Raw genomic sequence first — 266,896 nt, 5'->3', positions numbered from 1 at the left:
TTGTCATGCAAGTTCTTCATGACATTGGCTTACTGTCTTCAACTGCTTCATCAGTGACCTTCCCTCCAACGTGAGGTTAGAAGTGGGGATGTTCACCAAAAATTGCGCAATGTTCAGCACCATTCACGATGACTCAGACACTGAAGTGGTCCAAGTCGACTAATAAGCAATTATGTGAAGGTGTCAGGCAATTAAAACCTCCAAGAAGAGATCATTTAACCATTGCCCTTTGACATTCAATGGTGTTACCATCACTGCCCCAGTATCAACAATCTGGAGATTCGGCAACATCCGAGGAGAAGGAAAATTGACGTTTCTGGCAAAAGCCCTTCATCAGGAATCCTGACCTGTGCTTTTCCAGCACCACTCTAATCTTAACTTTGATCTCCAGCATTTACAGTGCCCACCTCTGCCATTCTGGAGATTGCCGTTGACCAGAAATTGAACTGAAGTAGTCGTATATAAATTATGTGTAAAGTCGCCATAGTCCATAGGGCAGCACTTTCATTGAGTTTAACTTGAGGATCACCACACTCCAGTGTGGGACAATGTTAAGACAGTGGGACCTTTATGATAATCTCAGCCGGTGCAGGAATTGAGCCCATGCTGTTGGTGTCACTCTGCATTACAAACCATTTATCCAGCCAACTGAGCTACCCAGCCCCCAATTCACATATGTACACAATGACTACAAGACAGGTCAGAGCAGTGAGTAACTCCCTTTCTGACACCCCATAGCCTAAGTCGAGAGTGTGGTGGACTAATCCACACTTCCCTGGATGAGTGCAGCTCAACAGCACCCAAAAAGCTTGACACCATCCAAGCTAAAACTAACCCACTTTAGTTGCTATCACAAGTACAAACATTCACCGCCTCCACCACTGATGTTCAGAATCAGCAATGTGTACTATTTACAAACTGCACTATAAAAATTCATCAAGGCTGCATAAACAGCACTTTCCAAACCCAAGATCAGTTTTGAGTTGGGCATTAAATGCTAATTCAGCCAGCGTTGGCCACATTCCCATGAATGAGGGAAAAGCTTCAAAAGTAAGTAAATCAAGGCCAAACCATTTGAGCAAAAGCAATGAGCTGACTTGGCTGGAGGCGTGAGATGAAGCCGGAGCCATGGATCTGGCAAAGAACAATCTCTTATCCATGTAAACGTTATCTTTTACAGGCAGTAAAACTGGTCCAGCAGATTTCCATAAAATTCAGGTCATGTCAGTCAGTTTCATCGTCTCAGAATCAGACCTTTTAGCTGTTACTATTCTAATATTAGCCAACAAACCTCTACATGCACCAGTTTCCAGTGAAATCATTACGCTTCTGAGAAAGCTGATCACAGCTAGGTAACATGCGGAAGTAGAAATAAAGGCGGGTTCTAGGTCCCAGTATGCATTTCAGATGTGCATATGATTGACCTGGGAACAGAGGATGATGTGATTAAGATATGAGTAAAAGGGCTGAAGGTATAATTAGATTAATTAGATTGGAAATGGACATCAGAAATTCAGCTGCAGCAAATCTGTTATCTTGCTTGGAGAGTACAGTAAATACTGTGTCACACCCCCTTGCCAGTTTTACAGTATTTCAGACAAGTTACTGGAGTAACTGTATTCCAGTATTCTAGGTCAAGTTAGTATAAGAGTGAAATGTAATGTATCCCCTGTTACTTTGGGTAATAGCAAAAAGGTGCAGTCTGGCTGAAGGGAAGGAGCTGGATTCAGAAAATGAGGTTAAATTGAGCAGAACCATGATCAATATTCATATATCTGATGCCAAGGACTTGTTAAGAGGGCCCAAGTGAACTTTAAGCAAGGAAAGCCAATTGATAAAATAAACATGGTAAAGACAATTTGCAGGCAATATTTTGGTTTGACCAGTTCCAGAGGCACAGTTAGAAGCATTAAATAAAGAACTTGTGAAAAATAGTGAAGTATCTCATAGAATAAGAAATGATAGAATTATTGTTCATTTCCCTTCATGATCAGTCAGAGGAACAAGTACATGTTGAAAGAGTTTTGGTCAATGGCTACAACAAGAGGATAATTGAGTCTGCATCTATTACAATTGATAATTTGAAAAGAGAGGCCATATTTTAAGAGTTGCCAGAGGTATTGGTGTCTGATAACGCTCCATGCACTATATCAGAAGAATTTGAAAGATTTGAAATGGAGTCAATTACTCAGTTGCGAAAGGAAGTGTGCAGTTGGGAAGGAGATCTTTGGAGATGGTAAGGATAGTGATGGATATTGGAGAATCAGTCAATAACATGTGGTGCTGAATAAAGGGACAGCAGGTCAAGCAGCATCTGAGGAGCAAGAGAGTCAACATTTCAGGCATGACCCTTCAGAACTGGGAAGGGAGCGGAGAGATGGCACAAGTATTTGCTGGTGACCGGTTGGGCAATAACTCCATTGTTTCTCTTCATTATAGGTGAGACAATTTTCTGTTCCCTTGCAGAATACCCCCATGTTCTACAAAAGTTGATTTCCTTATGAGTTGGCATTAAATTTTCCCTTTGGATAATATTTAGCTATTTAATTGTAAAGAAAGAGAAAAAAGCACAGATTAAAAATGAGTCATGGAAACCCAGGCATGATGCATAAAACTGCCGTAATGATACTAGGTGCGTTCACACATCTAATGAAGACTGGCGAGAGACTGCTTCAGTGTCACACAGGTTATTGATTGAAAGAGGAAGTCTGGAAATAGTGTGTGAGAAACCTCCAATAGTCCAAATCATCCTACAGGAAGACGGTGCAAATTGCAAAGATTGAATGTTGAGAGTCTCAAAGAATTCACCATTATAGCAAGTGTTTGCTTAAGACAAATCAATCATTGTCGCAGTTGCAGCCATTAAATGGATTTGGTAATTAAAGTCAAATGTCAGATTTGACACAGTTGATTTTGAGGGATCAACTTCAAGCTAATAGAAATAAAATGCGATGCCATGATAGAAAAGGAAAGAAGCCAATTCGCATAATTAAAAATGTGTAGGAAGGAAGAAGAAAATGCTGATTTAATTTATTTCTTGTCAATTATATTTTTGCTAAATACGCAGGTGTTAACAAACAGCACTTTTTATTTATGTGTGAATTAGTATGATAATTAAAGTTATATTTTATCTGATTGTAGTAAAATAAATATGTAAGCTAACTGATTAAATTTTGGAATTTGCTATATGTTTAGTCATATGTGCACAATTTCGCAGAGTGCATGTAGAATTTTACATCTTTAATGTACAATTTTTAAATAAGGAAGGAAAGTGTGGAGCTGACTGTGGTGTAACCAAAGTAAATTCAATAATTGCTACTTGCTGTGAGTCCACATGTTAATCTTTTCAGTTTAATACACAACAGCTGATGGCTAAATCATGGTCAGATGGGCAGATCAGGCAATGTTCTCATAACCAAAAGTAGAGGTATTTGAGGAAGTTAAAAATCTCTCACACCAGGTTATAGTCACAGATTTATTTGGAAGCACTAGCTTTTGAGGTACTGCCTTTTCATCAGGCAATTGTCAATCACCTGATGAAGGTTAAAAATCACAAGTTATAGTCCAACAGGTTTAATTGGAGCACGAGCTTTCAGAGTACTGCTCCTTTATCAGGTGGTGCTGTTGTGTGATTTTTAACTTTGTACATCCCAGTCCAACACCGGCATCTCCAAACCTGATGAAGGAGCAGTGCTCTGAAAGCTAGTGCTTCCAAATAAACCTGTTGGACTATAATCTGATGTTGTGATTTTTAACATTATCCACACTAGTCCAACACCAACACCTCCAAAAGCATTTGAGAAAGGAATTCCTGATTTTTCAGGCACAGCCACCATTAATGAAACAATTGACATCAGGAATGCTTCAGATGTCCGAATGCAAATATACCAGAGAGGTGTAGGGCTGAAATGGTTAGAGATGGGAATGAGTGAGGACATAAGCAATTTTAACATTGAAGTAGTGTCTCCTGGGTGAGAAATGTGGGCAAGCGAGTACAGGGCTGTTGGATAAACAGGACTTGTCATGTGATTGTCTCAAGTTTGTAGGGATTGAGACAAACCAAGTGTTGAACAATCAAATCTAGAGGTAACGTCGGCAGGCCAACTCACTACACTGAGCGGCTGCTCACGATGCATATTGTTACCACTATTCTCTTTAGATGTATGAAACTATTTGGTCTGTTTGGTTTTAAAGTGGTAGTGGAGGAAAATCACTACGTAGATAAGTTTCTTATATTAGCAAAATTTAGTTTATTATATATTTGTAATTATTTATGGATGACATTGTCAACAGAGACTTTGATCAGGTGTTTGGATACCAAAGGAGTGAGATCTAAGCTGTTATGCCAACCAGTCCACGTGACCTTCACCCTAATGGGTGGTCTTTATTGTCATCTCTTAGTATTAACACTTTCAGACTCTTCTACAGCAGATGAGGGTTTTCACAGCAGATGTGCTGAGGCAGGACAGAGTCTGGCAGTATTGTGGAGATGTGAAGGTCTTGTGATGGGATGGCTATGTGTTTGAAAGCTCAACTTGGAATCAATTACAATACCAATATTTCAAACAGCCTGATACAAACAAATAGCTTAATTTAGATGACAGTCATAACATGTTAAATAATCAAAATGTAGAATAAGCTTCCAGATAAGGATCTATGAAGGCAAAAAAACCCAGGATAAACTACAGCAAGGTTTTTTTTGGGATCTCTTTGGATGGGTACATTTAAATGACCTGAATGACCGCATTGCGTCATTATCTTGTGAAGTGCCCATGTCAAGTTTGCCTGACTTTTTAAAAGTTTGTGTTCATTTCTTAGTGCCATTACCTGACTCAGCATTTCCCATTTAAAACTATCAAAAAGTTTCCAGCAGTCAGGGCAAAATACCAATCTTGTGTGCTTTGAGCTTCCTTGGTTTAGGATTTGTGAATAAAAATGGTGACCCAAACAACTTTCCCAGGATATGGTTTCTGAACAAATGATGTTTGTTTTATTTCCCCAAGATTGCTCAAAATTGGTAACTGCTTAATGCCCAAGCTGCATTCCTTGGTTATAATTTGATTCCTACCCATGACGTGTTCAGACTGGCAGGAACTGATTTTCTGGTATTCTGTGTTGTTCCAGAGTTTGCCTTTGTATTTTCAAAAGCCAGGCACAGTGGGAGGAAAAAAAAACAAGACCAATTGCTTCCTGCTTTGAATTCAAAAATATGACATGGGCCAAAATTTGGTCATGTGAAAACATCACCTTAGTTGTGATCCATGCAAAATGCCTTCAAGTTCTCAGTAGATTTAGTTTTGTAACCGAAAAGGTTGATCAGTCTGTAATTGAGCAGTTGGCTCAATTCAATTGGGTCATGTTGGTGCAGCAAACACAAACATCACCCAAGTAATATGTTTCCCATAAAGCAAAAGTGAGGTATTCTAATGGGAGACCTTACTGCATTGCTGTGGATTCAGCCAAAGAATGCTTTAATAACTGGGTTTTTTTCAAATCTCACATTTTAATTACCAGATTACATGCTTGAAGAGACTCTTTGACTCTGACTCTATGTAGACAGTTAAATCATACTGTACAGCAGGGGCCATTCAGCCCATCCAGTCTGTACCAGACAAAAGTACACTACTACCTACATTCGTCTCATTATCCATACTGAATAGGATGATACTTAGTGTTTATCCGCGTACATTTTAAAGATTATAAGGTTACCCACCTTAACGACCCTTAGTGCATTGCAATTCCCACCACACGCTCTGGATGAAAAATGTTTTTCCCAATCCCCTTTTAAACTTCCTGCCTTTGACTTTCAAAAAGTTGCTCTTGTTCTTGATCCTTTGACCAAAGGGAACAGCTGTTTTATATCCACCCTGTCCATGCCCCAGTATCCAAACATACACCCCCTCTTGGGACCCCCTTCAACCTTCTCTGTTTCAACAAAGCCAACTCAAGCTTATCTAGCTGCCATTCGTAACTGAAATGTTCCATTTTGTGCAACATCCTGGGAAACCACCTCTGCACCCCTTACAGAACAATCACGTTCTTCCTATAGTGTGGTGACCAAATCTGCACACAGTACTCCAGCTGTGGCTGAACCAATGTTCTATACAGCTCCAACGTAATCTGCCTGATCTTATAATCGATGTCTCACTGATAAAGGCGAGCGTCCCATTTGTCCCCTTAACTAGCCTATTAACTTATCCTGTCACCTTCAGGGATCTGTGAACAAGCACCCCAAAATCTCTCTGTTCCTCTGAGCTTTGTAGTTTTCTGCTGTATGTGTGCTCCCTTGTCTAGTTACTACTTCCAAAGTGGATTTTTTCACATGGTTAAATGCAATATCAGTTCTGAGGCTTGTTTAACATTGAAGTTCCAGTTGGACAAGAACATTACACTTGTTTTTTTCAGTAAAAAATGTTAAGCACATCAATTTACATTTGGATTCAAATTATCTCTGTGTAGCTAGCATTTTTTTCATTGGTTTTAAGGCCAATGTTTATTGTCCAACCCTGGAGACAGTGCTGGTGGGCCACTGCCTTGAATGGCTGTCGTTTGTGTGGCATAGGTAAACCCTCCGTTCTTAGAGATGGAATTCCAACATAAGTATTTTGCTGCTCCTTCATGTCAGGATGGTATAAGACTTGAAAGTTGACTTGCAGCATGTGTGACACTACATAGCCCTGGTAAAGCTGAAGTTGAGAGTGAGGGCTCTAGAGATGAGCGTTGTCCACAAGGCAGAGTAAGAATGGCTTTGAGCTAAACATTGGGTTACGACAGCCCCAGCTCAGCACTTCTGTAATATTGGGATCTGCACTTTCACAGGCAGTGCAGTCTGATCTGAAGCTCCAGCTTCAGATCAGACAATGCAGGCTCCAGGAGAGGGTAGCAGCAAGGGTAGGTCAGACACTGGAACAGGGTTAGACAGCAGAAAGTAGACAGGCAGGAGGCTGGAAGAACACAGCAAGCCAGGCAGCACCAGGAGGTGGAAAAGTCGACATTTTGGGTGCAACTCTTTTTTTCAGGACTTGGGGTAGATGTAGGGGGAGCTGCACATAAAGGGGGTGACGGGGCAGGGTGGTGAAGTGGGGATAGGTAAAGATAGGTAGAGGGTACGACCTGGTTGGTCGATGGGAAGAATGGATCCGAATGGTGGAAGGGAAGGAGGAGAGGCTGGGAAGGGAGTTAAGGGACAGGGAGGGAGGTTATTTGAAATTGGAGAACTCAATGTTGAGTCCTCCAGTTGTAGACTGCCCAGAGCAGGAAGGGCAGCTCGGAAATGGAGCTAATTTGGTCACAAAATAAATAGTGTTAAAATGAACCTCATGACACTCTGAGATTGAAGACCATGTTAACTTAAAAGCAAAGTTAACTGGGACAAAGTTGAACAAGAACACTGCTGATTGAGCTGGGGGGTATTGGGGTGGTAGCATAAGGTTTCTTTGCCCATGTTTGACCTGATGCCAATACATTTCATTGTGTTAAGAATCCATGTTAAGGGGTTCCCAGGGAACTCTCTTCCAATAGTGTGCCACCACACTGCCATCTCTGGTAGGACTGTCCTACTGGGACAGGACAAACTCTGGGATGCTGGTGGTGGTGTCTGTAAGGTAGGAGAGCACAGCTGTCTTAAGCTGTGACTTGATCAGATTGTGGAATTGTTACCCCAATTTTAGTGCAAGTCCTAAATATTAGAGGGGAAAACTTTGTAAAGGTGGTTAGCAGTGCATACTTTTGTTATATGCAGTGGCTTGTTGGTGCCAGCTGGTTTTAGTTTTGATCAATCTGATACAACTGAGTGGCCTGCTGAGCCATTTCAGAGGCCAGTTAAGGGTCAGCAACGTGGTTCATATTTTGGAGTCAGATCTAGGCCAGATTGGGTAAAGACAGCAGATTACCTTCCCTAAAGGACATTTATGAAACACGTGTTTATAGCAACCTACAGTTCTGTGGTCACCATTAGAGCTACTTGCTCTTTATTGTAGAAATTCAGATAGATCTAAAGTAAAGTGTGTGACTGTGGTCGACAGAGATCGGAATCAAAACAGAACATGGAGATGCTCAGTGGGTCTGGCAGCTTTTGTGGAGAGAAAAAAATTTAATATTTTAAATCCAGGTGACGCAACAAAGCATTAACTCTGTCTTCATAAATGCTGCTAGACCTGGTGAGTGTCTCTGGCTGTTTCTGGTTTTGATTCAGATTTATCTGTTTGAATATCAGTTCCTCTTTTCAAGTTGCGCAATTTGGGGCTGGTTTGCCAGTTCAACATTTAATATATATGGTCAAAAAATTATCCTTTTCACCCTTAAAACAAACAATTCATTCTAATATTTTCATATTTGAGACTCACAGCAGTCTCAAGTCAAAACCAATTGACAAAATACAGATGATTTTGTGCTTTAAATAAGGACGCAAGAAGTGTAAGTGAAAAGTGAGATGGCTGGAAGATGGTTATTGAGGAACTATTAGTTTAACCACAAGTTGTTAATTTAAAAAGACCGTCCAATTCCTGGAGTTTTTGGGAGTGAGTGAAAACTACAGAAGATATCTGGATGTATGCCTCCTGGATTCTTATTGATAATACACTGACATATTTTCAACATGCTTTGAGGAAATTGCCCAGTGTGTTCAGGGGATAAAGAGATGCACCATGACGTGTGAGTCACCAGAATTTTCTGATTAATTTTCTCCATTCTGATTTGCATTAAAAAGACAAGGTTAAGGACAAGATACTGTTCAAGAACTTGATGGATCTGCACGTTAATTGTCCACTAATACATATTCACCAAGTTAAATTTGTGATAAAGATTTTTTTTAATACTCCAATCAATTAATTCATTAACAACTCTTAAATTATTTCCATTCTGTCCCAACCCTGTTCTGTAGCTCTGTCATCAGTTTTCCCCCACCCTGAGCCACTTCTCCCCTCTTTTCATTTATCAGTCTGGACCTAAATTGCCATGAACTATTTTGATTTCTTTCTACAACGTGGGTTTTCCCAGTGCTTCAACCTCATTGTTTCTAGAATCAGACTTTTGTTCCCATCATTCAATGAGGCCCCCACCCCACCTTTCTCATTTCCTTCACTGTTCCCTGTGTGTTAAGACCTGAAGTGTAACAGATTGCAGTGACATCCGCCACCCTAACAAGATCTTGAGTTAGTGTGTTTGGAACCCTTGTCATTAAAACATCAAGTTTGTTAGCTTCTGTCTCAAGAATTTACAGCATGCGAACAGTCCATTTGGCCAAATTGGTCCATGTCATTGCCACTCCACTTGAACCACTTCCCACCTTAACTTGATAGAGTGAGATCAAGTTATCATTTTGTTCCATCCTCCCTCAGTTATCTAGCGTCCTCTTAATGCGTCAATTCTTTTTATTCAAGCACTGTATAATTAGTTCTGTGCAATATCAATCTGTTTTCAATTCTTGAATGATCAGATTTGATTCACCTCGGGAAAGGGGAGGAAGTCAAGATGGATTTAAAAATTCAAAATGAAGTTTAATGGTGTGATCTAGTAGCTAAAGGGACTTGTTTTGTGTAGATTGTGTTTGGATCAGGCACTTTTGACCCAGACTTCATCTGAAGTGAAGATCCTCTATAGACATGCAGTAACAAATCTAGAATTAGAATCCCTACAGTATGGAAACAAACCCTTCAGCCCAACAAGTCCACACCAACCCTCCAAAAAGTAACCCAACCAAACCCATTCTCCTATCCTATCACCGATATTTATAACTGACTAATGCACCTAATCTACACATCCCTGAACACAACGGGCAATTTAGCATGGCCAATTCGCCTAACCTGCACACCTTTGGATTGTGGGAAGAAACTGGAGCACCCAGAGGAAATCCATGCATACACTGGGAGAATTTGCAAACTCCATATAGTCAGTTGCCTGAGGCTGGAATCGAACCTGGGTCCCTGGCGCTGTGAGGCAGCAGTGCTAACTAGTGAGCCATATGGTACAGGGAGTTAAATGATGTCATTATTTGTAACCTCTTATGTTTCTAATTTAATTTGTGAATTATAATATGACGCTTCCATCCCTCTAATACACTTTATTTGCTTTATTCATTTTTGGTATGTGGGCATTCCTTTTTAGGAGAAAGTGAGGTCTGCAGATGCTGGAGATCAGAATGGAAAATGTGTTGCTGGAAAAGCGCAGCAGGTCAGGCAGCATCCAGGGTACAGGAAATTAGATCATGCCTGATGAAGGGCTTATGCCCGAAACGTCGAATTTCCTGTTCCTTGGATGCTGCCTGACCTGCTGCACTTTTCCAGCAACACATTTTCATTCCTGTTAAGGTCATAATTTATTGCCCAATCCTAATTATTTTCATAAAGTGGTCCAAGTAAGCGGTCTGATGGGCTAATTCAGTGCACATTTGAAGAGTCAGTCAGATTAGGGTGGAAGGAGTGCAGTTTCATCTTTTGGAGTGTATAACCACCATTATTTTTACTATTGTGGAAGGTGATTTGCAATATCCTTACAGTGGAAAGTGTGCTAACTACACAAGTTGGAGCAGTTGCAGGAAGAAATTGATGATGATGAAGCAGTCTATTGAATCGCTCAATGTATGAGAAAGACACTTTTTCTTTTGGTCCTTTAATCAAAATGTAATATTTACTGAAAGCTGGGTGGTGTATTAATGCCCTGACTGACCTAGTTTTAAACTCATTGTTGGTATGGTATGTTCTTGTCCTGTTGGCTGCAATTACTTTGGGCACTTGTCTCTTTTTTAAAAAAACTCTAAAAGTGAATGTTATATTATGAGGCACGAATAAGCAGTGTGATATTTTCCTGGATAGCCATTGCTGACATCTTCTGGTATTTTGTGCTATTGGCTGAGGGCTGTTTCACTTCCACCAGTCCTCTTTTGTCTTTGCTTTGTCTTGCCTCCATCCAGTGATGTGTGAGAGAGAGAGTATCCACAGAAGAAGCACTATTCTTGAACAACAAGATTTATTACGTGATAACAATAAGGGTCAGGTATAATTATAAAGACCTTGGGGAGCTGGTCTGCTCTGACAGCAGGAATAGAACCCTTTGTCTTCATGCTCTGAATGACAGCCCACCTGCTCTACTGATGCCACAATGAACCTCTTTGGTATCTTCTAGCTTATACAAAATTCGGCAGCCCTCCCCCAAAACCAATGATCTCTTGGACGTTAAACTAAGGCCCTGTTCAGATTAATTTGAAAGATTCTTACCTATATTTGGATGTAGATTAAGTATATATTACAAGCCCAATATAATACTTTTGTCAATACTCCTTAAAAACTTCTTAACTTGACATTTTTCTGGGATACAGCAAGACACTGGGCAAAAAAGAAGATTGCGGCATTGAAGATGTGTTTTTGTTTCAATTTCATGGAAATTTTTAACTTAGTTTTGAGTCGATTGGAGATGGGGGAGTGGATTGGAGATGGAGAAGTAGATAGAACTGACTGGTTGGGCACTAAGAAACCAGTTGGGTAGTGAATGTTTATGTTTTCATTAGCTATGCAGCATATAATGCATCAATCATATCCTGTCTCTGGCAGTCAATGGGGAAAATGAGGATGGAGACATTAGCAACAGAAAGTCACATGAAGAAACTCCGGGAATATGGTCATATCAGAATTGGGAAGCATAGCTGCTATTCAAAATATTTTGTTATGTAAGGCATTTCGCTTTATTTTGGAAAAATAACAAGTCATTGCTGAATGTGGTTTAATTTTGCTTTTTCTTTCCTTTTTTTTGACTTGAATAATATTATCCTGAAAATTATTTGCATTCAAAGAATGTCAAGCAAATTACAACCAGTATTTTTCTTCATCCTGGTCACTGGATGAAAGTGGAAAGAATAGTTTTAAATAGAAATTGGATGTAGAATTTGAATCATGGAATTAGTTTAATAAATGACTCATTTATTTTCTCTAGTTGAAATTGGAACAATAAAAATTGTACAACTGGAAATATTGTTACATAGTAGAATAATCGAAGGTAAGAAGTCCAAATAACCCTCACTGAGATGATAGAATCATCTCTTGCCATCTTCGATTCCTACAGCACAGCATATTGAAGACTTTTGTTTTCAATTGCATGTGGCAATAAAATACTACAGGATCTTTCTATTTCAAGCAGTGCCTTTAAAAAAAAATCCCTGCAAAGTCTACCAAAATACGTTTTAAATACTTTATTCGCTTTGGAGAGAGACTTTTTTTTTCTGTTTACCTATTTTCTGAAGTGTGTCGACTTGCTATTGCACGAATTGTTATCCCTCTATCACTACTTCTACAGTCACCACAAAGTGAACGATTCCATTCAGTCCATTGTTCCTGTGCTGATGTTTTGAAGGAGCTATCCAATTAGCCCTTTCCCTTCCTCAGAGTCTGACAAATTTTAGTTTTACAGTGTAAGTCTGATTATAGCATGGATGTTGGAGTCCAAACAATTTTAGCTGACATTATAACTGGTATGGTTGCATGGTCAACTACTGTAATCAGTTTTCTTTCAGTGGGGGAATGCGAATTCTGATTGCTGGTCTCCTCCATCTGTGTATATATTCATAGTGTGTGCTTTTTAAAATCAAATAGCTGCGTGAGATTGAGGCAAAAATTAGAAAAGGCAAAAGTACTACATTTTGGGTGGAGAATGTAATTGCCAGTTGTCATATTTAACCAAGCTGATGGGCTGCGGGAAATGGCAACTTGTGCAGGTAGAGATAATATTACTTTCAGCTCCCCTTGTCCGTTATCTGTCAGAACTGCAGCAGAAGATTCCTAGAATTTCTGCAGGAACTACATACATCATTTGCACAAACTCCTCTCCTTTCTGTATCTATGTAAATTGCCTATGAGTAAAGCAATTATCCTTGCACGTTCTTGTCGTGGTGATAATCACCCCTTGGGAATTGGCACGTTGCATTGGATTCTCTATTTTTGGAAGCCATGAGATCTAGTACTGAATGCAAATTTGCAGTATGTTGACCCACCTTGTATTGGACTTCAGAATTTATCCTGTTTTCATTTAAAAAGGTATATTGAATCTGTTTGAATGAACTTTTTGAGGCAATATATTCCAGATCACGTCACTTTTTTAAAACTTTTAACAAACACTTGTTATAAAAACTATTAAATTCAGTAAATCTCGAAGTATTCCTGTTGTAAGTATAAAAGTACTCTTCAATTCGATGTAAAAGCCAGGTGAGAGTACAGTCTACAATGTATGAGAAATCTCAAAGGCTTCATCTACTTTGAGGCTGTCCGACAGTCTCTTTCTTGGCACACCCCTGAAAATTGTTGTTTGTCGGTCTCTGTAAGCATTGAACTTTGTACCTTGATTTATTATCCCTGAACCAAAATACTAAACTATGAACTACTGTGTATGCTTGTCAATGCTGTTTAAACATTTGAACATTTAAACACTCAATATCAAAAATATAATTTTTATACTAAAGACTTTAGTTTTCTGCTAATGTCAACTGTTACAGTTTTGCCTATTTTCAGATGTTTATTCTGAATAGTTAGCTATCCTTACATAAGAAGCCATTTTACATGTTTACGATCACGTGACCACTTGTGTAACCTAACCCGATGGAGATTTGACACATTGACAGCACAAGTCTCTTTACCTACTGTAGATACTGTAACACCATAACTGCAAGGAACAGTCTGTCAGTTTTAGTTTTGTAATTAAGTCAACATTTCTGACCTGTACAGTGAGGCGCTTGAGTAGATGGAATGTGATTTCAATCTAATGTTTTATTTCTCTGTCTTAACTTTGGTGAAATGGGAAATACTCTCCATGCATCAGTAGGTTGTGGGCATGTAATTGCAGTTGACACTCCAGTACAGTACTTTGGGAATGTAGCACTGTTGCAGGTATCATGTTTCAGATGAGACATTAAACTGGGATGCCTTCGGCTCTTCCAGGTAATTGTAAAAGTTCTACTGTTGCTATTTCAGCAGGCAGGAGAGGAGGTCTGGATGAGTGGTGCTGCAAGAGCACAGCAGTTCAAGCAACATCTGAGGACCAGTAAAATCGACATTTCGGGCAAAAGCCCTTCATCAGGAATAATGGCAGAGAGCCTGAAGCGTGGAGAGATAAGCTAAAGGAGGTTGTCGGGGTGGGGAGAAAGCACCATTGAGTACAGTAGGTGAGTGGGGAAGGGGATGAAGGTGATAGGTCAGGGAGGAGGGTGGAGTGGATAGGTGGAAAACAAGTTAGGCAGGTAGGACAAATCATGGGGACAGTGCTGAGCTGAATGCTTGGAAGTAGGGTGAGGTGGTGGAAGGGGAAATGAGGAAACTGTTGAAGTCCACATTGATGCCCTGGGGTTGAAGTGTTCCAAGGCGAAAGATGGGGCGTTCTTCCTCCAAGCATCTGGTGGTGAGGGAGCAGCGGTGAAGGAGGCCCAGGTCCTCCATGTCCTCGATTGAGTGGGAGGGGGAGTTGAAATGTTGCGCCACAGGGCGGTGTGGTTGATTGGTGTGGGTGTCCCGGAGATGTTCCCTAAAGCGTTCTGGTGGGAGGCGTCTAGTCTCCCCAATGTAGAGGAGACTGCATCGGGCGCAACGGATACAATAAATCATATTAGTGGATGTGCAGGTAAAACTTTTGGATGTTTAAGGCTCCTTTAGGGCCTTGGATGGAGGTAAGGGAGGAGGTGTGGGCACAAGTTTTGCAGTTCCTGTGGTGGTAGGGGAAGGTGCCAGGATGGGAGGGTGGGTTGTAGGGGGGCATGGACCTGACCAGGTAGTCACGGAGGAAACAGTCTTTGCAGAAGGCGGAAGTGGGTGAGAGGGAAATATATCCCTGGTGGTGGGGTCTTTTTGGAGGTGGCGGAAATGTCGATGAATGATTTGGTTTATGCAAAGGTTGGTTGGGTGGAAGGTGAGTATCAGGGGCGTTCTGTCCATGTTGCGGTTGGAGGGGTAGGGTCTGAGGGCGGATGTGGACGAGATGCATTAGAGGGATCTTTAACCACGTGGGAAGGGAAATTGCGGTCTCTAAAGAAGGAGGCCATCTGGTGTGTTCTGTGGTGGAACTGGTGGTCCTGGGAGCAGATACGGCGGAGGCGGAGGAATTGGGAATAGGGTTGGCATTTTTGCAAGGGGTAGGGTGGGAAGAGGTGTAATCCAGGTAGCTGAGGAAGTCAGTGGGTTTGTAAAAAAAAATGTCAGTGTCAAGTCGATCGTCATTAATGGAGATGGAGAGGTCCAGAAAGGGGAAGGAGTTGTCAGAGATGGTCCAGGTAAATTTAAGGTCACGATGGAATGTGTTGGTGAAGTTGATGAATTGCTCAACCTCCTCACGGGAGCACGAGTTGGCGCCAATGCAGTCATCAATGTAGCAGAGGAAGAGGTGGGGAGTGGTGCCGGTGTAATTACGGAAGATGGACTGTTCTACGTGGCCAACGAAGAGAAAGGCATAGCTGGGGCCCATACATGTTCCCATGGCTACCCCTTTGGTCTGGAGGAAGTTGGAGGATTCGAAGGAGAAATTATTAAGGGTGAGGACCAGTTCGGCCAAAGGAATGTGTGTGTCGGTGGAAGGGTACTGTTGGGGACATCTGGAGAGGAAAAAACGGAGGGCTTGGAGGCCCTGGTCATGGCGGATGAAGGTGTAGAGGGATTGGATATCCATGGTGAAGATGAGGTGTTGGGGGCTGGGGAAAAGGAAATCTTGGAGGAGGTGGAGGGCGTGGGTGGTGTCTCGAACGTATGTGGGGAGTTCCTGGACTAGGGAGGGATAGGACAGTGTCGAGGTAGGTAGAGATGTGTTCAGTGGGGCAGGAGCATGCTGAGACAATGGGTCGGCCAGGGTGGTCAGGCTTGTGGATCTTGGGAAGGAGGGAGAACCAGGCAGTGTGGGGTTCCCGGACTATGAGATTGGAAGCTATGGGTGGGAGATCTCCTGAGGTGATGAAGTTCTGTATGGTCTGGGAGATGTTGGTTTGGTGATGCGTGGGGGGCCATGGTCGAGGGGGCGGTAGGAAGAGGTGTCCTCGAGTTGGCGTTTGGCTTCAGCGGTGTAGAAGTCAGTGTGCCAGACTACCACTGCGCCCCCTTTATCTGCTGGCTTGATGGTGAGGTTGGGATTAGAGGGCTGTGCGGTGAGGCTGAGAGGTTAGAGTTGGGGGGAAACAGTGACCTCTGACTGGACGCCTCCTAGCAGAGCGCTTTAGGGAACATCTCTAGGACACCCACACCAATCAACCACACCGCCCTGTGGCGCAACATTTCAACGCCCCCCCCCCCCGCCGAGGACATGGAGATCCTGGGCCTCCTTCACCGCTGCTCCCTCACCACCAGACGCCTGGAGGAAGAACACCTCATCTTTCACCTCAGAACACTTCAACCCCAGGGCATCAATGTGGACTTCAACAGTTTCTTCATTTCCCCTTCCACCACCTCACCCTACTTCCAAACTTTCAGCTCAGCACTGTCCCCATGACTTGTCCGACCTGCCTATCTTGTTTTCCACCTATCCACTCCACCCTCCTCCCTGACCTATCATCTTCATCTCCTCCCCCACTCACCTATTGTATTCTATGCTACTTTCTCCCCACCCCCACCCTCCTCTAGCTTATCTCTCCACGCTTCAGGCTGTCTGCCTTTATTCCTGATGAAGGGCTTTTGCCTGAAACATCAATTTTACTGCTCCTCGGATGCTGCCTGAACTGCTGTGCTCTTCCAGCACCACTAATCCAGAATCTGGTTTCCAGCATCTGCGGTCGTTGGTTTTACCAAGCAGAGGATGTCTGGTTTGGTCTCAATTTCTGGATCCACATCATTGAGAAAGAAACCTATTTATTCAGTCATTATCTCATTATTGTTTGTGGGATCTTGCTAAGTTCTATTGGCCGCTGCATTTCCCACATTTCAACAGCAACTCTACTTGAAATTCTTCATTGGATGTAAAGCACTCCCAGGACAATCCAAGATTATGAAAGTCGCTTTTCGTTTGTTAGTTTGCTCCTCCAGCCCTTTCTAAGGAGGAAATTGGTAAATGCTTGAAACAGTAGAATTCTGTTTGTTTGAGAGTCCATCATGAAATGGGGCACACCCACTGTTGGTTTCTACAGTAAACCCAAACTATTTGCAACAGTATGTGTCTGCATGATGTTGCAACTACTTTTGGGTTTACTGTTGAAGTCAGTTGTGGGTGTGGCCCATTGCATGATGGAATTTCAAACAAAGTTCAACTGGGTAGAGTTCAATGTTTGAGTATTTGCTTATCAAATTCTCATTGTGTATCAGGAAGCTTTTACATTGTGTAAGATTCCAAATTGGAATAATGTGAGGTAAGAAAATGCATTCGCTTATTTTTGAGACCTCTAGAAATATTGAATAGTCGGAGTCAGATGAATTGTTATATAATGTAAATTGGTATATAATGTGAATTGTTATATAATGTAAATTGGAGGTAGGCAAAATGCTGCAGGTGGAGGTCCTGAAATAATTCTGTCATTTGAAACAAGTTTCTACTTTAGATAAAAGCTACTATATTAATCTGAGCTCCTGGTTTGGACCCCATCTGGGAGAGGCACCAGTGGGTGTCTTCAGGACATTGAGCCTGCTTATCAATCTTTCCTACTTCAAGTTTAATTTGTCGTCTTTTGAAACCAGGATACAGTGTGCGCGCGCGTCTATGTATGTACAATGTCAGGAAGCAGTGAAAACATCATTCTTTTAATATTATTTCATCATCTCTTCAGAGGGCTGTTGGGATATTAAGTAGTCTTGACTCCTTATAGCAAGATGCTGTCTTTCTACTCCCACTAACAAATATCTTGAACAGGAGAAAAGAGAACGGAATTAATCTGAAAGCTCTTTCTATCAGAGCCAGAGAATGTCTGATGGACCAATGGCGGCCTCCTGAATTGTGTCATTCTATAAACAGCAGGAGATTTCCCGGGACTGATTAGTCCCACGCTGTTTGCTCTTGGCACTGGATAGAACACACATGCCAAAGTATTTTAATTTTAAAAGGACCAAGTGATAGATTAGATCAAAAGTGAAAAATGTTTCGGGCAAATTATTAAGTGACTTGGTAACCACTACTCTGGAAGGCTGTCAAAAGCTTCCAAAAGAATTACTGAGCAGGCTTTTAGTGTGTTATAACCATTTGAAATTCATTAAAAACGGGCTTTTCAATAGGTGGATTGAATGGACTGGTCCTGGGACAAACAGCATAAAGTATACCAGCTTGTTTAAGTGTTTTTGATGTGAACTGAACAGGAGTTTCAAGATTAGCTTTCAGCTCAGTTTATAGAGCACACGTATTAACGGTTTGAAAGGAAAGCTTAAAATGTAGAATTGCTTGAGAAGTTGTAAGAAATTGCAATAGTCTTTGCTTTTCTTCCCATCACTTCTGGTTAATCTGCTAGTGTGTTGTAAGTTACAATTTTCATGACTAAAGTGTTGTTTGAAAATATCACAGCGGACGGATCCAGGTCTTGGCTTGTGTTTATTTGTGGACATTCCAAAAACGTCAAGATGCTGAGAGCTGGAGGGCTAGCAAGATGATATGGACCCCTTCCTGATGAAGGGCTTATGCTCAAAATGTCAATTCTCCTGCTCCTGGGATGCTGTCTGACCTGCTGTGCTTTTCTAGCACCTCACTATTGACTTTGTGGCTCTGCATAATTGTTTCCAGATCAATTTGTGAATATTATACCATGTTCCCCCTGTTTTGTAGACATTAGATCCTGAAGCATGATGACCCTCTAAGATCTAAATCTCATTTGGCTTGCTTGTGAAAAAGTAACTGGACAAGCATTCCTTAATAAATGTTAACACACTGAATTGCCCAAAATACTTGAGAGAAGGAAGGGATAGCCATCAGTGGCAGCTAATGGCAGGAGATGTGATTGGAGGGAGGATTTGCGACATGTTATGTCAACAACTGTGGTCTCTACTTTTTATGAGATCCACTTCTTACTGTATGGACCTGGAAGATATCTAATTCTCTAAATGTAGAAGACTGCCATAAACTGCGATACGAGGTTATACAGTTCATAGAACTGCTGCAACGTCGGAGGCCATTTGACCCATCACTGCCAGACTTTTGGAAGAAAAACTCCATGAGTACCACACTGTGTCTTCCATTTAGCCCTGCAGCATTTTCTCTTCAGATAATTATCTAATTTTTTTTAAAATGTTGTTGTTTTTTCCATCACAAATCCAGATCATCTTCACTTGCTGCCACAAGTTGAAGTTTTCCCTCATGTTGCCATTTGTGTCTTTGATCATTCATCTTCAATTGGTGTCCTCTAGTTCTTGGTTCATTCCACCGTTGGGAAGTGTTTGCTGCCATCTGTTTTGTCCAGACCCCTCATGGTTTACAACATCTCTATCAAATCTCCTCTCAACCTTCTTTCAGGAGAGCAGTCTCAGCTTTTCCTGTCTCTCCATGTTGTTTCAATGCTCTGTGATTTTTGGAAGTGGTGTAGCTGGTGTGAAGTAGATCAGCTAGATGCAAGAACAATCCTACAGAGGAAAGAGTTGTCCAAAGACACCATTCACTGCCCAATCACACGAAATATTCAAGAGCTGTTTTAAGTTATTTCCATTGAAGCTTTCATCAAGGACTAATACCTAAACAAATAATACCTGGTTTGACATGGGCTGTGCTAGTTATTGTTGGAAGAATATCAATATTTGTCTGTGATGCTGACGCAACTAAACCCAGAATTTCTTAAAACTCGAGAGCAATTCTGAAGAATTGATAACCGTTCAGTGGAGTCAGAGAGATTTGGAATAACTAACTGGGCCTGTGACAAAATAAAGACAGAGTGAAGATAACATCAGCTTTGAAATTTCCAGCACCACACTCTCAACTTGAAAATTCATGGACAGAGTGATAGTATAGCTACATAAAAAACAAATTTTTGTTTTTTGAGTCTGCTTGTTTTCTGCCAATCAATAAAGGAATTTTTAAAATACTTGAATACCTTATTTCTACGTCATTATTTTGCTGTCTAAAATGCTCCCTTTTTTTTTTGTTTTTTAATCTTTAGTAAAAACATTCCTGAAAATGTGTTGCTGGTTAAAGTACAGCAGGTTAGGCAGCATCTCAGGAATAGGGAATTCAACATTTCGAGCATAAGCCCTTCATCAACATTCCTATCAAGTTGAAAATCAAGAATGGTGGGGCCTCTTTAATTGATATAACTAGTTTACATGTTGAGCAACAGAATGCACAATTAATGGTCATGAAGCATTTGAGTTTTCAGCTCTCCTCAGGTTGCCCTGGAGTCTGTAGGAATTGAAGTTGAAACTTCAGGGTACTGTTGGGAATAGGGGGGTATGGGGAACTGAGGAATGATTTGAGGGGAGGCATGAAGCAAAGTTAGATTTTTATTTACTTTTTCTTTCAGTACTTTCATACATTACGGTAGTTATGATGCAGGAGGCAGGGAAGGATTGCCAACGAGATGAATCTGATTAGGTACAATAAAAAAAACAAGAAAGATCCCTTTCTGGTTAACTGTGGGGGGAGAATAGTACACCTGGGAATAGACCACTGGGAGCCATAGGCGTGGAAGAGTTAACACTGGGAGATCACATGTTAATCTCCAGGTATGCACCTAGAAAGAGTTAATGACCTCAAGCTTCTTGTCAGTCATTGGAGAAACCTCTTTGAAGCAATTATCTCATTATTTCTACCTCGTAATAAAGTAAAATGCCGCAAATTCTTCACGGAAGATTGTCATGGTACACAATTCAAGTTGAGTGAAATAATGACATAGGGCAAGTACGGTAAGGTAGGCTTTCAAGGCAAAAATTGTAAAGGAGAAAAGAGCCAGTGAGGCTTAGGGAGAGAATTCAAAACTTGCAGCTTTGGCAGCTAAAGGCAGGGCTGCCAGTAAGCAATTGTTGCCTGCATTTCTGAGCAGTCTGCTCCACATCTAGTTTACACATTTAATTACATGCTTTCTCCTATATCCCTGTCAACTGAGAAACATCATTTCGAGTTTAAAGGCCATAGGGGCAAGGTTTGTAAAGGTAGGAGGGAAATATAGTCAAGTCACAATTAATCTTGTTGAAAATTTAGTCATGAGATGTGGTTGTCACTGCCATGACTAGCATTTACTGCATGTCCCTAATGGCCCTTAAGAGTTGATAGTGAGCTGTGTTTTCGAATTGCTGCAATCCATTTGCTGTAAGTAGACCCACAATGCTATTGGGGAGTGAATTTCAGGACTGAAGAAAAGCAATATATTTCCAAGTCAGGATGGACAGTGGCGTGGAGGGAAACTTTCAGAATTGGTATACCTTATATCTCCTGCTCTTGTACATTTTGGTGGAAATGGTTATGTTTTAGGAAGGTGCTGTCTAAGGACTTTTTTTCTGAAGAATTTCTGTAGTACCTTTTGTAGCTGATGCGCATTCCTACTGGGTCAGAGGTGAAGGGAATGAATGTTTGTGGATATGGTGCCTGTCACAAGCAGCTTGACACCATCCAGGACAAAGTAGCCTATGAGTGTTTCTGGAGCTGCATTCATGCAGGCTAGTGGAAAGTATTCCACCACACCTGTCACTTGTACCATTGCTCATCCAATTCAGTTTCTGGCCAATGGTAACCTCCCCAGGATGTTGATTAGTGGAGGATTCAGTGATGGATTGTCTCTTAGATGGTGCTGAAAATGTGTTGCTGGAAAAGCGCAGCAGGTCAGGCAGCATCCAAGGAGCAAGAGAGTCGACGTTTCGGGCATGAGCCCTTCTTCTTAGATGGTCGTTGCCTGACACTTGTGTGAGCTGAATGTTACTTGTCACTTCTCAGCCCAATCAGCATCTGTCTTTGGGTTTCAAATACCTGATGTGAAAATTTTAAAAATACTTTCTCAATTCCTTGACAAAGTCTTACAGGTGAGATGAGATCAGTATACAATCTCCCAGTATTTTATTGAAGTTACATTAATTCTCCCTTGTAGATTTGATCGTCTTGTTTGAGATGACAGCAGCACAAGAACTCTGTTTATCTGTTTGCACACGCCCAAGATTTTGTAGGGTGACATTTCTTGAAAGGCAGTAGCGGGGTTGCTATTTTTACGTCATTGTGACAATGTTCTATTTTAATTACACTTTCCTTCACCAATCAATAGCTTGCTTTCATCTCTAAGGGATGCACTGGTTTTCCACAAGGGGCTCTTCAATTCCTCCTCTTCCCTTCCCCTGGAAATAATCCTGGAAGCTTCCTAGCATTTTCTGAAAACTTTGTGATTTGTTAAAAATCACACAACACCTGGTTACAGTCCAATAGGTTTATTTGGAAGCACACAAACTTTCGGAGCGCTGCTCCTTCATCAGGTGGTTGTGGGTTTTGTTGGCTTCTTTCCACTAATTCAACTTGGAAAGGTCTAAATTTCCATAATTTTTCCAGGAACTGGCATGGGCCAGAGGTTAAGACAAAATCAATGAAATGTATGGGATTCTTAGCTTTATAAATAAAGGCATTCAGTACAAAAACAACAAAGAATTTATAGACCAGTAAAATGTTTCATAAATCACTAAATTAGACCTCAGTAGTCACCATTTCCAGGTGATGCGAATGTCAATCCTTTTTCTTTCTGGTTTTGCTGTCTGTCACTTTCTATCTCTCCCTGTTTGTCATTCTGTCTGTCTCCTTCCCTCCCAATCATATCTCCGTTCACTTGCTGCCTCTTTCACTTGTCCCTATTGTATGGCATTATTATAGATTCTAGATGTTTACAACACAGGAGCAGGCCATTCAGCCTATTGTGTCCATGCTGGTCAATTACATTCTGACTACACTCCTCCTGTTTCCAGCACTTGGACCGTAACCCTGGAGGCTACACAATACAAGTGAATATCTAAATACTGCTAATAAGTTATAAAAGTTTTTGACTCCATTACCCTTTTTAGGCTGTGAATCTCAGACTACCTCTGGGTGGAAAAAAATATTTCTCTTCAACTCTCCTCTTTGTCTTCTACCTCTTACTTTAAGTCTGTCCCCTGGTTTATAACCCTTTTACTGATGGGGGACAAAAGTGCTTTCCTAATCGTCCTAGGTTATGGAGTGGCATAAATAAGTTCTTTCCAATCTTCATTGATCCATGGAAAACAATCCGAGCAAATCCACTTAACTTTAGTAGACGAACCTCCAGCCCAGGCAGCATTCTGGTAAGTCTCCTCTGCACCTTAACTAGTGTAAAAACATCTTTCCTATAAAATGACCAGAATTTCCTATGGGAAGGATGTTGCAAAACTTGAAAGGGTTCAGAAAAGATTTACAAGGATGTTGCCAGGGTTGGAGGATTTGAGCTTTGGGAGCGGCTGAATAGTCTGGGGCTGTTTTCCCTGGAGTGTCAGAAGATATGGGGTGACCTTGTAGACATTTATAAAATCATGAGAGGCATGGACAGGATAAATAGATGAGGTCTTTTTGCCTGGGGTGGGAAAGTCCAGAACTACAGGGCATAGGTTTAGAGTGAGAGCAGAAAGATATATAAGGGACTTAAGGGGCAACTTTTTCACACACTGGATGGTGCGTTTATGGAATGAGCTGCCAGAGGAAGTGGTGAAGGCTGGTACAATTGCAGTACCTAAAAGGCATCTGGATGGGTATATGAATAGGAAGGGTTTAGAAGGATATGGGCCAAGTGCTGGCAAGTGGGACTAGATTAAGTTAGGATATCTGGTCACCATGGATGAGTTGGACCAAAGGGTCTGTTTCCGTACTGTACTGCTCTGTGATTCTGTAACTGAACTCAGTGTGCCGATTGTGGGATCACCATCATTTTCTACAGTTCCAGAGTAACTTCTCTGCCTTTGCGTTCTATGTCTCAGCTGATATTCCTTCTCCACTACCTTGTCTACCTGTCCTTCAGGTATCTGTGGATATGCACATCAATTCCTTCTAATGCTCTATACTTTCCAAGGTGCTTCCATTTATAAAGTGATATGAACTCTTTTATTTTCTATAGCAGCTTATGTGATTTACAAAAAAAAGTCTACAGGAACAAACTGGTGTCTACCTGCCTTATCCCAAGATGTTTTGCTCACAAGAACGTATCTCACTTGATAGGGTTTTCACAGGGTGAGGAAGGTTTTTCACTTGGTAAGTGAGGAGAATCGCAACAAGGGGCCAAGGATTTTGAGGTATTTGGCATAAGAGCAAGTGAGGAGATTAGAATTTATTGTATGTGGCAAGTTTTACCATCTTGAATATGCATTGGATTGAAATGGATTCAAAAGTAACTTTGAATTGGGAATTGGATAAATCATTTTGAGGGATAAGATTTGTGGGCCATGGGGAAAGAGCAGGGGAGTGAGACGAATTGGTTAATTCTGTCAAAGAGGCAGCAGGAATGCAATGACTGACTGAATGGCCTCTTACTGTGCATTATTATTCCAACAACAGCCTTCACCAATCTGCAATGTCGCTATGAAGAACAATAGAATCTTGCTAAATTCTTTCAGCATGTGTCAGACTGTTCACCTTTGTTACTACTGCAAGTGTGTGGTTGATGACCAAAGTCGATGACCATAGTAAACCATTAAATTGTTCTGCTTAATAATCAAAAAATTATATGATTTGTTTTCAAATAAATTCTCGTGTGTATTGTTGATTCTCAGCCATGACACAGTTGTTGGCACTCTTGCCGCTGAGTCAGAAAGTTGTGGGTTCAAGTTCAAGTCCAATTCCAATACTTCACAGTAAAACACAAGGCTGGTCCTCTCTAATATTGAGGGAGTGCTGCATTGCCAGAGGTGTGTCTTTAGATAAGTTTTAAAACTGAGGCTCTGTCTTCCCTTCCAGTTGATGTAAAGGATCCCATGGCTGTATCTTTAAACTAGTCTTCACCTTAGTGTCCTTTTTAAAAACTTAACCCTTAATCAGCATCACTAAAACAGATGAACTAGTTATTTATCACAACACTCTTTTTAGGAGCTTGCTATGTTCAACTTGCTTCATTGTAGCAGTGACCACATTTTAAAAGTATGTCATTGGTTGCACAGTACTTTGGGATGTTATTGAGTCATGAAATGCACCATATACCAGGAGATAACTAAGTGGGCTGTCAAGTTTTGCCTGAGACCTTGTTAGAGTCACAATGAATCTCTTGCCCCATTATTTTCTTTTAGACAAATTTGGCTATCTTAAGAATTCTATCCTTTTCCACACCAGTTTAAATGTAGACTGTGGCATTTGAAACAGTTCCTAGATTCAATTTACAAATAAAACAGTTCATTTTATTATAAAGTAAGCCGTCTCACAGTACGTTTTGTTTTTTTGAGAAATGCTCATATTACATTTTTTTTTAATAAAAAAATCTAGATTGGTTACAAAGTTACAAGTCAGTGACATATAGTTGTAGTTATCATTGTGCTCAAAGTTGTTACTGTAGTATCTGAATCCAAAAAAATGGCTTTCAATAAAATCTCTTTCACTAAGAGAAGAAAATGAGAATTTTAACAAATTGTAATGATCTGAAATGTGCTGCCTGAAAGGGCAATGGAATATTTTAATAAAGGAATTAGATAATGGGATGAAGTTTATAAGATTTAAAAGACATTTGGATCAGCACATGAATAAGAAAGGTTTGGAGGAATATGGGCCAAGTGCAGGTAGGTTGGACTTGTTCAGTTTGGGATTATTGTTGGCATGGACTGATTGGATGGAAGGGTCTGTATGACTCTGGTGGAGCAAGGAGCAGACGAGTGGGCTACTTAGAAGACTGTTTCAGAGCCACCATACGATGGACTAAAGGCCATATCCTATACCCTGGGATTGTGCAATAAGCTCAAAGGGTTTTATTCCTTTACAGAAGCCGAAGTCTCCCATCCAGTGAAATTTGAATCCCGTTAGGATGGCTCTGACAGGCAGAGTATCAGATGTGTTGATATTCCACATGCCTCATTCAACATGAGTCCCATGCAACCAGAGGAGTTGACCAAAGGCAATTAAGATTACAATGGCAGTCACTTAGTAGAAAAAGATGACTCCTATAATGCAACACAGGAGATTCAATAAAGTGTCACAGTACATTTTGAAGCACTGTCACAGTTGTAATGTATGACTTTATGAAGAACAATTAAACACTCAAACAGCAATGAGTGATAAAGATCAAATATTGCAGTTTATTATCTGTTTGTGTGACATTGATGGATACATTGAAGAACATCACTGGTTGTGTATGTTAATGGCCACTGGATCTTACGTGTCTACTTAAGCTAGATGACCCTGATTTAATTTGCCATTTAAAGAATGGCACCCTCTGATACTGGAGCTCTTCCTCAAGACTGATAGTGGAGTGTCAGCCCAGATCTGTATCCAAGTTCCTGGAGTGGGGCATGGATCCAAGATGGTCAACTATCTGATTCAAAGACAGATTGCTTACCTACTTGAACCACTGTTGACATCTCTCAGGCTTTTCTACAATCCATGGTTTATACAAGTATTTTTTACATGACTTTATGACAACAGGCACCACTGGACAATGGAAGGCACATGGCAGCACCTTTCTCTTTGACTGGATTCTTCCATTTTAGTCACTAAAACCATCCTTTGGGGTGCTTCACTGGATTTAAGGCAATGTACAAATGCAACTGTTGTAAACATGAGAGGTGAGGCAGTCGGCAAAATCTGTAACATGTTGCTTTAATGTCAACCATCTTGCTTAAAAGAAGGAAAAGAATGTAAATATTGGACATGCGGTTACATGAGCAAGCTTTTGTTAGTGTTTCAAGGATTATGATTTGTATATTTCACAAGAAATGAGAAATAATGTTTGCATGGTATTTGGTCAAATGTCATTACTTTTTGCTTGAAAATGTCTGGCTTTTTTTTAACGTAAAGATATTTTCCTGCAGGAACTAGCTTCAGAGGTCAGTATCCCATCACCAACTCACTGTTTATTTACATGTGTATCATACTTGACACTGGTCTGGCTCCCTCAGAGTCAGCTCTCAGTGAACAGAATCTCTGACACTCCTGTTTATATCTGCCAGCCTGGGCTCCTCGATTGGACCAGGACCTGGTCCAATCAGGGTACCCATATTCTGAGGTCCACCCTGGCTGACCTCATTACAATTACTATGCTACATTTCCCAGCTATTGCTTAAAAACCCTTAATGTTTCTAAAAGAACTTTGGATTTGTTTGTCGTGACTGCAATACTGAACAATCTAGGGCTCTTCTCTCTAAAAGAAGTGAAAAGTGATCAAGATCTTTTTTTATAAAAAGAGAAACAACAGGTTAGTGAATTTCAAGAGAAATATCGACTTGGCAGTGCTGAGAATGTGGAACTCGCTATCACAGAATGGTAAGGGTGAAAACTGTAATGTATGGTATTTGGCATACATTTATGGGCAATCTGGATAAGCACACAAAGGAGGAAATAATTGAAGGTAAGGCCAGTGGCGCGAGGTAAAGTTGGTCGAGAGAAGACTTCTATGAATATGAATATAAACACTAGCATAGACCACTTGGCTGAATGGCCTATTTTACACACTGTCAGCTTTCATTTCGCACCCGTGCACAGAATACATGAGTTTTCACCTGAAGGCAATTTGCACAGATATTTAATGAATTTTTTTTATTGTTGTACGATCAATAAATTTTCTTTTCCACTTCAAAGGTTGTTTTCTGTTTAATCTGGTTCTGTGAAGTTTGCAAACCAGTCCTAAATTGCTACACATCAGAGAGGAGAATTTCTGAGGGGCAGTTCTTCCTCCCTACCTTTTATCTCAGCCTGCTTGGCTCTCTCTCTTATTCCTGATGAAGGGCTTATGCTCGAAACGTCGAATTCTCTATTCCTGAGATGCTGCCTAACCTGCTGTGCTTTGACCAGCAACACATTTGCAGCTGTGATCTCCAGCATCTGCAGACCTCATTTTTTACTCGCAGTTCTTTGATAACTTGGAAAGATAACCACCAGGTCAAATATTGAGTTAAGCACTTTGAACTTAGCCTATAAGCTCTGGGAAAATCCTCTTGTTCATTCTCACAAAACTCTGCCCAAGTACCGTTTTATACCAATTTCTATTTGCCCATCTTGTGCTCTCAATGGTTCCCAGTTTGACAATACCTCTCCATTAAAAGTAACATCCTTTTGTATGAATTCCTCCATGACTTGCAATTTATTATCTCTGTAACCTTGTACAAACCTCTCGAATTATCTGCAGTTCTTCTAGTCAACTCATCAATGGAGCCTTGCCTTCATCTGCTTGGGCACTAAGATCAGGAACTCCCTCCCTAAACCGCTGCTTATCTCTTTCTGTGTTTGTGCTATTCCAAATAACAATTGTTCATGCAGATTAATACAAGACTAAGTTATAGTTTATTCAAGCAAATGGGTAATACAAGCACTTACAACTGGTACAGAATACTATCTGTTAAGATGTGAGTTGATCAGTCTTTGCTTCATGTTTCCTATTTTGTCTTTGGATCTCTGACTCATCTCCTTTTCATTAGTGCTAGGTTCTCATCACCAACTTTTCTTTTTGGCTGGGGGTGAAATTGTATTTCCAAGAACCACTCCTGATGCTTACTCATCTTGAACTGGTATGTTTCCACACAATTCTTTCTGTAATTTCCTCATGCTGCAGTTTCAGTGCATTCTTAGAGGACAGTTTGTGCATCTTCCAGGCACAGCATGGGTTGACCAGTTTATTTGTAGTTCTTCTATTTGGTCAATAAATCCACATTCTAACTCTGTCTCACCACGTTGAGTAGGCCACTGACAAAACCTATCTTTTGACCAAGCTTTCAAACATCTGCTGTAATGCTGACTTATGTGATATAGTGCAACATTATGACTGATGCTCCTATCAAATGCTTTGGGGAATGATTATTCTACGTAAATGCAAACTGTTATTTTTAGCCATTTGTAATAAGAACAGAAAATGTTGGAAGTCCTCTCATCTGCCTGTGTCTATGGAGAAGGAGAAACAGTATTTCAGTGATCTTGTATCGGACCTCAACTCAAACCATTAACTTTGCTTCTCTCTCCACATAAGCTGCTGGACCTACTAAGTATTTCCAACATTCGCTGTTCCTGCATACAAATTCCAGAATCCCTGGTGCTTTTCTTTTTGTTTTATGCTATTAGTACTTGCACTAAACCTTTTGTAATATACTCCTAATTGCCAATTTCAAACGTACAAGCAATTTCTCACTGCCACAAACACAGTGCAGCAAATGATGAACAGTAATCCAATGGTACTTATATAGCATATCCCAATAAAGCAATATGTAATATTAAGCATTCTAATTCACTCTGGTGGTATTTATTCGCATTTTTAACATTAGTAATCGAGTCAAACCACCTACAGAAACAGCTGTTGAGTTGAGAACATCAGTGGTTTTCTTTTACCTCCCCCCATATTGTCATGTGGCTCCAGTTCTTTGAGTGGGTTGCACTTTAAGAGCGTAACAAGGCATTAGTCATATTGGTACTGTCGCTGTGTAATTGGGGGCTGGATCGAATGAGGTGGGACTATTTGCTTCATACATAAATGCCTGTCTGAGGGGTGGAGAAAAGAGTGATTGTCAGTCTCGTCAGTAGGAAATGTTTTTGGTATTCGTTGAAACGCTTCCTGCATTAATGATCATGAAATGTCAGTGATGCTGAATATTATGATTTATACTGAAATAAGAGTTTGTTTGTGAGCCAGTCTCATTGGGATTTGAATGGTAAGGGCTTGCTTTTTAACAAATTTTATTTTAGGAACTGAGACAATTTATTATATGTTGGCTAGTGTGCCAAAACAGCGATAAACCAGTGGCACATATCATTACCTGGTATAAGAGTCATGGATGCAGCTGGAGGTGAATTTGATGGGATTGATCATCATTGGATGTGATGTAGCGAAATGGCTTCACCTTTTGGTCTATATCTTAGAAAGACTTGAGAAATCTGCATGAAGGTGCAAGATATTTCTGTTGTTATTACTGGGATTGTGGTGTGTGTCAGTAGATTCCATCCACCCATGTATACATCAGTTATTCAGATCTGAGTAACCAGAACCACTAACTTCAGCCCAGTCAAATTCTGGATGACATTTTAACAGCGATGACACTCCTAAAAGTATTAAATTTGCTGTGAATTTTGCAATACTATGAGGTCAAACAATTTAAAATGTATTAGTTTTTTTGTAACTATTCCAACAATTTCCCCATTTGTTTATTTCAGTGTAGCTCATATCAGACTATTGCACTGAGCAATATAAAGGAGTGTTTATAAAATACTACTTTTGAAAATTGAGATTTGTTAAGTTGACTTTGATAGGCCATTTCCATTCAAAAAATGCTATTCATAACTACCTGATGAATTATTGTGACTGTGTTTTGAATGCAGATTAGCCATCCTTGTCTTGAGGTCGTTTTGGTAAAATCCTCTGTCATGCTTAACATTTTCATGGAGCATCTGGAACACAGTCACAGTCTAGAAACAAATGATTGGCCTTTTAGGACTGAGGTGAAAGAAATTTCTTCCCTTGAAAGGTTGTGAATATTTCGAATTGCCTGCCTTAGAAGTCTGTGGATGCTCAATCGAAGATATTCAAGACAGATTGGTAGATTTGGAGGGAATTGAGGGCTATGATAAAATTCAGGTAGGAGATCATGGTTTTCATGGATGGTAGAACAGGATCCAAAGGGCTGAATCGTCAACTTGAGGTCAATTTTTTTCTTTGTATTCTAACAACAGCACCACCCATTCCTTGTTCAAAGCTTTTCTTATGAAAGTGCACGATGCAAACATTTAATAGCTGCATTTATAGCAGGACCTGGAAATACCAAGATTGACTTGACAATTTGTAGAGAACATTTGTTCTCATCAACTTTTCCAAAGCATGACTGTCAACCTTCTGGAGCTCACCGTTGATCAGAAACTTAATTGGACCAGCCATACTAATAAGTGGCTGTAAGAGCAGGTCAGAAGTTGGCTACTCAATTGAATGCTTAATACCCCTGACCCATTAAATGCCTCTTCACTGTACATGAGACTCCAGCCAAGAATTTGATGGAATACACAACTGGCCATAAGAGTGAAGAAGCTTGTCAGCATCCAAGGCAAAGCAGTTTATTTAATGAGCACTCTGCACTGAGCCCTTTGTCCACCCCATCTATCACTAACAAACCACAGTGTGGTCTTCTGGATGCAGTTCAGTAACTTTAACATCTCCCAACCTCATGAACACTACTGCAGGGGAGGACATGAGTATCATTGTCCTAGGGGTAGTGTAATCTCCTAAAGGTATCCTCCTTGTCACATTGTCATCCTGACTTGGATGCAAGCTTTACCTTTGGGTCAAACTTCCTGAAAGCAGTTGCCTCTTGCCACTGAGGGAGAACGGGCGGGGCAGGACATTTATAGGAAAATACAGCTCTCTCGCAAGCTCATTCAATTCGACTGGACAGTAAGGAGAACGTTCTGTCCCTTATACAGTGTCATGTATGGAAGGAGAAATATATTGTGTAATTAAGATGTTGCGGAAGGCATCACTTTAAGGTTATCTTGGGCAGAGAATTTATTGAAGTTGTTGTTCCTGTTACACGTCAAGCATGGAAAGAGCCTTGGCATTATTTTGTCCTTACTTGAAATCAACAGACAAAATATTTGCGGTTGAGTGTGATAGATAAAAGACACCGTTTTAAGAACTAAGCAGGACTGAACAACTTGTTCAAGCGATTTTGTATTTCTTCAGTGTACACTAAATTTATCTATTCCTTGTGAAGTCACCCTTTGGTTTATATTGCTCGTTTGGAAACTTGTTAATGATTTCTGAGTGTGTATCAAGTCACCTTTGTACTTTTTTTTATGCCATATATTGTTTGAAGAACTTTGGCATCTTAATCAAAAGGTACCTCTTGTATTGCCTGAGAGCTATAAATCATTCAATTTGTTCTCCATAGTTAAATGTGATTGATTATTTGACAACAGGTGCTTAGTGTTTTAGAGAAATAGTTTTAATGCGAAATGAAATTTTGCAGAACACGACAACCTACAGTACAACTGAATACTCAAAAAAAAAACTTTTGTATTGAACACTTGAAACTGGATTCCAGATTTGATTTGGTGAACAGTGCAGGTAATTTGACAGTTCAACATGGCATCACAATCTGATTTTGAAGTCAGGTTTGCTTCAAATACTCTCCTAAATAGGACGATACATTCTCAAATCTCAGATTCTTTCTTCCTTTCAGATACTTTGTTTTCAAGCATATAATGTTTTGTTTGCCATAATTAAAATGTTTCCGATGAATGGGGAGTCCAGAACCAAAGATCACAGTCTAAGGTTACAGAACTGGATATTTCGATTAGAGGTGAGGAATTAATACACCCAGAGCGTGGAGAGCCTGTGACTTTCTTTGTCACAGAAAGTGTTTAAGCCCAAAACATCTCTCATTTTCAAGAAGGATTTAGGTATATTTCATAAGGTTGAAGGGTTGAAAGAGTACAGGGAGAAAGCAGGGACAGGGCACTGAGTTGAATGATCAGCCGTGGTCAGGTTGAATGGCAAATCAGGTTCAAAAGGCCAAATGCCTGCCTCCTATTTCCTTGTAATTCAAAGAATGGTAGTTTCATCTAAAAGATGCACATTTGTAGTGGGTTTTATATGAATTCTGCAGCATAACATTTTAGCACAAATCTATATTTCTGCACTTGTTCACATTTGCCTTTTGGAGAGCAGTCATGTCACATTTTATTCCCTGAGGGTCATGTGATATTAATCTCTGTTAGTGCGTGGTGACTTGACTTCATTTGCTAAAGAATCTGAGATTTATTGAGTTGTACTTTTGCAGTCAGATGGCCTTTCATTTCACTTCAATGGTAAGGCTTGCATTTCCTCTCTATGAAAGCAAACTTACTCTTACTCCCCTTGTTCAGCCTGATGTCTTGTTACAATTTAATTGCTTCAGCAAATGGGATTTGTATTCTCCTGAAAATTAATTGTTACTCCCAGAGAACTAATAATGTGAGATATAAAATGTGTAGTGCCGTATGTGGGCATTATATTAGCCACAGAAATCCTTGTTGCTATAATTAAATAATTGAGTTCAAATGAACCTTGTGTTCCAGATTCTAGTCTTTAGGCAGCAAAGGAGTTGAGGACAAATAAACTCTTTGTTGAAAATAAACAGGAACAAAATCAGCAATACATGTTTTATTTTAGCAGAGTTTGTAACAAATAGTTTAGTTACAAAAACGTGTGCTTTCATAATCTGTAAAGTTACTTGGAATGATTTTCAATATTGATCATTATGTTTTAAGGTATCTGTTTGCATCTTGCCTAAAGCATGCTCCCTGATGTTTGCTGTAGTACTTTCAGGGTGGAATACAGATATCAATGTCTGGTCAGAATGCAATGATGGCTACTCGCATCCTAACCAAGTACATTGATTTCAGGAGAAAGCAGCCCCCTGGAAAGGATGAATTTATAGATCTGTCAGAACACGTGAAGAGTCTATTGGCCTACTGTGCCTAAACTGGCTCTCTGAAAGAGCAATCCAATTAGTCAGACATCCCACCACCCCTGTCACTGCCACTGATTCTGTCTTGATATGGAACTTCACAGTTTTCCTCTCCCTTCAATATTTATTCAATCCTTTGTTTTGGAAGTCAGAATTAAATGTGATTCTGCCTCCCTTTCAGGCAGCACCTTAAAGGCAGGTCGTAACCGCCATTGCATAATAAAAACATTCTCCTCGAAGGTCATTGACGCAACTTGTGACAACACATTTTCCAGATAGCCAAGCTTTTATAGGCAAAATCTCATAAAGTAGAGGTCTCAGGGATGAAGATCTTTCTCATAATTCCTCAGCATTCAACTTAGGGCAGTTGAATGTTTCTTGCTGTCACATTGTAAATGTAATGTTTCCAATGAAAGATTACTAAAAATTCTACATTATTTACCATACAAGTTCTAAGCAATTTCTGCTCTGGTGCATACTGGTAGCTGCTCATTGTATTTTTTTAAATTTATTTTAAATGTTAAAAGAACAATAATTGCTTTAGCAACACTGCAAAATTTGGAACCAGAGAAGAATTAGTCATTTATTCTGCTTCTCATTCAGTCAAATGGTCCTGCTTGGACTGGAATAAATGTTGTGCAATTCCGTATCCTTGAATTTTATTGTTGAAATATTGGGAACCCTTCAGATGCGCAGCGTACTGTTACCCTACTTTGATATTGACTGCTGACATTTCATTGCCTTTCAACTATTTGCTTTTCAACCATTTCCCTTTCAAATCTATTTCAAAGCTTGCTACTTTTCCTGACATTTTCAGATGTGACCCAAGTTCTTTTGAAATTCTTTTACCTTTTAACTCAGAAATGCTGAGGAGGAGGGAATCGTAAATGTTAAATGCTGGTGAAAATAAATTTCCTGCAGGAGCTTTTTGTAGAATGATAACTACTTGCTGTGTAGAACCAATGCTTTTGTTACCTCCAGATTGACCTTTTCTAGTGTCCCAACACTCTCCAAGTTCTGTTTAGCCATCATTGGTTCTGTTCCGTGGTTGATATTTGCTCCAAGACTAGTAACTTGCATTTTTAAAAATTATCTTGTGTTTTCAGATCCCTGCATGGCTTCACCCCTCTCAATTCCTATAACATCCTTCAATTTCGTAATCCCCTAAGATCTCTGCAGTCCTCCAATTCTCGTCTCCTGTGCTGTCCCCCCACTATAATTGGTGGCTTTGCCTTCAGCTGCCTGGACAGTGAAATTCCTATCCTAATTCTCTCTACCTTCCTCCTCCATTAAAACTTACATCTTTGACCAACCTTTCAGTCACCAGCCCTAATATTTCCTTGCATAAGTCGATATCATATCTATGATTTGTTCCTGTGAAGTGCATTGAAAATACTATAGAAATGTACATAACTATTGTATAGATCTTGTGACAGTTCTCATATGCTTCATTTTCATCAGCAAGAACTACATACTCTTGTCAATGAAGGAGCCCATCATGAACAGCTTCAGATGACTTGAACCCTATTGTCAATAAAGGTAACAAATGAATGACATTTCTATTCTGGGGTCTTGAGCCAAGCAAATATGTATTGGGAATGCAGTTAAAAAGTTTAATGTCTGCATGCATTTTTCAAACTTTTCCCATGAGAAATATCAATTTAAGCATTTGTATTCGATGAGTCTCTTGGAAAGCTGCCACACTGATAGTGGAGAAAATTGGATTGCTTTAGAGGGGACTGTTTGGTACATACTTGCCAAATCGAAAAACACAACTTCAAGATTTCAAACTTTTTACAATTAGAATTATATTTTATTGTCCCCTTGTACTCAAGAACAGAGAAACAGGAATACAGTTAAAGTGTATAAAGTCGCAATGCCCAGTGTCAGGGGCACAAGGTACCTAGGTAGAACATCTTAGGTAAAAGGTAGAAAAATAAAGTTAGAAGTTCAGCCACGACCCTGCAGGCGCTACACTGGGTTTCCCCTCCAGGGCTTGTTCTCTTGCCCCCACGTTTCAGAAAAGAGATTGGTTTCTCAAAAGGAAATTTCTAAAATGTTTAGAATAAAAAGTTATCACTTCCATTTACTAAATGAATGTAAAGGGACAAACCATCTTGTTGAACAAAAGTTATACCAAGTCCCCACTTTTGTGCAGTTAGTCTGTTTATAACATTGTTACTATCTATAGTCCTTTTCCAGTGACATTTGGTAACACTAACTCATTGGCTTTGAAGGACCATTTATTGTTTCTCTTTTATCAGCTGATCTAATGATAAGTTCATTTCAAAAGAAAGATTGATCCAATTTGAAAGAATATGTAGAAGTTTCAGGGTGTGTTTGAACATTCTGAATGTAACTTGTCTAGTAACTTAACCGATTGAAGGTTTTAAGAAAAAGATAGGTGGAATCCATTTCAAATTAGCTCTTTACCACTTAAAACTGAAAACATTTATTACATGCCTTGGACTGGTTCCTATTTGTGCCCATTTATAATGTGCATTTTTTAACGCTTCTACTTTGAGCCAGGAATGGTGTTGAATATCAGGGATCATGAAAAGATTATAACACTCTTAATTGTTCTGTAGCATAGGGTATGTATCTCAAAGTACAAATCTCCAAAGTGAAGCATGCAGATCACAGAATGATGGCAATTACAGCTCAGGAGAATGCAGTTCTGTCCACCGCCTCTTTGCTGTGCTAGCTGTTTAGTCGACTTCTATCTGTCCTTTTCAAATGCTTATCAATTTTACTTTTAATTTTAAAATGATGTCCTACTCTGCCTCAAATGCTATTTGTGATTTGTGATTATGTGTGATTAAAACCTTCTTTGGAAATGCACATTTAAATTATTCTCAGTATGTTGTTCAGGCTGGCGCTCCAGTGTGATACTAAGGGAATGCTGTACTGTTGGTGCTATTGGTAGGAAGTTAAACATCAAGACTCCATTTTCCCCTTTACCAGCTCAGATAGCTATACAAGGTCCCAAAGCACAGCCTTTGAAGAAAGGCATCTCTTGAAGTGTGTTCTCCCTGATAGCCTGGCCTATATTTATCCTTCAATCCATAGATAATTTGGATGCTATCTCACCAGAGATTGAAAGTACCTGGTTGAGAACTGTGCTCCTCCTATAGGAGTCTGAATCAATGTTCAAGTCTGAACTCTACATTTGTTAATGTTTTGATCACCTTGAGTTGTTTGGTCCCAGCTACCAGTGGATACCCGGAGTTTCACATAACTTGTGAATAGAGAATGTGCTCAGTGATGACCAAGTTCTTCTCCTCCTTTTTTCAAGTGGAATAACGTTTTTAATATATAATTTCCTTTTGGCCTGTCTGATTGTTTAGAAGCTCCGAGTTACTTCATTTCAAGCCTGACGTTTCCCAACGTTTTTGTGGTTAGACTGAGCAGCTTGCTTCACAAATACTCCTATCTTCCTCAATGTAAAGAGAGGTTCAAGCAGACCACTGTCAGGGCAGAACTAACTGCTGCCTGTGATAAATATGTGACCCTATCTGACGCTGGCAGGAAGGCAGGGGACAGCTTACTAAGAGCTATCTTCACTGCCAACCCTCAACCCTAACCCCCACCCCACCCCAGGCTATTTCAGAGCGCTAAAGAGTTGTTGCTGTCCTCTGACAAGGACCTTCATCCCTAGGGCCCTTTGATCTCAGTAATAGCCTTTTGCTGCAGAGTTTTAATGCAGTGAGCCAAGAAAGTTGGGCTCTTGCCAACTCTTCAGGCATCAGTTGAATTATCACCTTAATTAAATACTACAAGTTTCTACAATTCAGCAATCTAGCTTCGGGAATAATAATTTGGAATCTTTGCCCTCAAAGCCTATGGCTGTCCAAGGGAAGAAGTACTGTGTGCACTTCTTTTATGTGCCAATGAATAAAACTTTACATGATTACTGATATGTGTATTTATTTCTCATAAAGGTGTAATTTGAAATAAATTAAACATTAAATGTTTGTTTAGATGACTTCCACAACTGAAACCAGAAACACTGCAGTTAGACAAAATGGGTACAGTGGTGAAGGCAACTCTCGGGAGAAGATTTACAAAAAGGTAAAACTGTCAATGCCAACCCTTTTGTATCTAACCACTTTCTGCTCGCGTTTGGTGTCAAGCATGGAAATTAACTTCTGCCAGTTGGGTTTATTGACTTGCCTGCTCTAAGGGACTAAACTAATTCCTTACTATCACAATGAAATGTTGAGTAGTAAACAGGTTTTTCACCCTACTACATAGATTATTTTTAAAGAAGTTGCTAAGTCTCTTTTGGTAAGGTTTGTGGATGTAGGGTATTTAATTTTATAATTAGTTGTGTCGAGCTCTATGAAATGGGGATTCACTTTTGTCCCTTTATAAATCAACAAAGACCCCTAAGCACTTAGAGTCATAGAGATGTACAGCATGGAAACAGACCCTTCAGTCCAACCCGTCCATGCCTACCAGATATCCAGACCCAATCCAGTCCCACCTGCCAGCACCTGGCCCATATCCCTCCAAACCCTTCCTATTCACATCACCATCCAAATGCCTCTTAAATGTTGCAATTGTACCAGCATCTACCACATCCTCTGGCAGCTCATTCCATACACGTACCATCCTCTGCGTGAAAAAGTTGCTCCTTAGGTCACTTTTATATCTTTCCCCTCTCACCCTAAACCTATGCCCTCTAGTTCTGGACTCCCCCCAATCCCAGAGAAAAGACTTTGTCTATTTATCCTATCCATGCCCCTCATAATTTTGTAAACCTTTCTAAGGTCGCCCCTCAGCCTCCGCTCCAGGGAAAACAGCCCCAGACTGTTCAGCCTCTCCCTGTAGCTCAGATCCTCCAACCCTGGCCACATCCTTGTAAATCTTTTCTGAACCCTTTCAAGTTTCACAACATCTTTCCGATAGGAAGGAGATCAGAATTGCACGCAATATTCCAACAGAGGCCTGACCAATGTCCTGTACAGCCGCAACATGACCTCCCAATTCCTGTACTCAGTACTCTGACCAATAAACGAAAGCATACCAAACGCCGCCTTCACTACCCTATCTACCTGCGACTCCACTTTCAAGGAGCTATGAACCTGCACTCCAACACTTGTGCAAGAACATTTTGCTTCTAATTTATAACCTTTATCAAAAAGAAGATCATAGTGTGAAAATATTGACTTCAGTTCTATCCTTCACCAATTGATTTACAGCAGGGGTGAATATTTTGAGAGATATTTTTTATTGAAGATTGGAATTTGAAGGGGTCTGGTCAGCGAGTTTAAACTACTTAGTTCATGAGTAGAGTGTTCAAGATTGCATCAATGCTATGACGAGGGTTCGCTCTCTATCACAGTTATATGACTGGAATGTTCTGTGTTTTCTGTTGCAGAAATTTCCAGTGACTTGTTATGATGATAAATTACTTTGGTTTTAAACAGCCTCATTTAATGTGCAGAGAAGGTTTCATAGAAACCATGAGTTTTTCTATTGTTATTTTTGATGCAGACACCATCATCTGCACTTCAAGGCTCTATCCAACTTGGAATAGGATACGCTGTTGGGAACCTCACATCAAAACCAGGCAGGGATGTGCTTATGCAGGATTTCTACGTTGTGGAGAGTGTCTTTCTACCAAGGTTGGGTTTTAGTTTCTTAAAGTCTTTCTCTCTTGAAACATTTCCACATTTATCTCTGGAATTTGATAATATTGTACAATGGTGATACCTTGAAAACGATGGTTGTACAGCAGGAAATTTTCAGAATATTAATGACACTTTTTTTTGATTTTGCTAATTTTATGTTGTAGTGAATATGTTCTGCCTCTATCCTAGAGGTCATTTGTGTGTTTGGGGAAAAAAAATCATCCACAAATCGTTGTTAAATTTGCTTATGGAAAAGTATTCTCATTCCAAATTTAAAAACATTTTGTTCATTTTGCATGACATGAAAATTTCATCTGGAAGTAAGCCATTTAGTTAATTCAGTCCATGTTGGTGAGTATCTTCCATGTGGTCCATGTTCCAATCCCAGTATTTTTTTTGCCCCTCACACCCTAATACGGTAAACACAATAATAAAGTAAAAACTTTATTAGGAACAGGAACAGAAGTTGTTGGAAAAGTTCAACAGGTCTGGCAGCATTTCTGAAGAGAAATCTGAGTTAATGTTTCTCAGGAAAGGTCACCGGATCCAAAACGTTAACTCTGATTTGAACGAGTACCATCTGTCCTCCCCCGTTGCAAAAAGGCAAAGAAATGTGCAGGTTACTTCAATCAACCTGTCATTGGGGCATACAGTCTACTTACCTGGAATTGCACCAGCACCTGGCTCCTTCTTTTCTCCACTTTTGAATGAACAACCTTTTTGGTGTCTCACACAGCTTGCAAGAGGGTGAAAACAAGGACTGCAGATGCTGGAAACCAGAGTCTAGATTAGAGTGGTGCTGGAAAAACACAGCAGGTCAGCCAGCATCTGTTCCTCAGATGACCTGCTGTGCTTTTCCAGCACCACCCTAATCTAGCCCCTTGCATATACAAGAACTTGTCCTTATTCGTTCTCCTCCTGCTTCAGCATCAAGTACCAATGGATTTGTTGCTTTCTCTACTGTAACTTTCCCCATTTACTTTGGCATGGTGACTTTAGTTACCCTTTCTGATTATTACATACTCTCACACGTCTTGCCCAATCTTTAATTGCTGTCTTTTTGAAAGTGGATTTTGCATTGATTTTAGCAAGAATACACAGCTCATTTTAAAAAAAAACATGAGAGGAAACTCTGGTCAATAGTTGCTTATTGATTCACCTTCCCACCTCTCTTTCCTGGGCACCGCTCCTAATATCTCTTCACTTGGCACTTTTCCCATTTATCTGATCTTGCCATTGCAATATTTTTCTACATTAAAGGTGTCATTTAAATGCACATGATTTTTTTTGAGTTTGTTAGATTTTCCAACTCTTCTTGATACTGAGGGCGGAATGTTGACAGAAAACCCACGTTTATGCTTGTCACATTCGTATTTTAAAATATCAAAACAAAACCATTGTAAAAACTTTATCAATGTCTAGTGCAATACTTTGCTTATTTGTAATTAGAGATGGCTATGTGTATGTAAATGTTGGCTTAAAGAAATTTGATGTGCTTTGTGTTTTTTTTTGGTTATTGATTGCAGCACTTATTTTAAATGCAGCAAGTAAATACTATTAAATGTCCGGGACCCATCCTTGAAAGTTGTCATAGATGAAAGAGCTCCAGCAAAGAAAGGCAGTGACAATCAAAAGCTTTGCAGCATATGAATAAAACTAGGATTGCATTTACCTAGTACCTTCAGTGACGTCAGATGTGTTTACAGGGTGTATCAGAGCTAGTGTATATTATTTTTGAAGTAGAGTCATTGGCTGCAACAATTAATGCAGAGCAAGATCCCACAAACAATACAATAATGATCTGATAAAATGTGACATCGGTTGATGGATAAATGTTGACCAAGACACTGAAGAAAACCCTTTTACTACTTTGAATTAGTGACCAAAGAAGCGCTTGTGCTGACTAGAAAGGACAGAAGGATCCTGAGGGCAGATTTGATCTCTTTACTTAAGAAAGGACATGCTGCCACTGGAGGGGGTGCAGAAGAGGCTCACTAGGTTGATTCCAGAGTTGAGGGGGTTGGCTTATGAGGACAGACAGAGTAGGTTGGGATTATATTCATAGGAATTCAGAAGAATGAGGGGAGATCTTCTAGAGATATACAAAATTGTGAAGGGAATCAATAAATAGAAATAGATAGGATGTTTCCACCGGTAGGTGAGACTAGGACAAGAGGGCATGACCTCAAGGTTAGAGGAAGCAGGTTTAGAACTGGACTGAAAAGGAACTTCTTCACTCAGAGGGTTGTTAATCTATGGAGTTCCTTGCCCAGTGAAATAGTTGACATTACTTCAGTAATCACTTTTTGAAAAATAAAGAAATTAAGGGATATGGTGAGTCTCTTTTTTTCTTTACAAAGGAGAGAGGAATTATATATATTTTCTAGTTGGAGGAGGAGGAAACATTAAATTAAAAGTAAGTGTAATGAGATGGGAAGTTCCTGGGGGAACTGACTGACTTGAAACTGGATAAATCCTTAGATCCCGATGAATTGTTTCCAGCTTTTAAAGTAATCCAGGAAGGAATCTCACTGAGGATCATTTTCCAGTCCTCACCAGATTATCAACAAGGTATTAGAAATCTGTGAACATTATTCAAAAATGATGCAAGAGAGATACTAAGTATAGGCCAGTCAGCCCATTCTCCATGGTACAACAAATTCCTAAAATCAATATTGTGAGGCAGATTAACTGTTGCTTAGAAAAGCACAGATTAATCAAGTCTGGTCCCTCAGGGGAAGGTCATATTTTACTAAACTGAATTTATCAACAAAATAACAAGTTGAGTGATTGAGGGTAATGCAATTGATGGTGTCTGTATGAGATTTTGTAAGACATTTGAAAAGTTAACACATGGCAGACTGATCAGAGAAACTAGAGCCCATAAGATGCTGACAGAGAAAAGTGATGATTAGATTCAAAACTAGCGCAGAGACTGGAGGCCAAAAAAGGGGACTGTTTTTAACAATAGAAAACATTTTATGTGAACGGGATGGCTGGTTATATTGGTTTGGTTGAGTAGATGGAATGGAGGCAATTGGTATTTGATGAAGAGAATTGAGGTTATGTATTGGGGACTGTAAACCCATCAAGGGAATATACAATAAACAGGAAGGCATTGGGGGGTAGTGGAAGAATGGCTTTGGAATGTAGGGGACTTTAATTATGTAGGGCTGATGAAGGGCTCTGGCCCGAAACGTCGAATTTCCTGTTCCCTGGATGCTGCCTGACCTGCTGTGCTTTAACCAGCAACACATTTTCAACTTTAATTAAGCATTTTAGAATGGGATAGTGGTATGTGTGAGGGTAGCATTGGACCTGTCTTAAAGACACCGCTAGACCTAGTTTTGAAGAAAGATCACTGGATTTGAAACAGTAACTCTGTTTTCTTTCCACAGATGGTGCCAGAACTGCTGCATTTCTCCAGCAATTTAAGTTTCTGCTTTTCCTGGTTCTTGGGAATGTATTGGTTCAAGAAGAGCAAATGTCATTGGGGGAGCCTTTCAAGGACAGTGACTATTATACATAAAGGTTTAGGATGATGGAAAAAAAAGACTCTTGTCAGTTCAGGAAAGAATAATCAACTAGTGGACAGCTGACTTCAATAGGGCAAGAACAGAGTTGGGCTGGACAGGCTGGATCCAAATGTTGGCAGGAGAAACAATAATTGTTCAATGGGCTACCTTACAAAGTGGAGATATACCTTCACAGTTCATGAACTAATAACTGATCAAGGGATGAAAAACAAATCCAGAGCTACCCGACTGACACAGGAGATAGAAAGTAAGTTAAAGAAGAAAATATGTGCTTCTGACAGTGTTTGTTTTTTTTAAAAGAGAACTAAGCTGAATACAGAAAGTTCAGAACGGAGGAGATAGAAAATACAGACAGCAAAAGTGGGGTTATGAAAAGATTGGCAACTAAAGGAAAATTGCAAAGCCTTCTGTAAGCACATCAATAGTAAAAAAGAAAAGAAAAGTAGGAGGAAGAGTAGGATCGATGAGAATTGGAAAGGAAATTTACACAGAGGCAAGAGGCATGATTGAGGTGTTAAAGTATTTGCATCCATCTTTACTTACGAAGCAGATGTGCCCAGGCCATAATAACAGAAGGAAACTCAATCATGAGAGGGGTTTATAATTGATATAGAGGCATTGGATAAGCTGCTGGCATTTGAAGTTGATAAGGTACCAGGACCAGATGAGATGCAACCAAGTCCACTAAAGGAAGTGACAGTGGAAAGTGCAGAGGCACTGGCAACATACATTCAATCTTCTCTGAATTCAGGGTGGCACCTGAGGACTGGAGAATTGTAAACTTTACAGCTTGTTCAAAACATACAAAGAGAAGCCCAACAATTTCAGCCCACTCTATTTAGCTTTGATGATGGAGAAACTTCTGGAAGCAATTAATAGTCCCATGGTAAAATGGTGAGACAGCATAGATTTTTTTTTCAGGGGAAATCATACTTTAAATAACTTGCTGGAGTTTGTTGAAGGTGGAAAGAAAAGGTTGATGAGGGCAAGGCTATTGATCTGGTGGACGTGGACTTGCAAAGGAATTTAATATATTTGAATGCTTATTTTTAAAAATAAATGTTGATAGCAAGATATTAAATTACTATCGATCATTAAGTTACTTTATGATGACTTTCAGCGAAGGAAGTAATCTTACACCTGCACATCGCTACCCAGACTTCAGATTCAAGACGTATGCTCCATTAGCATTCCGCTATTTCCGAGAACTCTTTGATATAAAGCCAGATGATTATTTGGTGAGTTTCTTTTTGTAATGCTGCAGTTTTACCTTTTTAAAAAAGTCTTGTGAAAAATATTATTGAATTAGTTGCAATACGAGGCATTGTTCTGTTGCATTTGGTGTTACCTTGCGCTGGAATACTGTGACCTGGCCAATTAATCATTACTGTCAAGGAAGGCTACAGAATTCAACAAACAAACCTACACCAACTTGCATAGCATCTTTTTTGTAATAAAAGGTGTCTCAAAGACCAATTTATAAAACTGGATTTGACCATGAGCCACATGATCGGATAGGAGAAAGTGAAAACTGTAGATGCTGGAGATTAGAGTCGAGAGTGTGGTGCTGGAAAAGCACAGCAGGTCAGGCAGCATCTGATGGCAGGAAGATTAATGTTTCAGGCATAAGCCCTTCATCAGGATATGGGCTTATGCTCCTCAGATGCTGTCTAAGCCACTTGATTGAATAGGTTTATTTAAAGATTTAAAAGAGGAAAGACAGTTAAATAGGTGGAGATGTTTATAGAGGAGCATCTAGAGCTTGCATCCAAGGCACAAACATAAAGGATAAAGTCATTAAAATTGACAGCGTAAAGAGGTCAAAATTAAAGGAGCCCAGATATCTTGGAGAGTTGAAGGGCAGGAGTAACAGAGAAAGGGAGCAAGGTCATTGAGAGATTTTGAAAATAAGCAATTTGAAAACAAGGTTGAGAATTTCAAAGATGACGTATTGTTGGATTAAAACAAGCTAATTTAAGAAAAAAGACTTCTTTTAAAAAAAAATGAGTTGAATTGATAAATGTGATCTGTTAAACTGTTCAGAGATGAATCCAAATTTCACTCAAAACCACAACAGAGCATGAATATATTTCCAGGGTAAACTGATGAAAGCACTTATAGATTCAAAAGATTGTTGGATTCCTTTCTGGAAAAAGGGAAGAAATAAGTTATGATGAGAGGCTGAGTAGATGGGTTACTGTTTCCTTTTTTTTAAAAAAAGGATCTTTTTGGACTGGTTAATGTTATTCTGGTCCCAAGAATGAAAACTTTGGATATCGCAGATTGAAATGAATGCACATAGCTTTTTTTTCATAGTTTGCCTGTCAAGCATGAACTTGTTACAGTACAAGGGGTACATGGCACACAATGTCCAGACTTGTTAAACAAACTACTTCCTCTCATGCAGTTCTTCCATTCTCGAAGGCTGAACAAAAAGACGAAAAACAGAAATTGATTGGAAAATGCCGCAGGTCAGGCAGCATCAGTGCAGAGAAAGCAGAATTAAGGTTTCATATTCAGTTACTGTTCTTCAGAACATGAAGGGTCACCAAACTGGAAACATTAACTCTACTTTCTGTGCCCAGATCTTGCCAGACCTGCTGAGTTTTCCCAGCAGTTTCTATTTTTGTCTCACCAACGGTTGCTAACTTTTCACAAGTGGGAATGAAAGGAATATAGTTGCTTCATGCAGAATGGGCCAGACAAAATAACGACGTTTAATGCAATGCACAAATCACCAAATACTTAAGTGAGAAAAAGCGATCCTTTGAATTGTTCCTTACCAAAAGTTCTGATTATTACCCCCATTATTAACCTCCAAATAATTCCATCTCCCTTTGAACCTTGCAGTTATGTTTAAGAACTCTGTGGATTTCTGCATTTTTTGTAGTTCTCGATGCAGAAAGTTAGGGGTCCTGCTAAATTTGACTCGGTTTCTCTTGATTTCCTCCTTGTCCTTCCAGTCCTTCAATTTCCTTTAATTATTGAGATTTAGTGGTGGATCCTAAGGTTTACTTGAATCCTAGATAGTCTTTTATTCTCATCACACAGTTATTGGTTGTCACTCGCAGCAAGTCATAGTAAAACATGCTCTATCTGAAGGTTGAGAGAAAAAGTCTAATGGACCGATCACTCCAGGATCAGGACTCCAGGATGAATACCTTGTAATTACTATGACAGGGCACGGAACAGTCACAGTCCAAGTATGAATACTATTTTATCCTTCTATTGCACCAGCTTCTGTTGGGTCAAAAGATCAACTTCCTGTGCTGAACAGATCTTGAATGGGGAAGCATTAATTAGCATTTGTTTAGCTATTTTTAAAACTGTGTTGTGTGTATTTGTTTATTAACTTGCTTTGAGCTTGTGTGTGTATTCCAGATTAATACATGTAGACAATCCTTTATCCAAAACCCTCGGGACCGGATTTCCTGCGGACTTTGGAATTTTTTGAATAAAGGATTAAATGGCATTTTCATAGTGAAAGAACAGAAACACCTGCGATTACTACAAGGGCTGAGATAGCATTGACACCTGCCAGTGCTGGGCCACACCACTAGGTCACGCCTGAGTGGGTCGAATGGGTGTGGAGTTGAGTTAACTGTTTACATGCCAAACAACATGGTTATTGAGAAAACAAATGTTCAGGAAAAAGCTTTGGATTTTGGATAAAGGATTGTCAACCTGTACCTGTTCTGAAATAAGCTAGGACCCATATCATTTAAATTCATCCTGCCTATTTGTTTTAAATTAACATGTACCACAAATATCTGTGTAAACAGCATTTATTACATTTATTTGTTCAATTATGAAGGAAACCGCTGAGTATTGGATAGAAATGTACTGTCCTTAAAAAGAGCTAGCACTGACTTTATAGGCCAAATGGCTGCTGTGTGATGCATTCTTTTGTATGTAGACAGCAACTTTGAATATTGGATCATCTTTAAAAAAAATCCTCCATACTCCCTGGGAAAAGAAAAGTCTGCAAATTTTAACAACCTTTATGACATTATTGTGGATTAATTCTAGTCAGGTTGTCTCAGATCAGTTTGGATTAAAAATAATTATACTAGCTTTCTTTTTAAACTGCGGTGAGTTATGGCTGTATCAGTCAACAGTATTTCAGCTATGTGATGAAAAATGTAATTTTAATTAACAAAATTACATTGTACATGGTTTTGGAAGCTAAGCATGTTAATTTTTTTAAAAATCTGCCTTTCTCACCAGTATTCCTTATGCAACGAGCCGCTGATTGAACTTTCTAATCCTGGCGCTAGCGGGTCTTTATTTTACGTCACAAGTGACGATGAATTCATCATAAAGACTGTGCAACATAAAGAAGCAGAATTTTTACAGAAGCTGTTACCTGGCTATTACATGGTAAGAGTCGTAAGTATTTCGGGATTCCTAAATTTTGTGCAAAAAATCTGTTGAAGAGGCCACATCAACAGGTCATTTAAAATTGTGAAATTGAATTAAAAATAGTCAGTTGAAAGCCAAACAAATTAAGTCAAACAAAGTATCTTCTAAAATAAGATCACTCTATCAATGTTATGCTGAAAATGTGTTGCTGGAAAAGCGCAGCAACACATTTTCAGCTCTGATCTCCAGCATCTGCAGACCTCACTTTCTCCTATCAATGTTATGAACTTGACATTTGTAATGTTGGAACATGCAGTGGAAGAAGATTCGATAATAGCTTTCAAAATGGAATTAAGCAAGTACTTGAAGGAGAAATTATTGCAAGGATTGCAGAACAACAGTTGGCAAGTGGGATAAAATAGGCAAGGTTTTGACAGAGCTGGCCTTGATTTGAGAGGTTGAGGAGCTTCCCTCTGTGCTGCACAATCCAATGATTTAATGTGAAATACTCACAAGGTGGTTCACTCGAGAACTAATGGGACAACATTTGGACCTACATAAGTTTATGTAGCAAATAGGTTAGGCCATGGGGAGGTTTTAAAGCTGGCCATGAAGAAGAGAGAGTAAGTTGACATAGGGTGGAATCTTCAGCCTGTGTTTAGAAATGGGGCAGAATCGCGAGGGAAGTTCAGCAAGGCTGATCTTGATGTCAGGAACAACTCGACTCCTCTGACACTGGCATATTTTAAGTAATGGATTAGATTAGATTAGATCTTTAGATTACTCAGTGTGACAACAGGCCCTATGGTGGCATAGTGGTTAGCATTGCTGCCTCATAGCACTAGAGACCCGGGTTCAATTCCTGCCTCAGGCGATTGACTGTGTGGAGTTTGCACATTCTCCCCGTGTCTGCGTGGGTTTCCTCCAGGTGAATTGGCCAAGCTAAGTTGCCCGTAGTGTTAGGTGAAGGGGTAAATGTAGGAGGATGGGTCTGGGTGAGTTGTGCTTAAGTGGGTTGGTGTGGACTTGTTGGGCTGAAAGGCCTGTTTTCACACTGTAAATAAGTAAAGTTAAGTAAGTAATCTAACCTAAGCTGCAGGTCTGGCTCCTTAATATACAGCTTTCATTTGAACCATTCGCTGGTAGCTAATTAGGTGGCAAGAATGGTTGTCCTAGAGATCAGAGTGGGTACCTGGCAGCCTCAGCTCACTGTACCAAATGATGTCCATGTTGGACACGAGGCACCAATATCTTGGTGTGCTGCAAGGGCACCAGCCAAATGCACCCCATATGCATGGACATTGGTGTCTGACATGTGCCAGCCATGAAGAACCTCGTGACACATCTCTGATTCACTTAGTTTATTTCTACACTTCAATGCTGCACAGAGGCGAGCAATGGCACCTATCGTTGTAATACTGCAGCAAGAACATTTTGTGTTCAGGGACGTACATGTGGCTTAGGATGGACCAGGCTGCATTTCAAGGATGTTTGCTTACTCTCTGTGTTGACACACTTGGAGCTGACCCGGGCGCTAATGACATATTTGTCCTGCCTGGCTTTTTTGCACCTTCCTCCTTAGGCTCGGAGATCCCTGGTTCAGAGTACTATGGTGTTGCTCTGCTGTTTCATGTAGACACAAAGCCAGGAAGCTTATCTTATTTATCAGCACTCTTCTGTCAACTTGAGGGCAGCCTCTGATACCAGTCCGGGGGCATGGACTCTGGGCGGTCAGCTGCTTGTTGAGAGCAGAGTTATAATGCTGTCTTTGTGAGAGGTGAAGAGCTGAATGTCTGGCAGCCCACCACCAGTCTGAACTCTTTCTGTTCTATTGTGGGTTATTTCCTCCTGGAGGGAAAGAGAGGCTGATGTTAATAGAGAAGAGTGTGGTTGGCACAGTTGTGCATGTGCTGGTGTAGATGGAAAGGTGTCTCAAGCAAGGTTGGGGTGGATGGAAGTGAGGGGGGGAAGATGTTGCAAGTACGAGTGAGAATGGCCTTGTGGGTACAGCAGCAGAGATAGTTAGTGTGCCAGAGAGATGATAGTGCCAGTTATACTGACCGAGTAGAGAATGCCATTGACCCTCTTCCTGCATTACTGTGCATTCCTTCATATAGCTGACTGGGTGATAACTTTCAGCCAACTGGCATAGTCTGGTGTCATGGCCCCCTCTGACAGCTCTGGGAGAAGATGAAGTCTCATCTCTGCACCACCCCATCCACCAGAACCTCCAGGTGCCTGCCCACAAAGCAAAATACCAAATTTGCCATCTCTACCATGTTCAGGACAAACATCAGGAGCCATGCAGGGCAGCTAGAATCAACAGTGCTTGTATAGAAAGTGCTAGTTGTTATGACATCCATAGTAATTTTTGCATTTCAATTTATTTATGTGCATTATCAACACAAGGATTGGCCATTCATCTCACCATACCAGTCCAGCCTATTTGAAAGAGTTGTCCAATTGGTTCTGTCCCATCTCCAATCCTTTCCTCATTGGCCTCCAAATTTTCTATTTCAAGCATCTAATTCTCCTCAAAGTCAGTTGAATCTGATTCCAATAGTTCTTTTAGAAGTGCAATGCAGATTATTATCATTCATTTAGAATAAACATTGTTACCTCATTTCTATGGTTTCTCTGCCAGCTATCTTCATTGTGTCCTCTAGTTACTGAGCCTCCTGAAAATGGAAACCATTTCTCAATTTATTCTGGCATAATCCCTATAATTGAGCATCTTGATCAAATCTCCTCATAACCTTCTCTGTTCTAAGGAGACAATCCTAGTTTTTGTAGTCTCTCCACATAACGACAGCATTGCCAAACTTCACCTGACATCTGAAGGCAGTGACTATCCATAGTTCTGGAACATTAACGATTATTTCTCTTTTCCTCACCTTTGAGAAATGATATAAGGAGGGATAGTGAATGGATTAACTTTCATGTCTAATATTAAACTCAAATGAAAATTTGATTAAACCTAATTCTTTTTCTCATTAAGCATCAATGTCCTGTTGAGGTGATTCCAAAGCTGCAGAAGTATCCACAAAGTGTCATAACAAACACAATCCAGTTCTTGTGCCAAAAATCCAAAGCTGTGTTTTCAGTGGGTCATTGATACCACAAGCTCTTGGTCATTTTTCCACTCCTAATGTAAGTGCCCTCCATCAGCCCAGATGTGGCATCTCCTTCAGAATGAGGACTGAACCTGAAATATTCAGATCTTTGTGTCTGAGTTTGTTCCCTATTTTAAATCCATTGACATTTCCCTTTCACGTAAATTGTTTTTTTTTGTCCCTGATTAACTAGTCATTTATGCTTTACCATGAACATACTGGCTGACCAGTTCATGCTGTAGAAATGTTATAGCATTTTGACCAGGCACAGAATTGCATCTGACTCATTGAGGATTTTTGCAAGCCACATGTTGCATTACAAAGCTGTCTTTCTGGCTGAGAGCAGGGAATAAATTTCAATCCTTATTACTTGATTGGTAATTTATAGATAAAGAAACAAAAGATCTTTTGAGTCTGGCAAAGTTGAATCAAGTGTTAGAGGAAATGCATTCAATGGTATTATGCAATTACTGAGCTAAATCCAATTCCAGACAAAATCCAAAGTAAAGCTTGAAAGGGATTTACAGAAGACAGATGTGATACTTAACAATATGGTTAATGTATAATCCATACAAATGTACTGGATGTAGGTTTGTTCGCTGAGCTGGGAGGTTTGTTTTCAGATGTTTCGTCCCTACACTAGGTAACATCAGTGAGCTTCTGGATGAGGCACTGGTGTTGTGGCCTGCTTTCTATTAGTGTTTGGGTTTCCTAAACACACAAATAGAAAGTAGGCCATACCACCAGTGCTTCATCTGGAGGCTCACTGATGATGTTACCCAGGATGGTAAGGAAATGTCTGAAAACGAACCATCCAGCTCATTGAGCAAACCTACATCCAGAACCTCAACCTGAGCTACAAATCCTCTCAAAACTCACTAATATAAATGTACGTTTGATAAGCGGCTCAATCTGAACTCTTTTTTTTTAACAGGTCTGAATCCAGTTTTAATTAGTCAACATGACACTTCAAAGCCTACATACCTTCTGTGTTTTGGGATTATATTTATGCCTAATCTATAAAAAAAAATTTGTTAAATTCCATATCTGTATTCAATTAAAATCAACTCTATCCATTTCATTGCCTGCTATGTGAATGCTTGAATTGCCTTTGATCATTGTGCACAATTAGGATTGCTGCTGCGATTATTAAAGTGTATCCACACAGTTGTTTAAAAAGAAGATCTGGATCAATGTTTCTTTTCTTTGCAGAATTTAAACCAAAATCCTCGGACACTTCTGCCAAAATTTTATGGCTTGTACTGTATGCAGTCAGGAGGTACTAACATAAGAATTGTAGTTATGAACAATGTGTTGCCACGTTCTGTCCGGATGCATCACAAGTACGATTTGAAGGGTTCAACTTATAAACGGAGGGCCTCCAGGAAAGAGAGAGAAAAAGATATACCCACATTCAAAGACTTGGACTTTATACAGGATACACCAGATGGCCTATTTTTTGATGCTGAGACTTATAATGCATTGATTAAAACACTTCAGAGGGATTGTCGGGTAAGTATGACTTAAATTACTGTTGCCCTTCATTGTTGAAGCTTTGTGCACCTTGAGACAGAATATATTGGATAGAAATATAAAGAAATTTTATCATTCACATTCTGAACAATGCTTGACTTCAATTAGATATGTTAGCCCAGTATTTAATAAGTTTGCAGATGAAATTTTGGAGGTGTTGTGGTTTTTCAGTGTCTCCTACATATTAAAAGGGTTGGTTTTAACTCTGTCCCATTGGCGAAGAAAGGAAACTAAGCATGGTATAATGTCAGGTGAATTGGCCATGCTAAATTGCCCGTAGTGTTAGGTAAGGGACAAATGTAGGGGTATGGGTGGGTTTTGCTTTGTCGGGTCGGTAAGATCACAGAGTCTTACATGAATTCATGCAGTTTTTGAGCTATGTTGAAGGCATCTTGAAACCTATTGTACAGAGGATCCCCAGCTTCTGTCGTGACACTACAGATTTCTTACAGAAACTCAGCACCCACAGACCAGTCGAACCGGGAACATTCCTCGTCACAATGGACATTTCCGCACTCTACACCAGCATCCCCCACAATGATGGATCGCGGCAACAGCCTCAGTACTCAACACCAACAACTGCCAGTCTCCAAACACCATCCTACAACTCATCGGCTTTATCCTCGATCACAACGTCTTCACCTTTTGACAGCCAGTTCTTTATCCAGACACATGGAACAGCCATGGGGACCAAATTTGCACCCCAATATGCCAACATATTCATGCACAGGTTCGAACAAGATGACTTCTCTATGCAGGATCTCCAACCAACATTATACACCAGGTACATTGACATTTTCTTCCTCTAGACTGATGGTAAGGAGTCACTGCTAAAACTACACAGTGATATCAACAAATTTCATCCCACCATCAAACTTACCATGGACTACTCTCGACTATCTGTTTCATTCTTGGATACGTGCATCTCCAAGGAGGGACCCCTCAGCACCACACTCTACTGCAAACCCACAGACAACCTCACAATGCTACACTTCTCCAGCTTTCACCCAAAACATATTAAAACCGCCATCCCCTATTTACAAGCCTACGCATACACCAGATCTGTTCAGATGAGGAGGAACATGACGGGCACCTGGAAGTACTCAGGGATGCCCTCATAAGAAAGGGGTACGATGCCCAACTCATCAACTTCCAGTTCCAGTGTGCTACAGCAAGGAACCGCAATGACCTCCTCAGGAGACAGACACGTGCTGCAACCGATAGGGTACCCTTCATTGTTCAGTATTTCCCAGGAGCTGAAAAACTATGCCAGGTTCTTCATGACCTGCAATACATTATCAATGAGGATGAGCACCTCCACTGCTTGCCTTTAAACAACCGCCAAACCTCAAACACATCATTGTTCGTAGCAAACTGCTCGGCTTTCAGGACAACTCCATACAACCCTGTCACGGTAGGCACTGCAAGACGTGTCAGTGTGGACATGGATGCCACCATTACACGTGGGGACACCTCCCCCCACGTACGTGGCAGGTACTCATAGACAACATTGGCTGAGTCACATCTTACATGTTGCAGGCAAGGATGCCCTGAGGCATGGTACATTGGGGAAACCAAGCAAAGTCTATGGCAATGGATGAATGGGCACCGCACAACAATCAAGAGACAGGAGGGTTCCCTCCCAGTTGGGAAACACTTCAGCAGTCCAGGACATTCAACCTTGGACCTTCGGGTGACCATCCTCCAAGGCAGACTTCGGGACAGGCAGCAGTGAAAAGTGGCTGAGCAGAAGCTGATAGCTAAGTTCGGTACCCATAGGGAGGGCCTCAACCAGGACCTTGGGTTCATGTCACACGACAGGTGACCACCGTTGCACTATACACAGACACACACACACACAGACACACACACACACAGACACACACACACACAGACACACACACACAGACACTCCTATACACGCACACCGCGCACATGCACACAGGCATTTGTACACACAGGCACTCACTCACTCACACTCTTACAGACACACACACCCACACACTCACATGCATCTTCACACAGACTTACATCACTCTACACTCACGCACCCAGATATACACTCTCTCACAGACACTCACAACCCCCCACCCCAGACACAGATGCAGACACACACACTCCCACACTCGCACATGCACCCCCTCACAGACTTAAGACACTCTACACCCACATATACATACACACTCTCTCACAGACTCAACCCCCCATCCCAGTCAGACACCCACACGCACACACATACATAATATGTGGGGTGAATTTGTACTTGCAGAGTTACATTGTGCTTTGCTCAAAAACTGCATGAATTCACGCAAGACTCTGTGATCTCACATTTTAGATTAGAATCCGTCTAAACACTATGGCACAGACAGAGAACACAGAGGGCTAACGCCTTCAACATTTTGTCTGGCTAACAGCAATTGTTATGGTTAACCTGAGAATGCAGTTTCTAAAAAAAAGTTTTATGATTTACACATGAAAGAAGTGAAACGATCATGGTATTCGAACAGATGAAAGACTCAACAAACAATCAAGGTATTTTTCAATATATAATTTCAGTTACATCACACTGTAATCATTTGCTACAAATTCTGTGTCTTACAATTGTGTCCTCCACAACCACCTGATGAAGGAGCGGCGCTCCGAAAGCTAGTGCTTCCAATTAAACCTGTTGGACTATTACCCGGTGTTATTTGATTTTTAGCTTTGTACACCCCAGTCCAACACCAGCATCTCCAAATCATGTTTGAACAAAGTTTTCAAGGACAGAAATGCCATTTTCAAACATTTATTTTACAAGAACTCTCAAATTTAAAAAAATGTTGGCAGCTAAATTTCAGTTGTCCTTCCATCATGGCTGGTTTTCATTCTTCATCTGCCTGCTCCTTTGTCCCTGGCCCTGCACTCTTTTTAAACTACCGCCCCCCCCCCCCCCATTTCTGTTATAAAATTTTTCAAAAATCATTTATATAGCATCTTTGACGTCCTCAATGTCACACTTTTACAACCAATGAAGCACTTTTGAGAATCTGTAATCACAGCTGTTGTGCATCATTGCTGTTGCTGTCAGTAATTTCTGGTTGCTTCTCTCTAGCTGCTTGTTCATTTCTGATTTATTATCTACCACATACCTGTGTCTGGGAGACAGCAACAAAGCCCAGACTTTGGGGGAAATCATCAAACCACTTCAAGCTGTAGGAAGTGCACAGAAACAAGAGGTAGTTAACCCATTAAGCCGGTTCAGTCCTTCGGCCCATGAATCCATTTTGATATTTTTATGTTCGCCTTCCACAAAACTTTCAACATAATTAGATACTTGTGGTCAGATCACCCCTCAATCTGTGATAATAATGCATCTATGGCCTACAGTCCATTCTGGACACTGCACTTCAGAGACAACACAGATTGTGACCCCGATTCCGCTGATCAATGGCAGGGCTTAACGCATTCACTTAAGATGGAGAAAGAAAGCTAACATGATATTGCTAGCATCCATGAGAGGCAGTGCCATTCCAACAGATGAACAACAGTAAGACCATTGGGATAGAAAGCTCAAGTTTAACAATCTGGGAGTGGAGAACATGCTCCTCTGAAGAGGAGAATCTGCCCCAAACACAGTTGTTGGGAGAAACTGGAAAGTGAAAGCTGTTATAAACTAGGGGATTTTTGTGACATTTTTTGAAAAAGAAATTGAAGGTTAAAGGTGATGTGATTTCATTCATAGTTATGAAACAAGACTGGCAACATTTTCAAGGCATTGGATCCTTTGCCTGTAGAGATTTTTTTTAAAAACAACAATTTTGCTTTATTTGCAAAATGACAACACTTAGCAAAAGAGCATTAAGGACACTTTGTCTGTGGCATTCATTGAGTACGCTTGTATCCTCTGGACAGTTTAATTGTTGGCTTCCCCTTCGTAGTTGAGGTCAGGAACTCGTCACTGAAGAAGAAAATAAATGGCATATTCCTTTCATCTGTGAAGGATTGTTGATTGCTAGCTGTCCAGATTAAATTGAATTTTTTGAAATATTTCAAAAGCTAGCAATATTTCAAAGTTCATGTTGAAAATAGGTGACAATAAAAATCTGGCAAAATTTAACACATTTGGGAGAGGTAACCAGAAAGTTGCTCCAGGAGAGAGGGTTCGGGAAACATCTTAAAGGAGAGAAAATGACAATGAGGCTTGACAATAAACGGTAGGAGGAGAAGAAAAGTTTTACTTCCTTTTGAAGGAGCTGCGTTGATATTCATTCAGGAGACATTTGACTCTGTCAGTATATATAGAAAGTGGTGTTGGCATTCTCCTAAGCAATTCAAGGAGATGTTCAAAGCACAATTAACATTTACCAGATTACTCCAAGGCTGAAAAAGGCTTATTTATTGCATTCTTCACTGCCTCAGTTCAACTGCTGCTGAAACTCTCAGGCAACCAATTCGTTCCTGTGCTCTTTGCCTAGTCACCCATTGTCACCATCCATAAGCTTAAGCTGATCCAAGACTCTGCTGTTCATATTTTGAGTCTCTCCAAAATGTTCTCCGGTTACCTCTGGGATTCTCGCTGTAAACCTTTTGAACAAGCTTTTTACTCCTGGTGCTCTTGTCTCATTAAACTGTAGCACAGTGTCAAATTTTAACGTGTTCCTGTGAAGGATGTTGGGGTGTTTTACACTGAAAAGTGCTATGTAACTTAACAGTGTAAATATTCCTGGGTATTTTAATTCTTCTTTTGTGTTCCTATGTTTTCGCTTTCTCTCTTGGGCATTGAAATTGCCACTAACCCAGTGATTTCAAACTTGTGTGACTCAGTAAATTATACCAAATATTGATTTCGTCTGCAGCTGAATAATAATTGGGCATTTTTATGCTTTCAGGTATTGGAAAGTTTCAAAATCATGGACTACAGTTTACTGTTGGGAATTCATAACTTGGACCTAGCCGTTAAAGAGAAGGAAAAAGAAGCAGAAAATCTCCAGATGACCTCAGATGGGAAACGCCTGGGAGTGCAGAAAGTCTTGTATTCCACAGCTTTGGAATCTATACAAGGTGCAACCAAATCAGGAGAATCTGTTGGAACAGACGACATGTAAGTTGTGTTAGTGCCCTCCTCCTTGGCTATTATTCCCCTTGGTGAATCTGATTACTTTGTTAGCAGTGGAGTCCCAGGGTTGTAGTTGGGAGGCAGCTGAGAGGTTTTACCTCCTAGTTTACGGATCAAAGGCCACCTTAACAATTTCAGAATTTGATGTTTTATAAACTGGGAATGAAAGGCTGATTTTAGTTTTTAATTTATAATAGTAACAATAAAGCTGTTGAATTACTGATCCCATTCCTTTTTGTCTATCTTTCTATTTCTATCTCCCTCATGTCTTCTTCTGTTTCCCCTTCAATCAGTTAACTGAAGCACTGCGTGAGTTCCATTCACCACTCTTGGTAAAAATTTCTCCTGAAGTCTTGGATTTATTTGTGACTATCCTCTATTTCTGGCCCCCACTTTTGGACTTTCTGCACAAATGGGAACATCTTTAGTTTTCCCATCAAATGTGCCGCTTTTTAAGAGGGAAAATAAATTCCCAGTTTGTTTGGACCTTCCTGATTATTTATCACTCTCTGTTCTGGTATCGCTCTAGTAAATTTTGTTTTAGTTGCTTTTTCAGTACCTCCATATCCACTTTATGACTTGGAGATTGGAGTCTGACACAGTGTCTAATCTGTAAGAACTTGTGCATTTGCATCAATACCTTTATCTTTAAAATGTCATTCTACAGGCAGAGTTAACATGTTCCTTGCTCAGCTGATAGCACTATGCAGTATTTGTTACTCTGATAGAACAGTCATAGAACAACATTTTTTTTAGAAAGATATCTCCAAATTCATATCAGGAAAAGTATGGTACTGAAATATTACCAGCTCCATGAGCTTTCCTTATCACTTTATTTGTGGAACAGTGTCTTTCTAACAGATAAAGCCAAGGACAGCTCCCAATCAAAGCAGTTACTTGTTCCATTACTGCGTTGCCTGCTGATTGCCTGATGAATTGTATCATCTACCTCATTCTGCTTCAGTTGACCAAGGATCTAACTGTTCCTGATTGTGCCAATCAATTTGGAAACAATAAGTATCTGATTGTGTTCAACTTTTTGTGGAAGGCGAACACAAATAATTCCTATCTGAAGATGAAGAACTGGGAGAACAATTAGAGAGCTAAGGATATAAAGTCTGCAAAGAAGCAAGTTCAAATGGAAGTTCTATCGGGTGTATCAAGGATCAATTGGATCCAAAGTATTGTTTAAATGATGGGTCAAACAAAAGTTATAAGCAAATAAAACATAAACTTGTAATATTTAGATATTTTTGAAAATTCAGACACCAGTAATAAATAGTTGATTTTATTTAGCATTTTATTTCTATGCACATTGGAAGTGTTAAGAAAGGAGTTAAATGATAGGCTGGTTAAGCTTCGAGTTAGAAGAATAGATAGGATGCATTAATTTTTATTCATTGCATGAATGCTTGTGTGCTTATGCTAATAGCTATTATTCAAAGAATCCTTCCTAATCTTTATCAAGTCAATTCCATAGAATTGACTTGGGTTTTTATAAATCTCTTGTTTAAATGTAGCTTTAAAAGTTTTAAGTTAATTTATATAAATCTGAATTCTGTATTACATAGAAATTAAGTTAAAGGATTAAAATGTTGTTATTTTATTTGGTTTAATTTCGCTGCCATATTGAATCTATTTCATTGAAGCAATGAAGCTGCTTTACTTTTTCAGATTTGCCATCAGTGCCCAAAAACTGATGCAATGGGACAGTGCATGTTTTTTCTCCTATTTTGGGAGGCCACTTGTACATTTGTAACTCTTAGTTTAAGTGTATTTGAAGAATGAAGAACAACACATTGATGGCTGGCTTAGATTTGTGAGAAGCTCCAGGATATAGCATCATGCAGTAGGTGCTTCCTGATATTGTGAATGGAGAATCCTACACTCAATCCACTATCATCAGACTGGTGCTTCCTGTGACATGTCTCCAATTGATAGAAAAAAACTACCCAGATTGAATCATGGTCAAAAGAGGCATTAGATAACCTGATTAAGAATATAATATTTCTGTTTTTAAGATAACATTTTAAAATGATTTTGCATGCAACAGAATATACCACCTCAAAGTTGTTTTACAAGGGGAAAAGGCCCACTTTGTTCCAAAACATACGGATGTGATAAAATCTCTTTGTTTAAATGGATTTTTACAGTTTCATTGGATCAACCTTGCCTGACATGGATCTAGTAATGAGACAAAGTCCTCCTTATCAGTCTCTCCAGTTCTATCCATACACAGATTATTAACTTTAGAATTATCAGGATATCAACCTGTTAATGTCATCAGTCACCTTCTCTGGTTTCTATCTCATGTTATTTAATTCAAAGTTATTATCTTTGTACCTCTGTTATTTTTCACCCCTACTGTCTTTTAAGACTTTTATACATGTGTATTTCCTTGGACTCTATCTCTTGTATATCTCCTTCACTGTAGCACCAGTGACCAAAATTTCAGCCCTTTGGTCATTCTCTGAAACATCATTCTTAAACCTTGCTACTATTCTGTTTATTAAAGCTTTCTTCAAAATCTGGACATTCTACAGTCTTCTATCACAGTTTTTAGATTAGACTCCCTACAGTATGGAAGCGTACCCTTCGGCCCAACAAGTCCTCACCGACCCTCCGAAGAGTAACCCACCCAGACCATTCCCCTACCCTATATTTATCCCTGACTGATGCATATAACACTACGGGCAATTTAGCATGGCCAATTCACCTGACCAGCACTCCTTTTTGGAATGTGGGGGGAAACCAGAGCACCCAGAGGAAACCCACACAGACACTGGGAGAATGTATACAAACTCCACACAGACAGTCGCTTGAGGCTGGAATCGAACCTGGGTCCCTGGCACTGAGAGGCAGCAGTGATAACCACTGAGCCACCATGTTGCCCTTTGACACAGTTAGATATTTATTTTATCACGTGTGTCTCCTTAGGACATTTGTTACTTTTAAAGGCACTGTATAACACAATCCGTTTGGGAATGTTGCCTGCTGACACTGGGTTCACAAAACAAATGAGGTCATTCGCCTTCACATGCCTGTTCTGACCAATCAGATCGTGGTTGATTTTAAAAAGTGTCCTATCCAAGATTAGCCTTTCATACCAGTGAAGGTGATGCTTGTGTATAAAGCATAGCCATGAGTTGGCTATTTCCACCTTGCAGTTGTCTTTTGGCAAATTGATGGATAATGGATTCAAACATTCTTTAGACCTCAAACCTTGCTGCCACATGGGAATTTGTTTTGGTATGTTGGCACTGCTACTTGGGCCAGCATTCATTGCTGGTGTCTAGTTGTCCTTGAGAAGGTGGTGGAGAGCTACCTCTTTGAATCGCTGTAGTCTATGTGCTGTGGGTTCACCCATGATGCTGTCTGGGAGGGAATTCCAGGATTTTGACTCAGCGATATTAAAGGAACTGTTAGTTCTGTACTGTTTAAGTGTATAAGCTTCAAAAACATGGCACATCGCACCACGGGTGGTGATGAATGGTAGAATCTGGCAATTTACTATGACCCAGTGCATAACTGTCCAAGAAATGTTGAAGCAGCATTGCATTTAGATCGTTGGCAGTGATAGACGAAACTACAATAGGTGTGAGCTGTAATCCAACAGGCTCCAAGGAACTTACTGTGTGAATAGAGGAGACACTACCTGATTGGTCTTTATAACCCGTACACTGAAATATCAATGATATCTAGAACTTTGTTCCAAAATGAAACCTTTGGTGAGTGTATTTAATCCAGAGTTCAGGGCTTTCTGCTATATTAAATATAGTTCTGATAATTCCTGGAAAATATTTCTAACCATTAAATGGTAATGAGTGAGATTGAGTTAGACACTCATTCCCTCTTTGTTTTTTTTAAACCATTCTTTGTTTTATATTTCTTATTGTTCTCTTTTTCCAGAATGGGTGGTATACCAGCCAAAAATAATAAAGGCGAGAGACTTCTACTTTACATGGCCATTATTGACATTCTACAGTCTTACAGGTATCGACTGCATGTTTCACATTAGTTTCCTTCTGTGAGAATTAGTGGTGTTTTCACTGTCCCAGACAGGACTTTCATACCAGTGTAAGTGAGGATTATGAATATAGCCACAAGTTAGTTAGTTGTGCCTTGAAGGTTTCATTTGGAAAATGGGTGGATACTAGTTTTGAGTATTCATTTGAAGTCAAATGTTTGATTCAGATTCAGAATATAAAGCACTTCCTCCTCCCTTTCTTTAAAAAAAAACAAGCCCTTACATCTCCACACCCCATATCTAGGACCAATGTTTTGGATTGCTCCCCACTCTAAGTTCAGTTCCAACCTGCGAAGTGGGGTTAAGTGGTTATTTTTACCTCCAGAGTCCATGTGTGCCCAACAGCAAGAGACTCCATAGGGCAACATTAGGACAGGGAAATGATCCTCGGAGATGGAAGTACTGAACAGCCTCGGTTATCCAAACATCAATTATCTGAATTTCGGATTATCCTAACAAGATCTCAAGGTTCCAGTATATGCATTTCAATTGAAATAGAAACATTCTATTCCTCATCCATATAATGCGTCACTTTATAAATTTGAACAGGAATATAGACGCAAGTATGATTTAATAAATAATTAACTTCAAGTGTATACTCGAGGCGTGACTCGTTCCGTTTTGTAAACCCAACAATTTTTTTTTTCCTCAGGCCATTCTCCGAAGAGTTAAGTCAAAAAAAAATGCACTCACACTTTTCATTTCCGTTGCTTTTTCCTCCTATTATCCTATGACGACACTTTTTGTTTGGGGAAAAAAAAACTATCTTTAGCTGACAAGAAAATTTTTTTGGTGGGGGAGAGCAAATCGCAGTGAGTGAGCACATGTGAAATAAACGGGAGGAAACATGAGGAAAACATTATCCCCTAAAAAAAAATTGATGAGGACGGAAACTGAAGTCAGCGAAAATATCTACCCCTCTCTTGTTCTCCCCCTGTATTTTGTGCCTCTCTCTAAGGGCTCGGCAGTTGCTGGGGAGAAAGGGATGACACGTGGTTAGTCTAGATGGCAGGACAACACCAAACAGAAAGATGTTGGCTGCTGTCTAGGACCGGGATAAAACTGAGGAAAATGTCAGTGAAAAATTTCAGACTTCAGTCAAGCTCTAGCCAAAAAGTGATTTTATTTTAAAATATCGTGAATTTTTAAGCAATATCCAGTGTTTGTACACATTTTATCAATCGAATGAAATAAAAGCTCTCTAAACATGCTTTTTTATGTAATTATGTTCAGTATGGTTTCCTTTGTTTATGAGGCCGCATGGTGGCTCAGTAGTTAGCACTGCTACCTCACAGCACCAGGGAACCAGGTTCAATTCCCGCCTTGGGCAACTGCCTGTTTGGAATTTGCGCATTCTCACCGTGTCTGTATGGGTTTTGTCCAGGTGCTCTGGTTTCCTCCTACAGTCCAAAGATGTACAGGTTAGGTGAATTGGCCATGCTAAATTGCCTGTAATGTTAGGTGCATTAGTTAGGGGAATGGGTCTGGGTGGGTTGCTCTTCGGAGGGTCGTGTGGGCTTGTTGGGTCGAAGGGCCTGTTTCCACATTGTCGGTAATCTAAAAAAATCTTGTCTAAAAAAAGATACTTACCACTCACCTCGTTCGGATAATCAAGGTTATTCAATATATTGCTGGAGCCAGAGAAATTGAATTTTCGATGTGTAGCTAGTATGTTATCCCAACAGTGTTTAATAATAAACTGAGCTCAAAACAGACTGTGGTTGGAAATTGGCTGTTCCACCCCTTAGATTTCTTTATTTCTCATCTGGTGCATAAGAAATCACTTTTGTAAATGTCATTTAGCAGAGATGGAATACACTTCCAATTTACAGGTTCAAAACAAACTGTAATCGCAATTAATTTCTGCTTTCAAATACTTAACTAATTTACTTCTCCCCATAAGGTTCATTAAGAAGCTGGAACACTCTTGGAAAGCACTCGTCTATGATGGAGTATGTTTGTGTTTAATTTATTTTTATGACTAAAGTAACATTAAATGAAAAGATGTAATTACTTAACAGCAGTAGCTAAGGGAAAGTGGCCCTCAAGGGAATAAAAACGTTGAAGAAAACACTCTGTATTTTCATTCTGTAATTTAGTATTGAATAGTAAGCAGATGAAAGCAATAATTTGATAAACATCTATAAATGTGCCACATTTCTTCTTGCATTATCTAGAATGTAAAGCACGTTCCAGCTCATTTGGTCTATACTGCATGTGACCCTCCTCTCACCCCTATTTCATCTCTCCTATCAACATATTTCCTTTCTCACTTGTATTTATCTTAATGCTTGCTTCTGTCTCCTCAACCACTCCCTGTTGTCATAAGTTCCACACACACATTATTTTTTGGGTTTTTAAAAAAAAAGTTTTTGAATTTGTGATTGGATTCATTATTAACTCTTTACACTTATAATCTTTAAGCAATACTCTGCCTTGCTTGAGAGGGACATGCTGTGAGGTGAAATGTAATAATGCACTTTCTTGCTCTTTTTAATTCATATAGGCTTAATGTGCTCAAAATACATTCTGTGATTTGTTTACATTATTGTTTTCCAATTTAAAATAAACAGGTCATATCTATGGTAAAAATAGCCCTTTTCAAACGTTATACAAATTTGGAACATTGCATTCCGATGTTCCAAGTACATAGCTATGACTTCAGTGAAGGTTGTGCATCTTTTTAGTAAAGGTAAATTGAATATGGATTGTTTTGGTATGAGTTGGTATCACAAAGGTTGTAACCTAATAAATTGTTTCTAGAATTTTGAGCTGTCTCCACAATTCAACTGATGCAGATTGAGATTCAGAAACAGGAGAGGGATTAGTTCCGAACAATGATCATGATTCTGCTGTGTAAGGAGAAATATTTTCTTGAGCTATGACTGGCTGAGATTGGAAGATTGTTGGCATTGTAATAGCTGACAGCCAGTGCATAAGAGTGACTAATAGATATAATCTGTTTCAGAATATCATTAAAGCAATTCATCATGCCGTGTTGCTCAGCTATGTATTGCTTGGCACTGTGTTAGGCACTAAAGTCTAACAATCTAGTTGTGAAGGTTCATTGCCAAGATATATTGACACACACAATGCCAGAGAGGATGAGGGCAAGCTTTCAGATTATCTTCCCCTATTCCAGGTTTTTATCATGATAGCATCTTGTGAAGTATGAGGGAAAGTGGACAGGCAGGTTCTGCCTTGGTGGTACAACTTGTTTTATAGCTGTCAACCGACAAATTCAGTTGGCTTTAACGAAAGGCTGGTGCTGGCACTGAGCAGGCTGTGTAATAAATTAAAAACAGAAAAGACTGCGGATGCTGCAAATCAGAAATCATGTAATAAATTACTTATTCTGAGGAGAAAGGAGGGAAAATTGCACGATGAGGCAGAGTGTCCTTGTGGTGCTGTATACATTTGCAAACAGTAGAGGATGTCAAGAAAAATGGTGCTGAGCAAAATCTACTGGAGCACCGATGCAATCACTTTCTTTGACTGCCAAGCCTTTTCAGGGGCAATTCTACAATACTTTGGAGAGACATGGCTCATACATAATTCTCTTTTTTCTTGCCGTAGGACTCAGTTTCAGTCCATAGACCGGGATTCTATGCTGACCGCTTTTTAAAGTTTATGAGTAGTCGAGTATTTAAGAAGACCCTGTGTGAGTACCGATGAATATTTGATGGTTCGTTGCAATCTGTCTTGTTTAAATATGTTGATAGCTACTGACTTTATTTCTCTGCTTTCTGAGAGTTTATTTCAACAGAGGCCATTTGTCCCATCGTGCTTGCACTGGCTATTCAAATAAGCATCATTTCTTTGTGCCAATCTCCTGCTTTTACATCAAAACCTTGCATTTCATTTTTATATAAATAATTGACCAATGCCCTCTTGAATGCCTCAGTTGAAACTGCCTCCACCAGACGTCCCGGCGGTGCATTCCATATCTTAACTACATGCTGAATTTTATTTTCCGTATTAACCTTGCTGCTTTTGCAAATCACTTGCTCTGTGCCAGCTCATTTTTGTTCCTTTTACAAGCGGGAGCAGTTTCTCCTTTTCTACTCATGATTTGGTAACCTCTAACAGATTTGCACTAAGCCTTTATCTGTGCAAGGAGAACAGTTCCAACATCTGTAATCTATCCTACCTATCAACCCAACAAGAAAGGTGAGCAATCACTTGTGGATGTGGTGTATAGGCCCACGAACCAATGTTGCAGGACAGTGTATACCAGAATAAATAAATGGGATGTGAGCGAAGAGTAATCATGGAGGACTTTGTATTGTACATGTAATTTGGGGAATTCTGATTGACAAAGTTAGCCTGAAAATCAATTCAGTTATTCAAGATAACTTCTTAGAGCAGTATTTTCTAGAGCCAACTAGGGAGTAGACTGTTTTAGACAAGGTGTTTAGTTAGGCAGGATTAATCAATAACCTCAAAATAAGGGGCCTGTAGACAACCTTGACAGTAATGTGCTCAAATTACACATTCAGTTTGCAAGTGATTTGTTTGAGACTAGTTTTTTAAACAAAAACAAAGATAATTATAAGGGTTTGACTGTCGAGTTGACTAAAATGAGCAATTCGGTTAAAATGTGATACAGTAGGCATGCAGTGGCAGACTTGTAAGGAGATATTAAATAACTCTCAGCAAAGATTTGTCCCAGTGAAAGGAGAGGCCCGAAGAATGTTGAGTGATCCATGGCTAGGTAAGAAATTTAAGGATAGCATCAATTTGAAAGAAACACTATGCAAATCTCTGAATGAAGTGGTAGGTCAGAAAATTGAACAGGTTGTGAAAAGAAGAAAAACTGTCTCAAAAATGTTGCAGAAGGAATTAGAATATGAGAGAGCTGCCTAGAAATATGAAAATAAATGGTGAGAATTTCTACAAGTCTTTAAATAAGAAAAGGCAAGCTAATGTTAACTCAGTTGGCTGGATGGCTGGTTTGCAATGAAGAATGATGCCAACACTGAGGTTCCTATGAAGGACTGTCCCTCTCAGCCTTTCCCCTCACCTCACAGGGTATGGTGACTCTCCAGTTAAACCATCACCACTCTCTGTCTAGTTGAGAGAGCAGCCCTGTGGTCAGATAGAAACAAAGCAAACTTTACCTTTGCCTTTCTCAACAAATGACAGTAGTGAGAATTGCTGTCTGTCCTTCAAGAATGCAACACGTTCAATGCTGCCTAATTAAGTGTGTGCTTCAAGTTGTCTTTCAAGTGAGATCCAATAGTTTTTTTTTACTAACACAGCATTGCGGCCGTCTCCCTCGAAGAAGGCTCGTAATTCCATTCCAGCTATAAAATACATAGGACAAGAAGTTTCATCCTCTGGAACAATGCAGGATACAACTGAGGGAAAGAATGAGCTGCTATCTGGAACCAGGAGCTATTTTAGTCTTGATGGAGAAGGTAATGCATGGAACTTCATTTGTCTTTAGTGAGAGCTTAATTGATCTGGAGTTAATACAGCCTCTCTTATTCCCCAACCCCCAATATTAAATGGCAAAAGTTAATTGTTTAATCATCCACACAATAAGAATGTAGATCCTGAAACTGTTTTTGAGGGACCATTGAAAGCTTAGTTTTAAAAATATTCTTTAAGTTATTTAATCAAAGTTTTCTTTGTTAATTTAATCATTGTGTATCAATGGATTTGTCCCACTTTCAGCAGTCCTGTCTGAAATCAGTCATTTTAATGCCTCTTTTGGATTTTCAGTCAACTGTTTTCTTTCTTTGAAAGGAAGGCATTCTAGGATGTGTCAAGTTTGCAAATAGTGTGCCTGTAAACATTTTCCGTTTGAACACTAGCTTGTAATGGAGCTGCTTGTCAAAGATCTCCATGACGTGAGGGTGAGAGCAGACACCGTACATGCGTATGGGTGTGTATCCATTGACTTTGGACTTGAATAGGTTGGGATGTTGTTTTGTAATAATGAATCTAACTTTCCAAGAAGTGCAATTGAACAGTGAATTTAAAAACAAGCCTGTCCCATGTTGTTTCATATTGAACCTTTTACAATTGGAAAGAAAATGTAGCCCTGTAATTCTGATTAGTCCCACTCTTTCCTAGAAACCCTCCAAATTTTTCCTTAATTTTTACCTAATTCACTTTGGAAAGTTATTTTTAAATACTTCCACCACCCTTTCAGTCATCACATTCCAGATTGCAAACTCCTGCAGAATTCCTTCCATTCCCCCTATCCGACACCACCTGATTATGCCCCTCACTGATTAGCTTTTGATCCATAACCCCTGGTTACTCACCCTCCTACAACAGGAAACAACTTCTCTGCATCTGTTCAGTTAAAATGGAGGTGGCATAATGGCTCAGTGGTGAGCACTGTTGCCTTATGATACCAACAACCCGGATTCCAGCTCTGAGTGTCTGTGAAGTCTGCATGTTCTCCCTGTGCTCCCTGCATCTGCATTGTAGGGATTCGATGATTCTATATAAATGTCATAATGATTTTGAACAAGTTCCCTTCTCCAAGGAACTGTTCACACAAATCTTTTCTCTATCACCCTTCCTGAAGAGTGATTCACAGAATCAGATACAATACTGCAGCTGCGGCTCAACGAGTGTTTAGTTTGACCTTTTTCACAAAATCAGCTCAGAAACCCTACATTGTGGATGCAGGCCGTTCAGCTGATCAAGACCACACTGTACCCTCTGAAAAGCATCCCACTCCTACTCTACTCCTGTAACCCTGCATTTCCCATGGCCAATTCATCTCGCTGGACACTATTGGCAATTTATCATGGCCATTCCATCTAATCTGCACATCTTTGGACTGGGAGGAAACCCACGCAGCCATATGGAGAATGTGTAAACTCCACACAGACAGTCACCCAAGGGTAGAATCGAACCCAGGTCTCTGGTACTGTGAGGCAGAGTGCTAACCACTGAGCCACCGTGCCTTTCACTTTTCTGTGAATGAAGTGACACACCTTTAAAGGGGTGCAGGAACCTTTTGTGTCAGTTTGAGAAAACTGTTAAAAAGCACATGGGATCTTGGGCTTTATAATTAGAGGCAATGAGTCCAAAAGTGAAGAGGCTACAGTAAACTTGATTAAGTATTTATTAGGTTCCATGTGGAGCATTATGCTTAGTTTTGGACCCCACACTCTTTAAGGAAGATGTTAAGCCATTGGAGAAATGACAGAAAATATTTATTGTCATGGTACCCAGGACTACATGGTGACATCTGTTTTTAATGGAGTGACTAAAGAGTTTGGGATTTTTTGTATTACAACAGAGAACGGGGAAGAGGAAATTTGATTGAAATTTTCAAAATCAAGAGAAGTTTGGAGAGAGTGAATATAGCAAGGCTATTTCTGGATTAGTGGCGCTGGAAGAGCACAGCAGTTCAGGCAGCATCTGAGAAGCAGTAAAACAACGTTTCGGGCAAAAGCCCTTCATCAGGAATATAGGCAGAGTGCCTGAAGGATGGAGAGATAAATGAGAGGAGGGTGGGGTTGTGGAGAAAGCATATAGTACAATAGGAAAGGATGAAGGTGATAGGTCAGGGAGGAGAATGGAGTGGAGGATAAATGAGAGGAGGGTTTTTACCTATAGCAAAGCTATGCCCATTAATGCAAGGATTGAGAACCAGAGGACAGTGATTGAAGGTAATGTTGCAAAAGATCCAGTGGTGATATGAGGAAAAATTATTTAATCAATTGGTTAGTATATGAATACACTGCCTGAGATGGTGGTGGAAGCAGATCCAATCATTGTTTTAAAAAGGAATTGGATAGGCACTTGCAGGGCAACAGGGGATGACTGGGGAAGTGAGATTAGCTGAGTTGCACAGAGCCATTGTGCATTCCTTAGAAGACCTTAAGTGAATTTGATAAATGTGTTTAAAATCAGGAGAGGTCTGGACAGAGGATATAGAGAGCAACAATTCCCCTTGTCAGAAAGTGGAAGAACTAAACAAATAACCAGAGGTGACATGAGGGAAAAACATTTTTATGCAGTCCATAATCAGGATAGGGAATGTAATTTTGACCCACACTATCCTATTGTTCTCCTTCATTCGTATAAGCTTCAAATTTGCTCACATAGTATTATAATGGTTGTAGAACAGGCCAGATCTTCAAAGTGGTGGCAATGATGAGCAGTTGGTTGCTGGAAAGATTTTCTGCCAATTTGATGATGTTTCATATTTCTTCCAGGATCTTCCAATCCCTATTGGCAAAGAAGTGTACAGGGCAGCAACCCTAAGTTTCTGGGAAAGTGAAGTAGAAGTGGGGAAAGGAAAGGAACATAGATCCCTTTTAGATAATTTGATACATTAGATACTTTGAGATTCTGAAGGTAGGTTTTAAATGTTGTGACTAGTTTTGGGGGAGGTAGGGATTAGGTAGGCAGATAGGTGGGTAGTTGGGTCAGGGAATGTAGTCAGGTGGGCAGGTGGTGTTAGGTTTGTCAGGTAATAGCCATTTTGGGTGGGCAGCTTAGATCATCGGGTTGTGTTGGGACAGGAGGCAGTAGGGAGGTGGTCAAGGGAAGCTATTTGAATGATAGATTGGCGATGATCTGATCAGATTGACATATAGGGTTGAATGGGATTGTAGGTCTGGAGGGGAATGCTATGATGGGTCAGGATGTGGTATTTTGGTAGGCAGTCAGTGGTCAGGTTGGGATAATGAGTAGAGAGGTGGTCAGGCAGGGCTATCTTAAAGGAGGAGAGGGTGAAGCGCAGAGCTGAAGATTTTAGTGGCTAAAGATGGAGTTAGGGAAGTTGGGTGTACGCCAGGCACCAGAGTCAGGATCACGGAGATATTAAACAACTGTACGGGCTGAAAGAGGCTGCAGAGGTAGGGACCATTCAGAGGAAACTCGGGACATGTGGGTGTGTCAAATGGAGCACCAGAAGTGAGGAGGAACTCACTTAAGTAAGCAGGGCCTTATTTAAATCATTTTAATTAATTCAAGAGCAGGTTAATTGGATACTTAATAGTCGTAACATTTTGAAATTCTTAACGTAGACCTTTTGTTTTCATCATGGCAGCAATAGGATATCGTAGGCGACCGGACCTGCTCCCCAGCACTACATCGTTATATGAAGCAGCCTCCTTAGCAACAACCCTTTCCTCAACGTCCTTATTTCTGAATGAACAGACACCATCTGAAGGAACTGCAAACTCTTCACACAAGTACGAATCCCGTAACTTTGTATAGTATCCTTGCTGTTGAATATTGTATTCTAATTTGGCACATTACAATCTGTTGAATTTCCAAATGTTGCATTGATATCAAACCCTCCAATGTCAGGTTTAAAAACTTTTCCAATAGTGTGTCTGTGCAAATTTTAATAGACAGTTTAATATGAGCTCTGGTATTGTGGCAGATGTTGAATATTTTATATGCTTTGAAGCACTAAATTGATCTGAAATGTTTTAAGGTTTGTGATTGACATTTTGACATATTCTTCCCTCTTGCTAATTAAGGAATAGAAACCGATCATTACCTTTTATTGTGTAATCAGTTTCCATCACCATTCCTCACTCTTGAGATTGAGTCTGATGATAGTAGTGAAATTTAAATTGTATTTCATTATTCTGGAAACTTCACTTATTGGTATCATGTGCTGCCTTGTTCCATTTGAGAGCGAATTTGAAAATAATTGCCCATGTTAACTCTATCAACAAGAACTTTGCAGGATTTACTTTTTGGATTGTTAACAATACTTCTTTTCCCTTCCTCTCCAATATTTCAGGTTCATTTTGGTAACAGCCTGTATTGTGTGCCTTGTGGCTTTTTTTCTTTATAGTTTAATTTGGCATACTGGCAAATGTTACCAGAGTAACACATGAAATGCCACGTGATGTTGTGAACAATACTGAAACTGCTGGGGAGCTTAATTTTGTTAGGCTGTTCATAGGTGGAGTGCACAATTATAATCTCTCAATCACACATCATGTGAACACACATTTCTGTAAACTTGTCAAAGTTTTTGTTTTTTTCTCAAAAGATATATAGCTCGCACCCCTACCATCTACTAACCAGGTTCTGCATGGTGATATTACAGGGAACATGTTGCAAAAGTTAAAATAGATCTCTTCAACTTTGATATCAAGTACTAAAGTCTCTTTGGGTGATTTAACTTTGTTCTTTCACTTCTGAAATGTAATTTTGAATATAGCATATGCTGATGGATTTGCAGCACTATCTATTATGGTTATCTGAAGTCTAACCACTGCACAACAGTGCCCTTAATTCACAATTTAATTACACTCACTTTGAAGATCTTAAGGTTTGGTGTGGGATATATAAAGTCACAGAGGTATAATCAGTATTATTCATCTCAGGTTGTGAGATAACACAAAGGAGGCCCTCGATGCTGTGTGTAAAGTGTTACAAGTGTTTAAATTGGCATGGAGTTGACTTCAGTCTGGGCCCTAATCACAGTAATAAACAATATGCCTACAACCCAAAGAATTGAGCACACATTGTAATAAGAAACCGAGTGATGGACAAAAAGACCAGGACCAAGAACAAACTAGCCCACTCTGAAATGCTGATGACCTTCAATCTGAAATCAGTCCCAATCCTGGGATAAATCCTTCATATTCTGGTTTAAGACTTTGAGAAGACATGAGTAAGCTGGGAACTCATTTGTATAAAAAAAATCATCATGATCATGGCAGCAAGGCAGATGAAGGAGGTGGTCACTTAAACTCCAGAGAGCAGGTGGAAGTGGATATCGTCCAAATGTTTCCTTCCCTGTGCATCATTGTCCTGGATCTGCAAGCTAGTGGTTTCTGTGTGAAAACCTACAGCATTAAACATGCAATTAAAGACAATTTTTAACAAATGTAAGCAATATGCATAGGCAGTGTTACTTGGTGACTGGAAATGTTATCTATTTTCAATTCATTTTACACTCACCAAGAAAGACCAAGGCACTTGCAATTCTAATATGATATGAAGAACGAAATGTGCAGATCACAAAGGATTGATTTTGATAGAAGGTTGAAGAGGAAGCTATAAAGACCTAAATATAATGGAAGATTAAGAATTTTGCTGACTAGCAATGAACACATTTTACCCACAGTTAAGCTTTCTCTTCTGACTCCATTAGGGCTTTGTGTCCAGTCAGTTGCTGGATTTGATTCATATAGGTACCATATGAGCAGACAGAGGAAGATGCTAGTACATCTCAAATATATCATCTATGTGAATGACTGTTTTTCACAGATGTTCATATCTGTTTGAAAACTGAAGTTCCATTCTGTTTTGAAGTATTTGTAACTTTTTGTCTGATGATAAAGTATTGTTTTAAAATTGGTCATGTTCTCAGGACAACGATGTTTTAATTAAAAGCCACATAAATTGGATCCAAGGCTTTTGTCCTACTTCTATATATATCAGTACAAGCAAGTTAATACAAAATTGTTTTGCTTTATCTTTGGTGGTGAGAGTGGGTGTGTGGGTGTGTGTGTGTGTGTGTGTGGTGGGGGGGGGGGGGGCAGGGAAGCTCCGTGTCTAGATTAAGTCCATGCAACAGACTCCCAAACATAACTTTCAGTTTAAGTTGACCAGAACAATTTGGCAAATGCAGCTGATGATGGATTTTGGTTTAAGGTTAGAGTGAAGCTGTTGATGCTCACCATTAGTTAGGGGTAAATGGAAAGCAAATTCTAGTATCCAATATGTGCACTTTAATGCATAATAAAGGATGTTGTAGTCCGAGTCCTGTTGACTCTCCAATAGACTCCAATAGGTGTCACAGAGTGAAGTTAATGTACTTACCCACTGATTTATCAGGTAAACACATTGGAGAAAGTTAGTGAGAGCAGGAAGAGACTATTTCGCCCCTCCAGCCTGTTGCACTATTCACTGAGAATATGGTTGATTTGTGACCTAACTCCGGATGTCCACCTCTGTCTCTATCCTTGATAAAATTATTTAATAAAAATCTACCAATTTTGATATTAAAGTTAACAATTGATCTAGTATCAGCATAAATTACAAAAAGTGATTTCCAAAATTATAACTTCCTTTGTGTGTCGTGGTCTATCATAAGTTGCCTCTTGATAGGTTCAGCTCTCTATTTCAGATACTCATCTTAAACTCCCCCAAAAAAGCAGAAGCAATTTCTCTTTATCTACATTGTATTACTGCTCATATCTTGAAACAAAGCACGGGTAGCATGGTGACTCAGTGGTTAGCACTGTTGCCTCACAGCCACATGGATCTTGGTTCAACTCCAGCCTTGGGTGACTGTATGGGGTTTGCACATTCTCCTGTGTCCGCATCCAGAAATGTGCATGGTAGGTGGATTGGTCATGCTAAATTGCCCTGTAGAGTCCAGCGATGTGCATACTAGGTGGTTCAGCGATGGGTTACAGCGCTGTTTGGAGAGTCAAAGCAGATTCTGGGCCAAGTGGCCTCTTTCTGCACTGTAGGGATTCTATGATTCCAACAAACAGTACAATTTTTAATAACTAGTGTTTACTTACTAATTTTGTTACAGTCTATACAAACTCAAATGGGCCAGTTCTCAATGTAGAGCTCAAAGAAGTGATATTCTTTGCTTGGAATAGTACAAAACACATTTACAACTCAAACAAAGGAGAATTTGTTTCTTGTAATCTTATAGTGGATTTTAGAGGATTTTGTTCATATTGCAACATTGGTACTTTCAAGAACAACCAATCTTTGAGCATAAAGTGGTGCATTGCTGACCAGGCAATTAGAAAGACAGTCATGAGGACAGTTCTCTCCCCAGTGTGAATATGTTCTATTTTTCTAATTGTGACTTTAATTGGTGGACACAGAAATGACCAGTTGGGGTAAGTGGTGAGAAGGGATACTGAATTGATTCAAGATGTCAATAACGTGCACGCAATAATATTATTTTCACTCACACTGTTTGCTTTACACAGATGGATACAGGAAACATTCAAAATTGCTGGGTAGTGATAATGCAGCACTTAATACCATTGCTGAATCTTTTTTTTTCCTGCTGATAATAAGGCCTTTTTAGCCAAAGGTTTGGTTTCTTGTTTGCTTTATCCCCTCATGTTGTGGTTGTGTCAAGGTGGATTTTTAACTCTAAATTTCCCCTGCAGCACCTCTGATTTTTATGAAGGCAGAAAAGACTTTCATTTATATAGCGCCTATTACTGATCAGGATTTTCTTTTTCATTACTGAAAATGTGTTGCTGGAAAAGTGCAGCAGCTTAGGCAGCATCCAAGGAGCAAGAGAGTCGATGTTTCAGGCATGAGCCCTTCTTCAGGAGGGCTTCTTTTTCATTAACCAAGGTCAATACCTCATTCACTGCTAAACAACTCTTCTCCAGTCTTGCCAAGATCTAAGTAGCAGGAAAATGTCTCCTGTATTTCTAATTAAAATATACAGGGTATGTGTTCACACTTCTGCTGTGGAATAATAGCAGTCAGAATTCCCAAAGTCAGTTTATTGAAGTAAAGATATGTGTCCCAGTGCTAAAATTGTCACAATTGGAGCATCAGCCAGTTGGAAAGTTCAGGGGTGATGAGCAACTAAAGTATTAATGTAAACATTGCTGGCAAGGCCAGTATCTATTACCATTCCCAATACAAATCGAATGGCTTGCAAGCCATTACAAGAGTGCAGTTAGGAGTTGATCACACTGCTTTGGCTCTGGAGTCACTAGGACAAACAGGGCCTTGACCAATCAGAGTTAACTTGCCTACTTTAAACTTCAGACAAATCTTGGCAATTGACTGTTAGTCGTCATCTAACTGGTACACTGTTTGTGGCAGTCCCTCTACAAATCGTTATCTACTTCCCAGCAATCTGCACATTTATACAATATAAATATTTTCCTTACTTTGGTATCTCTTGTGACTTGTCTTGATGAGTAAGATGAAAAGCTCCATGACCCTCACAGCGCCAGGGTCCTGGGTTCAATTCTAGCCTTATGCGACTGTCTGTGTAGAGTTTGTGCATTCTCTCCGTGTCTGCATGGGTTTCTTCCAGCTGCTCTGGTTTCCTCCCACAGTCCAAAGATATGCAGATCAGGTGAATTGGCCATGCTAAATTACCCACAGTGTTAGGTGCATTAGTCAGAGGGAAATGGGTCTGGGTGGTTACTCTTCAGAGGGTCAGTGTGGACTTGTCGGGCCGAAGGGCCTGTGTCCACACTGTATGGAATCTAATCTGAAAATTGTTTTAAAATAATTTTTATCCTTTGAGAAAGTACTGTCATGTTTTATTCTTCTAAATAGATGGTTCTTCTTCAAGGTATAAGTATTGTATTAAGTGCTTTAATCAGTTCTTACTTTAGGAGTTTACTGATTGTGGCTTATCTGAGGGAAAATTGAACATTGTTTTCTGGAGGTTTCTGCCTTTGTTGTGAATTCATCTATGTTCTGAAAATCTGAACTCTTTTCATTTAAAAGATCAGCTGAGAAATGTGGTAACTTAGTACACTGACAACCTCCTTACAAATTCATATACTGGGGTATTTCTGTAGAATCTGTGTATCTTTCAAAAAGGCGCAGTTTATCTTTTACATATGAATACAGTAACTTCTTTACAAGATTTAGTCCTCAAATGGATTCAATCATTCGACCCCCCCCATCTCCATCTGCACTTTTCCACTCTTGTTACATTTACTAGCCGAGAGTAACTCCTTTCCAATTTGCGGTTCTTTATTGTTTCTATTTGCTCATGACTTCCAATTACACACACAAATTGGCATTAATTTGGTACTGACACCAAAGAGAAATTCCCAATGTTTGTTTCGAAGGCAGCTGCTGCAGTGATATAAAGGAACAACTGTTGGGTCTCAGCATTCTCTCTCTTTCTTGGAGTGAGTCATTTAAATGTAGCGTTTAGGACTCCTCCATTCAGTTATGAGAGAAAGAAGACTAGTTTAGAACAAAATCTTGTGTTCCCAAGCTATTCACAGCTTTTCAAAAACGATCGGAGGCTTCCCAAAATGAGTAAATGATGCAATTTTGGTTTTGTGATCCTTTTGAATTAATTTGAAGTTTGAAAGGGCTACTGTGCAATTCCTGTGTTAGTCGTACAGAAGTGGAAGGGAGCATCCGTTGATATGAAAAGTCCCTAGCCAGGTGAAATTTGTAGGGAGAATGTGGTGAAGAAAGCCACCCTCATTGAATTCAATTCTACAGTCACTCGTGATACAATTTGTAGAACACCAGTTTCCATAGCAACGCACCCAATAATTTTTTAAAAAGCACGCAGCCAGTCGTTTTACATCAAATGCCTCCATCTAGTGTTAGCAAATCTGTGTGGAATTAGCAGGATTTACAATAGTTAGGCAAAAAAGTAGATATACTTTTCAGTGCAATTGTTAGATCAGTTATGATATAGATGCTGTAAAACGTTCATGTGAACACAGAAACACGGAAGACTATATCATTGAGAAGGTTTATAAGATCACCTGATTACTTGGAATAGTTTTTTAAAAATGCAGACACCATTGTCTTACTGCAGCACAAAACTGCTCTCTCATTAAAGCAGGACAATGAGTTGGTGGTTTAATATAAGGGTCACCACGCCTTATGCAAGGGGAGAGGTTGAGGAAGAGGGACCTGAATTGAACTTGTGCTTTTGGAGTCGGCGTATCACAGCCACTCAACAACTTGAGATAATACAGACAAAGACCTGACCAAGATAAAATTGGTATTTACCATATTCCATCAAGAGTTAATGTCATAGACATGAAAAGAGTACAATATTGAGAAACCATTCTTCTAGACCCAACTGCAACAGATTAGAGGAGGAAGTCCTGTTTATTCATTGAAAATCTATTAGATCTGAGCCTGAGTGCAAGGATGGCAGGGGAGGGATTATATGAGACAGCTACATGGAGGTAATGTCATTGGACAAGTAATCCAGAAGGCCAGGTTACTGCAGGCCGGGTTAAAATCCCACTGTGGCAGCTGATGCAATTTGAACTCAATTAAGTGGGGAACTGAAAGCTAGCCTCAGTGATGGTAACTATGAAATTATCATTGACTGTCATATCAACCCACTGGTTACATTGGGGGATGCAATGCCTAGTGTTATTACCGCTGGACTATTAATCCAGAAACTTGATTAATTTTCTTGTGCTGGGTTTAAATCCCACCATGGCAGATGATGGAATTGGAATTCAATAAAGAATCTGGAATTAAGTATCTAAGGATGACCATGAAACCATTGTCGAAGAAAATCCATCTGGATCACTAATTCCCTTTAAGGGAAGGAAATCTGCCATCCTTACACAGTCTGGCCTACAAGTGACTCCTGATACCTAAAAATGTGGTTGATTCTTAAGTGCCTTCTGGGCAATAAATGCTGACCTCAGTGAAGCCTTTCTCCTGTGAATATGTTGCTCCAGCCCCACAGTAATGAGGACAAACAATCCTGGAAATCTCATCAGTTCAGGCAGCATCCGTGCAGAGAGAGCAAGCTCATATTTTGGGTCTAGGATAACTCTTCATCCAAGCTCTCATTAGCTTATTGTCCCTCCACAGATGCTGCCTGACCCACTGTCATTTCCAGCATCTGCAGTAATTTGGTCCCACAATATCAGTTGATTCTTAACTACCCTCTAAAATGGCCTATCAAGCCACTGGGTTTGAATGACAATTGGGATGGGTAACAAATGTAGCCTTGTTGGTGACGTGCTAACCCCACCAACAATAAGAAAAATATGAAATGCAGTGCCTCCCTGTTGCAAGCTAATATTGATCATTCAACATCAAAATTAGCTGCTTTATATATTATGAAGAATGTAATACTGGGTGCCAAACTATATGTCAACATTTTACCAGCTAATAGCAAACTATCTTTATTAATTCTTTGTTAAAATTGTAATTTCAGGGAGGGTAACCCGACTAGTTCCACTGTTACTTTGGAAGACAGCGCAATCTGTTTAACATTGGAGCAAAGTACATTAGACATAGAAAATGATGATGATTCTGAATTTGACATTCACTTGGTAAGTACCTATTCACAGGTATGTCCTGGACATGAGGAACATGGGACTTCTTTACTGTTGCTCTACCTTAATTGCACAAATCTCAAATGCAATACCTCCAAGCCAGCAATTGTTAAAGAATTACTTTATCTTTTGTAATTCAGTTTGGTAATTGGCATGTTCACAAATCCATTCTTCATGGGATTCATCACTTACTCAGATGATATTTATGGACAAAATATTAATTGAGGTAAACGACATGTGCAGCTTTTATTTTCCTCCTGTACTGAACCTGAATAACTTAACTATAAAAAGTGAACTAAAATATATCCGGATTAGTTTGAGAAGTTTTCTTTTTGTTCCTAAATTTGTTTTATTTCACTGCCAAATTGACCATTTTGGATTTGTGCCAATGTTGGCACTAAACACTGTCTACTTCTGCCCCAGTACAGCCTGACCCACTTTTCCAGGCAGGTGGCAAATTAGAATAAACCACTTAGAAATTATTGGAACACTGATGAATTATTTTAGCTTAATTTGACTCCTGTGAGCAAATAGATAAAAGGCAAAGGATGTTCATTGATGGAGAAGTGATTTTTCACAGTAATGGGGGTGGGGGGAGGGAGATAAAGTCACTTGTAATTAGATGCAATGTCAAAAGTTTTTTTTGAAAAGTGCACAATTATGAAAAATTCGCAATGAGTTTATGTGCAAGGGAGAATTTTATGGCAGATGTGGATTTGTTTGATTTCATGTAATTTTGTGTTGGAAATTTTGTACCATTTAATGGGGGTGTCCGTTTGGAAGGCTCGGCAGTTTTAAATTAACTTTGATTTACAGTTTTACTTTACTTTGCAAAATTACTTTTTATTCAGAACATAGCAGAATGCAGCATCAAGTACCAAGTGAAGACTAGAAAGAAAACAACTGCTTGTCATTGTCCTATGAAGAGTTCAAGCCAGTCATATTTATCTCCAATCAGATTAAAAGAAAATTACATGAGTACAAACAAAGAAGGAACTTGAGTTTACATAGCCTCTTTCACAATCTTAGAATGTTCCAAAGTGCTCTTGACGTATAACTGTTCTCGAAAGGACTGAGAAGCAATGAGATAATGACCATATAGTCTGTTTCAGTGATATTGTTGGAGAACTGGGAATTGGTCAGAATTCCAGGGAGAATTTCCTTTTCAGTTTTAAATAATGCTCTAAAATATTTTAATACCCACCTGAAAGGAAAATACAGTTTAAAATCCCATCCAAAAATAGCATCTCCATTACATTAGTCATTATTAGTTTATATGGAAATCAGTATTATCTAATTTAACTAACTGGTCTTTTCAGCATATTTCTAAGAGTACACAAAAAGTGCACGTAATTGTTGATGCAAAGATATTTCATTTTTTTTAGGGTATGGTTTTATAAAAAAAAGTGCATTGTGAATAAAAGTGTTTTTTGATCATTTAGTTGTTTGGTGAATGAGATAGCAAATTGATATACACAATTCTGTACTCACTATACATGTCTGTAAATGGCAATCTTCAATCAGAATGGAAGGCTATGCTGTAGTCACCCCCAACACCAATAACATACAAAATTTCCACACCTCAGATACCGTTGAATCCAGGATTTCAAGATGTTAACATAAATGGGTAGAGTTAATAGACTTCCCCTGTTCAGGATTGAAAAATATATCAGTCCTGAAAGTCTGACTTACAAAGTACAGGATGTAAGTTTGCTCGCTGAGCTGGAAGGTTCATTTTTAGACATTTTGTCACCATACTGGGTAACATCAGTTAGCCTCCAGTGAAGTGCTGGTGTTATCCCCCACTTTCTATTTATGTGTTTAGGTTAGTGATGTCATTTCCTGGATAATCTTTTGCTAAAAATTCTGTGTCTTATGATCAATGAAGCCCCGCAACCACCTGATGAAGGAACAGCGCTCTGAAAGCTAGCGTTTCCAAATAAACCTGTTGGACTATAACCTGGTGTTGTGTGATTTTTAACTATATCTCCTTAGGGAGTTGTGACCATGACAAAGATCAGATGTGTTAAATGTGAATTGACATTTTGTAGAATTGTTATGTCCCTTGTTACATTGGAATCTCACACGGTGTCCACATTCAAAGGGGTGAGTGGCCACTATTAGAAGTGCATCACATTCAAGATATGCTTTTCTTGAAAGATAATAGATGAAGAATACCTCAGAAAATATTCAGAAACTTTTTCTCCTTTTCTGCATGAAAAATCTATGCAATTGAAAGGAATCTAATCCAAAATTGCATGAAACTATTCCCTCTGCAACTTCTTGATTTTCTTTAAATCTAGGAGAAAACACACACGTTAAATTAGCTTTTTGTGTTGAATCTAAATTAATTGCAAGCATGTAAATTCTAATGATTATATCTGTGCATGCTTTTTTGCAGCCTAATATCTTGCATATAAGTACGTCATGCATTTTTTTATGTCCTGTAAATATAGGAGGACAATTCAAACATGCATAAGACTTCCTTGGATTTTTTTACTGAAACTTCAAGCCAGAAAGTAAGGGACTGACTTGTAAACTGGTGAGAGTTAGAATTTGGATTGTATGATTTCCCCCATCGTGTTTTCCTTTTTTATTTGTTATTTCAGCTTATTCAGAATTTAATTATTGATTTTATTCTCCTTTTGTTATGGCAGATACAAAAAGCCTTCATTTTGCCACTTAGAAAGAAAGGGTTGCATTGTAGGAAATGCGCAAGTCAATTTTCACCAATGAAGCACCCACAAACAGCAGTGTGATAATGACAAGTTCGTGTCTTTTGAGAGTGTAAATATTCGCATCCTTGTTCTTAATAAAGGCATTGAGTCTAATTCTACCCATGGAAGTTTTACATCCAGCAAAGAGAACAGACTGGGTTTCTGATTAATGCCCCCAACCAAAAGTACTGCACTGGGTATTCCCACCTAATGTGGGGGACTTAAACCAACTACCAATGAAGTTTGTGGTTTTTAACCTTTATTGATGCAAGGGACTCTCTCAAAAATTGGCACAGTCCTGGCAACTGTTTATCCTAATTTATAAAAGACCACTTCAACAATTCAAAGGAAAACCAACGGTTAAAGGAGGTTTTTATTATTGTTTTATTATTATTATGAGAACACAAACTAGCATAATGTTTAAAAAAAGATCAGAAATATAATGAAAAACTGTTGGTGGGAACTCACTGGAAAGTCTTGGAAGATCCATAAACTTGGGTTTAAACACCTAATGAAAGAAAAAGTGACAAAAATGTAAAATTCAGAATGTTCAGATGCCTCAGATTGTTTTAGCAGGTGTGGCAGTTTAAACATACCACCTCTTTATTACAATACCAGGATATATCACAACTGCTGTCAGATCGAAACCTGGTACTGTAAACAGTCATCCTGAAGGTTATTGCAGAAATTAATGTTCAAAAGCTTAGCATATTCATGCAAAATCTTACTCTTCCTTTATTTTAAATGGAGTAGAGAATCTCCAATCTCTGTAGAGAAGAGATTGATACAGATACCCTCAAGTAATTTAGTCCCATTTTCCTGCACTTGGCAGAGATCACTCTTAAACCCTTCCTATTCATATACCCATCCGAATCATTTTAAATGCTCTAATTGTACCAGCCTCCACTACTTCCTCTGGCAGCTCATTCCATACACGCACCACCCTCTGTGTGAAAATTTTGTCTGTTAGGTCCCTTGTATATCTTTTCCCTCTCACCCTAAACCAATGACCTCTAGTTACTCTAGCCTGGGGAAAAGATCTTGACTATTCACCCTACCCATGCCCCTCATGATTTTATGAACCTCTATCAGGTTGCCCCTCAGCCTCTGATGATCCAGGGAAAATAGCCCCAGCCTATTCAGCCACTCCCTATTACTCAAACCCGCCAATCCTGACAGCATCCTTGTAAATCTTCTGTGAACCCTTTCAAGTTTCACCACAACCTTCCAACTGCAGGGATACCAGAACTGAAAACAGAACTTCATTAGTGGCCTAACCAATGTCCTGTACATCTGCAACATGACCTCCCAACTCCTATATGCAATGCACTGACCAATAAAGGCAAGTGTAACAAACACCTTCACTATTCTATCTATCTGTGATTCTACCTTCCAAGAACAAGAACCTGCACCCCAAGGTCTCCTTGTTGAGCAACACCCCCCAGGACCTTACCATTAATTGTATAAGCCCTGCCATGATTTGCCATTCCAAAATGCAGTGCCTCACATTTATCTAAATTAAACTGCATCTGCCATTCCTCAGCCCATTGGTCCACCTTATCAAGGTCCTGTTGTACTCTGAGGTAACCTCCATCGCTGTCCACTACATCTCCAATTTTGGTGTCCTCTGCAAACTTACTAACCATTCCTCCTATATTCTCATCCAAAACATTTAAATGACAAAGCATAATGGACTCAACACCAATCCTTATGGTACACAGCTGGTCTCAGGCCTCCAGTCAAAAAAGAACAATCCTCCCACCACACTTTGTATCTTACATTCAAGTTAATTTTGTATCAAGATGGCTATCTCCCCCTGTTTTCCATGTTATCTAACCTTGAAAAATATAAAATGCAGAACCTTGTTAAATGCCTTACTGAAACCCAAATAGACAATGCCCATTACTTAACTTTCAGCAATCTTCTTTGTCACTTCAAAAAATACAATCAAGTTAGTGAGACACTAGTTCTCTATGAACAAACCATATTGACTACCCTTGATCAGTCCTAATCTTTCCAAATACATGGAAATCCTATCCCTCAAAATCTCCTCCAACAACTTACCCATCACTGATGTCAGGCTCAATGGTCCATAGTTCGCTGGCATTTCCTTATTACCTTTCTTAAATAATGGCACCCTCAGGTATTCTGGTACCTCACCCATGGCTATTGATGATACAATTCCCAAGGGTAGGGGAATCCAAAACTGGAGGGCACAGGTTTTAGGTGAGAGGGAAGAGATTTAAAAGGGACCTAAGGGACAACCTTTTCTCAGTGGTGTGTGAATGGATTGAACTGCTATTTAAAAGGCATCTGGATGTGTATATGAATGGGAAGTGTTTTAGGATATGAGCTAAATGCTGGCAAATGAGACAAGATTAATTTAGGATATCTGGTCAGCATAGATGAGTTGGACTGAAGGATCTGTTTCTGTGCTGTATATCTCTCAGACTCTATGACTCTAAATATCTCAGCAAGGGGGTCAGCAATCACTTCCCAACTTCTCTCAAAGTTTTGGGAGACACCTGATCAGGTATGGGGGATTTATCCACCTTTTTGCATTTCAAGACAACCACCATCACCACCTCTGTAATATGGACACATTGAGATATCACTTTGTTTCTCCAAGTTCTTTATCTTCCATATTCTTCAAAGTTAATCCTGACTCAAAATACTTGTTTAGTATCTCACCGTCTGTGCTTCCACAAATAGACAGCCTTGTTAATTTTTAAGAGGACCTATTCTCTCCCTAGTTACTCTTTTGCCCTTAAAGTGCATTTGTAGAATCTCTTTAGATACTCCTTAATCTTATTTGTGAAAGCTACCTCCTGTCCCTTTTTTTGCCATCTTCATTTCCCAACAGTATAATCCAACTGCCCTTTTACTCTGAGGGAATCACTCAATCCCAGCTGTCTATAATTGCCATGTGTTTCCTTTTTCTTGAGCAGACCCTCAATTTCTGTAGTCATCCAGCATTCTCTACAACTACCAGCCTTTCCCTTCATGCTAATAAGAACATACTGCCTCTGGACTCCCTCTTGCCAGCCATCCCTTTACCTACAAATAGTCTCCCCCAATCAACTTTTGAAAGTTCTTGCCTAAATAGAAATGTTGACCAATTTTGAGAGGCGAATGGGGGTAAACTGTTTCAACTGGTAGATGGCTCTGTAACTGGAAGACAACCCAAGCGGAAAATCAGAAATCTTTCTGCATGTTAAAATGGTATAGGCTCAAATAAGAGTTTTTAAAAATTCACTCATGGGATGTGGGCATCACCGGGTGGCCAGCATTTAGTATGTCGTCTTAGTTGTCCTTGACGTGGTGGTGAACTACCATTTTGTACCACTCAAATGGATGTGCTGTAGGTAGACCCAGAATTCTGAGTTTGGCCCAGCAGCAGTGAAGGAACAGCATTATACTTACAAGTCAGGATGGCAAATAGCTTGGAGGGGAACTTGCAGGTAGTGATGTTCCCACGTATCTGCTATCCTTAGCATAGTCAAACAGGATGGAATCAGATATTTCGGTCCAACCAGTCCATGCTGACTATGTTCCCAATTAACTAGTCCCACCTGCCTGTACCTCCAAGTCTTTTTTATTTATGTACATATCCAAATGTCTTTTAAATGTTGTAACTGTACTTACATTCACCACTTTTTCTGGAAATTCATTCCATACACACTACTCTCTGTTTAAAAGGGTTGTCTTTCATATCCTTTTTACATCTGTCCTTTTGGTTGGAAGAGATGCTGGGTTTGGGAGGTGCTGTCTAAGGAGGTTTGGTAAATTTCTACAGCACATCTTGTAGATAGCGCCACAGCTGCTATTGAGCATCAGTGTGGAGGGAGTGGATTTGGTGCCATTCAAGTGGGTTGCTTTGTCCTGGATAGTGTCAAGCATCTTGAATGTGGTTGGAGCTTGTGGTAGGCAAGTGGAGACTACTCTATCCCAGTCCTGACTTGTGCCTTGTTGATGATGGACAGGCTTTGGGGAATCAGGAGGTCAGTATTCCTAGCCTGTGATGTGTTCATATAGCCACTGTGTTTATGTAGTGAGTCCAGTTGAGTTTTTGGGGTCAATGATAACCCATTGATAGTGGTGGATCATGGGGGATTCAGTGATGGTCACACCATTGAAATGTGAAGTGGTGGCAGCTAGGTTCTCTTATTGGGGATGGTCCTTTCCTTACATTTTTGTGGCGTGAATGTTACTTGCAACTTCTCAGCCCAAGCCTGATACTATCCAGATCTTGTTGCATTTGAACATGGTCTGCATCAGTATCTGAGGAGTTGCAGATGGTTCTGAACATTGTGCAAAAAGCCATGAATATGTCTTAGCTAGCATTACCAAGAGGCTATCAATAAAAGAACACAAGTTTATTTTCAGAAAAGAAGCATGTAATTTATTGAACTATAGGAAAATTATTTGGAATGATCTCATTGCAAAAAAACAGTAAAATTCATTCCCCACCCCCAGGCCGTTTTCTATTATGTTACTGTTTTACAGAGATGCAATGACCTAGCAGTATTATCGCTAGACTATTAATCTAGAATCTGAGGTAATTTTCTGGGGACCTTGGTTTAAATCCTGCCATGGCAGATGGTGGAATTTGAATTCAAATAAAAATCTAGAAAAAAATGATGATCATGAAACCATTGCCGATAGTTGGGAAAAACCTTTCTAGTTCATTAATGTACTTTAGGGAAGGAAATTTATTACCTTTACCTGGTCTGGCCTAGATTCACAGCAATGTGGTTGCCTCTTACCTGTCCTCTGAGCAATAAGGCACAGGCAATAAACGCAGGCCCAGCCAGTGATGCCCACGTCCCCAGAATGAATTTTGTTTTGTTCTCTGATCATTTTTTGTGCTAGTTACTGAGTTTGGTATGACCTCTACTGTATTTATTGTTTATTCAAATCTCTCATTTATGTGATTGTTACCAGATCCCTCCCCACCTTGCTTGTTTAAACTAGTTAGTAAGAGAATGGCAATTCCATTTAGTATAAGAATTGATATGCAGTAAGTTAATTACTTGGGTAATTTTTTTAATGAGTGTACACTATGTGGAATCATACCTCTGGTTAGATGCAATACAAACTGGCTTTGAGTCCATTTCGTTAGGTACTTTTGCTGATGGCTATTTATCTGGTGTGAGCTGCCAGAGACTTTGCTGTCTAAATTCGTTGTATGGCATTTGGATTTGTGCTGCAGCAAGGTGAGATCTTTTTACACGCTCAGGCGCCCAGTGGAGCTTCCAACATGAAACAAGGATCAGTGCTCACAGTGGCTGTTCTCTGGAGATTATAATTTTTTTGGAGAAACTTAACTTCTTTTAAATGTGCTGTGGTACAGTGATTGGGCAATTGGATTTATGGGCGAAAGTTATAGGCTTGCGTGTAGCTGTAAAGTCACTCCTTTATTGAGTGTTGGCATAGCATTCCAGTGTTGTGCTGCAGAGATTGTATGGTGAAAATTAGCATGGTTTAAAATATTGAAATCTACCTGGTATTTCGGATACTACTGTCATAAATTTGGCAGGGAAGTGTTGATCCTCCTTTATTATAGAAGATAAAGTAATTTGAATGTCTGTTGATCTTCCATGATTTGAGTATCCCATATACCTCTCCACCATCATGCTGTATAGTGATGTTAGAAACATGGCAATAACTTTGTACAAAGCAAGATTTTGCAAACAGCAATTAGATCATTCTTGCCTCAATTATCTTAAGTGATTTTAGGAATAAATATTAGCCAAGTCGCTGGGAACGTGGACCCTGCTGTTCTTTGAAATGGAGGTCAGTTCCACCTGAAAGGACGGACGAGCTTAGTTTAATGTCTAATCTGAAAGATGGCACCTCCAACAGCTGTGCATTCCTTCACTCCTGCACTCTTTTGGAATACTAAGTGCAGTTCTGGTCTCCCTGCTATAGGAAGGGTGTTGTGAAACTTGAAAGGGTTCAGAAAAAAATTACAAAGATGTTGGCCATGTTGAAGGGTTTGAGTTATAGGGAGAGGCTAAATAGACTAGGCCTATTTTCCCTGAAGTGTCGGAGGCTAAGGGGTGACCTTAAATGTTTATAAAATCATGAAGGGTATAGATAGATTGAATGACTAAGGTATTTTCTCCAGGGTAGCAGAGGGCATAGGTTTAGAGTAAGAGAGGAAAGATTTAAAAAGGAGCTAATGGGCAAATTTTTCACACAGAAGGTCTTGTGTGTATGGAGTGAGCTGCCAGAGGAAGTGGTGGAAACTGGTACAATTACAACATTTTAAAAGGCATCTGGATGGATACATGAATAGGAAGCATTTAGAGGGATATGGGTCAAGTGCTGGTAAATGGGACTAGATTAATTTTGGATATCTGATTGGTGTGGACAAGTTGGACCGAAGTCTGTTTCCATGCTGTACATCTCTATGACTCTAAATGTTGCCCTGGATTCTGTTTTTAAGTCTCTTTCAAGTGTGACTGAAGTGGCCTGCTATAAATATTCTAAAAGCACTACTCCTGCATTACTAATCTTTTGTGTTCATACTTGCAGAGAAATGATACAAGAAAAATATAGAATGAAATTTATCATTGTGCAGCTGCTGTTTGAAGGCAGCAAAGTAAATTAAAATTCCAACCAATGACAGTCATAAGAATAAAGACTGAAAATGGCCCTTGTCACATGTATATGTTGCAACATGAGATGCTTTAAAGTTTTGCGTTTAGATATCATGAGTCTCTGAGTATGTTCATAAATTGAATGCTTTTGTGTGAAAAGCTAAAACCAAGGACTCTATTAGGAACCTGAGTAGGAGAGCTTAGAGTGTGATGGGAAAAATTTATTGACATTTGTTGAATCTGGAGGATTCATGAATTATTGAGTCTTCCTTTCAAAGATATAATGAGTCACCGTCAACTAACTTTTGTTCTCTTTACTCACAAGCTGAAAAGGCAGCTATCTTTGGAGATGATTTAATAATTCAATAATACTACGGAGTTCATATATCTTGTGTGCGCTTAATATTTCCCAGACAATAAAGATGAAAAGCTTTTGAAGAGTCATGCTGGCCTCAAAACACTAACTCTTCCCCTCTATGTTGCCAGACATGCTGAGTCTCTCCAGCATTGTTTGTTTAAGATGAGTTAATTGGAAGGGCCGACACATAATTGTCTTAATGCAATAGCTGAAACTGAAGACCACTGCCGTAAACCGTCTTAAGTTACCTTTGATACTGGTGCATTTTACTAAAGTCCCTATGTAAGAGCAAATTACATTTAGAGCCATATTTCTTTTGATAGTCGTCACAATATTGCTTTTGTTATGCAGTGGAAAATACTAGCATGGTATACCATCATAAAGATTTTTCCTTCCCTATAAAAATTTGTTGGTCATAAAACTTTTTTTAGTAAGCATAACGATATATTTTTTAAAAACTATATTTGTATTTCAATTAATAACTTAATATCAGTGCTTAGGAGATGTGTGGCTTGGCACTAGCTAATGAGTTTGGAAATTTGATAAAGCAGAGTTTCTACAGAAAAAGCAAATCCCAACCTATGCAAGTTATGTAATGCAACATGTGATGAAGCATGAAGTGGTTTGCCACAGTTATTCTAAGAATAATTTGGTTAGATTGCAAGTGAAAATTTCTGTAAGAGGGTCAGCTGAGGATGCAGAGATGATTCAGTGCAATTTGGACAAGTTGAGTGGGCAGATGCATGCCAGATACAATATATATAATTTGGATAAATGAAGTTATCTACTTTTGTAGCAAGAAAAGGAACACCAATTATTATCCAAATGGCTATAATGTGAGAGGGGAGAATGTGCAACAAGACCTGGGTGTTCTTATACGCCAGTCGCTAAACCTAAACACTCAAGTGCAGCAAATGATACATCAGCCTTTATTTGAGTTATGATTTCGATTTATTTATTGTTTCATGTGTCTAAGTACAGTGAAAAGCTTTTGTTTACAAGTAGTACAGGCAGATCATAATAAGCAACAAGGATACAGATCATAGGGTGAAAGAAAACTTAGAGGAATACATGATTTGGAGATGCTGATATTGGTCTGGGATGTACAAAGTTAAAAATCACACAACACCAGGTAATAGTCTAACAGGTTTATTTAGAAGCACTAGCTTTTGGAACGCTGCTCCTTCATCAGGTGGTTGTGGAGTATCTGGTGTCTTATAATCTTATACTCCACAGCTCACCTGATGGAGGAGCAGCGCTCTGAAAGCCAGTCCTTCCAAATAAACCTATTGGACTATAATCTGATGTGATTTTTTTTTTAACTAGAAGCATACAGGTTACGTCACACAGGGTGTGTGCTAGGCAACATTATCAAGATCGGCATTATTTGAAGTTAGAGAATCAATTTATCAGTCTAATAATGGCTGGCAAGAACCTGTTCCTTATCCTGCTGGTGTGTGTGTGTGTGTGTGTGTGTGTGAACTTAGAGGATTGGAGTACAGGAGCAGGGACATCTTGCTACAATTGTACAGGGCTTTGGTTAGACTACCGCTGGAATACTGTGGGCAGCCTTGGTCTCTTTACTTGAGGAAGAATGCTGTTGTTATAGAGAGTGTAACAAAGGTTTACCAGGCTGATTCCTGGTTTGGCGAGTCTCTCATTTGAGAGGTTGAATCAGTTCACATTATATTCACTGGAGTTCAAAAGAATGAGAGGGTTCTCCTAAAAACAGATTAAAGTCTAACAGGACGAGACCAGGTAGATACAGGAAGGATGTTCCCGATGGTGGCAGAGTTCAGAACAAGGGGTCACAGTCTCAGATTATGGGATAAACCATTTAGGACTAAGATGAGAAAAATTTTCAGCCTGTGAAATTCACTACTTCGCTACCACACAAGCAGTCGAGGCCAAAACACACTATGATTCCAAGGAGGAGTTGAATATAACACTTAGGGCTAAATTCATCAAATGAGTGGGGGGGGGGGGTTGGGGAAGTAGGAACAGGCTAGTTGGTCATAGTGGCAAAGCAGGCTTGAAGGGCTGAATGGTCTACTCTTACTTCTATTTCCTAAGTTTCTAGGACAGACAGTTGCAACATATTATAGCACCAACATAAAACATACTAACAGCAGGATAGCCCCCAGTCCAGATTTCCTTATCTCAAATGCATTCCTTTTAGGAAGGACCTGAGCAAATGCTAAGCACCTTGGAAGGAAGGAAGCCACAGTCTTCTGTTACATTGACCTATCAACCTAGCAATTAAATCTCAATGAAAATGGGAAGAGTCGAGCTCAGATTGGTTCAAGGAATGAGAGATTTTGGAAATGTTAGATTGGAAAAATGGGTTTGTTCTCCTTGAAACAAAGAATCTGAGGAGATTTTATAGAGGTCATGAGAAATTTAGATTTAGCTGGTAGTTCAGAAATTAGAAGAAACAGCTCAAAGGCTCTTTGCAAAAGTTTCAGGGAGTTTAGTAGGGAGAATACTTTTGCTCAGCAAGTGCCAATATTCTGGAACTCTGTACTTCACAAAAATGGTGAAAGTGAAGGTAATGATTTTTTTAGAACAAAACTGGATAATGAAATAAATGTGCAGGGCTACAGGTACAAAGCAGGAGAATATGATTGACTGGTTTGCTTGAAAGTGATGCAACAGTGACTCAATGGCCAGAATGGCAGCCTTCTGTGCAGAAATTACTTTATGACCCAACAGGTGAAGCCCCTCTCTCAAATATCATAGTTCAAACATGGTGGAGTGTTTTTTTTCAAGATGGCAACAATTATTCCCCACCCTCCAACCCGAAAGGACTGCAAAAGTTCTTGGTATTCATCACAGTGTTATACAGTGGTACGTTTTGGAAAAAAACATGAATTGAGCGTTAGCACAGTTTGACATTGGCAAAGGAGATTGTTAGATTAGATTTGGGTCCTTCAGAATTGCTGCATTTCAACAATATTCTATACAGAGCTCATTTATTGAATTGAAGAACATGATGTTTCATCTGTTCAGCTTGTGATCTTTACTTTGAAACCATTACAACTTCAGAAAAAGAATCCGTATGTAGATTGAGATTCAAACAATAAAGCCTAAACAAAATCTAAATACTCTTATTGTCATTATGCAGTAACTGCGTTCTGTTATGATTAGATTACTTAGTGTGGAAACGGGCCCTTCGGCCCAACAAGTCCACACCAACCCTCCGAAGGGACAACCCATCCAGACTCATTCCCCTACATTTACCCCTTCACCTAACACTACGGGCAATTTAGCATGGCCAATTCACCTTACCTGCGCATCTTTAGACTGTGGGAGGAAACCCACGCAGACACTGGAAGAATGTGCAAACTCCACACAGACAGTTGCCAGAGGTGGGATTTGAACCCGGGTCTCTGGCACTATAAGGCAGCTGTGCTAACCACCTTAAGTCATTTTCCACTGATATTGAATGCCTCTTCTAATGAAAGAATCATAAGCTGTTTCTGGTCTCTACAAACCATGTATTAGCTAGGGAATCATTAAACTTACTTTGCTGGCAGAAAACTGTGGCTCAGTGGTTAGCACTGCTGCCTCACAGCACCAGTGTCCCAGGTTCGATTCCAGCCTCAGGCAACTGTCTGTGTGGTGTTTGCACATTCTCCCTGTGTCTGTGTGGGTTTCCTCCGGGTGCTCCAGTTTCTTCCCACAGTCCAAAGATGTGCAGGCCAGATAAATTGGCCATGCTAAATTGCCCATACTGTTGGGTGCATTAGTCAGAGGGAAATGGGTCTGAGTAGGTTACTCATCAAGGGTTGGTGTAGACTTGTTGGGCCGAAGGGCCTGTTTCCACACTGTAGGGAACCTAATCTAATCTAGATAAAAGAAGTGTGATTTACGTTGATGATAGGAAGGGTGGCACATTTGCAGTGGACTTTCCAGCTAGCTGTAACCTCACCTCAGACACTGCCCACTGGATTTGAGATGTGTTCCAAAAATAAGATCTAAAAATGTGTGAACTTTTAATTTCCAGACAAATCTAACTTGTCAAATCTGACCTGTAATAAATGTACATATTCACATGGATATTTCACAAATATCACTGTTATTTTGTCATTGCTTGCTCAAGGGATCTGCAAACTATATTCATGAAATTATTTGTTTTAGGGTGCTAAAATGTCATTTTAGAACAAAGTAGCATTGCAGGATTACTATCTTTTTAATGCAGCCACTTTGCCTTGTTTTTTAATCTAGTAAACCGCATGAAGAATTAATTCAACGTTTGGCAGAAGAGGAATATAAATCCAAGATGCCCATTCTTTCACTTGGAAAAGAAGGATACTTTGTACTTTCCGACTAATGAAGAATTCAGATGGAAATCCTGTTTAGTAAACAGGATTGCATGACCTCTGGCATATGCCATAGACTTTTGTGAACTGACATTAAATGGCACAGGATTCACAAGGAACATTTCATACCTAAGCGTTAAGTCTGTATTGCTGCTATATGAATGCAGTTTTATTCCCCATTTTTGTGATTCCACCTGACCAACTGAAGAGAGTTCGTCATTTCTACTGGTTCTGAAATTCTACCAGATTTATATTTTGTTACTTCAATAGTTTTGATTGCATACATTTCAGTGTCTGGCAGTTCAAAAAAAAAGTTTTTTCTCAGATGCCAAAAACACTTATGCCTGAAGCATAATTGTTAACTCTTCTATTTTGCTAAATTTCCTAAGAAGCAGTCTTTTAATCAGCCTCTGGATAAAATTGTCTACTTTGTACTTGCATTGAATTGCAATGTTTGCACATGACTACATTAAGTTACTCTAGAATCCCTAGTTTTGCTTACCTGTCAGTTTGAAACAGAAAAAAATGTTTACAGAAATGTGTGTACTTCATCTCAATATCTATTTTAAAAAAATGACAAAAGGTCTATTTTAATGAAGTCTTTTGGGGTCATCTTAAAAGTCTCTGTAAATAAATATCTTTAAAATTGTGAAGGAGTTTGCTTGAGAGATGCTTCCTATAACTTAATGTCCACTTAAAGAAGTATTGTATAGAATTATTTGACAAAATTATCTTCCAAGGTGTATAGTATAAACACTTGAATGGCCTGCTAAAATTTTTGCTGCATATTATATCTGTAGGTGGTATAGGACTTAAGTTTTGCTGCCGTTCTGAAGTAGAATCATATGTTTAAAAAACTTGTACTCAGATTATTTAAATGTTACACATTATTGAGCCTTTACGTTTATTTATGTCTTGCTGTAACTTCTCTACAAGGAAACAATTTATGAGAAGGGGATGTGTTTGACATCCCCTGGTGGACATTGTTTAGCACTACAGCATCCTGAGCAAACAGAATTTCGGTTTTGTCGATCAGGTCTGAACCAAATAAAAAGCACTTGGAAAGAACTGACCAGCAAAGAATTAATAAAAGCAAGTTGAACTTAATTCTAGAAAATTATTGGCTGATTTTCAACTTGTGGTGTACATTTTATTGATGTGGTATCTATTTGGCATCTCCTTTTAACCCACTTTTTTTCAAAATTCATTTCAGGGGATACAGGCTTCACTGGCAGGGCCAGTGTTTATTGCTCCTCTCTAATTATTCTTGAAAAGGTGGTGAAGAGCCACTATCCTGAACTGCTGCACAACATTTGATGTAGTAGATACACAGCATTTTCAGGGAGGCAATTCCTGGATTGTGACCCAGTGACATCGATGGAGCAGCTATTTATTTCTGGCTCAGGATAGCATGCAAATTGAAAGAGAACTTGCAGGTGGTGGTGTTTCCATGTATCTGGTGATCTTTCTAGATTGTGGTTGCTGTGGATTTAGATGCTGTTGTTTAAGGAGTCTTGCTGCCACTGAGCTTAGGTGATGAGGGATTGAATGTCTGTTTTATCCTGGATGATATTGAGCTGCTTGAGTGTTGTTATTGGAGCTGCGCTCATCCAGGCAAGTGAAGAATATTCCATCACACTCCTGCCTTGTGTCAGGCAGATGATGAACAGACTTTGGGAAGTTAAAAAGTGAGGAATTTGCTGCAGGATTTCTAGCCTCTGAGTGTTCTTGTAGCTATGTTATTTATTTGGCTACTCCAGTTCACTGTTGAATCATAATGTCTGAGAGCCTATACTCTACTCACTACATCAAGAAGAATCTAGTACACTGGAGTTTACAGAGGCTTGGTTGGTGAATGCCCTCTGACCTTGTGCTTATGTAAAATAAGGCATGACAAAGTAGGGTCAAAAAAGATCAAATCCTATTTGGTCATTATTGTCCCCATTTAAGATCTTCATTTGTAATTGCTTTTTTACAATTGTTCCTCAATTAGTTTGATTCTCACTTTATAATTGGTTTTGGGTCAGTTGAATAGGTTACTGTAGCAGCTCTAAACTGCCCCAGATCCTGAAATTAACCTGTTTGTGTTAACATATTGAATGTGAAAATGTTTCCTCTTGACAGAATTTACGACAAGAAGTCACTAATCAAAATTAAGCAGTCACCCATTTAGGACAATGTTGAAACATTTTTTCTGAGCACTGTAAGTCTTTGAAAATCTGTGCCTTTAGAAATATTCATAATCTCTGTTTCCATATATTCTTGGGTTAGCAAAGTGGGTGATGGGTTAGCAAAGTAGATAGGAATATGGCTTGAGGTTACAACCAGATTTGGAATGATTGTAAAATCATAGAACAAGCTTAAGAGAATACTCCTGCTTCTAACTTATTGTTTTATGTATGCTGGTTGATGCTTGAATGCTAAGATAATTAATGAACTTAGCATGGTTTTGATAACCCATCACAATGTACAAGCGCAGTTAAAGTTGGAGAACTTTCACCTTTTTCGTGAATACAAAGCATAAAAAGGAAGCAAGAGACTTGTTGACAATAAATTGGCTATGAATTCTTCAGAATATCCATAGTACCTCTGCATGTAGTCAGTGATGCTGAAACTCCTGTGGCTCCTTGCCATCCAGATACTATTTTAAATATGTAAGTCACAATCGGGGGGATCCAAGATGGCGGCGACCCAGCAAGACTGAGTCCACAGTGCTCTACCCAAAACTTGGGAAAAGTGGGCTATCCACCCCCACCACACTCACTAAACCATTTATAATAGTTGTTAACCTTAAATAGTTACCTATTAGTACATTTAAATAGTCTAATACTAGCTGGAAAATGAGTAAAGGGAAGGGAACGGGTGGCTCTAAGAAAGCAGGGACCCCTCCCCCACCCTCTCCCTCTTCAGCTGCAACAAAAGTGTCTTCAGCTGCTTCAGGAGATTTACCAATGAAGATGAGCTTTGAGGAGATGTTTGCCAGGTGGGAGGTGAAGATTGATGCTTTTATCGATGAGTCTCGGCAGAGCAGAGAAGCACTATCAGCCGAGCTGCAGAAGCAGGGCAGAGACATTCAGGAATTGGAGTGCCGAGTCAGAGAGGTGGAGTCGAAGGCCGCAGCCTCAGAGACTGCGATAAAATCGGCAGCCGACCACATCCGTTTTCTCGAGAATCGAGTCCAGAACCTAGAAAACCACATTGATGACCTCGAAAATCGATGTCGTAGAAAAAATATTCGGTTATTGGGCCTGCCCGAGCAGGAAGAGGGAGGTCAGCTGACAGCATTCTTCGAGCATTGGCTGCCACAACTTTTAAATCTGCATAATGGATCAGGCCAGGTAAGGGTAGAATGGGCCTACCGGGTCACAGTACGTGGGCCCGGCTCAACCCAGCGCCCACGCCCGGTCCTGTTCCAGCTGCAGAGCTATAGGGAGAGGCAGATGCTCCTGGAAGCCTCAAGAAATCTGGGAAAAGATCCCCAAGCTATGACCCACAAAGGATCCAGGATCATGCTGTTCCAGGACTTCTCCCCAGCTTTGGTCCGAAAGAGGAAGGCATTCGATGAGGCGAAGAAGCGTTTAAGGGACTTAAATATTCAGTACTCCTTACGATATCCAGCGACGCTACGCCTTAGCCACGAAGGATCCATATATAACTTCGGATCACCGGAGAAGGCTAAGGAATTCTTGGACTCTCTTAAATAAACTGTAAGAGATTGTGGACGCTGGTCTGCCTTTCCCATTATTTTGGTTTACATCCCTTCATCTTTTCTTATCTTTCCCCCTATGTGTGTATGTATATATATATATATGTTGGGGCGTTTGGTTAATGTTGATGGGGAGAGGTGGTTACCTTATTCTATTTTACTTCTGTTTTTAGGAGCGGGGTTGTTTTTCTTTCCCCTGTTATTTTGTGGTATTATATTTAAGTATTACATGTTGAGATTGTAATCTTATAGTTATATATGGTATTAATATTCCCAAATATATTTAGATGTGGGTGTGGGTGGGGGTGGGGTGTTCACTGTTAACTCTAGCTTTATATTATATTTGAATTCTCCTCATTTTATTGAGGAACACCTGGATCAAGGGTGGGGCACTGGTTGGAAGAGGGTAAGATGGACTGTGGGAGAGGAAGTGACGCTCCCTGGGAACAAGGGAGAAAATCTCCAATTCGGAATGTTTTATATTTTTTATACTTAGAAAGAGTTTTTTGTTATATTGTTTTGAGTGTATCAGAGAGTCTTTACTTTTGTAAATCTTGTATGCTCCATGCTCGGGATGTTCTAGATAGGGTTTCCCCTCCCGAGGGGTCTCGGATCTGTCCGGATGATTATGGCCGAACAGTCGGTTAAGTGGTGCACCTGGAATGTCAGGGGGAGTAATTCGCCAGTTAAAAGGAAGAAAATATTATCAAATCTTAAGGAGAGAGTTGATATAGCTCTCCTACAGGAGACACACCTGTCGGATAAAGAACACTTAAAATTACGACAGGGCGGATTTGATCAGGCCTTTTTTTCCTCTTTTAATTCAAAAAGCAGGGGAGTCGTTATCCTTGTCCGGAAGAACTTCCCTTTGAAAATTCTAAATCAGATAAAAGACGAATCTGGACGATATATTTTGATTAAAGCCCTCATAAATGGAGAGGAATATGGGATCTTAAATGTATACTGCCCCCCGGCACACCCCTTTAAATTCATAACGGAAGCTTTTTCAAAACTGATGGCCTTTGGTGCCCGTCATACAATTATAGGGGGAGACTTTAATTGTATTATGGATCCGGAAATAGACAGGATTCCCAAGAGTGCCGCTGGAGTATCTCCCAGATCTAGACAACTGGCGGACCTGAATAAAGAATTAGGATTGGTAGATGTATGGAGATGTCTCCATCCACAGAGTAGAGATTTTTCTTTCTACTCTAATCCACATAAATGTAAGTCACAATCATAGAATCCCTACATTAGGCCCATTCAGTCCACATTGACCCTTCAAAGAAAATCCCACCCAGACCTACCCCTACTTCCACTCCCCTACTCCATCGCTGTAACCTTGCATTTCCCTTTACTAATTCGCTTAGCCTTCACATCCCTGGATAAATGTGCAATGAAGCTGGCCAATCGACCTAACCTGCATGTCTTTGGATTATGGTAGAAAAACTGAGCACCCAGAACAAAGCCATGCAGCCAAGGAGAATATGCAAACTCCACAGAGTAGCCCATGACTGAAATTGAATCTGGGTCCCTGGCACTGAGAAGCACCAATGCTAACCATTGCACTACCCATTTCTACGAGATATCTTGAGTATACTTGATGGTGCATTGAGTGATGACACTGAAGCATAAGATCTTTTTCTTTTATTCTTAAGATATAGGTTCTTCTGACAAGGCCAGCATTTACACTACATTTGCTTATGCTCCATATTCATCTCATCCCACCTCACCTTAACTTACCACCAACATATGCTTTTATTCCTTTCTCCTCCATGTATTTCTCTAGCTTCCTGAATGTAGCTACACAATTCACATCAATTATAAGTCGTGGTAGTGAGTTCCACATTCTCACTACTCTGAGTAGACATGTTTCTTAAGTGAAGATTAGAGTGGTGCTGGAAAATCTCATTCCTGAAGGGCTTCTGGTCAAAACGTCGATATTCCTGCTCCTCTGATGCTGCCTGACTTGTTGTGCATTTCCAGCACCACTCTAATCACCAGCATCTGCAGGATCAACTTCTGCCTATGTTTCTTAAGACAGCTTGTTTACTCTTTCTAGACAGTTAGGAAAATCCTCAGTACTGCAATTGTCATTGTGAATTATTTTTTAAAACCGTCCTTTCCAATGCCTTTATTTCCTTGTTTTAAGATGCAGCCTGGAAGTAAATGTGGTCTAATCCAATTCGTACACTCGTCTAACAAAGCTTCTCTATACGCCATTATTGTTCATCCTTGTTATTCTGTTACAACAATGCATTGTTGGAGCACTTCAGATGCCAATTAAGTGTCAACTACTTTGATATAAGACTGAAGTCACCTTTACAAAAGGCAGATTTCCATCCCAGTAAACAGGTTACCCTTATGCCAACAAGTTTCATCCTCACGGTTACTGATATTGGCCTATCATTCCCAAATTTCTTTGAATCATATTTCAGACTTTGAGGGTGTTGGGAACTGAGCCTCTGGATTACTAGTTCAGCAGCCTGGTTCTGAACATCTCTGTAGCATTTTCTTTCAAACTGTGCTTTTGTTAAAACAAACATTACATGACATTTCAGAAATAAGCAGAAGAGCATTTGTACAGAATTCTTAGTACTCATCAGAATATACCCACCCCCACAACAATCTGGATGGACAGTAGATTTTCAGGAATTAAACTTAAGATTCCTTATCAGGCTCCTCCAGTTGCAGGACTAATCACCCTAAACTGAATTATCCTGATTGCAAGCATGGTTTCAGACTTGAGTTTGATCACTTGATAGGCCATCTCAAAAAAAAACCGATGATGTCCTTGTTTTAAATAGAATCTCTATCCTTTTCTTTAAGAAATTTAAGGACATTCTCAACTGACTTTCAGGGATGCTTAGTGTCATAAATTATAAGACTGCCCCTAAGGAAAAGTGTGTTCGTTTGCAATTCATATAACATGCAAGTGATATTGTTGAAATGTTACTGATCTTCACTGTCTGATTAGTAATAAACTACAAATTCAAATAAATTTAGAATTCAGATTATTTTCTGAAAAGTGTCCAATGCTTAGACTTTAAACCAACATTTCACTAATTCATTCTAAAACTTAGTTGAAGATATAAGTCATCTTCCTTCAACACTTTTCCAAAAAGCAATGGCTAATCCAGCCCTGACTGTTAGTTTACAAGTTTCAGATATCACAACTTGGAAACTGGAGTCTGCGGTTGAATTGACTTGAATTGAATTTATTGTCATGTACTGAGGTACAGTGAAAAGCTTTGTCTTAGTTCTTATATGTCAAAGTTCTGATGGCAAGCCAGTTGTCTAGATTTACAAAAACATTTGCTGTAATTCAGATTTTCAAGATCTGCCTTATACTTCTATATTTAAAAAATCTTAATGGTATGATTTAAAGAAAAGTCTTCCCCGTGTCCTCAATCAGCATTGTAAAGAGGCTATCTAGTCCCTTTTATATTTGCAGAAGCTCGCTATGTTTGTTACATTCCTAGCAGAGCCAACTCACTAAGAATAGGCCATTCAGCCCTTCGAGACTTGGGTTCATGACTGATCTAGCTGTGGTTTTAACCTCCCTATTCTTCCTGACCTCCATGACCACTTTGTCTATCAAAAATCTATTCGACACTCTCTTAAACAAAGTCAGTGACCCAGCATCCACTTGTCCGGGAAAAGGAAATTCCAGAGATTTACAGCCTTTTCAAAGGTTAATAAAAAATCAATAAGACCTCTTATTCTTGAGGGACAAACCTTATTTCTCATTTCCCACAGAATGGGTGGGAGGGAGGGAATGATCCTCCCAGCATCCACCCGACCAATCTGCTCAGAGTCGCCTATCTTGAATGTCCAGAGGTTGTGAAAGGTGCTGTATAAATAGTTTGGCTGTATGTAAATCTGAATTAATTTAAAAGCACAATACTGGGGGTGCTAGAAACACCCAGATTTTTCTCTCTTTTTCCGTCCTTGTAAAATTTCTGAAATCCCAGTTCCACACATGCTGCCTGACCTGCTCAACCCTTCCAGGTTTCCCTGGGGACGGGGCATCGCCACTCAAGCCGCGCCCCCATCGCTTTGGTGATGTAACCACGTTCCGATTCCCCGCCCACATACGTGTACGCCGTAGCCCCTGTTACGTCTGTTAGCCCCGCTCCACCCTTGGTCATGTTTGCATGCGCAACAGTGCCGCTCGCTCCTCACACAAGGAGTGCGAGTCGAGGGCCGATGTGATCGTTGGCCTTCACATCCCCCACCATCCAAACCGGTGGCAAATGGCGGGTTTTCTAAATCGGGGCTTATGCCCCTCGATCTTCAGGTTTACAAGGCATCTGAGAGTAACGACAGTCCCCGAAATTCATCATGTAACAATTCTCTCACTCAACACGTTTTCCACGGTGAGTAGGAGCACTAGAGGTGCTCATTTGTATGTATGCGGGTGTCACCTGACTGACCGTTATGGCCGTTATGTATTCAAACTCCGTTTGAGGATGGGAACCCGCGTCTCGAGCACAGCCGATGCTATCAAGCACCCCCCACCAACCTCACGTGCTGTGTTGCTATTGGGCTTTGGAGGGTCACGTGGACTGCATCCTCAACGGCTGCTTCATGCGGCCTCAATTAAGGTCCCGCCCCCTTCTCCCTGAACAAAGCCGATTGGTTACTGCTCAGAGAGCGGCTCTTCCGGTAGGGTCGAGCCGGGGTTAAAGGTCATCGGCATTGGAGGCTGCGCCAATGAGCTCGTTGTTGTGGTTCTATTGCAGCGAGAGGCTGTTTGGCCCGTTGTGTCTGTACTGTTCGACAGAGGGTCACATTCCTCTGCATATTTCCTTTATACCTGCGGATATAAAGAGATTACATTCTCTTCCGAACACTTGCTTCACCCTGCACCATATGCCGGTGCATTTCCAGATCCGAGCCACTGTCTGCATGAAAAAAACATCCTGCAGTGCTTTTTGTTCGTTAGCTTAAATCTCGGTTTCTTGGTTCCGGACCCTTACACCAACATAAACGTTTTTCTCCCTGTCCATTCTGATGAAGCTCCTCAGGGTTTTGAGACCCTTCCAGCAGGTCTCCTGGTGGCCGCTTCCTGATTGATCATGTCCGCATGAAAAGTGTTCTGTTCTGCTGGTATCAGAAGCCCACTGAAACAAGTGAAAGCAAAGAAAGATTGCAGTACATCTGCCGAATGGCTTCTCTGTGCGCTGTATGACTCTTTATGAAAATAAAATAGGATTTCAGATAGTTTGTTTTAAGTGGCCCAAGTTGGTATTAATGATAAATCCTGTAATGCAAATGTGGTATTAAATGCTTTACAGCCAATGTAGCACTTTTCTGAAGTGTCGTGGAAACATATGCACACTGCAAGTTCCTGTGAACAGCAGTGACATTATTGAATACTGTGTTTTAGTGGTCAGTTGAGGGATGAATATTGATCACAGTGCCAATTAAAACTTCCATATTCTTCAAAATATTGTCCGTTATCTTCCTCTGAGATACAGACAGGTTACAGTTTAATGTCTTAATTGATGGATAGCATCTTTTTTTATTAATTTGTGGTATATGGCTACAATTAGCAATGTGGTACTTATTGACCACCCTGATTTCTCTAGCAAGGAGCCACTTGAAATGCCCTAGTCCATGTAGTGTTGATACATCTTGAGTGTTGTAAAGCAGTGAATTTCAGGATTTTGACCCAGCGATAGAGAAGGTATGGCAATGTTGTTCCAAGTGAAGATGTTGTATGATTTGGAGAGGAATCTGCTACCCTTATGTTTCAAGATGATACATGTCACAGGATTGAAAGGTGCTGTCAAAGAAAGCTTGGCAAGATACTGAAATATATTTTGTATATGGAAATTTTGCTGTAATTATAAGCTGGCAGTGGTGAGAGTTAAATGTTGAACCTGATGGACAGCATATCACTCAAGCTGTTTTGTCCTGTATGGTGTCAGATTTCCTGGGTATCATCGGATACCAGGAAGTGGAGTTGCATGGAGGGAGTTACCTTAAAATTCTCAGCTTCTACATTGTCACAGAGTATTTATATGGCTGGCTCAGTTTAGCATCTAGCCATGAATAACACCCGGATGTTGCTAAAGGAAGACTCAGCTCTGGTGAGACTATTGAACGTCTGTGGAATATGGTTAGATTCTCTCCTACTGGTGATGGTGTAGGATCATGTTCAACTAACGACCAGAGTTGTTGAGTGGTGAAAATAGTCTCTTTCATTCAGCAATCACAGCACAAATTTGAGGTGGCAATAAAATGCAGCTCTTACAAGAACATCTTTATACACAGTTCTGAGATTTATTAAAATTCTATTACTATGGTGTTACATTATTTTATCTATAGTACACAAAGGTTTGAAGGGCTTTTGTTCTGGGTGACAGGTTAAAATGTTCTAAATGCTGGCTGCTACTTCTGATGGGATTAAGAGTATCTGACGGTCTACTTGCATAATTAAAGACGTGTTAGTTCTTTTGTCTTTTAAGTTAATAATTGTTAGTAAAAATATTAGGGCCTATGTGCTCTAAATAAATTAGAAATCGTACCTGTACTTAATAAAATAAAGAATATTAAACTGGTTAACACAGCTGGGTTGTGAGATTTGTTTACTATTTGCTGGTGTGAGTTTCATTCACTCATGCAATTTCGTGGAAGAACTGTTTTGTAGTTAGTTTCCTAAAGGGATAGTGGCCCAGTTAAAAGGTATTTAACGGGTACTTACTAATTGGATGTGAGCATAAGAGGTACCGTTGGTAGGTTTGCAGATGACACCAAAATTGGAGGTGTAGTGTACAACGAAGAAGGTTACTTCAGATTACAACAGGATCTTGATCAGACGGGTCAATGGGCTGAGAAGTGGCAGATGGAGTTTAATTCACATAAATGCGAAGTGCTGCATTTTGGGAAAGCAAATCTTATGAGGAATTATACACTTAATGGTAAGGTCCCAGCGAGTGTTGCTGAACAAAGAGACCTGGGAGTGCAGGTTCATAGCTCCTTAAAAGTGGAATCGCAGGTAGATAGGATAGTGAAGAAGGCGTTTGGTATGCTTTCTTTTATTGGTCAGAGTATTGAGTACAGGAGTTGGGAGGTCATGTTGCGGCTCTACAGGACATTGCTTAGGCCGCTGTTGGAATATTTTGTGCAAATCTGGTCTCCTTCCTATCGGAAAGATGTTATGAAACATGAAAGAGTTCAGAAGAGATTTACAAGGATGTTGCCAGGGTTGGAGGATTTGAGGTATAGGGAAAGGCTGAACAGGCTGGGGCTGTTTTCCCTGGAGCATTGGAGGCTGAGGGTTGACCTTATAGAGCTTTATAAAATCAGGAGGGGCATGGATTGGGTAAATAATCAAAGTCTTTTTGGGATTGGGGGAGTCCAGAACCAGAAGGCATAGGTTTAGAGTGAAAGGGGAAAGATATAAAAGAGACCTAAGGGTCAACATTTTCACGCAGAGGGTGGTACGTATATGGAATGAGCTGCCAGAGGAAGTGGTGGAGGCTGGTACAATTGCACCATTTAAGAGGCATTTGGATGGGTATATGAATAGGAAGGGTTTGGAGGGATATGAGCCGGGTGCTGGCAGGTGGGACTAAGTTGGGTTGGGATATCTGGTTAGCATGGACAAGTTGGACCAAAGGGTCTGTTTCCATGCTTGACATTTCTATGACTCTTTAGCATTGCCTAAATATCAGTAGTGACTGACCCAAATGCCAGTTTCTATGCTGTTTATACCCTAGAGAATCATATGTAATCATCCTACCAGTATCTTAGCATTCCTCCAATTGTGGCCATTATACATTCGCTAGAATTGAAACCTTTGTCGTTTAGATTCTATGTTTCTGAATCCCCAACATGAGCTCGATGTTCTATTTTAAAGAAAAACTTGTATTTCCACAACTTCCACCGCCTTGACATCCCAAAGTACCCCACAGTCAATGAAGTCCATTCACTTTTGTAATAATGAAATGCATCAGCAATTTGTAGACTGCACCTCCCACAAACACTAATGTGATAATGACCAAACAATCTATTTGAGAGGTTGGTTGATGAAAATGTATCGACAAGGACACTGGAGTGTGTCCACCTACTCATTTTCAAAATAATGGTATCCATCTGAGGAAACATTACAATTGAAAGATGGTACTTCCTGAAAATGAGATGTTCCCTCGGGACTGCATTTGGCTGTGTTTGTGTGGATTTTGAGCTCAGGTCTCTGGAGAAGTACTCAAACCCATAATCTTCTGACTAAAAGGCAAAAAGTAATACTGACTGAGCCACGTTGCACAATTTAATCATTTTTCTTCAACCGTCACTTTGACCATGTTTTTGGATTCCCTTCTAAATCTCTTGTATTGTGTTGTTATCCATTTTGGGCCAATTATGCTTCCATTAAGCACCTAAGAAAGATTTTTATTCCATGTTAAAGGGAGGTTTCTGTACACCTTGAAAGTGCATCATATTCTTTTGATTGTAACTTCAATGAAGCTTAAAATAAAAACTGATTTTTTATGAAGTTACTCTGGTTATACGTGCTCTGATTCCAGCTTTGATTCAGATGCTAAATACAACATGACACAAAAGTATCTCTCGTTTCCAAAACTGGCAGTAAAATTGTGACTTCCAAAGGTCCTTGAAATAACTCCACAGTGACCAGTATCCTGTGACCAAGTCACCCTTCATTTACACATGGAGAGTACTTAATACTGATGCAGCTCCCTCAGAGCTGAAAATTCCTGATGAAGGACTCTGGCCCGAAACGTCGAATTTCCTGTTCCTTGGATGCTGCCTAACCTGCTGTGCTTTAACCAGCAACACATTTTCAGCTCTGATCTCCAGCATCTGCAGACCTCACTTTTTACTCGCAGCTCCCTCAGAGCCAGCTGTCAGTGTGAACAGAACCTCTCACGTACCTGTTTCTTTCTGTCAGCCAGGGCTCCCTGATTGGGGCTGTTAATCTGGTCCAATCAGGGAACTCATAATCTGTGGTCCCACCTGGCCGATCTCGTTACAATTACTACTGTCCTGTTCTTGGAAAAACCATGACATTCTGCCAGAGGGAGTCACAAAAATGATAGAGATGGAGTTGTCATCCTCACCACTGATATAAGAAATGAGAGCAAAAGTAGGCCATTCAGCCCCTCAAACCTACCCCATCGTTGTGTAGGTTCATGGCTGATCTGCCCCAGGTCTCAACTCCACTTTCATGATGTTCATCATAACCCTCAAATTCTCAATATTTCAAAAATCTATCTACCTCCCTTTTAAATGTTCTCAACGATCTAGACTCCATAAATATTTGGGCTAGAGAATTCCAGATGTTTACTATTCTAAGAAACTAAATTCCTTCACAGCTGAATTTTAAATTAGTGACCCTTTGTTCTGCAAATATGTCCCATAATTCAAGATTCCACCAGCAGTGAAAACATATTCTCCACATTATTCTGTCAAGCACCCTCATGATATTTGCATTTTTCACGAGATCACCCTCAGTCTTCTCGAACAAATGAAGACCAATCCTGTTTCACTGTTCCCGTAAATCAACCCATTCATCACAGAATCAGCCTATTGGACCTCATTAAAACTGCCTCCAATGCCAATATATTTCTTCTTGTGTACAAGACCCTGAACTGTACATTGTATTTCAGGTGCAACCTCACCGACACCCTGTTGTAACAAGACTTCCAACAATAATGTCAAAATTTCATTTGCCTCCTTAATTGCTTGGTTTTTACACCTGGCAATTTTTTGTGTTTCATTGACAAGGACACCCGGTTCCCTCAGTTCCCTCCCTTTTGTAGTCTCCTTCTGTTTAAATAATAGTCTGTCTTTGATTCTTCCTACCAGAGTACACAACTTTCCTATATTAAACTTTATCTGTTAATTTATTTTTGTCCATTCACTCAACCTTTCAGATTTCCTTGCAGATTTCTTATGTAATCATCACAAAATGCCCACCCACCTATTTTTGTATCATAAGCAAATTTAAATAAATTACATTCTGTCCCCTCGTCCATCTCATTATTATATTGTTACGAATTGAGGGCATACTCTTCATTTTTGTGGCACTCCAAGTTACATCTTTCCAAACTGAAAAAAACTTATTGTCCACATTCTGGGTGTTACCCACCATATTGCCAGCATACCATGAGCTCTTGTGCAATGATCTTTTATATGACATCTTATGAAATGCCTCTGGAAATTATAAATTTCCTTCCATCATAAAACAATAGAAAGATACTTATTGCTATCAAATATTTTTAGTTTCACTGAGATTGACTGTTGTCAGCTAACAATTGGTCAAAAAGTTAGGAAAATCAAGTCTTTTTTGAGCCTCCAATAGGAATTAATAAATCTACAGATAATGGCACTACCTGAGAATGGTCCTGTGAAATCATACACAACAGGAGGAGCCTATTTGGCCCATTGTGAAAATGTTGGCTTTTTCAGAGGGAAATGCAATTGCTTTCAGTTCCTGCTTGCTCGTTTGCCCATTTCCATTCAATTGATTATTTAATTTAACTTTCGAAAGTTACTGTTCTTGAGGTAGTGCATTCCAGATCATAACTTGTTAATTTTATTCATGTTGCCTCTCATTCTTTTGGTAATTACCTCAAATCTGTGTTGTCCATTTATTTAACCTCCTGGACCCCGTTTCTCATTGTTTCCTCTATATTCCACCAGATGGAGCTTCACACAGAATTTTAATACATGCTGCCAGAGACAGCAGGGCAACAGCTATGTACTGTATCTTTCCTCTTTCTTTATAGAACTACTGCATTCAAAATGAGTAGCACGGTATAGAGCTACACCCATCACAAAACAAAGTAAAGGCAAAAGATACTTTAGCTATTAAGTTTCATGGTTGCACAGGGCTAAGCATGCCATATTTTGCTCCATGTTGCATCTGTACTTCCAGTTCTTTTAAACTGGTTGAGACGTGAATACATGTGAAGGATTGAAATGTTTCACATTGTTTTTGGATTGCACTCACTGTACATATAATCAAATAATTTAATTTGTCACAAATATTTATAACTTCAATACAATAGGACCTACTTAAGTGAAATTGCCTGGGTTTCTTCAAAGGACCATAAATTTGATTGCAAAACTGTCTTACTGTTAATTTTCATTCAACACCTATAATACAGAACTCTGATAACTGTTCAGGCACCACACATTTCTGCATTTACCTCGACATGCAATAACAAAATAGTGAAACAAAATTAAAATATGGCAGAAGCTGGGTATCTAAATGTAAATAAAAGATGGTAGAAAAATTTCACCAGGTCAGGAGTCTCAAAGGTGCTAATGCTAAGGAGAGGAAGCCATTGCAAGGAATAAGTCATTCATTCCTTTCATCAGCACACTCTCAGCTGTATATGATAGAAAGCAAACATTAGGAATCTGAACAGAATGGTGAAAGAGATGAGAACATAGATACATTAATAGATATTGAGGGAACAAAATTGGGAAGTTGAAGTTATGGGCATTCATCAATGAGGGTAACTATGGCTGTTTTAAGAGGGGTAAAAACGTTGCTTGTGAAGAAAGAGTCATTTAAACATTAGGGAATAATTATCTAAGGTGAGGCAGCTAAATGGTTCGCTCCTTTATATCTAATTACAGAAAGATGTCAAGTGGTATTTGGTAAATAATTAAAATTTATTGATTAGTGACAAAAGCTGTTTTTTTCACTATTTCATGCTGAAACTCACAATCCAGCCATTTGTTTACTAAGTTTCCAATGTTTAGCTTCTAATCTAAGCCTTTGATTCTTTACTCCTCTTTTCCTGGAAGCATCATTTGCTGTAGTACAGTTTTATCAGTACCTTAATAACCATTCTCCATCGGCCTAAATAGTGATTGCTGTGATTGTTAGCAGACTATAGTATTTGGTCAAGAGGAAATCACAAATACCTTGCACATTACAATGAGGTTCCCTAAATAACAGTTATAAACAGGGATCTAAGTTTGATTTACTTTTTCTCCCCCTCCTTGGGCCACAGACATTCCTGTTAATATTCCAACTGAGGTTAGTACGCTCTGCATTAGTGCCCCAACTGAGATCCACATTTACAATTCTGATCAGCTATCACATTTCTCTAGAATATTTGCCCTTATTATCCTCTTAAGAGTTTATTTTATTATTGTTAACCTGAAATAGTCTATTTAGCTTTACAGGTTGTAATTCACAAAGGTTGGGAGATTTAACATTAATTATCTTTATGTTTAATGTGAAAAAATACCAATTAGTACTCAAGGAAGGGAATTCCTCTTGTGCTGGCCTCTTTGGCAAGACTTTAGCATGAAATCCCTTTTTACACCTGCATAGAATATATTTTTACTCATCCCACTGACAATTAAATCATGTTTTTATCTTTTGTAGGGTTTTCAGCATTCAGACTGGTTAAGGTGCTTACAGTTGCAGAGGAAGGAAATTCATTCATCAACTTTGAGAAGAATGGAAAATGCAAGGTATCCTTAAGTGACAAAAGGCGTGTGTGTGTGTGTGTGTGTGTGGTTGTTGGATGCATAATTAACTTGGCATTGTTTCAGTGATAAAGCAACAATGTAGATGTTTGCTGATCCTGTTTGTAAAACTAGTCAAATATTTCATTTGTGTCTAAATAATGAAAGCTTGATACTTGGTACAGCCTCAACAAACCTAGTGATCTGAATGCCTTGAAATTTTTCTGATTTCTCTATCAGGGCACAAATGAACTGTGATGACACAACATTGTTTTGATTCACTGTGTATGTCAAAGAAGTTAACATTACAAGTCTCTATTCATTTTTGTTCATACTTGATCCCACCCCATCCTAGTTGACAACTTTTGCCACCTTTCATGCTAAATGATATTACAAATGGCTTCCACTGTCCAATTAGTGATTCACACCCAATTAGAAGCGTGGCCATGAGTTGCACCTTAAAGAAATTCACTTTCGACCCTCCTCCTTCCAAGCTACCACATTATTTCCAATCTCTAGATCTTCTTCCAAGTCCTATGCTCGTCTTTCTCACAATTTTCCATTGGAATCTCTCTCATCAGATTGGCATCCCTACGACAGGAACTAAATGGATCAAATCAGTCACATTTCCAGATCATTGTGACTGTACACATGGTGCATTTTGCCTCTTCCTTGCTGTTGACATGTCCAGCCTTTGATCTGGTTGGCCAGACCATTCCCTTTCAGCATCTCTTTTCTGCTGTCCAGCTGACTGGGACTATGTTGCTTCATTTGTCTGATTGTGCTTTACAGCCAGCGAATATGTTTGAAATGTGATCAGTGTTATAACATAAGAAATAAAGCCAGTTTACAAAGAGCAACCTCCCGTACACATAATTTGACAATGGCCAGAGACATTCCTTTATTTTGATGGTGTTGATTGAAGGATATACATTGACCAGGACACTGGAGAGAATTTCCCTTTACATAGAGTCATAGGTCCTACAGCACAAAAACAGTCCAGTCCATGCCAACTGTAATCCCAAACTAATTTTGTCCCACCTGCCTGCTCCTGGCCCAAATTCTTTCAAATCTTCCCTATTTGTGTATTTATCCAAACGTCTTTTAAACGTTGTAATTGTACCCACATCCACCACTTGCTCTGGAAGTTGATTCCACACTTGAACCACCCTCTGTGTAAAAAAAAATTGCCCCTAATTTTTATAAATCCCTCTTCTCACCTTAAAAATGTGCCCCCACATTGAAATCTCCCACCCTAGGGAAAAGACCATTAACTCTATCTATACCCCTCATTATTTTATAAACTTCTATAAGGTCACTGTTCAACCCCCTATGTTCCAGTGAAAGAACTCCCAGCCTATCAAGCCTTTGCTTATAACTCAAACCTTCCATACCCAGCAACATCCTGGTCCAACGAGAGTGTCAGCCTTAAACTGAATTTGAACTTGCAACATCCTGACTCAGAGGCAAAGTATTGTCCACTGTGTCAGGACTGCCAATTCACCATCCCTACTTGTGATGCCCGAGAGCCTAATTTCTTGACACCACACAAAAAGATTTTGTACCAAAAAAAAATGAGTCCAGTTTACCGAAAGGTGTATGGCACAATCAAGTAACCAATAATGATGCAAGATACGCTTCCACTTAAGCAGGTGACTTGCTCTATAGCATGCGAAATGTTTGAAGAAAGTATATCATACAAAATAAAAGCATTTCATGAAGGGGAGTGTCCTTTTTTTTGAACTTGAATTGTGGTTACATGAATCCATCAAGGGCTGATAAAATTTCTGGTCAAATGCTGCAGTTTCCTCCTAAATTGTTTACTTTGTGAATTTAATTGGTTTGAAGAAGGTGGTTTTGTCTACTCAAAAACCCAATTGAGTAACAACAATTATGAGAAGTACGAATGGTCATCTTTTCCTTTCTTGAGTGAAATTGTATTAAGCTGCCTGTAGGGGAGAAAGGAAAGGAAAAGAAATAATTTTAGGTATACCATAACATTCTCTCCTGTAAAGACACTTTATTTAAGTATTTGGAAGATGATGAGCTTAAATCATTACTCTTTCTCTTTGCAGTTTACTGGATGAAGCCACATATGAGAGACTTGCAGAAGAAACATTGGACCTTTTAGCTGACTTCTTTGAAGATCTTGGAGATCAACCATTTGTTCCAAAAGACTATGATGTAACATTTGCGGTAAAACTCAACTGACTGCATATGGTGGCCATGTAAATGGAGCAGGCTACTGCTATTGATTATCTGTCAATACAGCCAGCTATGAAGAAGCATGTGATAATATCTTGGAAAAAATTGCCAAATGGAGGCCAAATACTTGTCCATCACAGCAAAGATCATCACTGTTCCCAATTCATAATTAATAAATTGATTGCCCAATACTTATAATCATATTGAAACAGACAGTGGGATAACATCACATATTAACATAGAACACCGTGTTAGTAAATATAACTGCAGTTTGGATTTGCATAGTTCCTTTATCATAAAAAACAGCTCAAGGCATTCCACATGAACAGTTAACAAAACAAAATCACATCTAAGTCACATACTAGAAATTGTATCAACTACTTTGTAAAGAATTTAAGGTTTTAAGTTGAGCTTTACTGGTTGAGAAGCTGACAGGCTTAGGCATGGTATTCAAGTGTTCATGGCTAAAGCAGGTTGAGGCATGACTACCACTGCAGCGATTAAAACCAGGAGTGCTCAAGTGAGCAGAATCTGAAATAATAAAAACAAAGAACTGCAGATGCTGGAAATCTGAAACAGAAACAAAGTACTACAGAAACTCAGCAGGTTTAGCAGCAACTGTAGAGAGAAAAATAAAGTTAACATTTTGGGCTCAGTGACCCTATCTGAGAACTGAAATTAACAAATGGTGGCATTTATGCTGATGACAGTGCGGGAAGAGGTTTGAAAACAAATTCAATAATTTCTTCAGACATAACTACCACTGTTAACCAGATGTTGTTTGAAGGAAATAAATCATAATCAGGAATAAAATAGATTGAAATAAATGAAAATGTTATTTAAACATCTTTTCAGAGAAAAATGATTTATGCAGAACAGACTGATGTTGGAAAACAAATGGAAGTGAACAGAGTACTGCTTTATGTTCCACATCAGTCTCTCAATTCAGATCAAAGGGAACTAATGTGGAAACTTCTTTTCCTGATATTATACAAAGTATTAAATTCAGTATCAAGTATTTGCACTTGCATTTAGCTCATTATAACAAAGAAGCATTTTTTTTCCATAATACATTATTTGTGTTTAATTACCTCTAATTACTCCCTTTTTTTGAATCCATCTTCTCCTAAACCTCCACTTGGAGGGCAACTAGCACATGTTAAATATTCTCCTGACTCACTATATTTTTATTGTTTTTCAGAATGGTGTGTTGACAATAAATATGGGAGAAGCCTTGGGGACATATGTGATTAATAAACAGACTCCAAACCGACAAATCTGGTTATCATCTCCCATCAGGTATTTACAGAATGCAAACCAAAGCTTTTTTTATAAACTTGTACAATGGCAATTTGCAGTTTAAAAAAAATGTGGCTCATAGAAAAATTGATCAGTTTTACAATTCCTTCTCTTATGCAACACTCCTTATGACAGCCTCTCTTTTCAGAGCTAGCATCTGTCTCTCTGAAGTCACACAAATTTTGTGTGGGTTGGTGCATAATTGCAAACCAACGTCTTAGTGTTGTTACTGTTGCCTTACTTTGTGAGCTACGCTCCAATGAGCACCACTCACTAGCTATGACCAGTGAGTAGAGTCATAAAGTCAGATGTGCACTCTCTCATCCAAAAGTGTGTATATGTGCATACCCAGGAAGGCATTGTCTGCTGGAGCCCCAGGGTGACCAGGACAGGGCATAGAGCTGGTACTAGTGTAGTCACAAAAAACAGGCTCAGTATAAAGCAGTTTGAGTATGAAATTGGAGAGAGAGAGATTTGGAACATTAAATGAGAAGCTGGGATGGAGTTCCGTGATGCATGTCAGGGGAACAGACCGAAGCTGAAAGAACTGGCACTCATGATATGAGAGGGATTAAAAATAAGAAAACTTAATCTCCCAGCTCCAACCTGTTGCATTCCTATAATCTTCATGATAAGGAGGGCAGAGTCCAAGTTAACAATCAAAAATAGCATCATGATGACATTATCAGCATCATGATTTGATCTTTACCTCACCCCAGCCTTGCAAAGTCTGCAGTCTGACAGTTCAATCATAGCAGAAGAAGTCCAGCAGCCAGAGGAGTTTGTGGATAGTATGAGGGCTTCTCCATTGTTAAAAATCCTCGAGCAAGCTTCTGGAGTGAGCTTCTGCGACATGTGGCTGCCTTCCTACAATCTAATCAGTTTTCCACCAAAATCCCACTCCTGCTCTCCAGGCAGCTAGTGAATTTGTTGATATGTCTACTTAAGTGAGAGTCCAGAGGCTATCATATTGCTGAGACCCTTCCACTGTGATGTAAGGATTAGAAATGTACATGGATTTTCATCAAACCATTCTCTCTACATTTTTCCTCAGTGGGCCTAAGCGATACGATTGGACCGGGAAAAAATGGGTCTATTCTCATGATGGAATTTGTTTACATGGTCTGCTCACGAAGGAGTTCTCTACAACATTCAAGACCCAAGTGGATGTACTTTCAGTAGCAGATGTCAGTGATGTATGACCTAGCAAAAAAAATCTAAGAACTATTTCCAAAAGCTGTTTTATAAAAGATAAACACTTTTGGATTTATTATGTTTGAATCTCTTGTTCCTGTGACAGTTTCTGACATGCTGTAAAGACCGCAAGTTGTCCCAAAGTAAACTGCCTTGTTGGAGCTCTCCTTTTCAGTGGAGTCTTTTACTGCCAAAGGGTTTGAGATTCTTTGATTGCAGTAAACCTGTAAAAGTGTATTTTGTTTTGTACAATGAAATTAATAAGATTTCTTTCTGTACCTGAATTAATTGTGAATAGTATTAAGTGCCTACTAATGTTCCTAGATAATATGCTCACTTTTTTCCTAAATTTATGATACTCAAACAAAATTATAGAATATATATCAAGCAATAATAATGCTGGATGTTTGATTCACCTACTCCCTCAAATTTTGACAGCTTCCTCAAATTTTATAGTTTTACAGGCACACAATTCAAATTTTCTTTTTTTTTCAAATTTAGGTTTGAGTGTATTTTATGATATATTGAAAAGGACCAATTACATAAACTCAGCACATCCAAATCTCCAGTGGAGATTGGGGAGAGAAATAATACTACAGCTCTAACTCCAGGTCCCCACTATAAGTCCACAAAAGTCAATTTACCCAAACGATAAAAAAGCATATAATGTCCGTGGAACAACTTTAACTTTCTCCTTTATTTTCTTGTATTCATTGTTCAAGTTATTCATTAAGTCAGATTTTTGTACTCCACAGTAGGATTCAGCAGGAAAGAGTGTGGGTCTTGTTTCCACAACAACTGAAATTGCCCTTTTCATCCAAGATGACAGGACACCTTGTCCTTTAATCGTTGCTGGGAAACCTACCTGCCATTTGAAAGGTAGAGTAAGCTTTAGCTTGTTTTCATTCACCAAAAATAATTTCTTCAATGGTAACCATAGGCATTTGTCCCACCTCAGAAAAATAAAATACCAGTGCAGGAGCTGGTTGGGTGGGTAGACAATCGAAAATAAACAAGTGTAGTATTGCAAAATAGTTAAAGATGAGATCGAAGGAATCAACACTGTAGTGTTGCTTGCCAGTTTTGTGGGTATGATTTGACATTTAGCCTTCCAAATCTACACTCCAACTGGATCCTTACTTGGTGATGTTGGCCTGAAATATTAACTCTTGTTTCCTTCTTCACAAATGCTGACAGGCCTACAGTGTATTTCCAGCCTTTTCTATTTTACCTTAGTTGGTGTGTGAAATTTCTAAGCCCCATCTCTGTTCTATCCATGATTTGGTATCTGTGATTGGTCATTGTTGCCATGAATTCACAGAAAGGCAAGCTGACTTAGCTTTGTTTACCAGCCCCTATCAACAAAAACAAAATACTCCTCTTCCTGGTGAATATTTCAGTAGATACTTCTAATCAATATATTCAGAGATGTTATTGCACATGCTGGGGCAGGTTGGACTTGAATTTGGGTTTCCTGGCTCAGATATAGGGACACTACCACTGCACCACAGAAGACCTCATGAGTTTCACTAACCTATTTTTCTAATCAACCTGTTCAGGATGTTATTACACACCTCTAGAGCAGGTGGGATTTAAACCCAGGCCTCTCAGGCCGGGGCAGATTGACTCCCACAGCACTATTCGAGACCTCATGACTTTCAGTAATAGTGATCTTTGAACTATCCCCACCTGTAGCAGCTGGCTGCACATCAGGTATTCCAACCACCCACAACCATTCTGAATAATAACACTTTGATGAGCAATGGTAGATTGGATTTTAGAGTCTGGCTGTGAGAAGGTGCATTACCTGATCAATGTACATTTAGTGCAGCAATTATGTAAATTTCAGGAAGGCATTTGTAATAAAATGGGAATTGGACCATGGAACCAACAAGAAAATATTTATTTATGAGAATCTGATTTTCAATAAAATCCCAGAAATGTATGGGAACTAGAAAATCATGAATTGTTTCATTATATTAGAAACATACATGTCACGTTTATAACCTGCATATGTAACCATAATGTGCACTTGCTTATTGTTTTGAATATAACATTCACCGGACTGAATTGGATTGATGATTGCTGCGAAGAATGAAGGTACCATCAAGATTTGCCTACTAGTGTCCTGAAGTGCTCCCTCTGATCCCACAAGGAAAGATTCTACAATTAAATAACTTACGAGATATGTTTTTTGATGTGAGTTGCAGGATAAATACTGAACAGGATATCAGGGATATCCTGCTTTTCTTCAAACAGTAGTGGGATCTTACATGTCCACCTCAGAGGACAGCAGGTGGATAAATCCCCAGGACCTGATCAGGTATACCCGAGAACTCTTGGGAAGCTAGAGAAGTGATTGCCTCTTGTTGAGAGATTTGTATTATCGATGGTCACAGGTAAGGTGCCGGAAGGTTGGACGGTGGCTAATGTGGTGCCACTGCTTAAGAGGGGTGGGAAGGACAAGCCAGGGAACTATAGACCAGTGAGCCTGATGTCGGTGGTGAGCAAGTTGTTGGAAGGAATCCTGAGGAGAAAGTGAGGACTGCAAATGCTGGAGATCAGAGCTGAAAATGTGTTGCTGGAAAAGCGCAGCAGGTCAGGCAGCATCCAAGGAGTAGGAGAATCGACGTTTCGGGCATAAGCCCTTCTTCAGGAATGATTCCTGAAGAAGGGCTTATGCCCGAAACGTTGATTCTCCTGCTCCTTGGATGCTGCCTGACCTGCGCTTTTCCAGCAACACATTTTTCAGGGAATTTTGAGGGACAGGATGTACATATATTTGGAAAGACAAGGACTGATTAGGGATAATCAACATGGCTTTGTACGTGCGAAATCATGTCTCACAAACTTGATTGAGTTTTTTGAAGAAGTAACAAAGAGGATTGATGAGGGCAGAGTGGTAGATGTGATCTATATGGACTTCAATAAGGCGTTCAACAAAGTTCCCCATGGGAGACTGGTTAGCAAGGTTAGATCTTACGGAATACAGGGAGAACTAACCATGTGGATACAGAACTGGCTCAAAAATAGAAGACAGAGGGTGGTGGTGGAGGGTTGTTTTTCAGACTGGAGGCCTGTGACCAGTGGAGTGCCATAAGGATCGGTGCTGGGTCCTCTACTTTTTGTCATTTACATAAATGATTTGGATGCGAGCATAAGAGGTATAGTTAGTAAGTTTGCAGATGACACCAAAATTGGAGGTGTAGCGGACAGCGAAAAGGGTTACCTCAGATTACAATAGGATCTTGACCAGATGGGCCAATGGGCTGAGAAGTTGCAGATGGAATTTTATTCAGATAAATGTAAGGTGCTCCTTTTTGGGAAAGCAAATCTTAGCAGGACTTATAAACTTAATGGTAGCACTTAAGGAGTGTTGCTGAACAAAGAGACCTTGGAGTGCAGGTTCATAGCTTCTTGAAAGTAGAGTTGCAGGTAGATCGGATAGTGAAGGCAGTGTTTGGTATGTTTTCTTTTATTGGTCAGAGTATTGATTACAGGAGTTGGGAGGTCATGTTACGCCTCTACAGGACATTGTTTAGGCCACTGTTGGAATATTGCGTGCAATTCTGGTCTTCCTATCGGAAAGATGTTGTGAAACCTGAAAGGGTTCAGAAAAGATTTACAAGAATGTTGCCAGGGTTGGAGGATTTGAGCTATAGGGAGAGGCTGAACAGGCTCTGGCTGTTTTCCCTTGGGCGTCGGAGGCTGAAGGGTGACCTTATAGAGGTTTACAAAATTATGAGGGGCACAGATAGGGTAAATAGACAAAGTCTTTTCCCTGGGGTCGGGGAGTCCAGAACTAGAGGGCATAGGTTTAAGGTGAGAGGGGAAAGATATAAAAGAGACCTAAGGGGCAACCTTTTCACGCAGAGGGTAGTATGTGTATGGAATGAGCTGCCAGGGGAAGTGATGGAGGCTGGTACAATTGCAACATTTAAGAGGCATTTGGATGGGTATATGAACAGGAAGGGTTTGGCGGGATATGGGCTGGGTGCTGGCAGGTGGGACTAGATTGGGTTGGGATATCTGGTCGGCTTGGACCAAAGGATCTGTTTCCATGCTGTACATGTCTATGACAGATGGGGACATTGGTTTAATGTCTCCTTAACGCTTGAGATTTTTGTTACTGGAGAAAAAAAGTATATCTTTGAAAATCTGATGGCTTCTGATCCAAGCATTCACACCCACAAACTGTTCAACTATCCAGGAGCCAATCACCTCATTGTTAGCAGGCAGAAGGCCAACAAAAGGTCACCATTGCCCTGACTAACCAGAAACTTGTTGCCAGCCAAATCTTCATTCATACACACCCCTTGATCCCAGGCTATCTGTAATTAGCTTCCTAATTGCTTGAACAGCAGTTCAAACCGCACTGACAATGAGTGTTGGATAACTAGCTTTTGAACAATGCATTAATCTTTTCCACGATTCTTTGTTTTTAAAAAATTCCTTTTCCTATTTCAATTCACAATTTAAAAAAAACAGAAAGATACAAAAACATAAACTCTTTTTACAGTGTTTCCTCAGAGTCTTATCCTCAGATCCAAGGAGGTGGCTTCTAGCAGAGGTGTTAGAAATCCTGCTGGTACCTGCAGAATAAAAGAGAAAGTGTACATGGTTAGAAGTGATATGCAAATAATAACACTGACAGTGGCTTCTTTGAAAGTTGCAGTGGACTGAAGAGTGCTACTTATTCATTTAGAGGGACGAGGATGTCTTGGCATTGCCGTAAGCACCAGGATTCGATCCTTGTATGTGCTGAGGCTTCTAATGTCAGTCACACACCACCCATTCAGGTCCTTTCTGCCCTGTTGTGGGCTGTCTTCTGTAACAAAAGGAATCATTGAGTGGTAAAATTGGATAGTACATCTGTTACTGCAAAAGTGAGGACAGCAGATGCTCGAGATCAGAGTCTAGAGTGTTGCTGGTAAACCACAGCAGGTCAGGCAGCATCCGAAGAGCAGAAAAATCGACGTTTTGGGCAAAAGCCCTTTGTTCCTGATGAAGGACTTTTGTCCAAAACATCGATTTTCCTGCTCCTCGGATGCTGTCTGACCTGCTGTGCTTTTCCAGCACCACTCTAATATAAACAGCTGTTACTGCAGGTGACTGAAAGGTAGTGAAGTTTCCAAAGGAGTGAGAAGGCAGTACAAGTCATGCAGGATGGTTTGGGGGGGTTGCTGAGCAGGTGAGGGAAGATATTACAGGACAACCGAGAAAGTAGCAGGGCATGAACCTTCGTGGGAGGTGGGTGCAGTAGCAGAGATGGATTGAAGTGTAAGGAGTGTGGCACTTACATTGGCAGAACAGAAAAAGGCTGACTTTCTTATGGTATTGCTGGCCATTCCTCAACCTGGTTGAGACAGCACTAAAGTGTGATAACTACAGGGCAGCACAGTGGCTCAGTGGTTAACATTGCTGCCTCACAGCGCCAGGAACCCAGATTCAATTCCCGCCTTGGGCAACTGTCTACGTGGAGTTTGCACATGCTCCCTGTGTCTGCGAGGTTTCCTCCCACAATCCAAAGATGTGCAGGTTATGTGAATTGGCCATGCTAAATTGTCCATAGTGTTCAGGGACATGTAGATTGGGTGCATTAGTTAGGAGCAAATGTAGAGTAATGAGGTAGGAGAATGGGTCTGGGTGGGTTACTCATAGGAGAGTCAGTGTGGACTTGTTTGGCTGAATGACCTGTTACCACACTGTAGGGATTCTGTGATTCTACAGACCAGGATGCCAGGGTCTGGTGTCATGGCCACCTCTGCCAATTCTCCAAGAGGACACCAGTGTTTTGCACCACTTCTGCCACCAGTTCTTTCAGGTCCCTGAGAGAATTGCAATGCCATCTTCCTTCTCTGACATTTTCAGAATCTGTCCATCAATGAGCAAGGCAGCTTCGGAATGCCAACACTAGTCTGGGCATACAGTAGCTTTTTAAATATAGCAGAAGTGCTCGGTCTTCCAACAAATATCCAGAATGGTAGGTTGTTTCAGGAACAACTTGGGGTAAGATGGGGCTAGAATTGGTCAAGAGGAACACCATAGGAGCGGGTTAGCTAAATGTAGAGTCAAGGTGGATAATTTACGGCAATAAATTTTGCTAGGCCTCATCACAAGAAACCCACTAAAAAATCCCCAAGTAATTTGAAATTAACCAAAATAGTTTATACTGAGAAGAAAAGATGACTTCCATAAATCTGTTGAGTTTATTGAAGTTGAGACAGGTTCACATCTTGCATCTTGACTGAAATGCAGTTGCTGGCTTGAGGAAGACAACTGTGGACAATAGCTCTTGGTGCGAACTTTTACCTAAAGTTTATATTTTAATAATATTCACTGAAGGTCAAATTGGTGGAGCAGGGCACCTTCTGGCGAGTGCTATGAAACATAGAAATATAGAAGATAGGAGCAGGAGGAGGCCGTTCAGCCCTTCAAGCCTTCTCTGTCAATCATCACAATCATGGCTGATTGTCCAACTCAATAGCCTAATCCTGCTTTCTCCCCATAACATTTGAACCCATTTGCCCCAACTGCTATATCTAGCCACCTCTTGAATACATTCAATGTTATGGCATCAACTACTTCCCGTGGTAATGAATTCCACAGGCTCACCACTCTGGGTGAAAAAATATCTCCTCATCTCTGTCCTAAATGGTCTACCTGGAATTCTCAGACTGTGACCCCGATTCTAGAAGCACCCACCATCGGGAATATCCTCCCTGCATCTACTCGGTCTAGTCCTGTTAGAATTTTATAAGTCTCTTTGAGAACACGTGTCTGAGCTCCAGCAAAACAATCCTAATCTAATCACTCTCACCTCATACATCAGTCCTGCCACCCCTGGAATCAGCCTGGTAAACCTTCACTGCACCCCTGGAGAACAAGAGCATCCTTCCTTAGAAAAGAAGACCAAAACTGCACACAATATTCAAGGCGTGGTCTCACCAACGTTTTATATGACTGCAACAATATATCCCTGTTCCTGTGCTCAAAACCTCTCGCAATGAAGGCCAATATACCACTTGCCTTCTTTACTGCGTGCTGAACCTGCAACCACTGGTGTACATAGACACCCAGGTCCCACTGCACACTCCCCTCTCCCCATTCAAGTAGTAATCTGTCTTTTTGGTTTTGCTTCAAAAGGAATAACCTCACATTTTTTTCAAACTATACTGCATCTGCCATTAATTTGCCCACTCACCTAACCTGTCCAGATCATGCCAAAGAATCTCTGCATCCTCGTCACAGTTTATCCTCCCACCCAACTTGGCATCATCTACCAACTTTGAGATATTACATTTTGTTCCCTCATCCAAATCATTAATATATATTGTGAATAACTGGGGTCCTGTGGCACCCCACTAGTTACTGCCTGCCAATTTGAAAAGGACCCATTAATTCCATACTCTGCTTCCTCTCTGCCAATCAGTTTTCTATCCATCTCAGTTCACTTCCCCCAATCCATTGCACTTTAATCTTGCACAATACTCTTTTATGCAGGTATTTGTCAAATGTTTTCTGGAAGTCCAAATATGCCACATCAACTTGCTCCACCTTGTCAACTCTACTCGTTACATTTTCATAGAGTTCTAACAGATTTGTCAAGCATAATTTCCCCTTCATAAATCCACACTAACTCTGTCTGATTCTGCCACTGCTTTCTAAATGTTCCGCTACAAAGTCCTTGATAATAGATTGAAGAATTTTCCCCACTACTGATATTAGTGATCTATAATTCCCTGGTTTCTCTCTACTCCTCTTTTTGAAAATTGGAGTGATATTAGCTACCCTCCTATCTGCAGGAACTCTTTCAGAGTCTATGGAATCCTGGAAGATGACTGCCAATGCATCCACCATTTCTGGAGCAACTTCTTTAAGTACTCTGGGATATAGATTATCAGACCCTGGGGATTTATCCACCTTCAATCCCCTCAATTTTCTCAGCACTATTTCTCTATTAATATTGATCATCCTTAGTTCTTACCTCTCACTAAATCTTGCATTCTCCAACATTTCTGGTATCTGATTTGTATCATCTTTTGTAAAGGGGGAACCAAAGTATGTATTCAATTGCTCAGCCGTTTCTTTGCCCCCCAATTAGACATTCCTCTGTTTCTGTCTGTAGAGGACTTACATTTGTCTTCACCAATCTATTTGTTTTCATGTACCTACAGAAACTCTTAGTGTCAGTCTTTATGTTCACTGAAAACTTACTTTCGCATTGTATTTTCCTCTGCTAAACCAATCCCTTGGTCCTTATTTGCTGAATTGTAAACCGTTCCCAATCCTCAGCCCTATTGTTTTTCTATGCCAATCTTCCTTGGATAAGATACGATCTATAATTTCCTTTGTAAGCCATGGATTGGCCCTGTTACCCATTTTGCTTTTGTGCCATTCAGGAATAAACATTTGTTGCAGTGCCCCATGCATTCCTTGAATGTTTGTCATTGCCTTTCTACTGTAACTCTCCCCAGTCTATCAAGGCCAACTCACTCATATCTTCATTGTTTATTAAGATTCAGCACCTTAGTCTCCAAATCAAAATCTATCATTTTATGATTGCTCACCCCCAAAGGGTCTTGCCCAGCCAGACTAGCAATGATTCCCTTCTCATCACACAGTATCCAGTCTAATGTAGCCTGCTCTCTAGTGGTTTCTCCATATATTGGTCAAGAAAACCATCTTGGATACACTCCAGGAACAACTATTCTTTGGCATTGTGGCTAATTTGATTTGCCCAATCTATATGCACATTAAAATCACCCATGATCACCGGTATTCCCTTATCACATGTGGGAAGTGGGACATTTTCCCTGATCCTTAAGTTCACATAATTTTTTGCCGACAAATTGTTCCAAATATAAATTACCAACTATCAACAGGTGAATTTAAGATCTGATAGGTGCCAAACTGAATGGACAATTTCCTTAATGATGAGATTTAGGATATAAAATGAAACAAAGGAGGATTAGTGAAGTAAATAAGGGTCAAATTAGGTCCATAAACAAAATAAAAAGTAATATTCTGATTTTTTAAAATACTCCAATAACTATTTGCTGTCTGCAGAAAAGAAATTCCACAGTCATAATGATTCACTATTTTGGTCTTCAAGGTTGTGTTGGATGTAGGTTTGTTCGCTGTGCTGAAAGATTCATTTCCAGACTTTTCGTTACCTTACTAGGTAACATTTTGTGGACCTCATGCAAAGCAATGCTGAAAATTCCTGCCTTCTATTTATATGTCTGGGTTTCTTTGGGTTGGTGATGTCATTTCCTGTGGTGAAGTCATTTCCTGTTCTTTTCCTCAGGGGGTGATAGTTGAGGTCTAAATCGATGTGTTTGCTGATAGAGTTCTGGTTGGAATGCCATGCTTCTAGGAATTCTTGTGCAAGTCTTTGTTTGGCTTGTCCTAGGATGGATGTATTGTCCCAGTTGAAGTGGTGTCCTTCCTTATCCGTATGTGAGGATACCAGTGAGAGAGGGTCATGTCTTTTTGTAGCTAGTTGGTGTTCATGTATCCTGGTGGCTAGTTTTCTGCCTGTTTGTCCAATGTAGTGTTTGTTACAGTCCTTGCATGGTATTTTATAAATGACATTAGTTTTGGCTCATTGTCTGTATAGGGTCTTCCAAGTTCATTAGCTGCTGTTTTAGTGTGTTAGTGTGTTGGTGGGTTTGTGGGCTACCATGATGCCCAAGGGGTCTGAGTAGTCTTGCAGTCATTTCCTAGATGTCTTTGATGTAGGGGAGAGTGGCTAGGGTTTCTGGATGTGTTTTGTCTGCTTGTTTGGGTTTGTTGCTGAAAAATCAGCGGACTGCGTTCATTGGGTACCCATTCTTTTTGAATACACGGTATAGGTTGTGTTTCTAGTTAGGGCTGTCAATTACATTATTGGCATTGTCCTAATGATGTGAGTTACGGTTTCACAAGACCAAGAATGGAGCACCATAAGCACTCAGTCTTTACCTCTATTAGCCAAAAAAAATCAGCAGATATATACGAACACTGCCACCTGCAGGTGTTAAGACACAGGTACTATAAGGCAGACCAAATTACCTCCCCAACACTGGAATCACAACAGAGTGGGACTAGAACATTCAGTGATCGTCAAAATTGCTCATTTGTTCCCAACCAGACTTTACAAATAACAGATCTTTGATAACAGGTTTATAACTAAACAAAAGTTAACAATTTATTATTAAGAATGTAACTTTAGTGGAATACAGATGAATAACAAGGTGACCTAATTAATATCAACAATCTAAGCCCAATCTTCTTTGATCACAAAGCCTTACACACAACTACAGAGGGCAGAGAGACACAGTTAAGGGATACTTTTTTAAAAGAAGAATTATAACTTGCAAGTTTGTTAACCATTTCAAAGATGAATACCAGGCTTTCATGACATCTGATGGGGGTGTACTGCAAGCATGTATGACTGTGTCTTGATTGAATTCTGAAGTCACCAGACAATGTAAACAGCATACCCAGACCTCTGGGGTGATTTCCTTTTTCTTATACAAAAACAGAAATTGCTGGAAAAGCTCAGCAGATCTGGCAGCATCTGTGAAGAGAAATCAGTTCTGAGGAAGGGTCACCAGACCCAAAAAGTTCACTCTGATTTCTCTGCACAGATGCTGCCACACCTGCTGACCTTTTCCAGCAATTTTTGTTTTTGTTTCTGATTTACAGCATCCGCAGTTCTTTTGATTATTTTTCTTATGGATTGGCATTGTTTCCTAGGACTTTCAACGATTTGGTATCTGGAGAATAACCAGCAGGAGCAAAACCAAAGGAAACACAGCCTGGCAACTACAATATCAGTTTTGAAGTAATACTGCCCCCTGCCCAAAACCTAGTAAGAGCTAGTTCAATCTTTACTTTTTTCTTTTTCAAAATCCTCTGTGGTTGGCTGGCTGGCACAGGTCCTCCCTTGATTGACCAATTCAACATCAAAATGGCTGCCAGTCCCTGAGCATCACAACATCTCGTTGCTGAGTGTTCTCAGAAAAGTAATTAATCTGCATTATCCTTCCAGTTGAGTGCCCATCAGCAAACATCAGTATTCTTTTTCAGAAAAAAAACAAGCTGCTGTTCAAAGTTCAAAGTGCAGTTCTGAAAAGATCCAAACAAAAAAAAAGTATTTTTTTAAAAAAGTAAAGATTGTCTCAACATAGGCCACACAACATGTGGAATTGGATCCGTAGCACCGTTTCTTCACTGTTGCCAGATCAAAATTCTGGAACTCATTTCACAACAGAACCTACACCACACAGACTACAGTGGTTGAAGTATGTTCAACATTTTCATCTCAAGGCCAAATCAACATAAGCAACAAATGCTGACCCTGCCAGGAATGCTTCCATCCTCTGAAAGAATTTCAAAAAGTAACTCACAGTGTATCTAATCCTTACCATGACTTTCAGATTTTTTTACACAAGTTAAAGCAAATTTGGCATTACTTTAGAATTTCTGAGCGACTGTTTAGATTGACATTATTTTTACAATGTATACTACACCATGGAACTATAACTAGAAGTAACTTAATGGTGACAGAGCAAAAACAAAATTCTTGTGTAATCTCAGTGAGTTTTAACTGTAACAAAACATTTACAGGTTTATTGAACACTCAGCACTAAGTTTAATGAAATAGCAGGAATGTACCCATTGGAAAATCCACTATTGCAACTTCAGTATCAGCAACAGTTCACCATTAATGGCCTCAACTTGCAGAATGATTCGGAGATTTAAGGCAATCTACCTGTTGACTGCATGATCTAATGAAACACCTTCTGGTGATTCATAGAGGAAGTTGCTGTGAGTCATGTCATTCCAGTTTCGGTGCTGAACAGGAAGAGGACTATTTCTGATCACGGGTGAGCCCACAAGCACAAAAATTATCCTGGAGTTAAACCAGAAACTGAGAGAGACTAGCTCCTGGTATTACCTCCTCGACTTACAGCAGTTAAGTAAGTGCAGTATTAATTTTTTTGTTATCACAAACATTGTATGTGAGATTAAGAGCACGATCTCTAGGTGGATGGGTGTGTTCAGTAAGTAAATCAAGTGTATGAACAAAGAAATATTAACCAATTTGTCTTATAATAGCAAGCTGTTTTCTGGCTGTAGTTTTAGTTGTGAGAAAACTAATAAATGTACTTGGACCTTGGAAGAAGTAGTCAAATTTCTCATCTAGAGAAATGCTGACTGTGTTGGTGTACAAGCCTTTCTCAGCAGCACCTAGTGCTTACCTCTACTGATCAAAAACTTTATTGTTTTCATCTATTATTGTGCACCAAATACGTGTACAAATTACCACACTATTGTCAGGGTCATATTTTGCAAAAGCAGAATTTCAGCAACGTATTTGTTGGGTTCTCTATACTGCACAATGTAATTTGATACCACTAATTATCAAGCAGAAATGGCGAAAACCATGAACCACGTAAGCTCTCCTTACAATATTACTTTGTTCCACATTTTACAATCTGATCCTTCTCCCACAACCAATAAACTACTTTTGCTCAGCATTCAAGCTGTATAATGGGCAAGCAAATTGCTCAAGGCAGGTGAAACATTTAGACTTGATTCTGTTATATTCATTCAACAGAAGTATTAGTACATCCAGTCACAAGGGGGACCTTTATCAACATTATGCTTGTAGTGTCAACAGAATTCCTTTTTAATTCTAACTTTACAGAGAAATATGTGTTCTTGGAGCGAATATATATTGTGATTACTGCGCACATTGACACATCAAACTTTATTGGCATTGCTTCACTGGGATTAACACAGGTTCAAATGTTGGACCAGTTTTGTCTGTTCATTAAGCCAGTGGCTATATGAAAACCTCTTTAAAGATATTCGTTCTGCTTTTCTTGGTTCCCAATTTCACTCACCATTATAGAGCAGGGACAAGTAATTTTCACACAGGTATTTGGCAATATTGCCTTGACCCAGCTGATAACAGTAGTGTACTCTTATTTATATTGTTCCTTTAATGCTGTGGAAATAATGCAAAGTTTTTCTCAATGGCTTTATCAAACAAAATTTGACAACAGGTCATATATAAAAAAAACACTGTAACCTCCTCCAGCCATACAATCCTCTGAAATGTTTATCCTTCTCCAATTTTGACCTCTTAAGCGTCTCTAATCTTCACCACACCACCACTGGCAACCCTAGCCTGTATTACAGCTCAAGCCTCTCGATGTCCCACTAAGATGTTGTTTAAAACCTATCTCTCTTCAATAAAGCTTCTGGCTACTTTTCTGGGATCTATTTTTGCGGCTCAGTATCAAAGTTTGTTTGATTTTTGTTTGTGCAATGCATTGGGATATTTTTGCGTCTTTAAAGATCCTACATCAATGCACATTGTTGTTTATACATTAGCTTAGAATCAATATGACGGTATTCTTTATCTTGCTTTGATGACTTTCAAGATCTTTGCTCAGTAACAGCTTCCAAAACTGGAAGTCAGTGCATGGCACTCTGATCAACATCTGAACAGCTTTGTGAGATCATTGGTCAGAATAGAAAAAGTAACAATCAATCATACTTATCATACTTATTGCTTAATTCTCATGTCATTTGACCTCAATACATTGAAAGACAAAAGCCTAATACAGTATGATTGATCAACTTGCAGAGCACCCATTAATTCACATTCAGCAGGGCTTTGAGTTAGTCAAAGGAACCCCAATGTAACACGCTTACAATGGCTTGACAGTAAAAGGCATTGTAAAAAGACATTGAGAGTTAATCTGGAAAAGCTCAGGAGTCTTTTTCTGCTTAACATGCTGTCTTCAGGCCAGTGCCCTTTATCGTCAATACAGTCAAACATGCTTTCCATGCTTTTGTGCTGCAAAATCCCAGAACATGTGGTAGCTTCAGCAGGTATAGAGTGAACAGGCAGTCAGTCATTCATCAGGGCAACTAGTGCGATAACCTTCTATTTCTTTCATAATTACAGTTTGTCCACTTTCCTGATCCATGCCTCAAAAATGCTGGAGGTCATCCAGGTAGTTTTGTTAACCACATGCTGCTTGGATAGTGCTCTAACATTCACAAAGCAATATAGTTTCACAAGCAGCTTTTCAGTGCCACCCAAGTTGAGACAGACCATAGGAGTGACACACTCGTTGCTTCACATCCCTCTATATTTGTTTCATCTTTAAATGCTAAAGAACAATCTGGTAAAAGTCAGGAAAACAATCCAACGCATTCTTGTTCAAGCTGTGGGAAAGACCATTTTTCAGCCATTGCTGCAGGTTTCCTCATGATTCTGTGCTCTAGCAAGACATTTTCATCACAGTCGGAAATCAGGGTTATCCGAATTCAGCTACCTGTAATTGCAATTTCATTGCACTGTGAATGCTGAAATGGGAATCTGAATGGGAAATGTTAAAAAACAACAACCTATTTCCAGGTCTGGCCATCTGAGTTAATGTTTCAGATTGAGATAGTTAGGTTCTGATGAAGGGTCATCTCAACATGATTTGTTAACTATTTTCCGCCACAGATGCTGTCTAACCTGCTGAGTATTTGGAATGTTAATTGATTTTGCTCTTTGAATCTCTTGTGCTTCCTGCTTACTGTGTACAAACCTTTATTTGATTAACTTTCCTGATTTTTATCCATGAATTGTAGTCCACCTTCAGCATTGACACAAAATGGGTGTGTTAAAAAGTTGGTTACAGATTAACAACCAATGATGACTACTTCAATATAACACGTTCATTCAATAAACTAACAACTTTCTTTACAATTCAGATCTTTTTCCTTTCCTATAAAAAAATGATAATAATTATCCTAGCTCACTCAGTAACTTCCATTCCTGAAGAAAGGCTCATGCCCGAAACGTCGATTCTCCTGCTCCTTGGATGCTGCTTGACCTGCTGCGCTTTTCCAGCAACACATTTTCAGCTTTTCCACTCAGTAACTCAGGGAGTGATCATGATGGGGAGTCTCCAAGTTGCACTGACAGTCTCTCCTTACATAGCTGGTCTCAGCCAACACCAAAAGAAGGTCTAAACTCCCTTAGTGCAGCTGGACTAGTGAGTTGAACATACGAACAAGGAACAAGGGTATGACATGTGGCTCTTTCGACCAGCTATGCAATTCAGTAAGATCATGGCTAATTTAATTTTAACCTCAACTCTACATTTCCTGCATTTCCCCAATAACCCTTGATAATCAAAAATCTATCTAACTCACTTTAAAAATATTTTAAAATTCTGCATCAACCGTCTGTTGAAGGCAGTTCCAAAGACTCACAATCCTCTGAGAGATAAAAATGTTTCCTTGTCTCTGTTTTAAATGGGCACCTTCTTATTTTTAAATTATGACCCCTCGTTCTAGATTCTCCTACAAAAGGAAACATCCTTTCTCCATCTACCTGGTCAAGCCCCCTCAGGATCTTCTATGTTTCAAGTGTCAACCTTGACTATTCCAGAGGATATAGGCGTGGCCTGTGCAGACTTTCCTCATAAAGCAATATGCTCATTCCAGTTATTAGACTAGCAGACCTTCTCTGAACTGCTTCCAACACTCTAAATCCTTCAGAAAGTATGGTGACCAGGATTGTACACAAAACTCTAGATAAGGTCTCAAAAATGCTCTGTATAACTGAAGCATAACATCACTAGTCTTACATTCAATTCTCCTCACAATAAACTGCAACATTCAATTAACTTGCTTGATTACTTGCAGAATCTGTGATTCATACATTAGGACACCCAGATCTCTCTGCATCTTAGAACTCTGGAATCTCTCACCAGTTAGATAATTTGTTTCTTTTTTATTCTCTCTGTCAACATGGACAATTACACATTTTTTCCCAATGCACTCCATTTACCAGATCATTATTCACTCATTTAAGCTATCTACATTCCCTTATAGGCTCCTTATGTCCTCTTGATTAGAGTGGTGCTGGAAAAGCACAGCAGATCAGGCAGTATCTGAGCAGGAAAATCAACATTTCGGACAAAAGCCCTTCATCAGGAATGAGGCTGGGAGCCTCGATGTGGAGAGATAAATGGCGGGGGGGGGAAGATGGGATGGGCGTTGAGGCTGGGGAGAAGGTAGCTGAGAGTGCAATAGGTGGATGGAGGTGGGGGTAAAGGTAATACGTTGGAGAGGAGGGTGGAGTGGATAGCAGGGAAGGAAGATTGACAGGTGGGACAGGTCATGAGTGCAGTGCTGAGTTGAAAGGTTGGAAGTGGGGTAAGCTAGAGGGAGGGGAAATGAGGAAACTGGTGAAGTCCACGTTGATGCTGGGGTTTGAAGTGTCCCAAGGTATGAGATGAGGCATTCTTCCTCCAGGCATCGGGTAGTAAGGGAGTGACAATGGAGGAGGCCCAGGACCTACATGACCTCAGCAACGTGGGAAGGGGAGTTGAAATGTTCGGCCAGTGGGGGGTGTGGTTGATGGTGTGGGTGTCCCGGGGATGTTCTCTAAAGCGCTCTGCGAGGAGGCATTTGGTCGCCCCAATGTAGAGGAGACTGCATCGGGAGTAACAGATACAATAAATGACATGTGTGAAAGTGCAGATGAAACCTTGATGGATGTGGAAGGCTCCTTTGGTGCCATGGACGGAGGTGAGGGGAGAGGTATGGGCACAGGTTTTGCAATTCCTGCGGTGGCAGGGGAAGGTGCCAGGATGTGGAGAGTGGGTGTTGGTGGCATGGACCTGACCAGACAGTCATGAAGGGAACAGTCTTTGCGGAAAGCAGATGGGGTGGGGGGGGGAATAGATCACTGGTGGGGGATCCATTTGAAGGTGGTGGAAATGTCGGCAGATGATGCACTATATGTGGAGGTTGGTGGAGTGGAAGGTGAGGACCGGGGGGGGTTCTGTCCTTGTTACGGTTGGAGGGGTGGGACTCAAGGGCAGAGGTGTCGGACATGGATGAGATGCATATTGGAGAGCACCTTCAACGAAGTGGGAGATGAAATTGCGGTCTTTAAAGAAGGAGGTCATTTGGTGTGTCCTGTGGTAGAAGTGGTCCTCCTGGGAGCAGATGCGGCGGAGGTGGAGGAATTGGGAATACAGGATAGCATTTTTGCAGGAGGTAGGATGGGAGGAGGTGTAATCCAGGTAGCTGTGGGAGTTGGTGGGTTTGTAAAAAATGTCATCTTCACAAACCTTGCAAAAGTGTCACCGTTGAGTAAGTCATTGTTGGTGGAGATGGAGAGGTCCAGGGAGGGGAGGATGAATTTAAAGTCACGGTGGAATCTTCACAACTTACTTTCCTACCTGTCTTTGTGTCATTAACAAATTTGGATGTCATACCTTCAGTCCTTTCATCCAAATTGTTTATGCAAATTGTAAAGAGTTGAAGCCACAGCACTGACCCCTGTGGCACACCACACATGAAAAAGACCCACTTATTCCTACGCTTTGTTTTCTCTTAGCAAACCTATCTTCTATCTATGCCAATATGTTACCCCCATATCATGGGCTTTTACTTTCCACAATAATCTTTGCTCTGAAACCTTATCAAATGCCTCTGGGAATCTAAATACGTTACATTCACTGTTTCCCCTTTATCTAGAACACAAATTACTTCTTCAAAGAATTCCAATAAATTAGTTAAACATGATTTCCTCTTGAGAAAACCATGGTTGGTTCTTCCTGATTACCTTGAACTTAGCCAAGTATCCTATTATAACTTCTTTAATATTAGCTTCCAACATGCCAACAAAGTTCCCAGTTTTGGCTCACTATGTACTAGAAATGCCTGACTGCAATTTACCTGACTTGAAATTTGAGTTGTTGTTGTTGAAACTACCTTTCTTACTTTAGAAGTCTTAACAATCGGTGCTGCTGGTTATGTTGCAGAGTGGAGGCTGCAACACTCCAATCACCATCCTGACTCCTACTCAACGTCCACACAAAGATCCCTAAGCAGTGACTGCCAGCAGCGATCCTAAAAATGTTTTCCTTCTCAAATTTAATAGTGACAATCTCAGAACTAACAGCCGCCAAATACATAATACCCCATTAAGTGTCCTTATCTTCCCCAATTCATTGGTATCCATTTCTCATTTCCTAACCCCTGTCGCTTCCCTGAGATGTCACAATTGTTCCTTCCCCAGTCCAATTATTAACAGAGGTGATTCAGGCTCCTACGTACTGCAAACAGGAAGTGCTATCTGAATAGAATTCCCTCATAATCCCAGAGGACCATTGGCAGCTTTCTCATTAGACCTAAGTCTAATCACACATCAGCTGATATTGAAATGGTAGGACCTTTATGGTGATCTCAGCTGTTACAGAAATTGAACCCACACGTCTCATACCACTCTGCATCCAAACCAGCCAAATGAGTTAACTGACGCCCCCCCCCCCCCCAATCCAGTACCCAGCATCCCTTCCATTCACAACTGGAAAGAACATTAAGAGCAAAGACTGACCAGACTCAATTAAGACCGAAGGATGACCCTGATAAACATACAAAATTACAGAATAATTTTAAAGGATGGGTGGAGAATGTGAACATTGGGTGAGACCAAACTAGAGTCCACAAACACAAGGTAGTCCTGAATTAACCCAGTAGGGAATATAGGAGAAGCATTGTCAATATGAGAGTGGTGAGCATGTAGAATAAAAACACAAAGTGCTGGAAAGTTCAAAAGGTGTGGTGGCTGGTGTAGTAAAAGAAACATTTGATGTTTTGAAGTGAATATGAATCTCTTCCAGAACTAAAGATGAGGAACTTGTTACGACAGGGAGTGTTTAAGGTGAATAGAATATTTAAGGGAAGCTGGATAAATATATAAGGGAGAACACAAATGAAGGATACAATGATGAGGCTTGATGAAGCAAGTAGAGTGGGAGAAGATTTCTGTGATGTATAAATAAGGACCTAGACCAGATGAACTGAATGGCATATAAATTCTGTCAATGTTTATGTAAACTGAAACCAGTTGCATGACATCAACTTTCACTCTTTGTGAGATCAACTAATTAAGCATGGAGCTAAGATCTTTCTTGTGCAGGACTACTGAAGGAGGTTTTCAATATCAGTTTCAAAATGATATTGTGTTTTGACTGTAGAAAGCATTATGATAAGATGGCAATTGACCGCAATGCTTAGGAATGACAATTGTCACAAGTGTCTCAAGAGTGCACCATGAGCAACTACTCAGTGTCAAAAATAATCTATCCCAAAGTTACTTCACCCTGACTATCACTGGGGCCTGGACTGGGCTTGGGCAGTAATTAGTGAGTGGTTGGAGAAGACCCAGCAGGTGTGGGAATGTCCACCCATACCTGGGCTCTGGCCTGAAGACAGAACAAAGGAAAATCACACTGTGACATGGGGTGGTAGTGTTGTCAACTTCTTAGGAGTCCCCTGGGGTATGCAGGAATTGGAACTTAATCTCTTCAATGCCTCCGTGAGGAACTCACTGGGGATAAATCATAGAGCCTTGTTTTTAAAAAAAAAGTAATGTGTATTCAATTTAATTTTTTTAAAAACTAAGAAAATGGGGAAGAAAGTGTACTGTTTTAAAAGGGATGAAAGAAAAGAGTGACTAAGAACAAGGGGTATTTGTACACAATCGTTGCAAGTGACAGGACAGACTAATAAAGGAATTATTGCATTGTATGTCATGTTAATGATAATGATGTTTAATAATCAATTGCTAGTCAGGATTGATTAACTCTGTGGATTAGTTTATTTAAAACAGAATAATATGTTGTGAAGAAACCATCATAGCCAACTGACTTACTTCTAGATGCAGGTTGCAAACTCACTGTAGGCTAACTAGCAGATAGATTCACAATACATAGCGTCCTTTAAAAATTAACTTTCTTTAAAGCAAGGTACATATACAACAACTGTACTTCAATATTACCTCATTGACTGTAAAATGCTTTGTGACATCCTGATGATGTGAAAAGCATTATATAGATGCAAGTCTTTCTTTCTTATTGCTGGACCAAGATTTGTTTTGTAACCTGGAGTTAAACTGGGCTTGTACGATGAAGATCTCTGAAGCCTGATTCAGTCTGAAACTTGGTACAGCAAAAAGGGTAATCAGGTTTTCCTTAACGTGCAGAAGGAGGTGGAAAGCACTGCTATAAAGGAAAGGATATCAGTGGAATTTGTTTGTGTGGAGCCTCAGCACAATCAAGAATATTAATATCATAGCATTTGCTCAGCGTGCGTGCTGTAAAACCTGAACAGAATAACTTAGAGATCATTTCTAAAGGTGAAAACTGAGGACATCAACAGCAAAGGAATTCCCAATGCCCCGCTGGTGTGTGTCTTCAAAGAAAAGTGGTGCAAATTGCTCAATCTAGACAGGAAAAAAAATGAAATTATTCCCATTGGAGGAAAGGTTGAGAACCAGAGGATACCCCTGAAGGTAATTTGAGAAAAAAACCAGAGATGACTTGAGGAAAAAAGTACTATTTAACATGTCAGTCGTTGCAAACTGGATTGCACTGCCTAACAATGTGATGGAGGCAGTTTCAAAAATGATCTTCAAATGGGAATTGAATAGAAAAACTTGCGGGGGCAACAGGGAAAAGACAGGGGGGTGTAGAACTTGTGCAATTGTTTAATTCCTTCATGGGACCGAGACATTACTGGCTGGGTCAGCATTTATTGCCAATCCCTAGTAGTCCTTGAAAAGATGGCAGTGAGCAGTTTTCTTGAACCACTGCAGTTCATGTGCTGTAGGTAGACCCACATTGCTACCTTGTCCATGCCAACCAGATATCCTAAACATGTCTAGTCCCATTTACCAACATTTAGCCCATATCCCTCTAAATTCTTCGTGTTCATCCAGATGCCTTTTCAATGCTGTAATTGTACCAGCCTCCACAACGTCCTCTGGGAGCACATTCCATATCAGCGCCACTCTCTGCATAAAAAAGTTGCCCCTTGCATCCTTTTTAAATCTTTCTTCTCTCACCTTAAACCTATGCCCTTTAATTTTGGACTCTCCCACCCCAAGGAAAAGACCTTGTCTATTTACCCTAACCATGCCCTTCATTATTTTATAAACCTCAAGAGGGTCACCCTTCAGCTTCCAATGCTCCAGGGAAAAATATTCCCCAGTCTATTCATCCTCTCCCTATACCTGAAACCCTCCAACCCTGGCAACATCCTTTTTAAGATAAGAGTGGTGCTGGAAACGTTCAGGAGGTCAGGCAGCATCCATGGAGCAGGAAAATCAACATTTCGGGCAAAAGCCCTTCATCAGGAATGGAGGCAGGGAGCCTCCAGGGTGGAGAGATAAAGGATGGGGGGGGGGGGGGGCTGGGGAGAAGGCAGCAAAGAGTACAACAGGTGAATGGGGGTGGGGATGGAGGTGATAGGTCAGGGAGGAGGGTGGGGGAAGATAGCAAAGAGTACAAGAGGTGAATGGGGGTGAGGATGGAGGTGATAGGTCAGAGGGAAGGGTGGAGAGGATAGGTGGGAAGGGAGATTGGCAGGTAGGACAGGTCATGAAGACAGTGCTGAGCTGGAAGGTTGGAACTGAGGTAAGGTCAGGGGAGGGGAAAAGAGGAAACTGATTAAGTCCACATGGATGTGCTGGGGTTGAAGTGTTCCAAGGCAGAAGATGAGGCGTTCTTCCTCCAGGCGTTGGGTGGTGAGGGAGCAGCATTGGAGGAGGCCCAGGACCTGCATGTCCTCAGCAGAGTGAGAGGGGGAGTTGAAATGTTGGACCATGGGACGGTGGGGTTGATTGGTGCGGGTATCCCAGCGATGTTCCCTGAAGCGCTCTGCTAGGAGGTGCCCAGTCTCCCCAATGTAGAGGAGACTGCAGCGGGAGCAACGGATACAGTAAATGACATTGGTGGATTTGCAGGTAAAACTTTGATGGATGTGGAAGACTCCTTTGGGACCTTGGATGGCAGTGAGGGAGGAGGTGTGGGCGCAGGTTTTACAGTTCCTACGGTGGCAGGGGAAGGTGCCGGGATGGGAGGGTGGGTTGTAGGGGGGTGTGGACCTGACCAGCTAGTCACGGAGAGAACGGTTTTTACGGAAGGCGGAAAGGGGTGGGAAGGGAAAATATCTCTGGTGGTGGGGTCCATTTGGAGGTGGCAGAAGTGTCGGCGGATGATTTGGTTTATGCAAAGGTTGGTAGGGTGGAAGGTGAGGACCGGTGGGTTCTGTCCTTGTTATGGTTGGAGGGGTGGGGTTTGAGGGTGGAGGTGAGGGATGTGGACGAGATGCGTTGGAGGGCACCTTCAACCACGTGGGAAGGGAAATTGCGATCTCTAAAGAAGGAGGCCATCTGGTGTGTTCTGTGGTGGAACTGGTCCTCCTGGGAGCAGAGTTGGAGGAATTGGGAATATGGGATGACATTTTTGCAGGAGGTAGGGTGGGAAGAGGTGTAATCCAGGTAACTGTGGGAGTCGGTGGGTTTGTAAAAAATGTCAGTGTCAAGTCGGTCATTATTAATGGAGATGGAGAGGTCCAGGAAGGGGAGGGAAGTGTCAGAGATGGTCCAGGTAAATTTAAGGTCAGGGTGGAATGTGTTGGTGAAGTTGATGAACTGCTCAACCTCCTCGCGGGAGCATGAGGTGGCGCTGATGAAGTCATCAATGTAGTGGAGGAAGAGATGGGCAGTGGTGCCAGTGTAACTACGGAAGATGGACTGTTCTACGTAGCCAACAAAGAGACAGGCATAGCTGGGGCCCATACGCGGGCCCATGGTTACCCCTTTGGTCTGGAGGAAGTGGGAGGATTCGAAGGAAAAATTGTTAAGGGTGAGGACCAGTTCAGCCAAACGAATGAGAGTGTCAGTGGAAGGGAGCGTCGGGAGAGGAAGAAACGGTGGGCTTGGAGGCCCTGGTAATGGCGGATGGAGGTATGGAGGAATTGGATGTCCATGGTGAAGATGAGGCATTGGGGGCCGGGGAAACGGAAGTCTTGGAGGAGGTGGAGGGCGTGGGTGCAGTTCAGCAACTTCACCAACATCCCTACATATGTTCGAGACACCACCGAGACAATTATTAGAATGCACAGCTGGGAAAGAACAATTGTTCTTTCTATAAAGAAAGAATGTGAAGTTGGCCAGGTCATGGGAGGGGAAATTTAGAAAGAAAAGCTAATGAAAATAAGTGGATAAATAAAACATTATAATATCATGCAGTATAGAGCATTACCATTAGAAACCGATAATCTGGAGGTATGGAGAAATGATCATATGTTCAAACCTGACCTTAGCTGCTGAAAAAGTTGAATTCAAATGTATAAATAAATCTGGAATACAAAGCTTTTACTAATCATAGTGATTATTAAGCTACTGGATTGTGATTAAAGGAAACAGTCATGTTGTGGCTTTACAGGACATTGTAAAGGCTGCTGTTGGAATATTGCGTGTAATTCTGGTCTCCTTCCTCTCAGAAAGATGTTGTGAAACCCAAAAGGGTTCATAAAAGATTTACAAGGATGTTGCCAGGGTTGGAGGATTTGAGCTACAGGGAGAGGCTGAACAGGCTGGGGCTTTTTTTCCTGGAGCGTCGGAGGCTGAGGGGTGTCCCTATAGACGTTTACAAAATTATGAGGGGCATGGATAGGATAAATAGGCAGTCTTTTCCCTGAGGTTGGGAGTCCAGAACTAGATGGCATAGGTTGAGGGTGAGAGGGGAAAGATATAAAAGAGACCTAAGGGGCAACATTTTCACGCAGAGGATGGTACATGAATGGAATGAGCTGCCAGAGGATGTGATGGAGGCTGGTACAATTGCAACACTTAAGAGGCATTTAGATGGTTATATGAATAGGAAGGGTTTGGAGGTATATGGGCTGGGTGCTGGCAGGTGGGACTAGATAGGGTTTGGATATCTGGTCGGCATGGATGGGTTGGACCGAAGGGTCTGTTTCCATGCTGTACATCTCTCTGACTCTACGACTTTCAGAGTAGGAAATTAATGTGACGGGGGCTGGGAACCAGAAGAGAAAACAAGTAGGCAGTGAGGTGGAGACTGGAGACTGTAAGAATTATGAAGATAGCATTAATAAAGGGAAAAGTAGGCAGAGAGCAGATGGACGCAAAAGAACTGGTGGCCTGAAATGCATCTACTTTAATGCAGGGAGTATAGTGTGTAAGGCAGATGAACCTAGGGCTTGGAATGGTGCCTGGGAATATGACGTTATTGCAATCACAGATACTTATTTGAAGGAAGGGCATGATAATTTTCCAGGGTACAGATGCTTCAGACAGGACAGGGAGGGAATTAAAAGGGGGGGGGGTGGAGTTGCACTGCTGGTCAAGGATGATATCACGGCTGTGCTAAAGGAGCAAACTATGGAGGTCTTGGTTAGTGAGGCATTATGGGTCGAGCTGAGAAATAAGAAGGGTGCAGTTACATTGTTGGGGCTGTATTACAGACCTCCCAACAGTGAGCATGAGGTAGAAGAACAAATAACTAAACAGATTATAGAAAGGTGTAAAGGCAATAGGGTAGTGGTGATGGGAGATTTTAATTTTCCCAACATTGACTGGGATACACTTAACGTCAGAGGTCTGGATGGGGTAGAATTTGAAATAAGCATCCAGGAGAGTTTTCTAGAACAGTATGTCAATAGTCCGACGAGGGAAAGGGCCATATTGGACCTGGTACTAGGGTATGAGCCAGGATAGGTGGTAGAAGTTGCGTTGGGGGATTTCTTTGGGAACAGTGACCACAATTCTGTAAGTTTTAGAATACTCATAGATAAAGAAGAGAGTGGTCCTAAGTGAAGAGTACTAAACTGGGCCAAGGGCTGAAAACGTGTTGCTAGAAAAGCGCAGCAGGTCAGGCAGCATCCAAGGAGCAGGAGAATCGACGTTTCGGGCATGAGCCCTTCTTCAGGAATGTGGAAAGTGTGCCAAGCGGGCTAAGATAAAAGGTAGGGAGGAGGGACTTGGGGGAGGGGCGTTGGAAATGCGATAGGTGGACGGAGGTCAAGGTGAGGGTGATAGGCCGGAGTGGGGGTGGGGGCGGAGAGGTCAGGAAGAAGATTGCAGGTTAGGAGGGTGGTGCTGAGTTCGAGGGATTTGACTGAGACAAGGTGGGGGGAGGGGAAATGAGGAAACTGGAGAAGTCTGAGTTCATCCCTTATGAACTCAAGACTTCTCCAGTTTCCTCATTTCCCCTCCCCCCACCTTGTCTCGGTCCCAACCCTTGAACTCAGCACCGCCCTCCTAACCTGCAATCTTCTTCCTGACCTCTCCGCCCCCACCCCCACTCCGACCTATCACCCTCACCTTGACTTCCTTCCACCTATCGCATTTCCAACGCCCCTCCCCCAAGTCCCTCCTCCCTACCTTTTATCTTAGCCTGCTTGGCACACTTTCCACATTCCTGAAGAAGGGCTCATGCTCGAAACATCGATTCTCCTGCTCCTTGGACGCTGCCTGACCTGCTGTGCTTTTCCAGCAACACATTTTCAGCTCTGATCTCCAGCATCTGCAGTCCTCACTTTCTCCTAAACTGGGCCCAGGCCAATTACATCAAAATTAGGCAGGAGCTCAGAAATGTGGACTGGACACATTTGAAGGGAAGTCTACAGTTGAGATGTGGGAGGCTTTCAAAGATAGGTTAAAGATAGTGCAGGATAGGCATGTCCCATTGAAAGCAAAGGATAGGAAGGGCAAGATTCGTGAACCATGGATGATATTGTACAACTAGCCAAGAGGAAAAGGGAAGCTTACATAAGGTCTGGGCAACTAAGGACAGAACGGACCCTGGAAGAATATCGGAAGAGTAGGACAAGTCTTAAACAAGGAATCAAGCGGGCTAAAAGGGCTCATGAAATAGCTTTAGCGAGCAGAATTAAGGAGAATCCCAAAGCATTTTATTCTTATATAAGAAACAAGCGGGTAACTAGAGAAAGGATTGGTTCACTAAAGAATAATGAAGGAAGGTTATGTGTTGAACCTAAGAGAATGGGTGTGATTCTGAATGATTACTTTGCATCAGTGTTCACTGAGTGGAACACGATGAATGTTGAGATTAGAGATAGAAGTTTGATTAGTCTGGATCACGTTGGCATAAGTAGGGAAGATGTGTTGGGTAGGCTAGAGGTTATTAAGGTGGACAAATCCCCAGAACTAGATGGGATCTATCCCAGGTTGCTGAGGGAGGCGAGAGAGGAAATAGCTGTGGCCCTCACAGATAGCTTTGTGGCATCCTTAAATACAGGTGAGGTGCCAGAGGACTGGAAGGTCGCTCATGTTGTCCCCTTATATAAGAAGGGTAGTAGGGATATTCCGGGTAACTACAGACCAGTGAACCTGACATCAGTGGTGGGAAAGTGTCTGGAGAAGGTACTGAGGAATAGGATCTATTTATGTTTGGAAAAGAATGGGCTTATCAGTGATAGGCAACACGGTTTTGTGCAAGGGAGATCGTGCCTTACCAACTTAATAGTTCTTCGAGGAAGTGACCAAGTTGATAGGTGAAGGAAGGACTGTTGATATTATATACATGGACTTTATTAAGGCGTTTGATAAGGTTCCCCACGGTTGACTAATGGAGAAAATGAAGTCACATGGTGTGCAGGGTGTTCTAGCTAGGTGGATAAAGAACTGGTTGAGCAACAGAAGACAGAGAATAATAGTTGAGGGGAGTTTCTCAAAATGGAGAAAGGTGACCAGTGGTGTTCCACAGGGGTCAGTGCTGGGGCCACTGTTGTTTTTAATATACATAAATGATCTGAAGAGGGCACTGTTGGTATGATCAGCAAGTTTGCAGGTGACACGAAGATTGGTGGAGTAGCAGAAAGCATAAGGGGCTGTCAGAGGATATAGATAGACTGGAGAGGTGGGCGGAAAAGTGGCAGATGGTTTTCAATCCAGCCAAATGTGAGGTTATGCATTTAGGCAAGATTAATTCTAGAGTGAATTATAAAATGAATGGAAGAGCCTTGGGAAAATTTGATGGGCAGAGAGATGTGGGAGTACAGGCCCATTGTACCCTGAAAGTTGCTGCACAGGTGGAAAGAGTGGTCAGGAAGGCATATAGTATGCTTGCCTTCATTGGACAGGGTATTGAGTATAAGAGCTGGCAAGTCATGTTAACATTGCATAAGACATTGGTTCGGCTGCATTTAGAATACTGTGTACAGTCGCCACATTACCAAAAGGATGTGGATGCTTTGGAGAGGGTGCAGAGAAGGTTTACGAGGATGTTGCCTGATATGGAAGGTGCTAGCTATGAAGAGAGGTTGAGTAGGTTAGGTTTATTTTCATTAGAAAAAAGTAGATTGAGGGGGGACCTGATTGAGGTTTACAAAATCATGAAGGGTATAGACAGGGTGGATAGAGACAAGCTTTTTCCCAGGGTGAAGGATTCAGTAACGAGAGATCACACTTTCAAAGTGAGAGATGGAAAGTTTAAGGTGGATACACACGGCAAGTACTTCACACAGAGGGTGGTGTGCATTTGGAATGTATTACCAGCAGAGGTGGTAGAGGCAGGCACAGTAGATTCATTTAAGATGCATCTGATCAGATGCATGAGTAGATGAGGAACAGAGGGATACAGATGCTTAGGAATTGACTGACAGGTTTCGATAGTACATTTGGATCAGCTCAGGCTTGGAGGGCCAAAGGGCCTGTTCCTGGGTTGTAAATTTTCTTTGTTCTTTGAAATTAGCGAACCTTACATGGTCTCAAATATATAAGGCTTCAGACTCACAAAAATGTGCTTGATCCTTCACTGTTCTCTGAAATGTCTTAGCAATTTGTACTGAATAACTACAACAAAGTAGCATTACCTACAGACTGCAGTGATTCAAGAAGATGGCTCATCATCACCTTTTCATGAGCATTTAGGGATGGACAATAAATGCTGGCTTTGCCAGGGTTGCTCACAGCTCCAGAATGACTAAAGAAACTACTGAAAAAGACACAGTAGGTAAGCCTATTCTCAAAGAGAAAGACTGGCATCTGCAGAACTCATGTTCTATTTTACAATGATGTTGACGTGGCTTTTGCCTGATGAGTTATATTGAAAACGGCTGTTTTACTATTCGAATATTTGCCCTTGTTCCTTCCAGATGATGGGCAATAAAATCACTTCCTTGACAAATAATTAAGTTGGATGAGTCCCTGTCAGAAAATAACATTTCATTGTGCATGTACAGATGACTTTGTGAGTAGTCATCTACTTTCACATCAGTGATTGGCTCGACTGAGCACATTACAAGATGGCTTCCTCCTATTGTTTCTCTTACATGGTTCAACAATGCCTCAACTTTAAAATTCTCATCATTATGTTTAATGCCATTCCCGTCCTCCCTGTTCAATCACTCTGTAATATACAGACCTCTGAGATCTCCAGTGTCTACCTTCTGATCATTGCCCATTTTACATTGTTCCACCACTTGTAGCTGTGCCTTCCATTTCCTCAAACTATGAAATTCCCTCCCAGAAACTCTCTACCTTTCTCTCTCCTCCTTTAAGATGTTCCTTCGAACCTCCCTTTTTCATCAAGCTCATTGCCACTTGCCCTAATATCTCCCCATAAGGCTTGGCGCCAAATTTTGTTTGTTAATGATCCAATGAATTTTGAAATATTTTACAATGCTAAAGGTACAGTGTGAAGGCAAGTTGTTATTTGTGTTATTATCAAAAGTATTAACTCAAACAGCAAAATAACCATGTAATCCAATTTCTATATGATTAAAAAAAAGTACTCAACCAAGTAGACCTAGCTAATCTAGCTCACTAGCAAATTTTGATATGAATATATCAGCCACTTACTGAAGGGAGAACGTGAATGGAGTACATTTGAATTTTAAGATGGAGTTGACAAGGTACTGTAAATAAGAGCCCATGATATTGGAGATGCTATATTAGAGGGATAGAGCATTGACTATCTAATAGAAGACAGAGAGTTGGGATAATGGAGAATTTTCAAGATGGCGACATGTAACTTTTGGAGAGCTACAGATATTGGCCACTTTTGGAATATTGTGTGCAATTCCGGTCTCTCTCCTGTAAAAAGGATGTTGTGAAACTTGAAAGGGTTCAGAAGAGGTTTATGAAGATGTTACCAGGGTTGGATGGTTTGAGGTATAGAGAGAGTCTGAATAGGCTGGGACTATTTTCACTGGAGCGTCAGAGGCTGAGGGATGACTTTATAGAGATTTATAAAATTGTGAGGGGCATGGATAGGGTAAATAGACCAAGTCCTTTCCCTGGGGTGGAGGAGTCCAAAACTGGACGGCATAGGTTTATGGTGAGATGGGGAAGACGTAAAAGGAACCTAAGAGGCAACCTTTTCATTCAAATAGTGGTGCATGTATGGAATGAGTTGCCAGAGGAAGTGGCGGAGACTGGTACGATTACAACATTTAAAAGGCATCTGGATGGGTATATTAATAGAAAGAATTTAGAGGGATATGGGCCAATTGCTGGCAAATGGAACTAGATATATAAAGGATATCTGGTCAACATGGACAAGTTGGACTGAATGATCTGTTTCCATGCTGTATATCTCTATGACTCTATATCGGTACTGGCGCCATAATTATGTACATTATGTAAATTGAAAAAGATTGCACAAAGCCACAGAACAGAGGGATTTAGAATCCTCATCCACAAATCATAAAAAGCTTGCATATACTTTCAGCAACTAATAGGGACAGCAAATAGAATGTTGGAATGCAGTATAAAAATATAGAAGTCAAAGTTTGAAAAGATTTGTAGCTCGGGTGCTCGTTGTTGTGGTTCTGTTCGCCGAGCTGGGAATTTGTGTTGCAGACATTTCATCCCCTGTCTAGGTGACATCCTCAGTGCTTGGGAGCCTCCTGTGAAGTGTTTCTGTGATCTTTCCTCCGGCATTTGTAGTGGTTTGAATCTGCCGCTTCCGGTTGTCAGTTCCAGCTGTCCGCTGCAGTGGTCGGCATATTGGGTCCAGGTCGATGTGCTTGTTGATTGAGTCAGTGGATGAGTGCCATGCCTCTATGAATTCCCTGGCTGTTCTCTGTTTGGCTTGCCCTATAATAGTAGTGTTGTCCCAGTTGAACTCATGTTGCTTGTCATCTGCGTGTGTGGCTATTAAGGATCGATCTGCACACGCAGATGACAAGCAACATGAGTTCAACTAGGACAACACTGCTATTATAGGACAAGCCAAACAGAGAACAGCCAAGGAATTCATAGAGGCTTGGCACTCATCCACAGATTCAATCAATAAGCACATCGACATCGACCCAATATACCGACTACTGCAGCAGACAGCTGGAACTGACAACCGGAAGCGACAGATTCAAACCACTCCAAATGCCAGAGGAAAGATCACAGAAGCGCTTCACAGGAGGCTCCCAAGCACTGAGGATGTCACCTAGACAGGGGGCAAAACGTCTGCAACACAAATTCCCAGCTCGGCAAACAGAACCACAACAATATAGAAGTCTTGCTAAAATGACACAAGGTACTAGTTAGACCACAGTTGGAATACTGTGAACGATTTTGGACCACTTATCCAAGGAATGATATAATGGCATTGGAGACAGTCCAGAGAAAGTTCACCACGCTGAAACTGAGTATGGAGGAACTATCATATGAGGAGAAGTTGAGTAGATTGCGATTGTACTCATTGGAGTTTAGAAGATTGAGAGGCAACTTTATAGAAATATGCACGATTCTGAGGACACTTGACAGAGTAAATATGGAAAGGGTGTTTCTCCTTGCAGGAGAGTCTAGGACCAGAAGGCATAAACTCAAAGTAAGGGGCCGCCAAGTTTGGAAGGGATGAGGAGGAATTCATTCTCTCAGAGGATAGTGCATCTGTGCAATTCTATACCACAGGAGACTGATGAGGCTGAGTTGTTAAGTAGATTCAAGGCTGAGCTAGTCAGATTTTTAAACTGTAAGGGAATCAAGGATAATGGCCAAAAGGCAGGAAAGTGGATTATCAGATCAGCCATGATCTCACTGCATAGCAGAGCAGACTCAATGGGCTGAATGGCCTACTTCTGCTCCTATGTCTTATGGAGCTATTATCCTTTGGACTAAACTCTACAACTTTTAAAGAGCTGTGCATGGGCCTTACATAACCTCGGGATATCCCAAAGTGTTTCACAGTGAGATTCATAAAATATAGTCACTGTGCTATAAATGTAGCAGCTAGATTTCACACAGGAAGTTACTACAATTATCTAAGTAATGCTGAGAAAAGGATAAATATTTGAGCAGGACAACCTGCTCCTCCTCAAAATAGTGCCATGCATGTCCTTTGAGGCAGCAGGCATGGTCTCAGTTTGACATTATATTAGAAGACAGTGTTTCCTATGGGACAGCACACTTTCAATGCAGCATTGGAAATGTCAGCCAAGGTCATAATTCAAGTCTCTGAAACCCATAGGTTTCTGACTCAGAGGTAAGGTATTACTCCTTGAGCACTTCACAACCACAAAATAGACATTTTGATCACTCCTAATTAAAAAAATAGAAATTGACATTCAACCTCAGGAATCACTGTTTGAATTAAATGCACTGATTTGATCATGATCTTGTCAGCTGTTTTGCAGTACAATGTCTGGCTGTGGCCTAGACCAATAACCTCTGGGTATTGCTGCATTTCAAAAGATTTCCTTTAAACCTACAGTAACCTACAGTAACTGAGTCAGTACAATTATATTCAACTGTATCTGAGTTCCATTAGGCAAAAGTGAGGACTGCAGATGCTGGAGATCAGAGTGGTGCGAGAAAAGCACAGCAGATCAGGCAGCATCAGAGGAGCAGGAAAATCGACATTTTGGGCAAAAGCCCTTCATCAGGAATGAGGCCATGCGCCCGGGTAGTCCAGTCGGTAGAACATCAGATTTTTGCCATGCGCCTAAGTTTCATTAACCTAGCTACCCTCAACATCATTGTTTAAATGAGTGGACACACTCTCCTCCCTGCTGTTTATCTTTTTTGAACAGTTCCTGTTGAAAGAAAGCTCCTATCATCCTCTGCACTTTCTGATCTACGCTGGCCTCTGGTCTTCCAGCACTTCAATATTAAAATTAACATCCTTGTTTTGAAAGCCCTCAATGGTCTATCTCTGCAAGCTCTTCCAACTCTGCAATCTTCTTAAATACATTCAAAACTGGCCTCTTGAACATGTCCAGTTTTAATCCTTCCATTGTGAACTGCCCTGCTTCCAGCTTACTGAGCCCTGAGTTCTGAAATTCTTTCTTTAAACTTCTCCACTTCTTTCTCCTCATTTACCTCACTCTCAATTTATCTTTTTGAACAAGTTTTAGGTCACTTCTCTTAATATCTCCTCATGTGGTTTGGACTCATATTTTGTTAGAAGAAGCAGATTAGAAGGTTTTACTCCATTGAAGGCACAGTACAAATACTGTATCAGGTGCATGGTTGTCTCATGGAAAGCTCCTAGTTTTTCATAGCAAGGGGCAGGTAACGTGAACACATTTTTGCCAGGGTGGAGCAAAGACTTGGGATGAAGATTTATTTCCAGGACACTGCTGGGAGTAACACCTGGGAATGAAATAATGAGAGCATTTCCTTTGAGCATTTATTTGTTGTAAAAATATTAGAGAGGGGATTATTAAAAGCTGTTGTATTTACAGTCCAGCAAAATATAAGTCATATAATAAATAATTTTTTTACACAGGAAACAGCAGGAGACAATATAGTCCCTCAAGCAAATCTACTTTTCAATGTGATCATGGCTGATTTTGATCAAATTTTGCATGACTGCCTTCATCCATGTCATTTTAATACCTATGGTTAACAAAAGCTTTGTCAATCTCGGTATTAAAATCAGCAGTTAATCTAGCATCAATTACCATTTGTGTATTTATATTATCCTTTATATAGTTGTTATCCTTGACCTTGGGAACCCTTGAGCGGTGAATTGTATACTGATGGGCTTTGTCTTAATTTTTTGAAATATATGATTTGTTATTAATATAGGGGCTGGAGTATGGTGACTTAAAACACCTTTCACTGTATTTTTTGTAAAAATACAAGTGACAATAAATTACTATTCTATTAATATTGTATGCTTGCAGACAAAAAGTCTATCTGTTATTTTTCAACTCTGTCTTCTAGCCTTAGACATTCTGACCAAAGGAAAGAGTTTCTCTCTATCCACCTTTTTTGTTCCCCTTAAGAGTTGTAAAACTTCAATCAAATCACCCCACAATCTTCTAAATTTAAGGCAATCCAACTTTAGATTGCGTAATTTCTCCTCACGTAACACTTGGAGTTCATGTATCATTCTAGTAAAATCAATGTTGCACTGCCTCCATTGCCAATATATAATTCCTGAGTTGCAGAGCCCAATACTGTTCCAGGTGTTTTATATATAGGGTTTTCTGTAGCTCAATTGTTACATCTATCCCCTTGCATATAGACATCTGGATCTATAGCCCAATATGAAATTAATCAATTTCCTTATTTGTATACTAATTCATGACATTTTAATGACGTGTACCTACATTGGCAAATCTATTTGGGCCTCTGCTGTTCGAACTTTCCAACCTTTAGAAGTAATCCTGCTTTGTATTTTTTAAGTCCAAATATATTTACTTTTATATTAACTTTCATTGAAATCAATTTGCCACAGTTTTACACTTGCACTTAGACTATTCATATCACTTTGTCAGTATAGTAGTATATTCAGAAGCATAAGATTATGATGTTATCATGTTAAGGAATCATAGAGATGTACAGCATGGAAACAAACCCTTCAGGCAGCATCCAAGGAACAGGAAATTCGACGTTTCGGGCATAAGCCCTTCATCAGGATCTGATGCTCGAAACGTCAAATTTCCTGTTCCTTGGATGCTGCCTGACCTGCTGTGATTTTCCAGCAACACATTTTCAGCTCTGATCTCCAGCATCTGCAGACCTCACTTTCTGAACAAAGCCTTCAGTCCAACTCCTTCATGCCAACCAGATATCCTAAATAAAGCTAGTCCCATTTGCCAGCACTTGGCCCATATCCTCTAAATCCTTCTTAATCATCCAGGTGCCTTTTAAATGTTGTAATTGTACTAGCCTCCACCACTTCCTCTGGCAGCTCATTGCATATGCGCACCACCCTCTGCGTGAAAAGGTTGCCCCTTAGGTCCCTTTTAAATTTTTCTCCTCTCAATCTAACCCTATGCCCACCAGTTCTGTGCTCCCCCATGCCAGAGAAAAGACCTTGTCTATTTACCCTATCTGTGCGCCCCCCCCCCATGATTTTATAGACCTTTATAAGGTCACCCCTCAGCCTCCAACGCTTCAGGGAAAACAGCCCCACCTATTCAGCCTCTCCTTATAACTCAAATCCTCCAAATCTGGCAACATCCTTGTAAATCTTTTCTGACCCCTTTCAAGTTTCACAACATCCTTTCTACAGAAGGGAGACCAGAATCGCACACAATATGCCAAAAGTGGCCAAATATATGCAAATTTGACAATCAACTGAATCATTAAATTACATAAACAAATTAAGGTTTTTAACAAGCCTGTGAAGATTAGATGTATTGGATGAACAGTTATAAGGGTCCTTGTGACAAAACCTCCAGAAACATATGTACCCAATGTTGGTGACACAGCTAGATTTGAATTACAGACACCAATCCTAGCATAAATACATCCCAAGATCTTAGTGAGTGTGTTTTTTTTTGTAATAATCACCCTCAGTAGTTGATAATTCAAACAGTTCGAGCAGTCAGCATCAATTCTTTCCACTTGGATGGAATCTGTCAAAAAGCCAACATTAAAGATCCCATGTTGTTTTCAGACCAAGCAGGGTACAGCAAGTGTCTTTTGCCTGGTCACGTTACACAACATTCCTACCAGAACCACACATCTGCCTTTATTGCTTGTAAGACAAAGCTTTTCACTGTGCCTCGGTACATGTGACAATAAATTCATTTTAATTCAATTACAGGGTTTCACATGATTTTCTTTTCAAGAAAAAAAAACAAAAAAAATTCAATTCTAGTTTTTCTTTCACTTTATTAATTTTGTTGATTATTATTTTCTAATTCGTGCTTTCCAACTGGATTTAGGCCTATCATTTTAGGGTGGGGTCAGCAGTTTGCTCTTATGACACATCTCAGGTTGTTTTATGACATTTTAGGTGCTATATAAATGTAAGTTCTTGCTATTTAGATTCTTTCATGGAATTTGACCGTTGCTGGAAAAACCAGCATTTATTTCTCACCTCTAATTGATCTTTAAAGGCAATGGTGAGTTGCCTTCATGAACCACTGCAGTCTTTGTGATTTAGATACACAAATGGTGCTGTTAGGGGAGAGTTCCATGGTTTTGACCTAGGAACAGTGAAAGATGGCAACATACTTTCAAGTCAGTATGTTGTCTGGCTTGGAGAGAAATGCATCTAATGCCTTTGTCCTTCCAGTTGGCAAGGGTCACAGATTTGAAAAATGCCATTGCAAAAATTTTGATGAGTTTTTGCAGTGCCTCTTGTAGATGGGACACACTGTTACCATCATGAATCAGTGGTGAAGACAGTGAATATTGAAGGTGGTGGGTAGGATATCAATCAAATAAATTGTGTTGTCTTGGATGATACACAACTTCTTCAGTCTTTATGGAGTTGATCTTATCCTGGAACGTGGAAAATATTCAATCAAACCCCTTGCCTTCTGCCTTGTAGATGGTAGCTGAGCTTTGAGACATGAATAGATAAATAACTTGCTGCAGAGTTCCAGCCTCTGACTTCTGTCCATAGTATTTTATGTGGCTGGTTCAATTAAATTTCTGGTCAGTGGTGGAAGGATGATCACAGTAGCCTGGGGTGGGGTTCAGCAATGGACTGTTATGGTGTGATGGTTCACTTCTATCTTGTTCATTATCTGGCACTTGTGTGGCATGAACTCTATTTGCCTCTTATCTGATCCCAAGCCTGGATGCTGTCCAGTTCTTGCTGGGTATGTTGTCCATCATGACATCAACATTTAGTTAATGGTGCCTTTTGGTTGAAGACATGTGTTATATTATATAGTTTTCCTCATAGTGCCTGCCTTGCTTTTATTTAGGAACCTTCCTTGAGGGCATGTGCAAGTTTGATGTTATTTTGCAGAGAAGGGGAACTCCAGCATAATGTTCAGGGATTTGTGGGAAAAGATAAGCTACCCCATTTCGACCACGTTCTCCTGTCTTGTCTTCCTCATCCCTCTCCTACTCTGATGCATGGATCTTCTGCAGAGGTGACAATGGAGTACATATGGTGCCAGTTGACTCAATGCTTTTGCTGTTTAGTGGGCACTGCCAGGACTATTACAGTAATATCATAATTTGAATTTATGAACCTCATTGTGCGAGTCTAAATAACTTGCCCATCTATAATGTCATTTACGACCTCAACTCCCCAGAGGCAATGAAACACTGCCAACTTCGAAGAGTCAGAACATAGCAAGCTCCCACAAATAGAAATGTAAGATTGACCACCTGTTGTCCTGATATTGGTTCAGAGATGAAGAGAGACCAGGACCACGCCACCTCTCTTCATCTTTTTCTCCCCCAGAGAGAGCCAATGTATTATCTCATTCGAGAGACAGCACCTGTCCTTTACTATTAGCCTGAATTTTGTGTGCGAGGGATTTGAACGCCCAACTCTGCAACTCAGTGAAGACTACTCAGTGAACGTTTTGGTAATATCTCGTATGAAATTAATTTTCACGTCCCAAACCTCTTCTCAATGCGAACTTTGTCGCTGAATCCTTGGAATAGGAGTATTCACAGACTTCCGAATTTATACTGGGCGTTACCAACCTTTGCTACATGTGGAGCAGCACACGTTTGGGGGAGGGGGTTCCACCGAGTAAAGGGATGGCATACCCACCCGTTTTAAAATGTTCTACGACATATTTATACAATTAAAGAAAAGAATAAAATGTCTTCTAATAAATGAAATGATGAAGGTTCAGAGCCCTTCGGTCGAGGTCGATGTATCCATGCATCAATCTCCCAGCTCCCCCTCGGCTGCAGTGGATGCTCCCGAACCTTGAATAAGAATGTTGTGAGCAGCTGAGCTGTGAGTTTCAGGGAAGCCTCTACAGACTGGGGGTGGGGAAAAATACAACAACTTTTATGTTTAATCTGTAACTCAATTCATTGAGGGGGAAGGAGAAATTGTCTGAGTACGGATTCAAACCAATTCTGATGTGAAAAACAGCTGGGAACAAATCCAGCTCATCGTTTCATCAGGAAATGCCCGTCAGGAGAGGCGAGGTGAATTAATTAGCATCTTTTTGACCGATTCCTTCCGTCCTTTGTGTTTCGCCTAAACAATGCAATTTAACCGAAGAAACAGTTTACCTTTTGGGGGGGGGGAAAAACAATTCATTAAATCCTGTTTTAAGCTTAATGCGTACATTTTTTCCCCTCTTCTAGGGGAAATAGCGTTCCCATGAACATGGATTAAATTTAATCCTAGAATTAAATAAAGTTGGCTGAGTATTAAATTGTACGTACACTTCGTAATTGTAAGGCCCTTTGCGGAAAGAATAGAACTAAATTATTTCAAAGAGCTGGCAATGGCACGATGGGTCGATTCGCCATGTGTTATAAATGTGATTAATAAGAGGTTGAATCTGATTTTTTTTAAAAAAACTGGGCCAAGTGTAATCTGAGAGTTGGAATCTGTGTTACCGCAGTGCACAAAAGATGAGCATCATACCTTGTTGCAATTGTCTGTCTGTTCGAGTAGTGCGTTGATTTAAGATGGAAGTAAATGAAAGAATTCAGTGACGAGGGATTTAGTTGCTTTGACCGATGAAGTAACGTGCTTTCCCTCTTCATTTTAAACACGGTTTAAACGCCATCTGTAGAGGGAGTGATCACCTCAAACTGACTTTTTTTTGTGTGTGTTGAAATAGTGAGAATGAGTGACCAGCAGTTTGATAAGAGAGGCAAGTTCCTCAGGAACTGAACTGATGAGATTGTTTGCACTCTGTTATTTGTCAACCATTCCGTCTTTTCGTGTATTGCTTGAAAAAAGACTTCACTTTTTACAATGTGTGTTAATTTCGCCATTAAGGGTGGGATTTCTTGCTTTAAAAATAATGTGCTGGGTCCACAAACTTCTAAGCCCTGCAAACAGATCTGCTGGTCAATTTCCTAACTTATTTTTTCAAAAGTAAAATGTCAGTGCGGTGGTGGGTGGGTGGAAGGCTTTGTTATTGAATACCAATGCTGTAGATTTTTGGCTTCGATTTGTGGGAATGTTATTTATTAAATAACAATAGGAAGTACTATTTGAATTGGTTGAGTTACATTTAGAATATCGAGTGCAGCTTGGGCACTCTGCTTAGGAAGTGCCTGCCCTGTTAAAGGTACAGTGCAGATTCATGTAACCGTGAATGAATGGTTGTACTTTATGAAGGAAGGTTCTTTAAAGTGGGAAATCTTTCGCAGATGGGTAAAAGCTTTTCAAAATTCTTAATGGTTTGTGCAAAGGTAAATAATAAAGAAAATTGTTAGTCAATGGTAATTGGAGACATAGGTTTGGGTTAGTGTAATGAATGGATATGAAATGTTTTGACATAAATGGAGATTAACATTCCTAATTTGAAAGTCAAGTACATAACTCCTTGAACCAAAAAGAAACACAACTATGGGTGAAGTGGAATAAATCCCAGTGCTTTGGGATGACGTGCAGTGAATATCCACCCTGCGTATGAATCAGTAGTTCTGTATTTCATTTGGACTCTAGTGTTCTGGTCCTGAGGTTTCAAATATGAGATGCAATTTGCACATACCAACTTCTGCAAACAGTTAGTTTATTAAAGCTTGTACAAGCTAGGTGACCCCTTTTTGACCCTTTCACAGGCATGTGAAGTCGAGTCAAAAAAGAGACCCCGAACAAGGAAAATACATTCCTTTTATATAGAGGTCAGTTGGCAATGCTTACAGATACACTGGCCACTTTCTCTCCCCTCCCCTACAAACCACAGGTCACCCCAGGTACAATGGTAAGATGAGCTATCATTCTCTGAGATAATGCTAATGCCCTAATCCTGGAGAATCGTTATGCTGATGATTTCCTGACTCAGTGATTTCTCCAAGATAATGTAATTGCGATGTATCCTAGTTTTGGGGTGACCCTGCAAATGAATCTGGGCTCTACTTCTTCCTCAGTCAATGTAGGTGTGATACGCCTCAGCATTGGGAATGATCATACAAGTAAACCTGATTGGCTGGGGATTGCTGTGAAAGTATGGAAGAGATTGAATGAAAGTTTAATTTGATAACAGTAGGGGGAGTAGTAGCAAATGACTGTCTAATTGTTGTGGGGGGTGTCATTCGCATTCCTGCCTGACTATTGCCCCCACCCACTTCCAGAACATTCAGTCAGTGCAGTTTAACCCTTTGATATTACTTTTAATGTCCACAGAGAGATTCCCATTTAATCTTTTAACCTTACACGAGGACTTAATGGCCAGTGAATGTGTGTTGATGACGCAAATGGTCAGAGTAAGAGAGATTCCTGGTTGTACTTGTGAGAGTAAGAACATTGGGGGGAGGGAGGCACGGTGGCTCAATGGTTGGCACTGCTGCCTCACAGCACCAGGGTCCCAGGTTCGATTCCAGCCTTGGGTGACTGTGTCTGTGTGGAGTTTGCACATTCTCCCTGTGTCTGCGTGGATTTCCTCCCACAGTCCAAAGATGTGCAGGTCAGGTGAATTGGCCATAGTGCTAGCTGCATCATTCAGAGGGGAATGGGTCTGGGTGGGTTAATCTTCGGAGGGTTGGTGTGGACTGGTTGGGCCGAAGGGCCTGTTTCCATACTGTAGGGAATCTAATCTAAATCTAAACCTAAACATTGAATTCTTGATTGTCACTATTCATAGATCCAGAATGCAAAATAGATATAAATGTGCATGTTTTCCCAGCATCCCAAGTGAACTATAGAACGCCACCACAATGTTCTGGTATAGATATAATGTGCTGCAATGTAATCATTTATGTTATTTTCTAATGATTTTCTTCCTAATCGAAAGAGTAACCAAAATTGTACAACAATGCATGAGTATTGCAAATATCCACATGGCCCTTAACTCTGGAATTCCCATTGTAAACCTTGCTATATCTTCTCCATAAAGCCTCGCTTCTCCCTCAACCCTTTTTGATTTCACTCCCATAATTTTTGATTCCCTGAGTTTGCTTTTCCTGTTCCAGACTTGCTTGTGATCCAATATAGAGAATATGCAGCCTTCTGGGATGTAGTGTTTAGAAGAATCATGGCTTTTTTGAGTGAGGGGATTTCTCCTTCTTTTGATCCTGATGTGTGTCCCCTTGTACTAAGACTCTGCTGCCTTTTTTTTTAACCTCTGACCAGTGGAAAAATCATTAATAATCTTAAGGCATCTTATTGAGAAACCTGTAAGATTCTGAGAGGTTTTGACAGGGCAGATATTGAGGGATGTTTCTCCTTTATTTTTGCAAATTTGGATCTGGGAACCACAGATTAAATTTGGAGGTGGTTTGCATATTTGGGACAAAGGTGAGAGGGCACTCGTTCTTGAAGAGTTGCCTTTGGTGTTCCCACAGAGAATGGCAGAGTCTGGGTCATTTAATGTGTTTGAAGCTGGTTTACAGATTTTTGATCAACAGGCTAGTCCAGGATTATGAGGGAGCAGATGGAAAAGTGGAGTTAACACCACGGTCAGGTCAGCCATGATCTCATTGAGTGACAGAGCCTACTCCTCCTCCTAATTGTTGTGTATTTGCTTTGCTTTTGGTTACATGTCCCAATATTGTATATCCTTTGTGGAACTCAGTGCCAGATCTTGTTTGATTATGCTCATGTCTTAATCTGCTTTAAAAGATGCTCAATACATCGTAATTGGTGCAATGCTAGATTCTATCAGGAAAAATGTTGAGTATAAATCTGTCATTAATTCACATGTTGGTTTGGCATCTGTAGTAGAAAAAATGACAGCATGTACTATTAAGGAAATTTTGAGTAATTGCTTAAAATGCAGTCATTGAAAGCTAATTATAGTTTTGTATGAGCATGGATTGAATGTTTTGACCAGTTGCTGCCTTGAGGCACAGAAATCATCAAGGTTTAAAGGTTATGATGGGCTTAGATAAGCTAGATGAGGAAAATACATTTTCATAGGTGACCAAGACTAGTCGACCCATATTTAAAGCTTGGGCAAGAATTACATGGGCATATGAGGAATTAGAATTAGTCTTATTGTCACATGTACTTGCATGAGTACAGGGAAAAGTTTACAAGTTACTGCTAATGGTGTCATCTTAGGTACAAATGTACCAAGGTACAGATTCTTAAGTAGGAGAAAGTGAGGACCACAGATACTAGAAATCTGTCAAGGGTGTAGTGCTGGAAAAGCACAGCCAGTCAGGCAGCATCCGAGGGAGCAGGAGAATCACTGTTTCGGGCATAAGCCCCGATGAAGGGCTTATGCCCGAAACATCAATTCTTTTGCTCCTTGGATGTTGCCAGACCTGCTGTGCTTTTCCAGCACTACACTCTTGACACAGATTCTTCAAATTCTAAGGAAAAAATAAAGAAATAAAAAATCTACCTTTTACAGACCTTAGGGTATGCAAGTTCAAAATCATAGGACTAAATTAGAAAAGTACAGAAGTAAAATGTTCAGGTAAACAGTCCTTCCAACCCAGACCGTGCCAGCACCTCTCCTCCAGACCACGCTGGGCTTCATCTCGAGGTTGTCAAGGTGGGGAATGCTGGGAGTCCACTCTGGATTCACCTTGAGGCTCATGGGCCAAGGAAGAACTTTTTACTCATAAATCGTAATGATCTGGAATTTGCTGTTCTTGAGGGTGGTGGAAGCAAAATCAGTCAATGATTTTTAAAGGAATAATGGTACTTATAGGAAACTAACGAGCAGGGCTTTGGGGACCAAATATGGAATTGGTACTGGCTAGATTGCTCTGCAGGGAGCAGCCATGATGGGCTTAATGACCACCCTGTAGACAATAAATGTCTCTTTCACTCTTCCTCCCCTTCTCAGTGTTTGTCTGGGGAGATATAGAATTATGTAGAAACTTACAGCACGGAAACTAGTACAGTTTGTGTCAGTCCTCCTATTTTTGCCAGAGTCTTTCCCTATTTTATTTTCTTCATCTTCCCCTCGCTGTATCCTTCTGTTTACAGAATTTCACAGTTATTACTTCCTTGAAGAAGGCCTCAGCTTATTGTATGTGCACCAGCCCTCAGAATGACTGTTGTGATTTGGTTCTTTTCTACTGGCTTTTCCCCACAAACCTGCACATTTTTTCTATTCAAATGATTATCTAATGCCCCTCTGAATGTCTCTTGGCTACTGTAACTACTACTACTGTTAAGTGAATCTATAATAAATGGAAGCATCTTCATGGGGAATATAAACATCTCCAACTTCTTGGGTGGAATAGTTTTCCTGATGCAGGGCTTTTGCACGAAATGTCGATTTTCCTGCTCCACGGGTTCTGCCTGACCTGTGCTTTTCCAGCATCCACTCTAATCTAAACTCTGGTTTCCAACATCTGCAGTCCTCACCTTTGCCTGGAATAGCTTTCTCCTATGCTCCACATACTCGAACCTATCGCCTCCATCTTTCCTGTCTAAAGTAAAGACCCTAACTTGTTCAGGATTTGTTAATAGCTATACTCTCTCAATTTGTATGTCAACTCTCCAACTTTAGCTTAAACTCTGGGTGTCTTTTGACCTTGACATTATAATTGTGGCTTGTACCTTTCTCAGTCAATTTCTTACCCACACTACAATACCCACATATCCACTGACTTGAAATTGTGTCACAGCCGTTTTTATGCAGAACTTTAGCAAAAGCTTTCTGGAAGTTTGGGTTCATTATGTCATAGAGCAGCCTATTGTGAACCTTCTGACAAAAGGTCAAGGGTGACTGCTGGCAGCACTGTGTTGATTGCAGTTGATTATTTAACTTGCACAGGTAATCTTCAAATTTTCATTGTTCCTATTACTTTTCCAGTTTTGTTGATGCAAAATAGATGGATCTCTAGTTACCCAAATTGGCTGTACTACTTGTTCAAACCAATTTCCTTTTCTCATCACCAGCTTCACAATGACTGCTCCGTTCTTGTTTCAAGCCCTTCCACAGCCTTGCCTCTCTTGATCTCCCATCTCCATAACCTTCTGCAGCTCCACAACCCATCAACATACAATATCTGGGCTCTTGTATTTGCCCAGTGTTTAATCATTGCCCTGTCAGCAGTCATGCTACCATTGCCTTAATCTGTGTGTGTCGGGACATTTCCTAAAACCTATCTCTTTGACATTACTTTTAGATTTCTTGTGCTCGTAACTCCTTATGTGGCATTTGATTTGATAAATAATTTAGTGAAATGCTTTACATATAAAGGAGTTTGAAATACAAATTGTTATTCTTTGGTAGAATACTTTTTGAGAAGTAACTATGTAATGCAGGTCCATTATTTCCAACTTCTCTTTTGGCTCAAAGCTTGCATATTTGAGGGATATCCTCTTTTCACTTAACCAAAGTATTGTTTCAAATGCTGGAATATTTCTTCGTAATATTGGTGTCTCGTTTTGGGGAGATGGTGCAGTGGTAGTGTTACTGGATGAGTAACGCAGAGACCCAGTCTAATGTTCTCAGACCATTGGTTCAAATGTTACCAAGGCAGCTTGTGGGACTTAATTCCTGATTTATTAATTTGGTTTGAAAGCTAGCTCTAGCGAAGGTGCCATGAGGCTCTCTGTTTTTGTAAAAACCATCTGTTTCACTTCAAGGAAGGAAAATCTACTATCTTTACATGGTCCGACCTGCATGTGACTTCAATCTAGTAATGCGGATGACTCTTAACTACCTGCTGAAACGGCCTAGCAAGTCACTCAGTTTAAGGGAACTTGGTGAGGGATAAGAAATACTGCTCTTGTCAGAAGTGCCCGCATCCCATTTAAGGAATAGGTTAGCTGGGAAAAGAAATCTGCTGTAATAGGTATGTTTAAAATTATTGTATTTTTACATTGGTTTTCTCAAGATTGCTTCCTAGAAGTTTTGAATAACTTTCTTTCTTAGCTTGGCTTGTTTCAAAATGTAACCATGTTTGTTTAGTCCCTATTTATATTGTACATGAGCTCTACCAGCTCAGCGAGTAAACTTACAAACTGATCCACATCCCGAGCTACAAATCTTCTCCAAAATTTCAAACACCACAATGGGCGCAATCCACTCAAACTAGTCCGAAGATGGGAAACCGACTCCATCCAATGGAGCACTACCGGCCAACAACTGTACTTCCTACACAAATGCCTTGGGAAACAGGTATGACCAAGATACGTCAAACACAAACTAACCATAGTGTTCTGTTGTTGTTCTGGCCAGAAGAACAGCAGAACACTACGGCCGCAGGATGCTATGAGAAATGATAAATAATGCCCACAATCGATTTCACAAATGCGAATGAGAAATTTCGTGTCAAGAAGCTCTGTGAACTAACGTGACTGACCATGAATGGACAAGTTCGCTACAATGAGCCATCAATACAATCCAAAGATGTGCCGATCAGGTGAATTGACCGCGCTAAATTGCCCATAGTGTTAGGTGCATTAGTCAAGGGTAAACATAGGGTAGGGAAATGGGTCTGGCTGGGGTTACTCTCTGGAGTGTCGGTGTGGACTTGTTGAGCCGAAGGGCATGTTTCCATACTGTAGGGAATCTAATCTAATCTAAACACTAAACAACAGCAGACCAAGACACAGAAAAGATTAGCCCTCCAAGAAAATCTGGCCAAGCTTACGCACGGACAATTCAGAGACTTGGATAAAGAACCTGTCGGACCGACCACACACAGATACGGAAAAAGCCATCCTAGTACGCGGGATGAACTTCAACTACAGGGACGTGGACAAAAAGACTTCCTAGCAGTACTGGAATCCACCCTGAAAGACAACAGACTTGTGGAAGAAATCCAGCAGGCTATCAGACAGACAGTAGGACAAACACTAAGCAGAAAGAAAGAAGGGAACACCCTCAACACACTGGAAAGGACAGCTCTGGAAGGACTCAAAAATACAAAAATATCATAATCCTACTGGCAGACAAAGGGTGCATGACCATCATCCTGAACAGAACACTGTACAGAGAGAAAGCAAACACTATTCTCAGATACCAGTACCTACCAACAGGTGGCGATGGACCAGACTCCACAGGGGAAAAACTACCAGCTCAGCGAGCAAACTTACAGCCTGAGCTGCAAATCATCTTCTCCATAATCTCTCAATGATTATATTGGGTAACGCTTAAGGCACCTCTCAACATTAACTGTTTCAGACCCTTACTTCCTCATAATATATGACTTGGCCCTTAATCACGTTGCATGTGCCAGTTTGCTGTGTAGAGAGGGGCTGCTGTGTTTCCGAAATAGCAAGAATTGTATTTCACTCAGAACTTACTCTACAATGTCTTCTAATCATGAAATCAAAGTTTTTGTTTTCCACAAGTGCAGTTTAGGGCTCCCCTTATGGGATTTCTGATCCGATTAGAGGCATCATGGGTAAAGTTAGTGTTTGCCTTTTTTTTGTTCCTAATCAGCCTTGAACTGAATAGCTTGCTAAGCCGTTTCAGAGGGAAGTTGAGAATCAAACACATTGTGGTCTGGAGTCCCACATAGGCCAGATCAGGTTAAAAACAGACTTTGTTCCCTGAGGAAAATCAGTTTTCATAAAATCCCTACAGTGTGGAGACAGGCATTTTGGCCCAACAAGTCTACACCCACCCTCCAAAGAGGATCCCACCCTATTACTTTACATTTCCCTGCCTACTGCACCAAGCCTATTAGCATGGGGAAATTTAGCATGGCCAATTCACCTAATTTGCACATCTTTGGACTGAGGAAATCCACATACAGTCACCTGAGGCTGGAATCGAACCCAGGTCCTTGGCACTGAGAGACAGCAGTGCTAACCACTGAGCCACTTTGTCCTTTTTTTAAACAACAATTGATGATAGTGGCCTTGTCACCATTACTGAAACTAGCTTACAATTGAAGATTTTATTAATTAAATTCAAATACTACCGATAGCCGTGGTGGGCTCTTAGCCAATGACCCAGAGCATAACCGGGGCATTTGGGTTACTAGTCCAGTTGTATTACCACTACTCTATGTTTCCCCCTGAATTATGAAGCTCAATTCATGTACTTTGGGCTCCACTGAGATTTTGTTTTGAGGAAACTTGAGAAGCAAAATAATTCAGTTTTCCCAGGGATGTACAGTGGAATATTCTTGCGGCTTTCAGGAATTTGGATCTTGTATTTTAAACTGCTGCCACATGTCAAAACATTATCAGATATCCAGTTCTGGCATTTGAATTGCAGATGAAAATATCTCTAACATGTAGACAGTATTTCTGACGGGGCAACTGCAGTTGCAGAATTGCTGATAGTGAGGGCAATTTTAATCTGGGGCAGGCTAACGCACCCAAAACCCTAGGATCTTAACTTTCCAAACATCGACTGGGACTGCCATAGTGTTAAAGGTTTTGATGGAGAGGAATTTCTTAAGTGAGTACAAGACCATTTTCTGATTCAGTATGTGGATGTACCTACTAGAGAAGGTGCAAAACTTGACCTACTCTTGGGAAATAAGGCAGGGTAGGTGACTGAGGTGTCAGTGCGGGAGCACTTTGGGGCCAGCGACCATAATTCTATTAGTTTTAAAATAGTGATGGAAAAGGATAGATCAGATCTAAAAGTTGAAGTTCTAAATTGGAGAAAGGTCAATTTTGACAGTATTAGACAAGAACTTTCAAAAGCTGATTACAGGCGGATGTTCGCAGGTAAAGGGACGGCTGGAAAATGGGAAGCCTTCAGAAATGAGATAACAAGAATCCAGAGAGAAAATATTCCTGTCAGGGTGAAAGGGAAGGCTGGTAGGTAGAGGGAATGCTGGATGACTAAAGAAATTGAGGGTTTGGTTAAGAAAAAGAAGGAAGCATATGTCAGGTATAGACAGGATAGATCGAGTGAATCCTTAGAGTATAAAGAAAGTAGGAGTATACTTAAGAGGGAAATCAGGAGGGCAAAACGGGGCCATGAGATAGCTTTCGCAAATAGAATTAAGGAGAATCCAAAGGGGTTTTACAAATATATTAAGGACAAAAGGGTAACAAGGGAAAGAATAAGGCCCCTCAAAGATCAGCAAGGCGGCCTTTGTGTGGAGCCACAGAAAATGGAGGAGATACTAAATGAATATTTTGCATCAGTATTTACTTTGGAAAAGGATATGGAAGAAATAGACTGTAGGGAAATAGATGGTGACATCTTGCAAAATGTCCAGATCACAGAGGAGCAAGTGCTGGATGTCTTGAAACGGTTAAAGGTGGATAAATCCCCAGGATTTGATCAGGTGTACCCGAGACCTCTGTGGGAAGCTAGAGAAGTGATTGCTGGGCCTCTTGCTGAGATATTTGTTTCATCGATAGTCACAGGTGAGGTGCTGGAAGACTGGAGGTTGGCAAATGTGGTGCCACTGTTTAGGAAGGGCAGTAAGGACAAGCCAGGGAACTATAGACCAGCTCGGTGGTGGGCAAGTTGTTGGAGGGAATCCAGAGGGACAAGATGTACACGTATTTGGAAAGGCAAGGACTGATTCGGGATTGTCAACATGGCTTTGTCCGTGGGAAATAATGTCTCACAAACTTGATTGAGTTTTTTGAAGAAGTAACAATGGAGATTGAGGGCAGAGCAGTAGATGTGATCTATATGGACTTCAGCAAGGTGCTCGACAAGGTTCCCCATGGGAGGCTGATTAGCAAGGTTAGATCTCATGGAATACAGGGAGAACTAGCCATTTGGATACAGAACTGGCTCAAAGGGAGAAGACACAGGGTGGTGGTGGAGAGTTGTTTTTCAGACTGGAGGCCTGTGACCAGTGGAGTGCCACAAGGATCGGTGCTGGGCCCTCTACTTTTTGTCATTTACATAAGTGATTTGGATGCGAGCATAAGAGGTACAGTTAGTAAGTTTGCAGATGACACCAAAATTGGAGGTGCAGTGGACAGCAAAGAGGATTTACCTCTGATTACAACAGAATCTGGACCAGATGGGCCAATGGGCTGAGAAGTGGCAGATGGAGTTTAATTCTGATAAATGCGAGGTGCTGCATTTTGGGAAAGCAAATCTTAGCAGGACTTATACACTTAATGGCAAGGTCCTAGGGAGTGTTGCTGAACAAAGAGACCTTGGAGTGCAGGTTCATAGCTCCTTGAAAGTGGAGTCATAGGTAGATAGGATAGTGAAGAAGGCGTTTGGTATGCTTTCCTTTATTGGTCAGAGTATTGAGTACAGGAGTTGGGAGGTCATGTTGTGGCTGTACAGGACATTGGTTAGGCCACTGTTGGAATATTGCGTGCAATTCTGGTCTCCTTCTTACGGAAAGATGTTGTGAAACGTGAAAGGGTTCAGAAAAGATTTACAAGGATGTTGGCAGGGTTGGAGGATCTGAGCTACAAGGAGAGGCTGAACAGGCTGGGTCTGTTTTCCCTGGAGCGTCGGAGACTGAGGGGTGACCTTATAGAGGTATACAAAATTATGAGGGGCATGGATAGGATAAATAGGCAAAGTCTTTTCCCTGGAGACAGGGAGACCAGAACTACAGGACATAGATTTAGGGTGAGAGGGGAAAGATATAAAAGAGATAGAAGGGGCAACATTTTCACTCAGAGGGTAGTAAGTGTATGGAACGAGCTGCCAGAGGATGTGGTGGAGGCTGGTACAATTAAAATATTTAAGAGGCATTTGGATGGGTATACGAATAGGAAGGGTTTGGAGGGATATGGGTCGGGTGCTGTCCTGTGGGACTAGATTGGGTTTGGATATCTGGTCGGCATGGACGGGTTGGACCGAAGGGTTTGTTTCCATGCTGTACATCTCTGACTCTAAATTCCTTCCGGTTCATTATATATTTGTAATGCAGCACTTTTCAGGTCACCCCTTCACACAGGCAATCAAAATCAGCAACAAATCAGTCTGTTTCTGGAACAATCAATGTAGCAACTTTAAAAGTTATTTTTCTTGCAAGACTATTTGATTATCACTCCTACAAAATATGTTTGGGACATTTTCTGCTTCTGCATAAACCCTCCGCTGTTGCTGAATTCTGCAAAACCTGTTTGGTGTCTGTCTGTCCTTCATGCCTGCGTGGATTTCCTCCGGGTGCTCCGGTTTCCTCCCACAGTCCAAAGATGTGCAGGTCAGGTGAATTGGCCAAGCTAAATTGCCCGTAGTGTTCGGTAAAAGGGGTAAATGTATGGGTGGGTTGTGTTTCGGCGGGTCGGTGTGGACTTGTTAGGCCGAAGGGCCTGTTTCCACACTGTAAGTAATCTAATCCTGTTGTACGTCTCATCAGATGTTGATGCTGGTAGAAGGAGCAAGAATGAGAGGGAACAGACCGGGGAAATTGGCAAAAAAAAAATGGTGACATGAGGGAATTTTTTTTTGTGAGACAGCAAGTGGTTGGGAATTGAATTGCTGCCTGAGATTGTGGCAAATTCAGTTGAGGCTTTAAAGAGAGGGAATTGGATTGTTATGTGAAAAGGAAGAAAGTGCAGGGTTACAGGCAAGAGGTGGGGGGAATGGCACAAGGCGGAGAGCCAGCATGATATGACTGGCTGAATGGTCTCTTCCTTTTGCTGTAAACAGTTGATCTATTTTTGTGTTTCTAAATGTGTCTATAATGCAGCACTGGAAGGCATTTGACTCATCGAGTCAGTGCCTTTTTGTTTTATTGAAGAACGATTCAGTCACAATCCTTGGCTCTCTTATCTCTCTATATTCTTGTGTTTTTGTTCCTCAAATATCCATCTAGCTGTGTTGTCTATATCTAACCGTCTTGGGTGCTACAATCCAAATATAGACAACTTGTGTATATTTTTAAAACTATTTCCTCTTGTATTATTGGTTCGTTCTCCAAGTCTGTGCTGCTGCTTACCAACTGCTCAACCATTGCGAATGTTTTACTGAATTACAGAATTCTTTGTCTTGAACACAAACAATAACATTGGGAGTGTACAACAGAACCCCCCCCCCCCCCAAAAAAAAAGGTGTAAAACTAATAGTTGGGGAGATATTTCAATTTCCCCAACACTTATCTGAGGTAGCCATTGTGTGAAAGATTTAGAGGGAGCAGAATTCTTCAAATGCATTTCGGAGAGATTTTTTTAAGCCAGTACAAACAAGACCCTACAAGAGAGGGAGCAGTCCTTGACTTTAATTTTAGATAATGAAGCCAGGGAAGTATCAGGTTGAATTATCAAAGTATCAGTGGGGAGTGTGATAATAACTCTTAGATTCAAGATTAAGGACAAGAATGGCCCTGAAATCAAAATCCTAAACTGGGGGGAAAGGAAGGCTTTTAATATCAGATAAGATTTGGCCAGACTGGACTGGGGTGGTTTACTTTCAGGTAAGTCTGCATGACTCATTCAAGAAGGAAGTGGGGTCAGTACAGGGCCCGCATCTTCCAATGAAGATAAAAGGTGGCATCAATCAATCCTGTGAGCCCTGGATATCTAAGGGTTGGGTAAAAAGGAAAAAAAATTGAGACTTAAGGGAGATACTAACAGCTCGAAACAACAGAAGGCCTCGAGGAATATAGAATGTGCAAGGAAAGTAAGAGTGAAAAGGAGGTGTGATAGAATAATAGCAGGTAAAATAAAGGAAAATCTGAAATTATTTCATCGGTACACTTAAGAGGAAAAAGATATTTAGACTTTTGGTTAGGGCCCATTAAGGGCCACAGTGTAATTTTGTGTGAGGAGCTGGAGGACAGAGTTCTAAATGAATGCATTGTGTTGGTGCTCACTGGTGAAAGGGACTGTGAGTGTATAAGAATCTGGGAGAAAGACTGTGATATAGGAATGAAATTAGCTTATCAGAGAAGGTTCTCAATGGTCTGACAGGCTTATAAGTAGACAAATCTCCACCATCAGTTGAAACGTATCCCAGGTTGTTGAGTGAGTGAAGAGAGGAAATAGCAGGGGCAGTGGCATTCATTTTCATTTAGTTTCTGGCGATGGAAGAGGTGCCAGAGAACTGGAGGACAGGAGATGTGATCCTTTTATAAAAGAAGAGAGCAAGGGATAAATTAGTAAACTATATAGGCCAGTCAGTTTAAACTCAGTGGCAGGGAAACTTTTGGAAATAATTATGAGGGACAGAATTAATCTGCGGTTCGAGGGGCAGGGATTAATCCAGAACAGTCAGCATGGTTTTGTTAATAGGAGGCTATGTCTAATCAACTTGATTTGAATTTTTTGAAGAGGTGACCAGGTGTGTAGATGCTTTTGATTAATCTATTTGAACTTCAGCAAGGCTGATGAGGTTCTGCATGGGAAACTGATCGTTTAAAGGTAAAAATCCAATGGGGTTCAAGGAAATTTTGTCAAATTGAATCCAGGATTGGCTGAGTGGGAGGAAGCAGAGGCGATGGTTGAGGATTGTTTTTGTGACTAGAAGTCTGTGTATCCAGTGGAGTTCCACAGGGATCAGAGTGGAGATCATAGCTGTTTGTGGTGCATATATTCCTGATTTGAACCTTAATGTAGGAGGGTTGATCAGTAAGTTTTGTGGATGAAAATTGGTGGTAAACAATGAGGAGGGTAACCTTGGATTGCAGGAGGATATAGATGGGCTGATCAGTGGCAAATGGAATTCAATTCAGATAATTGTGAGGTGATGTACTTGGGCAAAGCAAACAAGACACTATGCACAATAGACCCCAGGAAGCACCGAGGATCAAAGAGCTTGGTGTGCATGTTTACCAGTCACTAAGGTAGCAGGATAGATTGAAGAAGTGGTAAGGGAAATGGAATGCTTTCCTTTATTAGCTGAGGCAGGGTGTTTAAAGAGTAGTGAGGTTATGCTGGAACTGTACATTGTTTAGGCCACAGCTAGAGTACTGTATGCAGTTCTGGAATTCACAGGGACGGGTTTACACTGGAGGGAATGCAGAGAAGATTCACCAGGATGTTGCCTGGGCTGGAGAATTTTAGTTATGAAGAGAAATTAGGGTTAGATCATGGATGTTTTTGTCGGAGGAGGGGAAGCAGAGGAGGGAATTATTGAGATGGATAAAATTGAGGGTAGACAGAAAGGAATCTTTTTCCCTTGGTGGAGGGATCAGTGACCAGGAGCCATTGATTTAAGGTAAGGGACAGAGGATGTGGGGAGATGTGAGGGGGGGAAATCCCTTTCACACAGAAGGTGGTGGGAATCTGGAATCACTTGCCTGCTGGGGCAGTAGAGACAGACCTTCAAAATTTCTAAGTATTTTGACTTTTACTTGTGATGTCGGTATACAAGGCTATATACCAATTGCTGAAAATGAGATTGGAATAGTTAGGTGCTGGTTTTTTGGCTGGCGCCAACACAATTTTTCTGTAGAACTCTGACTTACCCTATTTCCTGCTGGCTTTCTCCACTCAAAGAACAATCCTAGATTCTCCAGGCAGTCCCCAGATTTTTGGAATAATCTTAGCACATCTCTTTTATCCTCGCCAAAGTCCTCCCAAGAGTGTCGTATAGAAATTAAATGTAAAGGATTAGTTTCATGTGGCTCAATTTTCAATGCACAAGCATCTTGAACAGCCACAGAAGTGACGTCAATATTTTCATGTTGGGTGATTCAAAGCATGACCTCTGTAGCTGATGGTGATAACATTCTGCAAATTCCAGTTTAGATTGCAGTGTACTCCTGTTAATCTACAAAGATTTATCTGTACCCTTTTTATCTTGCAATCAGATTTTGACATTACCAAGAGTGCATTGTTTGAAAGGAATTTGTGTTTCAGTAAAATCTCCAAACTGAGAGACATAGGACGATTTACCTTGGCAAATACCTAATCTGTAGAAACCAATTATTTACCTTTATTTTAGAAAAATGTTTTAGTTTGTTCTAAAAAGTTTATTTTCAAAAATATTAGGTTTGAATATTTTCCTCCAACGTGATTGGTATAAGTTGTCCAAGAATTTTAAATTTTCTTTTACCTTGGAGACTGAATTTATTTTCAGATTTGCTTGTTATGTTGTTAGGCCTGTTCCTGTATCTGGAATACTTATGTTTTATCTTTACTGAAATGTTGAAAATCATAATGATGACAAGTTGAATTCAGGCTTGACACTGGATAATTTATCCCTGCACGATCCCTCTTATTCGCATTCTCTCCCCCCCCCCCCCCCCCCGCCCCCCCACCCCAAAAAAAATCCCCTTCTGTGGCTGGGTTTAATTTTCAGCCCAAGACCTAGGGCTGAATTTGACATGGCCCTGCAGGTTTTGTGTGTGTGTGTGTGTGGTATGGGATATTGCGTAAACTAGGTGAGTGCCTAGCTCATTGTGATTTTGTGATTTTGTTTTTGAAGATTTGGAATTTGGGTGAAATCTGCAGCCCATTATCTAAATTAACAGTCAATGGAGCATCTTTAAAAGTTTCAGTTGACTCCCATATTAACTTGCCCATGCTATAATATAGGAGAAAGTGAGGACTGCAGATGCTGGAGATTGGAGTCAAAAAGTGCAGCACTGGAAAAGCACAGCCGGACAGGTAGCATCCAAGGAGCAGGAGAGTTGATATTTTGAGCATAAGCTCATCAGGAATTCCTGATGAAGAGCTTGTGCTCAACGTAACTTTCTTGCTCCTCAGATGCTGTCTGCACGGCTGTGTTTTTTTGTTATAATATGGTTGGTGTCCCAAACCTGATGTGATGTTTTGCCTTTACCAGATGCAGCTGTGTTAATTAGCACGGTGGCTCAGTGGTTAGCACTGCTGCCTCGCAGCACCAGGGTCTCCAGTTCGATTCTAGCCTCTGGCAACTGTCTGTGTAGAGTTTGCACATTCTCCCCGTGTCTGCGTGGGTTTACTCCAGTTTCCTCCCACAATCGAAAGATGTGCAGGTCAGGTGAATTGGCCATGCTAAATTGCCCATAGTGATTGGTGCATTGTTCAGAGGGAAATGGGTCTCGGAGGATTACTCTTCGGAGGGTCGGTGTGGACTTGTTGGGCCGAAGGGCCTGTTTCCACGCTGTTGGGAATCTAATCTAAACTGGGTGTGAATATCATATTTAAAAATACAACCGTCCTTTATTCCAGCTAACTATTGTATAGGAATGTTTTATTAGAGTTAGATGACAGTTCCAGTATTATCACGCTTCATGTTCTCAGAGTAAGCTGGAGCATGATACCATTATATTCTCAGGTCACATATTATGATAGTGGTAATAACATGAGCGTGTTTCTAAAAGTTACTGACTACGTGAGAGAACACGACAAAACCGGATTTTTTAAAAAAAAGTTTAGAAGCAGTGAGAAGGAAGGGTACTATCTTTTGAGAAGCATCTCCCCGTTCCTTTCATTGCGCTTGCAGACTCTGCATTCAAAAAAAAACATCTGTCATGGTCTAGAGCTCCCTTTCCCTCCACACCCCACATTTGCTTCACTCTGCTGACCAGTGGGGTGCTCTCCATAGGCCTGATTGCAGCCCTGACAGCGCTCACTACAGAGCAGCCCACTGGGTGGGACAGCAACAGCAAGCACTCTGAAGACTGAGACTTCTCCTCTCTGCGATGGATGTCCAGTTCTGCCTTTAGTAATGCTGGCTGTAGCATTACCTTGGAAATTATAATGCTGGTGGACATGTACTTTTCTTCAGCATAAGTTTATAACCAAGGTTACAAGAGTTTGTCATGGGTGGGGTTGAGGGGAGAAGAGAGGTATAGGCAAAAATAGCCCATCGTCTAACTCTGTCAATGCTAGCACTGTCAAAGGTATTAAGATATTACATTATTCTGGGATATTAATCTATTTGCTAAATGTAAACACTACTGCATTTGATTGCAAATTTTATGAATAGAATGTCTTTTTTTTTTAAAAAAGAGGAAAATCAAGATCCCAGCAGGTATAGCTAAAGGACCTGCCACTGTTTCTAAGGAGAGGCGAGGTTTTCTCCCTGCTGTCTTGAAGCCACTGTTAGATCTTTACCAACATCACAAAAAACGATAATTGCATTTGATATTTTTGGGATCTTGAGTGGAAAACCTGGTTGCTATTTTCTATATTTAGTGATTTCTCCACTTTCCTGTATTTTATTAGCACTTTTTCTTCAGGATTATATTGAAGTCGTGCAAGGTGCAAACTAAATGCAAGTTGAAGACCATCCACAAGTTTGCAGATGATATAATGTATAGTGCAAATTCTCATCATGAAAGAAAATAACTTTTTTGAAAGGTATTTCTTAACAAAAGACATGAAGAAAAATTAGAATAAACCAAACCATCTATTTGTAATACAAATTCAATGTTTTTTCCTTTAAAAGTAAAGACTCAAAATACTATGTTTATTTCCTTTCTAACTTGACAAAAACACTTCTGTTCAGTAACCAAAGCAACATCTTACTCAGACTAGTCACTCTATCTAACATCACATAAAGTTACAAATGACTTAAACTTAATCTTTTTAGGTTGGAACTGCAGATAGGTTCTTCCTGGAGTTATCACAGCACATATCTGCTTGAATGTACCCAGCTTTAAGTAATCTCTTTAGGTTTTATCCCAACATTTCTGGTCTGGGACTATTGCCAAGTCTTCAGTCTAAGGTAATCTAGTAAACTAGTCCTTCTTCCATTGTCAGGAGCACAGCTCTATACAGCTATCCAATTCCAAGGACTTCACAGGATTGCCCTAAACTCAAGGTCAAAATAAACTGACTAAGCTGGAGCTTGTTTATCTTTTTTTAGTAAAACTCTACTAATAGACACATTTCTCCCCCTAACTTTCCAACCCTCCCTCCCCTGCCTAGCCCTAACTCCAGCCTTACAATCTTGAGACCTCTGCAATCTTCCAATTCTGCCCTCTTGAGCATCCACTGTATTAATTATTAGACCATTAGCGACTGTGTCTTCACCTACTTAGCTTTAATTGCCTCCCTTTCTCCTCGGCTTTTTAAAGATGCCATTTTAAAACCTTTTCTCTTTGAGCAAGCTTATCACCTAATATTTCAAGATGTGACTCAGACTAATAGAACTACTTTGGGATGTTTTACACAGAAAAACTGATTCCTGACTTGGCCAGTGATACTTCTGCAAAACAAAAAGTAGTTATTGTCTATTAGAAGTCATGGTCAATATGGGCTCTTGAACTATAGTACTTTGTGTCAGGCATGTGGTGGGTGGGGCCAGCAAAGAAGCATTTAAGGTTTTGTTGAGCTTGGTGTAGAGTCCCTCAATTTTGATACATTAAGTCTCACCAATGGCTAGGAAAGACAAGAGAAATTTTAGCTGCTTGAGCTTTTCATATTTTTTTTAGTGATTTCTCTGCATCTGCATATCTAGTCAAGAAAAGTACCAGAAATATTAACTGAGATTCTGTCAACCCTGCACCAGGAGTGGTGTCCTGGATATTTGTGCCAAAACCCCTAGATTAGTACTCGAGACCTCGTGATCTTTATGAGCATCTTATCCACTGAGCCACAACTGACACTGGAACATATTCCACTGACCTATTATGTACCCTTTTTTCTTTCAAGGGCAGGGCTTTGGATGACTGTAACATTAGATTTGTTTAAAGTGTAATGTTTAATGCAAATCAGTATATTTTTGTAACAACAATATTCAGAATATGACAGTTTGTGTAGTCTTAATTAGAACCTGATAGAGCTAGATGTGATGAGTCATCTGTCTGTAATGTGCAAGCATTTTCTGATTTTCTTTTAAACTTGATTTCTAGACTTTGATGTTTATTTTTCTAGTCATTATGACCCTGCAGTGAAACTTGAGCAAAGACTTGATGTTTATGTAACCAAAACGTGTACAAATTAATGTCTTTAAAACAAGTTGTTGGCATCTTTGCCTAACACTCTGTTTCAGTACTTGCTGTACGTTCAGGAGAGAAGCACTGCATTGTGCTGGGAATAAAAGCCCTAAAAAAAAGGCTGAATTTCTTCAATGTTTTGGTTTCCTTGAAAACCTGGCAACACTTCTGCGGAAGAATTTTTATGACCAGCCTCTACCCTGTTTCTGATGGGAATAAAACTGGAAAAACAATAACGAAGGGGAGAGGCAAGTTCTATGTGGACAATGTCTTTTCTCAATCTGTATTTCCCACAGAATTCTGTGCAAAAGAATTTGTTGAAATGCGTGTCAGAGATGGAAAATTGTTTGTGTATACCTTGGAAAAGGAAAAGTAGCATTATTGAGTATATTTCCACTTTTATTTTGGAAAAAATTAAGGGAGCATAACCAACTATGCAGCAACATATAAAACTGCTTGATTTTAACTAATATTAACTGTACTTGGATAGATAGTTCCCTAAATAGGTGAAATGTATATGCAATGGGGTATAAGTTTTCACTACAATAATTTTCAAATAGGGCTTTGAGCCAAACACTCTGCCATCAGTATGCAATAGTTATGAACAAATACATTAGACAACTCAGGAAAGAAAATTCTTCTTCATCCAGACCTTGGTGAGAGTGTGGAACTCGAATACATGAAGTGGTTGACGTGAATAGTTTTGGAGCACTTAAGGCGTAGCTGGATAAACCTATGACTGCAGAATAGAAGGATATGTTGCATGATAAAGAAAATTTGAGGAGGTTCTTCACAGAGTCCTTTTATTGCATGGAAGCGGGCCATTCAGTCCTTCGAATCCACACTGACCCTCTGAAAAACCTCCCATTCAGACTGCCCCCTCCCTCCATCCTATCCCTGTAAACCTGCACATCCCATGCTAATCTACCTAGTCTGCACATCCCTGGACATTACGGACAATTTAGCATTGCCAAGCTACATAGCCTGTACATCTTTGGACAATGGGAGGAAACAGGACCACCAGGAGGAAGCCCATGCAGACACTGGGAGAATGTGCAAACTCCACACACAGTCACCTGAGGTTGGAATCAAGAGTCCCTGGCATTGAGGCAGCAGTGCTAACCACTGAGCCACTGTGCTGCTCTGTTCTTGTGGTGCATAAAGTCCCAACGTGGACTAGTTGAACTGACTTGTCTCTTACTTTGTTTTTTATCATCCATAAGACATTGTTATTTCTATACATTTGACTAAATCTCAAGAAATTGACTATGTAATAGCTGCCATCACCCATCATTTTATGACCCTTAAGATATTCATATCCTGAGACTAAACTTTAAAGCAAACTGCCTGAGTATTCTTTTTAATTTAAGACCTTCATGCATTGTTATGACTAGAATAAGCCAATGCACATACCTCTATTGTAGATGATGCAATAATGGCATGGTCCTATCTCTTGGTCATTCATGTTACAGCAGTGCAGTGTTGGTTTAGGCACAGGTTCTGGAGTCCAGGGCATTCTGGGCAGATATAAGGAAGGCCCATTTTACCAAGCTAGTGAACTTGGCATGGAATGATGATTATTAGACCAGTCACCATTACTGCAAGTGCAAACCACTTCAGATGGGTTGCCAAGAAAGTACTGTACCAGGTGCAGCCAGGCAAATGTAGATGTAAATACAGTCTAATAATTCTCCATTGCACACTGTTAAGTTTTCAACATCTGTGCAGTGCCCAGAATTGTTCACAATGCTTTAATTGGCACACGTAGTTATAGCTTGTGCACTCTGCCATTTTGTAACTTGCATTTTTGAGAAATGATCCTGTCAACTTTCTGTAGATTGATGTATGTGATCTCTCAAGATTCTGTTTCCATACACGGAGCTTTTACAATTACATGTTTTAATGCATTCCAATGCTGTCTTCTGGCTTGCCTGTCCCTTAAACCCTCTGTAAACTTGAGGTTTTCTAAAACTCTGCCTTTAGCCTAACACACCCATGTCTTTCACTAAACTGCACTGGGTCCCAGTAAGAATGTGTCTTTTTAATTTTTTAAAAAAATCATCTGTTTTCCATGCCTCATCCTTTCCTCACCATCTCCAGTCCTGCACCCTCTGAAGCATCTTTCTCTAGTTCTGGTCTCTTGCACATCCCTCATTTATTTTGCTTCATCACTGCTGACCATTCCCTCACTGCCTTTGACTTAAAAGGTTAAATTCTAGCACTATAGTTGTCCCTTTTAGAGGGAGAGATGTTGACCTCGTAGTAATGTCACTGGTCTAGAACTGCAGAAGTCCAGACCAACTGGGGCATAGGTTTTAAGTAAACAATTGCTGGTGTTGCAATTTAAAATCACATAATAAATCTGGAATGTAAAGTCAGTGTCTATTTCGAAGTCCCCATTATTAACAATGATTGTTACTATTTAAAAAAAAATCTGTTCCACTAAATGTCCATTAGTGAAGGAAATCTGCCATCTTTACCTGGTCTTGTCTGGCTGGCATGTGACTCCAAACCTGTAGCAGTGTGATTGGCTCATAATTGTCCACTGAAATGGCACAGCAAGTTACTCTGTTTACGAGTGTTTAGGATAGTCAAAAGAAAATGGCCTTGCCAGTAATGTCCACATCCCAGCATTTTTTTTAATTTAAGATGCTTAGAGAGAAAGATGCTTAAAGAAAGATGAACATAAGAGGTTTAGTTAGTAAGTTTGCAGATGACATCAACATTGGAGATATAGTGGACAGTGAAGAAGGTTACCTCAGATTACAACTAGATCTTGATCAGATGGGCCAATGGGCTGAGGAGTAGCAGACTGAGTTTAATTTAGACAAATGTGAGATGTTGCATTTTGGGAAAGCAAATCTTTGCAGGAGTTGTACACTTGATGGTAAAGTCCTGGGGAGTGTTGCTGAACAAAGAGACCTTGGAGTGCAGGTTCACAGTTCCTTGAAAATGGAGTCGCATGTAGATAGGATAGTGAGAAAGGTGTTTGATATGCCTTCCTTTATTGGTCAGGAGTATTGAGTATAGGAGCTGGGAGGTCGTGTTGGTTAGGCCCCTTTTGCGTGCATTTCTGGTCTCCTTTTGGAAAGATGTTGTGAAACTTGAAAAGGGTCAGAAAAGATTTACAAGAATGTTGCCAAGGTTGGAGAATTTGAGCTATAGGGAGAGGCTGAACAGGTTGGGGCCATCTTCCCTGGAGTGTCGGAGGCTGAGGGATAACCTTTATAGAGGTTTATGAAATCATGAGGGGCATGGATAGGATAAATAATCAACATCTTTTCCCTGGGGTTGGGGAGTCCAGAACTAGAGGGAATAGAGTGAGAGTGGAAAGATATAAGTCATAAGGAGCAACCTTTTCATGCAAATGGTGGATGCGTGTATGGAATGAGCTGCCAGAGGGAGTGGTGGAGGTGCAATTGCAACATTTAAAAGGCATCTGGATGGGTATATGAATAGGAAAGATTTGGAGGGATATGGGCCGGGTGCTGGCAAATGAGTTTGGATTAGGTTGGGGCTGTCTGGTCGCATGGACGAGTTGGACTGAAGGGTCTGTTTCTGAGCTTTACATCTATGCTCCCTTTTAAAGCTCACTTATTTGACACAGGCTTTTGGTTAGCTGTCATAATACCTGTGTGAATTAGTGTCAAATAATGTTAGTGGTCCTGTGAGGTGCTTTAGGATGGGAAAGGTACCAAAGAAATAAAAGTTGTTATATCACCTTTCTATAATTTGTCCTCACAAAGGGAAATGTTCCTTGAAATCCTTATGAGCCAGTAACTAATTGAGCACTTGTGAAGTGACCAGGATCTCTCTTCTAATGATTGGTGAGTTCTAATCCACCACCTCAATTTTTTAAAACTTACATTTGAGTAATCTTTTGCAGGGCTCAGTCCAGAGAACACCAGTGAAGATGGCCTTATTAGTTTTGTGCAAAATTCTGTCATCATGGGCAACAGTTGCCAAAATGCAAGCCATTTCTTTAAGTTCTCTGGTTAAATGTCAGTGAATTAATCCAATCCTAATAATCGGATGACTGGTTGGTTACATTTGCAAAATCATTCAATTGGATTAGTGGTTTTAATCTTGAATGATAGCCGTAATGAACCTGCCTGGTTTTAACTTGGTCTCAAATATATGTTTTTTAAAAAAAAGCTTTTAGGTGGAAGGGTTAACTCTGTTGATGGTGCTGAAGTTTGCGCATATAGACAGTTTTACAAATCACTTAACTGCCCAAAAAAAAGTAGGAATTTACATAGGTCTAAAAGTCTGCTAGATATTGCTGGAAGTCTTTCTCGTTTATTAAATGAATTCAGTTTTTAGGGGCTTTAGATATTGGAAGAAACTATTTCTACAGCCAGAAGGTACGGCAATAAATCGAGGAAATCAATTTTTCATTCTGCGAAGAAATGGATCTGTCAGATTGCTCCTTGCTTTTAATAAATGTAGGCAAATGGGTATGGGTGAGTCGCTCTTTGGAGGGTCAGTGTGGACTTGTTGGGCCAAAGGGCCTGTTTCCACACTGTATCTAATAAATAAAAGGTTCGATGAGCAAGGGAGACAGTTTTAAGGTAACTGGCAAAGCCAGTGGGATATTAGACCAGTTGTTGTGCTCTAGAAGTGAATTCAACAATAACAGTTCGAAAGGAAGGTGATGCATATTTAAAAAGCGAATAAATTGCTTGGCCAAGAGAGAACATCTTGCTACTTTGCTCCAATAGGATAGTTCTTTCAAAGCACTGGCACAAGCAAGGTTCTCTCTCTCTGGCCCTGTTGAAATGGTTTTCTCTGGTGCTTTGCAAGCTTGCTTTAGTGTACAATTTGTGTCAAGGTTATTAACACCAAGAATAATACTCAATTGTTGAAAGATTAATGGTCTTTTCAGATGAAACAATTTTGGCAGAAACGTCACACTTATGTAAACTATACCCACAGTACTTCCACTTTGTTGACCTACACTGTAAGTATACGTGCTACAAAGATTTAGCACGTTTCTGGAGCATTTTAATTGTCAGGTTATCAACTCTGGATGCTGTCCTGGAAGTTTAATCCCCTAATCTTCCACCTGACTGTTGCATCCAGTCGAATAGCATTTTTTTTCCATCTACTATACTCTTCACAAAATGAGTTAACAATTTGCAGGTATGTTCAGTAAATATATGTAAGGCTTATTTTTCAGGGAGGAGGGGTTGTTGTGGAAGTTTAAACATATTTTGCTGTTTGGGTGTAGCTTCCAGCAGTATCCAGGACAATCCTGGAGGGTTGGCAGCTCCCCTCTTTCTCTTCAGTTTGAACAAGATCAATGATTTAAAACAAAAGTGAACCGAATTCGGATCTAAATCAACGATGATTGAGTGTCTCTCTCTCTCTCATGATTTGAGTCAAACTTTCAAGTGAATTCTCTCCCAAAAAAAGAGTTTGAAACAAACTTTTTTTTCTTCTCCAGAAAATCTATTGGTTCTCATCGATTGAAAGGTCAGAAATGTTCAGTCGGGCGGGCGGATATGATTTTACAATTAATACATTCGTTCCCAGGGCGATGAAAGCGGTGGCGACATTTTATTTCTCTTTTTTTAACCTGAATTGAATCTTCAGATGCTGGATTAAGGAGATTGTCTGTCTTTTTTTTGGAGGGGGTGGTGTTGGTTCAGTTTCTCCCTGGGTGCTGGGGACTGAGTTGAGTCAAGGTGTGGATTCAGTAAAGGGGGGGAAGCCAAGGTATTGCTGACTGCCACTAACAACAAAGGCAGCAGAGAAAAAGACAAACTCTTATCAAATGTTTCTCTTTTTATTTATTATTAAAATAAGTTACCAGAGGTGAACCCGGTTTCAAATTTCAAGGGAAAGTTTTTTGCACACAAGAATTTTTTTAAACTTCAAAGCTTGCTTATTTTTTGATACAAGTTTTGAAAAGTTGGAGTCTCCAGGTGTTGAGGAGAAAGCCCTTGATGTCTCTTCATGTTTCCTGTAGTTTTTTTTAAACCTGTCTGTTGATCTATTTAAGATGGCTGTCAGGTTCCAGGACCAGGTTAGTGTTCTGTGGGAGTAATAATACTTTTTTCAAAGCTCTACTTTGATAAAGACTTTAGACTTCTTTAAAGTATTTTTAATCTCCAGTTTCAGTTTTGATAAGGAGAGTTTCTCTTCTATTTGTTAGCGTTGTACCGGTTGTACACTGCCAAATCAGAAAAGGTGTGTTCAACTGGTTAGGGTTTTAATGTTTGTTTCTCTCTCCCTGTCTGTGGTGTGTGCAAGTGAAGGAAGAAACTGAAATCTATCAGAAAGTTTACTGTGTTTTTTAAATTTAATCAATCAATGTCTTTCTAGATCAATAGTGTATAATGTGGTACTACTAGTTTATATAAATAAGTGACTTACCTGGTGACAAGCAGTTAAGTTATACGGTTACTTAATTCCTTTACCTTGCATTAAGGAAGAAACAGTTTTATACAAAGAATTGCTATTGCTAATCTTTAAATTTTTTAAATACTCATGAAAAATAGTTAATATGAAAGTGGCTGACTGAGTAGCATGCTGCCTGTTTCCTCAGGTGATTGTGGGTTCAGAGGCTTTATAAGATTAGGAGAATACAGGAGAAAGACATTTAGCATATTGTGCTTGTGCAGACCTTTTTTTTTTACTTTGAGTGGACTGCTCAGTTAATTCCAACCATTGTACTCCAACATGCTTTCTTGAACATCTATATTGAACTACCACTCTCACAGAGCAGTGCTGAAGGAGTGCTGCGCTGTAGCAGTTGCTGTCTCTTGGATGAGACTCTATAAACTGGGGACTTGTCTGCCCATTTGGATTATTGTAAAATGATCCACGATTTTTATTTCAAAGAGATTGGGACTATTATCCTCAGTGACTTGGCAAATATTCATTCCTCCTAAAATGAATGAACTCTATTTATTTAGTTATGGATTATGGGATCTTGCTGCACTCAATTGGTTAAAATCTTCGATGCTGCCTAACCTGCTGTGCTTTGACCAGCAACACATTTGCAGCACTCAATTGGTTGCAAATTTCCCTAGATTACAATCGTAGCTACACTTCAAACAGTACTCTATTTGGCTGTCAAGAGGTCCTGGCTCATTCTGAAATTGTGAAAGATGCTGAATGTGGTGCATATCTGTCTCTACCATTCCTGTTAAACAGCAGTTTAAGGAATAGAACGTTACTAGATTGCTAGTATTCCTGAAGGAAAACTTAATCCTGAAACAGCATTCTGTACTGGTTCTTTGTGAAGTTGTAAAATTTAAAATGAGCAAATTCAATATATTTACTTGCATATAACCAATATATGCTGAAAATGTGTTGCTGGAAAAGCGCAGCAGATCAGGCAGTATCCAAGGAGCAGCAGAGTCAGGAATGAAGAAGGGCTCATGCCCGAAAAGTCGACTCTCTTGCTCCTTGGATGCTGCCTGATCTGCTGCGCTTTTCCATCAACACGTTTTCAGCTCTGATCTCCAGCATCTGCAGTCCTCACTTTCTCCTATAACCAATATATCCTTTTCAATAATATTGTGACGTTAAGATTAAAAATTGTCTTCTATAAACCACCCCTGCAAAGGAAAATGATTACTGAAACAATAAAGGAGGCGTTTAACTGAGAATTGAAAGCTTGTTTTAAGATTCTGGGATGATTCTTTTGTTTGAGGAGGATGGAGTTTTGAGCTTTTGGGAGGGAAATTTATGTAGTTGAAAGTTTTAGTGGAACTGTGATCTGAATGCCATGGGAAGGTGGTGAGTATCTGGAACCAACCAAACCATCTTCTCTTTTTTTTTAACCGATGAAATGCAAAGATTCAAAAAGCAATTGAGGAAATGTTTTCCAGCAGAAGGAAATCTGCTGAATTGCAGTCAATTCAGGAACAGAAGACAAACAATGAGGGGAGAGAGATGGCACAATGTGATAGATTTTTAATTTTTTTAAAATTCTGAGAAAATTTTGCTACTTGTAGAGGTGTGAAACTTGAAAGGGTTCAGAAAAGATTTACAAGGATGTTGCCAGGGTTGAAGGATAGGGTGAGAGGGGAAAGATATAAAAGAGACCAAGAGAAGGGGCAACTTTTTAACACAGAGGGTTGTACGCGTATGGAATGAGCTACTAGAGGGAGTGGTGGAGGCTGTTACAGTTGCAAGATTTAAAAGTGATTTGGATGGGTACACGAATAGGAATAGAGCGATATGGGCCGGGTGCTGGCAGGTGAGACTAGATTAGGTTGGGATATCTGGTTGGCATGGACGGATTGGACCAAAGGGTCTGTTTCCATGCTGTACATCTGACTCTGAGAGCATTCAACTCACCCCCCACCCCCCACCGCCCCTGTTTCTGTCTGAACAGCATTGCAGAAAAAATAAATTTCTTCATTTTCATGATCTTTACACTGTTAAGTAACAGGCCCAGAGAACTGAGGACTGCCTGAGGTTGACAGCACAGTCATACAAATCATCAAGAAACTTGCAGCAACTTCCTAATTTTTCCATAGATTAGTGGGAAGTGGACATTGCTGGCTAGGCTGGCATTTAATGCCCATCACTAATTGCTCTTGAACATGCTGACAAGCTGCATCCTGGAGCCACTGCAGTTCATACGCCATAGGAAGACCCACAATGCTATTAGGGAGGGAGTTCCAGTACTTTGATTCACAGAGTGAAGGAACGGTGATATTTCCAAGTCAGGATGGTGAATGTCTTGAGCAGGAAATTGCATGTGGCGGTGTTCCCATGTATCTGTTCCCCTTGTACTTCTAGTTGGAAGGTGTTCTGTAAGGAGCCTTGGTGAATTTCTGCAGTGTGTTGTGTAGACAGTACACACTGCTGCTACTGAGTACCGCTGGTAGATTGGGTGCCAGTCAAGCAGGCTGCTTTGACCTGGATATTGTCGAGCTTCATGAGGATTGTTGGAGCTGCACGCTTTAGACAAATGGGGTATATTCAGTCACGCTCTTGAATTGTACCTTGTAGATGGTGGAGAGGCTCTGGGGAGTCAGGCGTGAGTTATTCCCTGCAAGATTGTTGTAGCATAATATCTATATGGCTAGTCCAGTTCAATTTCTGGCCCATGATAAACCCAGGACATTGTGAATAGGGATATTCAGTATTATTGTTAAATGTCAAGGGATATATTTCTAGCACAATTACTACTTGCCACCTCTCAGCCCAAACCTGGCTATTGTCCAGGTTTCACTGCATTGAGACATGGACTACATCAGTATCTGAGAAGTCACAACTGGTGCTGAACATTGTGCAATCATCAACAAACATCCTCATTTCTGCCCTTTTGTACTGGAAAGGAGGTTATTAATGAAACAACCGAAGATGATTGAGCCTAGGACTGAGACATCTTATCCTCCTAACAAATTGTTGGCATAACTTAAGATGGTGAAAGTACTTAAAATCTCCATTACTGTAGCAGCAAAATCTGAGTTTAATAATTTTAAAGTAATTGTTTTGATGTTGATGGAGAGATGAGTAAACGTCACTGTTCTATTTTGGAACTCCAATTTCTCACTGCACCTTTATGAAACCACAGAAGAACATAGTTGTGAAAGCTTCCACTAAAGGCAGCATCCACGCTGGATGTTGTGCCAATAAAGGAATGTACAGAAAAACGTTGGCAGATGAGGACATGTTTAATGCGCTGATCTTGCATTGCTGGTATCTCATGTCAGGACTTGTGCTGAACTGCTATATCAGCAGCAACATAATGAAGTGGTTTAATAAGAGACGTGGAGAAGGTATTTCCACTATTGGCCAACCCAAGCTCTGTTAGTCACTAATAAATCTTATCTGGAATTTGGGAGGAACTTTGTTACCTTGAAGGTGGGAGGAATGTAGAAATTACTATCATGTGGAATAGTTGAAGCAAATCGCAGAGGAGCACTTGAGGAAAAACTAAATCCACATGAGGGAAAAGCACATGCTGACAGTGGGAGAAGGCTCATGTGGATTATAAACGCCAGTATGGACCAGTTGGGCAAAATGGCCTGTTTCTGTACTATGCATTCTAGGTAACAAAATAATTACTAGTGTCTAATATTAGTGTCAAGGTGTTTTCATGTAAATTTTAAACCAATAAATTGTATTGTGTATTAACAACCTTGCCAAAAGAACTGTGGGCATTAAGTTTGATGTGATACAAAAAGATACAAGGATAGGTAACGTTGAGGAGGTGGGAGGCTGCAGGAGGTCTTGGATAGGCACGAGAGTGGGCAAAAAAGTGGCAAATGGAATACGACATGGAAAGGTGTGAGGTTATGCACTTTGGAAAAATAGAAGTCCGACTGTTTTCTAAATGGGGAAGAGGCTTTGCAAATCTGAAGCACAGAAACTTGGGCGTTCTAGTTCAGCAATCTCTTTAAGGTTCAGTTGGCAGTTAGGAATGAAAATGCAATGTTAGCATTCATTTAGAGAGGTCTCTGACTAAGAGAGCAGAGATGTACTGCTGAGCCTATCGAAGGCTCTGGTCAGACCATATTCTGGGTACTGTGAGCAGTTTTGTATCCCTTTTATCTGAGGAAGGTCAAGAGGAAGAGTAGAGAGTAGCTATTTATTTGTCATTTCTACCATACATAAATGATTCAGTAAAAACAAGACAGTGTGTTCCTCCAGGACTGAGGGTGCTACACTGACCACACAAACTACACACGTGCATGGCATAAAGTGCATAAGAAATGCTAAACACGCAATATACAGTGTAATAGAAGAATGATAAATAATAGACATTTTTCTAGCAGCAATTTGAAGTTGTGCAAAGAATTTCAGTTGGGAAAGAGTCCGATCATCGTGTTAAGGAGCCTGATGACTTGGGGGAAGGAACTGGTGTACACTCTAGCCGTGAAAGAGCGAATGCTCAGGTATTCAGAAGACCCTACGTACCCCTCACTCAAACTCTTATCGCTCCTGCCTTCACTCAGTGAGTCAAACATTCTATTTGTTGATTCATGCATTCAATGAATCAAACGTTGTACTCGTTCATTCATTCATTCACAATTCCACAACACTGTTAGCCTTTTGGATGCAGCATGTGGTGTAAGTGTCTGTAATGAGAGAGCCCGATGATCTTCTCCGCTTTCCTCACTATCTGTTGTAGGGGCTTACAATCTGAGACCGTGCAATTCCCAAACCAGGCAGTGAAGCAGCAGCTCCGGGTACTTCTGTGTAGAATGTGATGAGGATGGGGGCAGTGAGAAGTGGGCTTTCCTCAGCTTGCGTAGGAAATAGTCACGCTGATGGGCTTTCTTGGCTGTGGTGGCTGGTGTTGAGGGTCCAGGTGAGATTCTCTGCCAGGTGTATGCCAAGAAATTTAGTGCTCTTCACAATCTCCATGGAGGAGCCTTTGATTTCCAGTGGAGAGTGGTCGCTCCGTGCCCTCCTGAAGTCAACAACCATCTCGTTTGTCTTGTCCACGTTTAGACACAGGTTGTTGGCTGTGCATCAGTACATTAGTCGCTGCACCGTGCTGACTCATCATTCCTGCTGATGAGACCCAAACAGTTGTATCATCAGCGAACTTGATGTGATTTGACCTATGCATCGCTGCATAGTTGTGTCAGCAGTGGACTGAGCACACAGCCTTTGGGGGGGCCCCTGTGCTCAGTGTGATGGTGTTGGGGGATGCTGTACCCAATCGAACTAACTGATGTGTCGCAGTCAGGAAGTCCAGGATCCAATTACAAAGGGAGGTATTTCGGCCCAGCAGACTCCGCTCCCCTAACAGGTGCTGAGGAATGATGGTGTTGAATGCAGAAAAGTCTATGAACAGTGGTCTGAAGTAAGTGTCCTTCTCCAGGTGGGTGAGGGCCAGATGGAGGGTGGTGGAAATGGCATCATCTGTGGAGCGGTTTGGTTGATATGTGACTGCAAGGTGCCCAGTGAGGGGGGCAGCAAGGTCTTAATATGCCTTTTCACTAACCTCTCGAAGCACTTCATGATGGGTGTAAGCACAACAGGGCGATAGTTATTGAGATGGGATGCTGAAGACTTCTTTGGCACGGGGACCATGGTAGTAGCCTTGAAGCACGTTGGGACTGTGGTGCAGGGAGATGTTGAAGATGTCCATGAGAATATCCACTAGCCTGACAGCATCCTCTAAGCACTCTGCCAGGGATGTTATCTAGTCCAGTGTCCTTACATGGGTTGAGTCTGCATAGGGTTTTCCTCATGTTGGCTGTCAAAAGAGACAGCACCTGGTCATTGGCGGGCAGGGGGTGGGGGGGGGGGGGGGTGGAATTCCTCGCTGCCATGTCATTTCGTGCCTCAAACCGTGTATAGAAGTTGCTCAACTCCTCCAGGAGAGAGGCATCACCAGGACAAGCAGGTGATGCTATTCTGTGGTTGGTGATGCCATGAATACTCCGCATGCTGCTGCTGTCCTGAAAGTGGCTGTGTATTCTCTGTGCATGTGCATGCTTTGCCTTGTACTGGCAATGGAGGGAGTCGAAAGGAGGCCAATGGGAACGGTCCCAGGGATGAATGCTTTGTCATACGAAGAGCAATTTGAGGGCTTTGGGTGGGGAAGGAATCTCCATTGAAACCTCCAGAACACTCAGGCCTGGACAGGAATGTCTTCAGACAGAGGATGGTGAATCTGTGGGACTCATTGTTGCAGAAGGCTGAGAGTGTAGTTAAGACAGATAAAGTTCATGATTAGTAAGGGGATCAAAGGTTACATGAAGGCAGGAGAGCGGGGTCAGCTCTGATCAATGGTGGAGCAGACTTGATAAACCAAATTGCTGAATTCTCCTCCTATCTTATAGTTTAGCCACAGTGCACATTGTGAGAGGTAACTGAAAACTTGGTTCAGAAGATAGAATTCTATGGAGGATTTTCTGAGCAATTAGGGAGTTCCACAGAGGTGAAATGAAGGTTGTTGACGGCAAACAGTCAGTGCTCAGAAATTCTGAGTCTAAAAATTGAAGGATGGCCGCAGATTGCAGAGTAGGGAAGGTAGCAGTAGGCAAATGAGAGAATGAGGAGCTTTGAAAGTTTGTGCTGGACAGTTGGAAGTACTTGTGGATGAGTGAGTGCCCTTGGTGCACAACAGGATATGTTTTGAATGAATTGGGGGTTTGTGGAGGTGACAATGTGTCGGCAATCTTTGTGATAACTGCAGAAGGAGAAAGTCAACAATATTTGGGGTGAATATGATATGATATTGGAAAACCCCAGTCCAAGGGCACTAGGTTTGGTTTTGTCTGATTTTTGCAATCTGGTTAGTGGTAGTCTGTTACAGTTCACCTTGTAATTTACTTTGATGTGGCAACGTGCACTTGTTACAGTTTCCTTGCAGCTATGGATTGTGATTGTATGGGATCCATCGTATGACTGATCAGTTGTACGTTTTTGGAAAAATTTGTTGGTTGGTACTTTGGCTGTGTTCCGAACACACTGCCCAAGTCATGGGATGGGGGCAGAAACGTGAATCTGAGACTTCGAATTTCAGATCAGAGACATTGCCCAACTGCACAGCAATCACATCTAAACTCTGTTGTATGGAAACAAAATTCCTGTTACTTATTTGAAAGAGACTTTACTTGTGCTTGAAGCCAAACTGAAGTATGATGTCAAACACACTTAATATGCCTGCTGTCTTTCATATATTGATAAGAGTTTGCAAGGGTGGTGACATTACTGTTTTAAAAGGATCCATCTGTCTGGCAAGTTTTCACATGTTTGTACCTATGAATGTTTTATTTGTTTGATTTCTATCCCCCTGGTCTGTTTCTGTAGTATCTCAGGTTGAATGTGGCGATCTAGAGATCAGGGAAAATAGTTTCAATGGTACAGTTTAAATACCAATCCCCCAGGAGGTCTGGGTTCAAGTCCCACCTGTTCCAGAGATGTGTAATATCTCTTTGAATAGGTTGATTAGAAATTGGAATTTTTTTGCAGATCTTACCCCACACACAATCAGACTCACCACCCTGTTCCATTCGTCTTACAGTTTTTAATGCTGAGTTTCTGACTAACATTTATCACTCAACCTAAATCTACATTTTCAAAAGGTATGTGGTAATTACTGCATTGATTTTTGTGGGACCTTGCTATTCCCAAATTGGCAGTGATGTTCTCTGCCTCTAGCTAGTGCTTATACTTCAGAAGTGCTTCTATTGGCTGCTGTTGAAAAATTAAAGGTAGTGGAAGATGCTATACAAATGCAAGTACTTTCAATTTGAACTCGATAGCATTGCTGATTACATATTTCAAGAGCATCTTGAAATCCCCTTAGCTTCAGGTTAGTCCACACGTGGAATACTGCACTGAAGCTTCCTTTGATGAGATCAGTTTTTGGATAAAATACGGTACCACAGATTTTAGACTCTAACTACCTTTTCTTTTCCCTCTATGGGGGATTTCAAAACTAGGGGCTTATTTTAAAGATACAAGATTTTTTAAAAAGGACATGAGCAATTCTTTTTAAGAGAGTAATGAACTTCCAGAGGAAGTGGTGGATGGGAGGTACGTTTAGGTATTTGAAAGACATTTGGATAAGTACGTGAGTAGAAAGCTTTGGAGAGATATGGGCTAAGTGCAGGCAAATGGGGCTAGTTTAGTTTGGGATTATGACCAGCATAGACTGGTTGGACTGAAGGGTCTGTTTCTGAGCTCTAACAGTAGTTTAAAGATTATTTTCTTTCCTCTGGAATCCTAATTGCTGACTCGTAGAATAAAATATGTCAACATTGTATAAAATGTAAAATTAACTGAAGAACTTATTTGTACTGCCATGTTTTGAAAAATAAGCAATGAATTGAATGGTAATGTAGACAGCTTTGGCTAGCTGCCTCAGATTCTCTAACAAACATTGGTCTTCAAAAACTGAGGTGCTTTGTCCAACTGGTGACTCATTGGAAGGCCTTACTTGTATTAATGAGAATTGTTCTCTTTGTACAGTGTATAATGACAGGACTTCAGTGCATTTAATTTTAATGGACATGTGTAGCTTTTCAAAGGCCTGAGGGTGAAGGAGTGTGGGCAGAGACTGATGATGTGAATATGATTTCTCCAAAAAGACAGCATCAAGATTGCATCAAATTGCAAGCTTAACTCCTCTCTCCAAATTATCATTGTTTGCTTTAATACTCCTGGGTGGAGTAAATGACAGGAACTGTTTCAACATGTTTTCAGAGGGTTGTTTGTTACAGCAGTTTTTTTTAATTGTATTTGCAAATGCTTCAAAGGCCACTGGATATAGTAGGTGTTTCTGCAAGATATTCTAGCTATTGGTGATGGGTGCAGTTTTTATTTGATTACTGTCTGGTAAATGAATAATTTTGTTTTAACTTTTACCCTGTTAGAATCATAGACAAAACAAAAGGAAACCACTCAACCCATCAAGCACTTTGACAGAACTATCAAATTGGATTACTGAATCTGATATTTTTGTTTTGAAGGTTAATTTTGACTCCTAAATGTCCTCAGTCAGTGTGTTCCTGATCATAATTTGCTGCACAAACTAAATTTCTGCTCCTTTTGACGGTAAATCTTTAAATCTCTAACCTCCCTGGTTACTGATTGTCACGCCACTGAAAAGAGTTTCCTTATATTCTATTTACTCTGCAAAACCCTACTTGATTTTGAGCACCTTGATCAAACCTCCCCCATAGCCTCCTGTTTGCAAGGACAGCAATTCCATTTTTCCAGTCTCTCCACTTTACTGAGGTCCCTCACCTTTTGGATGATTTGTGCTGAATGTCCTGTTTGGATATTGTGAAGTTGACATCCCTCTCCCCTCCATTTCTCCCTCCTCCCTCTCCCCTCCATTTCTCCCTCCTCCATTTCTCCCTCCTCCCTCTCCCCTCCATTTCTCCCTCTCCCCTCCATTTCTCCCTCTCCCTCCATTTCTCCCTCTCCCTCCATTTCTCCCTCTCCCCTCCATTTCTCCCTCCTCCCTCTCCCTCCTCCCTCTCCCTCCATTTCTCCCTCTCCCTCCATTTCTCCCTCTCCATTTCTCCCTCCTCCCTCTCCTTTCTCCCTCTCCCCTCCATTTCTCCCTCTCCCTCCATTTCTCCCTCCTCCCCTCCATTTCTCCCTCCTCCCCTCCATTTCTCCCTCTCCCCTCCATTTCTCCCTCTCCCCTCCCTCCTTTTCTTCTCCCTCTCCCCCTCCATTTCTCCCTCTCTCCCTCCATTTCTCCCTCTCCCTCCATCCCTCCATTTCTTTCTCCCTCCTCCCCCTCCATTTCTCCCTCTCCCTCTCCCCCATTTCTCCCTCCCTCTCCCCTCCATCCCCCTCCATTTCTCCCTCTCCCTTCTCCCTCCTCCCCCTCCATTTCTCCCTCTCCTCCCTCCATCCCTCTCCCCTCCATTTCTCCCTCCTCCCTCTCCCTCTCTCCCCTCCATTTCTCCCTCCTCCCTCTCCCTCTCTCCCTCCTCCCATTTCTCCCTCTCCCCTCCATTTCTCCCTCTCTCCCTCTCCCTCTCTCCCCTCCATTTCTCCCTTCTCCCCTCTCCCTCCCTCTCCCCTCCTCTCCCTCTCCCTCTCCCTCTCCCTCTCCCCTCCCTTTCTCCCTCTCCCCTCCATTTCTCCCTCTCCATCTCCCTCTCCCTCTCCCTCCATTTCTCCCTCTCCCTCTCCCCTCCATTTCTCCCTCTCCCTCCTCCATTTCTCCCTCTCCCCTCCATTTCTCCCTCTCCCCTCCATTTCTCCCTCTCCCCCATTTCTCCCTCCTCCCTCTCCCCTCCATTTCTCCCTCTCTCCCTCTCCCTCCTCCCTTCTCCCTCCTCCCTCTCCCCTCCATTTCTCCCTCCTCCCTCTCCCCTCCATTTCTCCCTCTCCCTCTCTCCCCTCCATTTCTCCCTTCTCCCTCTCCCTCCCTCCTCTCCCTCTCTCCCTCTCCCTCTCCCCTCCATTTCTCCCTTCTCCCTCTCTCCCTCCTCCCTCCTCCCTCTCCCCTCCATTTCTCCCTCCTCCCTCCATTTCTCCCTTCTCCCTCTCCCCTCCATTTCTCCCTTCTCCCTCTCCCCTCCATTTCTCCCTTCTCCCTCTCCCTCTCCCTCTCTCCCTCCTCCCTCTCCCTCTCCCCTCCATTTCTCCCTCTCCTTTAAAGTTTTGATATCCTTTCTAATTGGATGCAGTTCTCCAGCTGAGGCCTAATGAGTGTTTTCAAACTGTTCTTGCTTGCTTTCCCCGATGACAGTCATCCTCCAAGACACCACAGCATAAAGCAGAAAACAAAAATAATTGAGTAAAACCAACTGTGCTTGTTGCTGCATCTTTATTTAACTTGGGCATCAAGTCATCAGACAGTTGGAAGATTATTCCTGTTCTTTATGGAAATGAAGTGATATTTTCAATTAATATTTGAGTTCAACAGTGCAGATGAAACTTGTTCTTTCATTATCAGCAGGCGATGTTTATTCACGACTGGAAGAATAGTTCATCTTCGGCATCTGTGGTGCAGAAACACACCCGACCGTGGTGATTTTAATGGATTCCAAATGTGCTTGGGTTGGACAATTAGTGTCATTGTGAGTTCATCCAAGTTTTGGATGACATCATTCAAGAAAATGGTCCTTTTTTTTTTCATGCTATTTGTTTGTACCTTTCAAAACTCGTGCTTTTAATATGGATTATGCTTCAAAGTACTGGTATGATATGTGTGTGTTCCTTACCAAAGTGCTTGATTTTGGTTTGTATTCCATTTTTGAAGCGCAAACTGCTTGTTACAATATTTAATGGATTTGCATAATGCAGCTTTTGGTACTGCCATGAAAGAACAACATTTACTACAGTGTCTGCATGCCCACTCTCTCGGGTTTTTTGTTTAAAAACATATTTTTCAAAATCCTTCTGAGCCTGGGGTCAATTTAAAGTCCGCTCGGTAGTTTTCTATTGTAGTGTAAGGATGTCAATTGTGACTTTGTGCCATGGTTCTGAGTTGAGGTGCAGATCAACGATGACCTCGTTAAATAGTGGAACAGGCTTGAGCGGACAGCATAGCCTCCTCCTGTTTCTCATTGTACAAAAATGAAATATGCTGGACCAGGTTCTGTTTCTAAATCCATTGGATACTCTCCAATTTCCCCAAGTTTTCTATCAGCCACACATATAATGAAGATCATTTTAATGAATTCCAGTTCTGGAAGGCATGGAGCATTCAAAGGTTGTTCAAGGTTTAAACTCAGTGATGCCTGCCATAGCGAAAAAAAATACTTGTCTTGATTGTCTTTGTTGTTGTTGAAACTCTCTCCCTTACTTGGGACATTTTCAATTTTATTAATCTGGTTGCAGATTCGATATGATATATAAACATTTTGTATAGAGAAATTCTTATTTGTAAATCAGTGTTAGACCTGTGAACCAATTTTGATAATGCTTGCTTTAAGTATCAAACATGCAGTAATTTTTTTTGGGGGGGGGTAAAATCTACACTCTACTACTAATATTTTTTTCTCCTTTTTTATCTTGTACAATTTTAAAAGACTGACCAAGAAAAAAACGTGTCATTATTCTGTTGTCAGTTCTCCCGAATTGACAGAATCATTTTGATTTACCTGTTTGGTTTAAATTCTGGTAGCTTTCTGCTGTCCAGAATGTTTAATGAAGTTTGACCAATTTGGAACAGAGGCAGCATATTAATGCGTGAATTGTGCAGAAATACAAAGATTGTTTGTAGTAGAAGTTTAAATGTAAGGTTTTGAAAGTCATGGGAGATTGCGATTGATTTAATCAGGTGTGGCCTAGCAGATCCTCTATATGTCTGTAGGAACACTAGGCTATTCTGTACTTTTTGAGCCTATCTGCGATTCAGTGAGATCATGACTTATCTGCTTCATAACTCCGACCGCCTACCTGTTCTGTAACTCTTGATAACATTCTCTTGGAAGAATCTTTTGTTTTTGAAATTTTCAATTGACCCCACTTTTGGCAAGCCTTTGAGTGGGTGGAGAAAAAAAAGAGGAACCTCACCCTCCTCAACACCAAGCCCCCACAAACCAAACTGAACCAAACCTCCGCCACGAGGTGAGATCGATGCTCCTTAATAACGTGTAACGAGCATTTCTTCTGATGTGTCATAGCTTGTTTACATCAGTTTTTGTTCTGAACACTTGATAAAATATAACCGTGTAAGTTGCAGTTGTTCAATAGAAAGTTTTTTGTTTGTTTCTGGAAACACTGAGCTGAAAGAAAACTTGATTTAATTGCAGGGTGAAATCAACCAAGTGGACAGTGAATAGTTAATGTGGAGCCCTGGCTCATTCCTCCAGTTCACAGGCTTAATCCCATTTGTTGTAATGCTGTTGAGACGGTTTGTTTGTTTCTTCTTAACAGTGGATGTAAGGAAAAAAAATCAACTTCCTTTTTGAAGTTAATGGCTAGTAGGAAACACATACATACTTTTCAACATTTGATGAGATTAGCATAACTTTTCCATTCTTGTGTAGCATCGCCCTACTTAGTATGTACAGTGTAAAATGTCCTAAATTCAGTGTGGCGGCCAAGGTTCTGATTGTGACTGACTTGTGTCCTGAATGGGCTGTTTTGCCTTCCCAGCACAATTGTAACTGGCAGGATTTGCGCTACATGTAGGGCAGCGATGTATTAAGCTTACATAATCTAGCTTGATGATTTCTGGAAATGGATGATTCTCAGAGCTAGGACTGACTAGTTGTAGGCGATTGCTACAGTGTAGTGTTGCATCTCAGTATGAAGTCCATCCAAACACTGCAGAGAAAATGGGCCAATTTGATGCATTCGTTCAAACTCTACAGCGGTCTTGTGAGTCATTCTAACCTTTTTTTTGGCTAATGTTTGGTCTGTCTCTGTAGCTTGTTCCTTTCACTCCTATAACTGCTTGCAGTTCCCTTCACCTGGTAGTTGAAAATTTGGACTAACAATTGCCTGCTGTTGCAGTTTAAACTGGTGTAATGATGCCTAATTAAGAGATTAATTGTTGTGACAGCAACTCAATTTTTATAAAACACCAGCTGTGTGTATAATGTGAAGCTTTTAGTCAAATAATTCTTAAGCTGTGTAATATTTTCAGCTATTTTATTACATTTGTCCAGCATGCATGTTTAAATTGCTGAATTGTGGACTAATTTTACTGATGGGTTGTGGTATTATTTGAGATTGACAAAGCACAATGGACCAAATGGTTGCCTCGTGCTGATGGTTTTGAAGCAGCTATCTGTCTAATGGGTCTTTCTCCGTCTGATCGTTCCCGAGGGCTGTGAAAAAAAACTTTGCTTTTTCAAACATTTATCCCATTTCCTTTCTTTGAAAGTTACTATTGAATATGAGCAATGCTGTGCAGGTCAAAAAAAGCATTCTTCTCTGGTTCTTTTTTCTATTTTACTTTGAAACAAATCTTACTAATGACTCTCCTGATAACAAATATATGTTGACTCATAAAAGTCTTTTTTTAAAAATGCATCTTGTAGGAATTATTTTATTTCTCGTCTCTTGTGTCCATTCTGCTCAGCTATGATACTTAACAAAACTCTGCATGTTTTAAAGGGGTGGTGTTTAATGAATCTGTAATCTGTGTAATTTGTTCATCAGGGAGTCCACGTTTCATAGCCTGTATTGCAGTGCATTCACTTTCAGCTCCTTTGTTTGTAAATACTAAGATTTTCTCCTTTTTTTAACATTAAAAAAAATCCAGTAACTGAGCCAAAATAAGAGGAATAATTTGTGAAAGTTAAGAACTGGGTCAGTGAACATCTGAAAGTGGAATTCTCTAACCCTAATGAGCAGTTGAGGTGAATAGCATTGAGGAACTTAAAAGGAAACATAAATATAGAAATGACTATGAAACAGTTTGTGAGAAGATTTGTAGCTTGGGTGCTCGTTGTTGTGGTTCTGTTCGCCGAGCTGGGAATTTGTGTTGCAGACATTTCGTCCCCTGTCTAGGTGACATCCTCAGTGCTTGGGAGCCTCCTGTGAAGCGTTTCTGTGGCATTTCCTCCAGCATTTATAGTGGTTTGTCTCTGCCGCTTCCGGTTGTCAGTTCCCGCTGTCCACTGCAGTGGCCGGTATATTGGGTCCAGGTGCTTATTGATTCACAACTACCTGATGAAGGAGCAGCGCTCCGAAAGCTAGTGCTTCCAATTAAACCTGTTGGACTGTAACATGGTGTTGTGTGATTTTTAACTTTGTACACCCCAGTCCAACACCGGCATCTTCAAATCATGACTACTGTCCAACCCTGGCAACATCCTTGTAAATCTTTTCTGAAGCCTTTCAAGTTTCACAACATCTTTCCGATAGGAAAGAGACCAGAATTGCACGCAATATTCCAACAGTGGCCTAACCAATATCCTGTAGAGCCGCAACATGACTTCCCAACTCCTGTACTCAATACTCTGACTGATAAATGAAAACATACGAAACGCCGCCTTCACTATCCGATCTACCTGCGACTCCACTTTCAAGAAGCTATGAACCTGCACTCCAAGGTCACTTTGTTCAGCAACACTCTCTAGGACTTTACCATCAAGTGTATAAGTCCTGCTAAGATTTGCTTTCCCAAAATGCAGCACCCCTCTTTTATCTGAATTAAACTCCGTCTGCCACTTCTCCGCCCATTGGCCCATCTGGTCACGATCCTGTTGTAATCTGAGATAACCTTCTTCGCTGTCCACTACACCTCCAATTATGGTGTAATCTGCAAACTTACTAACTATACCTCTTATATAAATTATTTGGATGCAAGCATGAATGGCAAAAAGTCGAGGGCCCAGCTCCGATCCTTGTGGCACTCCATTGGTCACAGGCCTCCATTTGAGGTGGAAAAATTTGCATCTTTCTTCCACTTAGTATGACTGTTTCATACAAGCAGCTGTATGTATTAATTAAAGTAATAAACAAAATCAGGTGTTGGGGAGGGGGAAATAAATAACTTTGTTCACCTGAGAATGTATGATTCACTATCCTAGGGTGAATTAAAGCATTAAACTGGTCCAACCAAATAATTACACCCATTTTCCATTTGAGATGGGTTTTTGCCATTACAACACAGCTTAAGTTTGCTAAAATCAGCTAACATACAGAAAATGACAGAACATCATGGACTGTGATTCAATCATGCTTATTGTTACATTTGCACACTTAGTTACACAAACTTTTGCGTAGGTACAGTGTGAAGCAATGAATGTTGATAAGAGTACATACTTCCTTGGAAAACAGATATCGAAATAGAGTAGAGGGCAATCTAGGGATACTGGTACACCACTTCTGAGTTGTGATGCCATCAAATAAAGCTTTTCTTTATACTTGAACAAATCACCTGGGATTTATTTCTGCAGTAGTAGAATTTAAAAAAGCAGGGAAGTTGTTATATCAAACTTGTACAGACTCTTGTTTAGACAAACTTGGAGAACAGTGCAGAGTTTGGGTCTCATAAGGATATAAATGCACTGGGAAAGGTGTAAATTAAGATTTTACAAAATTGTATCAGAACAGAAAAGTTATGATTACTTGAACGGGTGAACAGGGGGTTGGGCTATTCTGTTTTAGATAAAAACAAGGGTGAAAAGTGATACACTGGTAGCCCATTGAGGAGTTTTGATGAGACTAAATGCGGAGAAGCTAGTTCCATTTCCTGCTAAGACCAGAATTGGGCATCGTGAAAATAAGATTGCCCAAATAAAATTAGTAGAGTAGGAGAAATGCTTCACCCAGAAAATGGGTGGTGGTTGAGGTGGATAGTGTAGGTGCATTCCAAGGGAAGCTGGCAAAACATATGACGGACAGCGGAATATGCTCATGGGGTGAGATGAAGCAGTGTAGGAGAAAACTAGTGTCACTATTGAGTGTAACTATTGAAATGGATCCATTGGGTTGAATGTTAATTGCCTTTGTTTTTCCACAGGCCACCACCATGGAGGAGATGATATGGGAGCAGTTTACTGTGACTTTACAAAAAGTAAGTATTTCTCTGGTTCCGCTTTACAAGGTATGTGATCTGATACAGGTCAGGCATGATCAAATTCAATGGTGGCTTAGACTCCATGTGTAGTATGGCCATCTCCCTGTTCCTATGAGTACTCTTTTATTTTTTAAATGTTTACCATGATTGGACCTTTGGTATTATAAATAATTTTAAACAGTATTTAAAACCACTTGTAATTCATTCTGGAACTTAATACATTATAGAATCATTATTGTCATTTCTTTGCTTGCTTCTAGCTGGATGGATTTCTTTTGTGCCGTAGATTTTCTCAGATCTCATTTTCCAGGAAATATTTTTATTCTTGCAAGTTCTGTTTTATGTAAGCATTATCTAAAGGTCTTTCACATAGCCTGTTAATGGCAATGTGGTTAGCTCTTTGTCCCTGCCCACTGTAATGGCCTCAAGTCATTCAGTAGTATTTAAGAAGGCAACTCGCCACCAGCTTTCCAAAGGCAGTTAGGAATCAGCCTAAACACTGGCTCGGCAGATGTGGGTACTGCAGATGCTGGAAATTCGAGTCAAGATTAGAGTGGTGCTGGAAAGGCATGGCAGGTCAGGCAGCATCCAAGGAGCAGGAAAATCGACATTTCTGACAAAAGCCTTTCATCATTACTGATGCTCCTCGAATGCTGCCTGAACTCATAAACACTGGTGCCCGTGTCCTGCCAAATGATTTTTAAAAGTTCTGTTAATGCTACAATCTTGTGTGTCTCCCACGTTTTGAAATCAAATGGGATAAAAGCTCTTATCGGTAAAGTCCTGAATTCTCATTATCTGACCTGCCTATTTTAAACATAAATCTTCAGTCAAGATACAGGTACAGCCTGATATGACCATGGATCGAACTGTAATCAGTTTTCAATTGGAAAAGTTCTTGAACACTCAAATGAATCTGATCGCTGTGTTTTACCCGTTTTTTTTTTAGGAAGACAATCAGCTGTCTTTTGTTCAGTTATCCAATTGCTAAAGTGACTTCCGATCTCTTTCTTTTCTTCTCATTTTGCCTTTCTAACCTTTTAATTATAGGTTTTGAATTTCACACGTCAGTCAATATTTTGCAAAATTTCCTAACTCTTTTTTTTCCTCTGCTTCCCAATTCTTAGGACTCTAAGAGGGGATTTGGTATAGCAGTGTCTGGAGGAAGAGATAACCCCAATTTTGAGAATGGTGAAACCTCCATTATTATCTCTGATGTTTTGGAAGGAGGCCCGGCAGATGGGCTACTGCAGTAAGTAAACCTTGCGGAGGTCTGTTTTGTGAGTGGCAATAATCTGCAACGTCAGTGATTTTAGCAGAGAGCTCCACGTAACATTTTAGTGTGAGACTTATAAAGGATATTGACTTGGTGTATAGTACTCTAAGCCCTTTGATCTTGGAATGAGAAAGTTGAGGATTCAAGTCTCACTCATGGACTTGAGTGCAAAATTAGTATGAGTGCTGTACTGTTGGAGATGTTGATTTTCAGAAAAGATACTAAATTGAAGCTTGGTCTACCATCTCAAGTGTGCATAAAACAATTTTACAGGAGAAATCTCCAGTGTCTTGATCAAGATATATACTTCAAACAACACTTAACAATGATCTGTCTTCTTTCTTCCTGTCTTTGAGCCTACAAGTAACTTCAGTCTGCACCAACAGCTCACCATAGTCTACAATCTTGTGATAAGGATTTACTTTTGTAGCTTGTCCATCTTTTGCAAGATTAATGCCAGTAGCTAAAACTGTGGGGAAAAAAAAACTTTCTTATTGCTATATAATTAAATCTCTAATATGAAGTGTAAGCCCCACAATGTTCGGGCGTTGGTTTAGCTCTGTTGGCTGGATTGTTGGTTTGCAGAGCAACTGTGGGAGGAAGCCCCCACGCAGATAAGGGGAGAATGTACAAACTCCACGCAGACAGTTGCCTGAGGCGGGAATTGAGCCTGGGTCTATGGGTCCACCAGTTTCATTCATGATTCCAAAATGTTTTATTTACAGGAACAATTTTCAGTTTAAGATTTGAACTCTGTAACAAAAAGGGGTAATGGGACAAGTGATATCCTTGTTACACTAGTTCTAGACCATGAGCATCTCTAACAAGAGAATCCAATCATTGTCTTTTGATACTCAATTTGAGTTGATTTATTATCCTCATATGCACTGGGATACAATGAAAAGTATTGTTGAATGTATTAACCAGACAAATCATACCTTTTATAGAAGTGCATCAAGTTAATAGAACAGAATGCAGAATATAGTGTTATGGCTGCAGAGAAAGATCTAATGAGGTCCTTTCATAAGTCTGATAACAGCAGGGAAGATGCTGTTTTGAATCTATTGGTACATGTTTTCAAACTTTTGTATCTTCTGCCTAATCTAAGAGGATTTCCCCCACACTCAGCTTCCAGAACCCAAACACACAAGTCCAACCAAAACACACAAACTGGCTACACTAGTAGAAGTCTGTTTTGTAGTTTTAGCCTCCCAATGAATTGGTGATTATGTAAGTATGTCTGACCTGTACCACTTCTGCTGTATCCTGTCTGCAGAGTTGTGGGACAATACATTATATCCTGTATAGTGAATAGTGACTGTCAGCAATGTAAGATTTGTGACCTTAAAGATATGTGTCCATCACACATCACAATATCATAAGTAATCTAATCTAATATCAAGTTTAGGGGCATGAAAATCGTTTAACCAAAATGTCAGATTCTCAGGCCCATCTTATTTCATTCCTGCATTTTGGCAGAGGTTTGATCTGAGAATGAAAGGTTGTTAAACAATCACTGCAATTGGTCTCTAGCAATTGATGTATAACAGATCCCGCCACATGAGCCTGTATATTGGAGAACTTTGTGAGCTGTGGGTCCAAAATCACCTGTGAGATCTATAACACGTCATATCTCAACTTTGATCGAGGTAATAACCTTGAGTTACAAGAACATTAGAAAACTTAAGTTGTTAACAGTTAGAAAGTGAAGTGTATAGATGAGAGGTTGAGAGAATTAAGATAAATGTGTTTTGCTTTTAATTTTAAACTTGTTATATGATAGTTCTGCCTGTAAGACTCCCTAGAGTTTCTGTGTGAAGTGGGGATCTAAAGCAGATCACACAGGGAATTCTGAATTTGCTCTTGCCAAAGGCATATTGTCATTTTAATTTGTTCAGCATGCTTTAGAAGGCTGCTGTAACTAATGAGAAACCAATGGTGCAACCACTAATAATTGTTATTGACTTGGGAACAGTCGTTAACTAAAATCTAATACATTATAATAAAAAGTAAAATATACTTTTGTTTAATTTTGGAAAGAAGATTTTCATATTGCAGCACAAGTACATAAGGATTTGAGGCCCATTGTCCTTTTTTTTTGCATTTCAAGGGAAATATTATAAATTTGGATTTGATCAACAACCTATTAGTGAACTCTTTCCCATGGGTGATATTTCAGGCTTTCTGCTTATAGTCAGAAGATTTTGTTTGCATAATTTTTTAAAAAAGTATCAGTCATGTTGGCTTTCTTTCACATAGTTTATCACCACCAACACGCACATGCGCCATATGCGCACATATTGTACTCTATGCCTCTCTCTGCGCCGTGTATGTTTATGGGACACGTATAAAGGGCCCAACATGTAATTTATACAAAGAGACATAAGTGTTGTATAAATATTTTTGCTGTAATTAAAATTGGCCAGAGACTTCTCTTCATTACATGCATGAGTAAATTTCAATATTCTATATACCTCAACCTCTGGATGAGTGCTTCAAATCCTCATAATCATTTTAAATACAGCTAATGAAGATGCTCCAACTTGTAATCATGTCTGATGCTTACTCCATTAAACTCTAGCTAATATTCAATGATCTTGCTCAAATAAGAAGTTGTTCTTTTTTTGAAAAGGTGTCCTTGCTGATTTTTGCAAATAATCTGCTTCAATGATGGCTCCTTAGTTCCTTATGATTGCTTTCTATGCTATTTCTTTAGTTTCTTTTATCTATTCCCTGGCTCTGGAGTTGAATTTTTTTTTTAATCTTGCTTGCACCCTGTCTCTTGCCCCATCAATTCCCATCCTGGGACACGCCATGAACCCCAAAACAAAAACAGCAGTGTGGGTAGTATGTATGTAATATGGATTGCAGTGATAGGGGAAGGGAGATCACCACAAATAGGGGGTGCACAGTAAATGGCTGACCTTGGCGAACTTACTCCCATTCTTTGAAACAATTTTAAAAGTAATGATGAACGGTTGAGACTTTGGGCAAAAATCAAATCCAAAATTTGGTCTTTTTACAAATGGTGAAGCACTTTGCTCCACTGTTTCTCCATCCCCACTCCCACCAGAGTAAAGTTTACAGTAACTGATTTAATTTGATGAAGCTTTATGTTGACCTTTGGATTGACATGAGACTGATGCAGTGGCTGATGTTTGAGTGAAAGTAATCCAGTCGTGATTTGGGTATTTAACATGAAACACTTTAGTAGTCAGTGATCTCTTTTGGGAGTTTCTATCCCAATATTTGTTTCCTGATGTTCTGTGTCCTTCACATAGGTTGTATAAAAGTAGTTGTCGGTGATAACATGAGATATTTTGAAGCTTCAGGTCAACTATATTTAACAGACTGTGTCATTTCTATGGCACCTTCCGTGACCTCACTATATCCCAAAGTAGTTTACACGTAGTGTTGTGTAGCCATGGAGGAATTTGTTCACAGCCAGCTTCCACAGACAGCAATGTGACAGTAAGCTTTTCTCGATGTTGGTTGAAAGATAAACCTTGGCCAGAGCAGCAGATATATTTCCTCTGCTCTAAAAGTATTGCCATGAGATCTTGTATGCTGAAAAGTGTGTTGCTGGAAAAGCGCAGCAGATCAAGCATCATCAAAGGAGCAGGAGAATCGATGTTTCGGGCATAAGCCCTTCTTCAGGAGCTCCTGCTCCTTCGATGCTGCCTGACCTGCTGCGCTTTTCCAGCAACACATTTTTCAGCTCTGATCTCCAGCATCTGCCGTCTTCACTTTCTCCTATGAGATTTTGTATGCCCATTTGAGATGGCAAATAGGGACTCCGTCTAGCTTTTGATCCAAAAAGTGGTATCTCTGACAGTGCAGCATTCCCTCTACTGTGCTGGATGTCAGGCTATTGTACAAAATACAGAGGCATGGGATTGAGGGTGATTTAGTGATTTGGATCAGAAATTGGCTTGCTGAAAGAAGACAGCGTTTTAGATTAGATTAGATTAGATTACTTACAGTGTGGAAACAGGCCATTCAGCCCAACAAGTCCACACCGACCCGCCGAAGCGCAACCCACCCATACCCCTACATATACCCCTTACCTAACACTATGGGCAATTTAGCATGGCCAATTCACCTGAATCGCACATCTTTGGAATGTGGGAGGAAACCGGAGCGTTGTGGTTGATGGGAAATATTCACCCTGGAGTTCAGTGACTAGTGGTGTACCGCAAGGATCTGTTTTGGGTCCACTGTTTGTCATTTTTATAAATGACCTAGATGAGGACATAGAAGGATGGGTTATTAAATTTGCGGATGATACTAAGGTTGGTAGAGTTGTGGATAGTGATGAAGGACATTGTAGGTTACAGAGGGACATAAATAAGCTGCAGAGCTGAGAGCTGGCAAATAGAGTTTAATGTGGAAAAGTGTGAGGTGATTCAATTTGGAAGGAGTAACAGGAATAATGAGTACTGGGCTAATGGTAAGATTCTTGGTAGTGTAGATGAGCAGAGAGATCTGTGTGTCCACGTATGTAGATTTTTGAAAGTTGCCACCCAGGTTGATAGGGTCATTAAAAACTAACACACTGTATGCTTTTTTTATTGGTAGAGGGTGCAACCATGCTTGGGGTATTGTGTACAGTTCTGGTCACTGCATTATAGGAAGGATGTGGAAGCTTTGGAAAGGGTTCAGAGGATATTTACTAGGATGTTGCCTGGTATGGAGGGAAGGTTTTACAAGGAAAGGCTGTGAGGGAATTGAGGCTGTTTTTGTTGGAGAGAAGGAAGTGGAGAAATGACACAGTTGACACCTAAAATAATCGGAAGGTTAGATTGGACAGTGAGAGCCTTTTTCCTCTGGCAATGGCTAGCATGAGGGGATATTGCTTTAAATTGAGGGGTGTTAGATATAGGACAGATGTCAGAAGTAGGTTCTTTACTCCGAGTAGTAAGGGGAAAGTGAGGACTGCAGATGCTGGACATCAGAGCTGAAAATGTGTTGCTAGAAAAACGCAGCAGGTCAGGCAGCATCCAAGGAACAGGAGAATCGACGTTTCGGGCATGAGCCAAATAAGGGCTCATGCCCGAGTTGTCGATTCTCATGCTCCTTGGATGCTGCCTGACCTCCTGCACATTTTCAGCTCAGGGTAGTAAGGGCATGGAAAGCCCTGCCTGCAACAGTATTAGACTCGGCAACTTTTAAGGGCATTTAAATGGTCAATGGATAGGCATATGGATGAGAATGGAATAGTGTAGGTTAGATAGGCTTCAGATTTGATTTCACAGATTGGTGCAACATCGAGGACCGAAAGGCCTGTATTGCAGTGTAATGTTCTGCATACCTTTGTAGTGGGACCTGAACATTTTGACTGGGGTGAAAATGATGCCAGTATGATTCCAGATTCAAATAAGAGGTAATTGGAATTGTGTAACTTCGAAAGCATCTGGTATTTCAAATGAAGAGAATTGTTTATTGCATTTCATGAGTAGTGTTTAAAATGAATGTGTTTATATTTCCAAATTTTCTACTAGAATGTTGGAATAGTTATTTCTGAATGTGTATCAAATTGTATTTACTAGAAATGCAAGTTCTATAATTGTGAATGTTTTCTCTCTCTCAATAGAGAAAATGACCGTGTCATAAATGTTAATGGATTTCCGATGGAAAATGTGCCTCACTCTGTTGCAGTACAACAGTTGAGAAAATGTGGGAAGGTAGCTCAAATTGTAAGTGATACTGACTCTCTTTTTTTATTTTAAAATCTCCCAGCCCAGTATTTTTTATGTTCACCACTGAAAAGCAGCCAAGCAGTGAATGGTCAAACTAACTGGGATTAGTCCCATTACAACCAGAAAGTGTTTTTGTTATATGCACAAGATGTTGTAACCTAGAACATGGGTAAAAGCAGATTCAATAGTAACTTGCAAACAGGAATATGATAAAGGGGCAAAATTATATGAAAAAAAGAGGCAGAAGTTGCAAAACCAACTAAATGGATGCTGTCTTTCTGGACATATTAGCATCTAAACTGTATAGGCTGGATGAGCACAGGCAGCCAAACATAAATTGATTTAAAGTAATCATGCTACAAAATGGCAGCAGTGTACACCCTCTATGCAAATCATTGCAATAGCTCTCCAAGGCTCTTTTTAAACAGCACCTATTAGAAAAATAGAAGGACAAAAGGCCAGCAGTTACGTAGAAACACCATGGCCTCAAGTTTCCGATCCTTGCTATCCTGACTTGGAAATATATTGTTGTTCCTTCACTGTCACTGGATCAAAATCCTAGAACTTCCTCTCTTATCCCACCAAATGGGCTGCAGCGGTTCAAGAAGACAGGCTTGTTGCTACATTCAAGGGGAGAGCACCTGCATCCCATAAATACACTGTCCAATGAATTCCACCTGTCTTTTTGCCAGAGTTCTGCACTATTTTCCTTCAAATATTCCCTCCTTGTTTTTGAAAACTTACTATCCATTCTGCGTCCACTATCTTCTATCCTAACTCACTTTCTTTCCCCCCCCTTTAACAATTTTTTTCCTCATGTTTCCTTTTACCCAATTGCCTACCTTGCAGGGAATATAGTTTCTCTTTATTTACTGTACACGAATACCTCCATGTTGTTGACATCTCTATTAAATCTCCACTTGTTTTGCTCGAAGTAGAAATTTTCCAGTGTCTCTGACAATATTAACAGGGCCATGGAAACTAGCCAACAATAAGTGATGCTCTCCCTGAGTATCCATGCTAATATTGACAGACATTGATATCCTTGTAGCAATGTAAAATGCTATTGTCCAAGATCTCTAAGCAGCACTGGCTTTTGTAACACTTACAGTAACTTGTATATGCTTCATGGCATTTCAGCCAACATTCAAATGTCAATGGTTGGTTTAAGTGTATAGTTCTAAGTACAATCTCTTCACTAACTGTGTGACAAGGCTTGGATAAAAATAGGGATTTGAAAAATCAATTTTCCAGTGACTATAATGCAATTATCAGAATCCATTCATCATACAGATTAAATTTCCAGTAGGTTTAAATTGAATAATGCCTACCCTGAATAACTGTGGAAGAAACATTTTTTTTCCATTTCCTCTGGGTTTCAGCTTGTGCTTTAGTCTTTTATATCATTGATTTTTGCTCCCTCTCTCCCAATTTTATTTAAACTTTTATCTACCTCCTCACCTTGTACTTTTGCTGTTCCCAAGAACAATCAACAGAATTATCACTGAATGCTAAAAATCTGGTGCTTTGCTATAAGACTGGGTTTTAAATTAGTGTCAAGCATACTTCCATTTGATCAATCTGTAGATATTTATGAAACTAATTTTGTAAAGTGCCTTATGAAAAGCTTAATTGGAGAGTTTGCATTCTTTTTGTACCCTCCCATCATATAACTGAGAATCAGTGAATGAAACAGCACAGAAGGATGTCTTTTGGCCCATTATTTCCTTTTCTCAAGCATTCATCTATTCATCTTTGAGAGTATTATATAGTTGAATGAAGCGATGAAAAATAATTGTGCAAACCTAAATGCTTTGATGCTTATTTAATTTATTGTTTGTTTAATCAGTTCAGACCAATTTCAGAAATGTAACCTAAATAGGTTAGTTCTTTTGCAACAGTATACTGTTCAAAATGTATGCAATTTTGGAATATTCCTGTGACAGAAGAATTGGCTTGCTGAAATGTTTAAGGTTTCTAGCCAGTATTTTACACTGGCAATCTCTAACCTCTCCTCGATGTGATCCAATGCTAGCTCAATATCCTAACAATCAGCATAAGAGTAAAAGGAATAAATATTGCCATTTTATGTTGCATCATTGAACAATTTAAAATCTCCCCAAGCAGGTGTTTAGCATATAGCTGACACTGAACCAAGTAAGGTCATATTTGGACAGATGATCAGAAGTAGGTAGGGAATTGCATCAACGTCATGAGTATGTTCTCATAGCCTTAGCAAGGACTGGACACCATACATGTGAAAACTGTGTATTGTGTAAGTAGTTAATAAATAGTCATCCGAAGGATGGTAGAGCCATGTTTCGTAGAACCTTGTTCACGAGAGTTCCAGTTGCACATGATGTGACATCAGTATAATCTTTATTATTATTATTATTATTATTATTATATTTTATTATTATTAATTTATTTTATTTTTTATCATTATTGTTATTATAATAATAATAATATTAATAATATCAACTATTACTCCCACATACTAGAGCTGCTAATGGTGGAATAATGGAAAATGGGATGCTGAAGAGGACAGAGACACCTGTTCCTGACATAATGACTTGAAATAGCCACTTTCTCCTTTACCACCTCAGAGTTAATTAAATTGTACCAAATTCTCCCATTCACTTCACTTTCCCTTTTTCTTCCTTGCCTATTTCAAAACTGTTTTGCAGGCCACTTTGATTTTTCTTTGCAAACAGTAAAGAACTAGTTTTATTTTTAAACATTCAGTCAAAACCCAAAATATATTGGCTGGCAAATCACTTAATCTGTTGCATGTCTCTCTCTTTTTGCTAAGATTGCTGTGATTTTTGCCTGGTATTTTGCAGTGTGGGTTCAGAGGAGATATTTCAGCTCTTGAATTATTCGACCAATGTGACTGGTCTGACTCTTGATTCAATTGACCTACCTCAGTTCTATAACACTTGGTGACTTAGTCTAATGTGTACATACACATTTTTCTCTGGATTGGTTTCCGGTTGGTCCTATTACATGTTCCGGGCAGAAGTGGGTACTGCAGATGCTGGAGATTAGAGTGGTGAAGGAAAAGCACAGCAGGTCAGGCAGCATCTGAGGAGCAGGAAAATCGACATTTTGGGCAAAAACCCTTCATCAGGAATGTGGCTGGGAGCCTTAGGGGGTGGAGAGATAAATGGGAGGGGGATGGGGCTACAGAGAAGGTAGCTGAGAGTGCAATAGTTGGATGGAGGTTAGGGTGAAGGTGATAGGTCAGAGAGGAGGGTGGAGCGGATAGGTGGGAAGGGAGATTGACAGGTGAGACAGGTCATGAGGATGGTGATGAAGTGGGGGTAAGGTTGGGGGAGGAGAAATGAGGAAACTGTTGAAATCCACTTTGCCATGAGGTTGAAGTGTCCCGAGGTGGAAGATGAGGCATTTTTCCTCCAGGCGTCAGATGGTGAGGGAGTGGTGATGGAGGAAGCCCAGAACCTGCATGTCCTCGGCAAAGTGGGAGGGGGAGTTGAAATGTTTGGCGACAGGGAGGTGAGGACCACTTTTTAAAAACACATACAGTTAGCTATGACTCAACTGAGGACTACTAAAAAAAAATCTCTGGGACACCTGCACCAATCAATTCCACCGTCCCTTCTCTAATCTTGACTATTACACGTCCCCTCTGGGCCTGTTCTGGATGTGTATAAAGTAAACTATTTCATGCCTGTTCTCCTTATTGATGAACCTTTGTGGCATGTACTTGTTTCTTCAATCTCTAGCACATCCTACATCTCCATCCCTCTAACCTGGCTGATGCCGTGTAACGAGTCTTTGGGAAAGTGAATTTGCACAGCTTTCATTTTTGAAATGGTGCTTCCCTGCATGACAGACTCAGTGTTTAAACAAATGTTTTATTACTTGCTAGCAATTTATCTTTTGCTTTCCCTACCTCCTTTAAAAATTTTTATGTTTCGAGCATTTTTTGGCATTTGATATTAGGATTGAATTGTATAATTCTTGGTTTGGGTTGATGCTGAGAAAATATTTCCTACAACATGACCTACACCGTCACCATCTCCAAATTAATAGACTGATTTTTCTGAACAGAAAAGAGGAAAAGTTTATTTTTCAGTCAAGTTTGTGCATCATTGGAATTCACTCCTCCAGTGAGCTGGTATTGACGATATTTGAGGCTGAACTTAACACATTGGGGAATTGAGGGATAGGGTCATGGTCCAACAAGCCAAAAATAAGGCAGAAGATGACTTTTACTAAAAAAGTCATAACAATCCATTCCATCACTTATTTCTAATACTGATCAGATTTCCAGAGTGCGTTATTCAGTCTCGATGGTTGGTTAATTCAAATTAAACTTGCCAATTGTCAAACTTTCTTCAACAGGTCGTGAAACGGGGTCGGAAAGTTCCAGCTCGGCCGCCACTGACTGAACCCGAAAGTAACTTCTTTGAGATAGCAGATGACTATGACCGTAGAAGTGAGCACAGCATTCAGAGTGAGAGGAGTGATGGGGGGCCCAGAGGCCGCAGCTACAGCCGAGATTGGAGTCCCGACAGAGGCTACAGCCGGGACACAGAGCGTGGCAGGAGCTACGACAGAGCCCACAGCAGAGATCGTAGCTACAGCAGGGATCACAGCCGGGGGAGAATAATCGACGATGACCGTGGCTACGAGCATGCTGACCGAGGTCAGGGACGGGTGTACGACGATGATCGAGGTTACGAGCATGCTGACCGAGGCCGGGGACGGGTGTATGATGATGACCGTGGCTACGAGCACGGTGATAGAGGCCGAGGGCGGGTGTACGACGATCGAGGTTATGAGAAAAGTTACGAGCATGGCGACCGTGACCGTGGGCGGGGCCGGACATACGACGATGATCGAGGTTACGATCGATCCTACGACCATTACCGAGAGCCAGCAAGAGCTCCAAGCCGGGATCGACTTAAATCCAGGAGCCCATCACCTGAATCCTCCTCCTATTCTTACGGGTTACCCAAGCCATACAAAGTCATGCTTGTAAAGAGCAAACCCAATGAAGGTGAGGAGAAGTGTGCTTTTATTTTGTCTGCATTCTCTACATCTCGTGGTCTCTCAATGATTAATTCAGCAAAATATTTGGAGAGTAATTTTGAAGCAATAATAGTTCTCCTGGGTAATTGAAAGGTTGTCCCCTAAAATTGGCATTAATTTGCAGCCGATCAGTAACATAGAATTTAAAAATCTTGAAATTGAGAGTAACTTGGAGATTTGCAAGGTTAGCTAAAGATGTTTAAACTGCACCTTTCAAACCCACAACCATTTTCCATTTAGAAGGACAAGTACAGCAAATGCATGGGAATACCACTACCTGCTAGTTTCCCTCCAAGCCACTCACCATCCTGACTTGGAAATTATATTGCTGTTCACTGGGTCAATGTCTTGGAACTCCCTGCTTTAATGGTATTGCAGATATACCTTACAGCACATGTCTGTAATAGTTCAAAAGGCACCTCATTGCCTTGAGGATAATTAGTGATAGACAATAAATACTGGCCAAGCCAGCGACGTCCATGAGTGATTTTTTTTTTTAAAAATTGCTTGAGGTTTTCTTGTGCAAGACATTATTGAGAGTTTTTAACCACCATTCAGGGAATTCCAGGGTTTTGTCCCAGTACCCATAAAGGAATGGCAATACCATTCCAAGTCAGGATTTGTGTGTGACTTGGAGGGGAATCTTGAAGACAGGCATGTTCCCATTCATCAGCTTCCCTTCACTTTCTTGGTGGCGGAGGTCACCAGTTTAGAAGTTGCTGTCAAATTAGTTGCTGAGCATCCTGAAGTTGCCCTCTGCTAATACTCTTATTCTTGGAGGGAGTGAATGTTGGATGGGGGTGCCAGTCAAACAGGCTGTTTTGTCCTGGTTAGTGTCAAGTTCCTCATGTTGTTGGAGCTAGTGGGGTGTATTGATCAGACTCCTGACCTGCATGTTGTAGGTGGGAGATAGGAGGTGAGTTACTTACCACAGGCATCCTAGCTTCTGACCAGCTCTTGTAGCCACTATATTTATATGGCCAGTCCAGGTCAGTGTCTTGTCAATGGCAAACAGTGGTAAATCAGATTAGAGTTAAAAGTTGGTGAACAGCTAATTACTGAGCTTATGCCATTTGCTAAGCTAAGTGATTCCACAAGCAACCGATCAGATCTAAGCTTATCTGTCCTGCTACGTCAAGTTATGAATAGCTACTTAAGTGTTGGAATCCCATTTAGCAGATTAATCGATGGTTGGAAGTATATTCGTTTTGGGGAGGTAATTGACTGACTGTTGGAATTGTCCTGCTTTTTATGGAACAAACATGTCTGGGCAATTCTTCATATTACCCTGTAGATGCCAATATTGTAGCTGTACGTGAACAGCTTGGTGAGGGGAACACATTTTTTTAGTTCTGGAGCACAAATCTTCGGTACTATTGCCAGAATCTCTTCAGGTCCTGTAGCCTTTGTGCTATCCAATGCCTTCAGCCCTTTCTTAATATTATGGGAATTAAATTGGCTAAAGACTGGAATGTGAGATGCTGCGAACCTCAAGAGGAGCCTGAGATCAATTGGGACCATTGATTACAAATGCTTGAGCCTTATCTTTTGCACTAATGTGCTGGGCTCCCCATCATTGAGGATGGGAAGTGCATATAGTGCTGTCCCATCCTGATTGTCCACTGCAATTCATGACAGGAAGTAGTAGGACCTACAGAGCTCTGATCTGAACCATTGGCTGTGGAATGATTTAACTTTTGCAAGTAGTTTCTGTGTTGTGTGGCTTCGTGAGATTGAACCTCATCTTTTGGTGTGCTCTCCTGAGCTCTTTTTGAACCAAGATTGATTAATCAGTGGAAAGTCTCAGCAAGTTGAGAAGCATATGTGGAATTAACATTTCAATTGAAGTTAAAATGTCAAGTTCAATGTAACTGTTTAGAAGAAACTTCACAGATGTTGTCCAATCTGGTGGGTTTTCCCAGCACTTTGTCTTAATCCTTTGGCTTAATAGAATGGAAGATATGCAGGCCACACAGTTACTGATTGTGGTTGAACATAATTCTGCTGATGGTCCACAACACTTCATGGATGCACAGGTTTGAGTGGCTATGTCTGTTCCAAAGTCTGTACCATTTATCACAACATAATAGGAGTGGCCAATTCTTGTCTAGTGTTCTCATTGAAGATATTTCCTAGCAGTATTGTCATAGACAGATGCATTTGCGACAGGAGGTTTTTCTTGAACAAGTTCAAGTATGTCATGTCACCTTGTTGGTCCCTCACCTCCACTTTCTGTAGGTCTAGTCTACCAGCTACATCCTTTAGGGCTCGACCAACTCGGTCAGTAGTGGTGTTACTAAGCAGTCACTCATGGTGACTGGCATTAAAGTTTCCCAACCTGAGGCCATTCTGTCCTTGCTGTCCTCTGTCCACTCTAAGTGGTATTTAACATGGTGTACTGATCCATTATAGAGTTGTAAAGCCTGGAAACACACCCAACTTGTCTAAGCTGACTAATGTAGTTCCTTTTGCTAGCATTTGGCCCATATCTTTCTCAAACCCTTCTTGTTCATATACCCATCTTGATGCCTTTTTAACTTTTACAATTGTACCAGCCTTCAGCACGTCCTCTGGCAGTTCGTTCCAGACACGCTCCAACCTCTGCGTGAAAATTTGCTTCTCAAATCCCTTTTTAAGATCTTCCCCTCTCACCTTAAATCTATGCCCTCTAGCTTTGGACTCCCCTCTTAGTGGGGAATAGAGACCATCGCGATTTGCCTTATCCATGCCCCTCATGATTTTATAAACTTCCATCAGGTTACCCCTCAGCTTCTGATGCTCCACAGGGGTCTTATTAAAAAAAAGCCCTAGCCTATTCAGTCACCCCCCAATAGCTCAAACCTTCCAGCCCAGGCAACACCCTGGCAAATCTCAGCTGAGAAATCGTAGCAGCAGGCAGTTTCCTTGTCCGTTTTTACCTGAGACTTCATGGGGATCGTGTGTGTACACGCCATTGTGCTGTTACCTTTGCTGGGTCTGCTTTACTGATGTGCCAGGATGTAGCTGGCGGTGGTGTCTGAGACATGGTCATACTCATCAAATCCCACCATGTAGACAATGAGTTACTAACACTGCTGACTCACAGCACCAGGGAATTGGATTTAGTTCCACCCTTGGCCAGCTGTTTGTTTGGAGTTTACACATCGTCCCTGTGTCTGCGTGTGGTTCTGTCGGGTGCTTGGGTTTCCTCCAACAGTCCAAAGATGTGCATTGTCCCAGTTTTTGGCATCAGCCCCCAAGAAATGACTTTGAGAGCTAAAACAGTGATGTGTCTTGTTTTTAGTCGTCTTAAATTCCATAGCCAGGCCACTTGAGAGGGTGGTGTTGAGGATTGTGTTGGCCAGGTTAGGTAAGGACTAACAGGTCTATTTCTGAAAAGATATTGGCAAACTGAACAGGAATTTTTGATCTGAAATGGATACCATTAAACCGGTTTTTAGTTTGAGATTTTATTAATTGAATTTAATTTTCAGCTGAAGGTGGGATTTGTACCAGTATCCTCAAACTATTAAACATTACTACTATACCACGGCCACCCCTAAATATATCTGATAATGTACAAGTTTTCTTGTGACAGGCCACAAGGAGATGCCTAACAATTTAAATAGGGCTGTGTTATGTTCAGTCTCTAACCTAACACTTGCATAGTATTTGTGTTTAATTCCTTCATGGGAGGCACATGTAACTAGCAATCCCTATTTGCCCTTGGAAGGTGGTGAGCTTTCTTCGTGAGCCATGAGAGTGTAGCAGTTATTAGTGCAATTAAATTTTTTCACAGGGAGTCAAAGTACATTCAGGCTAGACGGAGTCAAGATGGTTGATTTTCTTTCCTGTGAGGACATTAGTAAACCTGTTTGGGTTCTACAACAATTCAATAGCTTTGTTTGCTGTTAATAATAACATGGCTTTTATTGATAAAGGATGGTAGCCTGTGACTTTGGCTCATTAAGCCAAAACTCTGGCAAAGTGTAATATAATGCCACTTTACTCCATTTTACCTTTGAGTGCAATCCAGTCATGTTTATATTGGACAATTTGGAAAGGTTTTGCATGTATAATGGCAGTAGGGGACCAAAATCTGGGCAGTTGTGTTATCTTCACACTCCCTTAATCATTTTATTACACTGATTTAAAAATCTGGAGGCTTTTTGACAGATATAAATCCTGCAAAGTCTTGACTTTCTGCTTTTATCTCCCACTTTGAAAGCTTTAGTATTGGGGGTTGGTTTAGCTCAGTTGGTTGGATGGAGCTTACACCTTGAAATGCTTCACAAATTAATAGTGAGAAAACCGTTTCCACTGACAGGGAATCTATAACAAAAGAGGCATTCAAAGGCACAAGAGCCAAAAGGAGAGCTGAGGTTGTATATTATGATTTTAAGTGCATTGTCCAAAAGGGTGGCAAAGCATTCAGGAGATCCTCTGAAAAGAGTGCTGGATAGATTATTGAAGAGGAAGGACAGTAGTTGCATGGGGAGTGAGCATGATTTCAATGTGCCAATGCTGCCTCCTGTGCTGTATGATTCTGATTTGGACTGAACACCAGACTCCTTCAAATAGTATCGATGTTTGATCATTTTAAGGTGACGTACCTGATTTGTACAGTGGAGAAGGAAGGAGTGAATGTGTTCCTGTCATTGCAGCCAATTTTTGAATCTATTCATGTTTTTTTTTGCTATTTTCCCCCTGAGAGAGAGAGCTGGGAACTGGCAGCCTCCATTCCTGTGACACCTCCATCCATGTTTCAATGGATTGTTCAACAGTGCAAGGCAAAAGTGGCTCAGCTGATCCACTAGTAGCTTGTCTATGGCTAAAAGTAGGGAGTCCAAATTCTGACTTCAGCGGTTATACACTGAAGACGGGGAGAGAGAGGGAAGACAAATTAGTATAAATTTAACCTCTCTTCCCAACTGAGGTTTGCTTAATCTATCCTTTTTTGTGCAGATTTTCAAATTGTTATCATTTGTAAGTTCCTATTTAATCATTAATGTCTATTATTTAGGCTTAGTTCTTTAAATTGTTTTAACCAACAGTATTTATAATGGGGAGAAGTAAGTTTTAGTCACTTGGTAGTACAGAATTTAAATATAGCTGAAAAAGATTTTTTTTTGTCTTACACTGAAGACACTTTGCAAGAAATACCAAAATTAAAGGGTAAACAATATTTATACCTTTTTTGAAAGGAAATGCTGATTGGTTTGGAAGTGGACACTGTAGGTGTTGCCACGTTGAATGTAACAATCATGGCTGACAGTTAATTGCCAGGCTTTGGTTAAATGGAACATCAATTCGGAGTCAAGGCATTGCCTTGAGAAATGAACCAGAGAACAACAATCACAGTTTTCATTTTTCAGTCATACAGACAACTTGTGCGGGTTCTTTCTGCAAAAAAAAAGGGGCCCTGGTATTTGAATACTTCACATTCAGTATACATGTGCCACACTGCAAGGCTGGCAATCCAAAATTGGTCGTCAACATACCTCTTTACATACTGTGGACAATATTTGTTAAATAACTTCAATCATCCAAATCATTCCTAATGTTGAACCATTTTTTGTTTTTAAAAGCACAGACATTTGGGTTTAATTAGCACCTTGCTTGTTGCAAACAGCTAAAGAGGTGCACTTTTTGAATGTGATCCATGTGTCTTGCAGAAGTATGGCCTTCCTATCTAGCTTCTCACTACCTCTGAAATTCATATCACATGCCAGTGACGTGTGATAGGCAGGACTTCTCTGGAAGGTTTGACCAACAAGTAAAGCTAGCTGTTTCACACTGTTTTTATCAATAGCAATTCATGTGGTACTTGCCACTGACAGGATGCTGCCATCAATCCAAAGAGTCGTAAGGGGATATTTGGATAGTTGCAAGAGTCTTGGCCAAAGGGATTATTATGCAGTGTCTTAAAGGCAGAAGGAAAATTTCGGGATGAATTCCAGAGCTTTGAAGCCACAGCTTTTTGTAGCGGAGCAATTTTAAATCTGAGTGAGGGAAGAAAATGCTTTAAGTGTCTTCTCATGTAGAAGGTGAGAGTGGGCTCTTATGTAATCTGGGTGATGATACTTTGTTATTTCAAAATGTTTCATTCTTCAGTTTAAATCATTTTGTGATCTTAGTTGCCTTAATATTGGAAGAAAATAATGCAGTTTTTTATTGACTGAACTTCAGAGGTGAGGGGAGAATGACAGCCCTTGATCAAAGCCGCATTCAACCATATGTGGCATAAGCTACTCTAGCAAAACTGACATCCATGGGAACTGGGGGCAAACTTTCTGGTTGGAGTGAGATCTGGCAAAAAGCAAGGTTGTGGTTGGTGGACATCAGTCATCTCCGGTCCAGGGCATCTCTGCAGGAGACCTTCCGGGTCATGTCCTAGGCCCAACCACCTTCAGTTGCTTCATCAATAACTTTCCCTTCATCAGAAGGTTAGAATTGTGCAGTCTTCTGTGAGCATCCCTCGCGTTCATTCATGACTTCTCCAATACTGAAGCAGTCCATTTTCAAATACAACTGTTTCTGGACGATATCTAGGGTTGGGCTGACAAGTGGCAAGCAACATTTGCACCATGCAAATGCCAGGTAATGGCCATCTGCAATAAGGAAATCTAATAGACAATCAGTGCAGGAGTAGACCATTCTGCCCTTCGAGCCTGCACCACCATTCAATATGATCATGGCTTAATCAGTATCCTGTTCCTGCCTTATCTCCATAACCCTGGATTTCACTATCCTTGAGGGCTCTATCCAACTCTTTCTGAATTGAATCCAGAGACTGGGCCTCCACTGCCCTCTGGGGCAGAGCATTCCACACAGCCACCACTCTCTGGGTGAAGATGTTTCTCCTCAATTCTGTCCTAAATGGTCTACCCCATATTTTTAAGCTGTGTCCTCTGGTTTGGCACTTGCCCATCAGCGGAAACATGTTTCCTGCCTCCAGAGTGTCCAATCCTTTAATAATCTTATATGTCTCAATCAGATCCCCTCTCAGTCTTCTAAACTCAAGGGTATACAAGCCCAGTCGCTCCAGTCTTTCAATGTAAGGTAGTCCTGCCATTCCAGGAATTGACCTCGTGAACCTACGCTGCACTCCCTCATTAGCCAGAATGACTTTCCTCAAATTTGGAGACCAGAACTGCACACACTACTCCAGGTGTGGTCTCACCAGGGCCCTGTACAGCTGCAGAAGAACCTCTTTGCTTCTATACTCAATCCCTCTTGTTATGAAGGCCAGCATGCTATTAGCCTTCTTCACTACCTGCTGTACCTGCATGCCTACCTTCATTGACTGGTGTACAAGAACACCCAGATCTCTTTGTACTGCCCCTTTACCTAAATTGATTCCATTTAGGTAGTAATCTGTCTTCCAGTTCTTGCCACCAAAGTGGATAACCATACATTTATCCACATTAAACTGCATCTACCATGCATCTGACCACTCACCTAACTTGTCCAGGTCACCCTGTAATCTCCTCACATCCTCCTCACATTTCACCCTGTCACTCAGCTGAGTATCATCAGCAAATTTGCTAATGTTATTACTAATACCATCTTCTATATCATGAACATATATTGTTAAAAAGCTGCGGTCCCAGCTTTGATCCCTGCCGTACCCCACTGGTCACTACCTGTCATTCCAAAATCACTACTGTTTCCTGTCAGCCAACCAACTTTCCATCCAAGTTGGTACTTTGACCCCAATACCATGCGCCCTAATTTTGCACACTAACCTCCTATGTGGGACTTTATCAAAAGCTTTCTGAAAGTCCAGGTACACTACATCTACTGGATCTCCCTTGTCTATCTTCCGAGTTACATCCTCAAAAAATTCCAGAAGATTAGTCAAGCATAATTTCCCCTTCATAAATCCATGCTGACTCTGACCTATCCTGTTACTACTATCCAGATGTGTCGTAATTTCATCCTTTATAATAGACTCCAGCATCTTTCCCACCACTGAGGTCAGACCAACTGGTCTGTCACTTCCTGCTTTCTCTCTCCCACCTTTCTTAAAAAGTGGTACAACATTAGCTACCCTCCAATCTGCAGGAACTGATCCCGAATCTATCGAACTCTGGAAAGTAATCACCAACGCATCCATGATTTCTCGAGCCACCTCCTTCAGTACCCTGGGATGTAGACCATCAGGCCCTGGGGACTTATCAAACTTCAGACTGAACAGTCTCTACAACACCAATTCCTGGCAAATATAAATTCCCTTAAGTTCAGGTCCTTCAGCCACTGTTACCTCAGGGAGATTGCTTATGTCTTCCCCAGTGAACACAGATCTGAAGTACCAATTCAATTCTTCTGCCATTTCTTTGTTCCCTGTAATATATTCCCCTGTTTCTGTCTTCAAGGGCCCAATTTTAGTCTTAACCATTTTTTTTGCTCTTTTGACATTCAGTGGTGTTTCAATCAGTGAAACCCCCACTATCAATGTCCTGGGATTTACCATTGACCAGAAACTCAACTGACAAACACTGTATTTATATGGATGGTCATGAGCAGGTCAGAGGCTCGCTACCTGACTCCCCAAAAGCTGTCAAGATTAGAGTGCTGCTGGATGAAGGGTTTTTGCCCGAAACTTCGAGTTTCCTGCTCCTCAGATGGTGCCTGACCTGCTGTGTTTTTCTAGCACCACTCTAATCTTGACTCAAAACGCCAGCATCTGCAGTATCCACTTCTCCCAAAAAGCTGTCCACTATCTACAAAGCCTAAGCCAGGAATGTGATGCGATACTCTCCACTTGCCTGAGTGCAGCTCCAATAACACTCCAATTGATACTATCCAGAACAACACACTGCTTGAATGGCACTACTTCCTCAAACATCCAATCCCTCCACCACTGATACATAGTAACAGCAGTGTGTACTGTCCACAAAACATACTGTAGCAAATCACCAAGGAACTTTAGACAGCACCTTCCCAACCCACAACTACTTCCATCTAGAAGAACAAGGACAATTATCACCACCTACAAGTTCCCCTGCAAGCCACTCACCCTCTTGTCTTGGGAATATATTTGATGTGATACATTGTAATTACGTAGTTATAGAGATGTATAGCATGGAAACAGACCCTTTGGTCCAACCCATCCATGCGTACCAGATATCCCAACCCAATCTGGTCCCACCAGCCAGCACCTGGCCCATATCCCTCCAAACCGTTCCTACTCATATACCCATCCAAATGCCTCCAGCCTCCACCACTTCCTCTAGCAGCTCATTCCATACACGTACCAACCTCTGCGTGAAAAAGTTGCCCATTCTGTCTTTTTTTATATCTTTCCCCTCTCACCCTAAAGCTATGCCCTCTAGTTTTGGACTCCCCGACCCCAGTGAAAAGACTTTGTCTATTTATCCTATTCATTGCTCCTCAATTTTGTAAACCTGTATAAGGTCACCCCTCAGTCTCCGACGCTCCAGGGAAAACAGTCCCAGCCTGTTCAGCCTCTCCCTAGCTCAGATCCTCCAACCCTGTCAACATCCTTGTAAATCTTTTCTGAACCCTTTCAAGTTTCACAACATCTTTCCAATAAGAAAGAGACCAGAATTGCACACAATATTCCAACAGTGGCCTAACACATGTGCCTAAAGTACAATGAAAAGCTTCATTTTGGGAGCAGTACTTGGCACACCTCCTCATTCCTGAAGAAGGGCTTACGCCTGAAACGTCGATTCTCCTGCTCTTTGGATGCTGCCTGACCTGCGCTTTTCCAGCAACACATTTTTCAGGCAGGTCATAGTAAACAATGATTTACTAAGCATAGGGTGCTTAGACTGAGGCATAGACAGGCTATAACCGCACAGGAGGTGCACAAAGTAAGATCAACATGAACACGATTAACATTATTTGAAATTTAGAAAGTCCATTGAGCAGCTGAATGTCTGCAGGGAAGAAGCAGTTCTTGAACTTTGGTATGTGTGTTCAAGTTTCTCCCTGATGGAAGAGAGCATTACTGGGGTGAGAGGGGTCTTTGACAGCCTATTTGTGGTAACGTGAAGTGTAAATGGACTCCATGGACGTGTGGTTGACTTTTCTGATGGTCTGGGCTGTGCATTCAACTTTCTGTAGTTTCCATACCAGGCTGTTAAGCACCCTTTGTCCTTCACTGTCACTGGGTAAAAACCCTGGAATTCCCTCCCTAAGTGCATTGAGAGTCTACCTAGAACATGTGGGCTGCAGCGGTTCAAGAAGGCAGATCCCTACCACCTTTTCCAGGGCAACTAGGGGTGGATGATAAGTGCTGGCCGGATAGTGACCCCCACATCCCATGAGTGAATAACAAAACAATTGAAGGGAAGGTGTCATATCAAAGTGTTAATGTGCAGTTTTATTTTAATAAGCAAAATAGTAGTTTTGAGTATGAAACCTTTGGAGAGATGGAGCAATCTAGAACAAACTGATTGTAGGGAGAGAGCGATTTAGAATGGTTTCTAATAAACTTTCTCTGTAAGTGGATCTCTGTCAGTCTGCTTTATTGGCGGTTAGAACAAAAAGTGCAGTTGGACAACATCACCTCAACGTAACATTCAATTACAATCTATTCTAAAAGATGTTGCCAGACCTGGGTTTGGCCGGCAATTTTTATTTTTGTTTCAGATCTCCAGCATCTGCCGTCTTTGCTTTATTATGTTGCTGTATATTTTAAACCTTTCTCAACTGTATCCAACAGAATATGGCCTTCGATTGGGCAGCCAGATTTTCATTAAAGAGATGACTGGAAGTGGCTTGGCAGCAAAGGATGGAAACTTAGAAGAAGGTGACATTGTTCTCAAGGCAAGTTTAAGTTTGGAAATTCTTTTTTAATTTTGTGGAAAATGGGCTTTGCTTCTGAATTTCATTGAATTTTGCAATGCATACAGGCCATTTGCCCGAGCTGATCCTGGAAAATAAAACCTTGCATGGAACTTTTCCTCCCACTCTCTTCATCTCCAACCAATAGCATTCCTCTCCATTTGTGATCAATGCGAAGTTAGAGAAGACGATGTCAGTTGCCTTCGCTACACCTAGTGGGGAGATTCTCACCACTCCTTGGGTGGCAGTTTTTGTTTTTTCTTGTATGACCTATTGGACTTATCAGTAACTATCTTGTTTAAATATTGCCCCTCCTCCCTTCTCCGCAAAATAAAACACCACATCTTCCACTCGTTTCCCCGTCATAATTCGAAGACTCCCATGAGGTCGCACATTAGGGTTCACTTTCAAAAGAAAACAGAGCCAATTATTCTGCTCTTCCGGAGTGAGGAAAACTGAAAGTATATCATCCTTTTAACATTGAAAAGTAATCTTTAAATTTGTTGCCTTTTTTGGTATTTAGTGATTTTTGTGAGTGTTCTTGGAATTAGTACAATAGGAATTCTCAGTGTTTTCAAGTCCATTCTAACAATTTTCTATTTTAATTCTTGATGTCTGTTTTGCTCACCCCTCACTTGTTCTAGTATTCATGTCTTGTGATACTTAGTAGCATCTAATTATATTCACATTTTCCATTGCACGTGACATTTGATGTTCACAACATTAGCAGAAAAATAAGTTCCTTCTGTCCTGCCAATTCAATGTTAAGGGGGTTACCAATTTAAGAGAGGTGAAGAATCTCTTTCAAGAGTGGTGAATCTGTGGAACTCATCATCTGTTGAGGTTGGGTTCTTGAGTGTATTCAAAATTGAGAGATGTTTTCATCCAAAAGGGAATTGAGGATTATAGGGATAAGGCTGGAAAGGAGTGTTGGATCAGGTCTGATTTCATTGAATGGCGCTGTGGGCATAATGGGCTGAATGGCCTACTTCTGTGTCTTAATATAATTTATTCCTGTTGTTTATTCCCATAATAAATTTCCATATGTAGCAGTAAGAGTCTTATTGGTATGGCTTGCAAAACTGAAGGGTCAGATCATGCTGTACTGGGAAATATCTCAATGTGTCTTGTCAGTTTATTTCAACACACAATGTTTTGCAGTGTAACAGCTGGGAGTGAGAGCTGATAATGTGTGGCAAGAACTTAGAGGACCTTGGTGAATGACTGGGTCATCAGTCACTCCTTAACCAATGAGATTTAAGGATTGAGCTGAAAATCGGGTGGATAGAGAGAAATCGGGAATAAAGAGAGGAAGCAAGATTGGATCGTGAGAGAATAAAAGAACGAAAGGTGGAACCTAATGCCCCCTATGTCCCATGTATGTTAGGCAGGAGTGCAGAGAGGTGGGATTTTAAGTTTGCAACATGAATGCCAAGACAGTTGGTATTCACGTAATGGAGCTCACCCCATTACCACTGGTATTATGATGAACAAATCCATGCAGGGTTGCTCGTAGGGCTTCGGGCAGGTTGTTCATTCATAGGCATTCTGGACAGAATTCTAATTAGAATTACTACAGTGTGGAAACAGGCCCTTCAGCCAAAAGAGCTCACGTGGACCCTCTGAGTAACCCACCGAGACCCATTCCCTATCCTTTATATTTACCTGTGACTAGCACACCTAACGTACACTGCCCTGAACACTATGGGCAACTTAGCATGGCCAATTCACCTAACCTGCACATCTTTGGATTGTGGGAGGAAACTGGAGGAAACTTGCGCAGACACTGGGAGAATGTGCAAACTCCACATACCGTTTCCTGAGGCTGGAATCTAACCTGGTGCTGTGAGGCAGCAATGCTAACCATTGAGCCACCATGTCGCCCCAGGCACGGGTAGCAGGAAGATGGGATAAGGGTCAGCTGCTGACCATAACCCAATGTTTCCTGTTAATACTTCAGCCCTTTCCTACTGCCTTCATTTCTCCCTGTGACCTGGCATCCAGCAATGATAGTGGACCTTGACTAACTGTGTGAGCCAGCAGCAGTCACTGCCTACCCAGTGTCACTGGCATCCAGCAAAGCTGCTGGTGTCTGGCTGGCTGCTGTTGTCGGGTGGACCTTCAATCCTCTGGAATCTTGGTCCCATGGCTGGGTCACTTAAACAATCTGAGAGCCATTTTGTTTGGTGGGGCTTTCCAAAAGGAGGCAGATAGGTCTCCCACTCACTCCAGTCTGCAGTTAAATTATCTTTGCCACAAAACATACTCCTGAAGGAAAAACTTTAGCAAAATTTAAAACGTTTTAATAATTCTCAAGATTTACTGCATGTACTATTGGAATTGAACAATTTAAAATGTTTGCCTTTCTAGTCTGGAGAAATTGATTGATGCTGTGGTAAAAATTATTATGTCATTAATTAGGCATTTATCTAGTAATATTCTACTATGAGTTTAATGGATAATTAATGTGCAATAATTCAATAATTTCTTAACTTGTCTAATGTATGTTATTCCATCAATATCCAACATCTGTATAACAAATCGGGGAATGTTATAGTAGTCAGCTTCATTTTATTTTTGTTTCTTACAGATCAATGGAACAGTGACTGAAAACATGTCCCTGGCAGATGCCCGGAAATTGATTGAAAGATCACGAGGGAAGCTACAGCTTGTTGTCCAAAGAGACAGTAAACAAACATTGATCAGCATCCCGCCCATGGACGATAGTGATTCTGATCCTGAAGGTCAGATTGTTATTTTTATAAATGCCTCATTCACCCGGCACCATCCTGTGCTCACTGACTTATGTGGACTCCTCCTGCTTCAGGAATGCAGCAATGTTTTAAGGTTCTCTTCCTCGTGTTCAGATCCCTTCTTTGTTCTCTTCATGTTTCCTACAATCCCCTGATCTGTCTGATCTTCCAGATCAGAATTTTCTGTGTATTACTAATTTTTCTAATAGTCGGCAGCTCGGAGTTTTGGAGTTCCCTTGGCGTCTCTAGATGCTCCTGTAGTTCTACCTCTTTGGCTGCATGTCCCACTCTTCTCCTGGCTCAGTGCCTTTGTTTTATTTTGTACATTGCTCTTGTAAAGTGGCTTAAACATTTTAATGGTGAAGATACCTTATGTTGCGCTCTGTTAATTGAGCCTTTTCAATTCCGGAGTTGCACCAAATGTTAAAAGTTGTTTTTAAAGTATACACTACTCAAATTTCCCTGATTTTTTTTCAACCCAAGTTTGATAGGAAGCACTGACTGGGTTTCTGGCTATTACAAGTAACTACTGTACAGGGGTATAAATCACTGTCATATAACATTAAGTAAATCTCTAATCTCCTTAAAGCTCCCTCCTTATTCACCTTGTTTATTTGTATATTTTTTCTGGAGTAGAGAAACCAGGAAGTTGGTTCAATTTGGTTTTTGCTTCCAGGTTCCAGTGTTGAAATGATCCACCCTCAGCTAGCCAGACCCCTTCATTGTTCAGATGTATCTTTCTCTGGAAGCTTTCACTTGTTTGTAAGAACTGCTGACTGATTCACTTAGAAAATATCTCTGCCTCTGATTTATCAATTCAAAAGTCAGTGCACAGCAGTTGATACCAGGAAAGGTAACGGGGTTTTCTTCAGATTTGAATTGAGGTTTTCTTTGCAAGGCTGGGAGAATATCTGCATACTACTTTATGTCTGTCTGTCTCACTGTCGCATGCTCTCACACGTGCTCTGTCTGTCTGTCTCTGTCATGCCCACCCTCAATCACACCTCATGCACTAACTACTCACACTCTGTCTCTCTCTGTCACATGCGCTCGTGCTCTGCCTTCAGCTCCAAGCTGCTCAGCCTCCTGCAACACAAGCACAGTTATTGGCAAGATCTCTGCCATTGGTAACGGTCATTCATCCACTGGCCAATCAGCTTCTGGTGATCAATAAGAGTTGCATTAGTACCATATCCTTGGCTGAATCATCTGCAATCTGAATTTCAGTTCCAGCTTACAATGCTTGCCATGGGTATCTGCTTAACTGCTTTCAAACACTAGTTTGTCAAACAACTTTCTCATTTCAGTCCAGTTTTTTTTAGAAAGCACAAAAATGAAAGACTAAATCCATGTATGTATAAATGCAGTATGTTGTAGATCTAAAGAAAAGGACTGTTTGGATGTTTTAAGATAGTGTATTAAAAATTAAACTTGTTCTCCATTTATTGTTTCAGATTTGTATAAAAATGATATTAATATCAAATATTTGTTTTAAGCAGCACTTTTAAAACTCGACCAACCCTCTTCCGCCCGCCCCCCCCCCCCCCCCCACCTCCCAAACAAATACAATTGTAGTTGCATAAACAGGAGTTATTTGGTCCCATGCCCTTCATTTTTGACTGTTCAGCTTTTTAAAAAGCTCTTGTGGAACTTGTTTCTGCTAGCTTGCCATGCACCTTAACGTTCTTTGTGTAGAGAATACACATTCCTACAACCGCTCTCTTCATGTTTCTTCACTATTCAATTTATGTCTTCTAATTGCAAGTTGTTAATTAGTGGAATTAGTTTACTCATTTATGAAAGCCTGTTATAATTTTAGTATCCTCTTGGATACCAAACTGTGTGCTCAAGAAGAAACTCCTCTATACTATAGAAACTCCTCTAGCCCTGGCAGTACCCTCACATACTAAGAATGTTTCTTTTTTACCTTGTACTGGTCACTGGCTCATGTTGTGCAGAGATCAGACCAACAGTGCTGTTCTTGTTTCTAGCTGCCTGTTTTAATTTAGTTAGTTTCTGGCTTGACAAGCAACACACAGGACAGAGATGAGTTAACAGACAGACCCAAAGAAACCTCAAACACCAATGAATGTTGAAGCATCTGTTACAATATCGCAGCGGTTTTGTCTGATTTTGTTTGGTACCACTCCTCTGAAAAACATTGGAATATTTTATGTTAAAACTGTTACTTTTAATGTAAATAACACTGGGTACACCCCTCTGCTAATTTAAACCTGACAGACAGAGGAACTCACCTCTTGCTGTAATCTGTTAAATTTCAACTATCCCAGAGGTCACTAAAGTAAAAATTAACAATTTTATTCTTTAAGTCAAAAACATTAAACAAATATTTACAACTCTTTTCTCTTAAACGTATCTTTTACCTCACACTCTACAATACTGGTCTTTTTTTTAAAAAAAAAAACCCGATTTAAGAGCTACAAAAAAAATTCCAGCTTCAAAACCAGCTAGCTGTCAAATCTTCTCTTTGTATCTTCCTCTGCAGATTTTTCTCTGTTGTCTTTTTTCTTCAGTATTCTGCTTCCTCAGGTCTTTCATATGAACAGGTACCTTTCAGGCAGCTATTTGGCTAGCATCTATACTTGTTGGTTTTCTTGGCAGTTCTCCTAACTGTTCAAAATGTCTGGTTTTATACCCCAACACATCAGATCATTTCATTGCTTTGATATCATCCTAAGTAGTGAAGTTCAAATCCGATTGGATTTTAGTATCTGGGGCACAATTTAAACTGGCTGAACTTGAATTTTTGTTATTTGTTTTGACCAAGTGTTACATTTTTGCCCGTTCAGGACACTGTGCTTTCAGTCAGTCCTTGCTAGCTTCCTCTCTCCCTTTTTAAAGGTACAGTACAACTCTACACCTTCATAACAAATGTGCCAAATGAGTGTAAGTGCTGGTGTGGATTTTAATTATTAGATTAGATTACTTAGTGTGGAAACTGGCCTTTGGACCAGCAAGTCCACACCGACCCTCCAAAGAGCAACCCACCCAGACCCATTCCCCTACATTTACCCCTTCACCGAACACTGCGAGCAATTTAGCATGGCCAATTCACCTAACCTGCAAATCTTTGGACTGTGGGAGGAAACCGAAGCACCCGGAGGAAACCCACGCAGACGCTGGGAGACTGTGCAAACTCCACACAAGACAGTTGCCTGAGGTGGGAATTGAACCCGGGTCTCTGGCGCTGTAATCTTTGGTTTCACTTTTTATTTTTAAAATCTTATTGGCATTCTTCTTTAAAGTATTCTAACTGTGGATAAAGTGCAACTGCATCTTTTTTAAACCATTTGTTTTGCGGTTGTCTATATTTGAAACCTCTTCCCTTTTCAGTTTTTTCGTTCTGAAGATTATGGTTATCACATTCTTCCTCTTGCCATGCCTACTTCCTCACTTCATGCAGATCTGGACCTCCAGATGAAATTCTACTTCTGAACTAAAAATGTACTGATCTGGAAAACAGTCCTAAAGGCATGTCCAGTGTCTTTTCTCCTTTGTCATTTAGTGACCTTTTTAATAATCGATAAATATGGCAGGCAACAACTGACTATTTTTATTGCTCTAGGAATTCCATTCGGTGACTTCTGGGACTTTTTCCAACTCTCAAAAGTATTATACAGCAAATATATTTCCTCCCTCAATTCTTTTTAGACTAATAACAAAAATTCCTTTCCATTATTAGCTAAACAATTGTTTAGCTTCATGCTACAGGAAGTGTCCCAAAAGCTGATTTTTGTTGTTTTGAAATATTTGGTTCCTACTTTGTTGGTTACTGATTTGTGTTCATGGAAATAACATTTCCTCAAATATATTTTTGATTAGCATTGTTTACTATCTTGCTGCCTTGCAAGTGTAGCATTTTTGGTAATGTAGGTAAGAAAGAATTATTTCCAGTCACTTATTGTTTGTCTCATTACTGTGCTTAAAATATAGGCAGTTAGAAGAAGTCTTCATGAAATAACCAGTTTAAATGCTTGCACACCCAATAAGGATAGAAGACGAGAAGCATTTTAATTTTTTTTTGTTTCTGATTTGTGCGACCATTACCTGTTCTAGTCAATAAATCCAGCTGGTGAATTCACTTTAAAGGATGAAATTATTTCCTTATCTGATTGTTGAAATTTCTATTGCCACAAAGAATGTACAACACTGAAAATGGTTCATGCTGGTATTTGTACTTCACGTTAGCTTCCTTCCCACCCCCTTTAATCTCTGTATCAGCACATCCTCCCATTTCTTTCCTCCCTCGTGCTTATCCAGCAAATGCTATTTGCCTCAGCCACCCCTTCCTCAACACACTCTGAATAAAGAGTTTTCTCCTGCTTTCCCTATTGGATTGAATAGTGATGATGACTATTTATTGATGGTCTCTAGTTCTGGTCTCCCTAACAAGTGAAACTGTTGTCTGTTCATTAGTTCTGTTAAACCCTTGATAATTTTTAAAACCTCTGTCAGATCCTCCCACTGTAGAGAAGGGCCCCTACCACCCTCCCCCAGCCTGTTTCGTGTTTCTGCTTATTGACCAGAATGATAGGGTATCAAACTGTCTGACAAAACTGTATTTCAGCTTTCAAATGGGTGAGCTGTGCAGAGTGAGTGCAGTTTAGTTTGACTACTTCACCACCACCTTTTGCTTTTTATTTCATTGTTCTCTGCTACCTCCAAATGGGAATGCATTGGGAGAGTGGAGAAATTATTTACAAGAACACTTCCAGGAATGAGAAACTTTAGTGATGAGGATTGATTGGCAGTATAGTCAACCGTGAAGAAGATTGTCGAAAGTCATAAAGGGATTTTGATCAATTGAGTCGATGAGCTGAGGGGAGTGGCTGATGGAATTTAATTTGGATAAATGCGAGCTATTGCATTTTGCTACAACAAACCAGGGCAGGACTTTTACAATTAATGGTTGGGCCCTGAGTAGTAGTGTTGTCAACTAGAGACCGCTAGGAATTTAGGTACACAGTTCTTTAAAAGTTGCGCTGCAGGTAGACCGGGTGGTTAAGGATCATTTAGCATGCTTGTCTTCATTAACTATAGGAGTTGGGGCATTATTTTGAGGTTGTACAGGACATTGGTAAGCCCGCCTTTTTGGAGTACTGTGTGCAGTTACGGTTGCCTTGATATAGGACGGATATTACTAAATTGCAGAGGGTTCAGACAAGATTTACCTTGGATGTTGCCAAGACTGGAGGGTCTGAGTTATAAGGAGAGGCTGGATAAGCTGGGACTTATTTCACTGGAACATAGGTTGAGGGGTGACCTTTTAGAGGTTTGTAAAATCATGAGGGGCATAGACCAGATGAATAACAAAGATCTTTTCCCTAGAATGGGGAAGTTCAAAACTATTTTTAACCTGAGAGGAGAGCGATTTTTAAAAAGGACCTGAGGGGCAACCTTTTCTGTCACAGTGTGGTTCGTATGTGGAATGAACTGGCAAAGGAAGTGCTAGATACAGGTACAGTTACAACATTTTAAGAGACAGTTGGACAGGCACATGAATAGGACAAGTTTACAGAGATCTGGGCCTAACACAAGCAAGTGGGGCAAGTTTAGTTTGGGAAACTTGGTCGGCATGGACAAGATGGATTGAGGCGTCTGTTTCTGTGCTGAATGACACTCTGACTTTATGACTACAGAATATTTGAGAAAGCTCTATTTGTACTGCGTCAGCACAAAATGGAGTGCTTTCCAAGTTAAACTTGTGTTGCTGCAATAACGGTAGCATAATGTCACTTGTGATTTACAGTGTAGACTTGTCAATATCTGTTTAATTGAGACACCCTGGTCAAAAATAAAAAACGTCAGTGATTGGGGATAATCTGTTGCTCACTTATACCTCCCGCTAGCACTCTGCCCAGCTGAATTCTCTTGTTAGAATGGGGAGATGATGGTGTAGTGGTGTCGTCACTGGGCTAGTATTCTGAGGCCCCAGGTTTCATTTTTAATTGCTGGTTAAAATCTTACTGAAGAGAGGAATGTAGCAGAAACTTTTCACCTTGCACTCATCAGGACAAATACAAAAATTGCACCTTGCTCAACAATCCCTTGTGGTAGAAATTGTTTCGATCACTTGAAATTAGGTATTTCTGCACTTCTCCTAATGTATACACCCTAATGTATGATTTTAGTGTGGCACAGTGGTTAGCACTGGAACGTCAATGCCACCCTCAGGTGATTGGCTGTCTGGAGTCTGCATTGGTTTTCTCTGGGTGCTCCCGTTGACACACACACACACAGTCCCAGTCTGTTTCAGTACGATACTGACCCACGGCACACTCCTCCCTAGTCTGTGACACAGACAGACACACACAGACGATTGGCGACGCTACATTGCCCATGGTGTCCAGGGATGTGCAGGCTGCGTGAGGTAGCAATAGGAAATGCAGGATTACAAAAGATGGGTCTGGGTGTAACTCTCTTCAGAGGGTTGCTGTGGACTCGGTGGGTCAAATGGCTTACTCCCATGCTGTAGGGATTCTTTGATTCTAGGATAATAGTGTAAACACTATCCAACTGACCTTCTGTTTGAGTTTATATTGATCACGCATGGTGTATTCAAGGAAGTTGTGTATATAGTTCTTTAAAAAAAGTTCTGTTTTGGTTTAGATATTTCTGAAATTGAATCAAACCCCTCCTATTCACCACCTCCAGAAGAAAGGAGATCACCACCTTCAGATGTTTCCTCTCATTCTTCAGGAAGAATTGTTGACAAGAAAAGGTACTTTTTACTGCTGGTTGACTTAACTCTTTTCGCTTAAAAATAAAAGCATTTTTTTTGGATATTATAGCAAAGGGAGGCATGTTGTTGACTTATCTTTCATATCAAGGCAATTGCAACAATCTCTTGCAGTCCTGATTGTGTGCAAGATGAAAACTTCAGCAACATGTATTTGAATAATGCTGAAAAGAAAGTTAATGTTATAATATTTCTAGACTGGTCCTGAAATAAACAGAGTTTTTAATTATCGAAGCAGTTCCATGGAAATCAGGATTGCTAACGAGAAAAGGCAATGACAAGAAGTCAGATTCAAGATGTGTGATGGCTGACAGGAATTGATTTTTTTTTTGCAACACTAATCTACTTTAATTTTTGACTTGTGACCGTGTTTAGAGCACAGAATGCAGTCTATCTGCTGGTCTTGTGGCCTACAAGAGCCTGCTACCACCACACTCGTTCTCATTCTTTCAAGATTCCCTCTCTCGGGTTTCTCTCCTATGTATTTATCTGACTTGCCCCTCAAATGACCAGTTCGATTCATCTTGCAAAGAGGCAGATGGAATTTTTGTAATTCCAGTTAATCTTTTATGATCTTGCTTCCCTCCTCATGTCTGATCATTTTAATAAACAGATGCCACCTGTATAATGAGTCTTTTCTGTTTTTAACAGTGACGGTTTGTTTATTTCTCTCCTCTGTTTGTTTGTTGTCAATCGAGTTCTTCTAACTCTTTTTGGATAACACTTTCTTGTGGTTGGTTATTTAAAACTGTTTTTGTTCAGTTCTCGAGAGGAGCCTGCCCATAGATTGGCACGAATGGGAGCCATGCCCACTCCTTTTGCAACAAAGAGTGATTTGCCTGCTGCTGTTGACTCTGAGAAGGAAGAGCTAGATGAGGATGACTACAGAGGTAGGCACAACACTGACATCCCAAGTTAGTTGGGAAGGGCTGTGTATCTGTATGGTTTAAATGCAGGTCAATTAACTCAATCTGCTGGTTCTTGATAGCGATGTCAACAATATGGATTCAGTGCCTGTACTGGTTGAGCTCACTGTGCCGGCTGTGCCTTCTCAACCTTGAGACGTGAGATGTTCAGGTTAGACAAAGCTGAAGATCCTGTGGGATTGTAGCAACTTTCACTTTCACACTGTTTAAATGAGGATTCTACACCACAAAGTCAGGAGGATTCGAATGCCTGGTTCCAATTCATTGACTTTAGTGATATTGCTGCTGATGTATGTGGAGGCTGGTGAGCTCGGTGCATGGGTCACATTTAATGCCAACAATGTTCAACTCCCAGTCAAGGTGAGACCTGAGGGCTGTCTCCTTACTCTGCCCTAAAAGGCAAAGGCAAGGCACCACTGACTCTAAAACGACAAAGATGATGATTCAGGGTGAAGTATCATCAGACAGTGAGCCAAGGACCTGTCTCTGGGTATAACGTTCGTGAATGTTCTATGAAACATTACTGCTTTATTTCCCCACGTTCACTGACATCTGGGGAAAAAAATTCTTTAGAGCAGTTTAAGGAGAAAATTAATTTTGAAGACTTGCTACAAGCTATTATGGCCAAACCGTTTTCATGAGCAGGACAGTCGAGAGCTGTTTTTCACACAGTCAGAATGTTATGATCTGTAATGTGAAAGGGTGGTGGAAGCAAATTAATTAGTGACCTTCTGAAGGAAGTTTGATGAGTAATTGACAGAGGAATAAGTAGTTGCAGAGCTATAGGGATGAGCATGCAGGTCATATTATGTTTCCTAAGAATTGATGCAGACGTGATGGCTGACTCACTGCCTTCTGTGTTGTTTCATTGCATCACCTTCTGCTTTCCAGCTGTACAGATTGGGAGCACTGATGGAAATTGCTAAACGAGGTGCTTTTAGGTTCTCGTGCTATGTACCATCGTTTCCTAATCTCTAAATCGGCACTTTGCGCTCGACCTTTCAGAAGAAGCTGGAGGGGCCTTTATGGTGTTTTTGAAGTATTTGCAGCTGAATTTTTAATGCAATGTATTTTTGTCCCTTAATGGTTTCTTTTAACAGTCTCTAAAGTAGAAGAACCAGTTGTGAGAGCTCCTAAGAAATTTCTACGCCCTAGTCCAGAGGATGAAGAAATCTATGGGTAAGTCAAGATATTGAGACAAGCTGATCAGATGGGTGAAGAAAAGTGCTCTACGTGCCCATTAGGACATCTAAGACCAGGATTATGGTCTTAAAAAAAATTAGAGCCAGACCCTCCCAGATTCTTAGTAATCCAGGAGGAGGATGGGAAAAGTTTCTGACTGTAACAGGCTGCTCCTTAATGAGGTATTTTAGATGTCGGATGTGATTTCCTTGAATTCTAGGAGCAGCGATTACGGTTTTGTATGCTGTTGCATTGTTTTGGAACTTTTGGGGGGAATAAAAGTCAAAACAATGGCACTTTAAAAAGGGAGAGGAACAGGACAAAGGCAGCAATTGGTCTGTGCAGGAGGAAGAGGAAGAAACCCACATTACGAACTGACGTTCAACAGGTGAAGCTGCGCAGTTACTGCCTTTGCTGTTTGAATTCATGTATCGCTGGAAACTGGAGTGAGTCTAGGAAAATTAACGAACAGTGAGATTCACAACTGATCTTTGAGGAACCTGTTTGGGAGAGGTCACAGCACACAGACAGATAAGTGAAAAGTTTTGTGTGGCCTTGGGGAGTCTGCAGTAGTGAAGAGTGGGTTCATTCTTAATTATATGTTTTTATTCAGGTATGTTTCTTGATTAAACTTAAAAATATAAGTCATAAGAATTGTTAGCCTGCAGCAGTTTTTTGTAGAGGAATAAGACTATGGTATTTTCTGGGCCTGCAGATTGGAAGAAGCAAAAAAATGGCCTTTAGTAGAGTGATGTGCTGCACTTGTCAGATGTGGGAGTTTTGGGAGAGTTTTTACGAGTTACTGAAGATTATATCTGCAATAAATGCCGTTGGTTGCGAATCCTATCAGATCTAATAGACCGGTTGTTGCAACTGTTAGAGGCAACGAGGAATTTGCAAGAGCAAGGGGATGTGATTGATAGCAGCTATAGGAAGAGAAAAAAAGCAGATACAGTCACAAATAGGTTAACTCCAGGAAAGGTAAGAGAGGTAGGCAGGTAGTACAGGAGTCTTATGTGGCAATCTCCATTTCAAACAAGTATGCTGTTTTGAAAAATGTAGGGGGTGATGGATTCTCAGCGGAATGTGGCATGAACAGCCAAGTTTCTGGTGTCGAGACTGGCTCTAATGCAATGAGGTGTACGCCGGGTTCCAAGAGATCGATTCTGTTTGGGGACTGTCTAGTCTGAGTTCTGTGGCCAGCAGCAAAAAATCAGAATGTTGGGTTGCCTCTCTGGTGCCCAGGATCGAGGATGTCTGAGGGTGCAGAATGTTCTAAAGAGCGAGAGAGCTGAGCAGGAGCTCATTATACATATTGGAACCAATGACATAGAAAAGGAAAAGGATGTGATTCTGAAAGGAGAATATAGAGTTTGGCATGAATTTAAAAAGGAGATCCTTGAGAGTAGTAATATCTGGATTACTCCTAGTGTTACTGAAAATGTGTATAGGATGTAAGCAGGCAGGGAAAAAGTTAAGTTCTGAGTTTTGTGAAATAAGAGGTCAGCTGAGCATGACTCAGATCAGATAAGAACTTACCCTTTCCTCCAGCACCCCATTGTTAACTGTAATAGGTTAACAAGGTGAAAAAACATTCATTATGTAGAGCCATTTAACAATATTGGAAGCATTCAGTATGTAAGGTCACTTTAACAAGGTGAAAAGTATTTATTACACGAAGCCAGTTAAGGTTAAAAACATTCATTGTACAACAGCAAATGGCTTAATCTTTACTATTGATACTCGTTGATTGGGTGACCTTTACAATCAACATGTATGTTGCTTTATCTGGATGCTTCTCTCTGTAAAATGACTTGTATAATTCATTAAGAAACTGCTGTTCCATAGAAGACCGTGAACTCATGTCCCTGTGCACATGGGCAATCGTTGTCTCTCCCTCCAGGGCCCGAATGAAGATGAAGGAGATAAAACTATACACTGTCTCTGAGCGTTTTGTTTCGACTGAGGGGGGAAATGGGACGACACTACGAGCTAATGAGGTTGGAATAGGAGGATCGAGCAGATGAATGCATGGCTGAGGAGCTGGTGTACGAGAGAAGGATTCACATTTTTGGATCATTGGAATCCTCCTTGGGATAGAAGTGACCTGTACAATAGGACGGATTGCACCTGAATTGGAAGGGGATTAATATACTGGCAGGGAGATTTGCTAGAGCTGCTCAGGAAGATTTAAGCCAATAAGATGGGGAGGTGGGACCTAGTGAGATAAGAGATCAATCTGAGACTGGTACAGCTGTGAAAAAAGTGAGTCAAACAGTCAGGGCAGGCAGGGACAAGATAAGACTGTGTGGGTTTCCTCCAGGTGTTCCGGTTTCCTCCCACAGTCCAAAGATGTGCAGGTTAGGTGAATTGGCCATGTTAACTTCCCCTTAGTGTTAGGTGCATTAGCCGGGGTGAATGTAGGGGGGTGGGTTGCTGTTCGGAGGGTCGGTGTGGACTTGTTGGGCCGAAGGGCCTGTTTCCAAACTAGGTAATCTAATTGAAAAATAATTAAACTGCATTTATATCAATGCAAGAGGTCTAACAGGAAGGCAGATGAGCTCAGGGCATGGTTAGGAAAATGGGACTGGGCTGTCAGAGCAATTACAGAAACATAGATCAGGGATGGACAGGACTGGCGGCTTAATGTTCCAGGATACAAATGCTGCAGGAAGGACAGAATAGGAGGCAAGAGTAGAGGGGGGAGTGGTGTTTTTGGTAAGTGATAGCTTTACAGCTGTACTGAGGGGGGATATTCCTGGAAATACATCCAGGGAAGTTATTTGAGTGGAACTGAGAAATAAGAAAGGGATGATCACCTTTATTGGGATTGTGTTATAGACCCCCTAATAGTCAGAGGGAAATTGAAAAATAAATTTGTAAGGACATCTCAGTGATCTGTAAGAATAATAGGGTGGTTATGATAGGGGATTTCAACATTCCAGACATATCCGGGACTGCCATAGTGTGTTAAGGGTTGAGATGGAGAGGAGTATATAAGTGTGTACAAGAAAATTTTCCGATTTCAGTATGTGGATGTACCTACCAGAGAATGTGCAAAACTTGACCTACTCTTGGGAATAAGGCAGGGGAGTTGACTGCGGTGTCAGTGGGGGAGCATTTTGTGTCCAGTAACCTCAATTCTATTAGTTTTAAAATAGTGATGGAAAAGGATAGACCAGATCTAAAAGTTGAAGTTCTAAATTGGAGAAAGGCTGATTTTGATGGGATCAGGCAATAGATGGTGACATCTTGAAAAATGACAGTATTGCAGGGAAGGAAGTGCTGGATGTCTTGAAATGCATAAACAAGGATACATCCCCAGAACCTGATCAGTTGTACCCTAGAACTGTGTGGGAAGCTAGGGAAGTGATTGCTGGGCTTCTTGCTGAGATATTTGTTTTATTGATGGTCACAGCTGAGGTGCCAGAAGACTGGAAGTTGGCTAATGTAGTGCCACTGTTTTAAGAAAGGTAGTAAAGACAAGCCAGGGAACTCTAGACCAGTGAACCTGATGGTGGTGGGCAAGTTGTTGGAGGGAATCCTGAGGGACAGGGTGTACATATATTTGGAAAGGCAAGGACTGATTAGGGATAGTCGGTATAGCTTTGTGCGTGGGAAATCGTGTCTCATGAACTTGATTGAGTTGTTTGAGGAAGTAACTAAGAGGATTCATGAGGGCAGAGCGGTAGAAATTATCTATATGGACCTCAGTAACGTGTTCGACAAGGTTTCCCATGGGAGACTGTTTAGCAAGGTTAGACCTCATGGAATACAGGGAGAACTAGCCATTTGGATACAGAACTGGTTCAAAGGTAGAGGTTGGAGGGTAGCTTTTCAGACCGGAGGCCTGTGACTGGTGGAGGACAACAAGGATCAGTGCTGGGTCCACTACTTTTCGTCACTTTATATAAATGACTTGGATGTGAGCATAGGAGGTATAGTTAGTAAGTTTGCTGATGAAATCAAAGTTGGAGGTATAGTGAGCATTGAAGAAGGGTACCTCAGTTTAAACAGGTTCTGGCAAATGGAGTTTAATTTAGATAAATGTGTAAGGTATTGCATTTTGGAAAAGCAAATCTTAGCAGGACTTACACACTTAATGGTAAGGCCCTAAGGAGTGTTGCTGAACAAAGACCTTGATGTGCAGGTTCGTAGCTCCTTGAAAGTGGAGTTGCAGGTAGATAGGATAGTGAAGAAGGCGTTTGGTATGCTTTTCTCTATTGGTCAGAGCATTGAATACAGGGGTTGGGAGGTCATGTTGTGGCTATACAGGACATTGATTTGGCCACTTTTGGAATATTGCGTGCAATTCTGGTTTTCGTATCGGAAAGATGTTGTGAAACTTGAAAGGGTGAGAAAAGAGTTACAAGGATGTTGTCCAGGTAGAGGGAGAGGTTGAATCAGCTGGAGCTATCTTCCCTGGAGCACCAGAGGTTTATAAAATCATGAAGGGCCTGGATACGGTGAATAGACAAGGTCTTTTCCCTGGAGTGGGGAGAACCTAGTATTAGAGAGCATTGATTCAGGGTGAGAGGGGAAAGATATAAAAGAGACCTAAGGGGTAACATTTTCATGCAGAAGGTGGTACGTGTATGGAATGAGCTGCCAGAGGAAGTGATGGAGGCTGGTACAATTGCAACATTTAAAAGGCATCAGGATGAGTATATGAATAGGAAGGGATTGGAGGAATATGGGCTGGGTGCTGGCAGGTAGGACTACATTGGGGTGGGCAATATCTGATCGGCGTGTACAAATTGGACCGAAGGGTCTGTTTCTGTGCTGTACATCTCTGACTCTTTCAGTGATATTAGCAAACACATCTACACATTGAATGATTGAAGTTTCCAAATCGGTAATTGCTTTTAGGTAGATTTTTTTTTCCCCAGTTTTATGTCTGGGAATGTTAAGGGTGGTGTTAAATTGTGATATCAAGCATGTCAGGATAGTGAAGTTATATTTCCTCCTTGGCCTCCCTATTCTGTCTGCAGTTTTTGGCAGAGGTGACCGCGTCATCTTCCTTCAATACCACTCTATTCGATTAGATTAGTTTAAATTGGATTCCCTACAGTGTGGAAATAGGCCCTTTGGCCCAACATGTCCACACCGACCCTCTGAAGAGTAACCCACCCAGACCCATTTCCCTCAGACTAATGCACCTAACACTATGGGCAATTTAGCATTGCCAATTCACCTGACCTGCACACCTTTGGATCATGGGAGGATACTGGAGCACCCAGAGGAAACTCACGCAAACACTGGGAGAATGTGCAAACTCTGCACAGACAGTTGCCTGAGGCTGGAATCAAACCTGGGTCCTGGTGCTATGAGGTAGCAGCGCTAACCACTGAACCACCGTACCTCTCACCTCATTGTTCTATTTCTTATCAACCTATTCAGAGATGTTATTACACATCTCTGGAGCAGGTGGGTCTTGAACCTGGGTCTCTTAATCCAGGGGTAGGGACACTGTCACTGCGCCACAAGAAGTCCCAAAAGGGAGCCACTCCACTGTTATCCAGCAGAGTGGGACTGTTCTCATCTGCTGTCATTCTTAGCTGTTTAATCACTTTGCTTTGCTTCCTGCCCCACACTTCATTAGCTCTGATGAGCACCAAGTATCAATCCTTGGCCTCCTGCTGTTTCCTATCTGTGTGCTGACCATTGGTGACAACATCTGAAAATGCAACACTAGTTTTCACATGTCTTCTGATGACACTCTTCACTTTTAGCTATTGCTAAAAATGTCCACTAGAGGGTCAGCAGCCATTTCCTTTAAGTTTAAATGCTTAGAAGGCTGGAACTATTGTTTTTGGTCTTCACTCTAAATTTTGCTTTCAAACCACCAACGCCATCCTTTTTCCTGGCACCTATCTGAGATTACACCAGATTGCTTGCAAACCTGGAGTTATTTCAATCTGGGATGAACTCTTGATCTTGTACTCGTGTACCTCACTAAGACAGTCAATTTCCACCTCTAACCTTGTCCCATCTTCACTTGTCTGCTGAAACCCTCATTAATCCTTTATTACCTCTCAGTGCTTAATTATTTCCAGTATACTGCTAGCTGCTCTCCTTCATATGGTCCTCTGTTCAGTTCAGGTCATTCAAAACTACTAGCTGTGTCTTGTCTTTGGCAATTCCCATTCTCCTGTGCCTGTTGACCTACTGTGACTCCTGTCTAACTATACCTTGACTTTTAAAGTTCTTGTCTCCTCCCTATTTGTGTAATCTCCTCCAACTAATCGACACTCCAATAGCTGCTCACCTCCAATTTTAGCTGTTAGTACATCTCCACTGGTTTTCATCTCTTCAGTTGTCTTCAACTTTTCTTTGCTGCCTCTTCACCTCAGTGTCCACCTTTTAAAGACACTTCTGAAAGCCTTCCTCTCAGACCAAACTTTCGGTCTTCTGTCCTTCAATGGCTTAGTGTCATAGCTTGTTTTATATTTTTCCTATTAAGTACTCTTTGGACTTTTCTTCATTTATTCTTCTTTCTAAGAGACTGGGTGTGCAATGATTTGGGTTGTCACTGAATAACAATAAGAGATTAAAAAGAGTTATAAGATATCGTCCACCTTCGTGCTCACTTACCATATTGCTGGTTAATTTGTCAAGGCAACAACAACCTGTATTTATATAGCAATGTCTCCTCTAAGCTATATGGGTATATGCAGCACTGCAATTGGGATTGCATTGTACACAGGCCATGTAGGATGAAGTTGTCCTTTTGAGATGTGTAAATGTTAGACTTTATGGCCATCCTTACGGGGTCCGTGCAGTACAAGAAGCCAGCACAGGCAAGAGAAAACCAAGACAGTTTGAACCCAAGACACTTGACAAGAATGTTAACAAACAATAATTTGATTTATTTCTGGCGATCTTTACCAGGATTATTTTACTCTCCCCAAATCTCTTTTTAGTGTTTGCTTTTCTCCCCATTAAACATTCCCAAACTTGATTTTTTTTCCATCAGTTTTAATTGCACTTGCTCCCCTTACACTTTAATACTTGCAAATGTAGCTGCTATCAAATATTGTCTTATAATACTCCTGGTTAAAGTCTTGGGATGTTTTGCATTGTAGAAATGTGTATTACTAGTGTAGAAAACCTTAGCAAGTTGAAGGTGTTGGTCTGCATCCAAGGTGATGGAGTTGGCTGAGCAAGTTGAATGTTGCTACTTTCCACTTGAAGAATTCAAAACTAGGACATACAAATATACCAGCGCCTAATAAATCCGTTGGGGAATTCCTGGGGATCATATGCAAGTGGAACTTGCTACCCCGAGGATCATTGAAGTGAATGACAGTCTCACGTAAATGGAAACTAAATAAGTATTTGGAGATAGAAAAATAGACAGATGTCCTGATTAGGTGGGCTGTGCTCATGTGGCATATGAAACTGTCAGATGGTGCGGCATATTTTAGTGCAAAACCTTTTTTTTATTGACATTTAGTAACATCAAAGGTTGGTGGACCAGCCTTGTGTGCATCTCTTATTTTAATTCTGTGAGTGACTCTCTGGAGTTCATCACTTTACAATCATTATTCAACCTGATAACGTTGCATTTCAAGGAGGAAGAAAAATTTTAAAGCAGCTGCCTGAGTAATAGCAATGCCAGGCCACCTTAATCGTGAATGCTTTAACCCTGGTGACTCCTTCTGCTTATTCCTTGTCTCTTTCACCTTCACCTCTCAACCCACTCTATCCTAGCCTGTGAATTAGAAGATACAATGCAGCGCATTGTTGCACGGTTATCCGTAAATGCCGCCTATTTCCAATTTGTTTTGCCTCAAACATTAGCTAATCATTGCCAAATGCATGCTGGGTCTCTGCTTCTGACAGTAATTTTTATATCTTGTTGCTGCAATTGATATTGTCTGGTGGCTCCTAAGCATTTCCCAGCATAAATACTTGTCTCCTTTTGGACTGAGCATTTACAAACTGCCCATGACCATGTCAGAGACCTTTTTGCCACTGACATGAAGGCAAGTTTTCCTTTCAGACATGAACCAACTAGGTAGTCACTGGTAACTACCGTAACAGTCTCCTCCTGTACTAACATGTCTGTTTTGACTCTTCAAGTAAAGACTAGTGAGTGGGACTAGTCGGATAATGTTCCTTCCTTTTAATCGAGATTTTAATTCGAGTGGTTAAATAACAATCTGTATATAGAAGCAGCAAACTCAGTACTGTATTCCCAGAAAGATCTGAAGTAGTAGGAGATGAAAACTGGATTGTGCAAGTCTTTTGTTTTTTTTTCCATGGAAAGTGATGTGCTTTTAATAAAAATTACTTTAAAGGAAGACAGCAGCTAGTGTTAAAATAATGCTTTTTAATTGTTTCCCCTGGTTGCAGAGAGTTCGTGCATTTATATGAAATGTAAACTATGTACCAAACTTTCTGAATCTTAATATGTACGTGCTGAGGAAAATGTAATGGTCCAAATCCAATCTTTGTTTTTAATTGAAATGCTTTCCTATATCTTGATGTACACTGCCTCGTGTTTCACTGTGGGGTTCATCTATTTTTACTTTGTCTGTAACAACTAGAACTTATTGTGCTGTTATCAAGGTCAGTTTACATCTTGGGTACTTTGATTGTGGCCAATCTGTTTACTTTCCCAAAGGGCTCAAGTTGCTAATTCAGGAACTATTCCTGGAAGTTCCATCATGTAGCTTCTTGACTTTAACTGCTTCCTCGGTGACCATCTGTGTCCATTTTCAAAAAAAAAGCCCTGCCTTCAGATGAAAATCTACACTGTCGATTACTAGATTGGAGCATTCTGCACTGCTGGTCGCAGCATTTCAGTGTTCAATGTTTTTACAACTAATAAAGAAACTGCTGATTTGTTGGAAAAACCCGTCTGGTTCACGAATGTCCTTCAGAAAAGGAAATCTGCCTTCCTTACCTAGCCTGGCCTACATGTGACTCCAGACCCACAGCAATGTGGTTGACTCTCACCTGCCCTCTGGGCAATCACGGATTGGCAATAAATACTGGTCTGGCCAGTGACGCCCACATCCCGTAAATGAATTGGGGGTGGGGGGGAAACAATGCTCTAAGATTGAGGAGTGTGGAATCTAGACATCACCTGGATGTGCAAATCCAACCTGGGAAAAGTAGCCCAGAATGTTGGCTTTTCACTTCTGATTGATTTGTAATTTTTTTTCCTCTTGGTTGCACACAGTGACTTGGTAATTTGTCTTTAATTTCTTAAGTTCAGGACCATCCCGGGCGAGAGTGTCTTTACGTATTTACTTACTGTTTCAGCTCCACAGCTGTCACACGATCTCTGCTGCTCCAGCTCTTGCACATCTATGATGTTCATTGCTACTCCACTAGTGGCTGATCCCTGAACTCTGGAATTCCCTCTTCAAGCCTTTGTGCTTCTCAATATTTTTATTTTACAATGACCTTTGAAAGCTCCATCTTTTGATCAACATTTGGGAACATGCCCTAATACAGGGGAACCTCGATTATCTGGCATTCAGTTATCCAAGTATTGGGTTATCCGGCAAGATTGCAAAGTTCCGATGCTTGGCTAAACTGTTATCTGGCATTTGATTATCTGGAATTCAATTAACCAAATGAAATACTTCCCGCCCATGTCCTTCAGATAATCGAGGTCTGTATCGTCTGGTGTGGCTGTTGTAATATATATCTGCTCAGACCTTTGCAGTTCTTTGTGTCACAGGAAGGCATTTATCCTCCTCCTTCATGTCATCCTCTCTGTGTATCCTTCAATCCTGTTTCCTTCATGCTATTCACTTCATCTATGCCATTCACGACAAATATTCTCCATGATAACACGCTTCACTTTGTAGTCACTAACTGAGCAAAGCGGTTTCTCTTGAGTTTCTCATCTGATCCGTGAGTGACTCATGCTTACAGTCCTTAATTTTGGTCTTTCCACAAGTGGGAACATCTCTATTTATGTAATGTGCTTCCACATCTTTGATATTATGAAATGCTTTATGCGCAATAAATTACTTCTGAAGTCCAACTATTGTAACAGAGATAAGTGCAGCAGTCAATTAATACACCGCAGAGTTCCTCAGATTATAAATAAACCATACTGACTTGTGATCTTTAGTGGCGCAATAATGTCAGTGCTGATTTCTATGAAAGCTGCTCACAAAATTCTAGCAAGTTTTGGTGTGGAATTCTATTTTTGTGTTGCCCCATTTGAATTTGGCATCAAATCAGGAGGGTCCCCAGACATCCAGCAACAATGATGCTATCGATCTGGATAAGCTATCAATCACATCAGACTTTTTCTCTGACAGCAAATGAGGAAATATAATTCTTCAAATATTTTGTGTGATAAAATTTTTAATGAAATAAGTGGCTGGGAATTTTTACATTCATTCATGGGGAGTGAGAATTGCTTGCTGTTGTCTTGTTGCTGTAGTCCAAAGAGGTGATTACAATCACAATGCTGGAGGGGTGCAAATGGGATGAAGGTAGAAATTCAAATCACTTGTATATTTTTAAAAAAAACAAATTAATTTCCATTTTCATAATCGAGAAATTTGATACACTACAAATATAGAATTTAGGTTTTTGGAGACAGTGGCTGTTTAGAAATAGTTGCTCTGGAATTCTCACGCTCTCCTCACAAGCCCCTGAAGTATTTTAATACTCTCACTAGCATGTGCAAACTCTTGATACCATAGTGTTAAATTTGCACACTACACCCCGACAAATCATTTTCAGAGTATTTAGGATAACTGAACTGTAACTCACTGGCATTTTTATGATCATCTTTGTTTGCTCCCTCCCCCTCTCCCTATAGCCCTGGTACAAAAATGGTACAGTTCAGGAAAGGAGACAGCGTGGGCCTCCGGCTAGCTGGTGGCAACGATGTCGGCATCTTCGTGGCAGGTGTACAAGAAGGGAGTCCTGCTGAGAATGAAGGGCTCGAGGAAGGAGATCAACTGCTTAAGGTAAAGATAGAGGGATTGGCGATTTAAAAATCCACATCATCTGGGTTGGGAAGTTCAAAAAGGTCCGAGCTGTGAAAGGAACCAAGGTTGAGTTGGGAATAATAAATGGCTCTAAATTTAGATGAGAAACTATGCAACACTTGGGAGTAGTGAATGAGTGAGTGAACTGTTTTAGGATTAGAACATCGGATTTGTTTCCAGCTGGGAAGTTTCTCTCTGATCCACTTGTTTCCTGACTTGTTTGAGTGTGATATGGGTGTTTTTAATGACAATACTATCTATTAAAAACTGGAACAGCTTGTAGATAAGTCTGATTTATGACATTTGTTTTAAACTCTTCCGACCATAATAAAGTTAAATGTGATTTTCAAGAAAGGTTATTTAGGGTCCAGTGGCAGAAACCAAACTTATTTTTTAAAAAAAGCAGAGAAAGCAAGTTCATGTCTATTCTGCCTCCATGTTGGAAGAATCAGTTGAGCGGCAGATTGCAGCAGATTTATTGAAGGAATCCTTGACGAGCTGTTTCAACTGTAGATATGGAATTGCATTAATTAACACAATTCTGGATTATATGCTTGTGAAAGCTTTTATAAAGTTGCAGAATTCTATCAGTAGTGCACTTAAATTCTCCTTTCTTTTCATCTGTAAATCTTGTTGCATCTTAAGATTTAAGATTTAATCTTAATTGCCAAGGATTGACTGACTGACGTTGAGGGAGTGTGTCCCTATCGAAAATGATTCAGAGAAGACAATTTAAGGCTAAAGTAGCTATTACATGATACACCGAGCTCTGAGAGTAAATAAATACAAATAGCTTTTGGTGGCAGGTTATTTTTTAAAATATAAGCAAGGGATACAGACTTAATAGCCAAAACTCCAGAGAATTTATTTTGCCCAGTTAGTTTTTGTGATCTGAAAGGGTAGTGGAAGCAGATTGAACAGTAAACTTTGAAAATAAAATGGGAAAATGCTTGAGAAAGAGTTTTGCAGTGTTATAGGGAAAGGAAAAGAGGCGAATTGGATAACTTTTTAAAAGACTGACATGAGCCACACAACCCCATTCTGTGGCATGTGATTCTTTGATAGTGGAGTGAAAGGTGATTTAAAAGGTGAACTCCACCAGAAGCATCTGTTGGTCATATTGATGTTTGCAGCTTATTTTAACTTTTTTCTTAAATTTAATTTCTCTGCAGTGAGCCTGTGAATTTTACGAATGGATAATAATATTATCATTTCTGTATTTAATCTGTGTATTTCAACTAGATCAATTCCATGGATTTCCGTAGTATTGTGCGTGAGGAAGCTGTCCTCTACCTTTTAGAAATTCCCAAGGGTGATGACGTAACCATTCTTGCTCAGAGCAAATACGATGGTAAGTAACTGACCATAAGAGGAGATGGACAATGACAATTATTTGTACAGAAGATTTCAGTCAGGATTTCTAATCTGCAGGCTCCCTATAGCACTTTGCTTCTCCATCATCATATCATGGAATCCCTACAGTGTAGAAGCAAGCCATTTGTCCCATCAAGTCTACACTGACCCTCCAAAAAGCATCCCAGCCAGACCCCCACGTCCCTGTAACCCTGCATTTCCCATGGCTAATCCACCTGGTCTGTACATCTTTGGACTGCGTAGGAAACTGGGAGAATGTGCAAACTCCACAGTCGCCCAAGGTTCGTAGCGGATGGGGAAATCTGAAATAGGTAAAAAACTGGAACTTGAAGGAGACCATGTAACCGCTGTCATTTTGGATATCAGACTTTCCTTACCTGGTGTGGCCTACACATGAATCCAGATCCACAAGTCTAGTTAATTCTCAACTGTCTTGAGATGATCCTAGCAAGCTATTCAGATCAAGCGCAGTTAGGGTTGGGCACAACATATTGGTACAGAGGTATCCACATCCTTGATCAGACTTTTTTTTAAAAAAAATCTTAGTGAATGGCAGTTATATCGTTGAATTCCATAATACATTGCATACCTAGTTCTGAGGAAGGATCCCTGGACCTGAAATGTTTAACTCTGACCTTTCTCCATAGATGATGCCAGACCTGCTGAGCTTTTCCAGCAATTTCTGTTTTTAGTTCTGATTTCCAGCAATTCCCTCTGGGTTTTATTGAATGCATTTGTTTTTGTTTCTGAAATTCAATAGAGGTACGTTTTGGGTGCCGCAATGTTTGACACTTGGTTGGAAACCTTCATTTTGGCAAATAGACTTTCTTTTTGGCAACGGATTATATCAGGAATGAATGGTCATAACCTTCCACAGGAAAAGGGAATCCAGTCAATAGAGTCTAGTTAGTTGTACATCAAACCCTAAGCGATACTCTTAATTTTTAACGCCTCTGTACAGGTTGCTCCACCTAGTGGTGCAGTTGCCCACAAATACAGCCTTTTTTAAAAAATAATTAACCTGGTCCCAGATATGGAATAGAGAGTGTGTTGCTGGAAAAGCACAGCAGGTCAGGCAGCATCCGAGCAGCTGGAGAATTGATGTTTGGGTATAAGCCCTTCTTCAAGATTCCTGATGAAGGGCTTATGCCTGAACGTTGACTCTTCTACTTCTCGGATGCTGCCTGACCTGCTGTGCTTTTCCAGCAACACACTCTCGATTCTGATCTCCAGCATCTGCAGTCCTCACTTTCTCCTTCCTGCTACGGAATGCAAAGATTAATTACCTTTTTTAACCAAAATGACCATCCCTTCTTTGTGGAAAATAATGGACAGTCAATAGCCAGCATGATCAATGATTTTTGACTTAATTGGCCTCTGTTTTAAGGAAGCATTCATCTCCAAAGAGGAGACTATAGAATAGCAATGCTTTTAAAAAATAAAATCATGGAATGTGTGTGTCATTGAGAAGGCTAGCATTTATTGGGGGTGGTGTGATGAATAGGTGATTAGCAGCAGCTAACTGTGGCCTGGCTAGTTCAGTCTATAGAGCATGAGACTCTTAATGTCAGGGTCATGGGTTCGACTCCCATGTTGGGCTGTATGCTCCTGTTTAAAAACACTCAGACACAGCAGGTAACTCTGCTCATTTGAAGAGGCAGTGTGAACACAGTGGGCTGAATGGCCACTTTCTGTGCCATAACACTGTTGTGAATCTGTGACCTTCCCTTGGGAAGGTGTTACTGAGATATCACGTTGAACCACTGCACTTCATGTGGAATAAGGATGCCTGGAGTGGTCTTGACGGTGGGAATGGGGGATATTTACTAATCAGCAGTGAAGGAACTGTGGTGTCTTTTCAAGTCGAGATGGTTTGTGTCATGGAGGAAGCGTAGGTGGAAGTTTTCTCGTGATTGCTGGCCTGGTCCTTCCAGGTGGTAGAGCTTGTGGATTGAGCAGATACTGTTGAAGCAGCCTGGGTGTTTTGCTGCTGTGCATCTTGGAGATAGTACTCACTGCTGCAATGATGACTGTGTGCACCAGACGGCAGAGGATTGGTTTTTGGTTGTGATCAAGTGATTTATCCTAAATGCTGTTGACCTTTTTTGAGTTTTGAAGCTGCGTTCGTGTTAACTCACTCCTGATTTGTGCCTTGTAAAACATTTGGGGTGAGTTGGTTACTGCAGAATTTCTGACCCCTGACCTGTCCTGGTAGTGATTGCCTGTCTTTGTTTGGCTGAACAAGTTTAAAAATGTTCCTGATTTTCCATAATCTTTACACTCCCTCATTTAGACAATAGAAACTCTAAGTTGAAGCTGAGCTGTGAATGAGGGGATTGTACAGCATCTCATTACATGTTCACACCTGTAGCTTGTCATTGTTTTACTGGGCAATTATCTCTGCCTTTTTATTGTGTTAGTATTATGTTATATTGTATATAAAGCCAGTAACTGAGAATGTTAAATCAAAATTGTTCACTTCTATATGTGGCCTTGCCCCCCCCCCTCTTTTATCCTCCCAGTGTACAAAGAGATTATCAGCTCTGGCCGTGGTGACTCGTTCTACATTAGGACGCACTTTGAATATGAAAAAGAGAGCCCGCAAAGCTTGAACTTCAGTCGAGGAGATGTCTTCAAGGTTTTAGATACTCTATACAACGGCAAGCTGGGGAATTGGTTAGCAGTCCGCATTGCTTCAGACAACATCAAACAACTAGAAAAAGGAATCATTCCAAATAAAAGCAGGTAAGTTTTGAAATATTACATGAGGTGTCAGCACTAATTTTTTTTTATTCCTTTCAAAAAAAAAATGAGCAATGCCAAAGTGTTTGGCCCTTTCTTAATAATCTGCTGTGCCATTCAATGGGATCATGACTGATCTTCTACCTCCACTCTACCTTCCTAAACTGACCTTGGATACCTTCATTTCCTCAACATCCAGATATCTATTTACTTTTGTTTTGACTACGGGGGTGGGGATCCCTGATTTGTGAACGTTTGCTGTTCAGATGCGATCTCACGCATTGAAGATCCACAGTGTGAACATTTCCTGTGCTTACAAACAGCTATTTGTTATCTTCCTGCATTATGTTCTGACTTGTATACAAGTCAACTTGGGAACAGAACCCCGTTTGTAGCCGGGGACTGCCTTAAACTCATCGCCAGACTATCCAGAATTCAGAGATAAAGAATTGCAATGCTTCGCAACCTTTTTGGTGAAGACCTGTCTCTTCATATCAGTCCAAAATGGCTGACTCCTTGTTCAGAGACTTTTAGCTCTGTAGACTCTGTGGCCAAAACTTTTTTTTCCTAAGCTTCGGATAAGCGGATGAGAAGTTAGAGAGCAGTGGGTGTCTCTGAATTTAACAGGGAAGCCTCTTTCACAAGTGTCAAAGTATTGATATTTGCTGGTACTTGGCTTTCAAATTTTTGAAGTTAAAATGTTCTTTTTGGGGTGGGGGGGTGGGGGTGAATAAAGGAGCTGCAACGAATCAGTCTGCCCCTTGCATTTCTTCTTTTGACGAATTAGATCCGAAAGGGTGCAATTATATCTTTAATATGCATGTGTTACTTTCGCAAAAGTTATTGGATTTGATATCTGAAGAGTTAACTAGTCAGATAAAGTGGCTTTGCCAGTTTGGTGCCTGACATGATTTGCAGACTTGGCAAAACAACAAAAATCTGAGTGAATCACTTGAGATTTCCAGTGTTTACAAGCCAGAGGGCTGAGAATATGGCTGCCAGTTTCAAAGCATTGAACATTTGGGACGTGCTGAGATCATAGGTTGTAGAACTGGAGGAGATTATAGAGAGAACTCACAAAACAGAAGTGTTTGCTTTCAATTCTTGAATGCATCACAGCCTGAAGTTTTACAACAAAGGCAACTGGATGGGTATATGAATAGGAAGAGTTTGGATGGATATGGGCCGGGTGCTGGCAGGTGGGACTAGGTTGGGTTGGGATATCTGGTTGACATGGATGGGTTGGACTGAAGGGTCTGTTTCTGTGCTATACATCTCTATGACTCTGACTGTATTTACCAGTGAAGAAAGCTGTACAGGTCATTCTGCAATCACATGCCAGTCATGTTCCTCTGCAACCTCGTGTTACAGAAAGTCACATAGTGGAAAACCTCTGTACAAAATCGTGCTGTAGAAGATCATTAATAGATAATCACTGTACCTGTTCAATGGAAAATTTGCAATATCCAGACAATGTACACAATCCATCAATCACGTTATAGCCACTTTGTGCTAGTGAAACACGGATTATAGCAGAATGATCTGTATTAGTGTGAGGACTGCAACAAAGGTATACCAGACTGATTAATGCAATGGCAAGGGTGTTATTAAACTGGAGTGGGTTCAGGAAAGATTTATCAGAAAGTTGTCAGGAATGGGGAGGTTGAGTTATAAAAATAGGCTGGGACTTTTTCACTGGAGCTTAGGTGGTTGGAGGGTGACCTTAGAGGTGTATAAAATCTTCAGAGGCAGAGATAAAGTGAATAGCAAAGGCCTTTTACTCCCCTAAGATGCAGAAGTTCAAGTATAGGGGGCATATTTTTAAGGTGAAAAGAGAAAGATTTTAAAAAGGACACCAGGGACAACAACTATTTACACACACTTCACGTGTGGAATGAACTGCCAGAAAGTGGTGGGTGCAGGTACTATTGCAATATCCAAAAGACATTTTGGATAAATTCATGAATAGAAAAGGTTTGGAGGGATATGGGCCAAATGCAGGCAGGTGGAGGCTTGTTTAGTTTGGGAAGATGGTCAGCATGGACTAGTTGGACCAAAGAGTTTGTTTCCATGCTGTAATACTCTGATTCTAAGAGATACTGCATCAGTTAAAACTATATTCACGGGAGTTTAGAAGAATAAGGCAGGATCTCCTAGAAACCTATAAAACAGGACTGGACCAGTTAAGCACTGGAAGGATGTTCCTGACGACTACGGAGTCCAGAACCAGGTGTCACAGTCTTATGGAAATTGGGTAGGTCATTTAGGACTGGGTTAAGGAGATATTTCTTTACCTAGTGATTGGTGAGCCTGTGGAATTCTATGCTGCAAAAAGGATTCAGGGAAAAACATTGAATGTTTTCAAGGAGGAATTATAGGTTGTGAGAAGATTTGTAGCTCGGGTGCTCGTTGTTGTGGTTCTGTTCGCCGAGCTGGGAATTTGTGTTGCAGATGTTTCGTCCCCTTTCTAGGTGACATCCTCAGTGCTTGGGAGCCTCCTGTGAAGCGCTTCTGTGATCTTTCCTCTGGCATTTATGGTGGTTTGTCTCTGCCGCTTCCGGTTGTCAGTTCCAGCTGTCCGCTGCAGTGGCCGGAATATTGGGTCCAGGTCGATGTGCTTATTGATTGAATCATTAAAAACACAGAAATAGAGAACACACACCGGATCATCAATGCCACACTCTCAGGAATCTGATTCACTAGAGAGGAAAAAAAGGACAACCAGCACTCATCCCTAGACGAATGGAGAATTCACCACAAAGGTATACAGGAAAGCCCCACACACAGACCAAGTCCTGAACTACGAAAGCAACCATCCCAACACACACAAAAGAAGTTGCATCAAGACACTGTTCAAAAGGGCCACAACACACTGCAGTACACCGGAACTGCAAAAAGAAGAAGAAGAACACCTCTACAATGTATTCGCCAAAAACAATACCCCCGCAATTTCATCAACAGATGCCTAAGGGAAAGACAACGGAACGAGGACATGCCGCAACCCACTACCATACATCAAGAGCATTTCCGAACTGACAGCCAGACTACTAGGACTCATAACAGCACACAAACCAACAGCCACTCTCGGACAACAACTCACCAGAACGAAGGACCCGATACCCAGCATGAGCAAAACCAATGTAGTGTACAAAATCCCATGCAAGGATTGCACAAAACACTAACGATCCGCATCCATGAACACCAACTAGCCGACATGACCATCTATCCTTAATAGCCACACACACAGATGACAAGCAACATGAGTTCAACTGGGACAACACTACTATTATAGGACAAGCCAAACAGAGAACGACCAGGGAATTCCTAGAGGCATGGCACTCGTCCACAGATTCAATCAATAAGCACATCGACCTGGACCCAATATACCGACCACGGCAATGGACAGCTGGAACTGACAACCGGAAGTGGCAGAGACAAACCACTATAAATGCCGGAGGAAACATCACAGAAGCACTTCACAGGAGGCTCCCAAGCACTGAGGATGTCACCTAGACAGGGGACGAAACATCTGCAATGCAAATTCCCAGCTCGGCGATCAGAACCACAACAATTATAGTCCTTCTTAGGACTAAAGGGATCCAAGGGTCCAGGGAGAAAATGAGAGTGGAGTACTGATAGGACCATCGCTGTAGCAGGTTTGGAGGCTGAACGGCCCATTCCTGATCCAGTTTCTGAGTTTATGATGGTCTGGTGTTTTAAGCAAAAAGGTGGGAATATTTCTGAAAGTATTTTCTTGGTCTCAGTGGCTTCAATATTTGTGTTTTCAACCAAAGTGCAGTGAGTTTCACAGCACTCGGTGCATTTGTGATCCAGTCTTTGCATAATAACAGTCTGTCTCTGAAATGAATATCTCGTCAGAGCTGAGCAGATGGCTAACGTGCAGAATGTCCAGAAAGCAAACACCAGTGACCGGGGCGACTTCTGGAGGTCACGAGGTCAGAGAGCAGCAATGAAGAAGAATCTGCGGAAGAGTCGTGAGGACCTTACAGCTGTCCCGGTTGGCACAAAGTTCCCAGCTTACGAGAGGGTTGTTCTTCGTGAGGGTATGAGAAATTGGTGTATTAGTTGCATGCATCTTGTGACCATTCTTTTTTCCCTCTGAAGTAATTAAATTTTCCAGTTTTATTGCCCCACAAGAAATGTGCTGTGAGAAATAGGTACATTGTAGATCTAAAATAACTCTATTTTGATTTTAATCAGAAATAGTTTGTGGGGTGAAAGTCAAGAAAACTTAGTATGTATAAGCATTACTGCATCGACTGTCAGTGTCCACTGTGCTCATCAGCCTTCTATAATATGAGGCGCAGCATGATGCCAACAATGTGGGTTCAATTCCCACACCAGCTGAGGTCATCATGAAGGACTCTCCTTCTCAACTTCTCTCCTTGCCTAAGGTTTTTTGATTAGGTTCCCTACAGTGTGGAAACAGGCCCTTCAGCCCAGCAAGTCCACATTGACTCTCCGAAGAGCGACCCACCCAGACCCATCTCCCACTGACTAATGCACCTAACACTATGGGCAATTTAGCATGGCCAATTCACCTAACCTGCACATCTTTGGACAGTGGGAGGAAACCAGAGAACCCGGAGGAAACCCACGCAGACACGAGGAAAATGTACAAACTCCACACAGATAGTTGCCTGAGGCAGGAATTGAACCTGGGTTCCTGGCGCTGTGAGGCAGCAGTGCTAACCACTGAGCCTCCATGCCGCCCCTCAGGTGTGATGACCCTCAGGTTAGATTGCCACCTGTCAACTCTAGAATGAAAGCCACCCACTAGTCCGGTAGGGCCATTGTTATGGACCAGGCCAGACCCCCTGAAAACAAGTTAACCAAGACCCTAACTCTTTGAGTTGTTTTGAGCAGTGGCAGAGTGCAGATTCCAGGAGTGATGCAGCTGGTCAAAACCCTTCTGTTTTGAACAAAACAGAATTTATTTACGAGTACCGAATGAAACGCAAACAAAAGAACGATATAGAATAACTCAACTTATCCAAAAACCTAACAGGCTATCCTGACTCAGTGTTGCTGTTCCAAATTCCTGCAACAATCCCCACAAACACACCTAGCAAAAAAAGAGATAAAATCTAACAGAGGGTCTTACAGGAGAGAGAGAGAGAGAGAGATGGCAGAGGGACTCAGCATGGAACACCACCTTCCATGTAGCTGTTTCTTTCACCAGCAGCCTCCAACCTGACTGCTCGCTCTGCACAGTCTGACTGCTAAAACCCAAACCAAACCAGAGAAAAGCTGAGCTGGAAGAACTGGCCACTCCCCTTTCATTGTACAAGTTTTGTTTTAAACTTAAAAGTTGCTTCAAGAAGATCAACCCAGACATTTCGGCAACTCCGTCTTGTGCAACACTTTTGGGGGAAAGAAAACAAGGACAACACAATCTTGTTAAAGAAGCAGCATTGTCACACCATGATGACTTTAAAAAGCACTCTACACCAGATGAAGTACTTTTTGAAGTTTTGTCATTGTTCAATGTAAGAAACACAGCAGCCACTTTTTGTCCAGCAAGTCCTTGCAAAATGTGATCATGACTGGGTAATCTGTCTTAGTCACATTGAGGGCTAAATGTTGGGGCAGGACTGTGTGTCTCTGTGTCTGTCTCATTCTTCAAAATAGTGGTTCTGGGATATTTGACATTAACTTTAAAAGGCAGACTTGGTTTTTGAATCACCAGGTCCATCCTACTCCGGAGACTTGAGCACGTTGTCCAAACCGATACTCCTGAGCCTCTGAGAGGTCAAGTCTTCCAGCTGAAATGTTAATCGCTGTGTTATCCTCAGGCAGATATGGAAAGGTCATGGGATTTTCAAATAAGAACAGGAGTTATCCCCAGTGACCTGGTAATTATTTATCCCCAAGTCGACATCACTAAAACATTAATTTCGCAGGGGAGAAAGAATCTGTTGCCAAAGGGTGCTGTATTTTTAAATGTGAGCATTTTACCAATGTATGTTTCCATATACATGCCCTTGTATTTTTAGCTGGGTTTAGGAGGCCTGTGGTGCTCTTTGGGCCCATCGCTGACATTGCAACAGAGAAACTGGCAACGGAATTACCTGACAACTACAAAACTGCCAGTAAGTAAATTGTTCATGCACATGTAGTTTTCAGTAATCATTGCACGTCTGGGTTATCTCCACAAGATAATTAACTCCATGGTAAATTTTAATATTTTAGAAACCGAACCAAGGGATGCAGGTTCTGAAAAGTCAACTGGTGTAGTTCGACTAAACACAGTCAGACAGATCATTGAAGAGGTAAGAATAATTGCGCATCAACTTGAATTTCACTATACCTTTTGACAATAGTAAAACAAGATGGGGAAGACATTGGGTGATGCGATAAAATTCGAGGATACTTGAGGCAGAATTGGAGGAATACATTTTTTAGGAATAGAGGAGTTGCAATGTTAACAGTATCTTATTACACAATCTGTTAATTTATAAAATAGGTAAACATGGAAAAAAAAAGTGGATTAATGCACAGACTTCTCAAATACAGATGTTTTGTTTTGTTCGGTGGCAGGGGTCAGACCACTGCTGGCTAGGTCAGTTTCTTTGATTGCCCTTCCCAGTTTCCCTCTAAGACGGTGGCGAACTCCCTTGAATCGCTGTAGTCCATGAGGTGTAAATACAATCGTGGTGCTGTCCCGAAGGGATCTCCAGGATTTTGACCCAGTACATTCAAAGAACAATTATGTAGTTCCATGTCAGGTTGGCATGTGGCTAGGTGGGGAATTTGCAGAAAGCAGTGTTCTTGTATTTTTGCTGCCCCATGTCCTTCTTGATAGAGGCCAACAGTTTAGAAGGTGCTGTCGTAAGAGGATTAGCAATCTGCTGCTCTGCATTTTGTATTTGGTATCCAGCCTGCCACTTGGCACTGTGGACAAGATGTAGATCCAATACACTGTTTCAATCCTGGTTGGTGTCAAGATCTTGAGTGATACTTTTCAATAATTGAATGGCGTCTGGTATTTTAAACAAAAATGTTAAGACACTCAGCGCTTGTAATCAGTGTCCTCCAATTATTAGGTTGTATTGATATTGATGCAGAAACTATTAGATGAGTTGCCTGCCTACCCTTACTGATTTTTGTCTTTCATGCCAGCATAATGTTCAAGTAAGGAAATTCCTTTCAGAATTCTGAGAATTTCAGAATTTCCTCTGAAAAATGATCTTATGTGGTGAGGGAGTGGGAAGTGTAGGGCAGCTGGGATGGTGGTACTCAGCTTGAGAAAACTAGAAACTTGCCACTTGCAGCTTCCTATAACTTTTATATTGCTTCTAATGCTAATTAGATTATTAGAAGGCCTGACCTGCATGGAGCTGAATAATCCTGTCTTAACATTTCTAAATATGATCCCTTCTGTAATTTAAACTTGAAACTAGAGCAGAGCATTTATCATTTACTCATTTTTTATAAATGCATTGGATTCCCTTTTCTACTAAAGAGATGCATTTATAAATGCGAGGAGTGGGAGAAAAGGCTCATTTATGTTTGAGCCTATGGATATCATAAAATACTTTACAACAAATATTTTAATTGTTGTAATCACCACATAAGTGTAGAAAGCACAACAACCAATTTGCATGCACAAAGTTCCCACAAACAGCAGTGCGACCAAATCATCCATTCCAGTCAATTCAGGATAAATATTGACTAATGAGAGCAAGAAGAATCTGTGCTCCTTCAAAAAAATATCTGCCCCCTCAAGTGGCATTAAGGCTTCAGGTAACCTCTCTCTCTCTCTGCACAGTGTAGCACTGCCTCTACTACAGCAAAATGTGAGCTGTACTATATCGCTGTGAAGACTTAGGAGCAAACCTTCAACTGAAGATTTCCAGATTCTGAGACAAGAGGCCTTCCCCATTAAATGACTGTGTTTTTGAGAAGTCTTAGCATCTGATTTTAGACACTGCAGAAAATTGATTTGTCTTGTTCAGTTGGGGTTCCATAACCCCTCCCCCACCCCTGCCCCCGCCCCACCAATTAGCCATCAGATAGCTGCAAGACCTTCACTATCTCCAGATAATGATTTACAACTACATTGATACAAAGGAAATCCAAAGTTTTGTTTTATTCAGAAACCTTGGACTTGAACTGCTCAGTGAAACAAATAAGAGAATTGAGAGTGAGGGAGAAACTCTGAGCATTGCCCTCTCACACCAAAAATGCCCAACACTCAGACCAGCTCAAAGGAGAATCTAAAGTGCCAGGAAACTTTTCTAAACCTATACAGATTGAGGAACCATGTGATAAATGGTTACTCTGAGACAGTTTTGCGCTCTGCTCTTGTTTATGACAATTCTGCGGTAAGGAGGTCTCGAGGCTTGTGCCATCTCTCGGAATGTCCCAGAAATCCAGGCGAACTTTTAAACCAAGTGAGTTTGAAACTGAGTGGGATTGTATTTTAGACAACCTAATAGTCAGAGGGGAAATTGAGAAACAAACTTGTAAGGAGATCTCATCTATCTGTAAGGGTGGTTATGATGGGGGATTTTAACTTTCCAAACATATACTGGGACTGCCATAGTGTTAAGGGTTTAGATGGAGAGGAATTTGTGTGTACAAGAACATTTTTTGATTCATCATGTGGATGTACCTACTAGAGAAGGTGCAAAACTTGACCTACTCTTAGGAAACAAGGCAGGGCAGATGACTGAGGTGTCAGTGGGGGAGCACTTTGGGGCCAGCGACCGTAATTCTATTAGTTTTAAAATAGTGATGGAAAAGGATAGACCAGATCTAAAAGTTGAAGTTCTAAATTGGAGAACGGCCAATTTTGATGGTATTAGGCAAGAACTTTGGAATGCTGATTGAGGGCAGATGTTCTCAGGTAACCGGACAGCTGGAAAATGGGAAGCCTTCAGAAATGAGATAACGAGAATCCAGAGAAAGTATATTCCTGCTAGGGTGAAAGGAAAGGCTGGTAGGTCTAGGGAATGCTGAATGACTAAGGAAATTGAGGGTTTGGTTAGGAAAAAGAAGGGAGCATATGTAAGGTATAGATAGGATAATCGAGTGAATCCTTAGAGTATAAACGCAATAGAAGAGGGAAATCAGGAGGGCATAAAGGAGATGTGAGATAGCTTTGGCAAATAGAATTAGGGAGAATCCAAAGGGACAAATATGTTAAGGACAAAAAGGTAACTAGCGAGAAAATAGGGCCCCTCAAAGATCAGCAAGGCAGCCTTCGTGTGGAGCTGCAGAAAATGGGGACGATACTAAATGAGTATTTTGCATCAGCACTTTGGAAAAGGATATGGAAGATATAGACTGTAGGGAAATAGATGGTGACACCTTGCAAAATGTTGATATTACAAAAGAGGAAGTGCTGGAAGTCTTGAAACGCGTAAAGGTGGATAAATCCCCAGGACCTGATCAGGTGTACCCCAGAACTCTGTGGGAAGCTAGAGAAGTGATTGCTGGGCCTCCTGCTGAGATATTTATATCCGCGATAGTCACAGGTGAGGGGCCAGAAGACTGCAGTTTGGCTAACGCGGTGCCACTGTTTAAGAAAGGTGATAAGGACAAGCCAGGGAACTATAGACCGGTGAGCCTGATGCTGGTGGTGGGCAAGTTGTTGGAGGGAACTGAGGAACAGGATGTGCATGTATTTGGAAAGGACTGATTAGGGATAGTCAACATGGCTTTGTGCGTGGGAAATCATATCTCGCAAACTTGATTGAGTTTTTTTGAAGAAGTAACAAAAAAGATTGAGGACAGAGCGGTAGATGTGATCTATGTGGACTTTACTAAGGTGTTCGACAAGGTTCCCCATGAGAGGCTGATTAGCAAGGTTAAATCTCACGGAATTCAGGAAGAACTAGCCATTTGAATACAGAACTGGCTCAAAAAGAAGACAGAGGGTGGTGGTGGAGGGTTGTTTTTCAGACTGAGGCCTGTGACCAGTGGAGTGCCACAAGGATTGGTGCTGGGTCCTGTACTTTTTTTCATTTACATCAATGATTTGTATGCAAGCATAAGAGGTACAATTAGTAAGTTTGCAGATGACACCAAACTTAGAGTGTAGTGGACAGCGAAAAAGGTTACCTCAGATTACAACAGGATCTTGACCAAATGGGCCAATGGGCTGAGAAGTTGCAGATGGAGTTTAATTTTAATAAATGCGAGGTGCTGCATTTTGGGAAAGCAAATCCTAGCAAATCTTATACACTTAATGGCAAGGTCCTAGGGAGTGTTGCTGAACAAAGAGACCTTGGAGTGCAAGTTCATAGCTCCTTGAAAGTGGAGTCGCAGGTAGATAGGATAGTGAAGAAGGCGTTTGGCATGCTTTCCTTTATTGGTCAGAGTATTGAGTACAGGAGTTGGGAGCTGAAAATGTGTTGCTGGAAAAGCGCAGCAGATCAGGAGTTGGGAGGTCATGTTGCAGCTGTACAGGACATTGGTTAGGCCACTGTTGGAATATTGTATGCAATTCTGGTCGTCCTCATATCAGAAAAATGTTGTGAAACTTGAAAGGGTTCAGAAAAGATTTACAAGGATGTTGCCAGGGTTGGAGGATTTGAGCTATAGGGAGAGGCTGAACAGGCTGGGGCTGTTTTCCCTGGAGCGTCGGAGGCTGAAGGGTGACCTTAGAGGTTCACAAAATTGAGGGGCATGGATAGGGTAAATAGACCAAGTCTATAGACAGAGGGGTGGGGGAGTCCAGAAGTAGAGGGCATAGGTTTAAGGTGAGAAGGGAAAGATATAAAAGAAACCTAAGGGGCAACCTTTTCACAGAGGGGTAGTAAGTATATGGAATGAGCTGCCAGAGGAAGTAGTGGAGGCTGGTACAATTGCAACATTTAAGAGGCATTTGGATGGGTATATGAATTGGAGGGGTTCGGAGGAATATGGGCCGGGTGCTGGCAGGTGGGACTAGATTGGGTTGGGATATCTGGTCGGCGTGGATGGGTTGGATTGAAGGGTCTGTTTCCATGCTATACATTTCCATGACTGTGTGTGTGGCATGGGCTGGTTTGCTCTTGCTGAGAGCCAGCACCGATACAATGGGTTGAGTGGCCCCTTCTGTGAGCAGTAACCATACTCTCTGCACCCCACCTTGAAGTGCAAGATCCTACATTCTTAAGAATTCTTAGATTCTCCAGAGAGAGAGAGAGAGAGAGACACTCTTAATTTGTCTATCGAGCACTTGTCTTCTTGACATTGTGAACCTTTGTTAACAGGATAAGCATGCTTTACTGGATGTAACACCCAAGGCGGTGGATCTGCTGAACTACACGCAGTGGTACCCCATTGTCATCTTCTTCAACCCAGACAACAAGCAAGGTGTTAAAACTATGAGACAGAGACTGAACCCAGGCTCTACCAAGAGTTCCAAGAAACTCTACGATCAGGCAGTCAAGCTAAGAAAGAGCTGTTCTTATCTTTTTACAGGTAAGAAATCTTACTTCGTGCACCATTGTTTGGTACCATTGACTTGAAACTGAATTAGACTTGCCATATAAATACTGGCTATGAGAGATTGTCAGAGGCTGGGAATCCTAAGCAAGTAATTCACTTCCTGACTTCCCTCAAAGCCTATCAACCTTCTTGAAGGCACATCTCAGGAGTGAGATGGCATTCACCTCATTTGCCTGGACGGGTGCAGCTCCAATTAGACTCAAGAAGCTTGACACCATCCAGGACAAAGCAGCCAGCTTGACTGGTACCACTTCTACACACACACCTTTCTTCATCGATGTTCAGTAGCAGTAGTGTACCATCTCAACGGTACATCACAGAAATTCATCAAGAGTCTGCATACAGCACCTTCCAAACCCATATCTAGAAGGACAAGGCAGCTGATACATGGGGACATCACCTGCAAGTTCCCCTCCAAACCATTCACTATCTGTATTGAAAATATATTATTGATCTTTCGGTGTTACTGGGTCAAAGTCCTGCGACTCCCTCCCTTCTGACATTGTCAGGGTACCTACACCTCATGGACTCACCACTACCACCCTGAGGGTGACTAGGGATGGGCAATAAATGTTGACCCAACCAGCAATGTTCACATCTCATTAATGAATTAAAAAAAACAAAAACAGCACAAAAAGTGACACATTCCCCCGTCCTGTTTGTATTGACCTTTTGAAAGAACTAGGGGAAATTGAAGACTGCAAGAGTCAAGAATGTGGCACTGGAAAATCCCAGCAAGTCGGGCAGCGTCAGAGGAGCAGGAGCATTGACATTTCGGGCATAAGCTCTGATGAAAGGTTCATCGTTCCTAATGATGGGTTTATGCCTGAAACATCGATTCTCCTGCTTCTTGGATGCTGCATGACCTGCTGTGTTTTTACAGCACCACACTTCTTTCATCTTAGAAAGAACTTCCAATTCATTTGACAGCCCCTTCCAAACTCAACGGCTACCATCTAGAAGGACAGGGGTAGCTTACACATGGGAACACTATCATCTGCGAATTCCCCTTCCAACCACTTACCATTCTGACTTGTTCATTTATTGCTGTTCCTTCACTTTAATTTTAATAACATGTCTGTGTGCATCCTATGGATTGCAGCAATTCCAGGGGCAGTTCACCAATGCCAACTTAAGGGAACTGGGTACAGGTGATTAAATACTGTCCCAGCCATAGATACCTACATTCCCTGAACAAAATGGAGGGGGAGGATTTCAAAGGTCCATTGACTGAAAAATGAAAGCAAGATGAAATGTGCAAGTGGATGTGGCCTTTTCCTCACTTATTATCCAGGGGGAAATAAGAAATGTTGTGAGACTCCGACAGTGCAATAGATAGGAGGCTTGAAGCTGAGGACTAGTTTTAACGCTGATATAAATTTGCTGTTATGTGGATGGGAGAAAGTGTGAGAAGCATTTAAATGTTCACTCAGACCACTTAGGCAGAATGGCGTGTTTGTGGCGTAAATTATATGTAATAACTCATGTACTGGCCTGAAGATCGACCTAAAGCTGCTAATGGCAGATGTATCCCAGTGTGTTCTTGAGTGTATTATTGTTGGATTTACTTCTTTCCAAATTTTCTCTTTCCTACTATGCAATTGCTTCCAAATTCTTGTGTGGATAAAAGAGAATTTCTTTGTGTTTTAAAATATTACAGAAACAATTGATCTGAATTCCTCACACGATGGTTGGTATGGATTGCTGAAGGATCTGATAAGAGATCACCAGGCTTCTGCTGTTTGGGTTTCAGAAGGCAAGGTATGTGTTGAATGAGTCTCTTATTGCACCGCTTGCTGAACCACCATTTCTTAGGCTAACGCTAAGTGTTTTTGGATGTCAATGGTTACATACAGTGTATACTAGTCATAATATACATATATAGCCAGCCATACACTCCCTCACCAACTGAGGTGACCACGAAGGAGACAACTTCTCAACCTCTCCCGAGTCACGGTGGCCCTGGGGTTAAACCACCACCAGTCATCTCTCCCGCTCTCACCCCTGTGAGAGAGCAGCCCAATGGGTTAAGACTATGGCAACATTTAACTTCACTTTTACTTCTGTGCTATGCATTGTGTAGCACTCAGTTTCATCAAGCAGGTTGTTTGTTTAATGCAGTGGTTTATTATCTGTGGAGCCAAAACTTTTCTTGGTTCCTGCTATAAAATTTATTTATTAATTTGAGCTGGTCAGTAATTAACACCTTTGTGTTGCAAAAGAATGACCGCATTTAAGAAGATATACAGGCTGCTCCTCTTAAGAGAAAATTGGATAAGAGTAAGTGTTACTCTACATATGGTATGTGTTCTCTTGCCCTTGCCATTTACCTGTCCATCCATTTTAGATTAACTACATTTCAACTAAGTGCAAGTTTCATGAGTTTTCTTCCCCTTCCCTGCCTCTACCTGCATCCCCGTTCTGATTATACTCCAGTGACCATAACTGAACTTGCACTTCTTCCCCATAGATTTCCTCATTAAATTAACCTTAGTCATAATTAAATATGCCTCCTACAAAGCATTAATAGTGCATAGTTTTAAAACGTGTTTAGGATTTTCCCAATGGGCTATCCAAATTATTAACTGCACCATGCTTTATGGGTTATTCTAGGTAACTGCAATTTGTTAGTTCTGTTCTGAACTTGGAAGAATTGATGGGCCATTGAAGCATATTTATCCTGGTTACTGTTGTATAATCTTGCTACTATTCACAAATCATTTGGATTCTTTGAAGAATTAGCACAGCTATTTGCAAATGCATGTAATACCAGAACACCACAGCTTGTATTCTGGAATGGAGCCCAGTATTTTGATGAGCTCTAATACTTGGGATTTATAAATGAAACAAGCATGTTGAAAAGATTTTGGTGCCCTAACGTACTGATTGACAAAAATAACCAGATCAAATTTTTGATCAACAGTTTAGTTTTGTTGGGAAAATCCTACTTGCTCTTGAGAGGAACTGAGCATAGTTTAGTATTTTCCCACACAGAATATAACTCACCTGGTTGCTTTACTCTTGTTGGAAAAAACCAAAGATATTCTGAAGCTCTTGGGGGATAATTGGAGGAATCCAGCATCCTCTTAAGAGGAAGTATGATTGTAAATCTCCCTTTCCTGTTCTCCCCACTGCCTTCCCCACAAAGAGCAGCCAGTAGTTGTTGATCTGTATTTACCTTTTGGGGGATGGGGAATAGAAATGTCTCATGTGGACGGGAATATTGTTTCAGGATGGTGCTTTACCTTGTCCTATCTTTTTAATTTTAGGCTGATGGATTAGGAGATGAAGACCTTGAGATGCATGATGACCGTATGTCTTATCTGTCAGCCATGGGAGCAGACTATCTCAGCTGTGACAGCAGACTCATGAGTGACTATGATGATACAGACACAGAAGGTGGAGCCTATACAGATAATGAGCTGGATGAACCAATCAATGAGCCTCCTGTCTCTTCTATGGCGAGATCATCGGAACCAATAAATATTGATGAGGTGAGACCAACACAATCCAGATGTGTGTTTGGGAGTAAACATTAACTTCAAAGGTGAAGGGTGCCCGCACATTAAATGATTATGCTGAGGATTAAAGGCACAAGAGCAGGCCATTTGACCCAACTGCATGTGAGTTTCCTCCCATCTTACCAACGTTGCCTTCTGTTCCTTTCTCCTTCATGTTAATCCAACTTCCCCTCAAATATAGCCGTTTCATCATCTCCAAGAATTGTACATTCTGTCTCCATCTGGAGTGAAATAACAACTGGATTTTTGAGGGGCCATCGAGTATTTCCAAGCTCAAGCTTTGGATTTTCCAAATCTATCCTACAAACATGTAAACGGCAACCTGGTACAACAAGGTTTCTTGGTTTAAAAGAACTGCAGAGGCTGGAAATCAGAGACAAAAACAAATTGTTGGAAAAGCTCAGCAGGTCTGGCAGCCTCTGGAGGGAAACCAGAGTTAACATTTTGGGTTCCAGTGACCCTTCAGATTTCTTGGTACTTTATTCTTAACAAATATTTAAAGGTATTTGTTGATATGTAAAATTCTGCTTATTTGTACAAGATTGACAAAGTGATAATGTGGCTACAGTGACCAATTGTGTTGAGATTGGGCCCCTGAAAGTTGTTGAGTTGAATTATAAATGTTAGTCTCTTTATAGTTTCTAGGGGAACTAATAGTTTAGATGCATCTTGAGATTGTTCAGTACTTTTTTACCTTAACAATCTGATTTTATTTTCAGCGGAAACAGAGTCCAGAACCAGCTGTAGCAAGAGGTCAAATGAGGAGAGCTGGTAGCAGGGAAGTCTTGAGAGATCCCAGCCCCCCTCCCGATTTTAAACCTGAACCTCCAAAGGTAGTGAGCATCATTTAATTACTTGATTTTGTACAAAATCTGTTCTTGCTTTTGTTACATTATAATCATTTTTAAGAAGAACCCATCACTCCTCCTGCACTCACCTGAGTTCTTGGTCTGACAACACCCCAGAGTTAAAATTGTCTTTCCTTTCAAATCCCTCCATGGCCTTTGCTCCTTATTCATGGAACCATTTATAGCATTGTAACTTTTCCACTTCTGGCCTCCTTGTAGATCTCTGGTTTTAATTGCTTGACCACTACTGTCCTTTCAGTTAGCTGGGCCATAATTCTGGAATTCCCTCCCTGAACTGCTGCACTTCTCTTTCCTTGTGGTGAAAATGCTTCTTAAAACCTACCTCTTTGACCTAGGCTTTTACTTGTCTATTCTCGTATCTCCTTATACAGTGTGCTGTCAGATTTTTATAAAATGCTGCTATCTTGGGATGCTTTACAGTAATAGAACTGTACAAATACAAGTTGAAGTAAAAAATATGTAAAGATGCTTCACAGGAATATGTGTAAAGCAAAGTTTGACTGCAAAAGGTGATATGAGGAGAGGTGACCAACAGCATGGCTAACAAGTAGGAACTAGGCAGAATTTTAGGATGAAGAGGGCTATGTTCTGACCTTGGGATCAGCTGTATGGCCAGCAGTGAATTGCAATGGAATGCAGAAGACATTAATTTTAATCCCATTTGCCTTCTATCCTGTCCTTTTTTTTTGGAACTGTATCTAAGGGACAACTTTTTCATGCAGTGGGTGGTGCATGTACGGAATGAGCTGCCAGAGGAAGTGATGGAGGCTGGTACAAATTAAATGGCATCTGGATGGATATATGAATTGCAAGGGTTTAGAGGGATATGGGCCAAATGCTGACAAATGGGACTGGATTTATTTAGGATATGTGGTTGGCATGGACGAGTTGGACCGAAGGATCTATTTCCATGCTATACATCTCTATGACTCCACTGTGGTAGGATTTAAACACACGACTCCTGGCCCAGAAACATAATCACTGCATCTCTGCTACTCCACCATTTTCCCGGTTCTGATACAGGAGTATCAGCCTGGAAGTTTGAAGTTAGCATTGTTCTGCATTGAACTGCTGAGTATTTTCAACATTTACTGACTCACTTAAACCAGACCGTGTCATTATCATTTTGCTGTTTGTTGGTGGTGGTGTGGGATCTTGCTTTTGCACAAACCATGATGTGAAATTAAAGCTGCAAAATGTCAGTTGAAGATCATAACAAATGGATCTGATTTAACACTTGTATATTCTTTTGTCTCCCATTTTTAAGGCAAAAGTTGAAGTACACTCTTATCCAAAAGAGCAACAAAGGCAGTATTACGATTCCAGTCGTGGATATGATTCTCGATATAGCAGCCCAAGTCCCGGGAGCAGCGAGCATCCCCGTGGTCAGGACATCCCATCCTCCAAGCCGCAGCCCCCTCCCGTGGCTTTAAAACCCTCTTTCGGGGTTCGGACGGCGCTGAAACCCCCTGTTCCAGCCATGCCGCCTGCCGGTGAAGAGGAAGGAGACTACAGTGAGGAGCTGGGTGAAGGCAATGAACAGCAGTCCGTGCTGGGCAAAGTGAAAATATTTGAGAAATTGGACCACAAAGCTCGAGTGCAGAGGCTACAAGAACTTCAGGAAGCACAGAATGCGAGAGTAAGGCAGTCCTACCACTATTTAAAGGCCATAAGAGCATAACTAGGAAGACAGCCCCTTAAACCTCCTGCAGCATTCACTAAGATCATAGCTGTAGCTTTGATTCTATTTTTCCACCTAACCCCAATAACCCTTGGTCACCACATAAATTAAACGTGTATCTGACTAGTTCAAACACGTGCGATGGCCCAAACTCCATATCCCTCTGGCTAGGGAACTTCAGAGGGTTAACAACTTTGTCGGAAGAAACCTTTCCCTCTCCTCCTCTTCTAAAACAAAAAAAAAACCCTTACTTTTTAAACAGCCTCCCCTGTGGAGTTGGCAGTGCTGGGGAGGCATTGGTGATGGTTCTCTCAGTGTTAAAGACTTGGGATATATTCTCTGATTCAACTTTGCTGCACCTTCCTGTCAGAATTTCAGCAGCAATTTTTTTTTGTGTTGTGTACTCCGATTTCAATCACTCGTTGGCTGCTGAGTTCTCTAATTCTCTCCTTTTTAAACCTCTCCATTCCCTCTACCCAATTCATTTCTTTTTTTCCCCCCATCCCCTTTTCAAGTCCATCCTAAAATCTATTCAATTACCCAAGTGTTTAGTCACCTGTTTTAATAACCTGATACAGAGCACACTAAGTGTTTTGTCAGGTAATTCCTTGTAGAATGTCTTGATGCTTTCAAGATGCTACATGAATGCATCATAATGCCCCCTGTCTGACTTCCCTTTTTGATCCCATTGGTGTGAAAATCCAGTGGGTTCCCTCAGCGTGGTAACTCCAGAGCGGACTGTATGCTGGTGAACACTTGGCATTACTTCCTTAGTGGAATATCCATTCAGCCATTCGATTCACAATTTCAAAGAATGTGAGCAAATGGCGTTGTTGACAAATCCAAATGTTTGAAAACCTTTCTGTGAAAACTGGAATCCATCTTCTGTGCAAGAGACCTGAAAATTATCCACAAAGCTCTTGCCATTAATGGTAAATAACCATTGAAACATAAGAGTTGACCTTACTTGATTTAACTTGGCCTAATCAGTTATATAGTTTAAACCCGTTCTGACTCACTGGTGCAAAAATAACAATGATTTATGTTCAGGTTCTCTTCAGCCTAATAGCACGTTAGGCAGCAACATACAGAATACTGCTCCTGATCTTACTCTTTTGCTGAAGATTCTATCCCTTAGCTGAAGCGTGATTTATGCAGAGAATTATTAGGATTTACCACTGCCCAGAGACTTTAATAATTAAGCCTGAGCGCCCCTTGAAGAACCAATCTGAGTTTAATGTATGGTCATGGGATTAAAAAAAAACAATCTAATCTGGTTGACCTCCGACTTTTCACGCACTCAACATCACTGGTTTGGAAGCTGGTCAGTTACGTTGACTTGCGCTGTGTTTTAGAGATTTCTTAAATAAGAGGGTTCCTTACTTATCAATGTTGATTATCTGCACTCTTCACAGAACCAAACCTAAGAACATTAGCAGAAGAAATTTAAATTAGATGAGGTTTGTTCATTGAAACAAGCTGTTCTGATCTAGAATGTTACCAATGGAAGCAGATTCAACAATAATCTTCTGAAGGGTATTGGATACATTAGTTGAAGGAGGGAAAGACTTAAAAGAGAGTTGTGGGAGAAAAGCATATGAGTGAGAATAATGAAATGATTCTTTCAAAGACCAAGGACTGGTACATTGGATGAGCAGTCTGTTTTGCACCATGATTTTCAATAAGATGGAGAGCAAGTTTTAAATTTTCCCTCTAACTGCTTTAAGACAAACACTTCTAAGAATTTAGGCTTTTTTTTTGCAGTTCAGTGGCTTGGATCTTCCATTTCTAACAGCAAGGCTGCATGCAGTCGATTAGCTATGGGGAAATGCAGGGTGACAGGGATAGGATGAGGTCTGGGTAGGATGCTGTGTGGAGGGTCGGTGTGAACTCGATGGGCTGAATGACCAGTTTCCACAATTTAGGGATTCTTTGAATTCGAGCTTCCTGGGCAATTCCCAACTAGATCTGCATGTCAGCATTTCCACTGCCTCCTTAGACAATCTTCCATCTTGCAGCTGGCCTTTGACAATCAGAGATCAGAAGATTGTGTCCAGATTTTTTTTGGTGAAATATATAAACATACAAAAAAAAATCAACTGAGCACTTCTTTTACTGTACCTCTGTCCCTGTCCTCAAACATTACATTTAGTCAGCATTGTGAATTGGATGCAGACATCCTAATGTCTACTTTGAAAATGATAAATTCCTTCTTTGCATTTACAGCTGGAATTAGCACAGAGATATGCGGATATTTATGCAGTCCCTGTAAAACCACCTAAAGCTGAACAGCCCCAATTCCAAAGGTAAGACCATTGATGCTTCATCTCTCAGCAAGTGAAATGGGAGAAGGCCAGTCAGCCCCTTTCAAGTCTGTTACTCAATTACCTTCTCTGTTTTATATGCTGTAACATTTTCCTACTTTTTTTTTGTAAACTCTGACCCAACAAAATCTATTAATTTTAACTTTGAAAACGTTAATTCATCCCTGAACAGGTTTATTTTTGGTTTGGGGTGGGAGGGGAGGCAAAGAATCTCTCGAAGCTGTGTGACTGGTCGAAGGTTCTGTGCACATCAATCAGCATTCCGATGTGTTGGCTTCCGTTTTTATAAGGAGCTCTGCAGAAAAAAACATTTGAAGGAAATGTCGGATGGTGTGGGGGAGCAAGAGTTCCAAATTTCCACAACCCTTTTATTTGTATGAAGAACGTCTCTTGATAGCATCTCTGAACAGTTTCGTTGTAATTTTAATCCAATGACCCTGTTCTGGGTTCCCCTTACCCCAGCCCAGCCGATGAAATAAGTTTGATAGAGAGAAACTGTTGATTTCTTTTAATCATGATAAAGCTTCAATTTCAGAAGAAGGTGGATTGAATCGCTTTATGATTAAAGGGGTTGATAGGCCAGGTAGAGAGAAATATTTTCCTCTGCAGGGGCTGAGCAGTGTCAGGGGTCAGAACTTTTACAATTAGAGCTCAGGAGTGGAAAAAAAAATCAGTTCATGTAATGGATGGTAAAGAAAAAAAGCCACTCTTTCTTCCTCCCAAAAGGATGTGAATGCTTGGGGTCAGTTGGAAGCTTCAGAGACTGCAATTTCAGTTGTGCAAGGGTATTCAGTGATATGGTTGAAATGTCTGTCGATGAGATTGAGATCTGTCATAATCTTCCTCTTCCCACTGTCTCCCTTGAGTTTTGGTAATAAACTGGTCACATCATGCTGTGGTTGCTTGCTGATTGTAGTTTGATTGCATGTTCCTTTGACTTGTATTCTGCTGCTGTTCACTTTGTATATTGGTAAGATTTTTGTTTTAAATCCAGTGCTTTGAGCTCTCCCTGTTCTGTTATTCTCCTGGATGGGAATGGGAGGGGTGGACAGGGTTAACGTTCTGTATTAGTTGACACAGGTTCCTCCTATGGCTGCTTTTCTCTCTCAAATCCCTAAACTGGAAAGCCCAGCCTTTGAAAGGCACTCCATCTAGTGGTTTCAACTGAAAATCAGTACTTTTACACTGAAAATGGAGTTTAAAAAATATCACAACATCAGGTTAATAGCCCAACAGGTTTAATTGGAAGCACTAGCTTTCAGAACACTGGTCCTTCATCAGGTGGTTGTGGAGTACACAATTATAAGACACAGAATTTATAACCAAAGATAAGACTCTCATCTGTTAGTGACCAAGTTAGTTTCACTTTTGTAATTTACATATTAAATAACTTTTTTTTTAGAAAGGTTAATCTGCGAACATAACTCAGGTTACCAATGTTTTATAGCTAAATTCTCAACATCTTTATTCTGTCTGGGATTAGTATTGGTATTATTGTGTCTCCTTGGAGAAAATCTAAAGAGAATTTGGAAGGTGTAAATTAAAGAGTTCATGTTTTCTTTCCAGTGATTAGTCAAAATTTGCATTAGCCTGCATAGGGAGGATAAATAAATGAACATGCATTTTTATATAGAACCTTTTTTCTAGACACCCCAGAACATTTCACACTCAACAGAAGTTTGTGTTTTTTCAAGCTGTGGTTACTGAATTAAAGTAGTGGGGTGTAAAGTTTTAAGTAGATCTAAATCTAAGAAAATACAGTATGGAAACAGGCCCTTCGACCCAGCAAGTCCACACCACTCCTCCGAAGAGTAGCCCACCCAGACCCATTCCCCTACCCTATATTTACCTCTGACTAATGTGCCCAACACAATGTGCAATTTTAGCTCAGCCAATTCACCTAACCCGCACATCTTTGTGATTGTGGGAGGAAACTGGAGCATCCGGAGGAAACCCACACAGACACTGGGAGAATGTGCAAACTCCACACAGTTGCCTGAGACAGGAATTGAACCCTTGGTCCCTGGTGCTGTGAGGCAGCAGTGCTAACCATTAAGCCACCGTGCTGCCTCCAGTTGTCTTGTGCCACAATTCTAAATGGACAGCATCAGTTTAAGTCTTTTTGAGTTCAACATTAACTTTGTCTACACAGATCATGTCAGACTCAGAGTTTCTGCAGCCCTTTGTCTTTTTCTTTACCTCAGCAATGTTTGTTGTTTCTCACTGATCCATTCTACTTTTCAGGCTTTGTTTGATCATTAAGTTTTAATGACTGAATACTTACTTTCTTCTGTGAAAATCTCCAGGTCTCCTGAACCACAGAAGCCCCCATCACAAGCCTACCATGATCCCAGTGGAGCCATTTACAGTGATGAGGATGAGGATGAGCAGTATCGAAGACAATTAGCTGACCATTCAAAGCGTGGTTACTATGGACAACATGCAGTGCAACCAACCAAATACAGGGACACCGAATTGTAGAAAGCAATATTTTGTAATCCAAATTTTTTTAAAAACAGAAATTTACATACACAAGCTGGAAATGGACAGCGGGTCCGTTGGTGCCTGAATTTTCAGCTGCTGATTGACTCACTAAGTATTTGTGGCAGCATTTTTATTTTGATAGGTCTTTATGGAATAACCTACTTTATACCTTTACAAAATGCTATTCTAACTGCCTTTACTGTATTTTTCCCTCATCATTTGATTGAAGTTTTTTGTTGCAATTCAAGATAAAGAGCAAATTACAATAAAGTATTTGAACTGACCAGATACTCTAAGTAATTAGAGTTCTGAACAGTAACAAGTGCCTTCCTTCATGCCCCCTCTCTTTTGAACAAAAAGATATATTTGGTGATGGTAATGACACTGGATTTTGGTTTGATTTGAGTGGTTTATTTTACTAACTGATCAACCGTTGTGGTATAAAGTGCTTGTAGGGACCAGAGAGAAAATATCTAATTTTGTATCGCCATTTGTAATTGATGCGTGTCTGTGTTTTGCACAGTTTTTTTTGTCTTCTAACCTATTGAAAAGGATATTTGTTTTTAAACTGATCAAATAAAATAAATTGTATTTAAGTGTCACTTCTGCTACCCTCCTTTTAAAGTACCAAGGCCCTGGGATTTAGAAAGTCCAGGTTTGGAAGATTCCATGCATTTCTTTACCTCTTGCCTATTTTAAAATTTTCTATCATATATAAAAGATTTGTTTTTTACATTGTACCTATTACTAGGATCATGATAAACATCAGTCAGGTTTTGTTTGGAATTCGGAAAACCCAGGTATTTACCACAAGAATGGCTCCACAAACTTAATGTTTAAATCACAAGAATTTTACGACACAAATCTAAGAACATGAATACCAATAATTACACTTTAACTGGCTGTTTAAGACAACTATATTTGAAAGTTCAATGGACACTGACTTAATGCAATTGCCTTTAATTTAAAGTTTCATTCTACACCCATTTGATTTATGTTGTCAAAAACTCAAGTAAAATGTTCCTTCAACATTGGACAACTGATCTCAGGATAGTTTTTAGTACAATGGTTGAAATTTCTTGGGGCTTTCAGTCACATTGATCCTTCAAATTTCTTCCAAATGTCCCATGGTTGTAAACTGTCCATTCAGAGGTACGTTCTTAAGTGTAGCCACCTTGGGTCAGAACTGTTCTGAATCCACTGTTCTTTAACTCTGGAGCCTTGATTATAAAACCTCCCTTCTCTTCAGTTTGGCAATGCCAGAGTTTGAACTCACTATTAGGTGTCCTTCAGGGGTTAGCACACAGAATTTCAAATTGTACAATCCTTACAGTGCAGATAGAGGCCATTTGGCCAATCAAGACTAATCCTCTGAACAGCATCCTGCCAAACCCATTTCCCCACCCTAACTGTAAGCCCAGATTTCCCATGACTGATCCACCTAGCCTGCACATCCCTGGACATTGGGATAGCCAATTCACCTGACTTGCGCATCTTTGGAAACTGGAGCACTTGGAGGAAACCCACGCAGACAGAGTGTACAAACTCCACACAGACTGTCACCTGAGGCTCGAATTGAACATAGGTCCCTGATGCTGCAAGACATCGGTGTTAACAATGAACTCTGCTTAAGAGATGTTTCTGCCTGCCAACTTGTTCTAAAATTAAACTGAAAATATTCAAACAGAGCCCTACTAGGTTTATCTCCTAGGCAGCTTGGTCATATGGTCATTTAGTGGAAGTCAACTAAGGGTCATCTTGGTCCAATTTTTTTTTTCACCTAAAGCACAAAGCGACGGACTGTTGCATTCTCAGGATATTCACAAACACTTGTAAATGTCGGAAATGTGACCATGGAAGAAACCTGGCAGTCAGTTTATGCACAGTGGTTTATTGGAATTATCACTTAAATGTTAGATGGATCAGAATTTGGAGTTGGAAGTTTTTTAGATATTTGAGTCTAATGATTGAACCATCCACTGTTCAACTGCTCAAGTTAAATTCTCATGGCAAATAAAAGTATTCTTCCCAACTTGTGCACCAGTTGATAGTCAGTTTCCTTTTGAAATGCATTTATATTTGCAGAACTGTTCAATGTCAAAGTTTTACACAATCAAATTGACACCCTCCCTTGAACTATCATTCTGAAATCTACCTCCATCTCTTGCTGCACCTACTTATGGAACAACTAAGTACCTGGTTGCTTCAGCTTCCAGGACCTGTTTCCTGTAAGGACTATATTCCCTTCTCCTGGTTTCTCCACCACTATCATCTGTTCTGATGATGCCACCATCCACAGGAGTCCCTCAAACATCGACCTCTTTCCTCAACTGGTGATTCCCTGCCACCATGGTTAACATGTGGAGCTGCCAGTGTTGGATTGGGGTGGACAGAGTCAGAAGTCAACACGACACCAGGTTATAGTCCAACAGGTTCATTTAAAATCGTAAGCTTTCAGAGCACTCTATGTTTGTCACTTGACTAAGGAATAGTTCTCTGTAAGCTTGTGATTTCAAATAAAACTAGACTATAACCTGGCTGATGGCTGTGTCCAACCCATTTCCTGTACTTCTGCCCTCACCCCTTTTCCCTTCCACAACAGTTCTCACTTTTCACCACCAGCAATTGCATCCAAAGGATCATGAACTAACATTTCTACCACTACCACCACCACCACCACCACCACCACCAGACAATTCCCCTCCCCTCCCTTGACAACATTTTATAGGCACTGTACCCTCCAGGACAACTTGATCAACTCCTCTACTCCCAATACCTCCCCAGA

General features: G+C 40.7%; 3 protein-coding genes across 14 annotated transcripts in view; all 3 read left to right on the top strand.

Annotated features, from left to right (window-relative positions):
• The window catches only part of LOC132824894 (phosphatidylinositol 4-phosphate 5-kinase type-1 beta-like), a 142,367-nt gene extending 49,552 nt beyond the window's left edge, over positions 1–92,815 (top strand). For 5 of the 7 annotated variants that reach the window (XM_060839757.1, XM_060839741.1, XM_060839749.1 and 2 more), the window contains exons 2-15: positions 34,899–34,976; positions 37,419–37,508; positions 38,937–39,067; positions 43,730–43,847; positions 46,837–46,989; positions 51,297–51,596; positions 56,486–56,697; positions 60,622–60,705; positions 62,643–62,691; positions 64,316–64,400; positions 66,001–66,159; positions 69,768–69,912; positions 77,586–77,703; positions 78,558–78,722. In XM_060839757.1, the coding sequence (XP_060695740.1) occupies positions 37,419–37,508; positions 38,937–39,067; positions 43,730–43,847; positions 46,837–46,989; positions 51,297–51,596; positions 56,486–56,697; positions 60,622–60,705; positions 62,643–62,691; positions 64,316–64,400; positions 66,001–66,159; positions 69,768–69,912; positions 77,586–77,703; positions 78,558–78,707 (1,794 nt within the window). In that variant the 5' untranslated portion in view covers positions 34,899–34,976 and the 3' untranslated portion in view covers positions 78,708–78,722. Of the gene's footprint in view, positions 1–29,597; positions 29,655–34,898; positions 34,977–37,418; positions 37,509–38,936; positions 39,068–43,729; positions 43,848–46,836; positions 46,990–51,296; positions 51,597–56,485; positions 56,698–60,621; positions 60,706–62,642; positions 62,692–64,315; positions 64,401–66,000; positions 66,160–69,767; positions 69,913–77,585; positions 77,704–78,557; positions 78,723–91,613 lie in introns of those variants that run through there. The other 2 variants (XM_060839774.1, XM_060839793.1) reach the window with 2 other exon arrangements.
• Positions 92,816–99,533: 6,718 nt separating this feature from the next.
• Positions 99,534–112,735, top strand: fxn (frataxin). 2 transcript variants are annotated; one of them, XM_060846048.1, is made up of 5 exons: positions 99,534–99,793; positions 107,794–107,882; positions 109,952–110,060; positions 111,283–111,380; positions 112,435–112,735. In XM_060846048.1, exons 1-5 carry the CDS (start codon positions 99,572–99,574, stop codon positions 112,580–112,582), a joined length of 666 nt encoding a protein of 221 aa, XP_060702031.1. In that variant the 5' UTR covers positions 99,534–99,571; the 3' UTR covers positions 112,583–112,735. The 2 variants fall into 2 exon arrangements, with proteins under 2 accessions (XP_060702031.1, XP_060702021.1); XM_060846038.1 differs by having other exon boundaries at positions 109,952–110,072.
• Positions 112,736–124,421: 11,686 nt separating this feature from the next.
• On the top strand, positions 124,422–264,713 carry tjp2a (tight junction protein 2a (zona occludens 2)). Of its 5 annotated transcripts, none has more exons than XM_060839695.1 (23): positions 124,422–124,543; positions 192,176–192,229; positions 193,360–193,484; positions 199,102–199,204; positions 203,576–204,233; positions 214,941–215,044; positions 217,653–217,806; positions 224,446–224,557; positions 225,338–225,465; positions 226,602–226,680; positions 237,482–237,632; positions 238,896–239,004; positions 241,550–241,772; positions 245,649–245,833; positions 247,787–247,882; positions 247,983–248,062; positions 252,995–253,205; positions 254,893–254,993; positions 256,502–256,726; positions 257,473–257,586; positions 258,890–259,261; positions 261,530–261,609; positions 263,934–264,713. In XM_060839695.1, exons 2-23 carry the CDS (start codon positions 192,185–192,187, stop codon positions 264,106–264,108), a joined length of 3,630 nt encoding a protein of 1,209 aa, XP_060695678.1. In that variant the 5' UTR covers positions 124,422–124,543; positions 192,176–192,184; the 3' UTR covers positions 264,109–264,713. The 5 variants fall into 5 exon arrangements, with proteins under 5 accessions (XP_060695678.1, XP_060695669.1, XP_060695660.1 ...); XM_060839686.1 differs by lacking the exon at positions 124,422–124,543 and adding an exon at positions 149,567–149,745; XM_060839677.1 differs by lacking the exon at positions 124,422–124,543 and adding an exon at positions 175,336–175,375.
• The last annotated feature ends 2,183 nt before the right edge of the window (positions 264,714–266,896 follow it).

Source organism: Hemiscyllium ocellatum, chromosome 2 (genome assembly GCF_020745735.1).
Source record: "Hemiscyllium ocellatum isolate sHemOce1 chromosome 2, sHemOce1.pat.X.cur, whole genome shotgun sequence".
Taxonomy (NCBI): Eukaryota; Metazoa; Chordata; class Chondrichthyes; order Orectolobiformes; family Hemiscylliidae; genus Hemiscyllium; species Hemiscyllium ocellatum.
Note: the sequence above shows the minus strand (reverse complement) of the source record. Positions and strands in the feature narration are given on the sequence as shown.

Coding starts and splice junctions, on each gene's coding strand:
- tjp2a (XM_060839660.1), top strand. CDS start 189,007: ATGAAGTCCATCCAAACACTGCAGAGAAAATGGGCCAATTTGATGCAT. Junction 192,230..193,359: donor TTACTGTGACTTTACAAAAA/GTAAGTATTTCT, acceptor CCCAATTCTTAG/GACTCTAAGAGGGGATTTGG. Junction 259,262..261,529: donor AGGAAGCACAGAATGCGAGA/GTAAGGCAGTCC, acceptor TTGCATTTACAG/CTGGAATTAGCACAGAGATA.
- fxn (XM_060846038.1), top strand. CDS start 99,572: ATGCGCAACAGTGCCGCTCGCTCCTCACACAAGGAGTGCGAGTCGAGG. Junction 107,883..109,951: donor AGAAGAATGGAAAATGCAAG/GTATCCTTAAGT, acceptor TTCTCTTTGCAG/TTTACTGGATGAAGCCACAT. Junction 110,073..111,282: donor ACTATGATGTAACATTTGCG/GTAAAACTCAAC, acceptor ATTGTTTTTCAG/AATGGTGTGTTGACAATAAA.